The sequence below is a fragment of the Prionailurus bengalensis genome, chromosome B4, assembly GCF_016509475.1.
Source record: "Prionailurus bengalensis isolate Pbe53 chromosome B4, Fcat_Pben_1.1_paternal_pri, whole genome shotgun sequence".
Taxonomy (NCBI): Eukaryota; Metazoa; Chordata; class Mammalia; order Carnivora; family Felidae; genus Prionailurus; species Prionailurus bengalensis.
In genome coordinates this window covers 39,457,058-39,745,415 of record NC_057358.1, presented here as the reverse complement: position 1 = coordinate 39,745,415, position 288,358 = coordinate 39,457,058, and the positions used below count along the sequence as shown (strand labels likewise).

Here is a 288,358-nt window from a genome sequence, read left to right as displayed (position 1 = left end):
CACATCACCCATGCCTTTAATCATACAGACTCAAAAGTCTTCCCACCACAGTACTCTAGGCAGTCACTACCAATCAACTGGAGTTGGCATGAAAGATTAAATTTTGTTACCATCCTTGTATAAACTAATTAGGTAAAACATTTCTCTAAATGCCTTCAGGATTATTTTACATGCTGAGATGAGTGAGTCTCAGTGAAAAGGTAGCTTCTCACACCTCCATCTAAGGCTATGCCCATTACCTTCTGATTCAGAGAATTAGGGGATGATGACAAAACATCTTCTTAGGATGATGTGATGAAGAGTACCAATTCATCAGCCAAATGATACATTAGTCCACTGCCATGCATTACACGGATTATGGATCAGATCCTCAATGATGATTCTAAATGTATAAATGAAAGATGGGGCACCTGGGTGGCTCAGTTGGTTAAACACCCAACTGTTTAACCTTGATTTTGGCTCATGATCTTGATTTTGGCTCATGATCTCAGGCTCATGAGATTGAGCCCTGTGTCAGGCTCTGAGCTGACAGCACAGAGCCTGCCTGAGATTCTCTCTTTCACCATCTCTCTTTCTGCCCCTCCTCCCCCCTCTCTCACACTCTCTCTCAAAATAAATAAATAAACTTTAAAAAATAAATAAATGATAAATGGAGAAAATTTGTGGAATAAATTCCTGATCACAATTCCACATTCATTTGGTATTGGATGAATTAAGCTATAAGATCTTAACCCTCAGAGGCTTCAACTTCTGATATAATCATAACCTCCAAAAAAAATATTTATACTCAAATACTTCTTAGCACACCCAAGAAGCTCGTTGAACTTCAAGTAGGATAAATGCAGAGATACACACCCAGATACATCATAGCCCAGATGCTGAAAGCCAAAGATAAAAAGAAAATCTTGGAAAAAAAACAAAAGGAAAGTAACTCACAACATACAAGGAAACCTGAGTGATATTAACAGTTGACATCTTATCAGAAACAATAGAGCTAAAAGGCAATGGGATGACATATTCAAAGTGCAGAAAGAAAGAAAAAAATAAACAAGCATTTTTTATATCTTTCAAATATGAAAGTGAAATAAAGACATTGGCAAATAAACAAACACTGAAAGAATTTGTTGGTTGCAAACCCACCTTACAAGAAACACTAAATTCTTTAGCTTAAAAACAAGTAATCCTAGACAATAACTCAACACACACACACACACACACACACACACACACCAAGAGTACCAGTAAAGGTAACTGCATAATTATAAAAGGCAGTATAAATGCCTATTTCTTCTTTCTTCTCTTAACTGATTTTAAAAAGCAATTATATTTTTTGGTTTTTATTATTTTTTTTAATTTCCCATTTAATATCCATTATTTTTTAGAGGAAGGGACATAGCGTGAGGAAGGGAGGGGCAGAGGGAAAGAGAGACTCAGAATCTGAAGCAGGCTCCAGGCTCCGCACTGCCAGCACAGAGCCTGACATGGGACATGAATCCATGAACTGTGAGATCGTGACCTGAGCCGAAGTCGGATGCTTAGCGCACTGAGCCACCCAGGCACACTGCAATTATGTTTTTTTAAAGTGTATATAATTGTTGGGCCTATAATAATTTCACATACCTGACAGTAACAGCACAAAAGAGGTGAATGGGAGCAAAGCTGTATTGGTAAGAAAATGACACCACATGGTACATTGAATCCACAGGAACAAGTGTAGAGAATCAGACGTGGTAACTAAGAAGATAAATACAACAAACTTCATAAATCTATACTTAATCCCCTTTTTTCTCATTTTAATAGACATAAAATTATATAAAGTAATTATAACAGTAAATTTTTGGTTTTGTACCATACATATATTTAATATTTATAACAATAACACCAAAAAAAGAAGATGAAATAAAGCTATATATTACTAACCTCCCTATATTTCATTGGAATAAGTCTAAGTAGACTCTAATAAGTTAAGATGTACACTATAAGCCCTAGAACAGCCATTACGAAAATAACTATAAAAATAAACTGGAAAATAATTAAAAGAATGATATTGTTACATTCGAAAATATTCATTTAATACAAAAAACAAGCAGTAAAGGCTGCAAGAAAAAATACATGAGGCATTAGAAAACAAAGATAGAGAGTTGCGGCAAAATGGCGGCTTAGGAGGACGCTGGGCTCACCGCACGTCCTGCTGATCACTTAGATTCCATCTACATCTGCCTAAATAACCCAGAAAACCGCCAGAGGATTAGCAGAACGGAGTCGCCGGAGCCAAACGCAGACGAGAGGCCCACGGAAGAGGGGCCCCTCCTGAAGTGGATCACCTAAGGAGAAGCGATCTAAGCCTGCCCCTCCTGCCCCCAAGCACCTTGCCTACCCACCCCAGCTAATACGCCAGATCCCCAGCATCACAAGCCTGGCAGGGTGCAAGTAGCCCAGACGAGCCACACCACCCCACAGTGAATCCCGCCCCTAGGAGAGGGGAAGAGAAGGCACACACCAGTCTGACTGTGGCCCAGCGGTGGGCTGGGGGCAGACATCAGGTCTGACTGCGGCCCCGCCCACCAACTCCAGTTATACACCACAGCACAGGGGAAGTGCCCTGCAGGTCCTCACCACGCCAGGGACTATCCAAAATGACCAAGCGGAAGAACTCCCCTCAGAAGAATCTCCAGGAAATAACAACAGCTAATGAGCTGATCAAAAAGGACTTAAATAACATAACAGAAAGTGAATTTAGAATAATAGTCATAAAATTAATTGCTGGGCTTGAAAACAGTATACAGGACAGCAGAGAATCTCTTGCTACAGAGATCAAGGGACTAAGGAACAGTCACGAGGAGCTGAAAAACGCTTTAAACGAAATGCATAACAAAATGGAAACCACCACAGCTCGGCTTGAAGAGGCAGAGGAGAGAATAGGTGAACTAGAAGATAAAGTTATGGAAAAAGAGGAAGCTGAGAAAAAGAGAGATAAAAAAATCCAGGAGTATGAGGGGAAAATTAGAGAATTAAGTGATACACTAAAAAGAAATAATATACGCATAATTGGTATCCCAGAGGAGGAAGAGAGAGGGAAAGGTGCTGAAGGGGTACTTGAAGAAATAATAGCTGAGAACTTCCCTGAACTGGGGAAGGAAAAAGGCATTGAAATCCAAGAGGCACAGAGAACTCCCTTCAGACGTAACTTGAATCGATCTTCTGCACGACATATCATAGTGAAACTGGCAAAATACAAGGATAAAGAGAAAATTCTGAAAGCAGCAAGGGGTAAACGTGCCCTCACATATAAAGGGAGACCTATAAGACTCGTGACTGATCTCTCTTTTGAAACTTGGCAGGCCAGAAAGAATTGGCACGAGATTTTCAGGGTGCTAGACAGAAAAAATATGCAGCCAAGAATCCTTTATCCAGCAAGTCTGTCATTTAGAATAGAAGGAGAGATAAAGGTCTTCCCAAACAAACAAAAACTGAAGGAATTTGTCACCACTAAACCAGCCCTACAAGAGATCCTAAGGGGGACCCTGTGAGACAAAGTCCCAGAGACATCACTATAAGCATAAAACATACAGACATCACAATGACTCTAAACCCGTATCTTTCTATAATAACACTGAATGTAAATGGATTAAATGTGCCAACCAAAAGACATAGGGTATCAGAATGGATAAAAAAACAAGACCCATCTATTTGCTGTCTACAAGAGACTCATTTTAGACCTGAGGACACCTTTAGATTGAGAGTGAGGGGATGGAGAACTATTTATCATGCGACTGGAAGCCAAAAGAAAGCTGGAGTAGCCATACTTATATCAGACAAACTAGACTTTAAATTAAAGGCTGTAACAAGAGATGAAGAAGGACATTATATAATAGTTACAGGGTCTATCCATCAGGAAGAGCTAACAATTATAAATGTCTATGCACCGAATACCGGAGCCCCCAAATATATAAAACAATTACTCATAAACATAAGCAACCTTATTGATAAGAATGTGGTAATTGCAGGGGACTTTAATACACCACTTACAGAAATGGATAGATCATCTAGACACACGGTCAATAAAGAAACAAGGGCCCTGAATGAGACATTGGATCAGATGGACTTGACAGATATATTTAGAACTCTGCATCCCAAAGCAACAGAATATACTTTCTTCTCGAGTGCACATGGAACATTCTCCAAGATAGATCATATACTGGGTCACAAAACAGCCCTTCATAAGTTTACAAGAATTGAAATTATACCATGCTTACTTTCAGACCACAATGCTATGAAGCTTGAAATCAACCACAGAAAAAAGTCTGGAAAACCTCCAAAAGCATGGAGGTTAAAGAACACCCTACTAACGAATGAGTGGGTCAACCAGGCAATTAGAGAAGAAATTAAAAAATATATGGAAACAAACGAAAATGAAAATACAACAATCCAAACGCTTTGGGACGCAGCAAAGGCAGTCCTGAGAGGAAAATACATTGCAATCCAGGCCTATCTCAAGAAACAAGAAAAATCCCAAATACAAAATCTAACAGCACACCTAAAGGAACTAGAAGCAGAACAGCAAAGGCAGCCTAAGCCCAGCAGAAGAAGAGAAATAATAAAGATCAGAGCAGAAATAAACAATATAGAAACTAAAAAAACTGTAGAGCAGATCAACAAAACCAAGAGTTGGTTTTTTGAAAAAATAAACAAAATTGACAAACCTCTAGCCAGGCTTCTCAAAAAGAAAAGGGAGATGACCCAAATAGATAAAATCATGAATGAAAATGGAATTATTACAACCAATCCCTCAGAGATACAAACAATTATCAGGGAATACTATGAAAAATTATATGCCAACAAACTGGACAACCTGGAAGAAATGGACAAATTCCTGAACAACCACACTCTTCCAAAACTCAATCAGGAGGAAATAGAAAGCTTGAACAGACCCATAACCAGTGAAGAAATTGAATCGGTTATCAAAAATCTCCCAACAAATAAGAGTCCAGGACCAGATGGCTTCCCAGGGGAGTTCTACCAGACGTTTAAAGCAGAGATAATACCTATCCTTCTCAAGCTATTCCAAGAAATAGAAAGGGAAGGAAAACTTCCAGACTCATTCTATGAAGCCAGTATTACTTTGATTCCTAAACCAGACAGAGACCCAGTAAAAAAAGAGAACTACAGGCCAATATCCCTGATGAATATGGATGCAAAAATTCTCAATAAGGTACTAGCAAATCGAATTCAACGGCATATAAAAAGAATTATTCACCATGATCAAGTGGGATTCATTCCTGGGATGCAGGGCTGGTTCAACATTCGCAAATCAATCAATGTGATACATCACATTAACAAAAAAAAAAGAGAAGAACCATATGATCCTGTCAATCGATGCAGAAAAGGCCTTCGACAAAATCCAGCACCCTTTCTTAATAAAAACCCTTGAGAAAGTCGGGATAGAAGGAACATACTTAAAGATCATAAAAGCCATTTATGAAAAGCCCACAGCTAACATCATCCTCAACGGGGAAAAACTGAGAGCTTTTTCCCTGAGATCAGGAACACGACAAGGATGCCCACTCTCACCGCTGCTGTTTAACATAGTGCTGGAAGTTCTAGCATCAGCAATCAGACAACAAAAGGAAATCAAAGGCATCAAAATTGGCAAAGATGAAGTCAAGCTTTTGCTTTTTGCAGATGACATGATATTATACATGGAAAATCCGATAGACTCCACCAAAAGTCTGCTAGAACTGATACATGAATTCAGCAAAGTTGCAGGATACAAAATCAATGTACAGAAATCAGTTGCATTCTTATACACTAACAATGAAGCAACAGAAAGACAAATAAAGAAACTGATCCCATTCACAATTGCACCAAGAAGCATAAAATACCTAGGAATAAATCTAACCAAAGATGTAAAGGATCTGTATGCTGAAAATTATAGAAAGCTTATGAAGGAAATTGAAGAAGATTTAAAGAAATGGAAAGACATTCCCTGCTCATGGATTGGAAAAATAAATATTGTCAAAATGTCAATACTACCCAAAGCTATCTACACATTCAATGCAATCCCAATCAAAATTGCACCAGCATTCTTCTCGAAACTAGAACAAGCAATCCTAAAATTCATATGGAACCACAAAAGGCCCCGAATAGCCAAAGGAATTTTGATGAAGAAGACCAAAGCAGGAGGCATCACAATCCCAGACTTTAGCCTCTACTACAAAGCTGTCATCATCAAGACAGCATGGTATTGGCACCAAAACAGACACATAGACCAATGGAATAGAATAGAAACCCCAGAACTAGACCCACAAATGTATGGCCAACTCATCTTTGACAAAGCAGGAAAGAACATCCAATGGAAAAAAGACAGCCTCTTTAACAAATGGTGCTGGGAGAACTGGACAGCAACATGCAGAAGGTTGAAACTAGACCACTTTCTCACACCATTCACAAAAATAAACTCAAAATGGATAAAGGACCTAAATGTGAGACAGGAAACCATCAAAACCTTAGAGGAGAAAGCAGGAAAAGACCTCTCTGACCTCAGCTGTAGCAATCTCTTACTCGACACATCCCCAAAGGCAAGGGAATTAAAAGCAAAAGTGAATTACTGGGACCTTATGAAGATAAAAAGCTTCTGCACAGCAAAGGAAACAACCAACAAAACTAAAAGGCAACCAACGGAATGGGAAAAGATATTCGCAAATGACATGTCGGACAAAGGGCTAGTATCCAAAATCTATAAAGAACTCACCAAACTCCACACCCAAAAAACAAATAACCCAGTGAAGAAATGGGCAGAAAACATGAATAGACACTTCTCTCAAGAAGACATCCGGATGGCCAACAGGCACATGAAAAGATGTTCAGCGTCGCTCCTTATCAGGGAAATACAAATCAAAACCACACTCAGGTATCACCTCACGCCAGTCAGAGTGGCCAAAATGAACAAATCAGGAGACTCTAGATGCTGGAGAGGATGTGGAGAAACGGGAACCCTCTTGCACTGTTGGTGGGAATGCAAATTGGTGCAGCCGCTCTGGAAAGCAGTGTGGAGGTTCCTCAGAAAATTAAAAATAGACCTACCCTATGACCCAGCAATAGCACTGCTAGGAATTTATCCAAGGGATACAGGAGCACTGATGCATAGGGTCACTTGTACCCCAATGTTCATAGCAGCACTCTCAACAATAGCCAAATTATGGAAAGAGCCTAAATGTCCATCAACTGATGAATGGATAAAGAAATTGTGGTTTATATACACAATGGAATATTACATGGCAATGAGAAAAAATGAAATATGGCCTTTTGTAGCAACGTGGATGGAACTGGAGAGTGTGATGCTAAGTGAAATAAGCCATACAGAGAAAGACAGATACCATATGGTTTCACTCTTATGTGGATCCTGAGAAACTTCACAGGAACCCATGGGGGAGGGGAAGGAAAAAAAAAAAAAAGAGGTTAGAATGGGAGAGGGCCAAAGCATAAGAGACTTAAAAACTGAGAACAAACTGAGGGTTGATGGGGGGTGGGAGGGAGGAGAGGGTGGGTGATGGGTATTGAGGAGGGCACCTTTTGGGATGAGCACTGGGTGTTGTATGGAAACCAATTTGTCAATAAATTTCATAAAAAAAAAAAAAGAAAAAAAAAGAAAATAAAGATAGATTGGCAGACATAAATCCAACATAAATTAATAAAGTATTTATCAATAACAATATAATAAATAAAATATTATAAATACAAATATTAAATTTAAATGAATTAAATAACCCAATTAAAAGGTAGAGATTGTCAGATTGTATTTTCTTAATCCAACTATATCTTCAGGAAACACATTTAAGATCAAAGGATTAAAAGATACAAATAGATTGAAAATAAAAGATATATTATGCAATAGCAACCATATGAAAGCTAGAGTGGTTATATTAATATCAGACAAAATAGATGTTAAAATGAAAATCTTCGTAGTGATAAGGGGGAGTTTTTTTAATAACAAGATCAATCCATCAGGAAGATATGACAATTATAAAAATATGCATGTAGGGGCTCCTGGGTGGCTCAGTTGGTTAAGTGTCCAACTTTGGCTTGGGTCATGATCTCCTGGGTTTTGAGTTCAAGCCTTGCATTGGGCTCTCTGCTGTCAGCACAGAGCCTGCTTTGGATCCCCCATCTCCCTTTCTCTCTGCTGCTCCCTCTCCTTTCTCTCAAAAATAAATAAACATTTAAAAATATATTTATACATCTAGCAACAGAGTCCCAAAACACATGAAATAAAAACTGACAGAATTGAAGAAGTAATAGACAATTGAACAATAATTATTAGAGACTTCAATATCCCACTTTCAATATTAGATACAACTAGGAAGGATTAGGCAGAAGATTAAACAACACTATAAACCAACTAGACCTAACAGACATCTAGAGAACATTCTACCCAATAACAGCCTAATACTTTCAGCTACACATACAACATTCTCCAGAAAAGACCATATGCTAGGGTACAAAATAAGCCTTAATACATTTTTAAAAGATTAAATTTATACAAAATATGATTTTCTGATCACAATGGAGTGACATTAGAGATGAAAACAGAAAAAAAGGAAAATTCACAAATATGTGGAAATTAAACAATATATTCCTAAATAACCACTGGGTCAAAAAAATTACAAGGAAAATTAGAAAATACATTGAGACGACTGAAAAAAAAACTAAGCACAGTATACCAAAACTTATGGGATACAGCTAATGAAGAGCTGAGAAAGAAATTTATAGCTGTAAATAAGTATATTTTTAAAAAAAGAAAGATCTCAAATCAATAATCTAGCCTCTTTCCTTAAGAAAATAGAAAAGAATGAGCAAACTAAATCCAAAGCAAGCAGAAGGAAGAGAATAATAAAGATGAGAGTAGAAATACATAAAATGGAGAATAGGTATAACAATAGAGGTAATCAGTGAAAAGTTGGTTCTTTGAAAACATAAAATTTACAAATTTTTAGTTAGACTGACAAATAAAATAATAAAGAATATTCAAATTACTAAAAATCAGAAATAAAAGTGGGATATCACCATTGGCCTTACAGAAATAAAACAATATTATAAGAGAATACTATAAACAATCCTCCCACAAATTAGGAAAATTAGATGAGATGGACAAATTCCTAAAAAGAAACAAATTATCAAAACTGACACAAGAATAAATAGAAATATACATAGACCTACATCAAATAAAGAGATTGAATTACTAATCACTAATTACTTATCAAAAAAAGATCCACAAAATTGAACCCACAGGAACAAGTGTAGAGAATCAGACATGGTAACCAAGAAGATAAATACAACAAACTTCACTTCACTGGCTTCACTGGTGAATTCTACCAAGTATTTAAAAGAATACCAATTCTTCACAAATGTTTCCAAAATATAGAAGTCATTCTGTGAGGCCAGTATTAGTTACAAAATCAGACAAAAAATATCACAAGGAAAGAAAACTACAAACCAATACTTCTTATAAATAGAGACACAAAAATCTCAAAATACTTGTAAACTAAATCCAGCAACATATAGAAACAATTATATACCATGGCCAAGTAGAATTTATGCCATGAATTTAAGATTTGTTTGACATCCTACTATCAATTTGTGTAATACCCTATATCAAGAGATGATAAATAAAACCATATGATCAATTTGATAGACACAGAAAAAGCATTTAACAACATTTTTTAAGGTTTATTTATTTAGGGGCACCTGGGTGGCTCAGTTGGTTGAGCATCTGACTCTTAATTTCAGCTCAGGTCATGATCTCATGGTTTGTGGGTTTGAACCCTTTGTCAGGCTCTGTGCTGACAGTGTGGAGCCTGCTTGGGATTCTCTGTCTCCCTCTCTCTCTGAGAGAGAGAGATCATGAGTGAACAGGCAAGGGGCAGAGAGAGAGCCCCCAACATGGGACCCTGACAACATTTAACACCCCTTCATAATAAGAAAAAAAAAACGCTAAACAAACTAGAAATAGAACAAGATTTCTGTAAAGGGCATTTACAAAAAAACACAGCTAACATCATACTTAATAGTGAAATAGTAAATGCTTCCCCCCTGTAACGAGGAACAAAACAAAATCCCTCTTTCACCACTTCTATTCAACATTGTACTGAAATTCTAGCCAGGTAATTAAACAACAAAATTAAATAAAAGTCATCATATTGGAAAGGAAGAAGTACATATTTCTCAATTTACATATGACATAATCTAATATATAGAAAATTCTAAAATATCCACTAAAAACTATTAGAATTAATAAATTAATATGGCACGGTTGCAGGATGCAAATTCAATATATAAAAAACATTTGTGTTTCTATAGACTTTCAATGAACAATTTGAAAATGAAACTAAGAAAATAATTTCACTTCCAATAGTATCAAAAAGATAAGCCTATTTAACAAAAAAGGGGCAAAACTTATACTGTCAAACCCAAGACATTGTTGAAAGAAATTAAAGAAAACCTAAATAAATGCAAAGGTTTCCCATGTTCATGGATTGAAAGGCTTAATTGTTGGGGCACCTGGGTGGCTCAGTCAGTTAAGCATCCAACTTGTGATTTTGGCTCAGGTCATGATCTCATGGTTTGTGAGTTCCAGCCCTACATTGGGCTATGGAGCCTACTTGGGATTCTTTCTCTCCCCCTCTGTCTCTGCAACTCTCTACTCGTGCCTGTTCTCTCTCTCTCTCTCTCTCTCCCTCTCAAAATAAATAAATAAACTTAAAAAATTGTTTTTAAATTCATTTGCAAATTCAAGTTCCCAATACCTAAAACAATCTTGAACAAAAAGAAAATTGAAAGACTCATACTGCTTGATTTCAAAACTTATTACAAAAGGTGCAGCTGTTATTACAAAAGGTGCAGTGAGTTACTGGCATAAGGTTAGACCTATAAATGAATGAAATAAGATTGATATTTAGAAATACATTCTTACATTTATGGCCAACTGATTTTTTTAATATGAAATTTATTGTCAAATTGGTTTCCATACAACACCCAGTGCTCATCCCAAAAGGTGCCCCCCTCAATGCCCATCACACACTTTCCCCTCCCTCCCACCCCCCATCAACCCTCAGTTTATTCTCAGTTTTTAAGAGTCTTTTATGGTTTGGCTCCCTCCCTCTCTAACTTTTTTTTTTCCTTCCCCTCCCCCATGGGTTTCTGTTAAGTTTCTCAGGATCCACATAAGAGTGAAAACATATGGTATCTGTCTTTCTCTGCATGGCTTATTTCACTTAGCATCACACTCTCCAGTTCCATCCACGTTGCTACAAAAGGCCAGATTTCATTCTTTCTCATTGCCAAGTAGTATTCCATTGTATATATAAACCACATCTTCTTTATCCATTCATCAGTTGTTGGACATTTAGGCTTTTTCCATAATTTGGCTATTGTTGCAAGTGCTGCTATACACATTGTGGTACAAGTGCCCCTATGCATCAGCACTCCTGTATCCCTTGGGTAAATTCCTAGCAGTGCTATTGCTGGGTCATAGGGTAGATATATTTTTAATTTTTTGAGGAACCTCCACACTGTTTTCCAAAGCGGCTGCACCAGTTTGCATTCCCACCAACAGTGCAAGAGGGTTCCCCTTTCTCCACATCCTCTCCAGCATCTAGAGTCTCCTGATTTGTTCATTTTAGCCACTCTGATGGCATGAGGTGGTATCTCAGTGTGGTTTTGATTTGTATTTCCCTGATGAGGAATGACATTGAACATCTTTTCATGTGCCTGTTGGCCATCTGGATGTCTTCTTTAGAGAAGTGTCTATTCATGTTTTCTGCCCATTTCTTCACTGGATTATTTGTTTTTTGGGTGTGGAGTTTGGTGAGTTCTTTATAGATTTTGGATACTAGCCCTTTGTCTGATGTGTCATTTGCAAGTATCTCTTCCCATTCTGTCGGCTCCAGAGCCAAGAGTAGGCAAAGGAAACAATATGGCCAATTGATTTTGGCAAGGGTGCCAAGACAATCCAATGTTGAAAAAGTAGTCTCTTCAATAAAGGGTGCTAGAACAGTTTATAAAGTCATAGGCAAAAAAATGAAGTTGGACCCTTATGTCACACCATGTCCAAAAATTAATTTTAAATGGGCGAAAGACTGAAATGTAAGATTAACACTACAAAACTTTTAGGAAAAAAAGGCATAAATCTTCATGATTTTGAATTAAACAATAGTTTCTTAGATATGACATCCAAAGCACAAGCAATCAAAGAAAAAAATTAGATAAATTGTACACAATCAAATTAATAACCTTTGTGTAACAAAGAAAACCATGAAGAAAGTGAAAAGACAATTCACATGGAAGAAAACATTTGTAAATCATATGTCTGATAGGAACTTGTATGTAAAATATATAAAGAGAACTTGCAGCTCAGTAATAAGATAAACCAGTTTTAAAAAGGAGAAAGTCTCTGAATAGACATTTAATATATACAAATAGCCAATACGCATATGAAAAGATATGCAGCACATTAGACATCATGCAAATTTTATGAAAACCACAATGGTATACCGCTTCACACCACTAGGATGTCTATTATCAGAAGACAAATAATAACAAATGTTGGTGAGTCTGTGGAAAAATCAGGACTCTCATATACTACCAGAGCAAATGTAAAATGATACAGTCACTTTGGAGAACAGTCTGGCAGTTCCTTGAAATGTTAAACATAGAGTTATAACATAACCCAGAAATCCTACTCTTAGGGTATAACCAAGAAAAGTGAAGACATATGTGCACACAAAACCTTATACATGAATGTTCAGAGCAGTATTATTCATAATAGTCAAAAAGTAGAAATAACCCAAATGTCCATTAATTGTGAATAGATAAACAAAATGTGGTATATCCATACAAAGGAATATTATTTGACAATACAAGGAATGAAGTATTGATACATGCTATCATATGAATGTAACTTGAAAACATTATTCTAAGTGGAAAAAAATCCAGTTATAAAAGATCCATACATTATATTATTCCACTTATATGAAATGTCCAGAATAAATAAATCCATAGGGACAGAAAGTAGATTAACAGTTGCCTAGGGATGAGGAATTAGGGGCAAACAGGGAGATTGTTAATGGGTATGGAATTTTTTTAAATGATGAAAATGTTTTAAAGTTGATTATGGCAATGGTGCAGAACTCTGTGAATATATTAAAAACCACTAAGTTGCACACTTTAAATTGATGAATTGTATATGAATTATATCTCAACAAAGCTGTTATTTGTAAAGCTTATGAAGGAGGGTGGGAGAAGCAAAAAGAGAAAAAGGAAGGAGAAACTGATGGAGAAAGAGAGAGAAGTCTCTTTAAATTAGAATTAATAACAAAGAGGAGTCCACACAGAGAATTTGAGGAAAACACCAGCGTCTTTCCAAGTTCTCAGTCTCAGTTTCCTCATCTGAACAATTATGAGTTAAATTCATCATCAGATTTCTCAAGGATCTATGTTTCCTGACATCACTGCCCATCTCCAAGGAGCATAAACATTTGGACTAGTCAGTCATCCTCTCTGAGCTTGTATTATAAAATGGATTAAAAACAAGATTCAGTCAGCCTGCCAGCACTTTTTGTGCCTTGAACTCCTTCCCCATCAATTTTTCACTCCTCAACTCTCTTTCAACCCTTGACTTTAGCTTCTCCCAAAGCTCATCTCCAAATTAAAACAAGATCCCTCGGCAACTCAACATTGGTTCATCCTACATGGAATCTCGCGTGTCTGGGACGGTTGCGATTAAGGGGCAACTGTTTACTGAGGCAAACGTTGTAACCAAACTTCCGGAAAAAGTTCTCAGCCTTTTTCTGCTGGACCCTCACCCCACTGCCTGAAAGGCTGTGCGTCTGGGAAGAGTATCTCTTTGGGTTTGTGCTCCTTGGTCTCACTTGCTTTGGCTTCCAATGCCTTTTGAACAGGATGTTCTTCATATTTCACCCTCTCCACTGTGCTGTCCACATTTTCTTGTTGCTTCATACCCAATTTCATACTTTCTTCTGCAAACGAAGGACAGGAGAGAAAATATTTCAGGCAATCCTTAGTTATGTGGGCATTGTTTTCCATCCAAATTTTCTTGAAATGTTTTCCTCTCCAAATTCTGAAACATGCAATAAAGTTTGGTTCTGTTTTCTGTTTCCTCTTCTGGGGAAGGGATGGGGAGAAATGGTGAAGAAGACTGAGAAAAGTGGAAATCTTTTTAAAGTTGTGATGATAAGGAATAGGAGTGAAACCTGATTTTTGAAACACAGAAGCACCATGGAGCCAGAGAGAGCTAACTGGGACTAGTGACCATGAATTTGTAATGGTTCAGTTATGAGAACTTTTCCAGCAGTGCCAAGCACTTGGGTGAAGGCATGGAGAAGATGAGCAATTGATTTCACATGATGTTGGAGGTTCTTAGGAAGGTGCAACAGAGCAAGTATGCAACAGAGTTGTGGATACTGGCAAGAGAAGACTTGGGAAAATGGTACTATTAAAGAGAAAAATTGGATGGATATGCTGCAGTCATGAGGTTTCAACCAGGAATAGACAGCATTAGTTTGTCATTTCTGGGGTGAGCAATTCTGGGAGATGACAAAGTCCAGAATGCACCATAGAAATGTGAGGTGAGATATAGGCAAAGAACTATACAGGTGGGAAGGGCAAGGTATTGAATGAATCATCCACCTGACACTGCATCATCCAGGGGATAGCAGTATTGGGGGCAGAGATAAAGACTGAAACAGGAGCCATTACAAAGTCTGTAATGAGTGAGAAAACTTGTCAGGGAGGTCAACCAGAGAAATGTTAGCAGAGGTAAGAAGGTAGCCAGGTTTTCATAAGGCAAAGGGCTACTGTGACAGTCTTCTGACTCTCCTCAGTCAGACCAAACCTAGAGCCGATTAATATTTCCCAAGCCCAGCATGGATTATGACACTCCTCAGCATTAAACCCCAAAATGATAAAGCAGTCCACCATAAGGACCCACTTAGTTTCCACTAATCCCCCATAAACCCACACTAAATTCCAACCAAATTGATAGGATCACCTGCTAGCCCATCTAGTATCTTCCTGCAAGTTAGAATAAAGTGTTTGGATGATTGCAGCCCAGGTGCACCAGCCTGATGAGGGGACATTCCTAAGTGTGAATTTCCTCTGGGTGGGTGCAGTCCCATGCCACAGCACATAGCTTGGTGAGAAGAACAAGGGCTGAATTTCAGCTAAATATACAGCCCCTAAAAGAGAAGAAGGGAAGTCCATGCAACTTAGAGCAGGATGTTTGGAAGGTGGTATAAAACTGGCCCAAAGGGAAGGAGAAACAGCCAGGGAAGTGCTTAAGGCAAAAACAAGATGGCCAAAGCATATTTGGTCCAGTAGAAAATAAAAACGAGAGCAGAATTTTTATAGTTTTCCAAATTGAATAGTATTTTTAGTCAAACTTTTCTGTGCTAAGTATATGAGAGTCATAGGGTAGTCTGGGGTTCTCTGTGTCTTTGAATTCTTCTAACGTTCCTCTTGGGGAATATCTGATTTTTCTGTTTCATCACTGCTGTCAATGGAAATTGTTTAGACCTGGACACTCTAGAATCAATTTGACGATGTAAGCGCAGAGTCCAACAGGATGAACACAGTGTCACTAGACCATCCCCATGACATACTGAAACTTTCCACGACCCAAAGGGGGAAAACCCAATGGTGTCTCTCTGGTGGGACTTTTAAGTACCCTTATGGAGGTTCTAGGAAATTGGTTTAAGAGTCTTAAACCCTTCCCACAATTATCATTATGTGTTTGCTTTTGTTTTTGATAGTTTACATCATTTGCATAGGCATCCTTATTGACTTATGATTTTTGTCAATCTCCTTGGAGGCAATGAGCAGCAAGAATGACTGGTAAATTGAGCAGGCTTCCAATTCAGGAATCGCTTTAGGAAAGAATAGCATTTGTGATCTGGAAACAGAGTTCAGAAGACATTTTGAAATTCATCTCAGGTGGTAGGGAGTCCCTGACACCATATCATTTTAAAGTGAATAAAACTTGGGAAGCACTGAGAATATCAAGAAAAGGAGGAACTAGTCATTGCAAAGAAGGAAGGGGAAGTACCCACAATGGCTCTGGGTGGCTCTCAAGGCATACTGTGTCCCAATTGAAGGAAAGAGTAGCCAGGCTTTAGGTAGAAGTTCTGCTATTTTAAGGCCAGAGGAGGCTGAGCCAGTAGGACGAGTCCTGGGGTTGGGGAGACCGTACCAGTATGGTCTGGATGCCCTGGTGAAGCTGCACTAAGCATATATTCATAGTTAATGTTAACCCACCGGAGTGTGCTCAAAGCCGGGGCTTCTGGATGTGACAGTCTCTGTGTTTCATCTACTTTCTTGCCTTGTATCCCTCTTCCCTTCATCCTTGTCTGCCTATCTTCTGTTCTCCCCTTCTATTCATTCACTTATTTATTCATCTATTAATTTCTACATGCCAGGTACAGAGAATAGAATGATAAGACATTCACTAGACCATCCCTTAGGAAACTTGCCTTTCAAAAACTTGTTCCACATTAAAATATGCGAATCTTATGAGGGAAGAGGTAGACAGTGCTATGGTGCTTCCTTCTTTCTCCCTCCATCTTGTTTTCCTTTTTTTCCTCTAGTCTCCATATAAATTCTACCTTTTGCTCCTCCTGTCTGTCCTTCCATCTATCCTTTGGTCTCACCTTGAACCCTAATAACACTCAGTTCTCATTGTAAAAGGCACTTTCCCTGACTCCAGCCCCCATATGCACAAAGCCATACATCTGTGAAGTTACTTCTCTGCTCACACATTCAGCACCTCCCTTCATGCACACAAGCATTAGATCCTCGTCACTTGGGAGCAGAGGAAACACAGCTGCTTCCCCTCTATGGAGTCAGATCCTGAGACACATAAAATTCAGAGGCATTAGGTTTCATGGTGAGCCAGAATAAAAAAATAAACACCAGAATTCATAAGAGGTTAAAATTTGGTAAACTTTGAGGGCGTCATACTAAGTTGATTAAGACAGGCACAAAAAGACAAATACTGTATGATCTCATTTATATGTGGAATCTAAAAAAAGGTGGGGGATGGCGGGGGTAATGAGCTCAGGTACAGAGAATAGATTGGAGGTTGCCAGAGGTAGGGACGGGGGTGGGTGGGTGAAATGGGCAAAGAACATCAAAAGGTACAAACTTCCAGTTATACAATAAATAAGTTATGGGATATAATGTACAGACTGGTGAATATAGTTAATACTCTATTTGCATATAAAATTTTGTAACTATGTGATGATACATATTAGCTAGATTTATTTTGGTGATCATTTCATAAAATATATAAATATTGAACCAGTATGTTGTGTACATGAAACTAATACAATGTTTGATGTCAGTTATACCTCAATTTAAAAAAGAGAAGTTAAAGTGTGATACACATCAGTTCACAGAGCATTTTCTGCATATATTTTACAACCATGTGAGGTCTGGCAGGACCTCTTACATCTCCATTTACAGACCAGGAGAGAGATAAGCACTTGCCTATCATGGCCATATCAGGATTCAATCTTAGGTCCTCTAACAAGGCCCCATTAATTCCTGATGGGAGCTCACAGCAACATAGGAAGGAGACCTTTGCCCCAGAGATTGTCACTGCTGTTTAACAGCTCCTGCCACTCAAAAGCTTAAGGACAGGCTATGCCTAGTTGTTCCTGAGCCTCTCTGGGATTTTTATTTTTGTATTTATTTTCTTTCTAATTTAAATCCATTACTTTATTTTTTAATATAATTTATTGACAAATTGGTTTCCATACAACACCCAGTGCTCATCCCAACAAGTGCCCTCCTCAAAGCCCATCACCTACTTTCCCCTCTCCCCGACCTCCATCAAACCTCAGTTTGTTCTCGGTAACCAAGAGTCTCTTATGGTTTGCCTCCCTCCCTCTCTGTAACTTTTTCCCCCTGCTCCCCACCATGATCTTCTGTTAAATTTCTCAAGATCCACATATGAGTGAAAACATATGGTATCTGTCTTATGTCAAGTGAAATAAGTCAGTCCCTGGGATTTTTATACTGAGCCTTAATCTCCCTGACTGCATGCATGTACCTGTGATCATGAGTGTGTACAAATGTACACACACACACACACACACACACACCTCATATAGAAATATCCTGCTCCCCTCCCCTCAATGGCTTGCTCTAATTCCTACTAATTGTCACTTACCTCCCATTGGGAGGGATAGAATTCAATGTCAGATGCTTAAATGAGCAACTGAGAAATGAGATTGTGGTCTCTCACTCATTTTTCTCTCCATGCCTTACACACACACACACACACACACACACACACCATCCCTCCCAGTTAATGTCATAAACTTACTCAGATGCTGCAAATCCACCTCCAAGTGAGAGAATCTCTTTATCACTGTCTTGTTCCATTCAGACAGAGGCAAATGAAGTTCCTTTTGAAGACTTCTCAAAATCAACTTTTGTAAAGTCCTCTTGGTATAAAATACCAGGACAGTGATGGCAATAGCCAGCATCAGCCCAATGCAAAGGATTTTGAGGACATTTCTCCGGGACATCATACCCTGCCTCTGACACTGCCACTCCCTGTGGGGCTGAGTGTGTCACTGCCCAGGTAAGCTAAGGATCACAATCAGCTGAGCCTTGTCTCTGCCAGCTGCTGCCTGCTAGGCCAGATATTCTTCGACTGAGAAAGCTGTCATAAGCTGCCTGGCTTCTCCCTGAGCAGTGTCAGGTGTGTGGAGTGTGCCATGGCATCCACCCAATGACTGGGAGGGCACCTGGGCACATGTTGCACTATCACAGAAGTCAGGTTAATGCTTGCTCTTAGAGCTACCTCAGGCTGTGGGGTGGGAGGCTTTTCTCTTTGCGTTTTATTTGATTTTATTTTGTTTTTTAATGCTCCCTCTCTCTGGTAAAATTACCCTCTGAAAGGACATGTGAGGTCTGGTCCTGTGAAGCATAGGAGATAAATAATATGAAAAAGGAATCCACAAAATAGGGAGCTTCTGTACTATCTGCTTTTTGCGAACAAGAATCGCATCTCAGATATTTTTGTTTTTAATCTAACTCTACAGGATCTTGAACATAGTAGATGTACAGCAAATGCTGGTTCAACAAACTTGAAGAGAGACTTTCCTGTTGGATCTACCTAGAAGCTGGTGGATGAACTGGAAGCAGCCCCTGGGGGTAAGCCCCAGGGGATGGTCCTGCTTCACTGGTCCCGCCCTCTGCATGTCGTCAGCACAGCCCGATACTCTGTGGGTATACTCTGCCCCAGCCTCCACCTCACATTCACCATATGTTTGGACAAATCACCTAATCATCATCATTGTAGACTGAACACTTCAAATTGTCCCCCAGAGCCAAAAGCTCATAGTTGTCATTCTAGTGTTGGGTCCCTCCATAATTGTATCTCCCTCCCTGTCCCGGTCTCTTGGATGCTTCACTAGGTTCCCAAACATGCTATATGCAGACAAGAGCCAATATAGACATGTGAATTGAAGTAATGTGGATTTTGGAAAATCAGGTAAAATGAAAGAGGACAAAAGAAAAGTAATCAGGTTTTTTGTTTTTGTGGGGTTTTTTTTCCCATCAAAGTCCCATGCTTTCACCTGAAAATTTGGTTCAAAAATAAATAGGGGCACCTGGGTGACTGTCAGTTAAGCATCTGACTCTTAATTTCTGCTCAGGTCATGATCCCATGGTTCACGAGTTTGAACCCCGCCTCAGGCTTTGTGTTGACAGCACATAGCCTGCTTGGTATTCTCTCTCTCTCCCTCTCTCTCTCTGCCTCTTCCCAAATAAATAAATAAACTTAAATAAATAAATAAATATTGCATGATCGTGTCCATTTCTGGCATGAAATGGAGTAGATCCACTAATCTCTATTCCTCTGCCCCTAAAAGCAGCTAAAGACTCTGAACATTATACATAAAACACACATAAAAAGGCTCTGAAAGGTGGAGAAAAGCAGGCAGATCGGCTGGAGATCTTGGGAGCTGAGGAACAACAGAGGTAGTTCTCTGTGTTTTCTTCTCACTTAATATATCCTACACTGGAAGCTAGAGAAGTTGTTAAACTGTAAATGCCAATGAGAAAAGACAAGAAGAGCCCCCAAGAAAAACCAAAGGAATAGGAAACAAGCAGCCCAGAGATACAAGACATATTTAGATAAAAACTGGCCTACTCCAGCCAAACAGCACTGTGCCATGCCCATCCCATCAACAAGGGCCATGTGGGGAGCCTCAGCTTCCACTCTCACCCATTCCTCTCCAGGTGGTGTCAGAGAAAGCCTAGTAGGGAAGCCATAACTTTTATCCCTATTCTTCCATGATGCCAGTAAGGGAACAGTAACAAAATGGCTCTCATGCCCAGCCTAGTGGTGTCAGCAGAGGCTTAATGGGGAACCTGAACTTTCTCCCCCAGCCAGTATACTGAGGCACCCTTACCATCTCAGGTATCAAAGGAGGGGGGCACCTGGGTGGCTCAGTCTGTTAAGCGTCCAACTTCATCTCAGGTTATGATCTCAGTTCATCAGTCCGAGCCACACATCGGGCTTTGTGCTGACAGCTCAGAGCCTGGAACCTGCTTTGGATTCTGTGTGTCCAGCTCTCTCTGCCCTTTCCCTGCTCAGGTTCTGTCTCTCTGTCTCTCTGTCTCTCTGTCTCTCTCTCTCAAAAGTAAATAAACATTAAAAAAATTTTTTTTAAGAATGAAGGAGAAAGCAACACATTCTCAGACCAAAAAAAAAAAAAAATTAAGAGAATTTGTGGCTAGTAGATCCACTCCAAAAGAAAGCTACAGGCAATTATTTTCATAATGAAGAAATGACAAAAGAATCTTGGAATATCCAGAAGAAAGAAAGAATAACAGAAAGAATGAAAAAATGCAAATATGAATAAATATAAAACACTTTCCTTCTCTTGAGTTTTCTGGGTTTTTTTTAAGTTCATTTATTTTTGAGAGAGAGAGACAACGTGAGCAGGGGAGGGACAGAAAGACAGGGAGAAAGAGAATTCCAAGCAGGCCCCCCACCTTCAGCACGGAGCCCGACGCAGAGCTCAAACCCATGAACTATGAGATCATGACCTGAAACAAAACCAAGAGTCAGGCACCCAGGTGCCCCTTCTCTTGAGTTTTCTAAATTATGTTTGACAGTTGACACAAAAATCACATTGTCTGATATGCTTTTCAATGTATGTGAAGGAGGTATTTAAGACAATCATATTATAAAGGGAAGAGGATGAAGAAACTTAAAATAAGGTAAGATTTTTATAATTCATTTGAACTGATAAATAACAGTAGTAGATCATGATAACTTATGTAATGTGCAGCAGTGATGAACTAGTTCTAAAGTATCTTGATTGTTGTAGTGGTTGCATGAATCTATACATCTGATCAAATGGCATCGCAGTATACACATACATTATCAATGTCAATTTTCTGGCTTTGCTATTGCGCTATAGTTATATAAAATATATCTATTGGGGGAAACTGCATGAAGGGTGCACAGGAGTGGCCTATACTATTTTTGCAAATTTTTGTGAATCTATACTTATTTCAAAATTAAAAGTTTTTTTCTAAAAAAGGTGTGATCCTTACTCTAAACAAACTTACTGCTAATGTACATCACTTTCTGAAATTACAAGCCTGTTTTTAAAAACACACGGAAGAAGGGGACCCCTGGCTGACTCAGTTAGTAAAGCATGCAACTCTTGATATTGGGGTTGTAGGTTTGAGTCCTATGTTGGGTGTAGAGATTACTTAAAAATAAAATCTTTAAAAAACACACACAGAGAAGAATGGTGGTTACCTCTAAGGGTTGCAGGGGCTAGAGCACTGAAGGATATAGGTTGGAAGGAGAATGACTTTTCACTGTACCATTTTTTATATATTTTAAATGTGTCATATTATATAGATTATCTATTAAAATAAATAAAATAAATAAAAATTTGCATCATGATCATTGTCATTTTATTGTTTTCTAGAATATAACAGAAGTTCACTCAGATGGAGAGACCAAAAAGTATTTCTTTTCCCTATAGTCTTCATCTGCAACAAAAGAGCTAATTGAATGTCTTTGTGGGAATACTAGTTGCCCTATCATGCATCCTATCAGTGATCAGAACACTGGGGCAGTGATCCTCAAATTTGAACATTTGGTTTTAGTCCATCACCTAGGTAGATTGGACAATTTTACCAGGTATATTGTAAAATGTAGATGTCCAGGTCCCAAGCCTACAGATTCTACTTCTGTAGGCCTATTATGGGACCTAAACATCTACATTTTAACAAGTGCCTTACATGAATAAGTTTGAAGCTTGGCCCCAGAAGCTCACAAAGGCATGGGTGAAATGGAGTAATTTACAATGAAAGTCAGTGTGATTAGAACCCTATTGGAGGCATCAACACAGGCCAAGGGCCACAAAAAAGCAAGTGACACTTCTGCCTGGGTATGCAGCATGTTAAAAGGTATGTAACTTTCAGTCCCTCCAGAAGAAGGAATAAGTATGAGGAAGGCTACAGGAACAAGAAAATACAAATAATTTTAGTTAGGACAAATAGTTCAAGTGGTCAGAATGTTGAGGTGGGCACTGCCACAAAAATAATAAGAGCTATTCACCTCATTTTGTTTATAACAGCAAAAAAAAATGATGATAATAATAAGCTGACCTAAATATCCAACCACAGGGGACATTTAGCTAAGTGAATTATGGTATTTCCACTCCATAGAATATTAAAATGTTACAAGCAGCAAGGAGATACTGTTGGGGAAAGTATGGATGTTAGAGTAAGGTGATTCTATACTCACTAGCTAGGTAAACTCAGGCGTTATTACACCTCCTTCTGCCCTCATTTTCCTTATCTTCAAAATGGGGATATATAACTCTCCTTTGCAGAATTGTGACATTTAAATGAGATAACCTTTGCAAAGGGCCTGGTTTATTCAATAAACATTACATATTGTCATTTCTGTTATCTTTGTTAAAACATTATATATTATCATTTCTGTTATCTTTGTTAAAAAGTTTTCAAAGGCCATACTAGAACACGAAAAACTGCTCAGAAGAGAATGCTAAGTGAAGAACAGGCTAGAAAACCATTGAGGTAGTCTGAGCTTCCTAAATGAGATTTTATAAGTGCCTTCCATAGTGCCACAGTGCTACTAACAGCCCAAATTAATTTGACCCTTACTATGTCTGCTGTTTCAGGATTCCATGCTTTTGCAGACTCAAGTATTTCTGAAAGCCCCCTGAGGGATCTCAGAAGTAGTGCAGCCAGGCTTCATGTATCATCTAATTTTCCTCCTTAGCCCCACCAGTGGGTGGTCTCTCCACCAAACACAGCAGCCTCTTACAGTCCACCCACTCCTTCTGTGGAATACCCAGGCACTCCCCCTGCCCCACTTCAGAGAATGTATTGACAGGCATCTTAAAAGTGCCAAAAACTATGAGCCATCATGTGCCAATGCTGCAGGGTAAGTTATTCCTACTTTTCATACTCCCTACAGTTGGGAGTAGGGGACACCAAAGCCAATCTATCTTGCATCTATTGCCTTATGAAGTTTCATAGTGAAAACAACTTTCCATTTTTACTTGTAGACAACTCTTTTCCTGCCTAGGACACAAATCTGATGAGCAATGGGAGGAATGTTGAGTCAGGGACACATTCAAACATCACCTACCACACCTAGTCAGAATGACTTCCCCCTCAGATGATAAGGACTTTGTGTTTGTCCACACTTGTCTACTTGATTCCTTTCCTTAGCATAAGTTCTTTTCCAGGAGACACCTAGCTATTAGTAGACTCTTGGTTGCCTACCCTAGCATTCTGGCATATGTGCCTAGAAACAGCTAAACCCAAGCAACGAACATAGCTTAGAATCCAGATAGGAACCACCTCGTGAACCAGCGTATATCTTTGATTACAGCAATGTACCAATGCCCAGTGCCCAAATTCATCAATATAAGGAACCAGTCCTTAGAGAAATGGTTGGTTCTGGGGCAGAGAAAATACAAGATAAACCCGAAGCATCTTGTAGTATCAAAAAGTATTCAAGGGGCATGGGGTGGCTCAGTCAGTTAAGCACTTGGCTCTTGATATCTGCTCAGGTCATGATTTCATGGTTACAAGATGGAGCCCTATGTCAGGTTCTGCACTGACAGTATGGAGCTTGCTTGGGATTCTCTCTCTCTGTCCCTACCCTGCTTGTGCTCTCTCTCTCCCAAAAATAAATAAATAAACTTTTAGAAAAAGTACTCAAATTCTCAAGAAAAAAAAAAAGAAGACTAAAACTAGAAACTCAAACAGAAGTACAAGAAAAAAGACAGGAAGGAAATACACTGAAATAATAAAAATAATTAGATTAATTATATTAATAAATGTAATAAATAATAAGAACTATTGTAGTAAGGCACTACAGGCAATTAATTTTCTTTTTCTATTTTTTAATTATTCTCTAATATGGTCTTATAAACTTCATAATGGAGAAAATATATAAATTAATGATATTTTAAGGGAAAATCCCTAGGCATGGTAGTTATCTGAAAATAGAAGCTGAGGGGAGAGAAGTAGTGGAAGAAGATTCTGAAGTTTTTAACTTCAGCAACCAAGTACCTGGTGATGCCCCACAGTGGAGGGTCTACAAAGAGGGAGGGTAAATATGAGGTGAAAAAGTTGGGTCAACAAGGCATATGTTTCATTTGAAAGGCCTCTGCAAGATCAGGTATGTCTGGTGAGAAAATAGAAATTTGGCTCTGAAGCTCTAGGAAGAGATCAGAGGCAGAAATTTTGCTCAGAGGAAATGAATAAAGTTTTTTAAAGTAGAGTGTATTGGAATCAAAAATAACAATAGGGGCGCCTGGGTGATTCAGTCGGTTAAGCATCCCACTTCGGCTCAGGTCATGATCTCACGGTTTGTGAGTTTGAATCCTGCTTCCAGCTCTGTGCTGACAGCTCAGAGCCTGGAGCCTGCTTCGGATTCTGTGTCTCCCTCTCTCTCTGCCCCTCCCCCACTCGTGCTCTGTCTCTGTCTCTCAAAAATAAATAAATGTTAAAAAAAATATTTTAATAAAAATAACAATGGAACATTGTTCAAGTATGGATAACTTTATGTTTATATTGTCCTAATACTATTAAGGAAAACATGCTGATTCATTCATTAATAATATCTATCTTTTCCTTAGCATAAAACCTTAAACAATAAATATTTCATAATGATTTTGTTGATCATAATGCTGACTTGGGGGAGGGAAACTCCTCCCTCTCTCATATTTCCTCACTAAAATTTCTGCTTACTCTATACTCATTTGGGGATAATGTATTCTCAAGAGATTAAGTTTTACCCTTACTTAGTTACAAATATCTGTGTAATTTCAGAAGATTCATTCATTTGACAAAAAGTAAGATTGATAATAGTGGCTGAAAAAGTTTATTTCATGAATAGGAGGACAAAAAGGAAATAAATGTTTTGTTAGCATCCTCTATGGCCAGCCAATGTTAGGAATTTTGTGCACATGATCTCATTTGATCTTCATAACCACCTGTGATGCAGGCATTGTTAACCCATTTCATACATAAGGAAACTGAGGATCAGAAGGTTAAGTAATTTTCACTCTTGGTCAGGTGATTCTCTTCTTTTCAGTGTTTCATTCATACTACTTTATGCTATAGTTTTGAGGGTTAGTACAGTTAACCTTCACCTTTCTTTTTGCATGTATTTCCTCACTTCCTGGATTAGTTACCTATATATTTATCATTGTGCTAAAGATTTTATATGACATAGAATAAGCATTCCAAAACAATATTTTTTTCACTGCATATTTTTAGCCAGGAGTGGGAATGTGAATAGTATGATCCAAGAAGAAATAATAATGTAAGCAAGTTGGCTCAGTTAAAAAAAAAAAACTGTCATGTAAAACTCACTTTAAAGATGATCTTTCCTACCAACAATCAAAAGGCTTAGCCATATCTCCTTCACCATAACAGAGAAAGAAGAATCATACTGCAGAATTAGAGAGCATCATGAAACCTAATTAATTTGTATATAATTAAGAGTGTGAATTAGGAAGGGCCAATGGTATAGTCAATACAATTGATAGTCAACCTGAGAAATGGCAAAGTAACAGAATTCTTTGCATAATTCATCATCCCAAAGTACTTATAAGAGAATAGAATTGGCCCAAGGGGGGAAAAAGTAGCCTGGAAAATAGACCAATATAGATAGTTGAACAAGGCAGCAAAAAAGAGGAGAAATGGGACCACAGCCAAAACATTTTGTTTTTGTTTTTGTTTGTTTGTTTGTGTGTTTGTGTGTTTTCTACACCTGGTCATGAGTTTTATCAGTGATCTAGCAAGGATGTCTTGGACATTACCATTAGAACTAAAGTAGACAATTTTTATACATCCATACTTGTCCATGTAACTCAATTTCATAAGCCTTTAAATGCGGTTCTTCAAATGTTATATGATAGATAATGATTCGAAGCACTACCTTACCAGCTGCCACCTGCCAGCCAACAGTTCAGTTTCTATGTCATTTAGGCATTCCAGTGAGACTTTAAATACATTTTGTTACATTTAAATAATTCAAGGTGAAACTATCAGTTTGAAAGAAAATTGGAAGAAGCACTTGGAAAAGATACTCTGAAATTGCAGGCAAGTGAAATTTATTTTGATAGTCTTGAGAGGATACTTCCTACCTTATATTAAGTTTTCCCTCCTGTCAAAAACAACTATAAAATTGAACACAACATATGAGACAACTGTTTTTCAGGAAATACTCAGCAAAAGACTGATACCTGAAAGAGGAAAACATGAGGTGAGCCCTCAACTTACCCATCTTTTTACCTGGTAACAATTTTACAACCATTGGATGGTGAACTCCAAGAAGAGCATGATAGTCCCCTGAGATGAGGAGTAAGAGAATAGAATATGGGAGGTGCTAAAGCATCTGAAATTTTCAGCACAGGGTACCCAAATTCAAGGAGCTACACAGAAAAAGAGGGAGCTTTCTGAGGATTCCCTCTTGATTTTCAGAAAAGGGATAAGTAGAATGGGCAAGGAAGAAATCCCATGAAGTCTAGCCTAGAGCAACGGGTTTAAGAGCATAACAAACACTAGAGCACAGTCTCTGGGGACACAGGAGTTCTGGCTGAGTCACAATGGAGAGATCTTACTGAACACCCTGGGTATTATGCTAAGATGCCAAGAAGACCACTACTTAGGAGTAAGGATCATGCCCTAGGACCACTCTAAAACTACTCTGTAATGCCTAAAAGCAAGTCTCAACGGTATCAAAATAAGTTGCCAGTTTACTAACAGCCAAATTTTTTAAAGAAAGAATATAAACCAGATACTTTACAAGGACTCATTCACAATGTCAAGGATACAGTCAAAAATTACTGAACATGTGAAGAAGTAGGAAAATTTGACTCATTAAAAAAGAAAAAGTAGTTGATACAAATTCACCAGATCACCCAAATGTGGTCATTAAAAAACAAAGACTTCTGAAAGTCTATTATTTAAATTTTTAAGGATTTAAAGACAAATATGGACATAATGATTAATGAGATGGAGAAATCCCAAAGAAAAACTAGAAACTAAAAAAGAACCAAACAGGAATTCTAAAATTGAAATTTACAGCATTAATTTTTAATTAAAAATTTACTGGATAGACTTAGCAGATTAGCAACTTCAGACTAAAAGCTCATGAATTTCAAGATATATCAATAGAAATTATCCAATGTGAAGTAAAAAGAGAATGAAATGATTTTTTAAAATAGACTCAGTGAATTGTGGGACATAAAGTAGTCTAATTGTAATTAGAGCCATAGAAGGAAAACAGAAAGAATGAGACAGAAAAAATATATAATTGAAAAAAATGTCAAATTTCATGAAAACCACAAATGTGCAAATAGAAGTGTCTTTTTTTTTTCTAAATACATTAAAAAAACACATATAGTCACTACACAATTTTTGGAAACTGCTGAAAAAAATCTTAAAAGCCACTCTAGGGGCAAGAAGGAGGCTAGAAGGAGGCTAGAAGACAATAAAATGACATCTTTAAAGAAGTGGGGAGAGGTGCATAATTAACATAGTATCATCCATCAAGCAAAAATACTTTTCAAAAATAAACACATTTTTAGATAAATGAAAGCTGAATTAGTATGCTTGCACTACAGCAAGCACTGAAGAAAATTCTTCACACTTTAAACTAATGTCATATCTATACTTCAATTAAGAAAAAGAGGGAAAGAGGGGCGCCTGGGTGGTGCAGTCGGTTAAGCGTCCGACTTCAGCCAGGTCACGATCTCGCGGTCCGTGAGTTCGAGCCCCGCGTCAGGCTCTGGGCTGATGGCTCCGAGCCTGGAGCCTGTTTCCAATTCTGTGTCTCCCTCTCTCTCTGCCCTTCCCCCGTTCATGCTCTGTCTCTCTCTGTCCCAAAAATAAATAAACGTTGAAAAAAAATTTTTAAATAAATAAATAAATAAATAAATAAATAAATAAATAAAAGAAAAAGAGGGAAAGAGAAGATTTTTCAGACTGAAGGGAAGTATCACTAGAAGGAAGCTCTGATCTATAGGAAAGAATGAGGAACACTAGAAATAGTAAATATGTGGCTAAATATAAAGGTTTACATTTTTTCCTTTTCTTAATCTTAAAAAACAAAGATTGCTGTTTAAAGCAGAAGTAGTGGGGCACCTTGGTGGCTCAGTAGGTTAAGCATCTGACTCTTGGTTTCAGCTCAAGTCATGATCTCACAGTTCGTGAAGTGGAGCCCCACAGAGCCTGCTTTGGATCCTTTGTCTCCCACTCTCTCTGCCCCTCCCCTGCTTGCACTCTCTCTCCCTCTCAAAAATAAATGAAACAAACTTTAAAAAAAAAAAAAAAGCAGAAATAGTGACATTGTGAGGTGGGATTACAATGTATGTAGAAGTTAAATATGTAATAACAGCACAAAGCATGAAGAGGTAATGGAATTACAAAGATGCTACGTTTCTACATTTTATTTATTTTTTATATAATTTATTGTCAAATTGGTTTCCATACAACACCCAGTGCTCATCCCAAAAGGTGCCCTCCTCAATGCCCATCACCCACTTTCCCCTCTCCCCTACCCCCTATCAACCCTCATTTGTTCTCAGTACTTGTCTCTTATAGTTTGCCTCCTTCCCTCTCTGTAACTTTTTTTGCCCCTTTCCCTCCCCCCATAGTCTTCTGTTGAGTTTCTCAGGATCCACGTAAGAGTGAAAATATATGGTATCTGTCTTTCTCTGCCTGACTTATTTCACTTAGCATCCAGTGATGCTCTCCACTATCACTCTCCAGTTCCATCCACGTTGATACAAATGGCCAGATTTCATTCTTTCTCATTGCCAAGTAGTATTCCATTGTACATATAAACCACAATTTCTTTATCCATTCGTCAGTTGATGGACATTTAGGCTCTTTCCATAATTTGGCTATTGTTGAAAGTGCTGCTATAAACATTGGGATACAAGTGCCCCTATGCATCAGCCCTCCTGTATTCCCTGGATAAATTCCTAGCAGTGCTATTGCTGGGTCATAGGGTAGATCTATTTTTAACTTTTTGAGGAACCTCCACACTGTTTTCCAGGGAGGCTGCACCAATTTGCATTCCCACCAAGAGTGTAAGAGGGCTCCCATTTCTCCACATCCTCGCCAGCATCTATAATCTCCTGACTTGTTCATTTTAGCCACTCTGACTGGCGTGAGGTGGTATCTCAGTGTGGTTTTGATTTGTATTTCCCTGATGAGGAGTGACGTTGAACATCTCTTCATGTGCCTGTTGGCCATCTGGATGTCTTCTTTGTTTTTTTTTCTTTAATTTTTTTTTAACGTTTATTTATTTTTGAGACAGAGAGAGACAGAGCATGAACGGGGGAAGGGCAGAGAGAGAGGGAGACACAGAATCAGAAACAGGCTCCAGGCTCTGAGCCATCAGCCCAGAGCCCAACGCGGGGCTCGAACTTACGGACCGTGAGATCGTGACCTGAGCTGAAGTCAGACGCTTAACCAACTGAGCCACCCAGGCGCCCCTGGATGTCTTCTTTAGAGAAGTGTCTATTCATGTTTTCTGCCCATTTCTTCACTGGATTATTTGTTTTTTGGGTGTGGAGTTTGGTGAGTTCTTTATAGATTTTGGATACTAGGCCTTTATCCAATGTGTCATTTGCAAATATCTTTTCCCATTCCATTGGTTGCCTTTTAGTTTTGTTGATTGTTTCCTTTGCAGTGCAGAAGCTTTTTATCTTGATGAGGTCTCAGAAGTTCATTTTTGCTTTTAATTCCTTTGTCTTTGGAGATGTGTCAAGTAAGAAATTGCTGCGGCTGAGGTCAGAAAGGTTTTTTCCCACTTTCTCCTGTAGGGTTTTGATGGTTTCCTGTCTCACATTCAGGTTCTTCATCCATTTTGAGTTTATTTTTGTGAGTGGTGTAAGAAAGTGGTCTAGTTTCATTCTTCTGCATGTTGCTGTCCAGTTCTCCCAGCACCATTTGTTAAAGAGATGGTCTTTTTTCTATTGGATATTCTTTCCTGCTTTGTCAAAGATTAATTGGCCATACATTTGTGGGTCCAGTTCTGGAGTCTCTATTCTATTCCATTGGTCTGGGTGTCTGTTTTTGTGCCAATACCCTACTGTCTTGATGATTACAGCTTTGTAGTAGAGTACATTTTAAAAAGATTAAATTTAAAATTATATAATATTAATATTGTAATATATAATATAATATATAATAATTATATAATATTAACTCTGGGTAGATAATTTACGGATGCATATTATAGCCCCTAGAGCTACCAAAAGAACATAATGAAAAAAAATGAGAAATTAAAACAAAATAATAAAAAGAACTGATCAAACCAAAAAAAAGATGGGAAAAGGGATAACAGAACAAAGGAACAAAAAAGGAACAAAAGGATAAAGGAACAAAAAACATATGAGATAAATAGAATACAAATAGCAAGATAGTAGATTCAAATTCAACCATATCAACAATTGCATTAAAAATGAAGGGACTAAACACATCAGTTAAAGGCAAAGATTATTAGACTAAATCAGGCATAGCCAAACTATGATCCTACAGGCCACATCCAGACTACCACCTATTTTTTAAAAAATAGATTTAATTTTTTGTTGTTGTTTTTGTTTTGTTTTGTTGCCTGTCTTTATTTTATTTTTTTTAATTGGTTTCCATACAACACCCAATGCTCATCCCAACAGGTGCCCTCCTCAATACCCATCACCCACCACCCCTCCCTCCCACCCCCCATAAACCCTCAGTTTGTTCTCAGTGTTTAGGAGTCTCTTATGTTTTGGCTCCCTCCCTCTCTAACCATTTTTTCCCCTCCCCCATGGTCTTCTGTTAAGTTTCTCAGGATCCACATAGGAGTGAAAACATATGGAATCTGTCCTCTGTATGACTTATTTCACTTAGCATAACACTCTCCAGTTCCATCCACATTGCTACAAAAAGCCATATTTCATTCTTTGTCACGTAGTATTCCATTGTGTATATAAACCACAATGTCTTTATCCATTCGTCAGTTGATGGACACTTAGGCTTTTTCCATAATTTAGCTATTGTTGAGAGTGCTGCTATAAACATTGGGGTACAAGTGCCCCTATGCATCAGTACTCCTATTAGATTTAATTTTTTAGAGCATTTTTAGGTTTGCAACAAAATTAGGCAGCATACAGGGAATTTCCATATGCTCCTTGCCCCCACACACACATAGGTTCCTCCACTATCAACATCCTTCACCAGTTTAAAATTGGTGTAAATCAATGAATGTACATTGACACATCATTATCATTAATATCAATAGTTTATACTAAAGTTCACTGTTGGTGCTGTACATTCTATGGATTTTGACAAACATATAATGACATGTATCCACCATTATACTATCATTTAGAATAATGTCAGTGCCCTAAAAATCCTCTGTGTTCTGCCTATTTATCCCTCCCTCCCTCCAAACCCTGGCAATCTCTGATCTTTATGCTGTCTCCTTGTTTTTGCCTTTTTCAGAATGTCATATAGTTGGAGTCATATACTATGAAGCATATTCAGATAGACTTCTTGCACTTAGTAATATGAAGTTAAGTTTCCTCCCTATCTTTAGTGATAGCTCAGTTATTCTTAGTGCTGAATAATATTCCATTGATAGATATACCATAATTTAGTCATCCATTCATCTTCTGAGGGATATCTTGTTTGCTTCCAAGTTTTGACAATTATGTATAAAGCTGCTATACATATCTATGTGCAGGTCTTTGTGTGGAAAGAAATTTTAACTCCTTTAGGTGAATATCAAGGAGTGTAATTACTGGGTAGTTTGTAAAGAGTATGCTTAGTTTTCTGAGAAACTGCCCACTGTCCTCCAAAGTGGCTATGCCATTTTATATTCCCATTAGCAATGAATGAGAGTTCCTGTTGTTCCACATCCTCACCAGCATTTGGTGCTAAAAGTGTTTCAGATCTTAGCTATTCTAATAAGTGTGGTGGTATTTTGCTGTTTTAATTTGCAATTCCCTAATGCATTTAAGTGAAGTATCTTTTCAGATGCTTATTTACCATCTGTATATCTTCTCTGGTGAATTATCTGTTCAGTTATTTTGTCCATTTTTTAACAGGATTTTTAATTTTCTTACTGTTGGGTTTTAAGTATATTTGTATATTTTGGATAACAGTTCTTTATCAGATGTATCTTTTGCAAATATTTTCTTCTTCCAGTATGTGGCTTATCTTCTCATTCTCTTGACATTGTCTTTTGCAGAATAGCAGTTTTTAATTTTAATGAAGCCAAGCTTATCAATTATCTCTTTCATGTATCATGCCTTTGGTGTTTTATTTAAAGATTCATCACCCAATCAAAGATCATCTAGGTTTTCCTGTTTTGTATTTTATATTTAGGTCCATGATTCATTTTGAGTTAATTTTTTGTGATGGATGTAAACTCTGTAAATAGAGTCTTTTTTTTTTTTTTTGCATGTAGATGCCCAGTTGTTCTAGTGCCATTTTTTAAGTTTATTTATTTATTTTGAGAGAGAGAGAGAGAGAGAGAGCAAGCAGGGAGGGAAAGAGAGACAGGGAGAGAGAGGATCTCAAGTAGACTCTGCATTGTCAGCACAGAGCCTGATGCAGGACTTGAACTCACAAACCATGAGATCTTGACCTGAGTTGAAACCAAGAGTTAGACACTTAACCATCTAGTGCCATTTGTTGAAAATCATTTCTTCATTTTATTGTCTTTGTTCCTTTGTCAAAGATCAATTGACTATATTTATGTAGGTCTATTTCTGAGCTCTCTGCTCTGTTTTGTCAATCTATTTGTCTATTCTTTTTTTTAATAGTTTTGGGTTTTTTTTTAATGTTTATTTTGAGAGAGAGAGACAGAGAGTGCAAGTGGAGGACAGACAGACAGAGAGGGAGAGAGAATCCCAAGCAGGTTCTGGACCATCAGCACATGGCCCACCACGAGGTTCAATCTCATGAACCATGAGATCATGACCTGAGCCAAAATCAAGAGGTGGATGCTCAACTGACTGAGCCACCCAGGTGCACCTGTCTATTCTTTTGCCAATACCACTTTGTCTTGATTACTGTAGCTTTATAGTAAGTCTCCAACTCAGGTAGTATCAATCCTCTAACTTTATTCTTACTATGTTGGCTAATCTGGGTGTTTTGCCTCTCTATAAATACCTTAGAATCAGTTTGTTGATATTCACAAAGTAACTTGGTATTTTGATTGACAGTGCACTGAATCTACACATAAAGGTGAGAAGAACTGAAATCTTGACAATATTAAGTCTTCCAATCCATAAACATGAAATCTCTCTCCACTTATTTAGTTATCCGATTTTGTCCATGAGTTGTATAGTGTTCTTCTTATAGATTATATACTATTTTGTTAGATTTATACTGAAGTATTTCATTTTGGTGGGTTCCAAATGGTATTGTGTTTTTATTTCAAATTCCAGTTGTTCATTGCTGGTATATAGGAAAGCCATTGACTTTTGTATATATTAACCTTGTATATTGCAACCTTGTTATAACTTCTTAGCTTCAAAAAGTTTTCTTGATTTGCGGGGATTTTCAACATTTTCACAATCACATCATTTGTGAACAAATAGTTTTCTTTCTTCCTTCCAAAACTGTACTTCTTTTATTTCCTTTTCTTGTCTTATGCCTTAGGTGCACTTCCAGTACTATGTTAAAAAGAAGTAGTGAGCGTGGACATTCCTGTCTTTTTCCTGATTTTAACAGAAAAACTTCTAATTTCTCACCATTAAGTATGATGTTAGCTTTAGGGTTTTTGTAAATGTTCTTTATCAAATTAAAGAAAATCCTCTCTGTTCCTAGTTTACTGAGAGTTTTTAATTACATATGGATATTGGATTTAGTCAGATGTATTACCTGCATCCATTAATACAATCATGTTATTTTTCTTCTTTAGCTTGTTGATGTGATGGATTACATTAAATGATTTTTGAACGTTGAACCAGACTTGCATAGCTGAGGTTAATCCAACTTGATCATGTTGTATGAGTCTTTTTATAACTTGCTGGGTTTAATTTGTTAATATTTTATTGAGGATTTTTACATCAATGTTCATTGGTCTTCAGTTTTCTTTTCTTGTAATGTCTTTGTCAGGTTTTGGTATTAGTGTAATACTGGCCTCACAGAATAAGTTAGGAAAGTATTTCCTCTGCCTCTATCTTCTGGAATAGATTGGAGAGAATTAGTACGATTTTTTTCTCAAATATTTAGTAGTATTCCCAAGTGAGCCCATCTAAGCTTTGTGCTTTCTACTTTTAAGGGCTAATAATTATTGATTCAATTTCTTTAATACATATAGGCCCATCTGGATTGAGTACTTCTTGTATGAGTTTTGGCTGATCATGTCTTTCAAAAAATTGGTCCATTTCAGCTAGGTTATTAAATTCGTGGGCATACAGTTATTCATAGCATCCCTTTATTAACTTTTTAATGTTTATGGGAACTATGGGGATGTCCCTGCTTTTATTTTTGATATTATTATTTTGTGTCTTCTCTTTTTTCTTTTTCTTACTTAGCCTGGATAGAGACTTATCAGTTTTATTAATCTAAAGCTAAACATTAGTTTTTGATTTTGTTGGTTTTCTCTATGATTTCCTGTTCTCAATTTTACTGATTTCTGCTCTAATTGTTATTATTTATTTCCTTCTACTTCTTCTGGATCTAATTTTCTCTTCTTTTTATAGATTTCTAAAATGGAAAGAGATTATTGATTTTAGGTCTTTCTTTTTTTCTAATATGTGCATTCAATGTTATACATTTCCCTCTAAGCATTGCTTTCATTGCATTTCACAACTCTGATAAATTTTATTTTCATTTTAACTTAGTTCAAAGTATTTTTAATTTGCACTTGTGATTTCTTATTTGACCTGTGTATTATTAAGAACAGTGTTGCTTAATCTGCATGTATTTAGGAATTTTCCAGCTATCTTTCTATTTTAATTCCATCATGGTCTAAGAGCATGTATTGTATTGTTTCTATTCTTCCAAATTTGTGAAGGTTAGTTTTATGGCCCAGAATGTGGTCTACCTCAGTCAATATCCCATGTGAACTTGAAAATAATGTGTATTTGGCTAGTGTTGAATGCAATATTCTATAAATGTCACCCATATCCAGTTGATTGATGGTATTGGGCTCAGCTATGTCCTGACTGATTGCCTGCATCCTAGATATGTTCAGTATATACAGAAGTGCTGAACTCTTCAAGGATAATAGTGGATTCATCTATTTCTCCTTGCAGTTCTATCAGTTTTTACCTCATGCAATTTGACCCTCCTGTTGTTAGGTGCATACACATTAAGCATTGTTATATCTTCTTAAAGAATTGACCCTTTTATCATTATGTAATGCCTCTCATTATTTCTGATATTTTTTCTTTTCTGAAGTCTTCTCTGTCTGAAATTAATATAGTTACTCTAGCTTTATTTTTATTAGTGTTAGAATGGTGTGTTTTTCTCCATCCCTATACTTTTAATCTATGTTCATTTTTATATTTAGAGTGGATTTCTTGTAAACAACATAACTTCTAGGTTTTTTTTTATCTACTCTGACAATCTCTTTTAAACCACTGATGTTTAAGATAATTATTGATACTTTTGGATTAACAGCTCCCATATTTGCTAATGTTTTCTACTTATTGGCCTTGTTATTTGTTCCTATTTTTGTCTTCCACCCTTTTTATGTCTCTTGTGTTTTAACTGAGCATTTTCTTTACTTTCTTAGGATATCAATTATATTTAAATTTTTATTTTAGTTATTCTAGAATTTACAATATGCATTTACAACTAATCCTAGTCCACTTTCAAATAATTCTATAATTCTTCACAAGTACTATAAGCACATTATAATAATAAAATATTCCTAATTCCTCCTTCCTATCTCTTGTATCATTATTGCCATTCATTTCACTTGTTCATAAGATACAATTATCAAATACATTGTTGCTATTATTTTTTAAACAACTGTTATCTGTTAGATCAACTAAGAATAAGAAAAATAAGTTTTTATTTTACCTTTATTTTTGCCTTCTCTATTACTTTTCTCCATGTAGATCCTGGTTTCTGACCCATATTATTTCCCTCCTCTCTGAAAAACTTTCTTGCAAGCAGGTCTATTGGCAAAAATTCCTCAATTTTATTTGTCTGAGAATGTCTTTGTTTCTCCTTCACTTTTAAAGAATAGTTTTGTATGATACAGAATTCTAGATTGGTGGAGTTTTTTTCTCACACTCTAAATACTTCACTACACTCTATTTTTGCTTGCATAATTTCTGAAGGGAATTCAGATGTAATTCTTATCTTCCCCTATAAGTAAGCACTCTTTCTCCTGCCCCACCTGGCTTCTTCCAGTACTTTTTCTTTATCTTTAATTTTCTGAAGTTTGTACATGAGATGTGAAGGTGTAGTTGGGAGGGGCGTGTTGTTGTTTTTTGAGGGTTGTCATTTATCCTTTTTTGTGTTGTCTGAGCTGTTTGAATATGTGGTTTGATGTCTGCCATTCATTTGGGAAAATTTTCAGTTGTTCTGTTCCTTTCTCTCTGTTTTCTCCTTTTGGTATTCCCATTATGAATATGTTACACCTTGTATATTGTCCCACAGTTCTTGAATATTCTACTCCATTTTTGTTAGTTTTTTTCTCTTTATTTTAGCTTTTAACATTTCTAACATTCTCCAGCTCAGAGATTCTTCCTCAGCTGAGTCCAATCTACTAATAAGCCCATCAATACATTTTTTATTTTTGTTACAGTAATTTTGATCTCTAGCATTCCTTTTTTATTCTTAGGATTTCTATCTCTCTGATTACATTACCCATATGTTCTTGTATTTTGTGTACTTTGTCTACTTAGTGAACCTACCATATTAATCATAGTCATTCTAAATTCCTGGTCTGATAATTCCAACACTCCCGATACTTCTGAGACTAGCTATGGTGCTTGCTCTGCCTCTTCAAACTGTGCTTTTTGCCTTTTAATATGGCTTGTAATTTTTTGTTGAAAGCTGCACATAATGGGGGCGCCTGGGTGGCTCAGTCGGTTGAGAGTCCGACTTTGAGTCAGGTCATGACCTGCTTCCCATTCTGTGTCTCCCTCTCTCTCTGCCCCTCCCCAGCTCATGCTCTGTCTCTCTCTCTGTCAAAAATAAATAAACATTTAAAAAAAAAGGATTCCCTTAAAAAAAAAGAAAGCTGCACATAATGTACTGGGTAAAAAGAACCATGATAGTGATGTAGTGGTAAGGTGGTGTGTGGGGAAGGGAAGTGTTATATAATCTTATGATCAGGTCTCAGTCTTTTAATGAGCCTGTGTCCAGGACTGTGAACTTTACAAATGTTTCTCAGTTTCCCCCACACACTTAGGTGGAACAAGATTACTTGAGGGGGCTATAGTTGGATATTTCCCTCTAAGTAGGTTAGGCTCTGATAAAGCCCCATCAGATGAAGCTCTTGTAAAATAGAAGCTCTGGTAAAAAGAGAATACTGTAGCATATTTCAAAATGATTAATTTTCTCTTCCCACTGCTGGAAGCACAAGAAGATTTTTCTTTAATATTTCCTATGAAAATCTGGTCAAACTCCTGGATGTAAAACAAAAGTGTGGGCAACCTCCTAAGACTGGATCCCCCAAGGAGTTTTCAACCTCATAATTGTTCACACTGAGCCTCCAGCAATTCATCAATTACAGTTTAGGTTTTCTGATCCCGGTACTGGTTCCTGAGGAACTTTCTGCTCCTGGCTCCAATAAGGTGTGACTCTCTGTATCTGCCTGTCTTTTTAATTTTGAGGGCAGAGTTTTGCCATGTGATCTCAATTCTCTGAAGGATCTGAGCAGAGTTGTTTTCATTTTATTCAGCTTTTTACTTGTTAGGACAAAATGACAACTTCTAAGTTCTTTGCATGTTTCATTAGGAACCAGAAACCTCACCTATTTCTGTAAATAAGATTTGGGTGGAATATATAAATGGATTGTCAATGGCTGCTTTTGTGCTACAACGCACATTGAGTGGTTTTGAAAGACACCATATGGCCTAGAAAGCCTAAAATTTTTACTATCTAGCCCTTTGCTGAAAATGTTTGCTGACCCCTGGACTAGATTTAAAGGCAGGAGTCAACTATATTCTGTCTCCAAGAGACACATTTTAAATATATAGACACAAATGTGTTGAAAACCAAAGATTAACAAAAAGAAATACTCTGCAATGGTAAGCATAAGAGAACTGGCATGGCTCTATTAATATCAGACAAGAAAGTCTTCCAAACAAAGAGTATTACCAAAGATGAAGAAGAAATTTCTAAAATAATAAAATCACCAATCAGAAAGATATAACAATCTTAAGTGTTTATGGAACTGATAACAAATAATGAAAGCACATAAAGCAAAAAGTGTCAGAACTAAAAGATAAACAGGCAAATCTACAACCCGGGAAAGAATAAATCATAAAACAATTAGAAAAAAAAAAGTTAGTATTTGTTTTCTATTGTTGCATAACACATTGACATAAAAATAGTGGCTTAAAACAACACAGTTTTGTAGGTCAGAAGCCAAGGTGGACTTAAATGGGTCCTCCCTCATGTCTCCCAAGACCAAAATCAAGGTATCATCAGCTAATCTGGGCTCTATATCCTCTAGGAAGAATTCGGTTCTAAGGTCCTTCAGGCTGTTAGCAGAATTCGATTCCTTGTAGCTATAGCCTTAGGTTCTTGTTTGTTTGTTGGCATTAGCCAGGGTCATTTAGTTCCTAGAAGCTACCTGCATCTCTTGCTGCTTGGCTCCCTCCATCCTCAGAGTCAGCAATGGAGCATCACATCTTTCTCATCTTTCTCATGCTCGAAGAAATCTCTCTGACTTCCTTCTCTGCTACCAGCCAGAGAAAACTGCTTTTAAAGAGTTCATATAAATGTAGCAGGTCCACTAGGATAATCTCCCTATCATAAGGTCAACTGATTAATAATTTTAATTCTGCAGCAGCTGGAAGGGGTAGAATATCTTTCCTCTACTCTTCTAAGTTTTGGGGTTCCTTTAGCAAAATACAGATCAAAGAGAAGCAAACAGGAGTTTATTAACATGTGTACCTCTTGGAAGATACCAAGGGAAATGAGTAACTCTCAATGTGGTGGCTTAGAATTCAGGCTTAATTATCACCTTCAGCTAAAAACTGAGTGGAAAGGCTATAAGGAGTCCAGTTTGGGGAATGCTCAGAAAAGTATGGTAAATAAGAGGAATATTTATTATGCAAATGTTAATTGATGCCTCCTCTATTGATATAAGTCTCTTGTCACTCTTCTCTTCCCAGTACAGACAAGGAGATACCCTTTACAAATGGAGATTTCCTTTATAAATGTAAATGTACATTACAAAAGGGTAGCTTCTACTCTATTTTCAGAGCTTCTCCTGTGTCTGTGGTTTCTCAAAATAATCAGTTCAAAACAATCTGTAAGCCAAAGAGGCGTATTTTGAAGTGGGATATTCTGGTCTCTTACAATGGTATCTGTAAAATCCTCTTTTGTCATATAACATAATTTAATTGTGGGAGTAACATTAGAGAGTGGAGATCATAGGGCCCATCTTAGAATCCTTCCTATCGAATTGATGATATAGAAGATGGAACAACCTAACCAACATGGCCTAATTAGCATTTTTAGAACACTCACTTATAAAGTTAATTACAGACCTACACTATGATCCAACCTTCTACTCCTGGGTACCAATCCAAGAAAAATGAAAACCTACATCCATAAAAAAAATTTTATGTGAATATTCATGATATTGTATAATTAACAAAATAGAAAGTTTTAATAACACAATTAAAGCATATGCCTCCTGATAATAAAAATAGAGGCAATTAGAAAGTCAATAATTTTTTTCTGAGGTCACTGAAGAAATGTGAGAGAGCCAAAGATGCTGCTGCTAAATAAATGTTCCAAATGATGTTCTAGCATTCTTTTCCTCCTTCCTTGGGAGTTCTTAGCTACAGAGTTTGGTCTAGCAGTAGCCAGAAAGATCTATTGTTCCATCCAAATTTGTGATGGTGCACAACATATGAAGGTAGGAAAGATGGTGAGGTAAACATACACTGGGAACGGAAGGATTCGACATGTGTGGTGGTGGTGCTGATGTGCTTTGGAGTGTCAGAGTTCAGAGCCAATGGCCAAGAAAGAATTCTTGAGATGTCTTCAGTGTAAAAAGGTGGTTTTATTAAAGCACAGGGGACAGGATCCATGGGCAGAAAGATCTTATTGGGGTTGTGAAGAGTGATTGATTTATATACCTTCAGGTTGGGAGGGGGTTAGGGATAGCATAAGTCTCTAAGGTATTTTGGAAACAAAGTTTCCAGGACCTTGAGGCGGCTAGCTATTGTTAGGAAAAGGTCATTTACTACTGTTTAGCTCAGTCATGAGACCCTTCAGATGTATTATCAGTGGGCCATAAGCTTGGAGTATGATTGCCAACATATATTTTGGGGGGCATAAATAAAGTTTCCAAAGGAATTTTTATAAACGTTTAAGTAGACTTAGAGGATTTTGGAGGTTAGGATACTGTTAAGCTAAGACTGCTTTCTGCCCTTAGCAAAGTGTCATCAAGGCAGCTGAGCTCCCAGAGGAAGGTCACTCTGCCTGTTTCAAGGACTTGTCAATTGGCTGTAGGCAGTAAGGAAATTTAATTTTTCATTTGTCTTTTTTTCTCACATCAGTAGTGGTGGTAGTGATGGTGTTTATGTGTTTGTGTCATGGGATGAGTAGAGATTGCTTTTTCCACGAAGGGTTGAGGCAGCATGGGCTGTGGGATGCTTCTGGGGCAGGTATTACTACTGTTATGACTTCTATCAGCCATTTTTAATGTTGTCACAATAAGATTATTTGGGGGTAAGGGGGAGAAATGTTTGCAAGAACTTAGTGATTTTTTTCATTATTCTAGTTTTCTGGGAATAGACTCTTCCTCCTTCCCTCTGGAGTTACAACATATAAGTGTTGTCATACCTCTTCAGGAAGGCAGTATGAACCAAAGTAGGAGAAAGCCTATTATGTATATATTTTTTTAAGGTTTATTCATTTTTCAGAGACAGAGAGACAGAGAGTGAGTGGGGGAGGGGCAGAGAGAGAGGAGAGACACAGAATCCTAAACAGGCTCCGGCTCTGAGCTGTCAACACAGAGCCCGACACGGGGCCTGAACCCACCAGCGGTGAAATCATGACCTGAGCTGAAGTCGGACACTCAACCAACTGAGCCACCCAGGCGCCCCGTATTATGTATATGTTTTAAGTGTGTGTGTGTGTGTATGATTGATTTCTCAGCTTCATTCTAAATCTAGCCAATTCATTCAGGCAAGTAATGGCATGCTTGGCATAACTTTCAAACTGGTATAGTTGCTCTACTAAAGGCTCTGTCTGTGCTTCAGGGTTGAGGTGGATCTTGGGAAAGAACTCAGTTCTCCTCCCCTGTGTTTTTTTTCTCCCATTCCATGCAGCTGGAGATAAAGCCTTCCTGGTCTATTCTGCCCTATTTTAGGCAGCTTGCCTAAACACTCCCCTGGCCAGCTACTAAGGCTAGTTCTACATTTCCAGGGAGCTTGGATTTTAACCCCTATAGCTCTAAGCCAGGAGTCTTTCCAATAACCTCTGAAAAGTCTAGAGACTCCATCAGATGTATTCTCATCTCTTTGGTGTGGCAAACTCCTACTCATCTTGCTAAGTCCAGTTTAAACACTTCCTTCTAGGTAGTGCTTTCCCCAACTCTCCATTCACCCATGAAAGTGCTCCCTGTGGGCCTATGGTGTATTGGTTGAATGTCTGAAAGGGCATTGTGTGGCTGTGTGTTAATTTATCTGTTTACATACCTGTCTTCCCAAGAGACTTTAGTTTCTTAAAGACAGAAAAAATATCTTCTTCATCTCTGATTTATAAAGCCTAGCATACAATTGGACATAGTGGGGTATAAATAAAAGGCAAATAAAAGAATGAATGAATGAATGAATGAATGAATAAAACAGTGAACTAATGAGTCTCCAAGTGTTTTCTTAAAGAAAATGTGTTCCTTTTTTTCTCTCTTCTTGTTTTTTTTTTTTTTTTAACTCAATGAAGACTTATTCAGTTCTGATGTACTTGGTGTAGGTGCCAGGGATTCCACAGAAAATAAGACTTTCCTGACTTCAAAGAGCTTACTTGTAGAAATTTTCCCTTAAAAAAAAAAAAAGAAGTGAGGAAAATGTGTCTCTGTCTTTGACAGATACAACAGAACTTTCAACTATCAGCTCATGAAAAAGAAAACCCAATTCAGAGGTCCTCAGATTTGGATAACTATGGTAATTTAAATAATATTTCTGCTATTGATTTTACTACCACATGAAGCCATGTGGTTATTACAGTGAAAACAACAGAAGGTGTTCTAATTAACTAGTCAACTTTTGAGGATAGAGAAGGGAGAGAGAAAGAGAATAAAGTGAAAATTGAATTAGGAAGAATATAATCTGATCTAGGATCTTATCCTACCTATGACCTTCAGAAAGTGACTCATCCTGTGAGTTTAATTTCACATAATTACAAACTGGAGATAGCTACCACATATGTATCAGTAGCTTTGTGTGCAGAAGATGACAATCAGTTTTATTCTTACTGAGCATCAATTCTCATTGTCTTTTTAAGTCATAAGAAAACATATTTTGCTCCCGAGAAGTTTGTGAAGAGTCTATAAAGATAAGAAATAATTTCTAAAAAGAAATTATGGACAAACCTGGATAGCTTGGAGAATATTCATATCTCACTTGTGTCTGAGTTTTATGGTTGGCTTCTCACACATTGGAGATCTCAGAAGTAAAAAAGGGCATTTTGCTGATAGCTTATTACATCTCCATCTCTCCAACTGTTCTTTTTTAGGTACACCGAAAACATCCTCTGCTGTCGAATGCCTTCTCTTTCCTGGCCTTTCGAATCCTTCCACCCTGCTTGCCCTTTACAATGCCAATATCAAAATTTAAAAATGGGCAGCAATTGGCTTTTTTATCTAGCAATCACTTATTTTGTCAATTAGAGGTCCATTCTCTAAAGACAGATATATTTAGTCATGAAATATTTGCTGCAGTACTACTGATAATAGCTGAAGAGAGACCAGCAGGGAAAATGCATGTCTGCTCTGGAACTAAGAAGATACAGCGTTAAAACTTCTAAAAATTGTTTTGTCATGAAATAATTGTTTAACCATTTTTCCTCAAATATTGATTTCATCATACTTGTAGCAGTCAGGGCCCCTCCTTGAGGAGGAGCAACTTATCCAGCAAATTATCCACCCTTTATCCTTTTGGTAAGTATTACTGAATACCTATAGTATGTGAAACGTTGTCCAAAGATACCAAGAAGTGTGCTCAGTGGACCTAAAAGATAAATGCAAGTCAGGGAAAGTAATCCCAAATGGAACATACTGTGGTCTCCTCATTTTATTATATTTTATATCTGAGTTTTAATGTCTTTTCTAACTTAGATTTAAATCCCCAGGGTGAACTTTGTTCTTTGCTGGCACCCAGTGTGCACCCAGTAATGACAGTTATTAAAATAGCCTCTATGTCAACATTGCCATTTTCAATGCCCACTACCAACCATAATCCAAAAGAAGTTTAAAAGATATAAATAAGTACATTGATTGATGTAGTCTCTATAGGAGCCACAGTATTCTTTCTTCCTCGGGAGTATTTTTGCATAAAACACAACATTCTCTAAAAAAGTCCACATTTTGGCCCTGTAGTCCAATCCGTCAGAAGCTGCATGCACATCCCTATATGTTTATTGGATTTGAGCTGATGACCACAGTTCTGCTCTCATAACACAGCCAAAAGACATACTTAGTCACACCTTTGGGACTGAACAATGCTTCTTCCAGTTTCTTATATCACCTACCCTAACAATGACCACACCATGTCATAAGTCAACATGATTAAGGATGCACTATGGGGTTTATAGTTGTGAATTCTAAGACTTCATGTGACGAACAAAATACTTGTTAAAGGTCAGTGTCACAGCTCTGCCTATCCCACCAGGAAATACAGATCTGTCATCAGCATTAGTTACTTGTAAGGGCAGTGGACAATTTTATCCTTAAAACGGTCAAGACTTTCATAGGCAAAATACTTTACAACTATTTTGGCTTTACAGCAAGTCTCCAAAGCCTCCAGGGCAGGGACTGAGTACAAAGTGGTAGGCAGGGTGCAGAAGGGTCAGCTTTATAGCAGCTCTGTTTCTCGGGAACTGGTCAGAGGGAAAGGCCTTTGGCAAGTACCCATACTTTGCCCAAGGGAATCAGTATTCTGCCTGAGTTCCTAAGTTAATAATAACCCAAGAAGTTTCTCTGGCCAAGACACTTACACAAGCCACTCTCCACATAGTTTTCTATATGCCTCTAATGTAATAATGACAACCACAAAAAATACTGTCAGCACTTAAATATTTTGGTTCCCTCTACAGGATCTCCATGCAGTCCGTCTGGGAAGCAGTGATGATGGTGGGTGTCAAGCACCCTCTTTCTTCCACTCTCCGCTTGGTGGAAAGTGGCATCAGGTACCCAAGTTACCACTGATTCTTCATTAGGACCCTCATTGAGCCCTGAGTCAGCTCTTCTCTGCTCCCTTCACCCCTGGCCCTCAGAGAGTGGTTCCCAGTGGTTCCCAGGCCCCCTGCTAATACTTCTTGTTGCCCATTTTGGATTTATTTGAGTAGCTAGACTGGGGGAGAGTAGGTCATGCATTTGAGGTTGCCCTAGGAGCACCCACTCCTTGGCTAGGGTTTCAAAACACCTGAGCTATTCCTTTCTAAACCCAATTCCTCATTTCATCCAAGGTCTTGATCCATCAAGTACCAAGGTGAACTTTAGGTGTACTTCATTGGATATTAAGAGTACCATAGAGCTACAGTAATTAAAATAGAATCTAACTTGGCACAAAATACAGTATATTGATGAAACAGTAAAGCTCCAAAACAGACCCTCTTAGTGATAGAACCTGGTATGTAATAATAGCCAACATACACATAGCAGGTAATCATGTGTAAGGCACTCTTAATTGCTTTATGCACATTAATCCATTTAATTCTCAGGACCATTACATGAGTAAACATTATTATAACCATTTTACAGAGGCACAGAGTGGTTAAGTAACTTGCCTGAGATCACCAAGCTAGTAATTATTGGAGTTGGGATTTGAAACCAGGCAGGCTGGTCCTGTAATCCATGTATTTAAACTCTATCCTATGACAAAGATGGCATCACAAAGGATTAGAGAAAATATTTTTTAAAGTAAATAATAGAAAAGGGAAAGGACATAATAGCTTTACTCTATACTTTGCAAATAAAATTCAGATGTTTTAGAGTTAAACATTAAAAAAATAAGAAAACTTAGTTCAGTATTGATACTTGATGTTGAGAAAGGGAAGAATTATGGATGAATCCACAAATGAAAACATTTAAGATTTGACAAAATAAAAATTTAACTTCTAAGGGGTGCCAGGGTAGCTCAGTCGGTTGGGTGTCCGACTTCAGCTCAGGTCATGATCTCGTGGTTCATGAGTTCGAATCCCGCATTGGGCTCTGAGCTGACAGCTCAGAGCCTGGAGCCTGCTTCGGATTCTGTGTCTCCTTCTCTCTCTGCCCCTCCCCCACTAACTCCCTGTCTCTCAAAAATGAATAAATGTTAAAAAAAAATTTTTTTAAATTTAACTTCTACATGTTAAAAGTCAAGTAATTAGCTGGAAAAAATATTTGCATTGTACAATCTATGGTTAATAGCTTTACTATATAAAATATAGTTACATGTTGGCAAAAAAAAAAAGAGAGAGGGAGAGAGAGGTTTATCTTAATTTAAAATGTGCAAATTGAGGGGAGGCTTAGATAGCTCAGTCAGTTAAGCGTCCGAATCTTGATTTCAGCTTGGGTCATGATCTCACAGGTGTGAGATTGAGCCCCCTCTGCACTGACAGGGACCTGTCAGGCCTGCTTGGGATTCTCTCTCACTCCCTCCCTCTCTCTCAAAATAAATAAACTTAAAAAATTAGGCAAATTGTGTTCACAAACGAAGTAAAATGATCAAAAAACTTAGAAAAAATAATCCCTCTTATAATCAAAACAATGCACACGAATAAATAGTAAGATATCCTTTATACCCTATTAAATACACAAACATTTCAAAAACAAGGAATATTTTCAGCATTGGTAAAATGGGCTATCACTGGCGAGTATGTAAATTGTGCAAGCTTTCTTGAGGCCAATTTCTCAATGGTTATCAAGAACCTTAAAGATGTTTATTCCCTTCAGCTCCGTAATTCCATTTCCTGTCAAGATCATCAGATGTCCAACAGGCACATGAAAAGATGTTCAACGTCACTCCTCATCAGGGAAATACAAATCAAAATACAAATCAATACCACCTCATGCCAGTCAGAGTGGCCAAAATGAACAAATCAGGAGACTCTAGATGCTGGAGAAGATGTGGAGAAAGGGGAACCCTCTTGCACTGTTGGTGGGAATGCAAACTGGTACAGCTGCTCTGGATAACAGTGTGGAGGTTCCTCAAAAAATTAAAAATAGATCTACCCTGTGACCCAGCAGTAGCACTGCTAGGAATTTACCCAAGGGATACAGGAGTACTGATGCATAGGGGCACTTGTACCCCAATGTTTATAGCAGCACTCTCAACAATAGCCAAATGATGGAAAGAGCCTAAATGTCCATCAACTGATGAATGGATAAGGAAATTGTGGTTTATATACACAATGGAGTACTATGTGGCAATGAAAAAGAATGAAATATGGCCCTTTGTAGCAACATGGATGGAACTGGAGAGTGTTATGCTAAGTGAAATAAGCCATACAGAGAAAGCCAGATACCATACGTTTTCACTCTTATGTGGATCCTGAGAAATTAACAGAAGACCATGGGAGAGGGGAGGGGGAAAAAAAGTTAGAGAGGGAAGGAGGCAAACCATAAGAGACTCTTAAATATTCTGCTTTTTTGTGTTTATTCTAAAGAGTCTGATTATGAGCCCCACAACGATATAACCCAAGTTTAGAGCTCTGGATGTAGAATTATATGATGATTTATGTTATCATCATGTTTGTTTTTAGGATATTAGCTGTGCATCTTTATGTAAATCTACCTTGTTTCTCCTTATCTGCAAAAAGGAGATAATACTTTCCTTTCAGGGTGGTTGTGAGCCTAACACAGGGTCTTGCCTGTATCAGAGTACATGTATCAGAGTAAGTGAAATGAGGAGGGGCAGAGACAGTCTTACACGTGTGTGATATGCCAAGTAGACTCTAGTATGGTGCTGGTCACGTTTGGTAGGTCAGTAATTTTTGAGATGAATGAATGAGTGCTTTATGCACTCTGGTCATGACACTTATTAAGGAAACTCAAAAGTGCAGAAGCTTTGCTTTTTATCCATCCTATGATCCTGCCAGTTTTCTGTAATTCAAAACAATCTAGGTATTAGGTTTAAAGAACCTAAGAATACTTCTTTAGTTGGCACTGAAAGAAATCACTTGGAGAAGGTGGTGGGTTATGAAAGCTTCTTTGAAAACCCACCCAGGCCACTCTGTTAAAGGATCTCCCTACTGACATTTCTTGTGAGCCTGATGATCTCACAGCTCAGGCTTGTGCTGGTCCCAGCAAAATTATAAAGCATGATCAGCTTTCCTTTCCTTCTCCAACACCTGCTGTTCCTGGTTGCAGGGAAAACAGTGCCAGGCAGAAAAGTGCTCTCAGACCCCTGGCTTCCTCCCAGCTGTCCTGTAACATGGAGTGCTACCTGCTTCACAGGTTGATGGTGAGGGGGAGCCCTGGGTCTACTTCAGGCCAGCATATGGTACTCCTTGGATCCAGGTTTCTCCTGCTTTCCTGACCCAATGAGGCAGCCTGTGGGCTGGATTGGGCCACTGAGATTTTGAGGCACATACAGATTTTTGTTCGCTCTTTAAAAAATTCAGTCATCCATATTTAAACATAAAGAGGTTTTGCACGTGCACAAAATTTAGATTTTCAGCTTCCCTTGAAAAACCATGGAGAGCTAGTAACATTGACCAACATCCTCGTTTGGAAATAGTCATCTGGAGAAAGCAAATGGGGACTGCCCCAATCAGTACAGTCCCTTTAGTTTAAGGATAATTTTGAAACAAAGGTAACAGTTGCAACTTTCATATAGATTAGAAGTTAATACATGTTAAAGACTGTATCTCATTCATTAATGAGTCAAGTGGTGAGGTATTACCAACAGTTCAAAGGAGCATCCAAAGATCAGGAATACTGAAATAAAGGTGCTGTTGGAGGCACAATTAGGGAAGAAGGTCCGCTGAATCTCTGCTGGACAGAATTCACGTGTCTACAAGCAAAGATTAACTTTGCATTGTTATCACTTACCTCCAGCTTACAGAGTTGTGAAACAGCCACCATAGAATCTGAAGCAGATAGCCAGGCAGGGTGAGCTCTCTCCAGCCTGGACTCCAGACAGTGCAGTTTTCCATGGAAGTACACATTTTCCCTTACACTTCCATTCACAGTTGTCATATTTATGGACTGCCTGACCCCAGAAGTGTGTTTACCCAGATCCTACAGAGCCGTCATTTCTCTTGTTTTCATTCTTCTTCAGTTACAATGTGTGCAGATTAGACCTGATATCTCTACCTACACTTACAACTCCCTAATTCACATTTCTTAGTACTGACACCCTTCTCCACACACACATATCAACTCCATAAATTATTCATCCTTACTCGGCCATTCGGGTCCTTATCAGTGAGGTGTAGCTATTTCAATTTGTGTTAACAGGTGGTTGAATTATGTGATACTTTATCTTCCACTGCATCTGCTTTCATAGCTTCAATTACCATTGCAAACCATCATCACTTTCCTGAAAGCACCCCATGACATTCAGCTTCAAACATCTGCTGCCAAGAAGGCCCAGACATCTATCTGCCAGCGAAGACCCTTGCCCCATAAGACTGTGCCTTCCCCCCACCCTCCCACCGGCTCCCGCGACTCCCTCACCCTTGGCCCAGTCCTGGGAGAAAGAAAATCTGTTGATTAAGTGAGGATGATGATGAGTGAAAGCCAACCACACCATCTTCCTGGACCCCAGCGGAGGGACAGAGAAAAGATTTAGGTTATGAAGCTAGGATTTTAATTACTACCTGAGACTGGGCATCCTCATGATGAAATTAAGCCTGAGATTTTATTACAAAATTAAACTTGCTGTTATGTGGGGGCGCCTGGATGGCTCAGTTGGTTGTCTGACTCTTGGTTTCCACTCAGATCATGATCTCGCAGTTTCCTGAGTTCAAGCCCCGTGTCGGGCTCTATACTGGCAGCATGGAGCCTCCTTGGGATTCTCCCTCTCTCCCTCTTCTCCACTCATGCTTTTTTCTGTTTCTCTCAGAATAAGTAAATAAACTTAAAAAAATTATGTGAACAAGACCAGAAAACAAGTTGCAGTTAGATGGAGTTTTCACCCAAGAATAAAGTGAGAAGCCCTCTACTTCATTAAGTATTTACTGAGTGTCGACTAGATTTCTAGCACTGTTTTAGGTGTTTGGCACATTGCAGGGAACACGACAAATAAAAAGTCCCAGCCTCATGTGTTTACATTCTAGTGTCGAGATTTTCTTAAAAAGTGGAGAGACAAAAATTGACATTGCACTTTGGATACTTTGGGAATAGGTTTTATTGAATGTACACTTTTGTACTACTATTATGGTTAGCACACACTATCCTGGTGTTTGAGGCTAATCCCCCACCTGTGCTCGGACTTCCATCCCTTCCACTTTCCCCAGGACCAGGCACCACAGATTCTGGGGTGTCACCCCAGCACGTGAGGGACTTACATCTGTGTACCTCCTGATCAAGAGGTTCTTACCGCTCTCTCAGCATGACTAAACTTTGGACAAGATTTTTCCTGACTCTAGGCCCCTGACCTCCCATAGAGCATTTTCTTTAGAAACCTTGTGAAGTCTTTCATTTCCCTTTGAGACGTACCTAATATTTAAAAAAGGCTTTTGTCAATTTTATAAGCCAGGAGTGTCTTCCTCAAGGACCTGACAGCCATCCCTTTGAAATGCAATCATCAAGGTGACAGCAGCCCTAGGTGCCAGTCTCTGTAGGGGAGTAGGAGCCTAAGTTGGGCACCTTGCTCCAATCTGTAGCATTACCTCCTCTCATACAGTTATGAACAGTTTATTTTTCCTTTGCATAAAGCCAATAGACAAACACAGATGACCCATGACCTTTCATCCCAGGCCTCACAGAATCCAGATGGCCTAATGACCCCCAGGACTTGTCCTCCAGCTCACCCCAGCTCTTAAGAACCCTCCCCCATTCTGCTTCAGCAGAGCTGAGCTCAGACTTAGTTTTGGTCTCTCTCTGATTATAATAGTCTCTTTCCCTTCCTTGCAAAAATCTTTTCAAATAAAATCTCCCCCAAGGTCTGAATTTGCTATTTGACACCTTTCAAACTTCAGTCTTGCTCTTGCTCATTCTCTCTCAGGTCTTTCCTTCACGAGAGAGGCTTCTTCAAATATGCCTTCCATTCTTTACATCTCCCACTCACTCCATAGCCTTCTAGAACGTAAATCGGTCTATGTTCATTTCTCTTGAGCATCCTTAAACCTTTCCTGGAACAAGTCTCCAGTTGTGTAGCCACAGAGACGCTGATCAGAAAACCAGCTTAGCTACTTACTAATGTGGCAATTCATTAATGTGGACTTCTCTAAGCCCCTGTTTCCAGTATTTCGAAAACAGGGATTACTCCTTCCCTCAGGAAAGGGAGCCATTACTTATGAAGTCAGGAAACAAATGCATGGACTAAGACAGCCATGGTATTTCCTACTTAAATGACCACAGCTAATTTTTACTTAGTGCTTAGTATGGGCCACGTTCAACATTTTACATGTATTATCTCATTTAATTCCTCACTACCATCCTATGATGTAGATATTTGTAGGTATTACCACCATCATCTCCCTTTTATAGACCAGGAAATTGAGGTTGAGAAAGAGAGACTAGGTAATTTGTCCAAATTTCCAGTTGAGAAGTGTTGGAGTTCATATTTGAACCCAAGTCTGTATAGAGCTTACCTGCTAAACCTCCAAGGTAAAGGATATACTCCCCATTCCCTTCCCCTCCCAACACATGGACTCTGCCTCCCACTGATAACCACCTACTCTCTATGCCCCAGTGCATTTGCTCATGCTGTTCTCTTTATGCCAAGAGATTGCTTCCTCTTCACCCAAACACACATACAACAAATTCACACACACTCACATGGTCCTCCTGGTTATCAAGGCAGCTTTAAAATCCATTTTCTGTGGAATTTTCCCAACCCTTTCAGAAACAGCATTTTATTCATACTCCCAGAGCTTGTCACATAGATCTCCATATATGCTTCCATTATAGAATTCACATTTGTCATTAGGATAAAGTATATGAGGTGACCTTAGAGCAAAGCAAACCTGAGGAAGATGTACAGGAAGGTCATGAAGAACATGATGAAAGGAATTTACAGTAGGATCAGAAGATAAATATATTTGTTGCATTACAGAGGTGTAATGCTAAGTGTAGGTAAATTATAAATGACAATGTAATGACAAATAGGATGGGTTTATAGTTTGTGGGCTGAAATCAGCTGTGACAATCAAGTCATGTGCAACCTGAATCCAGAGAACATGGGTTCTAAGTGCACCCCTGTGAGAGCATGATTTGAAGTCTCAACAACAAAAACAACAACAACAACAACAACAACAACATAAAGCTCCTATAAATTAACACTCAGCTCATCCTTCTTTACCATGAAAAGAACCAACCTGGATATGAGTGGCCCAGATTTTATGCCCAGGGCACCATCCCTAGTCACCTGCAATCTCCATGCACTGAGAAAGGAATTCCAAAAAGCTTGGGATGGTATAATTGCCTCCTTAGTTGCTAAAGGTCTTCCACCTGTAAAAGACTTAAAACTAAATATACAGAATGAGGTAATTCAAACCTTGATTAATATTCTAGGTCTAATTTGGGAATAGTCTGGGCATATTTGGTATGGAAAGTATTTATAATATTTAAGGATTTAGCATTTTAGAGTCTAAGATTCATCTTATGATTCCAGTTTCAAATGCATATTTTATTAATTTAGAGTTTGGTTTTCAAGTTGAAAGGTACGAGAATTTTGCAAAGTTTATAAACAGTATCATGATTACCAGACTTTAATATTAGTTATATAATTATTAGCTTTACTAGATTTGTTCAAGTACATGGAAAGGTTTTGTATATTGCAAAACTTAAGTTATAAAACTTAACAGAAAAAAATAATTTATTAAATTACTAAATTATTTTTATTTAATTTTTTAAAATTAATTTATTTTGAGAGAGACAGAGTGAATGGGGAGGGGCATAGAGAGAATCCCAAGCAGGTTCCATGCTGTCAGCACAGAGGCTGACATGGGGCTCAATCTCATGAACCGTGAATCAAAACCTAAACTGAAATCAAGAGTCAAATGCTTAACTGACTAAGCCACCCAGGTACCCCTTAAATTATTTTTTTAAATGAATTTAACTATCCACGGAAATTTAAGTAACTAAATTGTAAGAACCCCTTAAAATAAATTGTGAAATTCAATAAATTTAAAATTAGAACTGTGGGTTGAATATAAAAAAATTTAAATTATGGTTATTTCAATAAATTATAATTTGAAAATTTCTATACTGATAAACTGCCCTCCTAGAAACCTAAAAATCAATATCGAGGCACAATAATTACTACTTCTATGTCTGTTTCCTGCTACTAAACTATGAATTCATTGAGTGGAAAGCATCCTTATATTCCCATCATCTAGCACAAGAGTACCCAGAAGGCTAAGTTATCCAGCAGCTGATATCATCTGCTTTCTGCCATGACTGTAATATGCGATTTATCTGTACGCTCTCAAGGAATCTTCACCACAACCTATTTACACAGTTGAGTGAGGGAACAATGACAACCCAGAAAGGGCTGAACGCTCCCAGTTCACACAGCTGGGGAGAGTTGAAGCCCAGGCTGAATCCAGACTGACTGCAGGGGCTGCATGTTCCCTTACCTTTTGTCACTAGTTGAATGGGTGAAAATCTTTAATGGTGGGACTTAGGACAGTATTATTTCAGCTGAGGACACAATATGCATGTGCTAGACATGGACATAAACTGTCCTGTGGGAACAAGTCACCAGGATCCAAGTGGACCTTCCTGGGAACAATATGAGAAGAGTAAAAAGGCTATCTTCCCTAAGAGACAGAAAACCATAGAGCCTGGAGAGGAGGAGATAAGCAATGGAGAAAAAGAAAGCAGTTTGACTTCATGCATGCAGAAGGATCAGAAAAAGTGCTTGCTGCCTGGTCGTGATTTATTTAATGGAGGCCCACCGGACATTTCCTTCACGGGCAGTTGGCATTTTGATTTGGAGCTGAGGAGCAATGCCAGGCAACCCAGATTAAGCAAACAAGATTCCTAGGAGTCAAGGAAGATTAAAGAGAAACTTTGGCACTGGTCTCAGGAAGAAGTACAAGAGGACAAGCAAAGGAGGGCAGCCCAAACAAATGAACAGTATCAGAGGGGTTGGCTGACCAGGAAGTGAAACCCAGCAAAATCACCCACAGAAGTTTGGTTATTGTTCTAATTTGTGGCCAACTATGACTAACGAGTCTATTCTTTTAATTGACCTAACTAGAATCAGCACCAGAGGTGCTATGGGAGCTTTTTGCATTCTGAACTTCAAATGTACGCTCTTCTGAGGAGTGTACTGCAGGGGAAGAAAGAAGTCAAGTGAGAAGCGTGAACCATGGTATGCCCTGGGCCTACCTGACAGAAAAGCCAACAAACAATGTTAGGTGCTTGTGTTGCGCGACTGGCAGGAAAGTGAAGGAAATAGTATACTTCTGCTCAAATGGGGTTTTAGACTTTTAAATTAAACCATCATCTTGCCTAAATCCATCCCTTGACCCCCGAGACAAGAATGCAACAAGTTTTTCAACTATTTCCACGGCAGAGATCACAGCAATAGTGGTAAATCCCCCTAGAGGCATCTGGGGAAAGCTGTGGGTGTATCTGGTTATCACAATGACTGAGGGGCACCATGAGCATTTAGGGGGCACAAACCAGGAGTGGCAGGCTTACCACAGTGAGTCAGAACACGCAAGTGAAGAGCTGAAACATATCTCATATGACTTTCCAAAACCCATTTGTAATCATCTGAACTTAGAGTCCAACTCTGTTTTACAGATCTAAGGAACTTCTCAGATGGGTTTAATATATGCTGCATTTTCTAAGAATGCAGTTACCATATAAACCTAGGAAGGGATTATATTGTGCTCTGAACTTCACAAGGTGTTCACTAAATACAGAAGCTGATATCACAGTGACAGCGCTCATGGTATTTTGGTGGCAGTACAACTTCTGCCCCTCGTATAAGGCCAGTTTACATTTGTGCCATTGTGACTGCCCAGCGGATGCAAGCAGCTGACGACTTCACAATGCCTTCAGTATGGCTGTGCACACGTCAGTATATTGGAGTACGTGCTACTGTATTGTGTCCTACTTTCATTTCTTGTCTGTTATTATATTTTGGTCACATGTTAGGTGAGAGCAGTTATGACTTTCATATGAGGATAATAAAGGATGCATTAGAAAATAAAAAAGAAGGCACTGGTTATGACAGGAAAGAAAAGGGTTGAATTACGGCTTTAGAGAAAGCAAGTATGTGGCACCATGACTTATGATTCCAAAGAGATGAGAAACAGCACTGCTGAAACATGCAGGTTCTGTAAGAAAAGACACTGTACATTATAGAATTGTGATTTCTTTTCAGATCACACCCACCCATCTGTGTGCCTACCGACTGGCTTGTGACCAACCAGGGTATCATCCGAAATAACAAGTTATCTTAGCTGAAGACAAAAAGTGAAGCTTGGAATTGGGCTCCTTTCCCTAGAACACGACTCTCACACATTACCATGCAGGAGAATAAACTGGCATGTTTAATAAAATTGCTGGGCATTTTCTCTAGAGATTCTGATTTCGGTCTGGGTAGGACTCAGCCACCTGAGTAACGGGAACAGCACCACTCGGTGCAGTGCTTTCCACTAATGTGCACACAGATCTTCCAGCGACCTTTCTAAAATGCAGCTCCTGATCCAGCAGGACCGAGGTAGGGCCTGGCGTTCTAGACTTCCAACAAGCTCCCAGGTGATACTGATGCCGTTGGTCCACGACCACACCTGAATAGCCGACCTCTGTCCATCTGGGGACCAAAGATTCTGGAGCACACAGAGGGCAGGTAGAGAACTCACCTTCAATTCTCACGTACCTTACTCTGTGAGGATGAGATGGGTGTTGCCAGAACTGGACAGGGTTTTCACGGACATTCCCCTCCTACAGGCCAAGGGGTCACACTGCAGGGGGATGCAGTTGGTCACCTTGGCTTCACCACAAATTACAGGGAGTTCTTAATCCTACTGCACGGAGGGATTTGCTCACACTGTACCAACTGTTCATCTGGATTTGGCTGCGATATTAATAACTTATGTAAAAAGTTCTAAGCCTTAAGCATTGGCATTACTAAAGAGAGACCATGGCACTTCCTCTGCATGGGAGAAAATCCATCCACAACCATTATCTGAAATCACCTAGATGTCGTCCAAACAGCAGCAGGACAGAGGCCTCGGGGAGTTCAGATCCAAGCAGGACTATGGAATTACCGCAAGCAGTTTGAGAATCCATATCTACAGACAATGTTTTTACATGTACTGACTATTTTTAAGTGCATGTGGATGTCATTAAGATACATTTTTTTAAATACCTTGTGGAATAAGTTCGGATTAGTTATGGGGCACTAGATATTTTCTCAACTAATGGATGTTAAAAAGACAATCACATATCACTTGGGGTGATCACACTACCTTAACATTAAAAAGGGGTCCTCATCTTCCAAAACATATGCCAGAAATAGCCTGACATAGAGAAACTCAAATCCTTCCATATTTCAGAGAATAAGTAACATATGTCATTAAATACATATATTTAAAGAAACTGTGTTCAAATTCTAAATGACTGAATTTTTCGTTTTATAAGCCAAGAGAGAAAGGGCTGCAGCAGAATTTAACCTCAGATGGTTTAATAGAGGCATCACATTCACTATGTACAGGATTCTCCGAAGAAAGTGGGCCGGTCGCTTGCCAGGTGACCCAACCAGCACCAAAACCCCAGAGCAGCTCAGGGGCTGCTAGAAGGTGACAGTCTTGGCCGGCTTCACGTCTTCAATTTCAGACGACAGCCAACGGTATGTACGATGGCGCCGCAGCACCTCAATGGCCTTGAGTTCCAGGGGTGTTGCCTGAATTCCGAGGTCCTCCAAGCCGGGCAGGTGTGGCAATACCATGTCTGTGACGTGAAGCTTTGGACAGACAGAACCACAGAGAACACTGAAAACTGACCCGAACATGAAGTGCTATCCCACCAACACTTCAACACTCAAGCTGGCCTGAGTCCCATTACCGAGACTTGTTTTCAAAGGATACGTGGCTGTTTTTGGTTCCTGGACCTCACTAAAAGCAGACCACAGAGAAAGACTGTAAGTGGGGAAAAAAGGCAAGGTCACCATACAGCAGCACAAAGGTCCCCAGCACAACCCATGAGCGCAGAACACTGGCTCTAGATGAGCCATTCTACAGACTGAAACAGAAATCAGTCTGCAATGGAGATGCGCCAGTCACCATTGTCAGGGTAGCTTTATAGGAGGTTCAGGAAGAAAAATAAAGTAGGGGCAAATGCAGAACTAGCCCATTCCCCAATTCTCCTTTCTGCTTCTGTTTTCACTCCTGAATTCGGGAGATAATTAGCATTTGTTCCTTGCTCATTAAGGGATAATCCATTAACCTTTGTGCTCCTGCTATACTTAGTCTGGTAGACTGATGCTCACCACAGATCTAAAACACCAAACCCATCTTGTTTGTAGAGAAGGAGAAGGAGTTGGAAGACTTCCATGATCCTAGACCATCCAAAAGCGTATGAAGACAATCAATCTGCATATAGAGCAGCATGCCCTTTCACCCACCTGACAAAGTCTGCAATCCTTTTACTAGAGTGCTGTGAGACAGCCTCCAAACCAAATCCAAAGCCCATTCAGCCTACTGTATCAACACCGGCTCCATTATCAGTGTAAGAGGCACATTAGCATAAGATACACTGAAGTGCTCTGACAGTCAGTCCTCCAGTCCCATCTGTCATGAACGTAGACGGGATAGATCTTCTTTCCAGACACAGCGTGTCAGAGGGGAGGATAATGCCTGCCCATTCACATCTGTTTCCTGAAGACTGTTTTCTCATCTTGTCTGCATTTTAAGTTTTAGGTAACATTCAGAGGATAATTTGACTGTTCTGGTTGAGAAACGGTCAACAGGCCTTCAAAAGTAGAGATAGTATCGTATTTTCATTTTATTTCATGTCCTCCCTAGAAACACTTCTACACACAGTGAGGAAGACTAGCATGGGAGACAGCAAGACAGGAAGAGCCAGAGCTCTGGAGTCCAACTCAATGTAGAGGGACAAGAGAGGCAGCCAGACACTGGTCAAGAGACTGAGAAAAGATGGGCACCTGGGTGGCTTGGTCGGTTAAACATCCAACTCTTTGTTTCAGCTCAGGACATGATCTCATGGTTCGTGAGTTCAAGGCCTGCATTGGGCTGGGCTCTGTGCTGAAAGTGTGGAGCCTGCTTGGGATTCTCTGTCTCTGTCTCTGTCTCTCTCTCTCTCAGAGCTTGTTTGGGAGTCTCTCTCTCTCTCTCTCTCTCTCTCAAAATAAATACATAAACCTTAAAAAAATATTTAAAAAAATAAAAAAGAGAATGAGAAAGAAATAACCAACCGAGTTGGATTACAGCGGGCAGAGTGGAGACCTTTCTTACCTTTCTGGAAGATGAAAATGTTCACTACTATTACATGCATTTTCAGCATAAAAAGTTGAAGAAAAATAAAAGGCAGGGAGAGGCAGGAGTAGTAACATCTGGCATGTATTCTGAGGGCTGCCTGAATAATACTTGCTGATGGTCTACAGCTGTGCTGCCCAGTACAGTAGCCACTGGCCAAATGTGGTAATTCTCATTTATACTTAAATTAATTAAAGTAAATAAATTTCAAATCTTCTTTCTGCAGCTGCATTAGCCATATTTCAAATGTTCAACAGTCACATGCTGCTAGGGGTTATGTTTTGAACACTGTAGATTCTAAACCATTTCCATCACTGCAGAGAGTTATATTGGACAATACTGGTTTAGATCCAGAAAAAGAAAGGAATAAATCAGGGGAGAATGCCTAGGTTTCTGGCTTGAGTAACAGAGAGGAGTGACCTCGTTAATTAAGATGAGGGAAGCCAGGAGAGAAGCAGGTTTGCACTTCTATTTGTGGACACGTTCAGTTTCAGAAAACTGTAATATACCCAAATACATGGAAGAGTCTGCAGCTGGGTAGGGTGGGGGCACAATTCAAGGCTGGAGATTAAAATGCAGCCACGAGCTTAAAGACAGCAGCTGGAGCATGGGATGAGCTGAAGGTTGCTCAGAGGATGAGCAAAAATACAAAGGGCTGAGGGCAGAGCTCGTGGTCCCCCAGAATGTACAGATCAGGGAGGAGAGGGTAAGTCAGGAAGAGAAACCGAAAAGCATGGCCTAGTGAGAGGAGGAAAAGCAAGGGAACATGGAGATGGCCAGAAAACAGATTGGCAGCCAGGGGTTCAAGGAGAGAAGGGGTGATCATAGGTAATCTTGCAAAGAGCAGTTTGTGGGGGAGAAATGGGAATAAAAGCTTGAATGGAGTGGGCTCTTGCTGAGGTTAACAGCAGGAATAGACAGCTCTCCTGAAGGGCTATGACTAAAAGGGACCCAGACAAACAGGACGGTAGCCAGAAGGGACATGAGGGAGGGGAGGGTTTTGTCTTTTAAAAAATGGAGCACTAAAGGCATGTTTGTGTGCCGTTGGGTATGCTCCAGCAGAGAAGGAAATCAGATCACATCCCAGAGAAGCTTGGGGAGGACGCACGCACTGGAGCAGGCCAAGACAGCGTGAGGCACAAGGCCCAAGCCACAGAGCTGGCCTCAGACAGGATAACAGACAAGAGCATGAAAATAACCCATGCCAGCAAGCAAACAACGATCGGTTCTAACTCCTCCAACTCTGCAGCTCTCGGCCCGGCACCTGCCCACCAGGCAGATGTTCACCACACTCACACTCACCCGCTCCACTTTATCCCTCGTTGTCCAGGGCTCAAACGGACTCATTTCAAAGAGTCGTGCTACCCACCTGGAAAAAGGAATAAATAGGGCATATGTGGTAAGCATCTCCATAGCCAATACTCAAGCGAGCCTGCAAGAAGCAAAAGGAGAGACGCTGCTGTAGAGACAGGAGTTCACTGATTTTTTGGGTGTTTTGTTTTTTGTGTTTTTTGTTTTGTTTTGTTTTGTTTTTTAAAGAAAATAACCAACATCCTGGCACCACTACCTGTGAGGTTCCCCTCCCTTTCAAGCTACCCCAGCCTGACTGCCGTAACTCATGGCACTCTCACTCTTCACGAAGGATACAACAAATCTGAACAAATGAAAACTAAAATAAAGCCATTACTATGAACAAAACAAAAACGATCCAACGTTCAAATCTCATTTAACTTATCTAATCTAATTTAAACCTCAAACATCCACATATGCTTCTGTTAAGAATGCAGGGCAAGCTGAGTACTATGCTAGATGTAAACTGTAATACTTAAAAGCAGGGCCCCCCCCAAAAAGGAACCAAAATAATTCAAAAGTAAGGAGAAGCCTAAGATGTAGGGTGCAAACCAGGAAGCCACCCAGGACAGGAGAGCTGCCTGCCTCAATTAGTGCCATCTCTCCACTCTTAGTCAAAATAGAGCTCTCCTTATCTCTGCCACCGAGATCCTGTCAAGTACACTCAGGGCAGTGGGTTTCAGCTAGCGTCGAGGCCCCCAGGAATTCCCCAGGGCCCCCACAGAGAACTGGGGCACAGGCTGGGAGTCCATGCTTGGAGTATCACCTGTCAGTACAGCCAGACCAGCTCTGCTTTTATCTGATTGACCCAGTGGGCCTTCAGTGGGTCACGGAACACGGGGTTCCAGAGCTTTTTAGAAACTTAACATCATTCCAATGTGCATAAAAAAATGAAAAAGGAAGCTGAAGATTGGCCAAAATTTCTCCAGGAATATATAAAACCTCAGATTCCAGACCACGTGTCCCAGTGGCAGAAAAGGGCACTTTACTGGGCTACCACAGCTTAATTAAAACTCTCGGACAAACCTTCGACTGTCTGCTCTGCTTCTACGCTGACAGACGACTTCCACTGTCTATTTCTGTGTCCCCAGTGGGCCACTCCGTGTGCATACGCCAAATCCAGCTGAAGGTAACTCTCAATTTCATGCATTGCCGAGGAGACAGCACCCGACAATCTGGCTGACACCCCTGCCCTGTGCCGAAGCCGCTGACATAAGTGACCTCACCACCAACCCCAGTGGACGTTTGTAAGTCCTTTACCTCATGTGACTTTTCTGCAGCATTTCATCAGACAAATACTGACAGAGCGCCTCCTGTGTGTCAAGTACTGTTCTGGGTGCAGGAGATACAGATGTGAAGAAACAGCCAGGCTCCCCTTCTTGAAACAGTCATTTCCTCTTTAAAACACCCCCTTCCATTTGGTTTCTAGGCTTCCAAACACTCTACTTGTTTCACTTAAATGTCTGATTACTCATTTTGGGCCTTTCGGTAAATTCCCCTCACCCTGCAGGTCCTCCAAATGGCAGTATTCTCTAAGCTACATCCTCAACCCTCCTCCTTCACATACATTATGTGCTCTTCCCTACTGATATCAGTCACTGAGTATCAAATGAGAATGAAGTAGGCAGCTTGAAAGACAGAACACTCTCAATAAATATTATCATCACACTGCATTCTACTTTTCTGACACCTCTGTTTGGTCACAAGCTCTCTGAGGGTTTAGTATAGTATCTTGAGTTCCTAGTGCACTGCCTAAGACATAGGACGCATTTCATAAATATTTGCTGAATGAATGCAGGAGTGAACTGCCATGTTGGTTTATAAGTCAATCTCTGACATGGGGTACCTAGGTGGCTCAGTCGGTTGAGCGTCCGACTCTTGATTTGGGCCCAGGTATGATCCCAGGGTCGTGGGATTGAGACCTGTGTTGGGCTCCGCATTGAGTGTGGAGCTTGCTTAACATTCTTTCTTTCTCTCTCCCTCTGCCCCTCTCCCTTGCTCGCATGCTCTCTCTCTCTCTCTAAAAATAAAAGAATATATAAAATAAAAATGGAAAAAATTTTTGAAAAGTCAATCTCTGGCAGACTGAATTTGAAAGTCTCCCTGACCGGGGGCGCCTGGGTGGCGTAGTCGGTTAAGCGTCCGACTTCAGCCAGGTCACGATCTCGCGGTCTGTGAGTTCGAGCCCCGCATCAGGCTCTGGGCTGATGGCTCAGAGCCTGGAGCCTGTTTCCGATTCTGCGTCTCCCTCTCTCTCTGCCCCTCCCCCGTTCATGCTCTGTCTCTCTCTGTCCCAAAAATGAAAGTCTCCCTGACCGGACCACTGTTAAGTGACATAATTCTGAGATCCTAAACCTGCAAAAGGAAGAAGTGAACCAAGAAGCAGGGGGCAAGAAGAAAGAAGATAAGGCGACCACAAGGCCAAATCAACCTGGCTTCTTCCCCTTCCCCCAACTACATGATCAGACTGATTTAATAAAGAAGGATCCCCTTTCGACGTCTGGGTGAGTGGTATGAAACAGAAGGAAATCTCATTGCTCCTTTACACAACCTCCTAAGCAAGACACTTCTACAAATTAACTAAGTGGTTTCTATGGAGAGAATTTGAAGAACTATAGATTTTACCTGTCAACATACATTGTACTTCTCATCCACAGTAATCCACACTCCCTTTCTTAGACACCTCTGGTTCCATCCTAGACTAAGATCAAGACATCAGGAGCACCTCCTACTTAGAGATTCAGAGACTCCACTGTAATGAACATACTCCCTATAACCCTAAGTGAGAGAGCATTACAAACAAATGTATCAAGTTAGGTCTATTTTAGAAGGCATAAAAAGAAGCACTTCACTTACTGATAGGCAAAATGTGGCAGAGGGTACGGGAGGAAAGGTCTGTGAGCCATAGCAAAGACATACTGCACCAGGTCAAAAAGGAGGTACCGACTGGGCCTACAAAAAGAAAATTCATAGTTCTTCAAATTATTTGCTCCTTACAAACTTTCTTCCTAAATTTAACAAAATAACATTTTCTCAGTGAAAGAGGAAACACATAGGCACTGCAGTAAATACAGATTAGTACAAAGAAAAATCAACCATAATCCCAAAGTTAGTATGTTTATATATCCTTACTTCTCATCCCCTTACATACACACGATTTTATTTTTATAAATGTAAGACTGCACAGGCATCCTATTCTGTAATGTCTTTTTCATTTAACATTATCATGGTCACTTTTCTGTGTCTCTCAATATTCTAGTGTATGTTTAATGACTGCATATATTGCAATGCGTGTAGTTGTAACTATTCGATAAATTCCCTGGTTGAGGGATATGTAAGCTATTAAAAATATTTTTTCTCTATAAGATAATGCCTTAATGAACATTCCTGCAGTAAACATTTGTACTTATTCAGAATTATGTATTTGTAATATATTCTAGAGGTGGAACTGGCTCAAAATATGCTTGGAAATCTTAAGGCTTTTACTGATACTTCCAAACTGCCTTCCAGAAAGGTCATATTAATTTGCATAAGATGCTACTAGCCCCCTTACCAACAATGAGGTTAGTCATAAAAAATAGGCAAACAAAACTTTGCCGATCTGCAAGGTAAGAAAAGTACCTCAACCTTTTAATTTGTGTTAACTTTCACTCTAGAGATTAAGTTTTTTTCTATAGGTTTGGCTACTTACGCTTCTTTCTTTTCTCTCTTTCCTCCTAAAGTCCCGTCTATAAAGAATAATTTGTAAGAATTCTTTATATTTTAATGACATAGTTGGAAATATTTTTTACTGTTTGTATTTTGCTTTGTAATGTTTTGTGGCATACATGAGTTTAAACATTTCACTTAAGCAAAAGTTCTGATTTATGATTTGCCTTTATAGTTAGAAAATCCCTCTACTGTCACCAGTGGCATAAATTTCCACATATTTTTTTGTAATGCTCTTGGGGTTCTTTAATCTATAATTTTGTGGATAACGTATTTTTATATTGATATAAGGAAAAGATGTAACAATGTTTATTGACTGATCTACCCTTTCCCCATATTCTGAAATGTCACCCTATCACATACTATATTCTTACATATATTTGAGATGGCTTCTGGACCTTCTATTCTATTCCACAAATCTGAATAGTTTTGTACTGGTACAACCTAGCTTTAATAATTATTACTGTTTATAATATATTTCAGTATCTCTTCACCCATTTTCCTAGTCCCCTTTGCCTCAAAAAGCCTGTGAGAGCTGAGAGCTGAATTCACACAATTCAGTGAGAAACTCAACATTCTGACATTTTAGCAAACAAAAACAAAAACAAAAAACATGAAAATGTCAGCTAGGGGAACATCAGACCAAGCCCTCAAACAGCTTCCTTCGAGTACCAGAAGGACGTGTAAGCATCACTGCTCAGCACGCATGCTATGCCAAAAACCAATCTGTAATCTTTACAACAACAGGCAATACTGGTATCATGGGTAAATTAATTACACGTAATGTACTTGCTCTTGTCCCCCAGCCACCTCTCCACTATACTAGCGCAGCAAAGTCCCTCCTCTGGTTCAAGCGAGTATCTGCCTTCTTTGTGCCTGAACCACCAGCAAGATGGAGTTGCAGAGAAAATAACAGCTGGGTTACCTGGCTTCACCTATGTTTCTGATCACTAACTTCAAATGGAAGACTCAGTTCTGCTTTGCAACCCTGCCATGCTCTCCTAAGAGGTGTTTGTCCATTCTACCAGAGAATACCTCCTATCTTCAACTCGGTCCTCAAATTTTCCACAGACCTCTCTCACCCACCCCATCCTGCCTTTTAGCCGATGATCTCACCCACCATTTGTCTTTTCATCATTTTCTTAATGGTGCCTTCTGAAGTACAAAAGTTTCCCATTTTGGTGCAGTCTAACATCAATTTTTCCTTTCACAAAGTATGCTTTTGATACCACATCTAAAAAATCTCTGCCTAACCCAAGGTCTAGAACATTATTTTTCTTCCAAAAGTTTTTTAGTTTTAACTCTTACATTTAGGTCTCTGATATATTTTGAGCTCATGTTTTCATGTATTTTGTGAAATTAAGGGCCTATGTTCATCCCTTGGCATGTGGATTTCCCAGGACCACCTGCTGAAGAAAAGACCATCCTTTCCCCACTGAAGTGTCATGACAGTTCTGTTAAAAATCAACCATCCATAAACACAAAGGCTGATTTCTAGACTATCTAGACTATTGATTCAGTTTAGTTAGAATAGAATATTCTTATGCCAGCATCACACTGTCTGGATAACTCTGGTTTGAGAGTTAAGTTCTGAAATTAGGAAACCTAAGTGCTCCAACTTTATTCTTCTTTGTCAAAATGGTTTTGGCTGTTGTGGATCTTTGCATTTCCATATTAATTTAGAATTACTTTGTCAATTTCTGGAAAAAAAAAAAAAAAAACCCTGCTGGAATTTGGATAGGACTGGCTTGAGTAGAGAGATCAATTTGGGGAAAGTTTCCATGTTAACAATATTGGCTCTTCCAGTCCATGAACATAAGATGTCTTTCCATTCATTTAACTCCTCTTTAATTTCCCTCAGCAATGTTTTGTAATTTTCTGGATGCTGGTCTTATATTTGTTAAATTTATACCTAAATACTTTATTCTTTTGACGTTACTGTGAATACAATTATTTTCTTAGTTTTATTTTCAGATCATTTATTTGCAAATATATGGAAACTGAGTTTTATATCTGATCCTGTACCTTGTGACCTCACTGAATTTGTGAATTAGTGCTCCCAGTTTTATGTGTATTATCAATAGGTACCTAATGAATGAATGACAGAATGGACCAACATCATAAAATTAATAACTATGAAAAAACTAGGAGCAAAATTTAAGGTCTTATGCCTTTTTGCATTAGCCTCAAAGTGTCTGAGAAATAAGCAAAGTTTTCCTCTGCGTTGACGAGACAAAAAGAGAAATGCAGACACGTATCCAGTTTCACACACACAAAAAAATGCCTGCGTTTCCATGTGTGCCAAACAACTATGACGTAATGCATCCCAACCAATGACCGTACTGGAGGGGGCTGGGGAGCGGTAAAGAGGAAACTGGTTAACTCATCACAGAGCTATTTCTACAGAGTAGGAAGCAAAGTCTGTAAAGCCATTTCTGTTCTCTTCTCTAGAATCCTAGTCTAAGTACCTCTTGACTAGAGCCCGATGGCTTGAGTCTAGTGATGTATGGGCTCTGCGCTGAACACACTTTGTGACTAATTCTCCTAGAGTATGTAACTAATTGCACTGAACTAGGGAACTCAAAGAGAGGCCTAGCCTGCAGCCACTAGATTCAGAAATACGATACAATCATTTGCACTGACAAAAATTTTACTAAATGAAATCTATAATAATAGTGAAACGTAACAATGTATGAATTCACAATCCTGGGAATGTATACTATGCCTCCTGGCTTAGAGAGAAACGTGTCTTTTCTCTGGAAACAAATACTTCCTAGGAATTAAAGTTATCACTTAATTGTTGAATCAGATCTCCACCTTTCATGGAACATCAGGTGTCATTAGCTTGCTTCACTGAATGACAGGGTTCTGGGCCAATTATTAAGTGGATTTGGTACTTTTTGGTTTGGCGGACTGAGTCTTAATTTTTTAGTCTTAGTTAAGCCAGAAAAAAGGTCCTAAACCCAGCTGTGACAAAATTTAATAAAATCAGGTAAGTTATACAGTTTAACTGTTTCCTATCTGTCCTAAGTGCAAAGACAGCATACCATAAATGATCAGTCTTGTGCAGCACTAACAACTGTATCGTAAACCAGGCCATTTCCAACCTTTGGGGGACATTGCAACACTCTATCAAAAGCAATTTGATTTTGCAACTGCACTTACTCCCTAAAAGTGTTCTGTTTGTGTTTCTGAATTTATAGTAACAGCCTTTATTAAAAACATCACTGGAGTAGTACAAAACCATCCTTGGTAATCACTGGACTAAGTATATGTAATATACTAGGGCAATTGGTGCTCAGACTTTGGTTGACAGAAAAATCACTTATTAAATCCGATTCCGTGGTTCACTCAAATCCTGATGCAACAGAACCATTCAGGAAATCCTGACAGTGGTAGCTTTTGGACAGCTCTTTGAGACACAATGGCCTCAGGGCTAAGGGAATAAAATTTCTGGAATAAAAATAGTTGAACAAAGATACTAAAAATGCAACAAATACATCTGTTAGTGGTAGGTTTAGATCTTATTGTTCCTGTAAATCATTAAAATTCATTCATTTTAACAGGTAGTTTAAAGTCAAACTCTAGCCACCTACCCAACAAAGGCAAAAGATTTCCCTCTGGCATCTGGATCCTTAATGGCATTAACAATTCCTTTTGATACATCTACAACCTATAAGAAATTGTAACACATGTTTAAGCAATCCTTGAAAGAGAGAAACAGAGAGATGGGAGAGGGAGGGAGGGGGGAAAGAAGGGAGGGAGGTCAGAAAACAGGCCACAACAATCACAACCAAAAAAAAAAAAAAAGATAAAATGGCATTGTCTGTTTCCAGAAAGCCCCTTAAAGAACCCACTCCTCAAAAGCTCAAATGATCTGCACATTGGAAGGTTCACCTATATATTTTTTCTAGTCAGAGCACATTCACGCTCAGGCGGCTGTCGAGGCCGTCTGATTTGACTTTGCCTACCATCTCTGCAATCTCACACCTTACCACTCGTTCCTCTAACGCTGTTACCATGCTATCACAAACAAGTAGGCTGAATCCCATGGAACTGCCAACATTCTACCATTTTGCCTTTCCAAAATAATACTTTTATATGGTTTCAGATCCCATGGTTTTCAACTGGGGGCGATTTAGGCTCCCAGGGGACCTTGGCAAATGCCTGGAGACATTTTTAGTTGTCACAACGGGGGAGGTAGTGCTACTGCCATCTGGTGGGTAGGAATGCTGCTAACCATTCTACAACAGCCCCTCTGACAAACGATTATCTGGCCCAAACTGTCAATAGTGCCAGATGAGAAACCCTGATTCAACATAATATGGAACCCAACACGCTCTCTCCTCTGGGCCCCTGTACATGCTGTTCCCTCTGCATGAAATGTTCTTCCCCAACCCCCTCTCATATGACTTGCAGCTAGTCATCTTTAAGACCTCACCATTGGGGCGCCTGGGTGGCGCAGTCGGTTAAGTGTCCGACTTCAGCCAGGTCACGATCTCACGGTCTGTGAGTTCGAGCCCCGCGTCAGGCTCTGGGCTGATGGCTCGGAGCCTGGAGCCTGTTTCCGATTCTGTGTCTCCCTCTCTCTCTGCCCCTCCCCCGTTCATGCTCTGTCTCTCTCTGTCCCCCCCCAAAAAATAAATAAAGGTTGAAAAAAAAAATTTAAAAAAAAAAAAAAAAAAAAAAAAAAAGACCTCACCATAGATGTCATTTCCTCTGGGAGGCTGTGCCTGACCCTCAAGTCTGGATTAGGTGTCCCTCTCTGCTGTAATTATATAAATCCTCTCCCTATCATAGCACTTACCACATTGCACGGCAACTGCTTTGCTAGCCTACCCTTCCAGCCTGGGGATAGCAATGTGTGTCTAGTTCATACCTCTATATGCCCAGTGACAGGTACAGCGTGCCTAGTACACTCAACGTATTTTCTTAAATGAGCAAACAAGTGAACACACAGAGAATACATGTAGCTCTTAAGTAAACTGAGAGGCAAGCAGTTGATGCAAGCTGAAAAGAAGAATGATGGAGTTACAGGATTAAGATAAAACCAGAATACTATGACCTGACTCTGAATCCAGCCAAAGCCCCTCCACCCAGGGTACTTACATAGACTGGTTGTTTCACTGTCTTCTTGCCCAAGGAAATAAGAGGTACACCACCAAACCAACGGATATCTGGCAGAAGAATGAGAAGTATTCTTAGAAGGCCTAAGGTCCTGGAAGACCCCCCCCAAACTCCAGGTGTTCCAGGTTAGCATAATCACTTTGCATAACTGAAGTAATGGAATAGATGTAGCTGACTTTGAGAGAGCTAGTCGGCAGTCACTTGTTTTTCAGATAACAAAGATGGAAAGTAAAAAAGCCAAATCTTTAAGAACATGGACAGCAAGGGAAAGTGGTCAAATGGCTTGGCCACTTGATGCATGGCCACTCCCAAGACTGGAGTCTAAACTGCACCCCATACTAAGGAGGCACATAGGAATCAATAGATCAGCGGCACAACATAGGAAACCCAGAAAAAGACCCTGGGTTTTTAGTATGGGAATTTAGTAAATGATGAATGCATTACCACAAATATGTGAGAAATAGAAAGATTATTTATACTACATGGTGCTGAGACAATTACTCTACTAATTGGGGAAAAAGAAAGGGAGGGAGAAAAGCCTCATCTCTGACCATAAACCAAAGTAGATTAAATGTAAAGATAAAAAAAAAACCTTATAAAAAATTTTAAGGTAGACATTATTTATAAGAGCATCAAAAAGAATACAACACTCAAGAATAAACTTAATCAAGTTGGCTAAAGACTTGCACGCTGAATACTAGAAAACACTGCTGAAAGAAATTAGTAAGTCACAAACAAATAGAAACACATCTCACGTGGAAGACAATACTGTTAAGATATCAAACTACCCACAGAATCTACAGAGCTAATGCAGTCCCTGTCAAAATCCCAATGGTGTATTCTGCAAAGTACACAAAACTACACCTTAAAATTCATATGGAATCTTCAGAGACCCCAAATAGCCAAAACTATCTTTTTGTTTTGGTATTTTTTTTTTAATGAAATTTATTGTCAAATTGGTTTCCATACAACACCCAGCGCTCATCCCAAAAGGTGTCCTCCTCAATGTCCATCACCCACTTTCCCCTCCCTCTCACCCTCCATCAACCCTCAGCTTATTCTCAGTTTTTAAGAGTCTCTTATGGTTTGGCTCCCTCCCTTTTTTTTTTTCCCCTTCCCCACCCCCATGGTCTTCTGTTAAGTTTCTCAGGATCCACATAATAATAAAAACATATGGTACCTGTCTTTCTCTGCCTGACTTATTTCACTTAGCGTTAACACTCTCCAGTTCCATCCACGTTGATACAAATGGCCAGATTTCATTCTTTCTTATTGCCAAGTAGTATTCCATTGGACAACTTCTTTATCCATTCATCAGTTGATGGACATTTAGGCTCTTTCCATAATTTGGCGATTGTTGAAAGTGCTGCTATAAACATTGGGCTACAAGTGCCCCTATGCATCAGCACTCCTGTATCCCTTGGGTAAATTGCTAGCAGTGCTATTGCCGGGCCATAGGATAGATCTATTTTTAATTTTTTGAGGAACCTCCACACTGTTATCCAGAGCAGCTGCACCAGTTTGCATTCCCACCACAGTGCAAGAGGGTTCCTGTTTCTCCACATCCTCTCCAGCATCTATATTCTCCTGATTTGTTCATTTTAGCCACTCTGACCGGCATGAGGTGGTATCTCAGTGTGGTTTTGATTTGTATTTCCCTGATGAGGAATAATGTTGAGCATCTTTTCATGTTACTGTTTAGTCAAAACTATCTTGAGAAAAAAAAGTTGGAGGTCTCATATCTCTTGATTTCAAAACTTACTACAAAGCTATAGTTATCAGAGATCAAAACAGTGGCATAAAGATAGACATATAAACCAGTGGAATAGAACAGATACAAATAACCTTTATATGTATGGTCAAATGAATTTTTTGGACATGGAACCAAAACCGTTCAACAGGGAAATGACAGCGTTTTCAACAAATGATGCTGGGAGAACTGAATATCCACATATAAAAGAATGAAGTTGGATCCTTACCTTCCATCATACACAAAAATGAACTCAAGATGGATCAAAGACTTAAACATAAGAGCTAAAACTACAAAATCCCTAAGGAAATATGGGAGAAAGCTTCATGACACTGGACTCAGCAATGATTTCTTGACTATGATACTAAAACATAGGCAACAAAGGAAAAGCAAATAAACTGGACTACATCAAAATTAAAAGCTTCTGTGCACTGAAGGACAGAGTGAAAAGGCAGCCTGCAGAGTGGGAGAAAATATTTTTAAGTCATATATCTGGTAAGGTATTACTACCCAGAATATATAAAGATCTCTTATGATTCAACCATAACAAAAAACAACCCAATTGAAAAATAAGCAAAGGATATGAACAGACGTTTTTCCAAATAAGATACACAAATGGCTAACACATGAAAAAAAAAAAAAAGTTCAACATCACTAATCATTGCAGAAATGCAAATCAAAATCATGAGCTATTACCTTACCCTCATTAGGATGGCTACTAACCAAAAAACAGAAAATAAAGTGCTGGTGAGGATACAGAAAAATTCACACCCTGGGCTCTGCACTGTTGGTGAAAGTGTAAACTGGAAAAACCACTATGGAAAATAGTATGTAACTCCTCAAAAAATTAAAAATAGAACTACCATATGATCCAACAATTCTACTTCCGGTATATCCCCCAAAGAACTGAAAGCAGGGTCTCAAAGAGAGATTTGTATATCTGTGTTAATAGCAGCATTATTCACAATAGCCAAAAGGTGGAAGCAACCTAAGCGTCCACTGACAGATGAACGGATAAGCAAAATGTGGTGTGTGTATACGGTGGAATATTACTCAGCCTTAAAAAGGAAAGAAAATCCACTGGGCACCTGGGTGGCTCAATTGGTTAACGGTCCAACTCTTGGTTTCGGCTCCGGTCATGGTCTCATGGTTCCTGAGTTCGAGTACCACATCCAGCTCTGCACTGACAGCACAGAGCCTGCTTGGGACTCTGTCTCTCCCTCACTCTGCCCTTCCCCCACTTGCGCATGCGTGTGCTCTCTCTCTCTCTCTCTCTTTCACACATACACACAAATAAACATTTTTAAAAAAAGGAAGGAAACATAATAAATGAGGACATTATACTAAATGAAATTAACCAATGACAAAAAATGGTGTGTGATTCCACATATACGAGATACCTAGAGCAGTCAAATTCAGAGGGGCAGAAAGCAGAATGGTGCTTGCCAGGGGCTGGGGGAAGGAGGGAACAGGAAGGTGTTTACTGGACAGAGTTTCAGTTCTACAAGAAGAAAGGAGCTGCACAGAATAGCTGCAGCGTGAATACACACTAACAGTACTGAACTGTACACTTAGAAGTCAGCTCAGGCAGCCATCACAAAATACCATAACGGGCTGGCTTAAACAAGAGAAATGTATCTCCTTGCAGCTCTGGAGGCTGCAAAGTCCAGGATCAAGGTGTCAACTGATTTGGCTCCTGGTGAGAACTGTCTTCCTGGCTTGCAGTCAGCCAGCTATGTTCACCCTCAGCCTTTCCTCAGTGCACATGTGCAGGGAGAGAGCTCCTCTTCTCTTAAGGCCACCAAGGACCCCACCCTTATTTCTTTATTTAACATTAATTACCTCCTAAAAAGCCCTATCTCCAAATACAATCACATTAGAAGTTAGTGCTTCAAGAAGAATCTGGGGAGAGGAGGGAAGACAAGGACATAATTCAGTCCAAAGCAAATGGTAAATTTTATATGTGTATTTTACCACAATTTTTTAAATTGGAAATTAAGGCAGAATGTGAAACGACATGAGCAATCAGGAGGAAAAAACACACAAAAACACATGATAAAAATATCTAAATTGGACAAATGAACTGTGGTCCATCCATACAATTGAATATTATATTGAATATTATTTAGCCATAAAAAGAAATAAGCTCTCAGCCATGAAAAGACATGAAGGAAACTCTTTTTAATATTTTATATTTTGAGTGAGTGAGAGAGAGACAGACAGAATGTGAGCGGGGGAGCAGCAGAGAGGGAGAGAGAAAACCGAAGTAGGCTCCAGGCTCTGAGCTGTCAGCACAGAGCCTGATGCAGGGCTTGAACTCACGAATCCTGAGATCCTGACCTGAGCGAAAGTCAGATGTTTACCTGACTGAGCCACCCAGGCACACCCTGAACACAGATTTTTTAAGGCAATGAAATTATTCTCTATGATACTCTAAGGGTAGATGTTATCATACATTTGTCAAAATACACAGAATGTACAACATAAAGAATGAATCCTAATGTAAATTATGGACTTGAGTTAATAATAATGTATCAATATTGGCTCATCAATTGTAACAAACATACTATACACTAATGCCAAATGTTAATAATAGAGAAAAGTGTGGGGAAAGACTGAGGGATTAAAGAATATATGGGAACCTGTGCTTTCCACTCAACTTTTCTGCAGACCTAAAACTACTCGAAAGAAAATCAAATGGGGCGGGGCGCCTGGGTGGCTCAGTCAGTTGAGCATCTGACTTCATTCAGTTCACGTCATGATCTCACGGCTTCTGAGTTCCAGTTCCACGTGGGGCTCTGTGTTGACAGCTCAGAGCCTGCAGTCTGCTTCAGATTCTGTGTCCCTCTCTCTCTTTGCCCCTCCCTCACTCATGCTCTGTCTCTCTCTCTCTCTCTCAAGAATAAATAAAACATTAAAAAAATAATAATAAATAAAGTCTATTTAATTTTAAAATAACTCAAGTAAACATGCCAACAAAAAAACTGCAGCAAATATAACCAAAGATGTGTACCCTTAATATACAAAGAGTCTAGACAAATTAGTAAGAAAAACACCTCTCAAAAAAAGCCAAACATACATGGACAAAGGACAAAGAAAACTGAAAGAAATAATATAAATAGCTAATGAGGAGAAATAGAAAGCTAATGATAAAACTGTACCTCACTAACCATCCTACTACTACCTAGGAGAGGCAGAATCGTCTCCTAATATATAAGTGAATAAAATGACAGGTACCTGGTAATTTGATAGAATCAGAAACTAAAGCTGGGTTCTTATCACAGACTTCAAAAATATATTCTCCCCCCAAGGGTGCCTGGGTGGCTCAACTGGTTAAGCAACTGACTCTTGATTTGGCCCAGGTCATGATCTCACGGTTTGTGAATCTGAGTCCCACACTGGGCTCTGTGCTGACAGCATGGAGCCTGCTTGGGGTTCTCTCTCTCTCTCCCTCTCTCTCTCTCTCTCTCTCTCTCTCTCTCTCCCTCTCTGTCTGCCCCTCCCCCGCTCACACACGTGCTCTCTCTCCCTCTCTCTCAAAATAAATAATAAATAAAAAAATGTATTCTCCCCTGCCACTCCTGAAAATGTACAGGGAAATCATTTTTTTCCTGTAGAATCTCAAAACCTCATCACTTAGTCAAGGAGACTGATTTCCTTTGCCTAGACAAGTCTAATTATTAAACAAACAAAAACCCTGAGAGTAAGCATAACATGATGCCCAGCTCATGAAAGCAGTTTACATACCAACTACTTCCAGTTTACCAATGGCCAAATTAATATTTATTAATCCCTAATCCCATTCCACAGAAATGGCTATTTACAAGGAAGACCTATTACACGCACCTGACAAAATATGACGCTACCTCTCTGTCTTTCAGATCAACATCTAAGTGACTTGACTGAATGTGGACTAATGTGAGAAAGTAGTTAGGAAACAGGGGCTTCATAGGAAAAATAAGTAAGGCCAACATTTAAGCAGGTACTGTGGGCCAGGTGCTGTGACAGGGGCTACTGCATTCCAGTACAAGCCAGTCCTGAGGCAGACATTATCATCTCCATTGCAACAGATAAGGAAGCTGCCTCTTGTGGGCTTGCCACCCTCACAGAACTCCCACGACCTTTCTGTGAATCTAAGGTGCTCTTTTGACAGGCTGTAACGAAGATCACACTAGGCAAATAGGACCTCTGGGGAGAAAAAAAAGCAACTGGGGGAGAGAAAATACACCTTAGTCTGTCAAATCAGAGAACACTGTTAGCTTATGCTTCACCTCAACCTGGTTAACTCGTATCCTCTTTTCTATGACTAGGACAGAACACAAGCATACATACTTGCAAAATGATTGAGGAATCTATCTTCTCTTCCAAAGATGTCCGACGGCTTTATGATAATGGCTTCCGGAAAGGCATCTCTCACTTCCTTCTCTCCAACAGCCTAAACAAGCAACGAAACAAAGCAGAGTTCTGAGAGGAGAGAACAAAGCTCGAATTCCTTCTACTATTAGGACGTTACTGGTATTTCAAAGGTCAGTTTCTGCAGATTACGGTATGATTCATAAAGGTCAGTTACCCAGAATTTTTGTTTTTAAATAATACACAAAAATGCCCTGCCTCATATGGCTCTTGTTGGGTTCCTTCCCGTATTTATTCTAGGGAAGCTTAGGCCGAAGAAGAAAGGAGAAAAATCAGAGTAGAACTTTTCTAGCTTCCATTTTTCTTTCTACTTACAGGTCCTCTAGTTTGTGTCAACAATCTAGCAGCCTGCCAGAGAAAGGATAGCATGGTGGGAGGCCACGATATGGAAGTGGCAGCACACATACATACCCAGAGGAGTCGGGGAGGGGCCAGGAACCTCCCGAACCTCAACACCCTTGCCTATCATCTATCTCCTCCTAGACAAGGCCTCTTTCAATGCAGGTATCAGCACCGAGTCCAGCCTTCCTCTCCACCTGCATGACTCCTGTGAGTGACCTATATGTCCAGGTAGGCTTGAACCTCTCAGCTTCTTGAGCCTCTCAATTCCAATGACCTCCTCTTCTCTCCACTTCTGCCCCTCTCAACTCGTTCAGGCCACAGTCCATATCAACAACTACAAGTGCCTGTCTTCTGAAACACTAAATGAAGACATCCTGCTCTCAGATGGCAACCTCCCATACCTCCAGGTGCTTCATTCATCTCTTCCTGAGATATCTGGTCTTCACCTGAATTCTCAGGCGTTCTAGCCCTCTGATGCTGCTTTCCTACTCATCAAGCCCTCCTAACCTGCCTCAGATTAGATTCCATGGCCCAACTTTTTAATCACTCTCTTACCAATATTGTAAATTACCTTGTCCCTTTGTCTTGACTCCACCCACCAGGCAAAATCCCAATTCTGAAAGAACCCTGTTAGCCTCCTTTGAGCCATGCACTCCTCCTGCCTTCAGAGATGGAGGAAAATAAATCATAATCGGACAACTCAATAAAAATAAAACCACCCCAATTTGATTAAAAAATGGGAAGAAGATCTGAATAGACATTTTTCCAAAGAAGACATACAGATGGCCAACATGTATAAAAAGGTGCCCAGAATCACTAATCATCAGGGAAATACAAATCAAAACCACAAATAGGTATCGCCTCACACCTATTAGCATGGTGACTATCAAAAAGACAAGAAATAACAAATGTTAGTGAGGATGTGGAGAAAAGGGGGCCCTTGTGCACTATTGGTGGGAATGTAAATTGGTGCAGCCACCGTGGAAAACAGCACGGGGGTTCCTCAAAAATTAAAAAATACAACTACCATATGATCCAGTGATGCCACTTCTGCTAATATGTCCAAAGGAAATGAAAATACTAAGTTGAAAAAATATCTGCATCCCCATGTTTACTGCAGCATTATTTACAACAGCCAAGACATGGAAGCAACCCAAGTGTCCATCGGGGGATGATGGATGAAAAAAATGTGATACACACACACACACACAGAGAATATTTTACTCAGCCATTAAAAAAGGAAACCTACGCCTGGGTGGCGCAGTCGGTTAAGCGTCCGGCTTCAGCCAGGTCACGATCTCGCCGTCCGTGAGTTCGAGCCCCGCGTCGGGCTCTGGGCTGATGGCTCGGAGCCTGGAGCCTGTTTCCGATTCTGTGTCTCCCTCTCTCTCTGCCCCTCCCCCGTTCATGCTCTGTCTCTCTCTGTCCCAAAAATAAATAAACGTTGAAAAAAAAAAAATTATAAAAAAAAAAAAAAAAAGGAAACCTTGCCATTTGCAACAATATGGATGGACCCTGAGGACATCATGCTAAGCAAAATAGAGAAAGACAAATACCATATGATCTCACTTATACATGGAATAAAAAAAACCAAAAAACAAACAAAAAGCCACCAAACTCTTAGATACAAAGAACAGATGGCCAGAGGCAGGGGATGAGGGTGGGTGAAATGAGTGAAGGTACAAGGTATAAGTGAAAGGAACAAACTTGGGAGTTACAAAATAAATAAGTCTCGGGATGTAACATAAAGCATGGCAACTATAGGTAAGGAAAATACTATTTCAAAGTGGCTAATCAAAGAGTAGATCTTAAAAGTTCTCATCTTGAGATAAAAAATCTTTGAATATGTGTGGTGATGTTAACCAGACTTATTGTGGAGATCATCTCTCAATATATACTTATGTCGAATCATTATGTTATATGCCCAAAAGTAATGTATGTTAATGACACCTGAATTTTAAAAAATCATAAACTGGTACCACTATACACTCATGTCACCCATTTTAACTGCATCTTCAACATTTCCCACAAGTAGTGCTTTCTTCTAATTAGGTATTCTCTCATGACAGTTTCAAACACTCTCTATCCTATTCAGATTCCTCCTTTACTTTTTTCTTCCTTCCAGTAACCAACTTCACCTTCTAATTCAAAGAAAATACAGCAGCAGACAAAAACCACCTCAAGTTCCCACCACAAAACCTACAATTCTCCTCCTTTCTTACCACACAGGGAAATGGCCCTGCCTCCCATGCTCCAGGGCTCACTTGCCCTTCCTCAGGAACCTGCCCAATTGACTCTCTCCTTTATCCTCAGTCTCTTAACCAGAACCTTCTCACCAGCACTTAAACAATGTCAAGGCCTTGAAAGAAAGGAAGAAAGAAAGAAAGAAAGAAAGAAAGAAAGAAAGAAAGAAAGAAAGAAAGAAGAAAAGAAAAGAAAAGAAAAGAAAAGAAAAGAAAAGAAAAGAAAAGAAGACAAAGATTCCCAACTCCACATGCTCCTCCAGCTGCCTGCCTCCCTCCATCCTCTTACCAAACCACTTACACATGCTGCCTGCCCTTCCAATCCCCACTGCCTCGGCTCCTGCTCATTCTCTGCTCACCTGTGCTCTGGATTCTGCCCTAACACCTGCGCCCAAACCATTCTTGGTCAGATCACAGATGACTTCCATGTCCGCAGATCCAAGGTGACTTTCTAGTTCTCACCTCCCTTAGCTTCTCAATGGCGTTCGTAAGCAACTACTCTCTCCTTGCGATGGTCTTCCCTTGGCTTCCATGACCTTGTACTCTCCTGGTTTCCCCACCTCACCACATCTACTCCTTCTCAGTCTTTTTACTTGTTTGGGTTTTTACAGGTGTCTCCTTGTCTACCAGAGCACACTAATCATTGGTACTCCTCTGGGCCCCATCCAAAGTTCTCTCAATCTATGCTTCCTCACTAGGCAATCTTATTCCCAAACATTGCTTCAATTAACTGGTTTTGTATCTCCAAACCAGACCTCATTTCTGAGCTCTAGGATCATAAACCCCATTCACCATTGTGACTTGGATGACTGACACATACCTGAAATGCGACCTGAGTACAAAACTAGATCATCCGCTTCCTTCTCTGTAAATATTCTATCTCAATCTTTGCTGCACAGTGGAACTCTCTAGGGAGACTTAAAAAATACCAAATGCCCAAGGTCTATCCCCAGAGATTCTATTTTCATTGGCCAGGGTGAAGCCTGGGCATCAGGATTTTTCAAAATTTCCTCAGTGATTCTAATGAGCAGCTACAACTAAGAACCACTGTCCAAAAGCCTTGTCCTTCTCAAGTGTTTCTCACCTTATTCAACAGCACCACCATCTGTCCAGTGGTGTAAGCTACAGGGCTGGGCATCTTGGAGTCTTCTCTCTCCCCCACCACTGACTCCAACCCCAGCCCCTGCCCTTCCAAATAACCATGGATTCAGAGGATTCTGTGAATGCCAGGGGAGAGGCAGGCACAGAGTACACACACCCATTCCCCTTCATCCATGCAGTATGAAAATGGTGAGGCTCAGATGTGCTGCTAGCAGCTCTGTTTCTTACAGAAACAGAGCTTACACAAAAAGAAAGAGGTGAAAGAATCACAGAGAAACAAAGCTGAAACCCTGATGTACCTTGGCACCAATGTGGCTAAGCTTCCCTATCCCAATTGCTGGATTTTTCAGAAACACGGGGCCTTTAACATTGGGTTTTCGGATGCTAGCAATTAAATGCACCTGACTGATAGATGTCCTCTCTCCCCCATTATATGCTCTTATGGCACAGTTCGCTCTTATGGCACAGCTCTCTACTTTGCAACACCAGGCACAACTGGAGTTATTTTCCTCAGTGGACTAGAAATGAGATATGGACTAAGACCAAGTCCATTTTATTCACTACTGTATGCCTACCGCCTAATTCAATATGCAGCATGCAGTAGGTACTTAATAAATAATTTGTTCAATAAAAAAAATGCAGTGGGTCAAAAAGCTGGAGCCATTGTCAAAGAACTCTGAGAACAGGTAATAATGCTCTTTCTCTGAAGCCCCTTACCATAGTTCCCTGCAAACAGAGGGCACTTAACCAAATTGTCAGAACACAACACACACATATCACACACGTCAATCTAGTTCTGGATACAGAGAATCAGAAGCCCCTTTTAATTCTGGAAATGTCAGTGAGAAACCCTTCTCACTTAACTCATGTTTCAAAGGGGCCAAGAAACTCTGGCTCTGTGAACCACTTCCCAGGTCAACTTGTCATTACCTTATTTCTCAGATATCTAGAAGAGCTTTTAATATCAGCATTCAGATGTGAAACATGAATGAATTTTTCAACTCCAGCTTCCTTGGACACTTGAGCAATTGCTTGGGGAATCTTCACAAAAACATCCTCAAAATCAAAGTTTCTGAAAGAAAGAAAGAAAAAAGGAGGATCAGTTAAGAACACTTGACTCAGGATTTCAAAGTTTTCTGTGATAAACTGGTTTTCCATACTATTGCTGGAATTCATAACAGTTAAACTTTTATTATTTATTTATTTTTAATTTGTGTGTGTGTGTGTGAGAGAGAGAGAGAGAGAGACAGAGAGAGAGACAGAGAGAATGAGTGAGGGAAGGGCAGAAGGAGGGAGAGTGGGGGGGGAAGAGGGAGATGGGGAGAGAAAGGGAGGGAGGAAGGTAGGGAGGGAGGGGGGGGGGAGGGAGGGAGGGAGGGAGGGAGGGAGGGAGGGAGGGAGAGGGAGAGAGAGAGAGAATATGAATCTCAAACAGACTCCATACCTAGCATGGAACCCAACATGGGGCTAGATCCCATGACCCTAAGATCATGGCCTGAGCTGAAATCAGGAATCAGACATTCAACCAACTGAGCCATCCAGGCACCCTCATAATAGTTAAATGTTTAAATGGCAATGATTTAACCCAAAATCAAAATATATATGTAGGAAAAAATATATATATGTATATAGTATATATGTGTGTATTTTTTTTAACTTTACTGCTCACTGTCATTACTGTACATAATTTAAACCTCACCATAAGTTATAAATCAGCACACATAATATTCTCTGTCCTCAAGGAATCCCAAGGCTGAGACCCTTTAAGGGTATCTGGCTGCAGTGGTTGGGTAGGGAGGCGGGAAGTGTTGGGAGCTAAAAAGGAACCACTTCTTATGCTTGGGCCTTCTTATCCTTTTCCCTTGGGGGAAAAAAAAAGAAACTAAAAAATCAGTCACCAATTTAATACAATAACATTAACATTACATAATAAGATTAATACTTACTCTGTACAAGGCACTGCTATAAGTCACTACAGGAGATATAAAGTCAAAAAAGACCCTGTAAGTAATCAAAGAACTTAAAAATATGTGCTAAGGCAGACATAGATAATCAAACTTAATAAATATTAAGAAAATGGTGTGAACAAAGTGTTGCGGAACTGTGAGATTAAAACACTATTTGTTGATGAACAACCCACACAAAAGGTAAAAAGAACTGTTCAAACCAATATTCATGTTATCTTCAACAGTGTGAACAGATCTAGGACACTGTTTACACAAGAAAAACCAATGTTCAGTTTGACGAACAGCAGGATAGGCAAAATCCTCCTACCTAATCCATCCCAGCTGGACAAATCCAAACACAGCATCGGTAATTCATGAGGAACCGGTGGTTCCGTCAAGTTGATGACACCAACCATACTAACACAATCTCTATTAGCTTTTTTATGGGTAACATATCACATTGCTTACATACCAGACTTACCGCCGACTAAACCTCTTGAAAGGGTGTTATTGGGTATATAAACGGGTGTTCAATATTAATGCTTAATGATGGACTAATAAAAAATGTGACAACTACAATGCCTGACAGTAGAAGGTACCCAGTGAATGTCTACTGAAACTTAAGTCATCACATGCAAAGAAAAAACAAGAGACATCCAGATGGCTAACAGACACATGAAAAAATGCTCAACCTTGCTCATCATCAGGGAAATACAAATCAAAACCATAATTACTGCCTCATCCCTGTCAGATGGCTAACATTAACAACTCAGGAAACAACAGATGTTGGCGACGATGTGGAGAAAGGGGCACCCTCTTACACTGCAAGTGGGAATGCAAAGTGGCCACTCTGGAAAACAGTATAGAGGTTCCTCAAAAAATTAAAAATAGAATTAGCCTACGACCCAGCAACTCACTACAAAGTATTTATCCAAAGGATACAAAAATGCTGATTCAAAGGGGCACATGCACCCCAATGTTTATAGCAACACTATCAACAACAGCCAAATTCAGAAAGAGCTCATGTGTCCATCAACTGATGAATAAAGAGGGTGTGTGCGTGTGTGTACACACACACACACACACACACACACACACACACACACAAAATGGAATATTACTTGGCAATCAAAAACAATGAAATCTTGCCATTTGCAGCAACGTGGATGAAACTGGAGTATATATTATGCTAAATGAAATAAATCAGTCAGAGAAAAATAAATATTGTATGATTTCACTCATATGTGGAATTTAAGAAATAAAACAAATGAACATACGGGAAGAGAAGAAAAAATAAGATAAAAACAGAGAGGGAGATAAACTGTAAAAGACTCTTAAATACAGAGAACAAACTGAGGGTGGCTGGAGGGGAGGCGGTGTGGGGGATGGACTAAATGGATGAAGGACATTAAGAAGGGCACTTGTCGGGATGAGCACTGGGTGTTGCATGGAAGTGATGAATCACTAAATTCTGCCCCTGAAACCAATACTACACTGTATGTTAACTAACTTGAATTTGAATTTTAAAAAAGAAAAGAAAAAGAAAAATCAAGCCAAAGACTTACTTGGTTTCCCATTCTCGCCCAACAAGATTAATGACCACATTGCTGTGCTTCACTGCTCTTCGGATAGAATCTTTGTCCTTGCCATTCCATTCCTAGAAAAACAGTAGCCGGTCAGATGAAAACATAAGGGGTCCCCCCTGGCACGTTTCAAAATAGGCCATCTGATATAGTGAGAATTTAGTACCATTTTATATAGGCTCCATTTATTACAACAAAAACGGTCATGAGGTCTGAACTCCTTGCTGATTCTCTAGCTCTCCTGGAGACAAATAGGTCAAAGAACATCTATTTCATTCAGGTAATGAAATGACAGAATTAGAAAAGACAATATTCATTTCTAGTGGGGCATATCCATTTTTGGCCACCCAACTGTCCCCAGCAAGTTTGTAAGGGATTCTAGTTACCAAATCTCCCTTCCTGAAACACAGCCAAAGACCAAGGATTATTTGGGAGGAAAATGGACTTTCCCTTTTGGTGGCAACCAGTTACAGACTAAAGACAGGAGGACTATCTCCTAAAGGCTAATGTTAAAATGGGAGCCTTCGTGACTATTTTCTTATTTCTTTTTAACTCTTTCCTCTTCACAATCCCAGATCTAGTCATTTCTACTTCAAAGACATGTCAAGCACACTCGGGGAGGTGTGACCTGCCCCAAAGTGCAGGCTGAGCCCATGGCAGATTTTGGTGTAGAACTAAAGTTCTGAGTGATTCAGACTATAGTCAGACCGACGATTCGGGTCCAAAATAACCCCTAGCAAAGGTACAGCATTTTCTACTTTAAAATGAAATTGGATTTTTTAAGCATTTGAATGGGAAATAATAAGCAGTAAGAAGTTTCTTAGGGTCAAATGCTAAGGTGTACGTAAGAGTGAGTGGGGAGGGAGGTGAGGGGGGAAGTGAGCAGGAGGGGGTGCACTAACATCCCTGTGCAATTTAGAAAAGAGAGCCATGGCTACCGAAATCCGATTCCAGAGCAAAAGATGAAGCTCTCAGAAGGAGGAACTAGTTATAAGCGAAGAAGTGTGTGTGTTTGGGGGGGCGGGGGACAAGAGAAGTGTAGATTAATAGCTGTGGAGTCAGACAGGAATGCAAATTCCATTTGCCTTTTTATAAACTGTACAAATTCTCCAACCTCCATGTAAAATTTGAAAATAAAAAATAAAAAATTTGAAAATACAACCTACCTCATATGTTTGCTATGAAGATTATGTAAAAGAGACATAAAATCTGTTGCACAGTGTGTGACATACCCAACAAAAACAGCAGTACTACACATACTAGAGCTGAAACTTTTTTAGCAAAGATGGCACAGGGAGAAGAAAAAGAATCCAAGAAGATTCACAGTGGAAGAGATTGGTGCATAACTGCATGAAAGGCCCAAGAGGGATGCCTGGAGAGAAAGAACTAAACGGAAACCAAATTCCCAGGGATGAGGCCCAGGGAGCACACTCAGGTTAGCAAACCAAGTGGCCATTAAGACAGAAGTTTCCAATGGAGACCAAAGCAGGGAAATCAGGGCTCCACACCCAGTATGGTCCATCCTTCTCAAAAATAAACAGTGAAGTCTCCCCTGTTTTACCTTTCCTGTACTTCCCCTTTTGTAAACATTATTACATTCAAAGTTATATGTTTAGTCTCCATACTCTCTTTTAAGACTGAGAGCTCCCTGTGGTCTTACTCATCAAAGCTTAAATACCTGTGGTAAAAATGGAATATACATCATATGGTTCAATTCCAATGACTCTGCATGTGTAAGCCAGTCAAAGTGTTCACCTATTATTTGCGAAATACTTTAACTCTGAGGACTGACAAGGCGACCCATAATCTCAAGTCACAAAGAAACAGGAGAAAAGCTAAGCTCCTGTAACTGTAATACCATGAAGATTAAGATTTTAGAAAAGAAAAACACTTTATAGAAACAAGAAATTTCCAATATAGTATTATACTTAGCTTGTGAACTTTCAGTAAAGAATAAATGAAAAGCTATTAAAAGTAAAAATGTAAGAGAGATCACAAATACTCTGAATGAATGTATCCGAGATCTTAAGGATGTTTACCAAATATTCTTTAAGAGGGGAAAGTGGATTTTGAGAAACTTAACAGAAGACCATGGGGGAGGGGAAGGGGAAAAAAAAGAGAGAGGGAGGGAGGCAAACCATAAGAGACTCTCAAATACTGAGAACTGAGGACAATAAATTATATTAATTAAAAAAAAAAGAGGGGAAAGTGTGTAAATGGAAGAGCTCAACTCCATACAGGATGATAAACACAGGAAAATTTAGGCAGAAGAATAGGAGAGGAAGCATCCAGAGTGTTTCTCAATAGGATAACTATAGACATTGGGGCAACAGAGCTCTTTGTGGAAAGGGACTGCCTTGGGCACTGTATGCTACTTAGCATCCCTGGTCCCTAGCTAATAAATCAGTATGATCACCAGTCATTGTGGCAACCATAAAGGCCCACACATTTCTAATCACAGCATTGAAGGGTCTCCCCTACCCTGTATCCCCTGCCTCGCCCCATAGGCAACCACTGGCCCAAAGAAAGAACCTTCAGATTAAAGAGTAACAACAGGGAAGGCACAGCAAGCAGTGTTCTAAGCTAAGTCTGTGCCAAGGAAGCGAGTCATAAAACACCGTATGTGTGATTTTCAGTCTACGGAAGCACTGTCCAACAGAAATATAACATAAGGCACATAGGCAATTCTGAATTTTCTACTCTCACATTTATTGTTATTTATTTATTTATTTATTTTTTAGAGAGAGAGAGAGAGAGAGAGAGAGAGAGAGAGAGTGAGAGAGAGAGAGAGAGAGAGAGAGAGAGAATAGCTTAAGCAGGCTCCATGCCCAGCACAGGGGCCCGATGCGGGGCTCTATCTCACGACCTGGAAATCATGACCTGAGCCGAAATCAAGAGTTGAACGATTAACCAATTGAGCCACCCAGATACCTCTCCACTAGTCACATCTAAAACAGTAAAATGAGGAGCGCCTGGGTGGCTCAGTTGGTTAAGCATCCAACTTTGGCTCAGGTCACGATCTCATGGTCTGTGAGTTTGAGGCCCACATTGGGCTCTATGCTGACAGCTCAGAGCCTGGAGAGTGCTTTGGATTCTGTGTGTGTGTCTCTTTCTCTCTATGCCTCTCCTCCACTCACACTCTGTCTCTGTCTCTCTCTCTCTCTCCCTTTCAAAAGTAAATCAACATTAAAATTTCTTTTTTTTTAACTTTAGGGGCACCTGGCTGGCTCAGTTGCCTAAGCATCCAACTCTTGGTTTCAGTTCGGGTCATGATCTCATGGTTCAGTTCGTGGGTTCGAGCCCCACATCAGGCTCTGCGCGGACAGCTCAGAGCCTGCTTGGGATTCTCTCACTCCCTCTCTCTGCCTCTCCCCCCAAGCACACACATGTTCTCTCTCTCTGTCTCTCTGTCTCTCTCTCTCAAAATAAATAAATAAATATTTTAAAAACTTTTTTCTTAAAGAGTAAAATGAAACAGGCGAAATTCATTTTAATAATATACTTTATTTAACCAAATATACCGCTTATATTATTTTAATATTTAGTAAGTATAAAAAATTATTCATGACTTATATTATTTTCTTTGTACTATGTCGTTGAAATTTGATTGTATTTTATACTTACATCACATCTGAATTAAGATTGGCCACATTTCAAGTGTTCAGTGGCCACATGTGGCTAATGGCTACCATACTGGATGGCAGGGGCCTAGAGCAGGGATCAGCAAATTATGACCCATGGGCAAATCTAGCCTATAGTCTAACTTTGTAAATAAATTTTATTAGAACACAGCCACTCCCATTCATTTATATTTTATCTATGGCTACTTTCAGGCAAAAGGGGAGAGCTGAGTAATCATGACAAAGACCCTATGACCTACAAAGGCTAAAATATTTACCAACTGGCTTTTTACAGAAAATGACATTTGCCAACTGCTAGATAAGAGTTTATAAGAATGAGGTAAATGGAGGATGCCCTTGGTTCATTCTGAGATGAAACTGCTGCTTTATTATACTGCCTCTCTCTCCTAAAAATGACCTCAGTACTTTACATCAGTCAACTCCAGTAATCAGCAATCAGTCACACAGACTCTTACCAGAAAGATAATCTGACCTAGGTCACCCATGGGACGAAGGTGCATGGTGTCATATGCTTCACACCGATAGGGTATGATCACCTGTGACCCCATACGTCCTAAAAAAGAACGGGTTGAAACAAGGATCAATACTAACATAATATGAATACTTTATACAACAGTGAGTTGGCAAATATTTAAATTACAGCATGACAAGTAAATGGAAATCATGTTTCACAAAAACATATTTTGCCCTGCTAGAGATGCCATAACTTTTCAGAGACCCCATTCCTGTTTCAACATCCTACAGAGGAAGAGTGATAATGCTTCCTAACATACAGCAGATCAAAATTACATAAATCCAAGATACAAGTAATTTGTAACACTGTTAAATTGAAAAGAAACATGGTTCATGGTTTTCATTAGGCAACCCTAATAAGTGGCACTGAGCATACTGAACTCAAGGAACTATACTTACCAAGGTGGTTGACAACATATCGGCCCAAGAATCCCGTTGCTCCAAACACAGTGGCCACAACCCCACTGACTGAAGAACGCCCACCTTTCCCATGAGGTATGAGTGAATGATGAAGCTGGCGATGAGGAGGGCCATGAAACACAGCTACGGCTCTCGCAGTAATAGAAGAACCTTAAAGAAAACCCCAGAGTATAAAAAAGTGGCAAACGTTAATATAAAAGTGAGTATGAATAACCTCTTTTCCTAGAAACTTGTAACATTATTTTGCTATCAGTACTTCCAAATACTTAAGTTTAAAATGAACTTTTAAACCAAAAGTTATAATGTAAGTGCCTACAGCAATAATAAACACAAACAGCTGCAACAAAAAATCCATACGTCATAAGGAAATATATAAAAATTAGAAAGTACAGTTGATCCTTGAACAACATGGGTTTTAACTGCATGGGTCCACTTATATGAGGATTTTTTTTGATAAATATAGCACAGTACTATAAATGTATTTTCCCTTCCTTATGATTTTCTTTAATAGCATTTTCTTTTCTCTTGCTTACTTTATTGTAAAAACACGACATATAATACATATACATAAAACATACAAAATATGGTAATCAGTTCTTTACGTTACCAGTGAGGCTTCTGGTAAACAGTAGGCTATTGGTGATTAAGTTCGGGAGGAGTCAAAAGTTATACATGAATTTTTTACTGCATGGGGAGGGAGGGGGTCAGTGCCCCTAACTACTGCATTGTTCAAAGGTCAACTATAAACTCCCTGCCCTATGGGATACAATATACAATATATTGTGATACAATATTTAAGTCACATTAAAAAAATTAAACAGTTAAAAATTAAGAGAGTAGAAACCTCCACAGTGAAAGGCACTGAGAGAATGCAAGGAAGGGAGCAATAAATCAGATAATTATGAGGAAGTATTCCTGGATAAAGTAGGTTTGGGGGGCCTTTATTTTTTTCCAGTTTTACGGAGAATGAACTGATATACAGCCCTGTGTAAGTTCAAGGCATATGGCATGATGGTTTGATGTCACAGTATATGTCTTTCTCTGTCTGACTTATTTCACTTTAGGATAATGCCTTTAGGGTCGATCCATGTTGGAGCAGATGGTAGGATTTCCTCATTTTTTATGGCTGAATAATATTCCTCTGTGTGTGTGTGTGTGTGTGTGTGTGTATGTATGTGTGTATATATATATATATGTGTGTGTGTGTGTGTGTGTATGTATATATATATATATATATATATACATATACACACTACAATCTATTTATCTGTTCATCCCCTAATGGACACTTAGGTTGTTCTCACGTCTCGGCTACTGTAAATAATGCTGCAATAAACATGAGAATGCAGATATCTTTTTGACTTAGTGTTTTCACTCCCCTTGAATATATATTAGCAGAAGTGGAATTGCTGGATTGTACAGTTGTTATTTTTAATTTTTTGAGGAATCTCCATGCTGCTTTCCATAGTGGCTGCACTGCTTTACAATCCCAACAGCAGTGCACAAGGGCTCACTTTTCTCCACATCCTCGCTAACACGTGTCATCTCCTGTCTTTTTGATGATGGTGATTATAACAGGTGTGAGGTCATAGCTTACTGTGGTTTTAATTTGCATTTCCCTGATGACTAGTAATGTTGAGTACCTTTTCATGTACCTGTTGGCCTTCCGTATATTTTCTTTGCCCATGTTTTAATTGGGTTATTTGTCGGTTTTTCCTACTGAGCAATAAACTATTTTGAGAAAGGTTTTAAAGAGGAGTAACAACAGATTTCCATGTGGAACATGTAACACATATAACAATGTAGAGATGGAAATGAATAAGCCCAGTGCAGGTAACAGAAGATTTACCTGGAACAGACTCTGAAACTGATGATGAATGAAAAATAAAGTTGATGATATATGCTGGAGGTAGAGGACTGTTCGTGTAGAACATTTTTTTTAAAAAGCGTACAGTTCAGACTTAATATAAAACTATTGAAAATCATCAAAAGTAATGACAAAAGGAGTGTTTGAGAAAAGATTTCTGAACTTTGGAAAGGTTAATAGTGATTTGTCAAACCTCTCACTATTTCTTTTTCATACACTCAAGTTCTTGATCCTCAAAGTTCCTGCATCAGTGCTTTACATCTTCTCCACCCAGTCTATATGTGCAAGGAGACTACGTGGCCTTAGCCCGAACGTCTGCCAGGCTGGGAAACACCACTTCCCATGGCAGATCGTACCCATTCCATCCAATAGTGAGCAAGTTCCACCACATGGGAGATCAGTGGCTGCTTCCCAGTAGCGTTGATCCCTATGTTCCTCTGGAATGACAAAGGACAAATCTAATCCCTCTTCTACACCTAAGTGTAGCAACGATATCTCTACTAAGTCTTCTCCAGGTTACACATCCTAGGTTCTGTTAACTATTCCTCATTTGGCAGAAGTGTAAAACTCCTTTGGATACATGTCAATTTTCAAGTGCCTTGAAACTCATTAGGGCAGTTTTAGAGCAAGTTACCTAATGTTAAGGGAGTAAGTAAAAAACAACTGAAAGGTCTAAAGTGCTGATAAACGTCACCTCCAATCAACAAACTGCTTACCAAGAGCACTAGTGCTTTGTAAACTTGGGGAAAGCTAAAAGAAACAAACAGAAATTGCTTTAGAAAATCTGTGTTTGGAGGAAAAAAAAGTCAATTCAAGCCCCAAGTTGGGCTCTGTATTGGGCATGAAGGAAGGAAGGAAGGAAGGAAGGAAGGAAGGAAGGAAGGAAGGAAAAAAAGAAGGAAGGAAGGAAGGAAGGAAGGAAGGAAGGAAGGAAGGAAGGAAGGAAAGGGAAGAAGGAAAGAAGGATGGAAGGAAAGAAAAAAAGAAGGAAGGAAGGAAGGAAGGAAGGAAGGAAGGAAGGAAGGAAGGAAAGGGAGGAAGGAAAGTAAATAAGTAAGTCTGTGTCTATTTTCTGCACCAGACCCTCAGTGGCACTCTGCCCAGAAACCATGGTTTTTCCCTATGCAAAAGCATGAAATTACACAAAAAGCCTAGCTTACTGAATAGCATCTGAAACCACACTAAAAAGGTTAAAACAAACCTAGCTTACTGAAAAGCGTCTGAAACCACGCGTCTGAAAGGTTAAAACAAACACTGCAGATCCGACACACAACAATAACTGTCATAGTAACAGCAAAACTTACAAAGCTGTTACCCGATGCCAGGCATTGTTCTATGTGCTTAGTAGGTATTGTCTTATTTAATACAATTTTTACTGTCAGATTACAGATGAGGAAACTCAGGCTCGGAGAGGTTAAGTGATTTGCCTGAAAAGCCAGCAAAGGAGAATGAAAAGCAGTCCAGTAAGGGAAGGGGGGGAAAAAAAAAGGAAATGGTAGGAGCCAAACGAAGAGAGTGATTGATAGAGGTAAGAGTTAACTGTCAAATGTTGAAAAGTGAAGTAGGATGGGGACAGAGGACCACAGATCTAGAAGATGTTGGTTCTGAATGGCCTTAATAAGAGCAATTTTATTGCAGTGGGGATGACAGTCTACTGGAGAGGGCAAGAGAGAATGAAAGGCAAGGGAGTGGGAAAAAGAGTATCGAGGATTCTTCTGAGGAGACATGGGGAAAAAAGGACTAGAGAAACATGAGGACAAGGAAGGATTTTTTTTTTAAATATGAGCTATTATAACATATTTATACGCTGATGGAAATGAGCTGGTAGAGGGGAAACATTAATGATTCATGGGAGGAAATGCACAGGTAATTGAGGATGGGATGGATTGCAAAGCAAAGGAACTAGCCTCAGATCAAAACAAAAGGAGCTCATCCACTTTAACAGGAAGGAAAGTTGCAAATTACTGCAGCTCAGCTATTAGATTTTTATGGTGGAGAAAAAGATTGTTCTTATCTAATTCCTTTTTATTTTTTTTTATTTGAGAGATAGAGAATAGGGGAAAGGTCCAGAGGGAAAGAGAGAGAATCCCAAGCAGGCTTCATGCTGAGTGTGAGCCCCAACATGAGGCTCAATCCCTTGACCCTGGGGTCATGACCTGAGCCAAGATGGAGAGTCAGATGCTCAACCGAATGAGCCACCCCATGCCCCTGACACTGCTGATTTCTAGGTTAAGTTGAGAATGAGAGAGAAGCACATGTTAGAAGTTTTAGGAGATTGGCAATGGTAAATAATCATTACAGAGAAAGGGAAAGCAAATTTCTTTGAAAAAATGTAGTACTGAAAATCTACTTGATGTTTGTATTCATGAATTTAAAATAAGTCAGTTTGGAGTTTTCCCTAGTTCAGTTCTCTACTGCTCAGGGGTAAGCAAGAAATATGTGGTAAGCTTGTTTTTTTTTGTTTTTTGTTTTGTTTTGTTTTGTTTTTTTTAATGCCACAGGCAGATGCACTGGGAAGTTGAGAATTTATAAAAGGGAATTTTTAAAATGATGAGTAAGGAAGGAAATGAGGACACTGGACAAAGGACAGTTAATAAATTGTGAAAAATGACTGCAGCCAAGGAATTAATAATGCCTCAAATGGTTGTTATGAGGATTAGAGTAATGTATATAAAGTATTTAGAACATTATCTAGCACATGTTAAGCTCTCTATGAGTAACAGATGCTTTCATTTGTTATTACTTCAAAATCCCTGAGGTGATATTACAGTAACCTCATCTAATTATTTGGGTTTTTTTTCCCCAAAAATTATGAACCAAGCACTATTCTAAACTGTAACTAGCACAGTAAAAAAGACAAAGTGCCTGGCCTCAGGGAGCTTACATTTTAGAGGGTTGACATGAAAATTAATAGATGAGTAAGTACCTGTCACAGTGTTTTGCACTAATAGGTGCTCAATAAGTAAATATAAGTTGTTTGGCTCCAGCCTATTTTCTTCCACATATTATGAACACCATTAGGAGAGTAATATCCTTTATTCATTATATTCCTTTGCTCAAAAACCTATATTGGTTTCTTACTGTAATATTTAAATTACTGTAATATTAAACCAATCTTTCCAAACACATTTGCTTGCACACTGCATTGGTTTGTTTATTTATTTATAAATTACATATACATTCTATGTAGTACCAATATGTTGTGTACATTATAAAACATACTAAAGCACTTAGAATAGTAGCTGGTATATAGTTTGAACTACAGAAATGTTAGCTATTGTTGTTATTATTACTAAATATGTTTCTTAAGTTCTGATACCATTTTTTTTGGATGTTTATTTATTTTGAGAGAGAGAGCATGCCTGGGAGCCAGGGAGGGGCAGAGAGAGATGGAGAGAGAATCCCAAGCAAGCTCTGCACTATCAGCATAGAGCCTGACACGGGGTTCAATCCCAAAAAACATGTGATCATAACCTGGGCCAAAATCAGAAGTCAGATGTTTAGTCAACTGGAGCCACCCAGGCATCCTGTGAAACCACTTTTTTGTATGCCACTGATTCCTCTTACAAAACCCACTTTGGAGACCACTGGTCTAAACTGCTGGACTTCCAAAGGCCTCCATTATTTAATCCCATCTAATGTATTCAACTTTCTTTTCTACTACTCCAGATCTATAGGTAGTCATTTCACTCCCTTCTAAGTACTTTGTGATTCCATTCTTGTGAATTCTTGTGATTCCACCTTGTCCTTGCCTATGCCCGTGCCAGGAAAATACCCAGCTTCTCTGGACTTTCCAGATTGTAACAACCCTAAAAAATCAGTGGAAGCTTTGCAATTCTCTACTGGTCTTCCAATCTAATTACTTCAAATGATACAATATTTCCCTTTTCTGATTTCCTATGGTACTTAATAGTCTCTCCACATTTCACCATATATAATGTATTACACAGTTCTGTTCTATAGTGTTTTGATTATGTTACACACTAGACTTGCCTCTCCAGAGTTTATGCAAAAGCTTATTTTACCAGAGACAATAAAGCATACTGGTTAAGAGCACAAGCAATGGCTTCAATTTAAAAGGGGTACGTTACAGTGAAAATGTTTATGGAAATATTTAGGATTGTGGATAGCAGACAGCAGATACTCAACCAATAGCAGTTATTATCATTCATGATCTACATTATGTCACACCAATGTAATACTTTGACAAGAACCAACAAATGTCTTGCAAAGAAGTCATGACTACAAAACCATCACTATAAATGATGTGAACCAATCACCTTCCCAGTAGTATGCAGAAGCCTTACCCAAGATGTAAAACTAAAAAAGTCCTCCAAATACTTCTGACTTGCTTCTCAGCCTAAACATCAGAACTACTTGTGTAGCTTTTTAAAATTTAAGGTGCAAGAAGCCGATCTCAAAAATTCGGATTTAATACCTCTGCAATGAGTCCCCATTTCTATTTTTTCTAAAAGCATTAAAAATTATTCTAACATGCAGCTAATTTTGAGAACAATATTTGGTAATGACTAGAATACACTACGAAAAAATACAACTTTTGGAGGCTGATTGGGTCAAATTTGTGAAAGGATGGAGGCAGAAGAATGATAATGAACCGTAACTGTATTTCCAATTTCCTTGCTTTTCTTGCCTCCTTTTGTGTCTGTAAGAGCAAATAAATACTGTATTCTCAAACTGAGGACCGTGACAGCAGATCCAATCAGAATAGAAGGAAAAATAAACAACGCTTAGACAAACACTAGATATCCTTTATTCTTCTTCCCTCTTCTTTCCATTAAACTCCTGACTGTTGGTTCTCTCTCCAGCATCCCTCGCTCCCCCAGACCTCAGTGCCTCGACCTAACACACTCTACATCCGCAGAAATGCCTCGGACTTAGAAAATGCTTTTATAAATGTTACTTTAACCGTTTCAGAAACTCCCTGACGTTGTGGTATTACCGCCACTGTAACAGGAAGAATCTCAACTTGAGAGAGATTAAGGGTTTGCACAAGATTATACAGTCAATCCATTAAGAACATTCTCTCACTATCTTTTTCCCCCCATCTTTTTCTGATTCTTCCCCCCACGGGGGCCCAAAAGGCCCGCTGCCGGTCACACACACTTGTCTCATAACCTCAAACCGTTCCAACTCTACCAGAACTCATTCTTTCGATCCTTTACAACCCCTCCCCCCCACGCCACGTTCTTCTTTTCCCTTCCCGTTGCTCATGTTCGCTCAGCACAGACCCCTTTCCAAGTGTACAATTTAATATGTGAGCCGGGGAGGGGAAAAGGAAAGCAGAAACTACAGGCAGTTCCGGACCTAGAAAAACCGAGGTGCCTTGGGAGTCGGCATGAACGCTGCAGCACGGCACCACTCCCAACACTTCGGATCCCCATCTCGGAATCCCGATAGGGAGCCCCTGCTCCCGGTGACACTTACGTGACATTGGCAGGGCTCGGACAACCCTAGGGTGGACGGCGGCCGCCATCTTCTCCCACAATCCCCCGCAACCGGCGCTCTGGCTACGGCTACTGAGCTGGGCCAAAAGTAATCTTCCACGCCTTGCTGCGCAGGCGCCAACGGGAAAAGAAGGGGCGGGTCAGAGATTAGGATAGGGTGTAAACTGGAGGGAACTGGGGAGAAGAGCAAGGTACAAGGGAGGGTACATGGAAAAGAGGGCAAAAAGGGGAAATAGAAAGTGAAGAATTTGGGGGTCAGAATCTCAGATCTGGAGCCGACCGTAAAGATAATCTCATTACCAAGGAATGTGAAGTTCAGAGTCTGCCAGTGACTGGCTCGAGGGCACACAAAATGGCACAACCCGAGCTGCCTGAGCCAAGCTTTCCTGACTCAGTTCAGTTCATTATTTCCTGAAAATGTCAGATAGAGAAGTTCTGGTGAGACTAGGGGAAAGTAGAGGCGCGGCCCCTGCGCTCGGGAAGTTCTCGAAGGAGAGAACCAGGGTCTAGAGGAGAAGTCAGAAAAGAAAGGAGTGAAGCAGGGACGAAGAGAAAGGGAGGAATTAAAATAGAAATGAGGTTGTGCACGTCGAACTCGTGCACATTCTCTCCCCGGAGACTTAGCTCTTGTTGTACCCTTTGCCTGGCAGGCTCACTTAGATGAAACTCCAGCTCAAGTTTCTGCTCGAAGAAAACTTCTCTGACACCCAAGGTGGTCATCACTCCATCAGTCTCTTCGTTGCTATTTTATATATGAAAGCACTTACCACCAACTGACATGTGAATCCAGGTATCCTTATCCTGGTGTATGATTCATGAGTGGACTTAAGGAAGTCTGTGAACCTCCTGAAATATTAAGTAAAATCTAGTGGGTACGTATGCCACTGCACATTTTTCTAGAAGGAAATTCAAGATGACTCTAGAACAGTGGTTCTTAATTTTTTTTTTTAACTGTGGACCAATTTGAGAATCTGCACTGTTTTAGAAAGAGGTATCTAGACTCCAAGGAGATTCCAGAAAGATTAAGTACTTGGCTTTTTTAACTAGTCTATTTTGGTCGTTCAAGATCTCGGAGTAGGAGACAGCAAACTGCTGTGAAACATCTGCCTTGGGCTTATCAGAAAACAAACTAGTTGGGGGATCTTTCTAGATTGGTAATTCTTTCAGTGTTTTGGGGTTTTGTTTGTTTTTTGATGAGTGTGTGTGTGTGTGTGTGTGTGTGTGTGTGTTTAGGAAGAAAGCAGTGCGAGTTGCTTGGATGGACAAAAGTCCCATAATGAGCAGAGGTTATTAGGCTTGTAAAATTGGTTGTGAAATTCAATCTACCAAATTGAATTGCAAGAGGAAAGAAACTTTTGAAGAAAATCAGAGAAGTTTAAAAATGCTACACAGTCTTAAATCTCTTGGCCTCGTCCAGTTTTCACCCAGCGCTTAAAATTTTCTGATATTTGATTCTGGGGTCAATATGATTATAAAAAAACTGGTTCTGAAAAGTTGACAGACCCCATTATCATCACCATCCTCCTAACACCTGTGTAACATGCCAAGTATGGTATTTTACATTTCCAAGTCAAACACTGATTGATGTTCTCAATACTAGTTTCAAGGTGGCATACTGTTCAAAAAGCACTGACTTAAAACTCGGAATGTTAGATCCCAGTTCTAGCTTTACCAGTTAATAGTTGTGACCTGGGCAAGTTTCTACACCTGTCAAACAGGGGAAGTAATACCTGCCCTATTACCTCAAAAGGTTATTGTGAGGATCAGATGACATAATGGGTGTGACGGTGCTTTCTCAACTGCAGAATACTGTATGCATGTAAATGAAGTTCTATTTAAATACCACTGAAGTATCAAAATCCTAGACTGTTAGAACTTGAAGGGATGTAAGACATGAGTAAGCCCAATTTCTTTATTTTAAAGATGAAAAAACTGAGGCAGTATAAAAAAATCATCAACAGATAAATAACCTTGTTGAAGAAAGCCTGTAACAAACAAGTCAGTCACTTTTGAATTTGTTAACAGTTGTAAACTTTATCTTGTGACCTTGATCAAGATTCTTGTTTCATAGAAACTACATATCAGTCTTATATGGAGTCATTAATTGAGAGTACCTAGGATAACATTTCTAAAGGGGATGTACTAAAAATAAAGTCCTCCTCAAGGAAAGAAATTGCCAATCAAATGCCTCTTGGTCTGATTTATCCCAGCTCATTCTCAGGTCAAGGCATTGTAGAGAAAGGATTAGTGCTATTGTATCTGACCATCAAAACCAAAATTATAACCCTGAAATGGTCAGTTTGGGCAAAATATCTGCAAATGTATTATTATTATTACAAAAGGTAAGATGCTTATAACAGAGTCAAGGCTGAGTCCACAAAATGAAATGATTCCATGGGCTTTGTATAAAAAAAATTAGCAGATGCTCAGTTTTATTTCTTCTCTGTACCCATCTGAATTTGTTTGTACATAACACTGTTGTTTTAAGTGCAACCCATTGGTAAAATTCCCCGTCCTGTATTCCCTTCCTAAATTAGATACTTAAAGGAGAAAAATAATTGGAAGCAAGCCAGCCCAGTCCTTCCAAACTAAGCATCAGAGCCTTGAAGTGTATCTTCACCTATCCCCCTTGTCCTTTGACAACTCAGTTTCTGGTAGCTTCACTACTGTTGCTATAGAGACAATGATATCACCAGTTGTGATTCTGATGTCACTCTTCAGTCCCAACAAGGGGGAGGTACATGGAAGGCTGGGGGAGGAAACAAGATCTTGAGCTGAGCAAGAACATCCCAGCATCTTCACTGGGCATCACTGGAGTCTTCTGTGGTTCACTATTCCAGTGCTACAGAGGTAAGAAATTCCACTGGACTGATAAAACAGCCCATTTTCTGAGCCTCTGTGGTTAAAAAGGAGAATTCAGTGACAAGCGATGGTTAACTTTTAGTATTCAACCCAGCCTCCTTCTTTGCACAGTTTTAATTTTTGCATCAGTTTTCTGGGAATAAATAAGCCTCTCACTCAGTAGCATTACAGCTAAAGCTACCATCTTTACTGCTGAAATTTTTATTTTGTTGCAGATTTGACCAGATCTCCTTGGCCATCTTTTTGGGATCATGAGGGGCTCTTACTCCCTGCTTCCCAATTTGACAATGAGACTGGAAGCTTGACTACCTGCTGACTTATTTTCATTGTGTAGCTATTCCAAAAGTTTTTTGTTTTTTGTTTTTTAACCCCAGTGCTCTAATAGCAAAATCAGACTGGTGTAGCTCTGAGTCCCGAATCTCCTCTACTTTCATTCTCTCTCTACTATTATTTCTGAAGCCTTAGCTAGACAATATGTAGCCATGTGGAGGAAGTGTCTGTACTTTATGGTGCAATAGAGGAAGAAACTAAGGGAAAATGAAAGTGGAGGAGATTCACAGAGAAGCTTAACACTGAATGGTATCACCAAGGGAAAAAGACGCACACACACACACACACACACACACACACACACACACTTCTTATCCTTAAACAAAATCAATTGTAACTGATGTCAACAATAACCAAATTTATTGAGTGTGTACAATGCTCCAGGCACTTAGAGGAAGGCAGCAAGACAGAAAAACAGAATATATATAATTGAATATATTCCTTTTTAAAACTAGTTACGAAACTTGGTTGAATGAACTTTAAAACCTAATATGATATGTATCAGCCCTGCTTCATATATGTTGTCTGTAGTTTGGGCTTTTCTGTTACTTTAAGAACCATGAGTAAACAGGAGCCTCTTGCTTATGATGGATACAGAAGAAAACAGTCTTGAGATAGAGTTATGGTCTGGAGTACAGCAACCATAACCAAACCCCTGTGTTATGCCCTCTCTGGCTGGTATTCATGATTTGCACTCCTTCTCAATTAGTATTGAGGCAGCAATCACATTGGCACTTTTAAGAAAAATCCCTTCTATTGGCTGCAGGATCCCTCTATTGGCCATAGAAAAATTTCACAGCTTGCAGGATGCTAACCTGTATTATTTAAAGTAGTATGTCCATTGTTTTTAACACTCCCTTTCTGAGCCTCAGTTTCCTAATCTGTAAAATGAGGTTGTTAGAATGGTTTCTAGGGTCCATTTGTCTATACATTGTATACAGTTATCTATCTTTCCTCATCAAATTTAATAGATAATACAAAGCATTTGTTTTGTCTTTTACATCCTACCCTAACTCCAGGGTATTGTTCACCAACTTTAAGCATAAGAAATTTATGACACCATTCATTGGCTCCATTAAATTCTAGAGTTTCCTTCCCTCTTTTCCATCTTATTATGAAAAATATATACAGATTTAGAAGTCTGAATATTACCATCAAAAGATATTTAAGTACCATATATATTATTATATACATAGTACTATATATATAGTAATACTATACATATATATACACTATACATATATATAGTACTGTGTATATAGTAATATAATGTACTTATTGTATATGTATACTATGCATATGTGTATACTATGTATATATGTATGCATATACATGTATATATGTATACTATGTATATAGTAATATATTTAGTACTATATATATAGTCTAAAGGTCCATGGATGCAGATAAACACGCAAGAAGACATAGAAAACACAATAAAAAATGCTAGTACATCTAGGTGGAAGTGTTTGCTGGATACATGTGACTAAAATATGTTCTTTCTGTTTGTGAAAGAAGTTCAAGAGCACTTTTGAAGTGCTGATTTATTTGTATTATTGGGATAGGAGAGTCTGTTAATAAACCACTATATATATATATACACATATATATGTGTAAATATATATACATATATATGTGTAAATATATATATGAAGAGAGAGAGGGAGAGAGAGTTATTCTCAGATTCTCCTATTAAAGAAAAAACAGTTGACACTATCTGGAATTAGAAATGGGCACTATTCACATATTCATTCTTTCAGCAGACAATTATTAAGCACCAACTTTAATACACTAGTTATGAGGGATACCAAGATGAGTAAGAAAATGCATCTGCCCTTAGAAAGCCATCTAATAAAGGAGATGAACTATATGTGAGCAATTAAAAAACTAGATGGGATGTAAAGGTTGAAGCAAAATATGACGTAAACCTTGATGGAGGACCAATCACATTGAATTAGGTATTTAGGAAATATTTCATAGATGGGGTAAGCTTTGTCCTGAACTATCAGGCAAGGGTGGTATTTAGAGACACATCACTAGGAGGTTGGGTGGATATTCCAGTATGAGAGTACAATGCCCTAATGTCTTAAAGTACAGTGCCCTGATGTCCTAATTTAAATGTCTTATAAGAGGTAGTGTAAGGAAGATCATTGATCTGGAAGTTATATCTAACTAACTATAAATCCCCTTTACAACATGAAGATGTATATTTCTCTTAAGTCCTCAAAAGAATATTTACAGAGTGTTTTGAGATCCATGAATTAATTCAGGGCACTTATTCTTCATTCTAGCTATTTATTTTTTGACTTACTAATCAAGCAAGTTTGAGATTAACCTAAAAACTTTTAGTTTTGTCATTGTTATTTAAGGCTATAAATCACTGATTTGGAAGTGGAGAATAATAATAGTCATTTCAGGAACTGTTGGCCAAAAGATAGAACCTTTTTTTGTCATCTGGGAACCATCAGACTGCACCCAGAATAAGATCTGGACTTGAAATTTGAATGTCATTTTGTGCTCATGACTTGTGTGCTACATGTGAAAAATAATGTGTAAGTCAAAATCATTATTTGGTAATAAGGGCAATTGGGTTCATATGTAAAATTAGTCATTTTTATCTGTGTCTTTCCATTGCAGATCCCTTATATTTCATGGCAGGAGGGGTGGGTAAATTTAGGGATAGTGAAGACAACAAATTAATCAAGAGCTTTCCTCGTATCTCAGAACCTGTCATCAGTAAGAGTAAGTGATCACATAATTTCCTTGCTTTTGCACTTAATTTTCACTCTTACTTTTTAATTGTGATATATAGCTTAAATAAGTTAGGAGATCCTGTTGAGTTTGTCATTTTCTATTAGAAGCAATTCATTAGGATGAAATATCAACTGGAGATTGAGAGGTAAGCTATTGACTCTCACTTGTTCTGTCAACAGTCCAGAGCAACCTGTTTCTAAGTCTTCTCATTATTTGTCCAAGTAATAGTAATATCCATTCCTTTATTCGTGGTAATGACTCAAGCATAAGGATATTAGCATATAATAGCTGCTGAGAGACCATACTAGGCTTAACTTCATAGACTTTAAAAACTCCCTTGTTAGGGTTAAAAGAAAACTATTAAAATGAGATACCAAAGAACTTTAGGAAATTGTAGAAATTTTTAATGAAAAGAATAAATATTTATCTTTCTGGAGCTGGCCAGTCTTTCTCAGAGAGAATCTCTCCAGATAAACCCAGGCCCAGGGATTCTCATTCTTATGCAGATGTATATTAGAATCATCCAGCGAGCTTTTACAAAATTCAATGTCTAAGTTTCCCCACCCCAAAACCATTGAAATAAGATTTTTGGGGGTTGCCTGGGTGGCTCAGTCAGTTGAGCATCCGACTTTGGCTCAGGTCATTATCTCACGGTTTGTGGGTTCAAGCCCCTCATCAGGTTCTCTGATGTCAGTGCAGGGCCCGCTTTGGATCCTCCTCTCTCTCTGCCCCTCCCCTGCTTGTGTTCTCTCTCTCAAAAATAAATAAACATTTTAAAAATGTTTCTTAAAAAAGGAAATAAGATTCTTTGGAAGGTAGTATCTGAGTCAGTATCTTTAAACAGCTCTCTGGGTGATTCTAAGGTCTAATCAGGATGGAGAACCCATTGCTTACCCAAGGAATCTATTGTATTACAGTGTCAGGAAGAGTAAGAGAAACTGTGTCCCTAACTCAGGAATCTGAATTAGTGATTGGGGTATGAAAATACGTACAAATCCTTGTGGGAACAAAGGACAAGTAGCTCTTAAAAGGTCTTCTGTTTTATTATTTATTTATTATTTATATGAGAGAGAGAGAGAGAGAGAGAGAGAGAGAGAGAGAGAGAGAATGAGCTGGGGAGGGGCGGGGGGAGGGGGGACAGAGGATCTGAAGCAGGCTCCAGGCTCTGAGCTATCAGCAGAGAGCCCGATGCAGAGCTCGAACTCCTCAACCACGAGATCATAACCTGAGCAGAAGTTGGACGCTTAACCAACTGAGCCACCCAGGGACCCCTATTTTCTTTTTAATAATTACCCATAATATTCTCTATGACAAGAATAATAAATCCATTTATAAGTAAGCTTAAGTCATGTGTGTAATCTGTATTTTATTTGTGTTGGTTTAATTTTGAGGGAAGATGTCAACCCCCACCACTGCCCAAAGTCCTTTAAAACAAATATTTCCAATTAACCAGCTATTCAACCCCTAATAATGCTTATTTCAAGCAAATTTTTATAAAATGTAATTTCACTGTAAAAAAAATTAGGATGAGCTTTTGGACTTTACTGTAACAGTTTAAAACAACTTATAACAATTTTAAATACTTGCTTTGTTTTGTGCAAATCAAATATGAATCTGTATATCTGCTTAATAAAAATTTTTAGGCACATTAGAGAGGAAATATTGGCTTATTCTACCTTATTGAGAAGTATAGATGTAAGCAAAGTTTGTAGTGAAAGCAGGGAACTTCAGTATGGAAGCCTGGTAATGGAAATCTGGCATGGAAAAAGAGGTCAAAGAGAAGCTTCTCATACTTGTAGATTAGCAGTGGACAAATATTATGATAATTGGCCATATTTTTGAAGACTATCAAATAAGATGCAATGGTATGGAAAGTGGACAAGACTACAGCAAGGAATATAAGAATAAGGGCTATTACACTAAATTTTGAGGTGAGCCAAAAGCAAGTATAAGCAATTCTTTCATGACAAGTGGCAACAAATGAAAGAAGACAGTGGTAGCAGCTAGATGGAGGCTTGTGGTGGGAGAAAACAACTAAAATGATTATCAGCTTTCTGGTTTAGATGACTAGCTAGATGGCAGTGCCATTATTGAGATTAGGGAGTAGAGCAAAGTATTGGGAGAGCTATAGTACAGTCAGTATCAGCAAGGGCATCCACGCAAAGGCCCATTGGATGGTGCATGTGGTATCTCTTTTCTCTTGGCCTCAAGAATATTGGCTGACCCATGGAGACTAAGAATTCCCCTAGGATCCTTGGCTACTTGGAGGAGGGATTGGTCTTAAGGAGGATCTACTAGACTTATTGTTAATGTAAGTTAAGCTAGTGCTCTAGAAATTAATGAAAATTAAGCATATATTACTTTAAAAATAAGCTGGTGGGCAAAAAAAAAAGTTGGTGGGACAACAACAGGCAGAAAGACACAAATTAATTCTATTTTGATCACATTGAGTTTTGAGTGTCTACTGAAAATCCAGGATGTGGAAAGGTTATCAAGCAAGAACACATAGAGCAGAACACATGGCTACATAGGTTCATTATGAACAAATCTGTATTAAGCACATCTACATATACCAAGCACCAGCTTCCGTACTAGAGACACATATATTTAAGAAATCTTCCTGCAGATGACAGCTGAGGATGAAGAGATCCAGAGTTCGGTGGGTTGAAGTAGCTTTTGGGATAGGTCTCTCTATTGAAAGGATTGCTCCTGTTTTCCACACCTCAGCCATTTGCCTATTTCTCTTTATGTTCATGTAGCCTGTCCCTTTGATGACCCTTTCTCATTTTTTTTCTACTTCCAGATGTCGGATAGGGTTGACTGGCTACAAAGTCAAAATGGAGTATGCAAAGTTGATGTTTATACTCCTGGAGATAGCCAAGCCCAAGACTGGAAAATGGTAAGGGTCAACCACTTTTTATAGATACTAAATTAGGAATAAGTGGAGTACTATTAAGAGTAGCCTTACTCTCTCTACCACCACTACCCCACCTCTTATTTTCAACGGTGAAATTCTTGGGGAAAAATGTGAATTCCTCTAGAACAAAAAGTTACCATCCATATTGTTTTGGGGGTAAATTCTATAATATGGTAATTTCATAGAAGAAATATAGTATAATTAATGCAAAACATATATTACAGCTGTAAAATTTTGTTAGTTTTTAAACAGAAAGGGATTGGATTTCAAACAGAAATGTCTCAAAAGTTCACAAACTATTTTCCGAAATGTAGAACACCTCAAAACTCTCAAAAGCATAAATTCTCATCTAAGTAACATTATCATTCTGCCTTCATCAGCCAACAAACATTTATTAAGTACTTAGTGTCAGGCACTATAAATCAGGGTTTAGTTAGAAGATGGAAACCATATCAAGTAATTTGATATTAAAAAATTTAGTGAGGGGTTCCTGGGTGCTCAGTTGGTTGAGCATCTGACTTCGGCTCAGGTTGTGATCTTGCTGTCAGCACAGAGCCTGCTTCAGATCCTCCATTTCTCTCTCTCTCTGCCCCTCACCTCCCAAAATAAATAAACATTAATTTTTTTTAATTTAATGAAAGGCAATTAACTAAGTTAACCACTAAAAGTTGTAAAAGAAAACTGTAAGAGTTCCAGAAGTAGCACGTGTAGAGAGAAACCACTACCCCTAGGCTGAAAGAGAGTGAACAGGAAGAGACTAAGAACTCACGGAAGCTCCTTCTCCTTCAACCAAGGCAGCTTCAGATTTCTTTGGACAGAGTGTGGCTGCCACAGGAGCACTAGCCTGCTGGTGCAGAATACATTTGCCAGAAGGTGCAAGTGGTCCAGAAGTTCAGTGTCTCTCCAGTGCCCTCTACTAACAAAGCCAGTTGCCAAAGAAAAAATGGTAAAAGGGGTCCAATTCCAGTGTCACAGAGCAAGGCAAAGGATGGTAGACTTGGAGTTGAGAGACAATGTGGATAACTGGCACAGACTCTGTGCTTAGTCCTAGGGTCAGAGATATAAAAACAGGTTAGACAGAATTCTTTTTCTTAATTTAAGGGTTTCATAATCTAATGGAATCACTATGGTGATTCTCATCCTTAGTATTAATATTTATCAAACACCTATTTGCATGTAATGTTGCATGACCCATCTATTTATTCAAAATCTATTTGGTCTATCTTATATAGCCTAAGAGAGAAAACACTAACAAATATGCACAAAACATTAAGACATATAGATAATGAATATCCAATTACTATAGAGTAAGTGCCAATCAAAACTGCTTCTATTAGATCTTTTCTTTACCTTTGCTCTTTCCTGTAGAAAAACAAAAGATACATCAATTTTAATACTAAATCAAATTTTAAAAAGTCACAATTTATCATTAAGGAAGGAACACTCTGGGGTATGCAACAATAAATAAATAAAAACAGTTTCTGCCCTCATAGACCTTGCCATTAATTTGGGGAAATAAAAACTATACATGTGAAATATAAATATAATATAAAAGTTCTAAATAACCAGTAGACCCTAATTAGATATAAATAACCAGTAGACCCAAATTATCCATTTGCCAAATGGATTTTCTGGCAGTAATTGCTATAGGTTTTTAAAGAATAGATCCAAGTCGGAGGTTGTCAAGGAAAATTTCATAAAATATGCTTAGCAGAGCTAGAGGTGAAGAAGAATAGAATGGGAGCTATATATGTTAACTTCAAACTAAAGTACTGGAGCAGAAGATGGCTGAGGAGAGAAAGTTAAAACCCTTAACCCTTTTTATGTTCTCTTTCATGGATGTGAAAATTTTCCCTGGCTTTGATTAAGAAAGACTCAGAGGGGCGCCTGGGTGGCTTAGTCGGTTAAGCGGCCGACTTCGGCTCAGGTCATAATCTCCCACTCCATGAGTTCGAGCCCCGCATCGGGCTCTGTGCTGACAGCTCAGAGCCTGGAGCCTGTTTCAGATTCTGTGTCTCCCTCTCTCTGGCCCTCCCCCGTTCATGCTCTGTCTCTCTCTGTCTCAAAAATAAATAAACGTTAAAAAAAAAAAAAAGAAAAAAAGAAAGACTCAGAAATGAGACACCTGGGTGTCTCAGTTGGTTAAGCATTTGACTTTGGCTTAGGTCATGATCTCACAGTTTGTGAGTTCAAGCCCTGCATTGGGCTTTGTGCTAACAGCTCAAAAGCCAGGAGCCTGTTTCAGATTCTGTGTCTCCCTCTCTTTTTGCCTTTCCCCTGCTCTCTCTCTCTCTCTCTTGCACGCGCTCTCTCTCTCTCTCAAATGTAAATAAATCTTTAAAAAAATTTTTTTAAAAGAAAGACTCAGAAATAATTTGGCCTCTACCTTCCCACCTGTTCATGATACTACTGTATAAGAAGAGAAAGGATTAAAGGTTGCAAGAGGGCAATGGGGTTTGGAAGATATAAATGTTTGATTGTAGACTTCATTGATAGAAAAAGTCATGTGATTAGTCTTTCAGTCAGTTATTATGGCCTCATCAACCACTTATGCAAAGTTCTGGATAGAGTGGAATAATAGATATAAGGTGCACACTTTTTAGGTTTAAAAATGTAAATAGGCAATAAAAACCTATAAACACAGCCAGCTAACAGTTCTTTATACTCTATCATAAAGTTGTATGCTATGCTATAATTTTTTCAATGTTCTGTGAAAAGAATTGAAAAAGATAAGAGAAATAAACTCTACATCTGCATTATAAGACTTCCCTGTACATGTTACAGCCCAATTATGGAACATGTCTATTTGCAGATAGTGTGCCTATCTTCAAATAAGTAGGTAATATTGAAGGATAATTTTCAAAAGGTAAAATCAGGACTCCCAATCAGATATTAAAATGAACACATGTTAAAGATTTTATTTAACTCATTAATGAGGAAATTGGTGAGGTGTTACAACCAGTTCAAAGGAGAATAAAAAAAAGATGTATTATAGATCAGAAATATTGAAATGAATGGCAAAACTGGCCTCTTCCACAGTGCAGAAGGGAAATCAGCTGAACCTCCACTAGACAGAATTTGTGTCCACAGACATGTAGAATTATTCTGCATTGTCGTTCAACTACCTACAGCTCACAGTTGTAAAATAGCTCCCATAGAATCAGAATCAGATTATGTGGAGGGCTGTAAACAATGCTTAGTCTATAAACTATGGACTATAGGGAATGCATCATTTTCTACTGGAGGACAAATTTTTTTACCTTAGTTGCCTACATTTTGATAAATCTCAAAATAAGGTAACTTTTGATCACAAAACAAGGCTAATTTCACCAGATTTGGTCTGATTATTTACATAGGTATAGCAACCAGATAGGCCTTAAGTTTGCTTTACTGGAAGTTTTCATAAGGAATCTAAGGTTGGACTTTTAAAGGCCTCCATCATTTGATATCCTGAGACTAGGAAGTCGAGACTAACAAACTCTTCCTACCAGGTTTCACCTGTAGTTCCTAGAAAAACTCGTCTGTACACAGCTGGATTTCCGTGAAACCATTGTTCATAAAAATAGTTAAGTGATACTAATAAAAATCTTTAGGCCAAGTACTTTCCATTTTTTTCTATCACACACACACACACACACACACACACACACAAAATGTGGGGAGGGGTAGGTTTATAATTGTGAACTGTTACACACAAGCTAAAGTGCAGACTAGCCGAACTCATGAACACACATAAGACAACTTTCACAGCCATTTACATCCCTCACATAACCAAATGGCAGAAGTAGACACATTAACAGACCCAAAGATATAGCCTCTCTATCATAATAAAAAATAAGAAACAAAAGCATACAAACTATTTTTATGGTTGGGGGGGATCGTCTGAAGATGGCGGCATAGGAGGATGCTGGGCTCACCGCGCGTCCTGCTGATCACTTAGATTCCACCTACACCTGCCTAAATAACCCAGAAAACCACCAGAGGATTAGCAGAAAGGAGTCTCCGGAGCCAAGCGCAGACGAGAGGCCCGCGGAAGAGGGTAGGAAGGGTGGTGCGCACTCCACGGACTGGCGGGAGGGAGCCAGGACGGAGGGGCAGCCTGCCGGCCAAGCAGAGCCCCCGAGTCTGGCTTGCAAAAGCGGAGGGGCCGGACGGAGTGTGTTCCAACAGCAAGCGGGACTTAGCATCTAGGAGGTCATAAGTTAACAGCTCTGCTCAGAAAGCGGGAAGGCTGAAGGACAAAGGGAGGGAAAGTTGCTGAGCCCCGGGACAACAGAACTCAGTTTGGCAGGGAACAAAGGCACTCACCAGCGCCATCTCCCTCGCCCATCCCCAAGCCAAAATCCCAAAGGGAACCAGTTCCTGCCAGGGAACTTGCTTGCTCCCCGCAAACACCCAACGCTGGGCTTCTGTGGAGCCACCCCTCCGGCAGCGGGTCTGACTCCCTCCCGCTGCCACAGGGCCACTCCTGAAGTGGATCACCTAGGGAGAAGCGAGCTAAGCCTGCCCCTCCTGCCCCCGTGCACCTTGCCTACCCACCCCAGCTAATACGCCAGATCCCCAGCACCACAAGCCTGGCAGTGTGCAAGTAGCCCAGACGGGCCATGCCACCCCACAGTGAATCCCACCCCTAGGAGACGGGAAGAGAAGGCACACACCAGTCTGACTGTGGCCCCAGCGGTGGGCTGGGGGCAGACATCAGGTCTGACTGCGGCCCTGCCCACCAACTCCAGTTATACACCACATCACAGGGGAAGTGCCCTGCAGGTTTGCACCACTCCAGGGACTATCCAAAATGACCAAACGGAAGAATTCCCCGCAAAAGAATCTCCAGGAAATAACAGCTAATGAACTGATCAAAAAGGATTAAACAATATAACAGAAAGTGAATTTAGAATAATAGTCATAAAATTAATCACTGGGCTTGAAAACAGTATAGAGGACAGCAGAGAATCTCTTGCTACAGAGATCAAGGGACTAAGGAACAGTCAGGAGGAGCTGAAAAACGCTTTAAACGACATGCAAAATAAAATGGAAACGACCACGGCTCGGATTGAAGAGGCAGAGGAGAGAATAGGTGAACTAGAAGATAAAATTATGGAAAAAGAGGAAGCTGAGAAAAAGAGAGATAAAAAAATCCAGGAGTATGAGGGGAAAATTAGAGAACTAAGTGATACACTAAAAAGAAATAATATACGCATAATTGGTATCCCAGAGGAGGAAGAGAGAGGGAAAGGTGCTGAAGGTGTACTTGAAGAAATAATAGCTGAGAACTTCCCTGAACTGGGGAAGGAAAAAGGCATTGAAATCCAAGAGGCACAGAGAACTCCCTTCAGATGTAACTTGAATCGATCTTCTGCATGACATATCATAGTGAAACTGGCAAAATACAAGGATAAAGAGAAAATTCTGAAAGCAGCAAGGGATAAACGTGCCCTAACATATAAAGGGAGACCTATAAGACTCGTGACTGATCTCTCTTTTGAAACTTGGCAGGCCAGAAAGGCATGGCAGGAGATCTTCAATGGGATAAACAGGAAAAATATGCAGCCGAGAATCCTTTATCCAGCAAGTCTGTCATTTAGAATAGAAGGAGAGAGAAAGGTCTTCCCAAACAAAAACTGAAGGAATTCGTCACCACTAAACCAGCCCTACAAGAGATCCTAAGGGGATTCCTGTGAGACAAAGTATCAGAGACATCGCTACAAGCATAAAACATACAGACATCACAATGACTCTAAACCCTTATCTTTCTATAATAACACTGAATGTAAATGGACTAAATGCACCAACCAAAAGACATAGAGTATCAGAATGGATAAAAAAACAAGACCCATCTATTTGCTGTCTACAAGAGACTCATTTTAGACCTGAGGACACCTTTAGATTGAGAGTGAGGGGATGGAGAACTATTTATCATGCTACTGGAAGCCAAAAGAAAGCTGGAGTAGCCATACTTATATCAGACAAACTAGACTTTAAATTAAAGGCTGTAACAAGAGATGAAGAAGGGCATTATATAATAATTACAGGGTCTATCCATCAGGAAGAGCTAACAGTTATAAATGTCTATGCGCTGAATACAGGAGCCCCCAAATATATAAAACAATTACTCATAAACATAACCTTATTGATAAGAATGTGGTAATTGCAGGGGACTTTAACACTCCACTTACAGAAATGGATAGATCATCTAGACACACGGTCAATAAAGAAACAAGGGCCCTGAATGATACATTGGATCAAATGGACTTGACAGATATATTTAGAACTCTGCATCCCAAAGCAACAGAATATACTTTCTTCTCGAGTGCACATGGAACATTCTCCAAGATAGATCATATACTGGGTCACAAAACAGCCCTTCATAAGTATACAAGAATTGAAATTTTACCATGCATACTTTCAGACCACAATGCTATATGAAGCTTGAAATCAACCACAGGAAAAAGTCTGGAAAACCTCCAAAAGCATGGAGGTTAAAGAACACCCTACTAAAGAATGAGTGGGTCAACCAGGCAATTAGAGAAGAAATCAAAAAATATATGGAAACAAACAAAAATGAAAATACAACAGTCCAAACGCTTTGGGATGCAGCGAAGGCAATTTTGAGAGGAAAATACATTGCAATCCAGGCCTATCTCAAGAAACAAGAAAAATCCCAAATACAAAGTCTAACAGCACACCTAAAGGAAATAGAAGCAGAACAGCAAAGGCAGCCTAAACCCAGCAGAAGAAGAGAAATAATAAAGATCAGAGCAGAAATAAACAATATAGAATCTAAAAAAACTGTAGAGCAGATAAACGAAACCAAGAGTTGGTTTTTTGAAAAAAATAAACAAATTGACAAACCTCTAGCCAGACTTCTCAAAAAGAAAAGGGAGATGACCCAAATAGATAAAATCATGAATGAAAATGGAATTATTACAACCAATCCCTCAGAGATACAAACAATTATCAGGGAATACTATGAAAAATTATATGCCAACAAATTGGACAACCTGGAAGAAATGGACAAATTCCTAAACACCCACACTCTTCCAAAACTCAATCAGGAGGAAATAGAAAGCTTGAACAGACCCATAACCAGCGAAGAAATTGAATCGGCTATCAAAAATCACCCAACAAATAAGAGTCCAGGACCAGATGGCTTCCCAGGGGAGTTCTACCAGACGTTTAAAGCAGAAATAATACCTATCCTTCTCAAGCTATTCCAAGAAATAGAAAGGGAAGGAAAACTTCCAGACTCATTCTATGAAGCCAGTATTACTTTGATTCCTAAACCAGACAGAGACCCAGTAAAAAAAGAGAACTACAGGCCAATATCCCTGATGAATATGGATGCAAAAATTCTCAATAAGATACTAGCAAATCGAATTCAACAGCATATAAAAAGAATTATTCACCATGATCAAGTGGGATTCATTCCTGGGATGCAGGGCTGGTTCAACATTCACAAGTCAATCAACGTGATACATCACATTAATAAAAGAAAAGATAAGAATCATATGATCCTGTCAATTGATGCAGAAAAGGCCTTTGACAAAATTCAGCACCCTTTCTTAATAAAAACCCTTGAGAAAGTCGGGATAGAAGGAACATACTTAAACATCATAAAAGCCGTTTATGAAAAGCCCACAGCTAACATCATACTCAACGGGGAAAAACTGAGAGCTTTTTCCCTGAGATCAGGAACACGACAGGGATGTCCACTCTCACCGCTGTTGTTTAACATAGTGTTGGAAGTTCTAGCATCAGCAATCAGACAACAAAAGGAAATAAAAGGCATCAAAATTGGCAAAGATGAAGTCAAGCTTTCACTTTTTGCAGATGACATGATATTATACATGGAAAATCCGATAGACTCCACCAAAAGTCTGCTAGAACTGATACATGAATTCAGCAAAGTTGCAGGGTACAAAATCAATGTACAGAAATCAGTTGCATTCTTATACACTAACAATGAAGCAACAGAAAGACAAATAAAGAAATTGATCCCATTCACAATTGCACCAAGAAGCATAAAATACCTAGGAATAAATCTAACCAAAGATGTAAAAGATGTGTATGCTGAAAACTATAGAAAGCTTATGAAGGTAATTGAAGAAGATATAAAGAAATGGAAAGACATTCCCTGCTCATGGATGGGAAGAATAAGTATTGTCAAAATGTCAATACTACCCAAAGCTATCTACACATTCAATGCAATCCCAATCAAAATTGCACCAGCATTCTTCTCGAAACTAGAACAAGCAATCCTAAAATTCACATGGAACCACAAAAGGCCCCGAATAGCCAAAGTAATTTTGAAGAAGAAGACCAAAGTAGGAGGCATCACAATCCCAGACTTTAGCCTCTACTACAAAGCTGTAATCATCAAGACAGCATGGTATTGGCACAAAAACAGATACATAGACCAATGGAATAGAATAGAAACCCCAGAACTAGACCCACAAATGTATGGCCAACTCATCTTTGACAAAGCAGGAAAGAACATCCAATGGAAAAAAGACAGCCTCTTTAACAAATGGTGCTGGGAGAACTGGACAGCAACATGCAGAAGGTTGAAACTAGACCACTTTCTTACACCATTCACAAAAATAAACTCAAAATGGATAAAGGACCTGAATGTGAGACAGGAAACCATCAAAACCCTAGAGGAGAAAGCAGGAAAAGACCTCTCTGACCTCAGCCGTAGCAATCTCTTACTCGACACATCCCCAAAGGCAAGGGAATTAAAAGCAAAAATGAATTACTGGGACCTTATGAAGATAAAAAGCTTCTGCACTGCAAAGGAAACAACCAATAAAACTAAAAGGCAACCAACGGAATGGGAAAAGATATTTGCAAATGACATATCGGACAAAGGGCTAGTATCCAAAATCTATAAAGAGCTCACCAAACTCCACACCCAAAAAACAAATAACCCAGTGAACAAATGGGCAGCAAACATGAATAGACACTTCTCTAGAGAAGACATCCGGATGGCCAACCGGCTCATGAAAAGATGCTCAACGTCGCTCCTTATCAGGGAAATACAAATCAACACCACACTCAGATATCACCTCACGCCAGTCAGAGTGGCCAAAATGAACAAATCAGGAGACTATAGATGCTAGAGAGGATGTGGAGAAACGGGAACCCTCTTGTACTGTTGGTGGGAATGCAAATTGGTGCAGCCACTCTGGAAAACAGTGTGGAGGTTCCTCAAAAAATTAAAAATAGACCTACCCTATGACCCAGCAGTAGCACTGCTAGGAATTTACCCAAGGGACACAGGAGTACTGATGCATAGGGGCACTTGTACCCCAATGTTTATAGCAGCACTCTCAACAATAGCCAAATTATGGAAACAGCCTAAATGTCCATCAACTGATGAATGGATAAAGAAATTGTGGTTTATATACACAATGGAGTACTACATGGCAATGAGAAAGAACGAAATATGGCCCTTTGTAGCAATGTGGATGGAACTGGAGAGTGTGATGCTAAGTGAAATAAGCCATACAGAGAAAGATAGATACCATATGTGTTCACTCTTATGTGGATCCTGAGAAACTTAACAGAAACCCATGGGGGAGGGGAAGGAAAAAAAAAAGAGGTTAGAGTGGGAGAGAGCCAAAGCATAAGAGACTGTTAAAAACTGAGAACAAACTGAGGGTTGATGGGGGGTGGGAGGGAGGGGAGGGTGGGTGATGGGTATTGAGGAGGGCACCTTTTGGGATGAGCACTGGGTGTTGTATGGAAACCAATTTGACAATAAATTTCATATATTGAAAAAAATTTAAAAAAAAGAAATGAGCAAGGTATCCAATTAATATCCATGAATTAACTCAATTTAATACCAATGTTTTAAGTTACATTAAAGATGCTGGAAATTTACAATCAAGCCAACAATACCATAAAATATAATAACTTGTAATAAAGTTTGTCAGAATAATCATTCAATTTGATTAAACACAAATTTATATTTTTCATGATCTTAAACATTAAGTAGAAGTAATATAGCTTATTGGATTTTTATAACCTGTATAAGTTTATGAATAACATATCAAAGTAAAATAAAAATGCATACTTCCATTATACTTAATACTGAAGAGTCATAAAAGACATAGCTGTTTTTATGAATTCAAAATTATTTAATTCAATTTGTTTGTCAAAGATTATCCTAACTTATGTGAACTTAAGCTCCTAAAATCTTAACCTGATTAAGATTTCTTTATAAGAATACTTTTTCCAATCAGAATAGAGATCCCTTAAGACTTTATAATCTAATATAACATCATGTGGAGTATGAAGATACTACTGCTTACACTTAATGCTCTTTTGAATGACAAATACTGATAGCTTATAGCCTCAATTCTAAACTTGCAACCATTAGATTCAAATGCCCAGTTTTCAACAAAAATCACAAGGCATACAAAGAAACAGAGTAGTGTGGCTCACTCAAAGGAAAAAAAGTAGGTCAACAGAAACTGTGTCTGAAAAAGACCCGATGGCAGGTCCACTGGACAAAGACTATAAAACAGCTGTCTAAAAGATGCCCAAAGAACTAAAAGAAACATGTGGAGAAAACTGAGAAAACAATGTGTGAACAAAATGCAAATATCAAAAAGAGATAGAAAACCTAGAGATAACCTAAAAGAAATTCTGGAGATGAGAAGTATAATAACTGAATTGAAAATTTCACAAAAGGGATTCAAAGGTAGGTTTGAGCAGGCAGAAGAAGGAATCAGAAAACTTGAGAACAGGATAATGGAAATTATCAACTCTAAGGAACAGAAAGAAAAAAGATTGAAGAAAAGTGAACAGAGCCAAAGGAACCTGTAGGACACCATCAAACAAACAGCACATTGTGGGAGTCCCAGTAGGAGAAGAGAAAGAGAAAGGGCAGAGAGGATATTTGAGAAAATAATGGCTTAAAGCTTTGCAAATATGAAGAAAGGGATGAATATAAACATCCAAAAAGTTCAATAAACTCCAAGAAAAATGAACTCAAAGCGACCCATGCTGAGACACATTACAATCAAACTTTCAAAAGACAAAGACAAAAGGAATATCGGTAGAAGTGATGTTTGACATTTCCAGGCCTGGACTACAAAAGTCTCCCATTCAGTTCTCTGTGATCTTGATATTTCCCCATAAACCTGAAGAATAGATTTTGAGGAGAGTGAAACTATGCAAAAGCAGAGCCTAGGTCCCTAAGTCACTGCAAAGAAAGCTTCTCATTGAATGTCCTCTGTAAGCAAAGTGAATGAGAAATAAACCTCTACTTTCTTCTACCACTGACACTTCAGAGGCTATTTGATTTAAACCTAGCATTATCCCAAATACTATACTTTGCATATGTCATTTTGTTGCCACGCCCACCCTGTTACATCTGACTACCAAAATGTTTTAAAGTCCATCTCAAATGCCACTACTTTTTCTAGTCACCCACCCCAAATTATCTGCCCCTTGTGTAACATTAAGCGTCTCTCTTTTTATTCTTTTATAACACTGATCACATAGTATTTAGTAATATTTGTGTTCATATTTTGTCTCTACAGTGGGCTTTATGCTTCCAGAAGGCAAGATCATATTTATTTCATCTTTACATGTCCCACAGTTTCTAGTAGAGTGTGTTGTACACAAACACTGTATACATATTGAATTATGCAGATAGTTTGTATTACACATCATCTCCCCTAAATTCCTAAATCACCTCTGCAGTAGAGGGCCATCAAGTTGGTCCTACTGCTGGATAGTTTGTGTATTGGAACCTGATTTTTCCATTTCTTGAATGCTATCTCTCTCTGACTCCACCACCTTTTCTCTGTCCCTTTCTTGGACATGCCTATAGGCAGCACTCTTTCTTAAAACTTCTTCTTAAAGCTAAATTATGTCCATATAGAATTTCCCACTTTTTACTGATCTTTGGTTCAGAAAAACAATTTTTGTAAGTTTATTTGAGAGAGAGCACGAGTGGGTGAGGGGCAGAGAGAGAGAGAATCCCAAGCAGGCTCTGCACTGTCGGCACAGAGCCTGACGTGGGGCTTGAACTAACAAACTATAAGATCATGACCTGAGCTGAAATCAAGAGTCAGACACTTAACCAGCGGAGTGACCCAGGCACCCCAGAAAAAAAATGTTAAAAAAATTCATCACAGAAGCTCAGCAAGTAGCTGAACTCCTACCTGGTCTGATAGGAATGAATCACAGTACACATCCCTAGCCATACTGTCTTCCAGTACTTCTCTTTTCATCCAGGGCAGTACTTCCCATATATACAGGAAGTCAAGTTTTGGGGTTTTTTTCAATTTTTTTTTAACGTTTATTATTGAGAGACAGAAACAGAGCATGAGCAGGGGAGGGGCAGAGAGAGGAGGAGGCACAGAATCTGAAGCAGGCTCTAGGCTCTGAGCTGTCAGCACAGAGCTGGACATGGGGCTCTAATTCACAAACCGTGAGATCATGACCTGAACCGAAGTCAGACGCCTAACCGAGTGAGCCACCCAGGCACCCCAGGAAGTCAAGTTTTATTCCCTAGTACTCCCATAGATGGCTAGCTATGTTTCACTGTATCATCAAGCTTATTGACTTCTCTTAATCTTCTCTTATCTCTTCTGAAATCTAATCTCAACATGAAATGTTGGAGTAGTATTAATCATATCCACCACCATAAGATTACACAGTTTTGTGCATATTATGTCATTTAATACACCACCATAAGATTACACAGTTTTGTGCATATTATGTCATTTAATATTAATTGTAACCACATGAGGAAATTATTAAAATTAATAATTTTCATATGATCCAGCAATTCCTTTGTATATCTGAAGGAAACAAAATCACTATTTTTAAGAGATAGCTGCACCCCTGTGTTTATTGCAGCATTATTTACAATAACCAATACATGAAAGCAACCTAAGTGTCCATCCATGGATGACTCAATAAAGAAAATACACAACAGAATATTATCCAGCCATAAAAAGAAGGGAGTCTTGCCATTTGCAATAACATGGATGGACCTAGAGGGTATTAAGCTAAGTGAAATAAGTCAGACAGAGAAAGACAAATACCATATGATCTCACTTATATGTAGAATCTTAAAAAAAAAAAAAAAAGGGACTCCTAGATGCAGAGAACAGGTGGGTGGCTGCCAGAGGTGGGTGGTGTGAGAGTGAGCAAAATGGGTGAAGAGGGTCAAAAGGTATAAACTTCCAACTATAAAATAAATAAACCCTGGGGATTTAATGTATAGCATGGTGACCATAGTTAATAATACTATGTTGTATATCTGAAAGTTGCAAAGAGAGTAGATCTTGAAAGTTGTCGTCACAAGAAAAATATTTTGAACTATGCATGGTGATGGATGTTAACTAGACTTATGGTGGTGATCATTTTGCAATAATGCAAATATTGGATCATTATAATTTGAATCTGAAACTAATATAATGTTATATGTCAATTAAATCTCAATAAAAAATAATGAACTTTCGGCCATGCATCAAAAGTAAACACAGAAACACAAAAATCACATGTGCATAAATCAAAGAGCTCTTCTCCTAAGTGGGCACAAAATTCTTAATTACTTTGAGCTTGAGAGGAGCAAAAAAATACGTTGTCTCTTGCCCAATAGAAAATAAATCTCTATAACAATTATTCCATTAAAGAATCACAAAATGGTTAAGCAATAAAACCAAGTTCTTGATCATTGCTGCCACCAATGGTTATTGGCCATAAAAGAACCAAAATGAAAACCAAAAGCAAAATCAGTACATAGGAAAATTAAAACTAGAAAAAAGAAAATGTCTGCAAAGTTCTATTGCCACCTTGAATTCATCTCTGGGGTCAAAGAAAAAATGTACCTGGTACACTTCCCTCAATATTCTCTCAAGATGAATCTTTTGGACATCTTGGCAAAGACTTCCAAAACTATTAAAATATCATTTTCAGGGGCGCCTGGGTGGCGCAGTCGGTTAAGCATCCGACTTCAGCCAGGTCACGATCTCGCGGTCCATGAGTTCGAGCCCCGCATCGGGCTCTGGGCTGATGGCTCAGAGCCTGGAGCCTGTTTCTGATTCTGTGTCTCCCTCTCTCTCTGCCCCTCCCCCGTTCATGCTCTGTCTCTCTCTGTCCCAAAAATAAATAAAAAACGTTGGAAAAAAATAAGCTTCATATATGTATAGAAATAAACTCACATTAAAGGTTTTCTTTAATCATTAACAAGGAACTGGTGAGGTTCAAAGGAAAATCAAAGAAAAGAACCACATATATGGATCAGGGATATTGAAGTGAAGGTGCAAATGTAGGTAAAACTGACCTTTTCCACAGTGAGGGAGGAAGTCAGTGGAACCTTCTCTGAGAATTTACATGTGTAAATAAGGATTCTATTGAATTGCTATCACTTATCTACAGAGTTGTAAAATAGAGGATCAGAAGATGTGGAAGACTATGCTATAAGATTATGCATAGTTTTCCACTGAAGTACAAAATTTCCCTGAAACAGCTATTATTCAAATTAGGAGAACCATCTAGGAGGACTTTACAACAACTGCCATGGCCCATGGATCCCTTAAACCAGCCCCATAGCAGACTGATACAACTGCTTTTCTCTTCTTTCCAAGTCATTAAAACACAGCCGTGTACTGTAGGTGTGGAGAGCCAATTCTGGAGTCAGAAATGTATTTGGATACTAAACTCCATCATATGGTAGCTCTGAGATACTAGCGAATTTATGTATCTTCTCTAAGCTACAATTTTGTCACCTATGAAACTAGAATAGTAATACATCCAGTGTAGAGCATATATGTAGATTAAGTGAAATAATGTGTGTAAAGCACCTAGTCCAGTGCCCGGAAAACACAAGTATTTAAGAAATAGTATCTAGTAACTACATGACACTTGGTAATTAAAATGACAAATCATTATTTTTTTGATGGTTATAAATTATCTCATTTAATCCTCATAATAATACTATGAAGAGTTTGCTGTTATTCCCATTTGACAGATAAGAAACTGGAAACTCAGATAATAAAGTATCCAACTTAAGAAACTTTAATAGAGTTAGTTAAAAACACAACGAAACAAATAACACAAAGGTATGTCAAAAAAGGAAAATGTTTAGATCACTCATATTTCTACCTTTCTGTGGTTACTACTGTGAACCAAATCATTCTTTAAAGATGGGTGATACTTGGGGCGCCTGGGTGGCGCAGTCGGTTAAGTGTCCGACTTCAGCCAGGTCACGATCTCACGGTCCGTGAGTTCGAGCCCCGCGTCAGGCTCTGGGCTGATGGCTCAGAGCCTGGAGCCTGTTTCCGATTCTGTGTCTCCCTCTCTCTCTGTCCCTCCCCCGTTCATGCTCTGTCTCTCTCTGTCCCAAAAATAAATAAACGTTGAAAAAAAAAATTAAAAAAAAAAAAAAAGATGGGTGATACTTGTAGTCATTCCTAGACAGACATTACTCCATTACACTGCTCCTTTACATTTGATAGTAAATAGGACACTTTCACATATTATTTTAGCCTGTGTCCAAGTGAAAATTATAGATTACAATGTGTAAACATATACTATATGTACATGTGCTTATCACAGCTAGTGTGCATTAAAGAATCTGTATTCATTCAAAACCGATAAATTATCCACAGATATTAATTCCTCTATTATAAATTAGACGGTTTACTTAAGTGATATCAAATAGTTCACTGGAAGCCATTTAACATATCAAAATTGTGCTTGTGTACCTGGCAGAGTGATCAATTATGTACAATTGTCCTTGAATTCTCTAATTTTCTGAAGACTATAGTTGTGGTAAGAGACCTAAATAAAAACAGATAAACCATAGGAAATAGCAAGTAATATAAATATAATAAAAACTGGATTCAGTTCCAATGCTAACTCTGTTGTGTAGCTGTTGACTTTTCAGATCTTAAGGATGTATGTTGTTAAAAGCAATATCATGTAGGGGCGCCTGGGTGGCGCAGTCGGTTAAGCATCCGACTTCAGCCAGGTCACGATCTTGCGGTCCGTGAGTTCGATCTTGCGGTCCGTGAGTTCGAGCCCCGCGTCAGGCTCTGGGCTGATGGCTCAGAGCCTGGAGCCTGTTTCCGATTCTGTGTCTCCCTCTCTCTCTGCCCCTCCCTCGTTCATGCTCTGTCTCTCTCTGTCCCAAAAATAAATAAACGTTGAAAAAAAAATTTAAAAAAAAAAAGCAATATCATGTAGTGGCTGACAGTAGGGACTCAAGAGTCAGACTGCCTAGGTTGGAATTCCTGCTCCATCAGTGATTAGCTGTATAACCTCAGATAAGTAACTAACTGAATCTCTCAGTTCTTCAATTCCCTCCTCTGTAAAATGCAGATAATAAGAGACCTAACATTTAAGTTCACTGCAAAATAATGTTAAATGAGATAATAGTATTAAAATACTTATAACAGTGCCTGATACATACTAAGTACTCCATAAATGTTGGTTACTTTTATTGTGATGATGCAGCAGTTAAGGCTTGAGAGAGGTGACCATTTTTGTAACTAATCTTTGAGGTTGTTCTGAATGTCCCATATCTTTACTCTGTTATAGTCGGATGAATCCTTGTCTGTTTTTAAGGAAGCCTCAACTGATCCTATCAGAGTGCTCAGCTGGCTCCGCAGAGATCTGGAAAAAAGTACAGCAGGGTTCCAAGATGTTAGGTTCAAGCCTGGAGAATCCTCACTTGGCGGGGAAATGAGCAACCCAGGAGGAGACCCCCGCAGTGGTTTTTCTGTGGACTATTACAATACCACAACCAAGGGCAGTCCAGGAAGATTGCATTTTGAGATGATGCACAGAGAAAACCCTGTCCAGGGCCCCAGTGTCCCACTTGGTAATGGGAGTTCAGTAGATGAAGTTTCCTTCTATGCTAATCGCCTCACAAATCTAGTCATAGCCATGGCCCGCAAGGAGATCAATGAGAGGATAGATGGCTCTGAAAACAAATGTGTCCACCAGTCATTGTACATAGGAGATGAGCCCATACCCAACAAAAGCTTGAGTAAGGTGGCATCAGATCTGGTGAACAAGACAGTCTCTGCATGTTCCAAGAATGCTACCTCAGATAAGACTCCTGGCTCTGGTGACAGAGCCTCAGGATTATTACGGAGTCCCCCACATTTGAAATATAAGACCACTCTGAAGATGAAGGAGAGCACCAAAGAAAGCAAGGGTCCAGATGACAAGCCTGCTTCTAAGAAGTCTTTCTTCTATAAGGAGGTGTTTGAATCTCGTAACGCAGGTGATGCCAAAGAGGGTGGAAGGTTATCTGGGGAGAGAAAGATGTTCAGAGGGCAAGAAAGGCCTGATGACTTTACAGCTTCTGTTAGTCAAGGGATAATGACCTATGCTAACAGTGTGGTATCTGATATGATGGTTTCCGTCATGAAGACACTGAAGATCCAAGTGAAGGACACAACTATTGCCACCATCCTGCTAAAGAAGGTACTGCTCAAGCATGCAAAAGAGGTCGTCTCAGATCTCATTGACTCCTTCATGAAGAACCTCCACAGTGTCACAGGGGCCCTCATGACTGATTCAGATTTTGTCTCAGCTGTGAAAAGAAGTTTATTCTCTCATGGAAGCCAGAAGGCCACAGATATCATGGATGCCATGCTGGGTAAGCTATACACCGTGATGTTTGCAAAGAAACCTCCAGAAATTATCAGGAAAACCAAAGACAAGTCTGAGAGTTACTCCCTTGTCTCCATGAAAGGAATGGGTGACCCTAAAAAACAAAATGTAAACTTTGCATCAATGAAATCTGAAGGTAAATTGAGGGAAAAAATGTACTCTCCCGCATCCAAACCAGAAAAGAAGACTTGTGCCGAAACTCTGGGTGAACACATTATCAAAGAGGGATTGAGCTTTTGGCATAAAAATCAGCAAAAAGAAGGAAAATCTCTGGGTTTCCAACAGGCAACATTTGCAGCTCCCAACAAACAGTATAAGCCTGTACCAGACATTCCCCTGGGATATCCTCTGGATACTTGCAACCTCAGCCCCCCTCTGCAATGCCGAGAGAAACCTGAGAATTTTATGTGTGATTCAGACTCCTTGGCCAAGGACCTGATCGTATCAGCCTTACTTCTGATTCAGTACCACCTGGCACAGGGAGGAAGCATGGATGCACAGAGCTTCCTTGAAGCTGCTGGCAGGACCAACCTGCCTGCCAACAAGTCCCCTGAGGTTCCTGATGAGTCCAGCCTTAAGTCTCCTCATATGGGAGGTGACCAAGATGAAGCAGAAAAGAAGGATCTAAAGAGTGTTTTCTTTAACTTTATCCGGAATTTACTTGGTGAGACCATTTTCAAGAGTGACTGTAGCTCTGAACCCAAGGTACCAGAACAGCCAGTTAAGGAAGAATATAACTACCAGTGTGAAAGACCTGTAACCCCTTCTTCCATCAAATTAAGTGAAGGTGATGAGGCTGGTGGTACCTTTGCTGGGCTGACCAAGATGGTTGTTAACCAGCTAGATGGCCACATGAATGGGCAGATGGTAGAATATCTGATGGATTCAGTGATGAAGTTATGTCTTATTATTGCCAAGTCCTGTGACTCTCCCTTGGCAGAGCTGGGAGATGATAAGTCTGGGGATGCAACCAGGCCAACTTCAGCCTTCCCAGATAATTTATATGAGTGTTTACCAGTCAAGGGCACAGGGACAGCAGAGGCTGTCCTGCAGAATGCCTATCAAGCTATCCATAATGAATTAAGAGGTATATCAGGACAGCCCCCTGAAGGGTATGCAGCACCCAAAGTGATTGTCAGCAATCATAACCTAACTGACACAGTTCAGAACAAGCAACTCCAAGCCGTACTTCAGTGGGTAGCCGCCTCTGAACTCAATGTCCCTATTTTGTACTTTGCTGGTGATGATGAAGGAATCCAGGAGAAGGTAAGGAAGTAGAGTCAGAGGAATTTGGAGAGATCTATTAAGGGTTAACTAGGGTTTTAAGTTCTGTTTTCTTTCTGAATGGGAAGATAGCCACAAGAAGGGTAGAATGGGGACAGCAAGAATTTGAAGATGCCTCTTGGAAGAAATAATGGATAAAGTAAAATTAGATTTTGCCCAATAGGAAGCATATCAAATGGGGAAAGAGGGATAGATCTTATATAATCACATATATAAGTGGGATAAGTTTTATATTCATCACATATTAAGTATGTGTGTGTGTGTGTGTGTGTGTGTGTGTGTGTGTGTGTGTGTGTATCCTGCATGTATTGTTGGGAATGCACAGATAAAAAACCTCTAAGAGGTTTAGCAAGAGTCAGATAAAGGTCTGGGCCTCAGGCTGACGTTTGGATAAGACAGCATATTTTCCAAAGTATGAGAAGGAGCTGCTTGGAGGCATTCCGGGGATGTGTTGAGGGAGTTGGGAGTGGGGTAAAGAATCCAGGCTCATACCCTTTCAAACCTGTGATTATTCTCTCAGCTGATTGTCTAGGAAGTATTGGGGATTTGAAGGGATTCAATAAATAACATCCCTCTTCCCCATACTCTAAGTTCAATTGAGAAGTAAGAGTAAAGAATAAGGCAGATGGGAAACCCAAGTTTTCACTGTTATTACTGGTAAAGGTAAGAGTGCCTTGTGCCTTCGAACTCCTTGCTTCTCCACGTATAGGCCTTGGAACTGCTTACTGAAGAAATGTGTGCGTGTGTGTGTGTGTGTGTGTGTGTGTGTGTGGTAGAACTGGTATATAACAAACACTACAGGCAGACCTCAAAGACATTGTGGGTTCTGTTCCACACCACTGCAATAAAGTCAAATTTTTTTGGTTTCCCAGTGCATATAAAAGTTATGTTTGCATTATAGTGTAGTCTATTAAGTGTGCACTAGCATTATTTCTTTAAAAAGTACATACTTTGGGGCGCCTGGGTGGCGCAGTCGGTTAAGCGTCCGACTTCAGCCAGGTCACGATCTCACGGTCCGTGAGTTCGAGCCCCGCGTCGGGCTCTGGGCTGATGGCTCGGAGCCTGGAGCCTGTTTCCGATTCTGTGTCTCCCTCTCTCTCTGCCCCTCCCCCGTTCATGCTCTGTCTCTCTCTGTCCCAAAAATAAATAAACGTTGAAAAAAAAATTTTTTTTAAAATAAAAAGTACATACTTTAAAAAATGCTTTATTGCTAAAAATGTTAACCATTTTTGAGCTCTTAGCAAGTATAATCACTCGTCAAGATCACTACAACAAATATAGTAATAATGAAAAAGTTTGAAATATTGTGAAATCACCAAAATATAACACAGAGACAGAGTGAACAAATTCTGTTGGAAAAATGGCACCAATAGATTTGCTTAATGCAGGGTTGTCACAAATTTCACTTTGTTAAAAACACAATATCTGCAAAACACAATAAAGCAAAGTATAATAAAACAAGTATACCTGCATATCTGTTTCAGGTATATAACATTATAATTCAATATCTGGATATACTATAAAGTGATTTTCACCATAAGTCTAGTTACCATCCATCACCACATGATTCAACTCTTTCACCCATTTCACTCACTCCTAACCCAGTTTCCCTCTGATAACTACCAGTCTGTTTTCTATCTCTATGAGTTTGTTTTTGTTTTGTTTTTTAGATTCAAGATATAAATCTGGAAATCATATAGTATTTGTCTTTCTCTGACTTATTCCACTTAGCATTACACCCTCAAGTTCCACCCTCAAGTTGTCACAACTGGCAAGATTTCCTCCTTTTTTATGGCTGAGTACTGTTACATCACACACACACACACACACACACACACACACACACACACACACACCCCATACCTTCTTTATCCATTTACCCATTGAAGGACACTTGGGTTGTTTCCATATCTTGACTACTGTAAAAAATGCTGCAATGAACATACAGGTGCATATAGCTTTTCAAATTTGTGTTTTTGTATTCCTCAGATAAATACTCAGATGTGGAATTGCTGGATTATAGGGTAGTTCTATTTTTCATTTTTTGAAGAATTTCCATACCACTTGCCACAGTGCCTATACCAATTTACATTTCCACCAACAGTGTGTGAGGATTTCCTTTTCTCCACATCTTCTCCAATTCTTGTTATTTCTTGTCTTTTTTATAATAGCCATTCTAACAGGTATGAAGTGATATTTTATTGTGGTTTTGATTTGCTTTTCCCTGATAATTACTTCAATTAGATATTGAACATCTGTCTTCTTTCAAAAAATATCTATTCAGATCTTCTGCGCCTTTTTTGTTGCATTATTCTTAAAATTTATTGAAATATGGTTGGCATACAATGTTGTATTAGTTTCAGATGTACAAAGTAGTAATTTTATAATTCTACACATTACTCAGTGCTCACCACAATAAGTGTAGTCACCATCTTTCACCATACAAGGTTATTACAATGTTATTGACTTCATTCCCCATGCTGGACTTTTCATCTCCATGACTTATTTATTGTGTAACTAAAACCTTATACCTTTTCATCTCTTTCACCAGTTTTGCCACCCTCCACACTCCTTCCCTCTGGCAACCCCTAGTTTGTTCTCTGTATTTAAGAGCCTGTTTTTGTCTGTTTGTTTATTAATTTGTTTTGTTTTTTAGATTCCATATATAAATGAAATCATGTAATATTTGTCTTTCTCTGACTTATTTTTTAATCAGGTTGCTTGCGTTTTGTTGTTAAGTTGTAGGAGTCATATATTTTGAATATTAACCCCTTATCAGATGTGTAATGTGTAAATATTTTCTCCCATTCAATAGGCTGCCTTTTCATTTTGTTGATGGTTCTATTGTTCTGCAGAAGCTGTTTAGTTTGATGTAGTCCTATTTGTTTTTGCTTTCATTTCCCTTGCCTTTGGAGTCAGACTCAAAAAAATCACTAAGACCAATGTCATGGAGCTTACCACCTGTGTCTTCTTCTAGGAATTTTATGGTTTCAGGTCTTACATTCAAGTATTTAATCCATTTTGAGTTAATTTTTTATATGATGTAAGGTAGTGGCCTAGTTTCATACTTTTGCATGTAGCTGTCCAGTTTGCTGAGCACCATTTATTGAATAAACTGTTCTTTCCTTGTTGCATATTCTAGGCTCCTTTTTGTAAATTAATTGACTATATATGTGTGGGCTTATTTCTGGGCTCTCTATTCTGTTCCATTGACTTATGTGTCTGTTTTTAGTTTGCAAAACCATACTTTTTTGATTAGTATAGCTTTGTAGCGCAGTTTAAAATCAGCGAGCATGGTACATTCAGGTTTGTTTTTTCCTTCTCAAGACTGCTTTGGCTATGTGGGGCCTTTTGTGGTTCCTTACAAATTTTAGAATTATTTGTTTTAGTTCTGTGAAAAATGCCACTGGATTTTGATACATATTGCATTGAATCTGTAGATTGTTTTGGGTAGTATGGGCATTTTAACAATGTTAGTTCTTCCAATCCATGAGCACAGGATACCTTTACATTTATTTGTGTCATCTTCAATTTGTTTTATCAGTGTCTTACAATTTTCATTTCACAGTACTTTCACTTTTGTGGTTAAATTTATTTCTAGGTATTTTATCCTTTTGATGCAATTGTAAATAGGATTGTTTTAATTTCTCTTTTTAGTAATTTGTTATTATTGTATAGAAACAAAACAGGTATCTGTATATTGATTTTTTTCCTGCAACTTTACTTAATTTCATAAATTAGTTCTGACAGGTTTTTGGTGGTGTCTTTAGGGATATATTCATGTCATCTGTAATTAGAGAGAATTTTGCTTCTTCCTTTCTGATTTGGATGCCCTTCATTTCCTTTTCTTGCTTAATTTCTGTGACTAGGACTTCCAATAATATGTTGAATAAAAGTGGCTAGAGCATTCTTGTCTTGTTCCTGATCTCAGAGGAAAAGCTTTCAACTGTTCACCACTGAGTATGATATTAGCTGTGGCTTTGTCATATAAAGTCTCCATTGTATTGACGTAGGTTCCTTCTATACCCACTTTGTTGAGTGCTTTTTATCATAAGTGGGTATTAAATTTTGTCACATGCTTCTTTCTGCATTTATTGAGATGATCATATAATTTTAATCTTTTATTTTGTTAATGTGGTATATCATATTGATTCATTGGTAAATGTTGAGCCATCCTTGCATCCTTGGAATAAATGCCGCTTGAGCATGGTGTATGATTCTTCTATTGTAATGTTGAATTTGGTTTGCTAATATTTTGTAGAGGATGTTGTATCTATGTTCATTTAGGGATGTTGGCCTCTGATTTGTTTTTCTGGTGTCCTTATATGGTTTTGGTATCAAGGTAATGCCTGGCCTGTACAATGAGTTTGGAAGTGTTCTCTCCTCTTCAATTTTTTTGGAATAGTTTGAGAAATACAGGTATTAAATCTTCTTTGAATGTCGTAGAATTCACCAGTGAAGCCATCTGGTCCTGGACTTTTGTTTGTTGAATCAGATTACTGACTCAATCTCCTTGCTAGAAATCTGTCTATTCAGATTTTCTTCATGATCCAGCCTTGAAAGAGTATATGTTTCTAGGAATTTATACATTTCTTCTAGGTTGTCCAATTATCTGGCATGTAATTTTTCATAGTACACTCTTATAACCCTTGGTATTTCTGTAGTATCAGTTGTAAACTTCTCCTCTTTCATTTCTGATTTTATTTGAGCCCGGTGTGTGTGTCCTTAGATCTGAGGTAAATCTCTTGCAGGCAACAAACAAATGGGTCTTGTGAGTTTTTTTAAATCCAATTTCATGATTATTTTCTGTTTTTGTTGTTCCTCTCTGTTCCGTTCTTCTCTTGCTTTCTTCTCTTGTGGTTTGGTGATTTTTTTTTTAGCGTTACATTTAGATTTCTTTTTCATTGTCTTATGTGTATCTAGATTATTGCTTTATGGTTACCATAAGGTTTACATATAACATCCTATATTTACAACAGTCTATTTAAGTTGATAGCATCTTAAGTTTGAGCACATTTTTAAAATTCTACATTTTTGCACCTCACCTTCCATCTCATTGTTCGTTCTCACCATGTTTATCTGTTCTTCTCCTGAGTTTGGTGAGCATCTTTCTGACCACTACTTTGAACTCTTTATCAGGTAAATTACTTATCTCCATTTCATTAAGGTCTCTTTTTTTAAGTTTTGTCTTATTCTTTTGTTTGGAATATATTACTCTGTCTTCTCATCTTGTTTAACTCTTTGTTTCTATGTATTAGGTGAAACAGCTATCTTTCTTAGCCTTGAAGGAGTGGCCTTATATAGGAGATGAAACTTATTATTCAGCTGTACCCTAGCTTTTGGCTGTTTCTCAGATCTTAGTGATTTTCTGATTAGCTTGATTTGTTCTTTTTTTAAATATAATTTATTGTCAAGTTAGCTAACATACAGTGTATACAGTGTGCTCTTGGTTTTGGGGGTACATTCCTGTGATTCATCACTTATATACAACACCCAGTGCTCATTCCAACAAGTGCCCTCCTCAATGCCCATTACCCATTTTCTCCTCTCCCCTGCCCCTCCGATCAATCCTCAGTTTGTTCTTTGTATTTGAGTCTCTTATAGATTTACTTCCCTCTCTGTTTGCAACTATTTTTCCCCTTCCCTTCCCCCATATTCTTCTGTTAAGTTTCTCAAGTTCAACAGATGAGTGAAAACATATGATATCTGTCCTTCTCTGACTGACTTATTTCACTTAGCATAATACCCTCCAGTTCCATCCACGTTGTTGCAAATGGGAGGATTTTATTCTTTCTCATTGCCAAGTAGTATTCCATTGTATATATAAACCACATCTTCTTTATCCATTCATCAGTTGGGCTCTTTCCATAATTTGGCTATTGTTGAAATCACTGCTATAAACATTGGAGTACATGTGCCCCTATGAATCAGCACTCCTTTATTCTTTGGATAAATTCCTAGTAGTACTATTGCTGGATCATAGGGTAGTTCTATTTTTAATTTCTTTAGGAACCTCTACACTGTTTCCCAGAGTGACTGCACCAGTTTGCATTCCCACAGTGCAAGAGAGTTCCTGTTTCTCTACATCCTCACTAACATCTGTTGTTTCCTGAGTTGTTCATTTTAGCCACTCTGACCAGTGTGAGGTGGTATCTCAGTGTGGTTTTGATTTGTATTTCCCTGATGATGCGTGATGTTGAGCATTTTCATGTGTCTGTTAGCCATCTGAATGTCTTATTTGGAAAAGTGACATTCCATTCTGCCCATTTCCTCATCAGGTTATTTGTTTTTCGGGTGTTGAGTTTGGTAAGTTCTTTGTAGATTTTGGACACTAACCCTTTATCTGATATGTCATTTGCAAATATCTTCTCCTATTCCATCAGTTGCCTTTTAGTTTTGTTGTTTCCTTCCCTGTGCAGAAGCTTTTTATTTTGAAGAGGTCCCAATCGTTCATTTTTGCTTTGATTTGCCTTGCCTTCAGAGACATGTCGAGCAAGAAATTGCTGTGGCTGAGATCAAAGAGATTGTTGCCTGTTTTCTCCTCTAGGGTTTGATGGTTTACTGTCTCACATTTGGGTATTTCATTCATTTTTAATTTATTTTTGTGTGTGGTGTAAGAAAGTGGTCCAGTTTCATTCTTCTGCATGTTGCTTGTCCAGTTCTCTCAGCACCGTTTGCTAAAGAGACTGTTTTCCAATGGATACTCTTTCCTGCTTTGTCAAAGATTAGTTGTCCATATATTTGTGTGTCCAGTTCTGGTTTCTCTATTATATATGTCTGTTTTTGTGCCAATGCCATACTGCCTTGATGATTACAGCTTTGTAGTAGAGGCTAAAGTCCAGCATTGTGATGCCTCTGCTTTGGTTTTCTTTTTCAACATTGCTTTGGCTATTTGGGGTCTTTTGTGGTTCCATACTAATTTTAGGATTGTTTTTTCTAGCTTTGAGAATAATACCAGTGCAGTTTTGATTGGGATTGCATTGAATGTGTAGATTGCTTTGGGTAGTATTGACATTTTATTTTATTTTTAATTTTTTTTAACGTTTATTTATTTTTGAGACAGAGAGAGACAGAGCATGAACAGGGGAGGATCAGAGAGAGGGAGACACAGAATCTGAAACAGGCTCCAGGCTCTGAGCTGTCAGCACAGAACCCGACGCGGGGCTTGAACTCACAGACCGCGAGATCATGACCTGAGCTGAAGTCGGCCGCTTAACCGACTGAGCCACCCAGGCGCCCCTTGATATTTTAATAATATTTGTTCTTCCAATCCATTAGCATGGAATGTTTTTCCATTTCTTTGTGTCTTCTTCAATTTCTTTCATAAGTTTTCTATAGTTTTCAGCATACAGATATTTTACATCTTTGGTTAGGTTTATTCCTTGTTATTTTATGGTTCTTAGTGCATTGTAAATGGGATCAATTTCTTGGTTTTCTGTTGCTTCATTATTGACGTATAGGAATGCAACCGATTTCTGTGCATTGATTTTTGTATCCTGCAACTTTGCTGAGTTCATGTATCAGTTCTAGTGGCTTTTTGGTGGAGTCTTTTGGGTTTTCCATGTAGAGTATCATGTCATCTGCAAAAAGTGAAAGTTTGACTTCTTTGCCAATTTGGATGGCTTTTATTTTGTCATCCGATTGCTGAAGCTAGGACTTCCAACACTATGTTAAACAACAGTGGTGAGAATGGACATCCCTGCCATGTTCCTGATCTCAGAGGGAAAGCTCTCAGTTTTTCCCCATTGAGGATGATATTAGCTGTGGACTTTTCATATATGTCTTTTATGATGTTAAGGTATGTTCCTTCTATCCCGGTTTTCTTGAAGGTTTTTATTAAGAAAGGATGCTGTATTTTGTCAAATGCTTTTTCTGCATCTATTGACAGGATCATATGATTATTATCCTTTCTTCTATTAATATGCTGTACACATTGATTGATTTGCAAATATTGAACCAACCTTGTAACCCAGGAATGAATCCCACTTGATCATGGTGAATAATTCTTTTAATACACTTGAATTCAATTTGCTAGTATCTTGTTGAAAATTTTTGCATCTGTGTTCATCAGGAATATTGGCCTGTAACTCTCCTTTTTTGTGGAGTCTCTGTCTAGTTTGGGAATCAAGGTAATGCTGGTTTCATAAAATGAGTCTGGAAGCTTTCCTTCTATTTCTATTTTTTGGAACAGCTTGAGAAGGTCGGTATTAACTCTGTTTTAAATGTCTGGTAGAATTCCCCTGGGAAGCCATCTGGCCCAGGTCTCTTATTTGTTGGGAGATTTTTGATAACTGATTCAATTCCTTGGATGGTTATGGGTCTGTTCAAATTTTCTATTTCTCCCTGTTTGAGTTTTGGTAGTGTGTGGGTGTCTAGGAATTTGTCCATTTCTTCCAGGTTTTCCAGTTTGTTGGCATGTAATTTTTCATAGTATTCTTTAATAATTGTTTGTATTTCTGTGGTGTTGGTTGTGATCTGTCCTTTTTCATTTGTGATTTTATCTATTTGGATCCTCTCTGTTTTCTTTTTGAGAAGTCTGGCTAGGGATTTATCAACTTTATTTTGTCAAAAAAACAGCTCTTAGATTCATTGATCTGTTCTACTGGTTGGGTTGGGTATTTTTTTTTTTTGATTCTATATTGTTTATTTCTGCTCTAATATTTATTATTTCTCTTCTTCTACTGGTCTTGGAGTTTATTTGCTGTTCTGCTTCTAGTTCCTTTAGGTGTGAAGTTATATTTTATATTTAGGATTTTTCTTGTTTCTTGTGATAGGCCTGGATTGCAATGTATTTTCTTCTTAGGACTCCTTTGCTGCATCCCAAAGCATTTGGATTGTTGTGTTTTCATTTTAATTTGCTTCCATATATTTTTAAATTTCTTCTCTAATTGCCTGGTTGACCCATTCATTCTTTAGTAGGATGTTCTTTAACCTCCATGCATTTGGAGATTTTCCAATTTTTTTCTTGTGGTTGATCTCAAGTTTCATAGCATTGTGATCTGAAAATATGCACAGTATGATCTCAATTCTTTTATATTTTTTGAGGGCTGTTTTGTGACCCAGTATGTGATCTATCTTGGAGAATGTTCCATGTGCACTTGAGAAGAATGTGTATTTTGCAGCTTTTGGATGAAAAGTTCTGAGTATATCTGTCAGGTCCATCTGGTCCAGTGTATCATTCAGGGCCATTGTTTCTTTATTGATTTTCTGCCTAGATGATCTGTCCATTGCTCTAAGTGGAGTATTAAAGCCACCTGCAGTTACCAGATTCTTATCAAAAAGATTGTTTATATTTGTGATTAATTGATTTATATATTTGGAAGTCTCCAAGTTGGGGGCATAAAAATTTATAATTGTTAGCTCTTCTTGATGGATAGACCCTGTAATTATGATATAATCCCCTTCTTCATATCTTGTTACAACCTTTAGTTTAGAATCTAGTTTGTCTGATACAAATATGGCTACTCCAGCTTTCTTTTGACTTCCAGTAGCATTATAGATGGTTCTCCATCCCCTCACTTTCAATCTGAAGGTGTCATTAGGTCTAAAATGGGTCTCCTGTAGACAGCATATAGATGGATCTTTTTTTTTTAATCCATTCTGATACCCTATGTCTTTTGATTAGAGCATTTAGTCTATTTACATTCAGCATTATTATTGAAAGATACGGATTTAATGTCATTGTATTATCTGTAGGTTTCATGCTTGTGGTGGTGTCTCTGGTCCTTTGTAGTCTTTGCAGCATTCCACTCACAAGGTCTCCCTTAGGATCTCTTGTAGGGCTGGTTTAGTGGTCATAAACTCCTTTAGTTTTTGTTTGTCTGGGAAATCCTTTATCTCTCCTTCTATTCTGAATGACGGTCTTGCTGGATAAAGGATTCTTGGCTGCGTATTTTTCCTATTCAGCACATTGAATATTTCCTTCCACTCCCTTCTGCCGAGTTTTAGTGGATAGGTCTGCTACTACCCTTGGTGTGTCTACCCTTGTAGGTTAAGGCCCGTTTGTCCCTAGCTGCTTTCAGAATTCTCTCTTTATCTTTGTATTTTTCCAGTTGCATTATGATATGCTGTGGAGAAGACCTATTCCTGTTAAATCTGAAGGGAGTTCTCTGTGCCTCCTGGATTCGGATGTCTGCTCCCTTCCCCAGATTAGGGAAGTTCTCAGCTATAATTTGTTCAACAAACCTTCTGCCCCTTTCTCTCTCTTCTTCCTCTTCTGGCACTCCTATGATACAGATATTATTATGTTTCATTGAACTACTTAGTTCTCTAATTTTCCCCTCATGGTCTAGTACTTTCTTATCTCTTTTTCTCAGCTTCATCATTTTCCATAATTTTATCTTCTGCTTCACATATTCTCCCTTCTGCTTCTTCCATCCTTGCTGTCACTGAATCTAGTTTATTTTTCACCTTATTTGTTTTGCACCTTATTTACAACATTTCTTAATTCATCGTGACTGTTTTTTAGTTCCTTGAACTCTGCAGCAATAGATTCTCTGCTGTCTTCTATGTTTTTTTCAAAACCAGTGATTATTCTTATGGCTATTATTCTAAATTCTTGATCAGATGTATTGTTTATGTCTGTTTTAAGCAATTCTCTAGCTGTCATTTCTTCCTGGAATTTCTTTTCAGAATTCTTCTGTTTCATCATTTTGTCTAGTTTTCTGTCCCTTATGTGTTTTAGTAGCTTGTTATGTGTCCTGTACCTGCAAGCACTACTATATTAAAGAGGGGTCATGTGATGTCCAGGGCCTGGCCCTTCAGGAGGTGTTTTGGAGTGTGTTACATGCTAGCTGTTGTTGTGACTCTGGTTGCTTTATCTCCCTATTTGTAGTGGTGGTTTGGACCTTCCACCAGGTGTGCTTTGATTTGTTCATTGACATAACCCTTGGGACCAGTGGCTGCCCTAGTCTGGACGAGGGGCCGTCTGGTTCAGTCAGTGTCAATCTTGCTCTGGTGGCTACACAGTTACCAGGCATGGATGGGTGTGGTGTGGCATAGGCATGTCCCACCTCCACTGTGGGCCCCTTGTCCATTCCCTGAAATCCCACCTTGTTGGTGATGGGGAGAAAAATGGCAAAACCCCATTCTCTCCTCCCCAGACTGGGTGTCCCAAACCACTCTGTTCAGACCATCTTTACAGTGCCATGCAGGCATGAGCAGGCCAGTTTGTTCCGCTCCACAGTCTCCTGTGCCCCCCAGGTGCTTGGCTGGGATTCAAACCCCAATGTATTAAAGGATCTTGCTCTGCACACCCTGGTTTCAGGGAAGTAGTACTCCAGCCAGCCAGCCAACAAAGGGCCTCTGGCTCCTCACAGTGCCACGTGTGTGTGAGCGGGCTGTTTTGTTCCAGTCCACAGTCTCCTGTACCTCCCAGGTGCTCAGCTTGGATTCAAACCCCAGTGTCTTAAAGGATCCCACTCTGCATGCCCCAGTTCCAGGGTAGTGCCACTCCACTCAGCCAGCCAACAAAGGCCTCTGGTTGGCGGGCACCTGCAGGGTCTTTTGTCCTTGGAATGGCTCTGTGCCTTCTTCCCACAGCACTCAAGGGAGAGAATTGCTTTCTCTGACTGCAGACTGCACCTCTGAGCTAGTTACCAAGCCTGGGACTGGCTCCCCTCCTCCCCAGGTGCATGAACAGGGCAGCTGGCCCCAGTCCAGAGAAAACCCTGCAGTTAGAAATTGATTCTTTCTCCATTTTGTCCATTCCCTGGTCCATGGTTTTCTCTTGTCCAAATACAATCCTACACTTCCACAGCCTCTCTCTTCCTTTTGTCTCTCCACAGAAGGGGATCCCTCCCCTCTGTTCCTATGCCACCCATTTTATCTCTCCCAGTTTGCAATCACATACCTATGGTCTGCCAAGTTGTCCCCCTGGGCTCTTGGAGATGTCTCTGCCACTCCGCAGCCTGTACTCTTGGAATTCCAAGTCCATTGGCCTCAACAGTGCTGCGTTTGAGGGATGAGGGAACTTCGGGTTCCCCTATTTCACCACCATGTGGACTGGAACCTCACTTGAATTGTTCTTAATAGGTCCCAGTTGTTGAGGGTGTGCCCACATCTGTCAGTGTTCCAAAGGGAGGGATCTCAGACATTGCCTAGTTTCAGGTTAATTGTAAGCCAGATCCTCAGGCAGCAACTTTTAAGGTATGTAAATATACCCACAGTTGTAATCCCTGAAGACTTCCAGACCAGGAGATCTGGAGGTCTTCCTGGGCAATAGTTGCAAAATTCATGTATTTAGACATGTTCTCAAGCTTTTTAGGAGATATCAACAAACTGTGGCAAGGCCTTTTTCATATGAAGACTGAAGATGTATTTCAGTCTGCTGTCTGTGCAGTGCCATGGGGTGGTAGCCTGCCAAGGACTGTCTCTCTGTTGCAGACCCATAGGGCCCAGAAATGCAATTCCCCTTGGCCCCGAGATCCAGGTGCTCAACGAGCATCCCTTTTGTGGTTTGTGCCTATCCATTGGCTGTGGCATGGTGAGCCATGGCTGCAGTGTGCAGGAACAGGGTGCTCTCACTGGAGCTAGCAGGCCTGTGGGTGGTGTGAAAATGATATCTGCCAGTATTGGCACCAACAAGGCAGAAGGAAAACACAAAAATAGCACCTGCCTTCATCCTGAGAGTCCCAGTAGGTTTCTGCTTCTGTGGCAGATGCTTTAAGATTAAGAAATGAGTCTCCTTTGCATATAGTCTAGGAGCCTTTCAAACTGTTGCTTTTGTGCTGTGTTCCAGGATGAGTGGGTTTGTATACAAACCATTTAAGAGCAGATTTTTCATTCCCTATAGCCATTTGGTTCTCCTGGGAGTAAACACTGTTGGTTTTTAAGGCCAGAAATGTTAAGAGCTTACCTCTCTAGCACAGTTCATTAGGGTTGGGTGTCTGATATGGGGCACAAACCCCTCACTTCTCAGGGACAAGCTTCATATTATGAGATTCCTCCTGAGTGTAGCTCACTGTGCATTTTCTTGCTAGACCATGTCTAACTACCTCTCCTACCCATCTTGATGTGGTCCTTCTATATTCTCTTGTGGAAGCACTGTTCAGCTAGCTTTTGGGTCCTTTTCAGAGGGACTTATTCCATATGTAGCTGTAGATTTGTTGTGTTTGTGGGCAGAGGTGAGTTCAGGATCTTTTCATGCTGTTATCTGGAATCCTTCCCTGAAATCAAATTTTGAGGCTGGAAAGCATGAATACTTATTCAAGTTGCTGCTTCATGGTAATGTAGAGGAATTAAGGAATAGAGACCATCCCTACCACACATATACACATACACACACACCACACACTTAGGGCTTTTGATACTTTCATTTCAATTGAGAGAAATAGAATAGCACCAAGTAAGTAGTAAGCATGGCACAAGAGGTTGGAATTATTTATAAAAATAATTCATCCTCATAGAAACCAGAGGATGTGGAAGAATAAGTGGTATTGGTAACCCTTGTAACTGGGTTACTTCGTTTATCTGATTACTGAAAAGACACAGGATTGTATAACATACAGAAGAGGCTATACTATGTAAGAAACTCTGTGATTTATAAACTTGGAACTAAAGTGTGTCTATGGACCAACAGCACTGGCATCACCTGGGAGCTTGTTATAAGTACAGAATCTCAGGCTATATTCTTGCCCTACTGAATTAGAAACTCAATTTTAGCAAAATCCCCAGGTCATATGTGTGTACATTTAAGTTTGGGCTAGAGGATATAACATGGGGTTCCAATCCTAGATATATCCCTAAGAGTTCTTGGCAGGTTCTGTCTCTTTACAGTTTTTCCAGTCTGTAAAAGACAACTATTTTGATACACAACAATTAGTAGAGGGGCCTATATTCACAAAAGCTTTAGACTGAAGAAAAAAATCTAAAAAGGAGCATAGGTTTCATGTGTATATGTGAAATGCTTTTGTTCTATAGCCATATTGTAAGTCAAACCCATTATACATAACATACGTAACACATTCTCGTTTTATATTATTTTAGATTAGAATGTCTGTAATATACTTAATTAAAATGAAGGCAACATACTTGCATTCCTCTTATACACACAAACACATACACACATACATACATCTTTGTCCAGTGTAAAGGTAAAGATGATCATCTATTTTATTAAAGGGAAAGAATGGAAAGGATGGGCAACAGCATGTCCAAATCTCAACTAATAAGTAGGTTTGCATTGAATATCAGTATATTTTTAGTAAGAGTTGGATGAAGTATACATCAAAGAAACTACCTGAAAATTATTTGAGATTTTTTTTTGGCAGAAGGGGAGATATGGAAATACTCCCATGCTAATGCTGTAACACTGTGATGCCCATGAACCCAATTTCTTTAAACAAATTTGTATCCATATTTGAATAGATAATATGTGTATAGTACTACATCCAAAGTCACAAAAGGCACAGTGAAATTAAGGATTTTTTTCTATCCTTATCTCCCAACCATTGCCCTCCCTGGAGAAAACCTTTCTGATTAATTTTTTCTTTATCCTTCCAGAAATACATATGCATATACAAGCAAATGCTTATAGGTATATATCTTTTCCTTAAGTCAATATATATATATATATATATATATATATATATATATATGTATATATTCTCTTCCATAACATATTACCTGCCACATTCTTCTTAGTGGCTATATATTATTGTATAAGGATATTTAACCACTCTCCTATATATGGACATTTCAGTTGCTAATATTTTGTCCAAAAATAATGCTAAACATACAGATTCAAATGTATCTGTACGTGCTAAATACCTAGGAAAGGAATTTCAAGATGTCTCAGAGAAATGTATTTGTATATTAGATATATATTTCCAAGTTGCCTTCTATAGAGCTTGTACCAATTTGCACTCCTATTAAAACAATATGAGAGTGCCCATTTCCCATGCTTTAACCGATAGTAAGTGCCAAACTTCTCATCTTTGCCAAATGTTGCCTTGCTTTGCACTTTTCTCATTAGAAAAATTTGAGAGCCACTTGAATTTCCTTTTTCATGGATGAATTTTGTTCATAACCTCTGCCCATTTTTCTACTGGGCTGCTACTCCCTTTCTTATTGACCTATAAGAGTTTTATATATGCAAGAAGATTAGCCTTTATGATATTAAATACATTTTTTGTCACTTGTCTTTTGATTGGTGTTTTTGTTTTGTTTTAGTCTGTTTTGCCATATAAAAATTTTTAAATGTTTATGTAGTCAAATATAAGGCATTTTAAAATTTTGTTTCTGAGTTTCATGTCATATTTTGGAAAACATGCTCACTACAGGATGTTAACAAAAATTACCAATGTTTTTCTCTAGTACTTTTATGATTTTTAAAAATATTTAAGACTTTGATCCATTTTCAATTCATTTGTACATAAGGTATGAGGTAGGAATGCAATCTCTTATTTTTTTCTAGGTGCTCCAGGTTGTTGGTTCTTTTCTTGAATGTTCTGTTCTGTTACATTGAATTGTCCATTCCTAGTATTTTACTAGCATATTGTTTTAATTACTGCTATTCACTAATGTGTTTTAATATCTGATAAGTCTAGGAACTCCTTACTTCTCTATCTCAGAACTTTCTAGGGTACATTTCTGTTTCTGTCCCCCAGCCACATGTAACCATTTATGTTTTCCATCATCATAGGTTTACCTTTCTTTCATTTTCTATAATCGAGCCATAAAATATGCAGTCTTTTACATCTGTAAAAGACTACACACACTAAGCATAATATTCTTGAGGTTTATCCATGTTGTAGTATGTATCAGTAGTTCATTTCTCTTTATTGCTGAATTTCATGAAATGGATATATAATGCATTTTGTTTATCCATTCATTAGCTACTGGAAATTTGGATTATTTTCACTTTTTTGCTATTATGAATAATGCTATTATGAATACTCACATACAAGTCTTTGTGTGGACACATGTTCTCATTTCTCTTGGGTAACAAGGAGTGGGATTGCTACATGTTATGGTTAGCATAATTCTTAAGAAACTTCCAAACTGTTTTCCAAGATAGCTGTACCATTTTACATTCCCACCAGCGGTGTATGTGGGTTTCAGTTTCTCCACATTTTTGTCAACATTATTTTTTTATAGTTGTTATAATGGTATTTCACTGTAGATTTAATTTGATAAACATCATTTTATGTGCTCATTAACCATTCATATATATTTTTTGGTGAGTTGTCTGCGCAAATCTTTTACCCATATATTTTTGTTAATGTTTATTTATTTTAGGGAGCACAAGCAGGGGAGGGGCAGAGAGAGAGGGAGACAGAGAATTCTAAGCAGGCTCTGAGCTGTCAGCACAGAGCCTGATGCAGGGCTTGAACTCATGAACCGTGAGATCATAACCTGAGCTGAAGTCGGACACTTAACCAACTGAGCCACCAAGGTGCCCCTCTTTTGCCCATATTTGACTGGGTTGGTTTCTTCTGAACCAAGTTATAAGAATTCCTTATATATTCTGGATACAAGTCCTTTATCAGATATAAATGATTTGCACATATTTTCTCTCAGTCTACAGTTTGTCTTCTTACTCAATGGAGTCTTTTGAAGAGCAAAAGTTTTCAATTATAAAATCTAATTTATTTTTTGCCTTTATTGCTTGTGTTTTTTTAATAGAAATTTATTGTCAAATTGGTTTCCATACAACACCCAGTGCTCATCCCAAAAGGTGCCCGCCTCAATGCCCATCACCCACTTTCCCCTCCCTCCCACCCCCTATTGTTTTCTGGACATATGCTGTTGCACACTTAATAGTGTAAACATACTATTATATGCACTATTATACTATTAGTATAGTGTAAACATATAGTGTAACTATTATAGTGTAAACAATAGTGTAAACATACTATTATATCAACCCTCAGTTTATTCTCAGTTTTTAAGAGTCTCTTATGGTTTGACTCCCTCCCTCTCTAACTTTTTTTTCCTTCCCCTCCTCCATGGTCTTCTGTTAAGTTTCTCAGGATCCACATAAGAGTGAAAACATATTGCTTGTGCTTTTTGATGTTATATCTAATAAATCCTTGCCTACCCCAGTGGTTCTCAACTGGAAGCAGTATCTAGAGATATATTTGGCAGTATCTAGAGATATATTTTGTTGTGTCATCAGCTGAGAGGGAGTTGCTACTTGGGTCTAGTGGAAGAGGCCAGGGATGCTGCTAAACATCCTAGAATGCACAGTACAGCCCACAGCACAGAATTACCTGGCCCATCACGTAAATAGGACCAGATTGAGAAACCCTGACCTAACCCAGCCATGAAGATTTTCTCCTTTGTTTTCTTGGATAATTTCAGCTCTTATATTTTGGTCTGTGATCCACATTGAGTTCATTTTTGTGTATAATATGAGGAAGGCATCGAAATTCACCTGTTGCATGTGGATATGAGTTGTCTCAGTATCATTTGTTGAAAAGACAAATGGAGAGCTGGCCCTTATGAATTATCTTTCCCCTTTTTAAAAAATCACTTGTCCATAAATGTTGAGGTTCTAACTTTTTTTCAATTGATGTTTTCAATGATACATTTTTTCAATATTTTTACTTTTAACTTACCTATATCATTTGAAGAGGTTTTTTCCTTTTTGTAGGTAACATATAGTCATGTTTTTTTTTAATCCATTCTGACAGTTGGTATGTTTACATCATTTACATTTAGCCTAATTATTGATATGTTTGGATTTGGGTCAACTGTTCTAATTTACCTCCTTTTCCCCCATTTGTTGCCACCTTTTGGATTATTTAATTTTTTTTTTTTTAGTATTCTGTTTTAATTTATTGTGTTTTTGACTATATCTCTGTGTTGTTTTTTAAGTAGTTTCCCTAAGGATTACAATATACATACTTTTTAGAGTCTATGTAGAATCAATAGTTGCCACTTAAACTGTGGTGTAGAAATCTTACTACTTTATAGGTCTCATTACCTTCTCCCTTACGTTGTAGTTATTTAATGTAATCTACATATATTAGAAAAATCCTTAGACAATGTTATTTTTGCTTTCAATTATAAAAAATAAAGTCACACCTCATTTTATTGTGCCTCACTTTATTGTGCTTTGCAGGTATTGCATTTTTCACAAATTCAAAGGTTTGTAGCAACCCTATATCTGGCAAGTCTGTTGGTGCCATTTTCCGAGCAGTATTTGCTCACTCTGTGTGTCTGTGTCTCATTTGGGTAATTCTCAAAATATTTCAAACTTTTTCACTATTATATTTGTTATGATGATCTGTAATCAGTGATAAAAATTCACTGAAAACTCAAATAATGGTTGACATTTTTTAGCAATAAAGTATTTTTTAATTATGTACATTGTTTTCTGGACATATGCTGTTGCACACTTAATAGTGTAAACATACTATTATATGCACTATTATACTATTAGTATAGTGTAAACATATAGTGTAACTATTATAGTGTAAACAATAGTGTAAACATACTATTATATTTTTTTGGTTTGACTCACTTTATTGTGATAAAAAAATTGACTCACTTTATATAAAGTGTGATATCACTTTATTATGGTGGTCTTGAACTGAACCCACAATATCTTCAAGGTATGCCAGTATTTTAAAGAACAGAGAAAATTTATTATTGAGATTTTTACTGTTTCTGTTGTTCATCATTCATTCCTGATGTTCCCAGTTTCCTTCTGACATAATTTTCCTTTTGCCTGAAGAATTAGAGCACAGTTTCTGGCCATGACTTCTTTTGTGGTTTTTTTTTAAGTTTTTAAAAAATGTTTTGTTTATTTTTGAGAAAGAGAGACAGTGCAAGCAGGGGAGGGGCAGAGAGAGAGTGAGACACAGAACCAAAGCAGGCTCCAGGCTCAGCTGTCAGCACAGGTCATGATCTCACAGTTCGTGGGATCAAGCCCCACATCAGGCTTTACACTGCCAGCATGGAGCCTGCTTGGGATTCTCTCTCTCTCTCCCTCCCTTTTTCTCTGCCCCTCCCTGGCTTGTGTGCACTCTGTCTCTCTCAAATACATAAACATTTTTTACCTTATTCCTGATGTATAATTTTTGATACAGGATTCTGATTTGGCAGTTCTTTTTAGTGCTTAAAAGTGTTGTGCCATTTCCTTCTGACATTTTTGGTTTTTGACCAAAATATGCTGTCATTTGAATTATTCTTTTAAAAATAATTCAGCATTTTCTCTGACTGCTTTCAGATTTTTCTTTAATTTTCAGCAATTTGATTTTGACAGGTCCTAAAGTGAATTTCATTAGGTTTATCTTACTTTAGGCTCACTGAGCTTTTTGAATTTGTCAGTTATATCTCTTGGCAAGTTGGGGAAACTTTCATCCATTGTTTCTTGCAGCATTTTTTCTGCAAACTCTTTATTCCTCTCTTGGAATTCTAATGACATAAAAGCAAGGCCTTTGGCATTATTCCACAGGTCCCTGAGCTCACTTTATTTTTTTCAAAGAGGTTTTATTGGAGAAAGTTTAATCAATTTCTTATGTTGTTCAATGCAGTTTATTTCTATGAATCCATCTTTAAGTTAACTAACTTTTCTCTCTCATCTTCATTCAATTTAGCCCATCTGACAAGTTTTCATTTGGATTTTATGTTTTTAGTTCTAAAATTATATCTTCTCTTTGTTGACTTGGTCCTTCCATTTGTTTTAAGAATATCCATATGTTACTTTATTCTCTCTCATGGAAATTTCCCCCTTTGGAAAAGCTCCTGATACTTGGCCTATTTATTTTCCTTTTAACTCTTTCTCAGAGAGTCAGATGCAGAATACACAAAATAAAAATCTGGTTGTTTTTATTTGACAGAAACAGTGCAAGTGGGGGAGGGGCAGAGAGAGAATCCCAAGCAAGCACCACCCTCCCAGCACAGAACCCAATTCAGGGCTCAAACCCATGAAGAAGCCGTGTGATCATGACCTGAACCGAAACCAAGAGTCAGACGCTTAACCAACTGAGCCACCCAGGTGCCCAAAACTCTGGTTACTTTAGATGAATGGTGATGTACTGTGTTCATATGGTCAGAATTATTGCTTTGGCTAATTTTTCTCATTTCGAGCTTGGAAAGAGAGAGGAACATGGGGTTCAGAGATCTGGATACGCATGTTGCTTCTGCTAATTTCTAGCACTGTATTACTGACAAGTCTCACCACCTCTCTGAGCCATGTCTTCATGAGGGTTGAATGGATCTCTGAGTTGCTCTTGTGCTCTAGCATTCTAGGCGCTCTGTTCTGTGGGGCATGGAAAGCAACATGTCCGTTTGTCCTCTGGTTATTTCACCCCTGCCCTTGTCGGTCTTAGGACAATGGTGGAAGACTGTTTTATGATATTACAGTGAGCTTAAGAACTTTAAAAGTCTTAGAAAACAAGATCACTCTTGACCAAATACCTACTGGAGGAAGCAAGATTTAGTCTTAGTGGGAGATCGTACTTTCCATATGATGTACAGGTGGATGCTAACATCTCTTCTTTCCAATTATGGAAGTCTTCTCAGCATCTAATTGGAGCCCCTTCTTCCGAAGTTTTCCAAGTTCTGCTCAGCCTCTTTGTTCTAGCCTTGTCAGGCCCTTTCTGGTCTGCCCTGGGATGCTCTGTCCTTACACTACTGCTTTCTTTCCTTTCCACAGCTACTTCAGCTCTCGGCTACTGCTGTGGACAAAGGACGTAGTGTAGGTGAGGTCCTGCAGTCGGTGCTGCGCTACGAGAAGGAGCGACAGCTGGACGAGGCGGTGGGAAATGTTACACGGCTGCAGCTGCTGGACTGGCTGATGGTGAACCTGTGATCGGCGCCCACCCACTGCTTTCCCTTCTCCCCATCCCTTCTTACTTCCACAGCTCTCCTCTCCATATCCTTACAGAGCCCTATCATACCACTCACATCAAAGACACGTCATCTTATGCTAGTCACTGGATTTTGCAGATTTTCCCGTCCATGCAAGCAAGGACACAAAATTAAAAAGATTACAATGAAAGGACTCCAGGTGTTTGGTTTCCTTGGGATCCAATGGACAATAAGGTCAAGAAATTTCAGGAATTAAAAAATAATCAGATGGATAACAAGAAGAAAAATAGTGCTGGACTGAGAGGCCTGCTAAGGTGTTTCTATGTATCCTGTCTGTGCTACAACTTGCAGATCTCTGGCCTTAAAATGTTCCCTAAGAATAAGACTATTTAGCCTTTATAATCATGCAAATCACAAAGCATCTTCTATTCAACCTGAATCATTCTCATTATGATATGGAGGACTTGGCTTCTTCTCCTATCTCTGTAGAACAATGGTCTTCCTCAATTTTATTCATAGTTGGTGTCAAAAAAGGTCCAGAAGACCCGAGTTCTATTGCCACGTCTATACTTTTCTGGCTATAGGACCTGGGACAAGTCACCTGTTAGGACATTTCTCCCACCTAAGGCATTTTCTGTTCTTACCCTCAACTTTCTGTGAATCTTGCTAGAAACTGTCTCCTTTGGTTCCTAATTTCTGTATTAATTCCATCTCTTGGGGGCTCTACTCAATTCTGTCAACCCCTGGAATATTTATCTTTCCTATTTCCTTTTGACCCTCTGCTATTCTTATTCTGTTTCACCTTTCCTAGGTAAAAGGTGTCTCCCTTCATGGAATATGACACAGTGATTAAAAGGAAAACTATAAAGTCAGGTATATTTTCTATGTTGTTTATGAGGTTATGATCTTAAGTTTCTTGTAAAATTGTATCTGTTCTATAATTACAATCATATAGAGATTATGTATTCATGTAGATAAGGACTAGTAAACCAAAAGAACCTGATTAGATTTTGAGGATGCTGGATGAATGAACATATCCTGTTATTTACTCGATTTCCCTTCCTTTGGGAAATATTCTGTCCCCTACTCCACAGTCCAAGAGAGGCATCAGTCATGGTGCTACCACCATCACAGTATAGGCTTGTGACCCAGGCTGGCCAACCACAGGATCCCAATATCTCAGACATAGTGCTTGGTTCAAATCCAATAATTTCTGAGATTTTCCTGCCAGCACTGCATCTTTTTACTGGATAATGGTGGTTACTTTAACATCTTGGCAGAGCTTGTCTTTAGAATGAAAACCACAAAAAGAAGCAAAACTAATAGGTGATGAGGGAGTCTGAGCCCTATGACCTTGTCTGAACTTTTAGATTCTGCTGTGCCTGAAACTATACTTACTTACACCTCCTGATTCCCCAATTACATAAGCCAATAGATGTCCTTTGTTGCTTAAACTAGTTAATAGCTGAATTCAAACTAGTTTTTCATTTTCATTTTCAAATAAGAGTCCTAACAGGTTAGCTGTCTTGTGGGGAAAAGAAAAAAAAAATCTTTTATTTAGAGTTCTATTAGTGATACTATACCATTGAATACTTACCCCTCCCCCCCACCCCACACACACATTGTTTTATCTGATTGAGGGCATAAGAAGGGAGTGTAGGTGCAAGGACATTCTCCCCCATCTCTCATAATAAGAATCATGCTTAACTAGCCATATGAATAAAGTTTTTTTTTTAAAAAAAACCTTTATGCATTAAAAAACAACAATCTCTGTAATATTGTACAATATAAGTGCTGTCTCTAATAAAAATCCTTGGTGGAAAGGAACAGGACACACCTTCAGCAAAGGTCATACAATAGGTGGTAAAATATTCATGTTTTTGGATGAGGAGTTTTTACTTCGATGCCCTGGGGAGGTTTTGGACTCCTCTGGTCCAACAACTGCCTCTGGCTTTCTGGAAGCTTCTGTTAGCTGAGGCAACTGGACAACTTCAGATGTGTGCTGGAGAATGCCCTGCTGATCACCTGAATTCTGAACCTGCTTAGTGGTGCCACCTTTTATTTTGTCTATGGTCTCTTCTTTGATGGTCACCTCTGCCAAAGGAGAGAGAAGACAGAAGGAACAAGTGTTCAAATGTGAATTATATTCTATTAGACCATAAATCACTTTGGGAAAATCCTGGTAGTAATGATATAAAAACAATTCATTTGTAAAGAGCATTCTCTGTGTCAGGCATTATTCTAAGCACTTTACATTTATTAATTTCTTTGAGCCTTTTCACAACCATAGAGAATAGGCATTATTCTCATTCTCATAAATGAAGAAACTGAGACACAGGGAAGTTAACTAAATTGCCCAAGGGCCTACACCTCGTAAATGGTAGAACCAGAATTAATCCCAGGCAATCTGACCCCAGGGATGATGTACATAACCATGAGGCTATATTGCATATAAAAGATATCTGCATAATGCCATAATCAGTCTGATAAAAATTCAAAAGCTAATTATAGGCAAGCCAGAGGAGGACACAAAGAAAAGGAAAGGACAAGAAAAGAATTGAAGACAGAGAAAAATGGAAAATCCTAATGATAACAGGGCAAAAGGGGGGGCAAATCCAGCTAGAAGCAAGACTCCTGAAAGAGGTTATACTCAAAAGTGAGAAATGGCAGGCTCCTGGTGATGTAGTCCGAATAATTATCCAAGGTGGAGGTCAGAGAAATTGACATACAATCCTCCAGAGGTACCCGATCCCTGGACTATAGGAAGAGGACTGACTGTACCTTTTTTGCCCAAGGGATGATGCCCTTGAACCTTTTCCTTCCGAGCCTCAGAGGGGAAACAGAGACTGGGTTTCCTCAGGGTCTGGGGCCTGGACCGTGGTTTGAAATTCCGTGGCTCATGAATCCAAGCATGCTTGAGGGCCTGGTCAGGGGTCATGCGAAGAGAAGGTTCCCATCTATACACCAACAAAGCCCAGCATGGGTTATTGTTTTGCTTCCCTTTCTAATGTTGAAAATATTTAAAAAGACCCTGACAACCTCAATAAGGTATAAGAAAAATAGTTCGTTCTTAACCAATCTAAGCTGCGTTATACCTCAAAGATATCATAGATATCAAAGATATCAAAGATAACAACATATAAAGTACCTGGAAACAACTATGAAAATAATCTTTTTAGGAAATTTGCATGACAAACCAGGGAACATATGAGAGCCCAAATCTTCCAGAGTTCCTGGAAATTCCCTCAAAAGAAATATTATAATATTATAGAAAATCTTAACTGCTTGGGATTTAGGGTTCAGTAAACTAAGATCAAAACAAAGAGATGCTTAATTTCAATTCCCAAAACTTGGGACTTCAATTATATCACACAGAACATTATAGAATGCTAGAATATTAAGCTTATAAGGAGATTTGGGTATAATCTAGTCAAACCTCCAATGCAGTGACAAGGCATCTGACAGAAACTTCAACACAGAATCATCTTGCTATACTTTTTTTTTTTAGCTATAATATTCTTGTCTTTATTTATTTTTTTAATATATGAAATTTATTGTCAAATTGGTTTCCAAACAACACCCAGTGCTCATCCCAAAAGATGCCATCTTCAATGTCTTCACCTACCCTCCCCTCCCTCCCACCCCCCATCAACCCTCAGTTTTTTCTCAGTTTTTAAGAGTCTCTTATACTTTGGCTCTCTCCCACTCTAACCTCTTTTTTTTTCCTTCCCCTCCCCCATGGGTTTCTGTTAAGTTTCTCAGGATCCACATAAGAGTGAAAACATATGGTATCTGTCTTTCTCTGTATGGCTTATTTCACTTAGCATCACACTCTCCAGTTCCATCCACGTTGCTACAAAGGGCCATATTTCATTCTTTATCATTGCTACGTAGTACTCCATTGTGTATATAAACCACAATTTCTTTATCCATTCATCAGTTGATGGACATTTAGGCTGTTTCCATAATTTGGCTATTGTTGAGAGTGCTGCTATAAACATTGGGGTACAAGTGCCCCTATGCATCAGTACTCCTGTATCCCTTGGGTAGATTCCTAGCAGTGCTACTGCTGGGTCATAGGGTAGGTCTATTTTTAATTTTTTGAGGAACCTCCACACTGTTTTCCAGAGTGGCTGCACCAGTTTGCCAGTGCAAGAGGGTTCCCGTTTCTCCACATCCTCTCCAGCATCTATAGTCTCCTGATTTGTTCATTTTGGCCACTCTGACTGGTGTGAGGTGATGTCTGAGTGTGGTTTTGATTTGTATTTCCCTGATGAGGAGAGACGTTGAGCATCTTTTCATGAGCCTGTTGGCCATCTGGATGCCTTCTTTAGAGAAGTGTCTATTCATGTTTTCTGCCCATTTCTTCACTGGATTATTTGTTTTTCGGGTGTGGAGTTTGATGAGCTCTTTATAGATTTTGGATACTAGCCCTTTGTCCAATATGTCATTTGCAAATATCTTTTCCCATTCTGTTGGTTGCCTTTTAGTTTTGTTGATTGTTTCCTTTGCAGTGCAGAAGCTTTTTATCTTCATGAGGTCCCAATAGTTCATTTTTGCTTTTAATTCCCTTGCCGTTGGGGATGTGTCAAGTAAGAAATTGCTGTGGCTGAAGTCAGAAAGGTCTTTTCCTGCTTTCTCCTCTAGGGTTTTGATGATTTCCTGTCTCACATTCAGGTTCTTTATCCATTTTGAGTTTATTTTTGTGAATGGTAAGAAAGTGGTCTAGTTTCATTCTTCTGCATGTTGCTGTCCAGTTTCCCCAGCACCATTTGCTAAAGAGACTGTCTTTTTTCCATTGGATATTCTTTCCTGCTTTGTCAAAGATTAGTTGGCCATACTTTTGTGGGTCTAGTTCTGGGGTTTCTCTTCTATTCCATTGGTCTATGTGTCTGTTTTTGTGCCAATACCATGCTGTCTTGATGATTACAGCTTTGTAGTAGAGGCTAAAGTCTGGGATTGTGATGCCTCCTGCTTTGGCCTTCTTCTTCAAAATTACTTTGGCTATTCAGGGCATTTTGTGGTTCCATGTGAAGTTTAGGATTGCTTGTTCTAGCTTCAAGAAGAATGCTGGTGCAATTTTGATTGGGATTGCATTGAATGTGTAGACAGCTTTGGGTAGTATTGACATTTTAACAATATTTATTCTTCCAACCCATGAGCACGGAATGTTTTTTCCACTTCTTTACATCTTCAATTTCCTTCATAAGTTTTCTATAGTTTTCAGCATACACATCTTTTACATCTTTGGTTAGATTTATTCCTTGGTATTTTATGCTCTTAATGCAATTGTGAATGGGATCAATTTCTTTATTTGTCTTTCTGTTTCTTCATTATTAGTGTATAAGAATGCAACTGATTTCTGTACATTGATTTTGTATCCTGCAACTTTGCTGAATTCATGTATCAGTTCTAGCAGACTTTTGGTGGAGTCTATCGGATTTTCCATGTATACTATCATGTCATCTGCAAAAAGTGAAAGCTTGACTTCATCTTTGCCAATTTTGATGCCTTTGATTTCCTTTTGTTGTCTGATTGCTGATGCTAGAACTTCCAACACTATGTTAAACAACAGCGATGAGAGTGGACATCTCTGTCGTGTTCCTGATCTTAGGGAAAAAGCTCTCAGTTTTTCACCAGTGAGGATGATGTTAGCTGTGGGCTTTTCATAAATGGCTCTTGTGATGTTTAAGTATGTTCCTTCTATCCCGACTTTCTCAAGGGTTTTTATTAAGAAAGGATGCTGAATTTTGTCAAATGCTTTTTCTGCATCAATTGACAGGATCATATGGTTCTTCTCTTTTATTAATGTGATGTATCACGTTGATTGATTTGTGAATGTTGAACCAGCCCTGCATCCCAGGAATGAATCCCACTTTATCATGGTGAATAATTCTTTTTATATGCTGTTGAATTCGATTTGCTAGTATCTTATTGAGAATTTTTGCATCCATATTCATCAGGGATATTGGCCTGTAGTTCTCTTTTTTTACTGGGTCTCTGTCTGGTTTAGGAATCAAAATAATACTGCCTTCATAGAATGAGTCTGGAAGTTTTCCTTCCCTTTCTATTATTTGGAATAGCTTGAGAAGGATAGGTATTATCTCTGCTTTAAACATCTGGTAGAACTCTCCTGGGAAGCCATCTGGTCCTGGACTCTTATTTGTTTGGAGATTTTTGATAACTGATTCAATTTATTCGCTGGTTATGGGTTCATCTTGCTAATCTTGAGTATTTTTAGTGACAAGGCACTTACTCACATAATTAGCTATTCCAGTATTGATAAAACTAATTCTTTAAAAATTCTTCATTTTAATTGAGCCTAAATTTACACTTCCCAGGAACTTGCACACTAATAACAGACCCAGGTTCTAATCCTACCTACTAACATTACAGTAGTCCCCCCCTTGTCCATAGGGTAATACATTCCACCCCCAATGGATGCGTGAAACTGGACAGCACAAACATCTGTATATACTATGTGTTTTCCTATACACATACCTATGATAAAACTTAATTTATAAATTAGGCACAGTAAGAGATTCACAACAATAACTTATAATAAAATAGAATAAGTATAATAATATACTATAAGAAAAATTAAATGAATGTGGTCTCTTCCTCTCAAAACATCTTCTAGTGTCATACTCACCCTTCTTATGATGTGAGATGATAAAATGCATATGTGATGGGATGAAGTGAGGTGAATGACACAGGCAGTGTGATGTAGTGCTAGGCTACCAATGACCTTCTGACGAGATGTCAGAAGGAGGATCATCTGCTTCTGGACCACGGTTGACTGTGAGTAACTGAAACCACGGAAAGTGAAACCGCGGGTAAGGGGGGGGCCACTGTATAGAGAATGGGACAACCCACCTGTATTTTATGTTAGAATCCTCCAATTATCCAAAAACATTTACATTGCTACTAAGTGTTGCTCATATGATATGGTTGCCACCTTCCTGCATAGGAAATTCCAGCTATTGTCTTACTGGTGTCCACCATGCTGGGGATAGCTTTTAACTGCAGGTAGATGGCATTAATATTGTAGACTCATCACGCTCAAACAACTCAATCTCCCAGTTCTTTTTCAAATGAACTGCTGTTAAGCTACAACTCCCCACAGGACTTTACATTTACCTCTCTTAAATTTGACTCAAAACTTCTAGTCTCTCATTCCAAAAATTTGCTAATTAGTAAAAAGAAGAAGAAGAAGGGAAAGAAAAAGGAATGATCAGATAATGGGCCCATTAGCGTGACTGCTCCTTGCAAGTTGTGAACAGCCAGCCCTTTGCTCTAAAAAAGAAAATAATTTCTTTCTTGGTTCTGAGCTGTGTTCTGGATGACTGGGGTTTATGGATAATTCACCTCAGTCTCAGTAGTGAGTTTTTGTCATTTGTTAAAGCACATTCATTTTATAGCCTCAGCAAGAAGCTGGCAGTGGGTGGTGACATGGAGATAATGATGGAGTACAGGATCCTTCTCTATCTCCATTCTACAGATGAGTAGCATGACCCCCAACCTTCAGAAGTACTTGACGGCTTATCCGCTGAGCTAGTGCACAAATGCCAGAAGAGTATTTTGCTAAAACTACTCCATCCCACTGGAAGAATGAGAGGCCATAGACCTATGGTCTTTAAAAATGCTAAACACTTGTAGGACTGATATAACTAGAAGGCACCTTAGGAATACCCGTATTATACAGAAAAGGAAACTGAAGCCCACAGAGAGACAATGACTTATCAAATATCATGCAGCTAATCTATTTGCCATTCAGTGGAAACACACTTGCAAAACTTCTTTTAAAATAATGACAAGAGCTAACATGTTCTAAACACCTTCTAAATTAGGCACTGCTCTGAGTGCTTTTTTTACTGGTCTTTTTTTCACTGTGACTTGACTGAAGTACAGAACCTAATTTCTCAGAGTCAAAATAAGCATATAGGTTTGTAAAAGCTGTACAAAATAAATGGTTTATAGATAACCCCTTCCCTAATTCCTTAATACAAAGAGGATTTAGGCTTTATTTCCTAGGGAAATAGGGAGGGAACCAGAGACATATACTGGGTATGTATGTAAACAGTTACAACATAGAGGAGGTTGACTTCAGTTCATGAAGCCAAAGCTATTCAGAACTTGCCTACACCTTGCTGCCCGGCAGTTTGAGGCCAAGAAGGCAAGTTCTACCCACACACTGTAATCCAGGGCAAGTCACTGTTTGAGCCTCAGACTCCACATCTCAAAATTAAGCAAATCATCTACTTGCTAATCACACAGGAAGGGAAGAGAGCAGTCTGATGAAGGAAAGCATTATATAGACTTCAAGCTCTATGGTCAGTATTTATTATTATTTTTATAACTGTGTCCCAGTCCCAGACTTTCACCAGCAAATGAGTGGGAAAGTACAGTGTTTAAGAGGACACCTAGAGGCAAAGACACCATGACAAACTCACACCAAACATCTTCTGAGAAAGTCCAGGAAGCTGGCATCGTAGGTTTTCAGCACCATCGTGAGATCCTTGGAATCTGGGTATCTTTTTCTCCCCCTGTTGTTGGTCATATTTTTAGGAAAACCTTTGGAATCTTTGGAGATACAACATTCTGTGTTTAGTTCCAGGTGTTAATATCCATTGGTCACATCACAGCTTTTTACTCAACCATGCTGCTTCTTGGAATGGTCTTTGCAGCTCTATCTCAGTCCTATACCATACCCCTCCCATACACATGAACATGCCCTCAGTCTCAGTCAGACAGAAAGAACCACATGTAGATTATCCAGTGAATGCAATTAACCTTTACAAACAATACTCCCTACTATCCAGTATGTTCTGAGCCTCCTTCCTGCCTCCTCCTCCCCAAATCAAATGACTTAAATGGTTTAACATTAACCAAGGTAAAATAATAATGATAATGATAATACAATAATAAATCTAAAGTGACAAAAACATCAGCTCTGAACAGAAAAAGATGTTGTCTATTCTTGGATTTTCTATGCCCTCTCTCCTTTCTCACTAGCCCAACAAAATGAGAATTTGGGATATGCCTAAAGTATAACAAGAAAGTTATTGTAGGAGAATCATCTGCTTTCAGAACTCATTTACAAGCCACACAAGCAAATAAATAGCATTACTTTCTATAGTCACATCAAAATTTTGTCCATAAATTGGAATCACCAAACTTGGTTTGTTGCTTAAGACACAGTCTGGAAGTCTCTTTTCTTCAGTCATTTTTCACTGATTAAAACCCTTACCAAAGGTATTTGTCATGCCTGAAAAGAAGCCCTGAAGACATCTCCAGAGGTTTCCCTAAAATGCTCTGTGCAGTGCTTTGAAGGTGAGGCCACTCATCTGGATATCTATACTCTGGTGTGCATGTTCAGAAAAGACCACTTTTGCTCATACCTTGTAAATCTGCATAAGGATGGACATGAACAGATACATACACTTTGCATACTAAACTGAATTCTCACAAAAACTCAGTGGGGTTCACATGATGGGCATTCTGGAAGGTGTATAGTGAAGCCCTTCTATTACTTTTGTAATCAATACAATTTGTGGGTCCTCAAAAAGAACATCTGCTCATACTGAATTCCTAGAAGAAACCACAAATGTGTATATACACATACGTGGGCATGTGTATCTACAGACATAAAAATAAATTGGGGACATTGCACAGGGTATATAGGTCTTGTGAACTCATATAAACCCCATTTCCTTTGTTCAAACCCCATTTCCTTTTTTACTGTGGCACTAGTACTCCCATTTGATCTTATATTTCTCTTTTTACAAATGACCGAAGAATCAGGCTCACAGGCTTATAAAAATAACAGCTCATGAAGTTGTCAGTATGTAATTGTTTTTCTTGTTCAAGTTTTTCTCATTGCTCTGACACTCTCCAATATTTAATTATTATCTCCATCTCCTTTTTGCAGCCTGGAGCATCTAAGTAGCTTACTACCCTTGAGGCAACATCACTTTCTGCTAATCAAACATATAAACTACAAGTTGCTGGGGTTTGAGGAGCTTTTGGGAGCCCAAATATGGGCAAGGGAGAGCAAAGAATTGAGGTGAACATATTGTTTCTCCAACTTACTTTATCATAAGAATCACAAAGAGCTGTTGTTAGAAACTGACTCTTGAGTTCCACCTCAAATCTGCTATATCATAGGTTATATAGGAAGATAATGGGAATTAGAATTTTTGCCAAGTTCCTAACTGATTCTTTTCTTTTTTAAGTTTATTTTTAGGGTGTAAGGGGACACAGAGAGAGAGGGAAGAGAGAATCCCAAGCAGACCCCATGCTGTCAGCACAGTGCCCCATGTGGGGCTCAATCTCATGAACCATGAGATCATGATCTGAGCAGAAATCAAGAGTCAGATGCTCAATGGACTGAGCCACCCAAGCTCTCCTCTCCAGCTCTGATTCTTATAATCAGATAAAGTTTGGGAAACACTGAAGAGGATGCAGCTCCCAATAAAGCCCTTTCTTATGCAGGAAGTGAAGATATGTGGATGTTGCCACCAAAAACACATCATTATTTTAAAGCCTCAATGCTGATGGTAAAAAACAGTACTCTATGAACCAGACCCTCTTACCATGCCTTATATTACTTTCCTTTTAGTGCCCCCCACTATAATTTTGACTTCAGTGTTATGGGCTTAAGACGTGACCCTTCCCACAATGTCTTATCTAGCCACAGGGAACACCAATATCCCTACTTTTCTTTCCCTAAATCCTTTGAAATCCAAAAGGCTGAATTAAATATGGTGGATAGGAAAAATATATTTGGGGTTAAAAGACCAATTCCATTACTCTATGTATAAGTTATACAAACAAGCCAGCCAGATCTTCCTACCTAGCCATCAGACTGCTCTAGAAGAAGTATTAGTGCATGGGCACTGTTCTAAAGCAACCGGGACACTGATCATGCCCAAAGGGAAGGTCTTCAAAGCTCTGACTACAAGGTGACATCTCAACGATTTAACCATTGGAGTGGCATGGGACTGACCAATCAGAAAGGATGACATCTTTGGCACTGAAACAAGATCATGAGGTCTGCTTGCCAGGCCTTAAAATTTTAGTTTCTGGATCACAGAGTCCAATGAGTCCTGGAAAAGGGGCCAGGGAGCCTGTAGCTATGGCAGTGGTTTTTTACCAAATTGTGCAGATGGAGACTACATTTTAACCCCCCACATGATTGAACCAGTGTATATGACTCATCACTAACATGACTAAAACATTTTAGTCCAGAAGGATCCCCCATTAGGGTATCTTTAACTCTTTTGTTGATGGGGCAAGTTAAAGAAAGTAGAGGATTCCCCCCCAAATTTTGGGGGGGCCCTCTTGGGTGGAAATAAGATGTGAGATGGCTAAGAGTGATGGAGATTCCACAGCCAATATAAGCCTGTAAATTGACCTGACAAGAATGGCTGGTCAGAAATGTCATTCCAGATGGCGCAGAGCCCCTAATTGTGGAGTCCCTTTTCCCTCACATCTGGCTTCGCTCCATGTGGCTGAACTTCCATTTCACTATGGCTTTCTTTTTTTTCTTTTTTTTTTTTTTTTCATAAGAATCCCTTAGGTTCTTGTGATTCTTTAAAAGGATTTTAGATATGGGACTGAGTTCATCTTTGTGGTGCATAGTGCCCTGGAAACCCTGCCTCAGTTGGACCTGAGGTAGATCATTGATCTACCTGTCCACATTGTACAGCACCAATCAAACAGAAAGGCAGAAGGTCAGAAAATCCAGAGCCTGGAAACAGCATGGGGCCATCGATGAGGCTTAATTCCAACAATTAGGCAGATGTCCTCCACATAACTGGCAAGCCACAACATACCCACAGCCAAACTGTTCTGACAACCTTTATTTACCCATTTCATAGCCAAGTTTCAATGATCCTGGCATAGTAAAGATATGGGGATTTAAGAGAATTTCAGCAGGAAAGAAATGCTCCATTATTTATATAACAAAGAAATTTCCCACTCTTCTGGAAAAGAAGCTTCTGCTCTTTGATTTCCCTGAACAGTACATAGTGTGAAAGGGGAAACTGCTTGCAGACATAAGGAGAATTTACAGGAGATGACATAATTATAATATTTCAGGTTTTCAAGATCTGCTGATAGATTTTCTGAACAGGAACCTGGTTATTTTTATGCCAAGACCTCCTTTGCAATGTGACTGCCCCATCCTATCTCCATCATGCTTTCTGGTACCACTTCTCAGCATCTTTTTACTTTTCTAACAGAAACTCCCAATCACAGCTTGCCCTTTGGGATGGAGCCATGGGAAGAGAACTAAATGGGGTTTAGAGTATGGAAGATATCTTCAAGGTCTGTAAAAGCTCATCATCACAATGGGAGAAAGAGATTTAGACCTGGGGACTTACCAAAAAATGTCTGTCTCCTGGAGGCTGTCTGAATGAAGTGGGTTGGCGGCAGGCCCAGCACCTTCAACAAATACAATGCAGTGGGTTCACTCTTGTGGACTCACACATTAGAGCTGGTGGGACTTTGGCCAAACTTTGCTTCTACAGACAAGGACCCGAGGATATTAAGTGATAACCTCAAGTCAGTGGCAAAAAGGCCCAGAGCATGGATCTTCTGACTCCTAATTTAGGGCTGTTTCAGTATCCTGAGGATCAATATTAGCCATGTTATTCTAAATAAGCATTAGCACCAACTAGAGGTAGGCCACTCTAGATGGCAGCCAGATCTCATTGTCAGAATAAATAAACCAGTGTACATGCTAGCCACCCTTGAATTAAGGAATGACCTCCCTGGAAAGGGAGGAGGAGAAAAGGAGGTGGAAATCACCAGATGGGCATCAGTCTACTATTTGACAAAATATCTTCTTGAAAAGAAAAGTGTAAACGTTATTATTACCTAAATTATTTTTTAATGTTTATTAATTTTGAAAGAGAGAGAGAGAGAGAGAATGACCAGGGGAGGGGCAGAGACAGAGGGAGAGGGAGAGAGTCCCAAGCAGGCTCCACACTGTCAGCACAGACACCAATGTAGGGCTCGAACTCACAAACTATGAGATCATGACTTGAGCCAAAATCAAGAGTCGAACACTTAACTGACTGAGCCATCCAGGTGCCCCAATTACCTAAATTATTTTAATACTTATTATTTTCAATCATGAAATGAAACTATGTTTACTAATTCTCAAGGGTGTGTGTGTATCCCTCTGAGCACCTATAACTTTGAGGCAATCTAGCAAATAGAATTTTTGGATTAATGGGTGGACAGACAGATAATTAAATAGAGTAACATAAATATATACATGGAGAGAGAAAGAGAGAGAGAGAGAGAGAGAGAGAGAGAACAGAGACAGAAAAAACAAACAGGGAAATTAGATAGATCTTTGTTCACAGTCAAAATATCTTTGTTTACTGATATAATAGTAAAATGTGAAATTTCCATTTTTTAGGGTTATTTTCTCCTGTTTTATCTTCCATAACAAGAAGACTTTAAGAAAAATATACAATAAATAATATACAATGAGCCTTAGTAAAGCCTTCTTATTGGAAGATATTCTTCCCAGAAAGTTAGGATAATGAATGACTAATGACTGAACAATATATAGATTTGGATAGGTGTCGTCTTTGGTTTTTAGATTCTTCCGAGCATATTTGAAAGGCTGGTATAACAGTTTAATTTTAAAATGTCACTATTCTAGCTGAAAGAGAAATTAAGAAAACAGTTGCAATTACAATTGCACCAAAAATAATAAAATACCTAGGAATAAGCTTAACCAAGGAGGTGGAAGGCCTGTACTCTAAAAACTATAAAACATTGATGAAAGAAATTGAAGATGACACAAAAAAGATATACCATGTTCATGGATTGGGAGAATAAATATTGTTAAAATGTCCATACTACCCAAAGCAATGTACAGAATGTAATTCCTATCAAAACATCAACAGCATTTTTCACAGAATTAGAACAAATAATCCTAAAATTTGTATGGAACTCACAGAAGACCCTGAATAGCCAAAGCAATCTTGAAAAAGCAGAATGAACCTGGAAGTATCACAATCCCAGATTTCAAGATATACTACAAAACTGTAGTAATCAAAACAGTATGGTACAGGCACAAACATAGACACATGGATCAATAGAACCAAATAGAAAGCCCTGAGGTAAATCCATAACTATATGATCAATTAGTCTTTGAGAAAGTAGGAAAGAATATGTAATGAGAAAAAGTCATTTCAACAAATGGAATCGGGAAAACTGGACAGCAACATACAAAAGAATGAGACTGGACCGCTTTCTTACACCATACACAAAAATAAACTCAAAATGGATAAAAGACCTAAATGGGAGACCTATAACCATAAAAATCCTAGAAGAGAGCACAGGCAATAATTTCTCTGACATCAGCTATAGCAACATTTTTCTAGATATGTCTCCTGAGGCAAGGGAAACAAAAGCAAACATAAAATATTGGGACTACAACAACTAAAAAATAATGTACTGAATGGGAAAAGATATTTGCAAATGACATATCTGATAAAGAGTTAGTATCCAAAAATATATAAAAAATTTTTACAACTCAACCCCCAAAAACTAAATAATCCAATTAAAAATGGGCAGAAGACATGAACAGACATTTCAACAAAGAAGACCTATAGGTGGCCAACAGACACATGAAAAGATGCTCAACATCACTTATCATCAAGGAAATGCAAATCAAAACCACAATGAGATATCACCCATACCTGTTAGAATGGCTAAAATGAAAAACTCAAGGAACAATAGGTGTGGACAAGGATGTTGAGAAAAAGGAACCACCATGCCCTATTGGTGGGAATGTAAGCTGGTGGAGCCACTGTGGAAAACAGTTTGAAGATTCCCCAAAACATTAACAATAGAATTACCACAGATCCAGTATTTCCACTACTGGGTACTTACCCAAAGAATACAAAGATACTAATTCAAAGGGATACATGCACCCCTTTGATGATTATTGCAGCATTATTTACAACAGCCAAATTATGGAAGCAGCCCAAGTGTCCATCAATAGATGAATGGATAAAGATGTGAGATGTATACATATATATATATATATATATATATATATATATGTGTGTGTGTGTGTGTGTGTGTGTAATGGAATATTATTCAGCCATAAAAAGAATGAAATCTTGACATTTGCAACAACATAGATGGAGCTAGAGAGTATAATGCTAAGTGAAATAAATCAGAGAAAGACAAATACCATATGATTTCACTTATTTTTGGAACTTAAAAATCAAAACAAATTAACAAAGAAAGTAGAGACAAAACAAAAACAAAAAACAAAAACAGACTCTTAACTATAGAGGATAAATTGATGGCTACCAGAGGGGAGGTGGGAAGGGGAATGGATGAAATAGGTAAAGGGGATTAAGAATACACTTATCATGGTGAACACTGAGAAATATGTTGAATCACTACATTGTATACCTGTAACTAATATAGCGCTGTATGTTAATTATACTGGAATTAAAAAAATTGTTAATGATAAATAAATAAATAAATAAATAAATAAATAAATAAATAAAGTGTCACTATTCACAATATGCTGGAAATTTCATCCTCTGCAACTATTTAAATTTATGATAAAAATGATAGGTGTCAACTCAAAAATGTACAGAGGGGCACGTAATTCCAAAAATATTTTAGAGAACATCCAACAGCAATAGGAAGTATTCAGGCCACTGCCCTACAGCGAGTCTGATGCAGCCCCATGTTTCAGAGTGTAAGCTAACCACCCTGTGGGACCTCAGTCCTCCTCCTCACCTCCATGATGCAGGCTAGCTGCTCTACTTCATTCTCCCCAGGAAACAGAGGGTAGCCCGTGTACAACTCAGCCATGATGCAGCCCAGGCTCCACATATCAATGGCCATGTTGTAGGGATGGCCTAGAATCACTTCTGGGGATCTGTAGAACCGGCTTTGGATATAGGTATATACTGTCAGGAAAGAAAGAGAGCCATCATGTAAAATCCTCCTCTCCAAAACACGCTCCTCCAGGGCACCTTCTCATGTGAGGGCCCAGGATAACTAACACTCCCTACCACTTTTCACTCTCTCAGCTTGGCAGGGAGATGGAAGTACAGCCAACCAGCACATCTGAGTCACACTGCATATTTAATCTCATCTCTCAAAATAAATAAATAAACTTAAAATTAATATAAAGCTAAATTTTCAACTATCATGTGAATTTGGGGGTAGAAACTTTCTTTTTTTATTTTTAAAAAATGTTTATTTATTTTTGAGACGGAGAGAGACAGAGCATGAGCGGAGGAGGGGAGAGAGAGAGAGAGAGGGAGACACAGAATCGGAAGCAGGCTCCAGGCTCTGAGTTGACAGCACAGAGCCCGACGTGGGGCTCAAACCCATGAACTGTGAGATCATGACCTGTGCTGAAGTTGGACACCCAACCGACTGAGCCACCCAGGTGCCCCTGGGGTAGAAACTTTCTGAAAGTATTGTGATTTGGTAAGGGAAGAGGCATATTAAAATGGAAAAAGAAATATAAAATGCAGACTCTTCTAATGTGTATTGAATATATTATGTGCATTGCATAAAGTATAGAAGGAAGACCCCAACAAAATCTGAGCAAATGAAGCCAGCAGAAGAAGACAGTACTGTGGGGATCCTAGATTTTACAGTGGTAGGAGAAATGGGACATTATAGTGATTTCCACATGCTGTTATAGGGGCGGGACAGGGATTCTGCAGTCACTTCTCTGTTGTTTGCATTGGTTAGAGAAAACAGGTAATAATTTTGTGATTTAAAATACACATTATTAAGATAGGGGTGCCTGGGTGGCTCAGTTGGTTAAGCATCCAACTCTTGGTTTCAGCTCAGGTCATGATCTCACAGTTCGTGGGTTTGAGCCCCACATCAGGCTCTGTGCTGACAGTGCAGAGCCTGCTTGGGATTCTCTGTCTCCCTTTCTCTGTGCCCCTCCATTTGTTCTCTCTCTCTCTCTCTCTCTCTCTCTCTCTCTCTCTCAAAAATAAGTAAATAGCCATTAAAAAATAAATACATAATAAAAATGACTTTTATACTCTGCCTGCTTCCAAAATGGATTTGATGTACTTTGCAATCAAAGTACATATACGCACAGCATAGTTCTTTAAAAATTGATTTAATGAACAGTTATATAATCCTTAACATGTGCCAGGCACTATTCCAAGTGCTTTGTACAGAGAACCCTTTCAGTCCTTACAACAACCCTATGAAGCAGGTACTATTATTGTTCCCATCTAAAAATGAGAAAACTGAGGCATACAAAGATTCAAGAAATAATTAGAGTCAGTAAGCTGTAAGTGGCAGAGCTGGGATTTGAGCTCGGGATGTTTGAGTCTATACTGGCTAAAATAAAGATAAAAGGAAGTCAGAAAATATGTAAAGGGGAAATGACTATCTGAAATAAGGATAGGATCATTATAAATTCTATTTGGAGCATCCTGGCAGCCAAGACAAGAAGTTGCAAGCTTTTGTAGCTGAGAAGAGTAAGCAGATGAGTGCTTTGTGGGAGGCATATTGTTTTCTAGCTGGAATTTCTTTGGGGTTCTATACATAAATTGTAAAGAACATGTGTCTTCTTAAGTAGTGCTCCAAAATATTTGGAAACAGCCATCTTTCAGGGGTTTTTTTCAGCCTCTGATGAAGAGGGTCCTCTGATAACCCCTGCCACCATGAAAGCTGGTCCCAAAGTCCCTCTTTGGTGGGCCCTTAACCCAGTCTTTACATATTTGTAATCACTGCACCTGTCATATTACCTGTATCTTTGTTTCTTCCACTGAACTGTAAGCAAGCAGAGCACAGAACATGTTGGGTTTTTTTTATGTTCCTGTGCCCAGAACAGTAACAGACACATAGAAGATACTCTAAGTGTTTGTTAAATGGTACATGTTCTTGCCATCAAATTTGATAAAAGTCAAAAGAAGAGACACTTAAATCAAGTTCAGTGAAGTTTATGCAAATGTGCTCCAGGGATGCTTTCTGGATTCTAACCTGGAAAAAATATAGTCTACAGAGCCTAGGGCAGTGAATCCCAAACCTCAGAATGGCTGTGTACTCTAAAATCAGACCCCTGGGTGTTCCCCCAGAAATTTAGGTTCGGTGCATCTGGGGTGAGGCCCTGGGAGCTGTAATTTTTTAGAGGCCTCAAGTGATTCAGATATACATCTTGTTAGTTTCGGGACCCAAAGCACTAGGATAATTCCAGATTCACAGAATCTGAGTGCTGCAAAGGACCCTTACAGTATTTGAGTCTGATCTTCTCATTTTGTAGATCAGAAAACTTAGAGAAGTGAAGCACCTTGTCCAAAATCATTCTTGCAATTGTTGTGACAGAGCCCAGGCTACAACCCAGGTGACCTTGCATGGGAAGTACTGTTTCAGTAAGGGAAAGAACTCACATTAGAAAAGTTCAGACAAAGTGGCCAGAATGGGCTTACCTTTCTGGTGTTCATAACAACTTGATCCAAAGTCAATGACCTTAACAGAGACTTGGCCCTTTTGGTATAACACTATATTCTCCTAGAGAGAAGAAGAAAGACATAGTTAGGTTTTAAAAACGTCACTCTACACACTCTGTTTACCTGAATGCCTGCCATCTTCTGGGACCCAGTTCAAAATGTGACCACCTCCAAGTGGGCCTCCTCCCATGCCTTCTCCAAACACCATGTTCTCCCCATTCCTCTGACTTCCTATTCAATTTGTGGTCTGCACCTCTTGTTTGAACTCAGTATTTGCTGCTTTGAAGTATTTCTTTTGCATAGATTTTGTCTCTTTATGCATATAGAATGTGTAATTCCTGAACACTGTGGTTTATTTTTCTCTCCTTGGCACCTGGTTCTATCCCTTGCTTGCATAAGGTCTTAGAAATATCACTGACAATTTAATGTTTCCATTAAGTGCTCCACCAACATACTGATATGTCAGTAATAGACAAAAAAAAAAGGGTAATAATTTAATTCAAGTTGTGATTCTTTTGCTAACTTCGGGGGCAATGTGAAACCAACATCCCAGGAGAGTCATGGTTAAGCAAGCAGAGCTCATGGACTCTTAGAACATGAGGGTGTACTACCTAAAGGCTAGAAGATTAAAGTCCCAGTCATGGCTTCATGGCTCTCAATATCAGATGGATTGATGATTATGAATATCAGATGAATTGCTTGCTTACTGAGTTCCTTAACTTTATTGCTATGGCATAGCAGGCTTGGTCTAAAGCCTCTGGCACCACAAATTAAGAAAGTACAAACTTAGTCCATAATATCTTTTCTAGACAATATCTATATAACTTGAAGAATTCAATCAGCAAGTGTTTAAGAAGCAGACATTTCCAGTGTGTCTGCATCCCAGTGGAAAGTCTCCTTAACTAAATGGGGCAGGCCTTGCTACCATATTGACAGAAACAGCTCTATGGAAGGGATGGATGCATCACAGTTCATTGAAACTAACCTTTGAGTACATAAGAATTAACTCCCTGATTCTTGATCTACACACATCAAGCACTCTCCTGGTTGCATGTGTACTTTTCTACTGGGCACATATATTCTAGGTTACTATTTCTCAAGTAAACCTATTATGTCATGTCAATTTCCTTAGTAAGAGTCAGTACCCTAAGCCCAAAGACCATGGATGGTGTAACCCTTTGAAGCTGCAAAGTTTGAATATGGAGAATAAATCAATGTATCACTATCCTGTGAGACTCCACCAGTAAACCCTGAAAGAACAACCCTATCTTGTCAATATTTAATTTTAAAAATATCTCACATTTACCTGATGAGTTTCTCCAAAGAGTTAAAGATAGAACTGCTTTATGATCCACTAATTGCACTACTGTGTATTTACCCCCAAAATACAAAAACACTAATTCAAAGGGATACATGCACCCCTATGTTTATAGCAGCATCATTCACAACAGTCAAATTATGGAAGCTGAGTGGATAAAGAAGATGTGTATATATAAGCAATACAATATTATTCAGCTATAAAAAGGAATGAAATCTTGCCATTTGCAACAACATAGATGGAACTAGAAAGTAAAATACTAAGTGAAATAAGTCAGTTAGAGAAAGACATATATCATATGATTTCACTCATATGTGGAATTTATGAAACAAAACCAATGAGCAAAGGGAAAGGAGAGAGAGAGAGAGAGAGAGAGAGAGAGAGAGAGAGAGAGAGAGAAACCAAGAAACAGGCTGTTAACTATAGAGAACATACTGAAGGTTACCAGAGAGGAGGTGGAGGGGGATGGGTGAAATAGGGGATGGGGATTAAAGAGCACAATTATCATGATAAGCACTGAGTAATATATAGAATTGTTGAATCAATACATTGTATATTTGAAACTAATATACCACTGTATGTTAACTATACTGGAATTAAAATTAAAAACTCAAAAATTTTTGGGGTGGGTGAGGAGAAGGGAATGAGGAAAAGTTAAGGGATATTTAAATATTTGTGAGGGTCATGCTGTTTCTGGAACCAGTTCCTGACCCCACATTTTCACACTCTTATACCTTTCCCCTAGCTACCTGTACTCCTCCAGTTTGCAATCATTAATTCTTCTAACAAGCATTAATTTGTTGCCTACCATTATTATTGTCAGGTACCATGTCAGAGCCTGGGAATAAAATGGTGAGAAGACATGGTCCCTGACCTTGGGGGAGCTTGCAGTCAGTGGAAGATAAAGAAACCATTCCTACATAGCAAACAGTGCAATAGTAGAGCTAAGTACAGAATACCAGCAGGACCTGTGAGAAGGGCACATCCTTTTGGAACGGAGGAAGTGGTCAGAGATTTGCTGTACCCTTAAGGCCACTTCCGAGTAGAAGGGACAGAGTCAGGATTTAGTACAGCAGTGCTCCATCTCTCTGCACAAAACATCTCTGTACACCCTTAAGCCTTTCATAGGAAAGCCCTCAGACCTTCCTGTTCCTTCCTGTCTCGGTGATGCCACATCTCTCTGCATTGCCTTGACACCTGTCCCTTAACCTTTACTGCATCATTCTTGGTTTACATAACTGCTTGGCTTCCACCCTGAAACCTTGGCCAAACAGCTTCCCAGTTTCCACTGGAGAATAGAACAGGGAAGTTTCTGATGGTGGGAAACAGCTCCCTCGACAGGACAGAGCTTGTACTCACAGGCTTGAGATCACAGTGAATGATTTTCTCTACATAAAGCATTTGCAAACACTTCAAAACAGAGAGGGTGAAGCGCCGAACTATTGACAGACTGAAGCCTTGAAAGCCATTATTCTTCATCAGCTCATACAAGTTGATTCTGGAAAAGAGAGAGAGTGATATGTATGTATCAGTGCAAAAGGTATAATACTTACTTTGAACCCGCAAACCATCCCATATCACTTGATTTCCCTCTGGTAGTAGGCAAGTCTCAGACCAGGAGGCAAGACTTTTGTGTCACATAACCTCAATTTTCCCTTTGATTCATGGTGGATCCAATGTGAAGCCCAACTGTGCTGGCCTCTCTGATGTCCCCTTGTTTCTTATGTGGCAAGGTCATTAAACCACTTTGTTACACATGTGGGTGTTAAAAGGTTGGACCAAACTTCTGAAATATTCATAGCTTCTTAGGCCCTTGGAAGGGATCTAGAAAGTCCAACACCCAACAAAGTGGCCACTCCTGCCCCAAATTGACAAGGCTATCTAAAGACATCAGGTTCCTGACAAGTAAGGGAAAAAGAGAGTGGGCAGATGGGGGCTGAGGCAAAATGGAGAAGCCCGACCCTATCTAAAGTGAGCCTGGCTGCTTGGTCCCATCTGACAGGGTTTACTCTTGCTAGATTACCCTAAAGTTTTTAGACAGGCAGAAGCCTGCACTACTGTATGGAAGTCTGCTCTATTATATGAAATATGCTGACTTACAAATTTTGGAAACAAATGCAAAGCATTTTAACAAGAAAAGCGTATCCACGGGCTGCTAGTTTGTGACTCTGCAAACCTCAGTGATTTGGGGAGAGGTGGGAAAGAAAGGGCATGATCCAGAAACAACTCTGCATCAACTTCTTCCTAGTTTCCAATCTTCCATTCCTAAGCCTTCTCTAACACTGGCAGTATTTAGGAAGCTGTTCATTCTTGAGGGGTACAGAGCAGATGTGAAGCTCCAGCCTCATCCTGACTGGCTGTGTGACCCTGGGAAACTCCCAGCCCCTTTGGTCTTTGGATTCTCCCTCTGCACACCTGCCCCTCCCGACCTCTCAGGGCTCTTTTAAGAACAATGGCATCTAGGGGCGCCTGGGTGGCGCAGTCGGTTGGGCGTCCGACTTCAGCCAGGTCACGATCTTGCGGTCCGTGAGTTCGAGCCCCGCGTCGGGCTCTGGGCTGATGGCTCAGAGCCTGGAGCCTGTTTCCGATTCTGTGTCTCCCTCTCTCTCTGCCCCTCCCCCGTTCATGCTCTGTCTCTCTCTGTCCCAAAAATAAATAAACGTTGAAAAAAAAATTTTTTTTAAAAAAGAACAATGGCATCTAACTGTGTACTGTGCCTTTCTAGGCAGCCTGGCTTGTCCATTTTGACGCATGGAAGATAACTCATCTCTGCCTACTGGAAAGCAGAGCACATTCTGCACTCATCAGAGATGGTGAGAAGGGTGTCATCCTTCCTTCTGACTCAAATTTAGCTGGTTCCCAGAATTTCACTGACAGCAATGGTGTCCTGGGAGCCCCAGGCTACCAGCTCAGTGAATCCCGTAACACTGGGCCTCTGAGAGCCTACCCCAATTATCCCCCTTTGCTAAATGCACTCTGGGTTTCTGGTTTTGTTCAGATTGTGAAATACGGTCTTCTCAGAGAGAAAAGTAATCAAACTAGCATGCCCTTCCAATTAGCACACCCTTCCAGTTCCAATATTCAGCAAGGTGATGCCAGTCTATTTCAGTCAGGTTCTGTTCCCTGCCCCAAAATATCTGCTCGTATCCTTATTTTCTCAAAATCATAGTTCTTTCCCTATGCTGAGAAGCTAGCTGCCTGTCCCCTTGGTTTCCAACCACTGCACCACAGGATTATAAAGCCAGTGAGTGGAGACATGGACGAGGACAGTCCCTTTCAACATATCTAAGTTTCAGTCTTGAGGGCAGAGACCTTGTATTGGTTATGTCACCCAGTTTGTCACCCAGAGCTTGTGCAGCACAGCCAGGGTATGCTGGCAGTTGACAGGCATGACTGAGGGATAGGGTGAGATGGGTAGCTTTAGGTCCAGCTCTTTGCTCCTTGGCTTTCTAGATAACTGAGTGGCCATTGTGTCCACTCTAGTCATTAAATATTCACACCCAGAAAAATCTAGTGTTCTGACCTCAAAGTTTTTCTTCTGTCAATTTAAGCAACTTTTCAAAAGAAAATGAATTAAAGAGGAAAAGCAGCTGACCCCAAGAGTTCAAAGGTGATGCAGAGATGATTGCGAAAATAGAAAAAGTCTTTCATGTGCACCACATTGTAGGTGTTGTCTTTGTCCTTCCTTCTGAGAGCCTCCAGGATCTTCAGCTCCACCAGTGCCTGGTGGTGAAATCTGAAGGGGTCAGGGAGTGGCAGGGAGGGCAGACAATGGGGACAGAGGACACAGTGTTATGTCATGCTGCAGCAGTAAGCCCCTTCCCGAGCCTCTCCCCATCTCCCCAGCAAGACTGTCCAGAGGGGCAGAAAGCACTAAAAGCTCCACACTCTTGCCCCCTCTTTGCCCCATCGTGGAATCAGATAGGTAGAGAGAGAAAGAGGAAAAAGATGAGGAAGATCAGAAGAAAAGGCAGAGTCAGGAAGGGTTGGCATTATGAAGGGGCCAGAGTCATGCAGGCAACCCCCCCCCACCCCCACCCACCATGGTCTACGCCATCTGCCAAGCCATACCTCTTCTTGTTCCTGATGATTTTCAAGGCCACAAACTCATTATTTTTGTGATCCAAGCACTTGGCCACCTGTCCAAAGGACCCTTTCCCGATCATCTCCAAAACCTCATAGCGGTAGGCAATGTGGTCATGCAGGACCTGCAGAAGCCAGGCCAGAGTGAGGAACAGAGCCATAAACTCTGGGACTTCCCTCACACTGGGGCCCCTGAGTCAGCTAAGGGCTGACTCCTAGAGGGAACTTTCTGAACTGCCAGGCATTGGTGCAACTCCCACCCTCCTCTCATTGCTGCTGCAGTGGTTAGGTTGTTGCCTTGATCCCAGGCTCCACATGTGGTGCCAGGAAAATCCCACAGGTTCTATCTGTCATACAGTGCAAAGAACATTGGATGGTCTTCAGAAAACTTGGGTTCTAGTCCCAGTCCTGCTACCACCTCTAGTTTTCCACATGTGTGGAAACCTATAAAGCAAGAGGATTAAACAAAGTGGTTCTAAGGTCGCTTCCAGTTTAGACATTTCCTGATTCTTGAATGCAGTTGAGCAGCAGCTTCAGTGTGGAGGAAGTTCTTTTTCTTTCCCCTGATGTGTCTCCACCAATCAGAGAAGGCTTCGTGTCTGCTCTGCCTCCTTCTGGTCAGATCTGGTTCTCCTCTTGACTCATCCAGATTTAATTCTAACTTGGAGTTAGCAGTACAGAACTAGACTCTTTCTCAATTAAGAGGAGGAGCATTTTCCAAGACCCAGAATCACCCATGTCCTTTCATGGTTTGCAAACTAGAGAACAGGTATTTATTCACAGCAACAGGAAACCTTCAATTAAAAAGACTTTATCTGTGTGTCTTCAGACAAGTTACTTACTCACTCTGAGCTGAGTGCCCTCATCTGTAACTGAAGGTTCTGGATAAGAACCTCTAAGGCTCACTCTGGAAAATAGTATGGAGGTTTTTCAAAAAATTAAAAATAGGACTACCCAATGACCCAGCAATTGCACTACTAGGTATTTATCCAAGGGATACAGGTGTACTGTTTTGAAGGGGCACATGCATCCCAATGTTTATAGCAGTGCTATTGATAATAGGCATGTATGGAAAAAGCCTAAATGTCCATCGACAGATGAATGGATAAAGATGTGGTACACACACACACACACACACACACACACACACACAATGGAGTATTTCTTGGCAATCAAAAAAGAATGAAATCTTGCCATTTGCAACTACATGGATGGAACTAGAGGGTATTATGTTAAGTGAAATTAGTCAGAAAAGGACAAATATCATATGTCTTCACTCATATGAGGAATTTAAGATACAAAATAGATGAACATAAGGGAAGGGAAGCAAAAATAATATAAAAACAGAGAGGTGGACAAAACATAAGAGACTCTTAAATATAGAGAACAAAAAGGGGTTGTGGGAGGAGGGATGTTCTAAATGGGTAAGGGGCATTAAGGAATCTACTCCTGAAATCATTGTTGCACTATATGCTAACTAACTTGGATGTAAATTTAAAAATTTATTTATTTATTTGTTTGTTTGTTTGTTTATAAAAAATAACTTCTAAGGCTCTGAGAATCCCTGATTCCTAGTTTTACATTCATGAATTTGGGAGAGGTGAAAGACAAACGTTTGTGTACAAGTTCTCAGGATGTGCTTGTGATTCTGTGGTGGTGATTTGTTCATACAGTAGGAATCAAGATCATGAATATGAACAGGTACAACTTTACTAATATGTGGAAGTGGACTGCTCCACCCATAAAGGTCTGTCATAAGAATGTACAGGGAAAGGGAAAGGGACAGGTTCTGCACATGCTGGTGTAAAGGCATTTGGTATATATTTTATACAGGCCACCAGTTTGGATATATCATAATTATTTGTCTACATGTCAACTTTGACAATGGTTGTCATCACTTGAGGCCAAGGATCAAGTTGTACTCATTTTTATTGTTCCCTTCATATTTCCAGAGTCTAGCAGATGCCCCAGCATGGTAGTTTCTCTCTCAATAAATAGGTATTAAATTAACACTTGCTGACAGAATAGAAATGAGAATGCAGTGGGCTGCTTGTTTGGGAATTTGGCTCAGTGAATTGTCTATTTGTATGTGCAGAATGTAATGAAGATGGAGATTTTGAGTGTACAGTGGGCATATGTTATCCCCCTTCCTGCCTCCACCAGTAACATAGCTGCCTAAGATTTAAGACTGAGGGACTGAGTTTCAGTGAATTAACTTAAAGGTAGTGCTGGCATTGCTGGGGAATTTCCCAGAGATTCTATGCCCGGGTAGGAGGGTGGGCAGGGAAGGGGTTGAGGATATCTGGATGAATTGGAGGTAAGGTTTACATTGGTGATTCTTGACCAAGGATCCATTATTAACCTATCCCTCTTTGAAACTTTGTGTATGTTCAGGGTGCCTCTTCTGGGATGAGGACTGATAGCTTTTGTCAGACTCCTAAAGGGATCCTTTGCCTAAAAATGTTGAGAACCACGGCACTAGATAGAGGATGTGTGCTAGAAACTCTAAATCCATCCTTCTCAGAGTGTGGCCCAAGAACCAGCAGCATGGACATCACTTGGCAGATTTTGAGAAAGGCAAAATCTCAGGTCCCATACCACACCTGCTGGATAAGAGCCCACATTTTTAACAAGATCCCTAGGTAATTAGTGTACATAGTAAAGTTTGAGAAACACACCTCTAAATACTCTTAAGAAGTATGTCTCTTCTATGAAGCCTCACAGACCAATCTTGTCTCCTTTAAATGTAAATGAGTTGTGAGAAAATGACCAGAGAAGGAAATTCCCAGCAGCCCAAAAACCTAATGGACTAAGTATCACACACATCTGGACATCTTTGGAAGTGGACATTTCTTTCCAAAGCAAAAGAGACACTTTTCACCGCCCAGATTTCACCTTCAGGCTGGTAAGAGGCACTGTCCTGAGGAATTCTCAGATACAATCAGAAAGGAGGAGAGATTCATCTTTGCTAGGATCCATCTTTGGAAAACTGAAGAAAGCTGAGCATTAGGGACCAGGGGCTACAGTGACAAGAACTTTTTTTTTTTTTTTTGGTTGAGAGTAAATGGCAATTAAAATAAAATTGAAAGAGGTCCATGTGTGGACTTGTATGGAAGACCCAAAAAAGAGAATGCTGGGAAGAATGCATCTTATTCCATGGAGTCTGGCCTTTCCAAAGGGTCCAGGTTTGTGCACAAGAAGAGCTTGTGGGAATTTGCCAAGGATGCAAATCTGTTACCCCAAATAATCTTGGAGAAATCAGTATTGTTAGCAGAGTAGTTGTTATATTAATTGCATGTTTTCCCATTTTTAAACATGGCATGTTCCCATTTCCCATTTTTAAACATGGCATTTCTTTGGTTTAGAACCTACTAGAATCCTTCAGGATGCCTAGTCCAAGGTATATTGGCACCAAATGCTATAAAATACCCCACACTTTTTTCCTTTCCAGATTACCTCTTGTCCCCAAGCCCTAGGCCCCTGGAGATACCATGATATACTCCCCTGTCACCTTCATATAGGAGCCATGTTCATCATCAAAACTCGTTTTGCTGAACTCAGGAGTCACGTGGAGCTTCTTTGCTTCCAGCCCCAGGAACCACAGCTCCGTGTAGCCCAGGATCTCACTTTGTTCATAAGAAGACAGCTGGTTCTTAAAAAACTTTAAGGCCTCTGTGTGAAAGACACTATCATTGTCAGTTGAGGCAACAAGGGGATTTTCCCAGAGGGCTGATGATGGCACCCCTTCCAGCTCATGAGTCAGTCACTCTTTTCCTCAACTAGATGGCTTACTAAGGATCATGTGTCTTTAATCTCACAGGATAAAAATGTAAAGGATAAATGCTAAGGTGTCATATTCATTTCAACAAATCAGGAGGGAAACACAAGAGAAGGGAAAGGGAGAATTTAGACCTCAAAAAGCTATGAGTTGCAGCAGCATGGTAAAAATTCCAGACATAAACCTAGTGTCAATAATAGTATGTAGTTATGGCAGCAGTTTCCAAGTTAATATGGTTTGGGGCTACACAAATGGTTTATCCTGGGAGGGTTTGCAAACTATAATGACTTCAAGGACCCAAGAGGTAGTTTAAATGCAACTTTAAAGGGGCCCAGGAGATATTCCCACTCAAATCTGCAGCTAAGCCAATGAGTACCTCCAACTACAAGGAAGGAATGTGTGTTCACTCTTCTCTAACCCTCACTGATTGCCAGACCCCATCAGGTGTTTGGTGTTTGGTCTGAGGGCAGGTGGGGTAGGAGAGGGAACTGCTGGAAGGAAACAAGACATGAGAGAGAAAACCTGTGTGAAGGGCAGTCATGTGAAAGCTGAAAATGGCATATTCTTAGCTCAGAAGACAGAACCATGACCTAAGAGCACTAGGAGCAGATATCAGCTCTGTAAAGGCAGAACTAGCTCAGAACTGAAGTGATGTGGTCATGGATGGTTCCCGAGATTGTTTAAGAAGAAGGACAATAATTTCAAAGCTGCAAGTAAAGAGCTCTAAGCATTGGATAGTGTCGGCATAGTGGATATTGGTTCTCCTCCTTTGAATTCTAATAGAGGATGAATCTCTGAACCTTGTGAGAAGTCAGGCTCCTGGCCAAAAACTGATGTGTGATTTTTCTGGCCCAACACCTGGAAGCTTAGCCCTCCCCACACAGTTCATCTTGTGACACCTTGGCCATCTAGAACCAGCCCCCACTATACTCTGCTACCACTCCAGAGACATACCTGCTGCTGTCAGAGGCACCTTGTGCTTTCTTGGTGGTTTCTCCTCTGGCTTGGAATCTTGGGTTTTAATGCTTGAATGGAAAGTCATTTCTGAAGTCTTGAGCTCAGAAGCTGACATCTGATTGTGAGTCTGATTCTCCTGTCCAGACAAAGAGACTTGAAATAAAGGACTGCTTAGACTTCTCTGGGATGTCACAAACCATTTATCAGACCAAGGAAACCCACATCCAGCCAGACTCTTCTCCTTCCTTCCCATGGAGAAAATGGTAATTATGAGACATTAGGTTTTCTCAATCTTCCTCTCAAAGGAATCAATCTCATGATTCTCTGTGAGGCCCATGCACATTACCATGTGTAGTTGACTACCCCAGTGACATTTACTGCAGGAAGAAATGGAATAGTTTTTTTGTTGTTGTTGTTGTTTTTGTTTTTTGTTTTTTGTTTTTTACTGCTGCTCTGGAGAAGGCCAGTTCCTAACTAGATAAAGTGACTTGACCAAGGGCACAAACACATGAACTTACGTGTCTATAATACCTCTTTAACTTGGCACTTTCTCACATCTCATTTGGCCCTTACACAAAAAAAGGGGACACTGGAGGAAAACAATTATTCTGTATTCTTCTACCATTTGTACATCAGACATTTCATTCTTCCTTTCCACAAAGAATCCTCATGACAATCCTATAGAGAGCCCATTTTGATTAAAGAAGGTCAGTGATTTATTCGATAAGGTTTGCATTCATTGTAAGGGGTGAGAACAGGACTAGAGCCCAAATATTCAGGTGCCATTGTGCTTTCCCCACCATCCTAGGCCTTCATAAACTTGGTTGTAGACTGAAGTCACATCTTTAACCTGCCTGCTCAGGGCCAGGTCCATTGCCCTGTACTTACCTGATACAGCAAGGGTGGCTTTAGCAAGATTTTGTTGCTGATGTGTGGGAGGTTAACCATGTTCTTCTTCCCCTTGGTATCCACAAAAGGGAGTGAAGTAATGCTGGTGTTTGTATTCTATATAAGAAGGAAGTGGATAAGGTACAGACGCCTCAGGCAAGAAATCTATGTCTTCAGGGAGTCATTTCTCCCAGGTTTCCCACCAGAGCAAGAATGAGCCTAAACCAAATACAGGCCTAAATCTATTTTCAAAGCTCTTGTAGAGAAAATAGAGTGGAAAAGCATATGGGCTGTGGGTTTGAATCCCTTCTCCATCACGTACAGCTGTAGACCTTGAATGGGTGACACAACTCTTCCTTTAAGTTTTAGTTATCTCTTCACTACCATGGGGACAAAAATGGGATCTACCTCATAAGGGTTTTGTGAGGTAAATGAGGCAACTCATGTAGAGTATTCCATAAGTGTTAGACATTATTATCATCATTTCAATATCTTACAACCATAATATGGGGCAGTTCTTCCTGCTATATAATTTGCATCTTCCTTGGTATAACATAAGCTCCCACCTCCTCTGCATTATTGATTTGACCTCACTTGGACCCCTGCCCCCATGTATTGACTGACTGATTTATTGATTATGAGAGGTAGTCTATTTATCTATCTATCTATCTATCTATCTAGTGAATAGCAACATTTAAAACTGTGTGGAAATGAGTAAATGGTGATGTGGATAGAGTATATGCATCATATTATGCTGAGGTGACCAAAAATGCCTCTGAAAAGCTACCCTGTAGCTGGAAAGCTATCCTACCTATCCTCATCCTTCCCTAGAGAAAACACACTAAGTATCACTTCCTACCTTAGGCAAGAGTCGAGTCATTCTGAGGTTCTTGATCTTGGGAGGTGGCTTCTGGACTTGAACCAAAGGCTTACACTCAACCTAGATCAAGTACAACAGTATTGGAATAGTGCTTAGCATGCTATTACCTCAAGCTGTTGAGACATATGTTTTGCTTCATTATCACAATCAAGATACACTTGAAGCCAGCTCTCCTGACCCCAAAGCTAGGAAGAGCTAAGAGAGGCTCAAGAAGTACTGAATGAATGTATGAATGAATGCATATAGAAACAAGTGTTCTTTCTCACAGTGCTTATTCTGGATTGAATTTTACTATGGTTTTCATACTTTTTAAAAAAATCTATAGAAGCCTTTCTTCAAATAAAATCTTAATTAGGCACCCTGGACACGGGAAGAAGTCAAAGCTGAGCTGTTCTTTCTACAGAGAAGGAAATGCCCATAGTCTTGCCAAGGGACTCTTTATGCCCTCAGAGTGGCTCTGAAGGTGCCCTAGTGGAACCCACTAGAATACAGAAGACCAGCCTGAACACCAGTGGTTGATCAGAAGAGACTTCACATCTAGAAAGGGGTCTGGAGGAAAAAGACCAAAACAGCAGAGCTGTGTCCCTCAAAGGGTGGCAAGCACACAAGGAAAGTGTGTGACATAATTGTATATAATACAAGATAACAGTTATCTAATGGTTATGCATTTATTTTAGTATCCACGTAAAAACTATAGCACATTAAACCTGTAATTTTGTAGTTGTTACTATGTAAAATGATATTAAACTTTAAGGCAAAGACAAAAACAAAAACAAAGTGTGAGTGTTATGGAGATATGGCAAAAACCATGAAGGTGGCACTGAAATGACTAAAGTTTGGCAAAAACAGGCTACAGTTTGAATCTAGGTTCTGCTCTTTGAAGCAGAACTCATGGGTTCCCTCCTTCTAGCCGTCTCTTAGGGAACTGAATGACCCTTACCCAAAGCTGAGACAAGCTGGTGCCAGATCCACTTCTATAAAATTTGGTATACTGGCCACATTGAAATAGGAACTGGGTATAGTACTTTAATATCATCCAGTATAGCTAAGCACTCTACAGAGCTATAATGAAGGGAACCATTTAGAATAGTACATCTTGACCTCCTAGAATAGGGACATGCTCTGAGGGAGAATGGGCTGCATAGAGCATGTCTCATAGCCTTACACCAAACTAATTTGATTCGTTAACATATACTAATGCAGGATTTGATTGTCTATTGAAAAGGCAATGATGCTATCTGAGAAAATACTGCAGTCACAAATCTCAGAGTCCCAACTTCTCATCAAATAAGTTTGTGGGACTAAAACTTATAACAATCACCAACAATGACAAGCTAGCATTGAGAACAAGTTGGGGAGACTGGACAGAAAAAAATATATTAACAAAACACAACTAAATACCAAACAAAGGGCATGAAGATTGAGTGTCAACAAAGAAGGAAGAGATCACTGTAAATAAAGTCTTCCCAGGTGGATGTGAGGAGGCTTTGTGGAAAGGGTGTCGCTTGGCCTGGGCTTTAACTGGGAGGAAGGGTAGAGAGCATGTTCATTAGGTGAGACAATATCTGGGAATGCTCTGAGGGTTTCCACTGCTCATGCTGGGTAAGCTGGAGCAGAGGGTACACTGGATTATGGAAGGCACTGAATGCTAAGGTAAGATATGTGATCTTTATCTAATGGGCAATAGTAAATCACTGACAGTTTGTAAGGCTGGGAGTTACATATGCAGAGCAGTATTTCAGAAAGACCCTTCTAGCAGCAATGTGGCATAAAATAACGATTAGACAAACTCTGAAATCAGACCTTAGTTTTATGTATTTTTTTTATGAAATTTATTGACAAATTGGTTTCCATACAACACCCAGTGCTCATCCCAAAAGGTGCCCTCCTCAGACCTTAGTTTTAAATCCCAGCTCCACTACTGATTAGTTGTTTAACCTGGGGCAAGTTATTAACCTTTTTTTTTCATGTAATATGGAGATAATAACAGTACCATCTTCCTAGGGTTGTTGTAAGTATTAAATGAGTTCATATGCATAAAGTGCTTAAACCAGTGCCTTGTATAAGCAAAGGGTAAGTGTGTGCTAGACCTCATTCTCCTCTTTTGTAAAATGAAGAGTGATTTTGGTTATTTCTCATGAAACAAGAAAATCATGGACTTAGAAATGATGGAGAATGAGCAAGATGATGCTGAACTTAAAATGGTTAAAGGAATTGAAGATGTTTAACATGAGAGAAGATAAAATATCTGGGAGGTTAACAATTCTGATACTGCCATCATATACACTGGAATCAGATGACTAAATAAATGGACTACAGATGACAGGAACCAGGTTTCCCAATGTTGGACTGGAATTTATAGATAATCAAGATCAACATCAACATTATCACTATGTGATAATAGATTAGAGTTGGAGACATAAGTAGGAACTCATGTTTAACTCAATGTACATACAAATGGTTACACATAGTTATATTTATAAATATGTGTATATGCAAGGGTTAATACATGTGCGTGTGTGTGCGTGTATGTGACGCACACACATTTCTTTGTTTTATTAGCTTGAGAGGTCCTAAAAGAAATAACACCCCAGTAGAAACAAGGGAACCTAACACTCACAGCTTGGTTTTTAATACCATTCTCCAGTAAAAGGAACCAAGTTCCTTAGAGAAATGATTGGTTCTAGGACTGAAAAAATGTACAAGATGAGCCTGGAGTATCTTCTAGTGACATAAAGTAAGGAAGGAGTAAAAAAAAAAAAAACACAAAAAACAATAACAAAACAAAAAAACACATTGATGAGAGTGTGTCATCATAGGAACCAGCTGAAAAAGTTCCCAATGGCCAAAGCTGGAACAATTGTAGCAACAAAATAGTGTTGGTTTGTAACACAAACTTTAAAGCAAATATCTATGAATCCATACAGATATAAATGAATGATTTAATAAAGAAATTGGCAGAAGAAAAGAAACATATCTTCCATGCAGAAGAGTACCTAATATATTATACAGATACTCCACCACAGAGGGTGGGAGCACAACTCCCCACTTCTTAAGCTGTGCATAGTGGCTGGTTTCCCAAAAGTATAACAAGGAAAGAAGAGAACAAAAGCAACTTTACAGGAGAAACCAGACAAACACTACCTCGGCCAGGTAATCTAGTCAACATCAGCAACCATGAAGCATGTAGATAGTAGGTGTCATTGATATAATTTGATGAAATGGCATTTTGCTTTAGTGGTCTTCTTCCCAAAGCCTACAACCCCAATCACATCATGAGAAAAACAGACAAATTCTGATAGAAAGGCAACCCACAATATACGTGGTCAGTATTCCTCAAAACTGGCAAGGTCATTGAAAACAACCAAAGTCTGAGAAACTATCACAGCCAAGAGGAGCTTAAGGGGACATGACAGTGAAATGCAATGTGACATCCTGCATAGGAACATGGATAAAGGACATTAAGTGACAATTAAGGAAATCTGCCTAAAGTGTGGAGTTTAGTTAAAAATGTATCGCTGTCAGTTCATTGTTGTAACTAAAATACCACACAAATACAAGATTTTTAATAGTAGGGGAAACTGGGTGTGAGGTATGGAGTGGTATAAGGGAACTCTGTAGTAGCTTCTCAGCTTTTCTGCAAGGCTAAAACTGATCTTAAATAAGTATATTAATAAAACAAACAAAACCCCTGAGGGGAGGGGTGATATCAGAAGGGCTATTGCTTATGACTCAGTATGAACTTGCTCTACGTGATCTGAAGGATGGAATGAGGTCAAAGTGTGGGATTTATAGAGAGGTAGTTTCGAGTTCAATAAAAAGAAGGATTTTCTAGAGCTTAAATGGAACGGGAGTTCTTATGAGGTAGTGAGTTCTCCATCACTGGAAGTGCCAAGTCCACCTAATGAGCACCTGTGAGAAATGTGCATGGACTCGATGAGTGGGCAAGATATAACCTCCAAAGTCCTATCTGTCTCAAGACTCATTCAAGTGACCCCTAGGAGTGCATCTTGAGTGCACCCGTCATCCTTTCATGGAACCAACGTTGAGGACCATCGTATAGAACAATGTTTCCCAACTTTGTCATACCACACCACACATAAAAAATTATATTTGTGTGACACTCTGGGGCAAAAAGAGGGGGCAGCTCATAGACAGACTCTACCAACACAGGGTTCCAGCTGCCTCAGGCTCATCTGCCCTGAGGGCTGCTGATCTCTACAACTGTGCACACCTCTACCAGTGTGTCCTACAAGTTTACAAACTTTCTGCTTGTTTGTCTCCAGCAGCTTCCTCGAGAGACACATGATGGCCCATAACAACATTTCATTCTATCGTGGTATCCCCAGGAGGCAGGAAGAAGAGGGTGTGATCTCCCATATTCACAGTGGCAAAGCAGAATTTTTCCTTTAAGACCATGAGCTTTGTGGCACTGTTCTATGATCCCTGACTAACCTCTGAGCCAATGTAACAAGAATCTCTAACAGTCATGAGATCTATCTCCAAATTTAGCGTTCTCAGTGTAAAAAATGTTTTATTCACAGGGTACATAGCATAGGCAGTGACTCCTATGCTGTATAAAACCTGGGCACTGGCCCAAAGCTAGAGAAGCCTCTGGAGGAGCCAGGAGATAAAAAGACAAGATATCTGAGGATGCCACCAGGGCCCTTTCACGGCTTCTTGTTATGAGCATCACTGTTTTTGGAGGCCTTCTCAACAGCCAGGATTGAACTCTGAAGCTCCTCTATTTTCCAGATTTCTTATACAAACATGTACTGCTTTTATAATTTAAAAATACTGTTATTTAAAAACAATATTATAACAAAGAACTCTAAATGGTTCATTGCAACACTAGCAGGGAAAGGCAGTGACAATGGCAGGGGGCACTCTTTCCGTGAGAGCCTGAAAGAGAATCAGACCTGAGAAGACACTGTCAAGGAACCTGGACTCAGAGCCTCAGAGCATGGACACTGCACTGTACAGATCGAAAGAAGGGAAGGGAACCCCCATGTTCACAAGTGGGCTCAAGTTGCTAGGAGACCCCTGTGTTCACAAGTGGGCTCAGGTTGCCAAGATTCCCCCACGTCTAGGCCCATATTCAAATCTTGGGATTCTCCTGGGGTCTCCAGCTAGTCTTGCTGTCACTGGGTGATGATCCAGAGGGTCTAGGCACTGCCCCAACATGCATGGTGAGAAGGCTGGTCGATCAGAAGCCTGGAGTCTCAAATCCTGACCCTGGGCCCCTCCTCTACCTCTCTTGTGTCTCTGTCTTCTGAGCTAGAGACTCTTAGGTTCTCACACTTCTTTTGTTTTCTCAGCAAAAGAAAAAGGCAAATTCTATCTCACTACTTTGCAAAAGCCACCTCACCTTCCTCAAATAAAAGCTGAGTTTGGCTTCAAAGCTAATTCGAGGAAGGTGGGAAAACTGAAACCCAGCTGAAAGCTCCACCCCCCACCCACATCCCCAACATTCAGGCAAAAGAGGTAACAGGTGCTAAAACATTCCAGTTGCTTATTCCTGTGACTTGCTCTCAAGGATTCTTCCAGGAACACCTAGGTCCTGCCTCCCAGGCCAGGAGGATATACAGAATCACAGAGTTGGGATGGACTTTACTGATGCATTCATTTTTAACATATTTACTGAGCGTATCTATGTGTCAGGCAGTGTGCTAAGCACAGATCACACAGTCCAGACGTTTCAAATTTACTGAAAAGCTCTTAAAATGTAGAATCTCCATCCTGACCCCAGACTCCTTAGTGGTGGGGCCTAGAAACCTGTATTTTTTAAAAAGTTTCCCAAGTGAGTAATGTGCAGCCAGAACGGGAGCCGCAATCTAATGCCATCCCCTCCTTGGGAATTCATCTCTTCCTGCCCTGAAGTTGGCTTTCTTTTATGTCCTTGATGTTTATGTTTCCTTCCTTATTTTTTGTGAATTCTTATCTCCCCTCAGCAAGAGTGTATGGCAACAAACATGAGGCCCCTCAAGAGTTTTCCCTCTGGATGGTTCATGTAGGGGGTCCCCACAGTGCCTAGCCATGTGTTAACATCCATGGCACCATAGTCACAAGAGCCTGGACTGAGCTGAGACCACCTGCAGAGACAATCTTGCATTTGCTGGGTGTCTGGGATGGGGGCAGTGCATGTCATCTTCCTTGCTGGTACAGTGGGATTAGCTATAGGCTGCTTCTAATGAAGGCTGCCTCTTCGTATGTTGTCACAGGGGCGTGCCTTTGTTATAAATCTGGATTATTCAACACAAGCTGACTGCAGTAAGCACAACCTCCCACTTGCAGGATTGAATGAAAATATTTTCAGAAACTTGCAAATTATCATTTATGATTTCCTACCATGGGTGGCATAATTGTGTGAGAATGGAGATATCCCTCCAAGACTCTGCCCACCATATCCCTAGTTTAGGCACCTGTTGTAATGGTCTCCTAAGCACTACCCTGCCCCTTCCCCAATCCATCCTCTACTGCCTAAGACCTCATAAATTAAACATGAACCTCTGATCTTGTTGCTGCACTCCTTAAACTTCCCCAATGACTTCCCAGGGCATGGATGTCCTGGCATAGAAACCTTCCCAGCTTCATCCCTTGTCATGGCCTTGGCCCTGACCTTTTGGCTCCAGAAATAATGAATGCCTTGCAGTTCTTAAACAACTTGTTGGTTCACATCTCAGCACTTCTGCTCCTGCTGTTTCTGCTTGGAATATTGTCTCATTGCCCAGTTGTCACCTTCCTCCGTTCCAAGTCCTTGTCATTGAACTTTGTCATTGTCCTTGAACTTCCAAGTTCAAGTCCCAGCCAAAGTGCCACATTCTCCATGAAGCCTCCATAGCCACTGCATGTGTAACTTTCCCACTACCCCATGCTTCATACTTGCTCTGACCACAGCATCTGCAAAGGTTTGTTACACAAGGTTGTCTTACATCTGCCTTCTTCTGCCAGACTATGAGACCCTTTAATAAAAAATCTGAGTCTTATTTCAGAATCCCAAGCCTAACATGGTATCTCACACATAGTAGTCACTTAAATATTTGCTAAAGGAAGGAAGGGAAGGAGAAGGGGCAGACTGAAGGAGCAGGAAATCCCTAGTACTTGTTCTCAAAGACTTGAGGTGACTCTCAGTCACCTGGGATGATGAGGGAGAATAAGGCGAGCTGAGGGCAAAGTACAGGCTAACAGCACCCTTCCACACCCAGGTGGGATATTATGTGATATTCCTCAAACACCCATGGCTTCCCAAGAATAGAGGAAAGGAAAGTAAATGGTTGACTGACAGAGATCACAGTCATGCAGGATGGGAGTCTTCTTCGTTTACAGATAACTCAGTAAACTGCAAGAAAAAGGCAATTTTATCCATAGCCTAATATCCAGAAACCTATAGACTCTGTTTCCTGGAGCCCTAATATCACCCTCATCAAGAGGTAAGTGGGGGTTAAGTGCTTGCCATAGTGATATGGGAAACAAAGACAAATGAAAAATTAAATTTCCTTACTGCCTACAGCCCATGGACAAGTTCTTGAAACAAGCAGAGTGACCTTCCTCTAGGAGCTCAGCTGACTCGATGATGATGCTTTGCTAGGGGCAAAAGGGAACCTTGGCTTAATATTATCCTGACACCCCACCCCCTCAGGATCCTGTAAATCTACTTTAACATATACAAATTCCTTTGGAAACTTCTTTTATCTCAACTCCCCCAAGATTTATTGACAATCATACTCCAAGCTTATAGCCCCCTGATATACATCTGAAGGATCCCATGATGGAGGTTTTACTAAACAGTAATAAATCACGTCTTTCTAACAACAGCTAGCCCCTCAAGGTCCTGGAAACCTTGCTTCCAAAATTCCTTAGATAATTATGCTGTCCCTAACCCCCTCCCAACCTGAAGGTATATAATCACTCTTCACAACCCCAGTGCAGCTCTTTCTGTCCATGGGTCCTGTCCCTGTGCTTTAAGAAAATCACCTTTTTTTGCACCAAAGATGTCTTCAAGAATTCTTTCTTGGCCATTGGCTCCAAATCCCACCATCACCCCAAAACCCCATCAGGGAGGCAGTTGAGCTTGGATGTCAACTCTGCCTTGTTGATAGTCCACTCTCTCCCCCATGTCACCACATTCCTTCTCCTAGTGGCTTCCTCTCCCACCAGGGGCCAGTGCTCTCCTGCTCCCTGGCACTTCCTTTTGGAAGGAATGCTTCCTAGTCAGCAAATGCACACAAGAGAATTCCCCTGTCCATACCCTCTTCTCAAAGGTAGTTTCATTTTCAAAGAGAAAGCCTAGAAAAGAACATATTTTGATGCAAATGAATGAATCTCTATTCACACAAGACTTCCTGGTGCTGGGGAACTAGATAAAAGAGAAATCCCATGTCCTGCATCAGTGCCCTGTCCCTGGTGGCACTGTGCCTTCCTCTTCTCTACTTTGCATTCTCCTCAAGCCAAGCCCCCACAACAACATGTGTGGTTTACCCCTCCATCACAGGGGAGTATATTTTCTGCCGCTTTATAGATAGCTAAAGGATAATAGGTCAGGTCCTTTTGCAGGGCTCATTAGAACAGAACCTCAAGGCTCACTGTCTCATCTTATTACCTTGGACAGAGCCCTGGGTGTCCTCCTCATTGGCAAAGTTCAGGGGAGAACGCAACTGGACTCTCAGCAAGCATCAAGGCCACCCTGGTCTCCTGCCCCTGGGCCACCCAGCCTTTGCAGAAAGGCACACTTCCATCATACCACCCCACCTTGATCATACCTCCCAGGCTATTTTTCTATTTTCTCAGCTGGCTCCTCCTTGTCTCTTCCTCTTCCCTGTTAATTAAAAAAAAAAAAAAAAAAAAAAAAATCCCCCAGTGCATGGCCAGGGTTGGATGAAGCTCAAGTTTGATGATATCAAATCACAGCTTCCTCCTTGCAGGCTCCATAATCCCTTCCCAGAAGCCAGAACAACTGAGAATTCAAAACAAATGCATTAATGCAGAGAAAGGATGTGATGAGAAGAGAGAAAAAAAAATCTTTGGGGATTCTATATAGAGCACAACAAGTTTGACAATTAGGCCCATCGGAGCACCATGAGAGCTGGGAGAAAGAGGCGGTTGCTAGGCTCCTCACATCCCCAGCTAAGGCATTAAGCTACTATCACTGCACAGAGCTTAGGCAAATTGCAGCATCTCTCCCATGGCTGGCTACTTCTAGCTAAGCTTCTGCCCTGAAAGCCCCTTTGGTGTGTGAAGAAGCCCAGGATGCCTGGACAGAAAAGAGTAGCCTCTTGCTTATACTCACAGCCAAGCCTGGACTCAGGAGACCCATTAGAAGAGTAAACACAGCCAACCACTTGGGAGGGCCAGACTTTCATCTCACTGATCCAGTATCCTCTCTGGAGTCCTGCCCACCAGGCTGTGTCCCTGGTGAAGGTGGAGGAAGGAGAGCCTTGGCATCCTTAGGGCTTGAGGGAGGGGCAAGAGCTTGAGTCTGAAAGCCCAGATGCTTGGAGCCATTTTCTAATGGATTTAGTGCATGGCCTAGGGGGAGACATCCCTTCTGATCTTCTGATAAATGAAGTTTGGACACTTATGGTGATGGAAGCCACCTTAGGAATCTGTAATCAAATGCCCTCATTTCACAAATGGAGAAAGGGAAGTTAAGGAGGCTATCCAAGTGACCTGTCCAAGATAACACAGCAGTAGCAAACCTGAGTCAAGAATCTATGCCACCAAGTGCCTTTTTACTGTACCATGCTGCCATCAGATGATGTCTGACCTCTTTTGTGTTCTGCCATGAAACTGAATGGGAAGAGATTATAAAGCATTTCCCCTTCAAAGGTCTCTAAATACAAAATAAGATCATGCCTTTATTCTGATGGTGCCTGGATAAAGTTGCCAATAGATAGAAACATTCAGAAAGCAAGAATTTATTCTATAAATTAGACACTAAATTCTTGCCAATAAAAAGTAGATTTATGCATCCTCTAAGAGTTAGAGTAGCTGATTTCTAAGGTTCTATTCCCATTGATTCAGATTCATCCAATGCATTTGCAAAAGTTATTCCTTCTGCCTGAAATGCCTGCCTTCCAACTCACCACACAACCTCTTTGCATAACCCCAGCAGGACCTCATTCACTTTGAAAAAAAATATGAATAATGAGCCCTATAACTTGTACCCTTTGATGGGACTGTAGCTGATTGGCATGCCATTGAAGCACGATCATGTACCTGGGCAGTAACAACATCTTTTTTTTTTTTTTTAATTTTTTTTTTCAACTTTTATTTATTTTTGGGACAGAGAGAGACAGAGCATGAACGGGGGAGGGGCAGAGAGAGAGGGAGACACAGAATCGGAAACAGGCTCCAGGCTCTGAGCCATCAGCCCAGAGCCCGACGCGGGGCTCGAACTCACGGACCGCGAGATCGTGACCTGGCTGAAGTCGGACGCTTAACCGACTGCGCCACCCAGGCGCCCCAGTAACAACATCTTAAGAAAACTTTCTCTAGGCCCTCATAGAGTTTTGTTTCTACTTTAGTGACTACACTAACCATGCCCTATTGTCATGTATCTTTTTACATGTTTATGTCCCTCACTATACTATGCACACACAAAAAGGAGATATATATATGTTTATTTTTGTGTCCTAGCACTGAGGATAATGCTTGGCCCAAAGTTAGCTCTCAATAAACACTTGTGGGATGGTTTATGAAAGAATTCATCCATCAAAGGTCTTTAAAGCTTCACAGAAGAGAAAAAAAGTACTTGACTCTAAAGTCAGATATTCACTGGAATTCTTACTCTGCTACTTGCCAGTAGTGTGACCTTGGCAAGCAATTTGTCTTCTCTCAGGCTCAGTTTCCTTTTCTGTAAAATAAGACTAGTAACCTTACAGTAAAACTAAAAACAAAAACAAAGCACTCATGCAAACAGACACACACAAAAATAAGGTACTGTGAGTAAGAACTAGCAGAGACTATAGATACCAGAATCAGAAACCTTCCCCCTCAAAAGCTCCAAAAACTGAAATTATCAGGTAAAAACTAAAAAACAATCATGTGTGATACGCTTAAAGAAATAAAAAAGACTAAAATATAAGCTACCATGCAAATAACCAGATTTAAAAATAAATAAATTAGAACTTGGAAAAATAAAAAATATATATAAAAATTGAAACTTAAACCTTGATGAATGGACTTAATAAAAATAAAAAATATTCAAGCAAAAAAGGCAGAACCAGGCACTTCACAGAAGAGGAAACACAAATGCCAATTAACATACAAAAAAAGACTCAATCTCATTAATCATCATCAAAATGCAAATCAAAATACAATAAGATATTGGTACCCATCTACCAAACTAGCACATAGAAAGCCATACAATAATAAGTGATAGAAAGGATGAGGAACCATTAGAACTCACACATACTGCTGGCCGCAAAGTACTTTGATACCAATGTTTTAGAAAAGAGTTTGGCGTTACAGTAACGTTAAGCATCTACATACCCTGACACCCAGCAATTTCCCTCTTAAGTGTCTACTCTAGAAACCCTGCATATATGCACTAGCAGATGTGCACAACAACATTCATAGCAGCACCATTTTTGATAGCAGAAACCAGCAAAAAACCACATGCCATCACCTGCAAAACTGCAAGAAGTGTGATACGCCCATACAATTGAATACAGCAGTGAAACTGATTTACAAACAGGTTCCTGTGAACAGAAGGATTGATATGGACAGTACCTAAGGGACATAGGCACTGAGCAATCAGAATGGAGACCTGATCAATCCAAGCCAGATGCTGTACCAGGGTATGCTGACTTAGTACTGGGCCTGAGAAGTGACTGTAGAACAAAAACTGAACAGCACGATTCCATGTATATAAATCCAAAAACATGGAAAATTAAACAATACATAGTTTAGAAGGATTATAAACATGTAGAGAAATAAATGAAATAACATGTAAAAGAGTGGTTACCTCAGAGGGGTCAATGTAACGTAAGATGGGGAGAGACACATAGGAGACTTCTTCCTTAAACTTCCTTAAACTGTGTAATATATACCCACAAGGGTGTTCATTGCATTATTATTCTTTACACCCTACACACATACTTAAATATTCTTTTATATATTTGATATTTAATAATAATTTTTAAAAAGCATTAATCAATTATAGATAAAATCTGAATCCCGATTTCAGTTTTTATTAGCAGAATGGTTTTAGGTAACTTGCTTAATCTAATCTCTTTGTATCTCAGTTTCCTCCTCTATAAAATGGGGGTGATAACTGCCTCAATATTGCTGAAAGAAGCAAAGGTAAAAGGCTAAACATACATAGGGGAGGAGGTCGTATTTCTAACATATCCGGATCTCCACCTCCAATGTCACTTTCAATGGAAGTTGCCTATTCAGTCTGATTAATTCTGATACTCAGAGAAACTCTCCATGTCTGCCTGTTTCACTTCCTTGTCACAGCAACAGAAGGCAATCTGCAGTCTTTCTCTCTCCAAACCAAGAGCACCAATGGGAATGCAAAACAAAGGAACTGGTACTTATTATGTAGATCTCAGAAGGAAGCATGGGTCCCAATGAGAAAATGGGAAAAAGTAAGTAAGCACTCCCCTTTGGGAATGGATGTGTTGGCTTTCTTTCTCTCTTCAGCTATAATTGACTGTGACTTCTGTTTCTTTGCAATACCCAATGGTCAGAATGCTTGTTTTTCCTATGGAGCACCAATAAAGAAATGAGATGGTGTAAACCCTCAGATCTTTTTTCACTGTGGAAGACTCATTACTAAGTCTGTCTGCTACAGGAAACCCCTTTCTGTTCAATGAAGAGGAGGGAAGGTAAAAGAAATCAATATTGAATGGCCCTCCGCTGGCAAGCTCATCCTCTTATCTCATTAATTTCCACTGCAACGGGAGAGGGGGTTGGTAGGAATAACTATACCAAGTTTCACAACCAAGAAAGAACCTTAACAATCTAACCAAGGTCTCATAGCTGGTGTCTAAATAGACATCTGTCCCCACATGATAGAAAAGAACTTTAAAAAAAAAAAAAAGTGTTCATGATCCCAAGAGATTCTGATTTCAGTGGCCTTTATTTTTATTTTTTTTTTAATTTTTTTTTTCAACGTTTATTTATTTTTGGGACAGAGAGAGACAGAGCATGAACGGGGGAGGGGCAGAAAGAGAGGGAGACACAGAATCGGAAACCGGCTCCAGGCTCCCAGCCATCAGCCCAGAGCCTGACGCGGGGCTCGAACTCACGGAGCACGAGATCGTGACCTGGCTGAAGTCGGACGCTTAACCGACTGCGCCACCCAGGCGCCCCTCAGTGGCCTTTAAAACCTTTCCCAAGTGGGGCGCCTGGGTGGCTCAGTGGGTTGAGTATCCGACTTCAACTCAGGTCACGATCTTGCGGTCCGTGAGTTCGAGCCCCGTGTCAGGCTCTGGGCTGATGGCTCGGAGCCTGGAGCCTGCTTCTGATTCTGTGTCTCCCTCTCTCTCTGTCCCTCCCCCATTCATGCTCTGTCTCTCTCTGTCTCAGTAATAAATAAACGTTAAAAAAAAATTAAAAAAAATACCTTTCCCAAGTGATTTTAAATATCCAATCAACATTGAGAACCACTGGTCTAATTCCATCTCAGCTCTCACTGATGAGGAAAATAAGGGCTGGTCTGTACCATTCTCGGCATTAACCTGCAACATCTGACCTTTCTATAAAGAATTCCAATTTTAAGCTTCAGGAGAGATGGGATTGTTTTGTTTTGTTTTGTTTTGTTTTGTTTTGTTTTGTTTTGTTTTGTTTTGATCTGTTTTGTTCTCCACATCCCCAGCACCTAGAACAGTGCCTGAAATGAGTAGGCACTCAATAAATAATTGTAGAGGGAAAAAATAAACAAACACTTTCCTAGTTTCTATTCCACAAGTACACATTGAGTTTTAATCTGTGTGAGGCACTGTCCTAGGTTCCAGGCATTTAGCACTGAACCAGACAAACAATATCTATGCTGTTACAGCACTTCTGTTCAAGAACAGCACTATTCAATAGAAACATCATGCAAGCCACGTGTGAAATTTTAAATTTTCTGGTAGCCACATTTAAAAGTAAAAAGAAACAGGTGAAATTAATTGTTATGTATTTTATTTGACACATCATTTGCAGAACACTACCTTAACATGTAATCAGTATAAAATTTTTTACAGTGTTATCAAGGAGTTAACATGCTACAAAACCCACCCAATTATAAAAAGTTATCAGTAAGGTACTTTACATTCATTTCCTCACACCAAGTCTGTGAAACATGGTGTGTATCGTTCACAATGGCAGCATACCTCCAATTGGACAAGACCCATGTCAAGGGCTCCGTAGCCTTACCTGGCCAGTGGCTGCACTATTGGTCAGTGTAGTTCCACAGGGCAAGGCAGACAGTAAACAAGTACACAAACAAATACAGAATATAATTAGAAAGGGTGTTGAGGAAGGCTTGTCTAAGGAGGTGGTACTCAGAAATCAAGTGACTGGAAGGATAGAGGATAAATAACAGAACCTGTTCTTCCAGTGTTGAAAATAGGAAATGTATCTTTAGAGGGCTTAGTTAGGAAGTCCTTTGTAGCTCCTATTCATCAACTGTCAGAAAAGCTGTAAAGTAACACTCTATATTAACAGAGTTCCCTTCCCCAGACTTCTCCCAGGTTCTACTCCTAAATGGTCTAAGAGAGACCCCGGAGTGCTGCTAGGTCCTCCAGGCCCAGAAGCTGGCCGTTAGGCAACACGTTTTCTATGAACAGAGTTACGGAAGAGCCAGATATCATCCAACCTACTAGCTGAGATAACTGTGATGTTCCCTCTGCTGGCAGTCAGGACAAACTATAACACAGGAGCATTTTCCTCAAGTGCGGAGAGATCCTGTGTCATTGGGAGCCACTGTGAGAGCCCTGGGATCTTTGCCAGCTAAGTGGAGAGGACAGAGACTCTCCACAGGCATCCAAGGCAAATGACTTCCTGCAGAGATCTCTCTGTGGCAGATGGCTCTTTAATATTTAGTCAAATGAATGGGGACATTTTTTAAAGCATCCTACATTACTATCCGAAGATCACGCTGTTGTCTTAAATCCAGGTGAAATCAATTATTAAAAACAACATTTTAAAACTCTCTTAGCTGGGGCCACCTGGGTGGCTCAGTCGGTTAAGCGCTCGACTCTTGGTTTCGATTATGATCTCACAAGGTTCATGAGTTTGAGGCTCGCATCAGGCTCTGTGCTGACAGTGCAGATTCTCTCTCTCTCTCTCTCTCTCTCTCTCTCTCTCTCTCTCTCTGTCCCTTCCCTGCTTTCTCACTCATGCTCTCTCTCTCAAAATAAATAAACTAAAAAAAAAAACTCCCTTAGCTGAAATACTACCAAGATCCATATTTAAAATAAATATTTATTATTATAAATATTATAGTTATAACTTAGAAGATTAAATATTGTGAAAAAAATATATACATTATTATCAATTCATTCAAAAATTCAAAATATTTTTTCCAACACTTGCTTGGGGCAGTTGATAGGCTGAGATTCAGAGCACTCTTCTCATCTTCCATGTGTTTTTAGGTCAAGAGATTATAATTCCTTCTTTTCATCCTCCAATTAATATGATTATCCACTGAAACCCAAGATTTCATATGCTGTGGATGGTTATTGACTTGTTTTCATTTCCTTACTTAAGCCTATTCAGCTCAACTGGATAAGAAGTCCATTGGGGAAAATGAACAGATAGTGAAATGACATTTATTTATGGCCCATAAGAATAATTACCAATGTAAAGACAATAGTTATAAGTTTAGATGGTATTTTTTATTATTGATTTTTTTTAAAGTAGGCTCCATGCCCAGCGCAGAGCCCAACATGGAGCTCAATGTGGGGCTTGAACTTATATGACCCTGAGATCAAGATCTGAGCTGAGATCAAGAGTTGGACACTTAACCGACTGAGCCACCCAGGTGCCCCTAGACAGTATTTCTAAATGGTGTTGTCAATTGCTGGCAGTTACAAAAAATACAACATAAATGAATTTTTATTCAGCATGATTTTTAAATTTTTTTTTGACAATTCTTGTTGTGGCAACTATAGCAGAATAGGTTTTCCTTAAAATTAATATAAATATATGAAGAAATTTTATAGGACAACATTTAACAGAGTTGACATGACTCAGCAAAGAGGCAATGAATAGAGTGGTTAAGAATATGGGTTTGGGGCTCCTGGGTGGCTCGGTGGGTTAAGGGTCCAACTTTGGCTCAGGTCATGATCTCACAGTTTGTGAGTTCAAGAGCCACACTGGACTCCAAACTGGTAGCCTGGAGCCTGCTTGGGATTCTCTCTCTCCCTCTCTCTCTCTGCCCTTCCCCCACTCATGCTCTGTCTCTCTCAAAATAAATAAACATTAAAAAAAAGAATATGGATTTGAATTCCATCTGCCACTCAATGGTTTATGGCCATGGCTAATTAACTTCACTTGAATCTCAGAAATCGGGATAATAATTGTACTTGCCTCTAAGATTCATGTGAGAGTCATCCAAGCACTCAGTAAACAGGAGCTCAAGCAGATTAAAACAAATGTAAGTTGCAAAACTCATGGTGATTTTTCTAAGTCATGACCAAGACCATTCTGTTTGTATAATAGTTTTAAATGTGAACAGAATGTTGTCTTTATTATCCTGTTTGATGTAGATTTACTATTTTAAATTAAATATTAATTTTTGCTTTGTCAAAAGAAATGTTTTAGGTATTAATAAATTTTTGTACCTATGAATTATAAAATAATGGTTTTGTTGTATGTGATAATGGCAGGGATAGGGATGGGGAACAACGGACATCAGGATTCATTTTTATGAGTTATAACCCTGAGGGGGAGAAGGCCAGGGTTAAATCAGCAACACTGCTTGGAGGAGGTGACCTAATAGTCATAATTTTAAGGAAGTGGTGTGTGATCTACAGGGAGGCAAACTTTCACCAGGCCTCAGATAGGCTGCTGAACTCTGGTTCTTCGAAGCACTGACACGAGCAGGACTCAAAGTCAAACCTAATGCCCCAGACTCAAGTTTGCCGCAGAATTTTCAGAGCAAGGACCCCAAATAATACGATCTTTTGAGGAAAGTGTGAAATTCAAACTGAGGGCATTAGATGAAAAAGTACGCCTGATTTAGAAGTAGATCTTGTGATCACAAAGTCACCACATCACAAAATTACCTTCAGTGCTGTGGCATTTTACTAGTTTTGAGGTAAAAAGGAAGGCACCATGTCTGTGTTAGGGAACACACACACACACACACACACACACACACACAGACGTTTTCTGGAAATTTCTTGCATACATGTTTGGAACATTCTGGGACACATCTAGTGTGGTTCCAGAAATACGGAGCGCAATACAAGACACTGTAGAAGAGACATAGCCTCAGGCTACCTGTTCGATGAAGGCCCTGCAGTTCTGGAGTTCATGACACTACACTCTGGCCTTGTAGCCAATTTCCCTCCAAGCCCGCCCAGACCTGGCTCTACCAACCAGCCTGGTCCACCCACAGTTCCCTTCCCCTCACACTGTCATCAGAGGTGCTTGGGGCACAGTGATCACCACTGGGTCCAGGGTCCCCAAGTCTTCATAATGACACCCCTATTCCCCAAATGAAATTCAAGGATCTTTACCTTCACAGGGTTGACATCCTGTTTCTTTCTTGTTTTCAAAACTGGGAAGGATGTTAAACTGCATTTCCTTGGCTTTTTAGCATCCATTGTAGTCCTACAGGAGGAAGGGTAGAAAGAAAATTGGCAGTAGGAGCAAAGTGCCGGTAACGTCCCCAACACCCAAGGCGGGAAGAACACAGGGCAGGCTTGGAGACAGAAGTAGGTGGCGGGCCTGAAACAGTGACTGAGTCTCTGTTACTCCTTTTGTTTCCCTTCTGGTGACTGATGATGTCAGGAGAGGGGGCGTCTTGGCATGAGACTTTGGGAGCTCAGAGCAGAGGGAGATGGCAGCCAAGGAAGAAAGATGAGCTAATAATGTGGCCAGCAGTTTAGGACACCAAACAAAAAGACCCATTTCCTCTAGCTCACTGCAAAGTAAAACATTCTCTTGCCACACACACCTTACACTCTGAAAGATACATACATTAGCAGTTACTTGGTAGCTGAATGCCTATAGAAAAAGAAAAAAATGACAATTGGTAGAAATGCTTTCCCTGGATCTCATTTAGCCATTTTTGCACCTTCTTTACTCAGGGCACAGCTCCATGAATAATGAACTCGCTGCAAGAGGAAGAACTAATTCAACTTAAGTTTATGGCATCTAGTCAAAGTGGTGATTTATGTGAGTGGAAGAGTCTTAGAGGCTCTCATGCCACTGCTACACACCTGTTCCACAAGCAGATGGATGCTGGAACTCTGCTTTGTGTCCCTTGGAAGTCCCTGGTCAGCCTCCAACTCTAGCAAGAGCCAAGGGAATCGGGAATATATGAATAAGGACAGAAAGGGAATCAGCGCAAATGTTATCCTGGCTTCTGCCTACCATTCCATTGCTTAGGTTCTTACAGACACTATAATAGTGACAGCATCACAATTTTGAAATTATTCAGAGGACTGAAGACAAGTCACGCCCACTGTTCTTGCAGCATAATGTTGGAAAATCAGAAATTACTTGTCTCTATATAAGGAGAAGTTTAAAAATGCAGCAATATGTATTATAGACTATGATGCGATCATTTAAAAAAATGAAGCAAATTTCTATGTATGCCTGTAATATATTGAATAAAACAGAATAATATGAATGATTCCATATTTATTTAAGAAAAACCAAGATGTCTGCATGACTTTACACAGGCATATTGAGGAATATAGAAAATTAAACCATAAAGTTAATTACCTTTGAGGGACAGAGCTGAGAGAGGGGGGTGGGGACTTTAATTTTAACACACACACACACACACACACACACACACACAATATAAAAAAAGTCCTTCCCACCAACAGTGCAAAAGGGTACCTGTTTCGTGCCCCCATGTTTATAGTGGCACTTCCAACAATAGCCAAATTATGGAAAGAGCCTAAATGTCCATCAACTGACAAATGGATAAAGAAGATGTGGTTTATATATACAATGGAATACTACTTGGCAATGAGAAAGAATGAAATCTGGCCATTTGCAGCAACATGGATGGAATTGGAAGGTATTATGCTAAGTGAAATAAGTCAGTGAGAGAAAGACAGATACTATATATGTTTTCACTCATATGTGGATCTTGAGAAATTTAACAGAAGACCATGGGGGAGGAAAAGGGGGAGAGAAAGGTACAGAGAGGGAGGGAGGCAAACCATAAGAGATTCTTGGATACTGAGAACAAACTAAGGGTTGATGGGGAACGGGGGAGAGGGAAAAGTGGGTGACGGGCACTGAGGAGGGCACTTGTTGGGATGAGCACTGGGTGTTGTATGGAAACCAATTTGCCAATAAATTAAATAAATAAATAAATAAATAAATAAATAAATAAAGTCCTATGCAAACAGTATGGCGGCTCCTCAAAAAATTAAAAATAGAACTACCCTATGACCCAGCAATTGCACTACTAGGTATTTACCTAAGCGATACAGGTGTGCTATTTTGAAGGGGCACAGGTACCCCAATGTTTATAGCAGCACTATCGACAATAGCCAAAGTATGGAAAGAGCCCAAATGTCCATCGATGGATGAAGCGATAAAGAAGATGTGGCATATATATATACAATGGAGTATTACTCAGCAATCAAAAAGAATGAAATCTTGCCATTTGCAACTATATCAAATCAAAAAGAATGAAATCTTGCCATTTGGATGGAACTAGAGGATATTATGCTAAGCAAAATTAGTCAGAGAAAGACAGATATCATATGACTTCACTCATATGAGGACTTTAAGATACAAAACAGATGAACATAAGGGAAGGGAAGCAAAAATAATATAAAAACAAGGAGAGGGACATAACATAACAGACTCTTAAATACAGAGAACAAACTGAGTGTTGCTGGAGGGGTTGGGGGGTGGGGGGAATGGCTAAATGGGTAAGGGGCATTAAGGAAGACACTTGTTGGTGTGAGCACTGGGTGTTATACATAGGGGATGAATCACCGGAATCTACTCCTGAAACCATTATTGCTCTATATGCTAACTAACTTGCATGTAATTAATTAATTAATTGATTGATTTAAAAGTCCTATGCAAAAGCAAACAAAAAGTAATAGTTGCTTCTCTTCAAATGATCATAATGTCCCTTCTTTGTTCCCTTCCTTCTTTCATTTCTACAAACATTGCTGAGATAATTCCTCTGACAAACCAGACATGGCCTCTGCCCTCAAGGAGAGTTTGTAATCTAGGAGGGGAGACACATGGACATTACAACGTACATGATCATTACAATGCATGTGATCATGGCATTAATAGAGGCCTGTGCAAAGAGCTAATGGAGCACACTTCCAGGGATGACTAACGTCTGTTGGAAGAGCCAAGGAAGCCTCTGCACTTAAGCAGAGTAGAATTGTCCTTGCGGAATAAACAGGAGAGGAATGGAGTCGAGGACAGTTGGAGAAGACTGTGTAGGCACAAAAAGTATGAAAGAGCAGTGCCTTCTCCAGAAAGTGGGAGTACATGGACATTGCTGGTGGAGGGCCAGAGAGCTGGTTAGACTGTAAAGAAAGGGTCGCATGGTTTATTCTAAGCCTGAAAAAATCAGACTTGTACTTTAGGATCATCTCTCTGGCAATGCCATGGAGCAAGGTTTGGAGGAGCTCAAGTGGGAAGCTGTCTGGAGCATCTAGGCAAGGCATGATGCGGGCCTCAACCAAGGCAATGATAGTAGGACAGAGTGCAAGTGGGAACCTGGGATAATTTGGGGGACAGAACCGGTAGAATTTGGGCCATCAATCTAATGTGGAGGTTGTAAAATCTGAACACTGGGGAAGAATGAATATAATTCTTTCTGCCAGGGCTCTGTATCAAATGTTCCCTCCATCTACTTCCCAAGGATGTGGGACACCATACAAGTCCACGTGCCTCTTTCCTGGCAAGTGGAGCTTTTTCTTCATTTTAGCTTCAGGTGCCCTGTCGGTGAAGACTACACAAAGACCTGAAGAAGATGCTGAGGCATCTTGGAGTCTCATCTCAGTGCTGCCCCCAGACAGATTCTGAGCAAGTCATGTGCCTTCTCGAGACTCAGTTTCCCCATTTTTAAGATTTGTAAGACTGGACCAGATGACTTCTGATGTCCCTTTCAGTTCTAAGCTTCTTTGATTCTAATTTTATTAAATATTGTCAGATTGGGGGAAAAATTCTATTGTGACTTTGGATAATTCTGTGGTTCTCAAAGACTATTTTGTGCCATTTTTCCCCTAAGAATGCATTCAATCTAACTTCCATTTAATCCATGACACTTAGTCCACACTCAAAGCTTCACAAATACCATGTTTTATCCTCAAAATAAGTAGTGAACTATGTAGAGTATGTTTTATAGCTTGTTTATAACTGTTGCATGAAGGATTAGAGAAAACAAATAAATTCATCTCAGAGCTAGAGTAAATATTGCTTTGAAAACTGAAACTAAGACTTAAAAATTACTCCTATTATTTTACATGAAGATCAGTTTCCCTACCTCTCCATCTTATATACCCATCTCTTTCCTCTGGATTTCAGCATTTTTGCTTGTGTTACTTGATCAACAACTTTATTGTTAATTATTTTAGGGGTAGACACTTCATCTCATCTTGATTGTGAATCTCTTGGGGGCAGGAATGATGAACTTGGATTTTGTTTTATTTTACTTTATTTTATTTTTTATATTTTTCATAGGGGCATGGACAATGACTTGTCTACTGAAAGGCCTTTGTACAAATGTTCTGAAGAAAGAGAAATCTAAGACAGTTTAGATTAGTTCATCAAAAAAATTTGAAATCACCATCTGAATGTCAGAAACTGTGCAAAGCATGGGGGATTGAGAGATAAATAGAACAGAATCCTTGCTTTCATGGAGTTCAGTCTTGTGGGCATGACAGACCCATAAACAGTGGACTGCAGACACAGTATTTTATACATAATGCATTATCTATGTACACCAATCTTCGATGCCCAGAAAGGATATATATCTTTTGAGATTTACCTGGTATGGTTTTAGTATTTTTACTGCAGCTGTTCAGTAGCTAGTTCTTTATGCCCTGGAGAGCTACCTTTGGGGCAGAAATTGTGGCAGTGAAGAACTTTGCAGGGACTCCCTTTGCATTTCTGTGAACAAGAGACAATGTATTTAATGCATTTAACTTACTGTCACTTCTGCAAAGAGAACTCCTCGGGTCCCTTTGCAATTATCCTTGAAACCCTTCATGGTCTGTGGACTCTCAGAGCTGGAAGGGGTTTTAGAGGCCATTCATCCATTTCCTGCCTGGGAGAAATCCTCCTTAGGGTATCCCTGGCAATCACTCAGTCTCTGCTTGAATATTTCTGACAGAGCTCACTGTTCTTCCAGGCAACTCATTTCTCATCCAGCTGCTGATACATATGATTGGTGCCCAGCAAATGTTGGTTGGAAGAAATGATATTGAACAACATACCCTCCACCGATACTTGTTATCTTCTGCAGAACAACAAAGAACACATCTACCCTCTCTTCTACTCAAGAGTTCTTGAATATTCAAAACAGTGGCTTTTGCTTCTCTGGAACCTACTCATCTCCAGGCATTCTGGAGTCTTATTTCAAACGCCTCTTCATATGATACAGCATCCAGGCATGATGGAGAGAACCTATATTGTAACTATTTCTCTCTACTGTCTAGTTTTTTGATGACCTTGCTTTAAGAGGCTATGGTTTTCTAGAGTCTAGGTTATGGACTGATCAGTGCTAACTCAGGCAGGAAGACCTTTACATCATTCATCTGTTCGCTATATTTCTATTAATGAAGCCTAGACCAGTATTTTCCCTTTTTAGCCATCACAACACACTCATGTTGGATTTGGCATCAGCTAAAACCAATGACTCCCAGCACTGGGTCCTCGGCAGGTTTGAGAAGTATCTTTCTAGCCAAGAGTTGGGGAAGGCGAAGTCAAAGAATGGCTGGCACACTACTAGACACTGCCTTCAGGTTTATCATTACCCTCTTGGTAAGGACTAAAACAGACAAGGGAAATAACAGACCAATTAGCAGAGTCCAGGTTTGGAGAATTCCTTAGAACTCCTCGATTTTACGTACCCAACACACATAAATGATGAAGTCCCTCAAGCAAGACTGGCAACAAAGGACTCACTTGTCCTTTCATAGTCTGAACTTTCTATAAATGGCCTTGCACTTTTGACCATCAGTCATTTTAAAACAGGTCTGAGGGGTCACAAGTTACTTAAGCCCTGAATTGACTGATGGACATTTCAAACGTAGCAAGTAGCACAAATCAACTTAAATCAGATTTTTTAAAAACCCAAATTTTGTATTCTTCATCCCTCTTTTGGGGAAAATATTTGCTAAAAGGAGCATCACCCTGGAGTGGCAAGTATCACCAAAAGGAAAGCGTTGCTCTGGATGTACGATCCACCCACCGCTTTGAGTCGCCCTGCATTGGGCTCTGGCTGAGCACGGAGGCGTGCAGGGTCAGAATAGGCTCGTGTCAGCCAGATCCTAGGGCGTCCACGTGAGGCGTGGGGTCGTGGGCTCACTTTTGACCTCCAGGAGGACCCGCCAGGCCGTGAAGATAAATAAAAGGGGAAGAAATTTTGTGCCCCACGTCGTTGAGGCCAGGGCCGGAAGCGATTTCAGGAGAGGTCTTATGAGCCCCCTAAAATCCACCTCTCTCCACCACGCATTCAGCCCAGGTCAGCGATGCAACATTCTGTTAGGAGGAAACTGTATCCACGTTGGGTGGTGAGGACAGAGCGGTTCAGAGCACTTTCCTCCAGTCCGCGCTCACACTCGGCCTCTCTCTCTCCTCTGACCACACTTCTACTACATGCATTCTCTGCTCTGCACCTCCCTTGACCCCGCTCCGCACCACATTCTTTCCCCACAGCCCCAGAGTCTTTGGCGCGCCAGCGTCCACCCCCACCCCCACCCCGGCCTTACTTGGTCCCCACGCGAGCAGAAGGTGGGAGGAGCTGCATCGGGCTAGCGCAGACTTGCCGGGCGGCCGCTGCGGGACACTCACTCCAATGCCCCGCCCGTCGGCCCGCCCGCGCGGGCCGGGGACCACGCCCTCCTCCCGTCGCTAGGGAAACTCTGTCCACCCTTTTTGTGACTCCGGACCTGAAAGGACTTGGGCTCTGGGCCGGTCCAAACCACCTTTCACACCAGATCCTAGAGGACACCTCTCTTCCCTTTGCTCCAATTCAATCGCCCCAGAGTTGAAGGACATCCCAAGGATGGGGAGATTAGAGTTCACCCAATTGCCCTAGGCTCCTGAAATTATCCCTACTTTCTCCCTCTTCAAAAGTCTGTGGTTACCAGAAGCTCACAGCAAAAGTTCTGGAAATAATATATTCAGATGAACGCTTCTTGAGCATTTGCTCTGCATCAGGTTTTAAGTGCATGAAAACTAAGGGAAGTTATAGTTGAATGACAGTAGCATGGCCTGGAAGAATACGGTCTGCTTGATAGAGGAAACATTCAAAAAAAGCTTTTTGAAAGAGCAGAGTTGAACTGGATTCTTCAAGGCCAAATAGGAATTAGCAATGTAAAGCAGGCAAACAAGACCCAGGGTAAAAGCCCAGAGCGAGGGGTAACAACATGGTATCTTAGGTGCTGGCACAGTCCGGAGCAGGAGACCAGGTTGAAGAAGCAGGCAGGGAACAGCCAAATGGGAAACATCTTGCGAACTGAATGTTCATGCTCAGATTTTAGAAAACTTTCTGGCAATATGGTATGAAGGATAGGCCAGAGGAGGTTAAAAATCAAGGCAAGGATGCCTGTGAGAAGTAGTAAGTGACATTTCAGAGAGGACAGCTCTGTGTAATTTATGGAATGGAAGAAGCTCAGTGACCAGTGTGAGGAGTGGATGTGCCTGAGGCCCTCCAGTTGATGGTGGTGCCACTTACTAACAGAAAATACAGGAGGGGAAACGCTGGGGGGCAGGTACTGATCCAGTGATGCCTTATTGCATCAAATTATCAAAGGACTAGGTAGGCTCTTGTGTAGAACAAGATCTGGGCTAAAACTCCTGACACAGTCTACCACTGGACTTTGAAGTCACCTAAGCTTTAAAAAAAAACAAAAGGCAGGGGAAAAGAATGGAATCACACAAAATAGGACATTATGGTGGGAAGAGTGAGTGTAGGGGACAGAAAACATTGGAAAGCTAAAAAACAATGAAGAACAGGCAGAGATGTGGGGAGAAAATTATACAAGAATAGTGTCACGTGGGACCAGGAAATAAAATGTGATGAATAGGGCCTATAAGATTAGGTGAGAAAAATGTACACTGCATTTGACAATGAAAGGCCATTAGTGCTGTCTGCAAGGCCAGTTTAAACATAATTTAAAGTCGTTTTCAATACAAACTATTACTCTGAATGACACAAGAGAAAACAGGTTCATCACGCTGGTGCCTCTGGATGACTAATCAGTGACATCAGTACCTCATACATGGCAGGCTCTTAATAAATGTTTCCTGTTGAACTGCACCAGACAGCATGCATCTCAATACGGTGTACCTGAATATATGTTTTCAGAAGTGGATGTCGCAGGGTAGGTTAGGAGGTACATGACAGTGTAAAAACATATGCAAGAAAAAAAATGTATAATAGCAACAGGCAAATGCTCACTTCAGTCATAATTCTAAATTACTTATTTTCACATTAACATAGATGTTTCTACAAACATGTAAAACTGAACTAGTAATATTATACATGTTTAAATGGTTGACATGATTTGAAGAGCTTTTATTAAAAAGTGATCAGGAGCTGGCTGAAACTCTCACCAGAAAACGTAAAATATCCATAACTACTTTTATTCATAACAAGTTCAGAGCTAAGCTTCCTGAAAAGCTGGATTATCTAATATCATAATAGAGATGACCAGATACTCGACAGCCATCGTCTAAGGTACCGGCTTAACATAAAGTGATGATTTGAAGAAACAGCTCCCTCCAGCCCCCACCCCTTATATTCACAACAAAAAGACTAAGTTGTTTTTTTTTTTTTCATAAAGCATTCATTTAATCTAATTAAATATAGACAACCTAATGAAATGTAGACAAATGTAGACAGGTGCAATGGGCTCAAGGAAAGAGCATATCAAAACTTTTTCACTTTTATTAAAGGCTTTGATGAGAACTTCATAAAATGTCATGAAATTCTATTTGCTATACAATAAACATCTACTTCTGAGTAGGCGACATAGGTCATTATAGCAACCATTTTAATGGGTAAATGAATTCTGAATTCTTAGTATTTGACTAAAATATGAAATAGTATTTGACTAAAATATGAAACATTTTTGCAATTAAACTGACAATGTAGCTTAAGTAAGATTTCAGAAATGTCTCCTGGAAAAAGTGGGAATGTTTCCTTTTAAACTCTGCCTCTGTAACTATTGTTACAGTTAAGGTGCCATAAATTAGACAAAGCTAGAAAGGAGCATCCTGTTTCTAGAAAAGAATAGCATGCAACATGGACTTTCTCCATGTCAAACTGACAACCACTAAATGACAATGACTTATTATACACAGGAAAAATAGAACACATTCTCCAGAAGGAAAGGGCATTACAAGATAATTCTGATAAACAAACCCCTTATTGAAATCTTGAATAGTTTCAGAGAACATCATCATGGAATGGGTAGAGGCAATTTATAGGACATTAAAGGATTCCTTTATCTTATGATACCCTCCTTAAATATAAACAAAAATCAAATATAAACACACTTGTAAAACTGTGATTCTCTTAATCAAACATGTGTTTACTATCACACTCAGCTACTAGCGGCATTTGGATGCAAAGGTTTAACTCGTGCTAATCTGGACAAACCCAGGCGGAGACTCTGATTTGGAGACTTAACAGACACGCCTGCCAGTGGGCTCCTGATGCTGCTGCTTCCGGACATCGCTGAAAGAAAACATAGCACCTGATGCTGATGATGTTAGAAATCTCCTAACAAAGATCAACTTACAAAACAGAAGATGCAAAAAAAGGTAGGTAGAGATTACTCTGGTATACAAGCTGTATTCAAGCTACAAACAAGATCAAAAGAATGAACAGTATTAAAGATTAGAAAGAATATAGTACTGCCTATTTTCAAACATGCTCCGAAGGCAAGGTAACGACACCAAAACTTTAAGCATGAAAGCTGAAGTTGGTAAGTTGGGAGCAAATAACATTGGTTGCAGAGGCATAGAGAATAAAGAAATGCATGCGGTTATAATTTCTAGTAGTAGAAAAATCTAATGCATTTTTTAAAAATCCCATATTTTTCCAAATACTCCTTGAATCTATTTTTTTTTCAAATATTAAATAACTGTAAACACGACCAATACTCGTTTTACTTATTTATACTAGTTCTTTCAAGTGACATCGTATAGTATTTGCCTTCTCTGACTGGGGCTGGGGTAGGTGAGTGAAATAGATAAGGGGGGGATAAAGGAGATTAAGAGGTACAAACTTCCAGTTATAAAAGAAATGTCCCAGAAATGAAAAGAATAGCACAGAGAATATAGTCAATAATATTATAATAATGTTGTTTGTTGACAGATGGTGACTACACTTATCATGGTGAGCACTGAGTAATGTATGGAATTGTTGAATCAAGATATGCCTGATATTTCAGAAGATGAAGTAATTAAGAGACATTAAGTAATTATGCAGTCTCAGACTGAAACCCTTTCCTTTTAATGCTTTTTTTTTTTTTTAATATTTCAAGCTTTTATTTAAATTCTAGTAAGTAACATATAGTGTAATATTAGTTTCAGGAGTAGAATTTAGTGATTCATCACTTACATATAACACCCAGTGCTAATCCCAACAAGTGCCCTCCTTAATGCCCATCACCCATGTAGCCCATCCCCCCACCCACCACCTCCCCTCCAGCAACCCCCAGTTTCTTCTCTATAGTAAGTCTCTTATGATTTGCCTTGCTCCGTTTTTTTCCCTTAAATTCCACATATGCGTAAAATCATATGGCATTTGTCTTTCTCTTATTTATTTCATTCTAGCTCCATCCACATCACTGCAAATGACAAGATTTCATTCTTTTTCATGGCTGAGTAATACTCCATTGTTTGTGTGTGAACACCACATCGTCTTTATTCATTCATCAGTCAGTGGACATTTAGGCTCTTTCCATAGCTTGGATATTATTGATATTGCTGCTATAAACTTGGGGTACACGTGCCCCTTTGAATCAGCATTTACCCAAAGGATACAAAAATACTGACTCAGACTGAAATCTGTCTATTAATACCTAGTTATCAGGGAGTGACCACTATGGACCATTCAAGAAATGTCAGTAAGGGGCACCTGGGTGCCTCAGTCAAGTTAAGCATCCCACTCTCGATTTCAGCTCAGATATGATCTCACAGTCATAAGATTGAGCCCCACCTTGGGCTCCAAGCAGCGTGTGAAGCCAGCTTAAGATTCTCTCTTTCCTTCTCCCTCTGCCCCTCCCCCAATCTCTCAAAAAAAAAAAAAAAAAAAAAAAGAAAAGAAAAGAAAAGAAAAAAGAAATGTCAGTGAAAAGAAGTAAACCAAACCTGAGTAGATTTGGAGGGACTTAGAAAAGGAAAGGGGACAAAGGGGGAGAGACATATCAGACAGAGGAAACTGTATACAGAGAGGCTCTTAGAGAAGATATACATTGTGTTTAAGGAAGAAAAACTGTATCAGTTTCACTGGACTAGGAAGTGGACACAGGACCAGTTATGAAGCCACAGGTGGCTTGGGCATGAAATGAATGGGGCCTGGACTAGGGTTTTGGTAATGTCAGGAAGGGTGAAAGCCAAAGAATTCTTGAAGGATCAGCAAGGCTTGGCTGTGGAACAAAAGAACACAAAGGGAAGAGAAGTCAAGTCTGCTAGGGCATTTGTGAAATGCTAGAAGTCCCACGTACAGGTCCTGAGGCTTCAGTCAGACTATGATCAATGGATCTTGAGCAAACAGACTTGTTGCCAAAAATAAATATCAGGAATTTAAAATGTGGACACTCTTTGACACTGTAATTCCACTACTAGAAATTTATCCTAAGAAAATAATCAAGGATGTGCCCACAGATTTCTAAAATAAGGATGTCTGTGCTTCTTGTAACCTTATTTATGACACTGAAAAAACAATAAGCAATCTGGATGCTCAGTATAAGGGAATGATAAATGACAAATAAATGCAGCAACTAAAAACTTTGGTTCTGAAGAATACGTAATAATATGGTATAACATTTGCAACTAGGAAAAAAAGCTGACAGTGATAATTTTCCAAGCCTCTGCCCTTAATCAATAAATATACCATACCTGGTGGGACCCACTTAGGTTTTTTGTTTTCAGCCAAAGGACTGCGTATTTGTAATGGTTTCCTAGTGACCTCCGAAGAACCAGAAACCTTTTTTGGTGAAGGCTGAAGTTCTGATTTCACAGAAGCTGGAGCAGAGTCTCCTGAAGTCACTTTAAAAAATATACATAGAAAAAGGTTTTCATAGAGGAAGAGTAAGTCTGGCAGGTAGGTATAAAAATTATAAAGTTACATAATCTCATAAAAATTAAAAAGGCAAGATTATCAATTAGAGAAACTCTAATTATACACAAACATTTATTGAGAGCCTAAGAACAGCCATCTTTAATGAGCATTTATATGCCAGGCAGTGTGGTAAGCATGCCATATATATCACTCTTAACCCTTAGAGCAGCTCTCATACCGATATTCCTAGCCCCACTGCCAGATAAGGAAACAGACAGGCTGAGCAGTCTGCCTGCAGTATGCCAGCTGGTGCGTCCCTGAGCCAGGATTAGGAGCCAGGTCTGGCTCCATAGTCCATACATTATATAATGGTGTCTCATCAGTATATATTGTCAGTGAGACAATATATTAGGCTCTAGGGTTACAAAGAGCTCACAGATCCTGCTGCCAAGGAATTTACGGTTTGGTCACTAGACTCTAGTAGAAAGGGGAAAAAAGTAAAGACGTGTATAATGCAGTGGGGATAAGAGATAAGACAAAGTCTAGAGGTATACACAGGAGGGAACCTATAATCTGTATGCATACCTGCATAGGGGTAAAAGTTACAAGGAAGTTGTTTGAGGATAGTTTGAGCCAAATCAAGGCTGAAGAGGAAAGATGAGTTAGAGGGAAGTTTTCCAGGCAGAGGGAGTAGAGCATGCAAAGCTGGAGAATGCAGCAGGTCCCAGGACCGGCCTCTGGTTCAGTATGGCTGGAGCAGGAAGGTCAAGGAAAGAGACACGGACAGGGTGCACATCACTGATGAAGAGCTGTGTGCACCAGTGAAGGTGTCTGGCTAGTCACAGTCATGTACTGGTTTTTCTTGGGAACACTTGTGTTCTGAACACATCTTTCTGATGGTAGCGTATGGCAAGCAGACCACCCAGAAGGCTCTTCAGGTTATAAAGAGGTAGGAGGTGATAAAGGCCTGAACCCAGGGAGCATGAAGGAAAGAACAGCAGTTGGAGATCTTTTAGGAATTAGATGGGGGAAGGTAGTGATGGAGATGAAGAAATAATCATAACTTGCAAGTTCCTGTCATGGGCACACTGCTGGATGGTATCATTTACCCAGAGATGAACACAGGAATGAGACTAGGTTTTGGTGTCTGGGGTGGGGGGAGAGAGGGATGTGCTGGAAATGAAGGGAGGAGAGGTAGAATATAAATTCACTTCTGAGATAATGCTTGCTGTGATATACCTAAGGATATCTAAAGGTATTTGAAGATGAACATTTTCACTATATACTCTTCTTAATGTTAACCTCTATATTCCCTAGATCAGCACTGTCCAACAGAAGCTTTTTTGCTGTGATGGAAATTCTGGGCTATCCGTGTGATAGCCACTAGCCACATGTTGTTATTAACCACTTGAAATGGGGTTAGCAAAACCTGAATTCACTTTTAAAGTTTATTTAATTTCAATTAAGTCTAATATAGCTGTATACAGCCAGTGGCTATCATATTGGACAGCACAGCTCTCAAAAATTTTCTCTATCAAGGGAAAAATTGTAACATGTGCCTGATGAAAAAACTCTCAATGGTTATTCCATATGTTACTAGTGGGACTAGTAATATATTCCATATTTCCTAATTCTTAACGCCATTATTTGGCAGTTAAATTTTACTACTATAATTATATTTTAAGCTTCCTTGTGAAACAACTTGCTCCAATCCAGTAGACCTGAAATGGTAAATTCCAATGTGTAAACTAACATTTTATTCTTAATTTTTAGTGTGTCTTGGTGAGGAAGCATAAACAAGCATCCAAAGAAAATATAAAATACATTCATACTGTCAATGACTTTTTCGTATCAGTTTGTGGTAGGCAGAAGGATGGACCCTCAAAGATGTCTATATCCTAATTCCCAGGACATGTGTATGTCACCTTCCACAGCAAGGGACTTGGCAGATGTCATGAAGTTAAGGATCTTGAGAGGGGGAGACTATCTTGAATTATCTGGATGGCCCAATGTACTCACAAGGGTCCTTATAAATGAAAGTGAGAACCAGGAGAAAGAGAGAGAGAGAGAGAATCAGTGATGTGATGTGAGAAAGTCCCTGCCTTTTCTGGCCTTGAAGGTGGAAATGGACCCCTGTGGACCACCAGTCAAAGGGCACAGGCAGACTCTAAATGCCAGAAAAGTCAAGAAAAGGAATTTTCCCCCAGAGCCTCCACAAAGGAACACAGTCCTGCTACTAGCTTGATTGTAGTGCAGTGAGAAGCACTTTGAACTTGTGGCCTCCTCAATTATAAAATTATAAATTTGTGGTTTTAATCCACTACGTTTGTGGTTATTTGTCATGGCAGCAATTGGAAACTAATATACAGTTTTATCTCTAAAACCCACTGCACTTAAAACCTAATTTCTGAAAACCAGATGAATCTGTCAATTTAAAAAGACACTAATTAAAACCTTATTAATTCAGAATACAGTAGAGGGAGGAATATGAATCAGTATTTAGTCCTTATTTCTCAGTAAGTACTCAGCACCACACTAGTTAAGGTGACAGCAGCTCCCAGCACCAATAAATGGAGTCTGAATAATGGAAATCTTAGTTTCAAACAATGAAGACAGAAAAATATATATCGATAAGTAAAGAAAAATCAAGTTAATGTAAGTTATAGTTTATAATAACCTATTATATATTATGAACTCAAGAAAAACCAAAAAAGCCCTAAAACACATAGCAAAAGGGTTCTCAAATCAAAGACTAAGTCAAGCATGAAAGCAAGAAATTAGAATCATGTAAACTTCCCTGTTAACTGCCTGGCAGAAATGTGGTCCAGTGGCTACAACTTGGGCTCTAAATGGACAAAACTAGGTGCAAATTCTAGCTCCTCATTTAATTAGCTGTAAGAATTCCTACAAATTATTTAACCTGAGCCTCAGTTTTCTCACTATCAAATGCAGGTGATAATAGCTACCTCAGAGGGTGGCCATCAGTGCTAGTGGAGGGTAATTCTAGTAAGAGCTGGTAGGCAGTAGACAGTGGGCAGAACTCGTCTGCTTTTCTCCCTTCCCCATCCCTCCTTCCATCTACATATCTTAGCTAGAAATGAACACTGGCAAAATGTTACGGAGAACAAAGGCAAAGGTAAGAAAAACACAAATAAACCAAATACGTTTTATAAAGTTAGTGTTTTGGATTAAGCTTACCCAAAGTATTACATTTGGATTTAGGTTTCTTCTCCTTCTTTTCAACTGGGGATTTGACCTTCACTTCTTTCTTTTTAATTTCTTTCACTTTATTTTTTCTCACAGTGAAGTCTTCATCATTATCTTCACTCTCACTAAAATCAGAGTCATCCTCGGACTCTTCACCTAAAACAAGAGGATTGCATATACTTGATCTTTGTTCTAAAAAGTAAGGCTTCCATGTATACCTGAAACTAACACAACATTGCTTGTCAATTTACTTCAATTAAACAAAAAATGGGCTTCTATGGCCTTGAATTTACAGCCTTTGCACTAGAGTCTTGTGCGCCTCCTGCTATGCTATGCCACCGCAGTCACTGAGAGGTCACCTGGGTTTGAATCCTGGCCCCTCGGCTCACACTTTGTGTGACCCTAGGGCGCTCACTTCACTCGGCTTAAGTTTTCTATGTATAAAATGAGGATCACCATAAAACCTACATCATAGGGTTGCTGTGTGGATTCAATGAGTTAATAGAGGCAAAGCCTTTAGAATGACATCTGGCAGACAACAAGCAAAACAGAATTGTTTGCTCTTACTATTATCATTATAGTTCCCATCAGTAATCTTTGCTTCCAATATTTCCAGTTTAATTCAGTGACTTTCGAAAAGAATGACAGGGTACAACGTTAACAACTCTTTCAAAACAATGACCTTGATGGTGATAGTAACATTATACCTTCCCTTAATCACGTAAACTTCAACATTCTAGAATAGAAACCCAATGGGAATCTAGAACAGACTAACCATACCACAACATCTTAACTTATAATCCTACATATGATTTCATTTGGGCACACCTGTTATTTCCCACAAACCCTTCTCTGTACTGCGATGCTACAAGCCAGAGAAGTAATAGATTAAGGAGCTACAGCTGCTCTGGGAATAAGCACAAAGAATAGCTGATAATCAAGCAACGATTCTTCTATTTTGGGTGGGGGAGGGGGTCAGAAAACCATGTCTTGTAAATAATAAATTCTGAATGCTAAGTGTAAATAAGGATTATTAGTACTATATTCATAAAAACTTTACTTTTTTTTAATTATAAAAGCAGTATATGCTTATTGCAGGAAATGTAGACCACAACAAAAAAGTATTAAGGCAAAAGAAAATCTCCTAATCTCACCACTCAGAGACAACTGTTATGCCCACCACATATTATATCTACCTATCTGTAGGAAATATTTTATATAAAAATAAATATCCATAAAGTTTTTCAAGCATACACAACCTGAAACAGTAACACAGCACTCAGATTCAATATTCATCAATACTTTGCTACATCTGTTTCATCTCTCTCTCTCTCTCTCTCTCTCTCTCATCTTCTTCCTTTTCTTCTGGAAGTATGTTAAAATAAGTCGGAGGCATTAGGTCATTACAATTGTACATACTTCACACTGCATCTCTAGAAAACATGAGCTTTTTTTAAAAAAACACAGCAATGTCATTATCATATCTTACAGTATCAACGATAGTTTCTTGGTATAATCTTCTATCCAGTCCACATTAACCACTTTTTTTTTTTAAGCCCCCAACATGGGGCCTTGAACTCATGACCCCAAAATCAAGACTTGAGCTGGGACCAAGAGTCGGACACTTAACTGACTGAGCCACCCAGGTACCGTTTAATCACTTTAAAATAGAGCTATTGAAGTAACCAAGTCAGTTGTCCTATAGAACTTCTGACATTCTGCATTTGTTGTCTGCTTTCTTCCTCATGGCATTTTGCTTATTCTGTGAGCTGGAATTTTCTCAAGGCCCAATTAGAATCAGGCTCACCTTGTTATTTTTTTGTAAGAATGTACTTCATAAGAATGCTCTGTACTTCCTATTATATCAGATCAGAAAGCATAGAACATATGGTTGTCCCACTCTTGGTTGGCACAGTTGCCGCCAGCCTGAATTCTCATCATGAAGATCCTCGTCAGCTTTCCATTGATGGCCTTTGCCTAAATTAACAATGTCATTATGATCTTCAAATTACTATTTCCTTATTCTGTCTTTCCATACAAATAAAAACTTAAAAACACATGAGAGTAATCAACCCACATATTCACATGATGATTACTGGGTTATATAATGCCAGCAGACCACACAAAGGCTGCTATATATAGTACTTTGAAAAATCAAATAATTGGGCACCTGGGTGGCTCAGTCGGTTAAGTGTCCGACTTCAGCTCAGGTCATGATCTCATGGTCCGTGAGTTCGAGCCCCACGTCGGGCTCTGTACTGAGGCTCAAAGCCTGTGCTCAGAGCCTGGAGCCTGCTTCGGATTCTGTGTCTTCCTCTCTCTCTGACCCTCCCCCGTTCATGCTCTGTCTCTCTGTCTCAAAAATAAATAAAGATTAAAAAAAAAAGAAAAAAGAAAAATCAAATAATTATTTCTGGAGTCCCAAAAGGACCTAGGTTCAGGGAGGGCAAGTAGTGGAGTTTCTCCAAAGTTTCAAAATATAGACTCTAGAAGGACAAAACTTCCTATGTATCCCACAGTTCTGGTAGTGCATGTGTTCTTTTCTTGGCCTGAGAGGATAAATGGTAGCAACTGGCTAAACTCTACTTATCAAACTTATCTAACGGTAAGGTTCAACTGACCATCATCAGTCAACAGAGAAAGCAGTTAAATCATCTGGTGGTGGTAAGTGGAGCTCCCAGAATTCCAAGTCATTAGCATACCAAATTGGTGAAGCTGAAAGGCCCAAACAATGGGGTTACGGATTCTGTGAATCTTTAGATATCCTTAAGAAAAGTCTATGTTCTCTCCAATTTTCATTTTTCTTTCCCTGCTGAAGGTCACAAATGATCCTTTCTCTTTTCATCTAACTACCATTCTATTTTGTTTCTATGAATTTGGCTATTTTAGATACCTCTTATAAGTGGAACCACCCAGCATTTGTCTTTTGTGACTGGCTTATTTTGCTTAGCATAAAGTTTTCACGGTTCACCCAAGTTATAGCGCATGATAGGATTTCCTTCCCTTTGAACGCTGAAATTCTATTGTATGTATAGACCACATGGTGTTTATCCATTAAACTGTTGATGGGCACTTGAGTTGCTCACCCCTTAGCTACTGTGAATAACACTGCTATACATATGGGTGTGCAAGTATCTGAGACCCTGCTTCAATTCTTTTGAATATATACCCAGAAGTGGGATTGCTAGATCACATGATACTTCTATTTTTAATGTTCTGAGGAGATGCCACCCTGCTTTCCACGGCGGAAATCCCACTAAGAGTGAACAAGGGCTCTAATTTCTCCACATCCTTACCACACTAGTTATTTTCTGTTTTTTTGACATCCTAATGGGTGTAAGATGACACCTCATTGGGATTTTGATTTGTATTTCCCTAATGATACTGATATTGAGCATCTTTTCATATGCTTTTTGGCCATTTGTGTTTTTGGAGATTTTAACAACTTCCTTTCAAAGGCATAGAGGCGACTTTAAAGTCACTATCCAAATTATAATCTCGATAAAAACTTACTTTTATAAAATTATTAGAGAGAGAATATATGAGGTTGGAATGCAAATAAGAGAATATTATTCTTTTTAAATTCTATCATAGCTCTAGAAACATAACCCATTAATTACATAAACCCAGCAAACAAAGCAAGTGATTTCATTTCCACACAAACATTTTTAACCACTATTAAAGACAAATTAATTTCATTGGCATGGTAAGTAGACTTGCAATTTATAACTTTAAAATTGTTGACTGATTTTTCTGACAAGCATGTGTCAAATAACGATAATGACATTCTGGAAGTGCTACAATCATATCCCCGAAGAAACAATTAAACTGACAAGGAGTTATTTTCTTATTTTGGGCTTTTTTTGTATTAAATAACCTTAAGTTGGGAAACATTCAGTCCATGCTCTACTATGCTTCTTCAGGGCATTTTCTTTCCGTGGCTCCTACTTTCCGGTGCTCCAGTTACATCAGTGATTCTCAAAGTAAGATCCCTAGACTGTCTGCTTTGGGATGACCCAGGTCATATAAAGGGGCAGGTACTGGTTCAAAAGGCAGACGTCTGGGCTCTACTCTGTCTTCCTCTTCTACATAGCTCTTCTATGATGACACTTGATACATTCTACATTTCATTACTGTCTGTGTCCCCTCACTCGACTTTAAGCTTCTTAAGGGAGCTCTGTTTTGTTCACTGCTATATTTGTAGTGTCTTCAATATAATGTACGTAACAGATACCCAAATATTTATAAAATGTTGATGAACAAATCCATTTGTCAATAGCATGTTAAAATCTATCAAAATATAGCATCCGATTTGGCACAAATTTATGGATTTATTCATTTCAATTTTTAATTAATATATTATGATGCTCTGTCCAGGTCACTATGCTTCCCATTTGTCCTAATTTCTGAATGAATCTGAAAAATAAAGTCACAAATAAAAATATAGATTTCATATCACTTCATCCCCAAGATATTTCATGGATTTCTAGTATTATAGAAAGAAGTGTACACTTCTTAGAAAGTGCCAGCCTGCCTCCTTAGCCTCTTCTAGAACATTCTCTGCCCCAGGCTTCCTGATCACTTTCTTCTATGTGTGCTTGTCTATGCCATTGTTGATGCTTTTCTATCAGTCAGGAACGCTATTTTACCCTTTTAGTTTGTGTAAATACTACTTATTTTTCAAGGTACAGCTTAAAGGTCACCTCCACATGAAGCTTTTTCCCCAAATGGCAGAGCTGGATGTAACTGTCTTGTAAGTTGAAGTTTGCATATACCAAACATTTAGCACAGTGCTTTGCATCCACTAATGGTCTTTAAGAACTTTTTACTGAATTTCCATAGGCTTAATTTGGAGGCAGGATATAACTCACCAGTTGCAAAGTCTGGTTCAGAGTCATTAGCACTATCGCCATCACTGCCTTCCAGAAGAATCTTCCTCTGTTGTACCATAGCCTTTGATGCTGCTTTTCTTTTCCCTTGAACACCAGGAAAATCATCTTCCTCAGTAATCTTATCCAAATCTTCAGGAGAGGCATAAAAACCAACAGAAAACTTTTTGTGACAGATAATATTGAAAGAACTGCAAAATAGACTTCTATCACATCCGTTGTTTTTATCTGCCCAGCTTCATTCCTCCGCTGCTTCTAATAGATCACATAGTCCAATCTGGCACAACCATGATAAACGTCAGTATCCTGACAACAGAGTCCAGTTTAAGGATAAGTGTGAGACCCAACTGAGGAGGGTTTCCCCAAGAAATCTGAAAAGTGGAGCAGGGAAGATACAGCCCCTTTCTTCAGTGGTCAACAGCTATCAACTAGAAGCCACAGGTAGTCATGACCTTCCACCAGGGAAGAAAAGGAAAATTGGTCTGCAGTAAAAGAGAAAAAGACTAAAACACAAAGAAACAAAGGAGAGGAGGTGAAGAGAACCTTGACAAATTTAAATATCTTGGTTCTAGCTACAGTGTCAGGTATTGAAATAGAAGTTAGAAAAATAGCTTGTTGATAGAAAAAATTAGTATTATTATTAATATCAAAGCTTACCTAAATAATCGCTGGCTACACTGCAATTGGAGATATGAGGGGCCTTACTCATTGTTTCACTTCCACGACTGTCACACTTTTCAATGCCTAAAGATAAGGAGGAAGGAAAAAGATACAGATGCACCTTAATCAATGGGTAGAAATAGGAAAACTGGTGTTCAAATGTAAAAGCATTCGGATACAGATGAATGATCCAAGCTCAAGCTAGTATGACTTACCTTGGAAAGGTCAGCATACGGTTTAGGAGTTGGGCTCTGAAATCAAACACACTTAGACTTAAGTTGAAATTCAGTCTCTACCCCTCCAACTGGCTACATGAGTATGGGAATATGGCTTATCCTAAGACTTAGTGTCCTCATCTATATTGTGGAGAGAAAAAATAGAGCGTGGACTAATTAGGTGTATTGTGGGGGATCAAAGTGGGTCACATGTAGAAATTGCTTACTGTAGTGCCCAGCACAGAGGAAACAGTCAATAAATACTATCATTTCTGTGTAATAGATACATGCTTTTACTAACAAAGACTTTTCAATCATTATAATAACCTTAAAATGATCTAAAGTATTTCAAGAGGACTTTGAGTCATGGTAACTGTACTATTAAATCCCAGTGCTATAAAGTATATTAATCTATGAGAAGTGGTACTTCCAAGGAAATCCTGCTATATATTCTACCAGCTCTTACAGGAGAGAGATGAGTTCCATTTTCTCAGTTTTGGATATAAGATAATTCTCTTTGTTTCTTTGATTTCCTGATTAGTAAACGGCTCCCTAATCAATCAACAGTGTTTTATTTACTGTCAAATAGGAGGCAATAATGACTGAAACATCTATACCCCTAAATGAGCTAATGAGTTAAAAATATCCTCCAACATAAAAGAAGCTAAGTCAAAACAATTTCATCCAAAAAGCATGCTAACAGTTTGAATGTCTTTTCCAAGAATAATGATTTCTGCCTCTCCAGAGTATCAATATTGCCATCTGCTACACAGTTGCTAGAAAAATCGAAGGAGAAAAACCCAGAGAAATCCAGAAGTCCTACATCTTGTAAGTCCACTGAGCCTGCTAACCAAACTAGTACCTTCAGCCTTCGTAAATAATAAAAATTACCCTCACTAGATCATGTTTAACTAATTTTAATTTTGAGAGAAAAGAGATGGGTTATTAGGACTGTATAGACCAATTCATTTGCTTAAGAAATTAAATTTCCACTGTAAACAAAAGTGACTTGCATCCAAGCTCATAGTCCATGACTTAGTCCAGAGTTGGCATCAGGTGTTAAGCAGAGAGATGTGTGTGCATGAATGACATTCATGCAGAATAAAGCACGGAATCTAATTATGCCAGTTGCTCCATTTGCTATCCAAAGTATTAAACTCTTATTGTTTCCTCTATGAAGGCTCATCCGGAGACACAATTACAAAAGCAATGAGGTTACAAAAAGAAATATATAGGAAGTAAAGTTACTTTTATCTTGAGCCTCTTCCCCATCAGTGGTGACTGTTGGAAGTTCCTTCACTGATAAAGCAAGTGCGACTTCTAAGTCTCGCTGGTAGAGCTTGTCATCTAAAGCTATCCTAAAGGGAGGCAAAAAAATAAAAATGAGTTTTTAAAAATATCAATCTCAACCAAACAGCAAAGTAAGATTTTTCTGAATCACTATTTAAGAGCTGCTAACCTCACAAAAATGTTTTCTAAACAGTAATCGTGATCATAACTGACTTTAATGGTTAAGACTGCTAATGTGAAGTAATGTCATGTTACAGGTGCATACGAGATTGAAAGAGCAGCAGTCTGTGCTGTTGTACGTATTGCCTCCTTTCAGGGTAATGTCAGTCCTTGTTACCAATGCCAAGCAGCTGCTCAACCTAGAATAAAGACTTTCCTCAAAAATCCACTTAGAAATCTTCCTTGACCTCACTCACACCTCCTTAGACAGGTATTATAGCTCTTTTATTAAACTGTTCCTCCCAGTCTAGACTTTAACAAATATGTCACCAAGTACTTACTGTGTATGAGGTACTGCACTAAATAGAATACTAAAAGTACCCTGAAGGAGTCTGCAATTAATGAGGAGGGTAGGGAAATAAGACGTACTGATAATTTTCCTATATGAGCAGATTATTATGTCTCCTATTAAAGGTGGTCAGAGTGTTAGGGTGTGTAAGAAAAGAAATCAAAGCCAGATTTAAGAAAAAAGTTATATAAAGGACGAAATACTGAGATGCACCTTGAAGGATTTATTTTTTAAAAATAAGTTTTATTGAGATAGAATTCACACGGCATTAAACTCACCCTTTTAAAGTGTACAATTCAGCAGTCTTTAAGTATATTCAGAGTTGAGAAACCATCACCACTACCTACTTTCAGAATATTTTCATCACCCCCAAAGAGACCCTATATCCATTAGCAGTCACTCCCTGCTTACCCGCCCCTAGCACCTGGCAACACTAATCTACTTCGGGTTTCTATGGACTCACCTATTTTAGACATCTCAAGTCAATGGAATCATACATGTGGACTTTTATGTCTGGCTTCTTTTGCTCAGCATGTTTTCAAGGTTCATCCATGTTGTAGCATGTATTAGTACTTCTTTTTACTGCTGAATGATATTCCAGTGTATAGACAGACCACATTTTATTTATCCACTCATGAGTTGGACAGACATTTGGACTGCTACCATTTTCTGGCTATTGTGAATAATGCTGTGAAGCTTTGTGTCCAAGTTTTTGTGTGGGTGTATGTTTTCATTTCTCTTGAGTACATACCTAGGCAGGGTCATAAAATAACCCCATGTTCAACATTTTGAGGAACTGCTACTCTGCTTTCCAATGTGGCTGTACCATTTTACATTCCCAGCAACAATGTACGAGAATTCCAGTTTTTCCACATCCTCATTAACATTGGTTATTGTCTGTCTTTTTGTTTATGGCCATCCCAAAGGGTGTGAAGTATTATCTCACCATGGTTTTGATTTGCATTTCCCTGATGGCTAAGGATGCTGAGCATCTTTTATGTGCTTATTATTAATTTGGAGATGTTCTTTGGAGAAATGTCTACTCAAATCCTTTGCCCATTTTGTAAATTGAGTTATTAATCTATTTACTGTTGAATTGTAAGACTTCTTTATATGTTCTGAATACAAATCCTTCATCAATTATATGATTTGCAAATATTCTCTCTCATTTGTAGGTGTTTTTTTTTTTTTTTCCACCGTACTTAAACCTAGCACAAGAATCTCAAAACCAAAAACAAAAAAAGAGAAAAAAGTAAAGAGCAGGACATGGGGTAACTTTCTCTGTGTTAATGAGCTTTTCTCCAGCTTGCAGCAGTGAACCACACCATCCCCCATGTTCCATTTGTTAATAGTCCCCTTCTGCCAATCTCCTCTCCATACTTCAGGTTTGGGGCCTCTCAGGACTTCCTTCCCTCATTCTCTCTTCTCTCTTGGAACTAGTGGAAATCCAGAATTCGTCTAGAAACTATAGGACCTTTTCAGTGCTGGACCAGTCTAAACAATATAAAGAAAAAATATCTTTTATCTGCAGAAAAATACATGGTTTCAATTTTTATAAAACTATCTTTACAGATTGTAATTTTAAACAAAGTAGTCTTGTAAGACTTGAAGACTTTAGAGACAGATATACAGTCCTATAAAGTAAGCTGTACCTCCTAAACTTTGTAATTGTCTTTAATGATTGTCTTAATACTTAAATGAATATTTCCTAACATGTTTGTGAATTTCTTTTTTAAGGCAGAAAGTCAGAAGGGGATTAATGGTACATCCCTGTTCTCCTACATGCACTAAATAAAATAATACCTATGACTGGGCTCAAGTTCTAATTTAAATAAAGAGTTCAAGGGACACCCAGGGGGCTCAGTCAGTTAAGTGTCTGACATTGGCTCAGGTCACGATCTCGTGGCTGGTGGGTTTGAGCCCCATGTCGGGCTCTGTGCTGGCAGCTCAGAGCCTGAAGCCTGCTTCACATTCTGTGTCTCACTCTCTCTCTGCTCCTCCTCCGCTCATGCTTTGTCTCTCTCTCTCTCTCTCTCTCAAATAAATAAATAAATAAATAAGCATTAAAAAAAATTAAACCAAGAGTTCAAATTTGTCCCTCTTTTAAGTTAACACATCGAATGTATATTTACTGTATGTCTTACCTCTCACCTTTTTTTAGGGGTTTTCTCTTGCAATGGGATATCTTCTTTCTGGAGATTCTTCAGTTTAGGTTTCCTTGTTTCTAGTTTTAACTCCTTTGGTGTTGTTCTGGGTTTTTTATTTAAAGGTGCAGTTGCAGAAATAAAGTCATCTATTCGTGTGTGAATCAAAAATAAAAGAATATATAAAAAATAAATTAATTAAACAAAATAAAATATGAAACTGCTTTTCCTAAGAAATAAAAACATTTTCTTAGCCGCTGAAATTCACTACAATGTGTGTTCAAGGTTTAAACGTTAAGAAAGTTGTTTAATTGCCATCATTTAAAAAATGTTGGTGTATTACTTGTCTTTATTCTCACTCATGCTTTTCAACTTTGTTTTAGTGGCCTTTGTTTATTAAAATATAAGTCTATCAAAAGCCAATTCACTACAAAATGTGATCTAGTTCCATTGACACTCAACATAAACCTGCTGTGGTAGTTTTTTTTTTTAATTTTTTTTGTTTATTTATTTCTGAATCAGAGACAGCATGACTGGGGGAGGGGCAGAGAGAGAGGGAGACACAGAATCAGAAGCAGGCTCCGGGCTCTGAGCTGTCAGCACACAGCCCGACGCAGGGCTTGAACTCACGAGCTGTGAGATCATGACCTGAGCCAAAGTCAGATACTCAACCGACAGAGCCACCCAGGCGCCCCCTTGCTGCGATAGTTTTTACACCCATGTGCAGCACATGCATGAATACCCTCAGGGTACACGTAGTCTTGATTGCAGCGTTAGCATTTATTAATACATGTTGTCTCTGCCAAGTTTCCCCATGTTGGAATATGTTAACTTGTGACTTACCCCCACGTCCACCCCATAATGTCTAGAACACTACTGTCAATTTATAAATATTTGGTGACATACTGATAACAGTAATAAAAAGCTACAGGTCAGAGTCTACACTATTTTCTCCCAAGTCTTAGACACATTTACAGTTGAGCCCAATGCAAAAAACAGGTTCCTTCAAACCTCTGGATAACTGAACATTTGACTCACAGAAAGCTCTGAGAAATACAAAACCTATTTCGAAATATGATGTAATCTAACTAAATGTTTCTCACACTTTTTGACCTAAGTTTCCTTAACAGCAGAGACAAAGAAATATATAACCCAATAGACTATAGCCTATGCCCAACCTTTCTTCAAGGTCTTGTTTTTGTTTCTTTTTTCCTTTCCAAGTTTTTATTTAAATTCCTGTTAACACACAGTGTAATATTAATTTATTAGTTTCAGGTGTACAATTTAGTGACTCTACACTTACATACAACACACAGTACTCATCACAAGTGGTACCCTCCTTAATTCCCACCACTTATTTAACTTACCCCCCCTCCACTTCCTTCTATAATCATCAGTTCTCTATAGTTAAGACTCAGTTTCTTGGTTTGCCTCTCTTCCCCCACCCCATGTTCATTTTGCTTCTTAAATTTCACCTGTGAGTGAAATCATATGGTCTTTGTCTTTCTCTGACTGACTTACTTCACTTATCCTCTAGCTCCATCCACATTGTTGCCAATGGTAAGATTTCACTCTTTTTTATGGCTGAGTAATATATGATCTAGCAATTGCACTACTAGGTATTTACCCAAAGGATACAATAACACTAATTGGAAGGGACACATGCACCCCAATTTTTATAACATTATTTACAATAGCCAAACTATGGAAAGCACCAAATGTCTATCGACGGATGACTGGATAAAGAAGTGGTATAGAAGGTTGGGGCGCCTGGGCGGCACAGTTGGTTGCGCGTCCGACTTCGTCTCAGGTCATGATCTCACAGTTCATGAGTTCGAGCCCCGCGTCAGGCTCTGCGGTGACAGCTCAGAGCCTGCAGCCTGCTTCGGATTCTGTGTCTCCCCCCTCTCTCTGACCCTCCCCGCTCACACTCTGTCTCTCTCTCTCTCACTCAAAAATAAATAAACATTAAAAAGAAAAAAAAAGTGGTATAGAAGGTCTCATTTTATTGTACAGTTAATGAGGATTTCACATTATATTCTGTAACACATTTGTGTTTCAAAAGACAATGTGTTCCTTCTTAGGGAAAGAGATAGGAGGAGACAAACCACACTATGAGAAACATGGACCTAGAGTAGTTTAGATCTAAAGAGCCATTTCACTAGGTCCTGTTCATTTATCACTTACCTACATAATTCTTGTCAGTGTAATTATCAGTAGAATTATCCCAAATGCTTAGAAAATTACTTTTGCAGCCCTAGCTCATATACAATTGGGTAATATGTTCAATATTAGAGTTCTATATGTCATATGAATTCTGAGAAAATAAATTTCCAAGTTTTTAAAGCAAAAATATGAATCTCTACTTACCATCACTGTCAGAGTCCTCAAACTGTGAGTAATTGACTGATTTCTTATGCCTATGAGCAAGACAATTTTTTAATTACACAAATGCCAATTTCCCACCTCTAATCCTTAAGACCATTGACAGTCTGAGTAAATGAAAATGTGTTTCAAATCTCTTAAGAGTACTTAACCTTGACAGGGCGCCTGGGTGGCTCAGTCAGTTGAGTAACCGACTTTGGGTCTGGTCATGATCTCATGGTTCATGAGTTCAAGCCCCACATCGGGGTCTGTGCTGACATCTCAGAACCTGGAGCCTGCTTCTGATTCTTTGTCTCCCTCATTCTCTGCCCCTCCCCAACCCATCATGCTCTTTGTCTCTCTTTCTCAAAAATAAACATTAAAAAAAATTTAACAAAAAAGAAGTTGGATTTTACAGTAGGGACTTAGCATTAGCTAAAATAGTTATAACTATACTTGATATACCTGATAAGGAAAAAAAATAATTCAGATAACCCTCAAAGTAAAAATAATATTAGCACAATTTATATACCGTTTAATTGCTGTGGGGCATTTATAAGTTCCTGTTGTATTTATTCTTTTGTTTTATATATGCATTGTCTTCTTACTAGATTATAAACTTGACACTTAAAGATATTTTCTCTCTCTTTTTAATCTCCCCACAATACTAAATAATGTTCTTTATGCAACGGACGTTGAAACAATGGTGACTTTGTACCTACCACCTCAAATGAATCTTCATACTACTTTAGAAAACCATTAGAAGAAAGTGATATTCAAAGTGAAAAAAAAATAAATTCACTTTCTTCCTTCTTCCTCTAAGCACTAAATGAAATGGCCTTATAGTTTTCTTTTCTACCTTCCACCAAACACCCAAGTGTGAATAACCTAGTAGGTCAGTTGTTCTTTCAAGGAAAATGGGTATTCTACAAAAAAGAGGTCAGGTCAGCTCCCAACTCAAACAATCTCACAAGTGCTTTGCCTGAAGACAACCACCATAGAAGTACTTTATGTATGTATTTCATTTCCTCATGTAGAATATTAAAATGAAGAATACTCTTGTTACTCTCCTACTCTTTGGAGTTAACGAATTTTAAAAGCTGAATAAAATATGAAAGCCTCTTTAGAAATTCTGAAACTGAATCATAGTAAAAATAAAAACTTAAAAAAACAATATGCTCGGGGCGGCTGGGTGGCGCAGTCGGTTAAGCGTCCGACTTCAGCCAGGTCACGATCTCGCGGTCCAGGAGTTTGAGCCCCGCGTCAGGCTCTGGGCTGATGGCTCAGAGCCTGGAGCCTGTTTCCGATTCTGTGTGTCCCTCTTTCTCTGCCCCTCCCCCGTTCATGCTCTGTCTCTCTCTGTCCCAAAAATAAATAAATGTTGAAAAAAAATTAAAAAAAAAAAAAAGAATATGCTCAGTAATTGAGCTACAGTGAGGATGACAATTTTTACCGCTTCATCAAGCACATTCTTAAGTGAAACTGGTATATTTTCTTTTTTGTACCCTGAATGTGCAGCAGGAAAGAATACAATGACACTTGTGCAATATGGTGCCACTGCCTTGATTCATGCTAAGGTGCCAGCAGTTACACCATCATTGCAGTGCAGATGATACAACAATGAAAAAAGTGAGCAATGTCTTAGGATTATTGTGAAAATAGTTTTGACCTCATGGACCTCCTCAGAGGGCCTCAGGGAACCCTGGGGGTCTTCAGACCGTACTTTGACAACTGCTGTTCCAGAAAAAGGGATTGTGTCCTCGCTACTTGGGTGGACATACTGAAAATCCATTTCAGACTTCATATGTTCAAAATGGAACTCCTGATCCCCCACACCTCCTGAACCTGTTCCCTTTCCTAGTCTTCCTCATCTTGGTTAGTACAAAGACCGACCATTCAGTAGCTCAGGCCAAAAACACTGTGAAATCATCCTTTTTTCCCCTTAACCTCCACATCTATTCCATCAGCAAGTTCTGTCAGCAGTATCTCCAAAATATACCCCAAATCCATCTATCCCATTCCATGTCCACTGATAACATCCTACTCCAAACCGCTATCTAACGATGCAGTGGTTTCCTTGTTGCCATTCTGGTCACCTTATCTCCCATTCTTTCTCCACCAGCAGCCAGTGAACTTTATAAAACCAAAATTAGATTTTCCTGCCCTATCTAAAACTCTCTGTTGACTTCCCATTGTTCGTAGAATACAATCCAAACTCCTTTTTAAAGCCTGCAAGGTCCTACCTACTCTGGCCTCTGCCTATTTCTCTGCCTTAATCCCCTACAATTCTCCCCACTGCTTGTTAATGCTACAGCTTTAGAGGCCTTCTTTCTCTTCCTCAAACAAAGTCAAGCTCAGGGCCTTGGCTTTTGTCCCCTCTACATGGATTGCCCCTGATTTTCGATGGCTAGCTCTTTCTCATCACTCATGTCTCAGATCATGTATTATCTCCGCAAAGAGGCACATCCCAACTACAGTACTTACAGAAAGACTTTCCTCCTTCTCACTATCACTTTGCGGTATTTGTGGCCCCCTACCCTCACCCCTGTAACCTCCCACACCTAGTGGGATATATTAATCCTTATTACAATAACTTTCTAAATGAATGGCTGACTGTAGGCCTCCATAGCACTCCACTGTGGTTAAGTAGAGCAATAGTTTCAAATAGTATAATGGAAAACACAGAGGCTCTGGAACCAGTACGATTTAGGTTTGAGTGTTATCCTGCCACTCACTAGCTGTGTGACTCCGTTAACTTGGCCTTTATGCCTGGGAGTTTAAATCGATAAAACAGGAATATCTAGACTGCTATATCAAAGAACTATAGTGATAAAATAAATAAGTAACACGTGAGTAGGAGATGGTTGAAATGTAAAGCGCTGTTCGAATGCTAACAGACCAAAGGCTTATTTAAATGGCTGGGTGGGGGGCAGTAAAAGAATCGGCAATTGCTGCAAAGGAAGGCATAGAAGGATAAAGGTAGGATGCTAGGATACTGCTGTGGAATGGGCGGCTCTCAGTGGAGGCTGGAGAGCTCCACAGAAACCGTCCATCCCACCTTCGCCACCCACCGTCCTATTCGGCCCTTTCCCGTCAATCGTGTGCAGGCCAAGTTGCCTACGGCGTCTTCCTGCTTCTTCCCATCCCCGCAGATGTCATGAACTACCCACCTCACAGGCCGTACCATGGCCCCCTCCAAGGCTGAAAGTTTGCAGCTTTCAAATTCTTGTTGGCAGCAGTGGCTGTTTCAATTCCCGCCCAAAACCAGACACTAGAGCTCTCCGCCCCCTGCCACCAGCCCTCCAATGATTACCAGCCATCCTTGCTGCGGCGCATGCGCACTGAGAAGAACTGCTGGTTCTCGCAGTTCCCAAGATATTGCCCTTCCGCATCCGGTCTACCAAAGCGGAGCACAAGCTTTGCCAATGCACTTTCGTCACGACAGTGGATTTTTTTTTTTTTTTTTTGAGCCTTCTCTGAAATTCACAATAATAGTAGAAATACGCTTTTTACCATTTTTATTTGGTTAAATTGAAGCGATATGGGAAAATGGGGCACTTAGACCTGGAATTTTCTATAGAGTGTCGAGGAAGAGGAAAAGGTATGGGCGAATCTGCTCGTGCAGATCTGCTGGCTGTAAAAACAGGTCTGTAAGTCAGCTGATGTTGCCGGCGCCCCAGCTTGTTGATATCTCCGGTGTGTGGACTGCTCGGGACTTAGGCACTAGGGTAGGTGAGCCCAGACAAAGAGCGAGGGACGGAAAGCGTTCAGACTGAAAGCGGCTAATGAAGAGGGTGTTTTCCTTACTCGTCTGGAGCTTCTGGTGCCCACAGCCTACCCCTTCCTTTCCCTAATTTGAGCCTCAGAACCTCCACTCTGGCGGCAGGAGTTCGGTCCAGCCCACATTTTCCCATTTCAGTTTTGCCTCGGAAGCCTTCCTTAGTTTCACCCCTGATTTAAAAAAAAAAATTTTAAGTGAGGAGAGAGAACTAAATTATCGGTTTGTTGAAACATAGTAAGTTTAAATGTTGAGCCGGTTGATACCAGAGCTAATGGTTTTTGTTTACCGAAAATATTGAATTTAAATAAGATTAGGCCGTAAACCTATTTCTGTAACTTTCAGTTCCCTGCTACAGTGTTCCTTTACTCTTTGTCTTCATCGTGTGTATTCAGTTAGCAACCTGTGGTGTTTTTTTTTTTTTATTAACATGCTCGTGAAGAATTTCTTTTATTATTACTAGTTTTCATCTGCTGATCATCCTATGTTTATCAGATGCTTCGTATTTATTGTTAGATTAATCCTAATAATCTACGAATTAAAAGCCTCCTCAGTGCCTAAGATGAGATCTGAAGAATGAGTAGTTGTTATCCAAGGAAAGAAAAGCGGTAAGAGTGCTCTGGTGTCACTTTTTCCACTTCAAAAAGGTTGGAAGTGGAAGGAGAGGTTTAGTATTGAAAGGAGTTCAGTATGACTGGAAAATTGTGAATTTGTGTGTTGGTGAGGAGGGGTACAGGTGCTGGGAGAAAAAGTCTGGAGATACAAGCAGAGACATGGTAAACTGGATTAAGGAGTTTGCATTTTTTTAATGTAATTATTTATTTTGAGAGCGACCATGCGAGTGGAGTAGGAGTACAGAGAGGCGGGAGAAAGAATCCCAAGCAGGGTCCTCGCTATCAGCAGAGAACCCTTGGGTGGTAGGGCTTGATCCTGGGAACAGGGAGATCATGGTCTGAGCGAAAACTAAGAGCCGCTCCCCCGAGTGAGCTACCCAGGCGCCCCAAGGAGTTTGAATTTTATTCTGAGAGCAATAGAATATGATCAAAGGGTGTTAAGCAGATGAACAACACAATCAGATAGGCACTTTGGAAAAATTACTGTAACTTTAGCATAGAGATAGTGTGAAAATTGTTCTGATGGTGAAAAGCCTAGAGATAGGGAGCCTAGTAAGGAGGCTGATAAATAAATCTTTAATTGGTGTTGATTCTTCCTCTTTTTGGCCAGATTTTCTTCTTTTTGAAAAGTGTCCAGTTTGCCTTTTGGGATATCCTGTACCTTTTTTTTTTTTTTGTATGTCTTTTCTACATGGAAGTCTTTCCACCACCATCTTTCTTCTATGTCCAATAAGATCACATATCTAAGATCTTCAAGATCACTTCTTAGTCCCTGATCTATTTCTTTGACTTGGTATTCCCCATTGTTTCATAAGCTCTCTGTCTACCCATTCGTCTCTTTCTAAGCATCTTCTCTGCTCTTCTCTCCATGTTCTTCCCTTATTCTTGAGAACCCTGCCTCAGAATGAAAAATACTTTATTGGCATAATGGTTTTTTCCCCCTAAGTGAAGTTTAAAAGGAGCTTTTTTCCTTAAAAAGAAAAAAAAAGAAACATCATTTTCTTCATGAAGATGAAAACACAGGAATAAAGGTAGGAAAACCTAGAATAATAAGCTCCAAGTCACACAAACATAATCAGTGAGTGGTGGAATATTTTCTTAGAGGTAGTACAATATAATGAAACATGATTTTTGTGATTTACAATCTGATGGATTTTGGTTTGTTTGTTCTATAGAAACCCTGCGAAAGAAGATGAAGAAAACCAGAGAAAGAGTCTACAACAGAGAGAGGGAATTTGTGTATAAATTCAAAGTAGGAACTCAATGCTTAGAACTGAGGGTACCTCTCAAATTTCCTATTCAAGAGAATGCGAGTCATTTACATGGACGACTGATGCTGCTGCACAGTTTACCATGCTTTATAGAAAAAGGTGAGGACTGGTTTTTGTAATAAAACTTTATTTTCCTATTATCTCTTTCCTTTGACATTTCATATTAGAAAGAATAAGCCTGAGAAGCTTGAAACCGCAATAAAATATGAAGTGTTTAACTGCTTCCAAGAATAAGAATATTCCCCAGATCTTTGTTTTATTGTTTTTTTCTGTACCCCTTGAGTTGTTTAAAAGGCAGTTTAGTATAAAAATTAATTTACAGGGGTGTCTGGATGGTTCAGTCTGTTGAGTGTCCAGCTTTGTCTCAGGTCGTGATCTCAGGTCATGATCTTGCGATTGGTGAGTTCTGGCCCCTCATCGGGCTCTGTGCTAACAGCTCAGAGCCTGGAGCCTGCTTCAGATTCTGTGTCTCCTTCTGTCTGTCTGTCTCTGCCCCTCCCCTGCTCATGCCATGTCTCTCTCTCTCTAAAATAAATAAATATTTAAAAAAATTAAGGGGCACCTGTGTAGCTCAGTCGGTTAAGCATCCGACTTCGGCTTAGGTCATGATCTCAGGGTTCATGAGTTAATAAAGCCCCGCGTCGGGCTCTGTGCTGACAGTGTGGAGCCTGAGCCTGCTTCAGATTCTGTGTCTCCCTCTCTCTCTGCCCCCTCCCTGCTCATGCTCTGTCTCTCCCTATTTCTGTCAAAAATAAAACATTAAGCATTTTTTCTTAATTAAAAAAAATAATATAATGAAAACTCAGTTACAAAGTCTGGGTTGGAATGCTTAACATCTTAATTTAGTTGGGTGGATTCATTTCAGCTATCCCTGATTATAATATAGAACTGTATTCCCAAATGCATTGCCCTTTTAATGAATTGGTCCTCAGTTCCTGAGATGTCATGGGAGAGAAGATATACTAATCTTTGAATAATTTGTACTTACCTAAATTAATCCCATAGCCATCGGTATTAAACCATTTTAAAAGGTCTGTGTTCTATCTCACAGATGAGGAAAAAATTTTAAATTGAGAATATGTTGAATCATGAAAAGTTAGACTTAAAAGGAAACCTAGGAACTATCTAGCACAGGCTCATTGTACAAATAAGGAATCTGGTGCATTGAAATGTTAAATTGTTTGCCTAAGGCAGTAGTTCTCAAAAGCTGTTCCCTGATCTGAATCTACAGCATCACCTGAAACCTTGTTACAAATGCACATTCTTGGGCCTCACCCCATTTTTGTAGAATCAGACACTCTGGGGGTGGCATGCAGCAATCTATTTCAGTAAGCCCTGCAGGGAATTCTGATGCATGCTAAAAATTGAGAATCACTGGTCTACAGTTACAAACATAATGACAGAGTCAAGACCAGAACACAGGTATCCTGATTTCTATCCCTGTTCCGTTTCCATTATATTATCTCTAAGTAGTGTCTCTAAAATTGAAATTACAGATCATCCCAATTAAATTAGTTTTAATATGCTAATCATTCAATTTCTCTTTCAAATAATATAACTACATAGGATATAAATGTTTTTCGTTTAAATACAGTAGCCTTCAGACCCTCAAAATCTGTAGATTTTCCTTTATATGCTTTTACCTGCTTGGTTTCAGATGCAAGCTTGATAAAAGAAAATTTCATGTTGGAACACCTAACCAAGTAAAATGTTCCCTGTTCATGTCTGGATTTTGCTTATGTTGGTATTTTTTGTCCATGTTGCAGACTTAAAAGAAGCTCTGAGCCAGTTTATAGAAGAAGAATCCCTCAGAGATTATGATAGAGATGCTGAAGCATCCCTGGAAGCTGTGAAATCAGGTGAAGTTGATTTACATCAGCTGGCCAGTACGTGGGCCAAAGCTTATGCTGAGGTGAGAAAATAGATCAGATTGCAAATTTCAGGGATTATCTGGACTTTGATGAAGATTATTAAATTGCTAAAGTAATACTGAAACAATTGTAGAATCCTTTTATCTCTACATACAACACTTTATTTCATAATGTACAATATAAATTGATGGTCATGTGCCTCTTTTCTGTATCAGGTGAGCACTTACGACACAATACTTTATGTAATGCCTTTGTAAAAGAGGAACTACTTTTGTATTTCTAACCAGCACAGGGTTGGCAGAGTTAGTGATTAAAAATACAGGGCACTCACATGTTCATAGATGGATGAATGGATAAAGAAGATGTGGTATATGTGTGTAATGGAGTATTACATGGCATTGAAAAAGAACGAAATCTTGCCATTTGCAACTACATGGATGGAACTAGAGGGTATTATGCTAAGCAAAATTAGAGAGAGACAAATATCATATGACTTCACTTGTGTGAGGAATTTAAGATACAAAACAGATGAATATAAGGGAAGAAAAGCAAAAATAATATAAAAACAGGGAGGGGGACAAAACATAAGACACTCTTAAATATGGAGAAACAAACAGGGTTACTGGAGGGGTTGTGGGAGGGGGGATGGGCTAAATGGATAAGGGGCTTTAAGGAATCTACTCCTGAAATCATTGTTGCACTATATGCCAACTTGTAAATTTTAAAAGAATAAATTTAAAAAAATATAGGGCACCCAATTAAATCAGAATCTCAAAGAATGAATTATTTTTTAGTATAAGTATATCCCATTAATATATGGAACATACTTACAGTAAAATTTATTCTTTGCTTATCTGAAATTCTAATTTAACAGAGGTAACCTGTATTTTATCTGGCAACCTTAAACTAACAGGGGTAGCTCATTTTAAGCTTTGATTTACTTTTTTTTTTTAAGCTTTGATTTACTTTTGTCTTTTCATTTATCCTCACTGTTGTGTTACATAACGTCATCATTTTCCATTTCAATAATATATCTTATTTTCATAAAGTCTTAAGATGCCACGGATCATAGCACGCACTATTATCTTCTTTACTACTGAGAAAGAAGACCAGGACCACTTACACTATGATAGGGTAACAACATACCATCAGTGCAAGATGCATTCTGATTTCTGAGAGTGGTAATGTGAAAACATATGCACCTTGGAGTTGATGAGGTATAGTATGTTGAGAACCTACCCTATGCCAGGTGCTGTGCCAGCTATCAGACATAAAACAGTGCACAAGGCAGACACAAAATGAAATTTCTGTTTTAGTTAGAGAGCCAAAAACAGAACTATGTAGATAGATAAATACAATAATTGTAAAGTATAATGAGTGAATTACATCCCAGTGTAAGTAATGTGGTCTATGAGAATTTGAAAATCAGTTTTATGGGGTCATGTTTTGTTACTCAAACCAGTTTGCTTCATGCCCATTATGGTGTCCTAATTTACTTAAAAGATGACGCTATTTACATGTATTATTTTAAATGTTAAGAATTGTTCCATTAAAAAAATATATGCAGGGGCGCCTGGGTGGCTCAGTCGGTTAAGCGGCCAACTTCGGCTCAGGTCATGATCTCGCGGTCCGTGAGTTCAAGCCCCGCGTTGGGCTCTGTGCTGACAGCTCAGAGCCTGGAGCCTGTTTCAGATTCTGTGTCTCCCTCTCTCTCTCTGACCCTCCCCCGTTCATGCTCTGTCTCTCTCTGTCTCAAAAATAAATAAACGTTAAAAAAAAATTTTTTTTAAATAAAAGATAAAAAAAAAAGATATGCATGTAATAAGTTTTATTTAAAGAAACCTAACCTTTCTGCTGATGAAAGGATAAAGCTGTAAGGTGTATTAAAAGAGTAATTCTGGGGGCTCCTGGGTGGCTCAGTCAGTTGGGTGTCCAGCTTCAGCTGAGATCATGATCTCATTGTTTGTGAGTTTGAGTCCCACGTTGGACTCTATGCTGACAGTTCAGAGCCTGGAGCCTGTTTCAGATTCTGTGTCTCCCTCCCTTTCTGCCCCTCCTCCACTCACACTCTGTCTCTCTGTCTCAAAAATAAATAAACATTAAAAAAAAATTTTTTTAGAGAATAATTTCGGGGCGCTTGGGTGGTTCAGTCAGTTAAGTGTCCAACTTCAACTTAGGTCATGATCTCGCAGTTTGTGGGTCCAAGCCCCGCATCGGGCTCTGTGCTGACAGCTTGGAGCCTGGAGCCTGCTTCAGGTTATGTGACCCTCTCTCTCTGCCTCTCCCTCGCTTGCATGCTCTCTTTCTTTCTCTCTCTCTCTCTCTCTCTCTCTCTCTCTCAAAAAGATAAACATTAAAAAAAAAAACTTTTAAGGAAAAAAAAGAAATAAAAAGAGTAGTCCCACTAAACTTGTTCAAGCTGTATTTTTTGTATGTCTGAAATGTGTTGGGTACACAGCTGAGGATAAGTCTTTGCCTTCAAGGAGCTTACAATCTAGTAAGAAGAGACAAAGAAATCTCTAGCCTATAACACTGTGCAGTCAGTGTTAGGATAAATACTGTGAGAGCATGTGTGGAAGTTAGGGGAGGAATGAGTGGTCAAGAGTTCTTGAAGAAAGCAGTCAATCTCTCCACTAGGATTACTATTGGTTTGATACAAAATCTGGAAGCAGATCCTCTTCTATCCCTGATTTTGTGTAACTAAAGAGAAAACTTCCCAATGGTCAGTCAATAGGGCTTATGTGTTGAAGTTTATCTTACTATTTTTTTAAAGTTTATTTTTATTTATTTTGAGAGAGGGAGAGAGCATGATCGGTGGAGGGGCAGAGAGGGAGAGAGAGAATCCTAAGCAGGCTCTGTGCTATCAACGTGGAGCCTGAGGCAGGGCTCAGTGCCATGAACTGTGAGATCCTGACCTGAACTGAAATTGAGAGTCAGACACTTAACCAACTGAGCCACTTCAGTGCCCTGAAATTTATATTACTATTTTTAAAAATTACCATATTTACTAATTTATGGTTTAATCTTATTCTTCTGCACATTAGCCATTCTAAAAACAGGAATTTGACTATCTTCCAGGTGAATGATCATAACAACAGTAATATTAATATAATAAAATAAGAACAGTTTATACTGACTCATTTAATCACAAGAGTTCAGATTTACATTGAATTAAAATCAACAAGCCTCAACTGAGCAAGTACTCTGTTCTCCCCCTGTGCAAATTGAGTAGATACCTAGCACCTCTTGTTATATAGAGTTCAGCTTTCTAGCAATGCCAGACTTCCAGAAGTATAGTTGCTTGTTTTTATTTTTTAATTTTAATTTTTATTTTTTTATGTTTATTTTTGAGAGAGAGAGTGTGTGAGCAGGGAAGGAGCAGAGTGAGAGAGAGACACAATCTGAAGCAGGCTCCAGGCTCTGAGCTGTCAGCACAGAGCCTGACCACGGGGCTCAAACCCACGAACTGTGAGATCATGACCTGAGCCAAAGTAGGATGCTTAACTGACTGAGCCACCCAGGCGCCCCTGTTTTTAAAGAATTAAGGAAAGATAGAGAAAAGAAGCTAATTCTAACAGTAAAAAAAGAAAAAAAAAGGAAGTATTGACAGGAAAGTGAGAAGACCCAAATATTGTTATACCCACTGGATGTATTTGGGCTGTCACTAGCTGTGAAAATTATAAGCCAAACAGCTCAATACAAGCTCAAGAAATATGGGTATCAGCAAGGAAAAAGAAGGAACTGAAAATGAAAGGGGAACTATGTTGCAGATTGCCAAAGGGCCTGCAGAGGTTAGAAGCCTCGGTACTGTGGAGACCAGAAGGATCACAGCGTGACTCTGATAGTGGAAGCAGAATGGAGTAGAGGACGGGACAGAAGGGGGCTAATGCATCTCTGCCATATATGGGTAAACACTATTTCAGTAACCTGAGAAGAATAACTGGACCATCAATAAAGAGATAAAGTGGCCAAATGTTTATGGTAATACCAGTTACTTTGGTTTATGAAGGAATGAACTGCATTTACTGTGAATGGATTTACTAGATATTTCAGTTGCGGAGATATTTAAATCATGAGACTTTTACATTAACCACCTTTTGACAAAGATCTTTAAAAAATGTAGTACAAGGGTGCCTGGTGGGCTCAATCGGTAGAGCATGTGACTTTTGATCTCATGGTCATGAGTTTGAGGCCCATTTTGGGTGTAGAGATTACTAAAAAAATAAACTTAAAAAAATTTTTAATAAAAAGCGTAGTACACATTTCCTTGTGCTTTCTTAAGCACAGTATATAAAATTCAGCTCTAACTTCTTGTTGACTCTGAGTCATCATTATAAATGTAAGTAATTCCCTGTAGGGAATACCATGAGGCATTGCTGCAAGAGAGGACTGTGTGTCCTATCACAGCACAGATGTACTGAACATGCTGCTGTTATAAAAGGAATTTTCACAGTGGGGACCATTGCCCCTGATAACACAGCTGTGCTTTCATATGTACTTACCTGGTAGAGGAGGTTCTGATGGTCTACCAAAATGTGTGTGACTGTAAGTCCTACTTTGTACAGTAATTCTATTTTCTTCTGTGTTTCCTTTTCTTATCTACTGTCAGGATTAGTTGCTGGTCATCTTGTTCTCCTTCCAGCCTCCAAACATCTTATTATATTGCTTTTCCTAATCACTGCAGCATCTTTTGCTATTGCATTAATTTTTTAAATAATGGGAAGTAAGCCTGGATAGATCAGGAAAGCCAAACAGAGCAAACTGTTGACAAAATTGTACAGTTGGCTATTTTTGGTGGTGCCCTATCTTCCATTTCAGTATTCTCTTCTTAAGTCTCTTTGTATTCATCCATTCATCAAATGTGTACTGAGCATCTGTTAGATATCAGATACTGTGTTAGGCACTTGGGGTTAGCAAAAACAAAATAGACATAGACACAGTTCTTACCTTCATAGAGTTTACAGGCTGACAGCAGACAGATAGATATGTAAAATTAAAAGGAGTGGAATATATTAAGTGCTACGGTAGGGGGCAGAGTGTGAGGAAAGCACAAAGCAGGTACACCTATTTTAGTCTACAGAACTTAGGAAAGCTTCCCACAGGAAAGAGAAACTGAGTTAAGACCTGAAAGATTAGTTAGAAATAGGTAGGTAAAAGGTATATGGTGGGAGAGTGGAGAAAGAATGTCCTGGGTAGAAGGTAAAACATAAAGTCCTGGAGGTGAGAGAGCCCATGGCACATTAAAAAAACTGGAAGAGGGGCACCTGGGTGGCTAAGTCAGTTGAGCATCCAACTTCGGCTTGGGTCACGATATCACGGTTCATGGGTTCGAGCTCCACATCAGGCTCTGTGCTGACAGCTTGGAGCCTGGAGCCTGTATCAGATTCTGTGTCTCTTCTCTCTGCCCCTCCCCCGCTCATGCCCCCCCCCCCTTCATAAACATTAAAAAAAAGGGGGGGGGCAGGAGCTTGGATAGCTCAGTCAGTTAAGTGTCCAACTTCAACTCAGGTCATGATCTCTCAGTTCATGAGTTCAAGCCCTACATTGGGCTCTATACTGACAGCTCAGAGCCTGGATCCTGCTCCAGATTGTGTCTCCCTCTCTCTGCCCCTCCCCTGCTCATGCTCTGTCTCTCAAAAATTAAATGTTCAAAAAAATTTTTTTTAATTTTTTTTAAAGAAAAACAAAGAAGTTCACAATGGCTAGGAAAGAGTCTTACAAGGCATCTTGAGTTTTGTCTTTTTTTTTTTTTAATAATTTATTGTCAAGTTAGTTAACATACCATGTATACAGTGTAGTCTTGGCTTCAGGACTAGATTCCCATGATTCATCACTTATATACAACACCCAGTGCTTATCCCAACAATGCCCTCCTCAATGCCCATCACCCATTTTCCCCGCCCCCCAACTCCCCACCCCCATCAACCCTCAGTTTGTCTTCTGTATTCAAAAATCTCTTATGGTTTGCCTCCCTTTCTGTTTGTAACTTATTTTTCCTTCCCTTCCTCTATGGTCTTCTATTAAGTTTCTCAAATTCCACATATGAGTGAAAACATGATATCTGTCTTTTTCTGACTGACTCATTTCACTTAGCATAATACCAGTTCCATCCACGTTGTTGCAAATGGCAAGATTTCATTCTTTTTCATTGCCAAGTAGTATTCCATTGTATTATACCCCATCTTCTTTATCCATTCATCAGTTGATGGACATTTGGGCTCTTTCCATAATATGGCTATTGTTGAAAGTGCTGCTATAAACATTGGGGTACATAGGCCTCCACAAATCAGCGTTCCTGTATCCTTTGGATAAATTCCTAGTAGTGCTGTTGCTGGGTTGTAGGGTAATTCTATTTTTAATTTTTTGAGGAACCTCCACACTGTTTTCCAGAGTGGCTGCACCAGTTTGCATTCCCACCAACAGTGCAAAAGGGTTCCTGTTTTTTCACATCCTCGCCAACATCTGTTGTTTCCTGAGTTGTTCATTTTAGCCACTCTGACCAGTGTGAGATGGTATCTCAGTGTGGTTTTGATTTGTATTTCCCTGATAATGAGCAATGTTGAGCATCTTTTCATGTGTCTGTTGGCCATTTGGATGTCTTCTTTGGAAAAGTGTCTATTCATGTCTCCTGCCCATTTCTTCACTGGATTATTTGTTTTTTGGGTGTTGAGTTTGGTAAGTTCTTTACAGATTTTTGATACAACCCTTTATCCAATATGTCATTTGCAAATATTTTCTCCCATTCCATTGTTTGCCTCTTATTTTTGTTGATTTTTTCCTTCACTGTGCAGAAGCTTTTTATCTTGATGAGGTCCCAATAGTTTGTCTTTGCTTTTATTTCCCCTGCCTTTGGAGATGTGTCAGGTGAGAGGTTGCTGTGGCTGACGTCAAAGAGGTTGTAGCCTGTTTTCCAGAATTTTGTTTCCTGTCTCACATTTAGGTCTTTCATCCATTTTGAATTTGTTTTTGTGTATGGTGTAAGAAAGTGGTCCAGGTTCATTTCTTCTGCATGTTGCTGTCCAGTTCTCCCAGCACCATTTGCAAAGAGACTTGTCTTTTTTCTAGTGGATACTCTTTCCTGCTTTGTCAAAGATTAGTCGGCCATATATTTGTGGTTCAAATTCTCGGTTCTCTATTCTATTTCATTGGTCTGTGAGTCTGTTTTTGTGCCAATACCATACTGTCTTGATGATAACAGCTTTGTAATATAGCTTGAAGTCCAGAATTATGATGCCTCCAGCTTTGGTTTTCTTTTTCAACATTGCTTTGGCTATTTGGGGTCTTTTGTGGTTCCATACAGATTTTGGGATTGTTTGTTTTAGCTCTGTGAAGAATGCTGGTGCTATTTTGATTGGGATTGCATTGCATGTGTATATTGCTTTTGGTAGTATTGATATTTTAACAATATTTGTTCTTCCAATCCATGAGTATGGAATGTTTTTACATTTCTTTGTGTCTTTTTCAATTTCTTTCATAAGCTTCCTGTAGTTTTCAGCACACATATCTTTTACCTCATTGGTTAGGTTTATTCCTAGGTATTTTATGGTTCTTGGTGCAATTGTAAATGGGCTCAATTCCTTGATATCTCTTTCTGTTGCTTCATTATTGGTGTATAGAAATGCAACTTATTTCTGTACATTAATTTTATATCCTGTAACTTTGCTGAATTCATGTATCAGTTCTAGCAGTTTTTTGTTGTCTTTTGGGTTTTCCATGTAGAGTATCATGTCACCTGTGAAAACTGGAAGTTTGACTTCTTCTTTGCCAATTTGGGTGTGAGTTAAGATGGTGGAGAGAGAGGGGTCGGAATGTCCCTTAACCCTCAACTCAAACACAGCAGTATTGAGGTCAGAACACTTGGAATACCAGGAATCCAGGCTATAGAGTGACAGAAAAATATCCACAGGTGGAAAGAGACAGCCTGGCAGGACAGAGGTGTGTATTTGTGAATTGGGAGACATAAAACAGGTGGTGTAGGCACAGAGGAGCGGGGGAACCCCTTTGGTAGAGAAACAAAAGGAAGAGAAAGAGAGGCTGTGGCAGTGTGGGATTGTATTTGGACAAGAGAAAAACCTCCCTGGACCACAGACTGGGGAACAAAAAATACAGACAGAGCCAGTGTCTACTTTGCAAATAGCCTTAGGAGTGAATATCAGAGTTTTCAGGGTTGCTCAACTTTCTCCAGACTGGAGCTGCTGCCTGTGGGGGAGGGAGCCAGCCCCAGGGCTCAGTATCAATCTCAGGGGCGCCTTGGGAGAGGACAGTCCCCTTCCTTGAGTTTTGTCTTTATGCTAAAGGTAATGAGCAGCTTTGAAAGAGTTTAGCAGAGTGAGATGATCATATTTGCACTTCAGGAACATCAGTTCAGTGCATTAGTGTAAAGAATTTATACTGCAAGGGGAAAAATTGGAATAAGTTGGAAGACTATTGTATTTAGGAAGAAATGATGAAAGGTTTGTCTGGAATAGCAGTAATGGAGTTGAAGAGAAGATAACAAATGACTTTTCATTCATGCATTTGTTTATTCAACAAATACTGTTGTGGATCCTGTGCTAGGCATTGAAGATATATCAAAAGAACAAATCTGGTCCGTATTACCTTCACTAATGGTAGTGAAGAAGACAGTTAATAAACAAGTATATAAATTATAATCATAAACATGTAATAAAGGAAATAAATAGGGTACCATCATAGGAGGAGGGGGAGAAGTGGGATGGGAAGACCTGTTTGTATGGGGTTAGAGATCTCCTCTCTAAGGAGGTAACATTTAAGCTGAGACTTGAAAGATAAAAGATCACTTGGCCCAGATTTCTAGCTTGGACAACTGGAGGAACAGTAGAAGAGTGGCTTCCTTCACTTGAGAAGCAAGGTTTGGCATAAAAGTGATGGCTTCAGTTTTATATCTATTACATGTGAAGTGCTTACAAGACATCCATGTGGAGATGTCTCATAAGCACTTAGCTATCTACACCTGGCACTCAGGAAAGATTATTGGATTGGAGATAAAGGTTTTGGAGTCACTTGTACATAGATGAATTTTGAAGTCATAGAAGGAATGAAATTGTTCAAGGTGACTGTGTAGAATGAGAAGAGTAGATGCCTGCACAGAATCCCGATGAAACCCTGTATTATAATTACCTATTGACTTATCTATATCTCTTACTTATGGATAGCCACTTGGAAATGTTTAGTTTTTTCTCTATTATAACTCTGGTACCTAGCCCAGTCTCTGAAAAGAATAGGGCTTTGGTATGGGTTGGATAGATGAGGTAGATGGATGGAAGAAAAAAAAAAGGATGGGTGAATATACAAGTAAATGAAAACACTAACACTTGAGGATGAACGGCAGAAGAAGAACCTGCAAAGGAAAGAGAGGAACTGGCCCAGGAAGTGGAAGGAAGACAGAAGATTATGGTTTCATGAAAGTTGAGAGAAGAGAGGTGCCAAGAAGGAGGGAATGGTCAGTAGTGTCAGATTCTGCCAAGAAAATGTAGTAAGAAAGACTCAAAAAATATCCATTGGGTTTATCAGGTAATCTTATCTGTGGCAAGATCAGTTTCAATGGATTGGTGGGGGCCAAAACTAGATTTCAGTGACTTTAAGAATGTGTGGAGGTGTGGAAATAGATTGAGTGGAAATAGATAACTCAAGAAGCTTGTTTGCATGGAGAAGAGAGACAAGGCATTTGCAAAATGAGAGCACAGGGTCCAAGATTTATTTACAGTGGCAGAGAGGAAGTCTAAAAGGTACAGAATTCAGAACTCAAGTAGAGAGTTAATCTTAACTGGGAAGAGGGACCCTTCTGTTATGGCAGAAAGGAGGAAGGAAAGGGTGGACATAGATTCTGAAAATTGTACTACTTTGGTAGCAGGAAGTTGAGGACATTCTCTTCTAACTGCTTCTGCTTTATCTGGGAAATAATAAGGACAGACCACTTGTAGATGAGGTGGGGAACTGATAACATAGTTGGATGTTTGAGGAGAGAACTGACCAGAGAAAGATAGCATTGCATCATTGAAGGGAAAGATTAGACTGACACCAGTCTGCCACCATAAACTTTACAGTTTTGTAGTTTTTCTGCTGCAGCATTCTATAGCCCAACTGCAGGCATAGAGAAGAGGAATAAGATTAGAGTTTTGTTAGGTGGGCAAGAGAAAGAATATGAGTCAAGGTAGTTGAGGATTTTGGCAAGACAGTGGTTAGACAATGGCGGAGGACTGAGTAAAGACAAGGATTCGGGGAAGTAAGAAGGTAGGGCATTGGGTTGGGTTATCCACATGGACATCCAAGTGACTCAGGTTGATGACAGGAGGTGGAAATGAGAGGAAGTCTGTGAACTCAGCACCAAAGTTTTATGTGGGAAGGTGGAAGTGGAGAAATAATGGCCGGGACATTAGTTTTCTCTCTGTAGGCCTTTCCTCAGTGCCCCATTCCCTTCACCTGTCACAGTTCCCTTTCTAGTATGGTCTCTCCTGAGGGAGTGGTATGAGTTAGGTTAAGGGAAAACTCTGTTTAGTGTTTCTCATGTAGGTAGTTTCTGCCTATTCATAAGGCTTGCTCTAGGCCGATTTTTTTTTTTTTAACGTTTATTTATTTTTGAGACAGAGAGAGTCAGAGCATGAAGGGGGGAGGGGAAGAGAGAGAAGGAGACACAGAATTGGAAGCAGGCTCCAGGCTCCGAGCTGACAGCCCAGAGCCTGACGCGGGGCTCGAACTCACGGACCGCAAGATCATGACCTGAGCTGAAGTCGGACGCTTAACCGACTGCGCCACCCAGGCGCCCCACTGGGCCGATTTTTAAATTGATGTTGCCAGTTATTGTAGTAACCAATCTGGTTAGTGGGGTGACTGGATATCCGGTATTATGTATGGGCAAACAGATCCCTACGATCTCTCACTAGCTCCTTTCTACAAAATTTTAGCCTGAACTTGAAGTGAATTTTGAATGGAGCTTAAGTCATGTGGGCTGGTTATAATTCCTACAGCAGTTATCAGCATGTGCTTTCAAGTTTTCAGAGTCATTAGAACAGATGAAATCCATGTTTTAGTCACCTTAAATTCTTCCCTCGTGATCTGGCAATTGATTGAAATATAGGTGAAAGAAAACAAGGGGGAAAACTTTACGTATTGATTGACTGGATTCAAGATACCTGTCTCTGAGATTTGTCCATTTGTTTTATTTTAGGTAATTTATTACTTGGAGTTATGTCATTGATTAGTTTTTAATATTGGTAAGAAAAGGGAAGAATTCGGATTGTTCTTTTTTCACAGATATCTGTCTACAAAGATCAATAAAGGAAAAAATATTGAATTCTTTGTGTTATTTCCACCTTTGCCATTAAATTGTATGATCTTTGACAAGGGACTGATCAGCTAGTTTTCTCACCTATAAAGCGCTGTATCTGTCTGATGTGTTGACATATCCACAGGTCCCTGGGACAGGCATCTGTACCTCCCTGGATTTGTGTGTATACTTCCCTGGATGTATCTGTGCATGTGCTGAGGGTATCCCCATTTTGCCTCTCCTTGTTTCTGTTTTTCTTGTTTATCAGTGTTTACTTAGTCCGTTATCATTTTGATTGCTGTTTTCCTAATCTTAAAAGCATGCTTACATTTTTTTAAGTTTTTTTTTTTAACATTTATTTATTTTTGAGAGACAGAGCTCAAGTGAAGGAGGGGCAGAGGCGGGGGGCACACAGAATCTGAAGCAGACTCCAGGCTCTGAGCTGTCAGCACAGAGCCCGATGCGGGGCTTGAATTCACAAACTGTGAGATCATGACCTGAGCTGAAGTCGGACACGCAACCAACTGAGCCACCTAGGTGCCCTTGAGCATGCTTACATTTTAAGAAGAATACTAAAATACTAGAAAAGGTCAAAATAAGGAAATCACATATGTTTATCTTGATATAAAATCCTATGCATGAATTGGGTTTTCAGAGTCATTGCATCACTAAATAGGTGACTACATACATAACCTCATTTTCCAAATGTATATCCTTTTTTAGCAATGTATTATTTATAATGAGTAGTTTTTTCTGATTATAATAATACATTATAATATAAGTAAAGATTATCGGAAATGCCGCTCTTGCGAAATTGCCACCATTAGCGTTTTGCTCATCATCCCTTCGTGTGTGTGTGTGTGTGTGTGTGTGTGTGTGTGTGTGTGTGTGGTTTTACAGAAATGAGATCATAGCATCCTTAGTTTTTTTTCCATCGTGGGTACCTCCTATCCCTTCCTCCATGTTAGCACCCCCTCCTCATCCCTGCCTCCAGGTAACTGCTATTACAACTTAGTTTGTATCTTCCCATATTTTTTGTATACTAAAATAATCCTATATAACCCATATATGCACATACATAAATAGGTCTTTCTATCCTTGTCTGATGTACAAAAATGGAATCATATTATATGTACCTAGAGTGTATTAAATAAAAATACTGTATCATGATTTATGTGCGTATGATTTACCGTATCATAAATGTCTGTGTATCATCTTGTAGACCACATTAGAGCATGCGAGGCCTGAAGAGCCCAGCTGGGATGAAGATTTTGCAGATGTATACCATGACCTAATCCATTCTCCGGCCTCTGAAACTCTTCTAAATTTGGAACATAATTACTTTGTTAGTATCTCAGAACTGATTGGTGAAAGAGACGTGGAGCTGAAAAAGTTACGAGAGAGGTATTTCAGATTTCTTGCGTTATCATAATTAAATGTTACATTTTCAGGTATGATGGCTGCAGAACAATTTTCATTCAATTGTAAAATTGAAAAATAAAATAGAAAAAAATCTCTAATATTAGAAATTAGTTTTTTGTGTGTTTCAATCTGTAATTTCAACTAGGAAGTCCTCATAGGTTTATAAAACTTCTCAAGTGATCTACCTGAATAAATTATGGTAGCTTCATATATTATTTCTAGTAAGAGGAATAGCTTACATCTTGTTGAAGGCACCTCTTGTCAAAGGCTTTATTCTAGGTACAGTGCAAAGTGCTTTAGATGATGTCTTAATCCGTTCAGACTGCTATAACAAAATACCATAGACTGGGTGGCTTACACAAGAGAGATTTATTTCTCCCAGTTCTGGAGGCTAGGTAGTTCAAGATCAAGGTGCCAGCAGATTTGGTATCTGGCAGACCCATCTGCTTCTAGACCATGCCTTGATGTATGCTGCCATGGCCTTTCCTCAGTGTGCCCTCCTGGTGCATATCTTTTAGAGAGAGAGCTCTAGACACTAATTCTGTCATGAAGGCTCCAACCTCATGGCTTCATCTACACCTAAGTACTTCCCAAGGCCCCACCTCCAAATATCACATTGGGGATTAGGATTTCAACATATGAATTGGGGGACACAAACATGCAGTCAGTAACAGATGCCCTATCTCATTTAATTCTTACCAGAATCCTATTATTACCACCTTTTACAGATGAGGAAACTGAGGCTTAAATAAGTTAAGTAATTTGTCTAAGGACAAGCTGGAATTTGAAACCAGGGAGTCTGACTCCAAAGCTCTTAACCACTGTACAATGCTCTCTCCCTGTTCAGAACCTCTTTAAAACCCTGTCATTACTATGTTCATGGTCTCTCTCAGTTCATTTTGTAAGTTTATTTACATGAAGTAAAAAATAACACTAGTCTTATTCCAAGAAATTTTAATTAGATTTTAATTCATTGCAAGCAGTATGCAAGCAGTCTTTTTGTCTTTCATTTTTTTCTTCAGAGGAAGTAAGTAAAAAATTGCTAGCATTATTTATTTTAAAACATGACTTTCCAGATTGCTTCCTGGCAGTTCATAAAATGTAATAATCAAGACATGCTTTTTCTAGATAATCCATTTTGATCTAGCAGAATCTAATAAAATTTATTACCTTAAAATATATACCTAAGACTTTAGGTATACATGGCATTAAGATAATTTTTTCAGTGTTGCTGATGTGAAATTTCCTTGATTGTGAAAGTATATTAGAACCAAATCACATGTATTTTGTGTGACTAATTTCATAATCTGTCCCAAAGTAGTAAATTTAAAATAACGTATACTGGTTTGCTCCTGGCTCACATTTGCTTTGTATTAGAAAATGTTGGGGCGCCTGGGTGGCGCAGTCGGTTAAGCGTCCGACTTCAGCCAGGTCATGATCTCGCGGTCCGTGAGTTCGAGCCCCGTGTCAGGCTCTGGGCTGATGGCTCGGATCCTGGAGCCTGTTTCCCATTCTGTGTCTCCCTCTCTCTCTGCCCCTCCCCCGTTCATGCTCTGTCTCTCTCTGTCCCAAAAATAAATAATAAATGTTGAAAAAAAAAGAAAAAAAAAAAAAAGAAAGAAAATGTTGGGACTAGCAAGATGAAAATAAACTGTTATTTTGATGATTGTCATAGTTAAGAATATGTAAAACACAAAAATCATAAGCAACTGAATTTAATAATTCTTCCTGAGAAATACTCTTCTGTGTACCAGATCAGCATTTTTACTGTATTGCATAGATTTGTACATTTTTGTAACATTCTACACCACTCAGCCTTTTTTTTCCCTATCTAATAAAATATTAGAACTGTCCCTGTCGAAAAGAACTTGATGTCTTGACATTTGTTACTCTGTATGTAATTAGCTGTTTTGAGGCCGTTTATTCCTTTATAGACAGGATACCTGCAGTATAGGTAGTTGCCATCAGGTAGATAGTTGAAGCTGTCTCCCAAAGAAGATGAAAATTTGTTTTTTTTTTTCCCAGTCTTTTATGATGTAGCCAGTAAAACTGTGAATATATTTTTAGAATTAAGAATGAAATATAGATTCAATTTATATAAATATATGAAAGTATAATTACCTAATACTAATTGATTACCTTCTGTTGAACTTCATTTATTTGATTTTTTTCCTACCAAGGCTTCAAATAATATAACCTTCAACTCACTCTGAATCTGCTCTTGGTTCTCAGGTTTTCTGGGACTATCCTCATTCTCCTATTTAGGTATATTAAAAAAAATCCCAGCTTGGCTATAGTCAATATCAATGTATTCTATAGTCCGTATCAATAGCTATGACTAGGACTTTCATTCAGCTGGTAAGCTACTCTGAATTGTGACTTTGCTATCTGCTCACTACACCTCACAGAAAATCCCATATCTGGCCACCAGCATTCTGTATTTTTTTTTTTTTCTAAGTCAGAAGAAGATTCCTATTCCACATGATTCTTCACCTTTTGGGAAGCTGAATTAACTTACTAATTATCTGCATTTGCTGATAATTCATACATTTTTTTTCTTTTGTGTAATAGTTTTTCTAGCAGGAGTTTGTTTGGGTTAATGTTATTTTTTGAAATGTCCTTTGGACAAATTTCTTGATAGAGTTTTGCTTTCTTTTTTTCTTTCTAAACATAAACAATATTGGAATACATTTATTTTGACAACAGCTTTGCAATTTATTCTCCACATATCCAAACTGTTAGCTGGAAAGGAAAAACAAGCTGTGTTCCTCCTGAGGTAGGTAAATAGTGTAAAGGTGAACAGTGTAACTTAAGGCAAGTTGGAATTCACTGGTATCTGGAAGTTCACCCAATTCACTTACCCAATTCATGAGCAGAAGTGACACATTTTCTTATTTCTGTCTTCATTTTAATTCCACTTTACATCTTAAAAAGACAATTTCTCACCACAGCATCAGGACTGTTATAATCTTTATTTCTAAATGTCTTCAAGATAATGTTCACATTGTTAGAATTGTCACACCTGACATACTAAGCCAATATCTAGTTAGGTATAGCTAGAAATATAATGAAATTTCCTTTTATCTTAATCATAGAAAATGTATATCGTATCATTAACTGTATCATTAGCTACTTGCATTTCTGACACATTTAGAATGAAATAAATGTTCATGAAATTTCATTTGTTGAATTATTTATTAGTCTTTTTTTCTCACTGTTAATTTGCTGTTGTTAGCAAACCAGATTTAAAATATAAATATTTAAAAATATTCATGTATTGATATTTAAAGATACTGAATCTTTAAAACTTAAAAATGGCAATGATACTTTTTATCCACTAGAGGGAACATGTGTAATGTAAAATATTAATCTATTTATATCGAACTTTATATTTATAAATGTTTAGCAATTATTTATGTTTTAAATAAAATCTTACTTGCAAGCACATGGCCCCCAGTAGTTACAAAAAGTTACTGGGGTCACCTGCATTAGAATTAGGGGGAGACTAAATGATATTGCATATTTAATACTAGAAAGCATATATAGAAGTATATAAATGTATAATATATATGTGAGTTTTATTTACCATATACATGTAAGTGTCTTAATCAGTTGTTATAAGTAAGTATAAATTCTCTTTTAAGAGCAATTAAATTAATGAGAATGATAGTAAAATCCTTTTGGTTCACATCTTTATTCTTTCCACATTTGTTTGCAATATATTTTAGAGCAAACTTTTAAAATATGTTTGTATTAGAAAATAATTTTTAGATTCGAAAATGTTCAATGAACTTATTTATTAAAATATACACACATAAAAGACAACAAACTGTAGGTGTACAGTTAAAGTACGCACACCATATAATCATCACTCAGATCAAGAAATGGAATATTTCCAGCACTGCAGAAGGCTCCCTCGGGCGCAGCTGGTCACAACCCATCTCTCCCATAAGGAACTTCAGTTATCTGAACTTCTAACACCATTGATTAGTTTTTCCTGTGGGAAAACCATGTTTAATTTATGCATATTGTTTATTTAGATAAATGAAGAAGGTATAACTAAAACATATCTTTAGAATGTATCTTATATTCCTCTGTAATGAGAGCTTTATGACTTAATACCGGTTTTATTCTTAGAACCTAATTGGTAGCTTTGGGCAATACTATATAAGCTGACTTCCAAACCTTGAAGTCACTTTAACTCATGTAAATAGAAGTAGAAAATATGTTAAAGCTGGAGTTGCAGAGTATCATCTTTGAGGAAATCTGCAAATGGAAAGGAGTCTTGACTTTAAACATTAGCCATAGAAATTGAAAGATTACCTAGATTTTGACCACATTCACTTATGGATTAAATTTAGATTAAAATTTAGCTGTACAAATGACATTGGTATTATATGACATTATCATTATTTCCACATCTGCATTTCCAAGGCTTCAAAGTGCTTTCCTGGTATTATAGTTGCCATTCCTGGACATACTCCTTTAAAATAAATTTCTTCTTTTCTTTTTTTTTATTATTTAAAAAAATGTAATGTGTATTTATTTTTGAGAGAAAGAGTGCACGTGAGAAAGAGTCAGGGAGGGACAGATATAGAGGGAGACAGAATCTGAAGCAGGCTCCAGATTCCTAGCTGTCAGCACAGAGCCTGAGGCGGGGCTCGAACTCACAAACTGCGAGATCATGATGTGAGCAGAAGTCAGACGTTTAACTGACTGAGCCACCTAGGTGCCCCAAAATAAAAATTTTATTTTTGCTTCATAGAGATTGTTCAGTGATTCTGGAGTGGCCATATACCTTAAAGATTTTATGACCATATTTTATCTTCTTATTTATGTTTTAGACAAGGTATTGAAATGGAAAAAGTGATGCAGGAATTGGGGAAATCACTGACAGATCAAGATGTAAATTCACTGGCTGCTCAGCATTTTGAATCCCAGCAAGTAAGTGAAGTAGAATGACTTTTAGATACACAGTTGCATTTTCTTTTGCGTATTTATTTTTGTAAAAAAATTAACCACTGGTGTACTCTCTCTTTTTAGGACTTAGAAAATAAATGGTCAAATGAATTAAAACAATCAACTGCCATCCAAAAACAAGAATATCAGGAATGGGTGATAAAACTTCATCAAGACCTAAAAAACCCCAACAACAGCTCCCTCAGGTATTAATCATGTATGGTTCTTATTATATGAAAGTTCGTTGTGGGTAAGAGTTTGTATTTGTTGTAAAATTGAAGATTTTTAGTTGTAGATATTTAAAAAATTTTTTTACTGTTTATTATTTTTGAGAGAGAGAGAGAAAGAGCATGAGTGGAGAGGGGCAGAGAGAGAGGGATACACAGAATCTGAAGCAGTCTCCAGGCTCTGAGCTGTCAGCACAGAGCCCGACTTGGGGCTCAAACCCATGAACTGCGAGATCATGACCTGAGCCAAAGTCAGATGTATAACCGACCTAACCACCCAGGTCCTCCTTCAGTTGTAGATATTTTTAAGTTAGCAATGACAGTTCAAGATAATTTTATGCTTCTAACACCTTTGGTGTAATTTGGATTTATGTGGATTATTTAGGGAGGGGGGTTAATTGGTTGGCCTAAAATAGTGATTCCCACCCCCCGTAAAATTTAGCTATAAATCTCTTAGGTGTGTATATCTAAATACCCCAACTACTACCTCTTGGGGTTTTTATTTATCTTGAGAGTGAGAGCATGCACGTGCATGCACATGTGAGTGGGGGAGGGACAGAGAGAGAGAGAGAGGGAGAGAAAGAGTATCCCAAGCAGGCTCTACACCGTCAGCTCAGAGATCATGACCTGAGTCAGAATCCGGAGTCAGATGCTTAACTAACTGAGCCACCCAGGCACTGTGTATCTCTTATTTTTTTAAATTGGTTTCTGTTCAGTGCAATATGCATTGATTGAATGCATCTTAAATGCCAAGCACTCTCTAAGCAGAAAAACAAAGAAGATGCCTACCCATGTGGAGCTTATATTCTAGAGAGACTGACCTATAAATAAAACAGTACTGTATAGAATGATACATGCAGTAATATAAGCATGTACAAGGTACAAAAATAGTCTATTTGTCTACAATTTGTCTACAATTTGTAAGTTGTACAGTACCTGATGGCCTAAGTACACTGTATTTCATATATTGCCCTAGAGCTTTGACAGTACCTGTGTATTTCCTGGCTGTGTACTTGTGTGTTTGAGAATTTCTTTCTTTCAAATCTTAAAGTATATTCAACTGGAAATGTACTTAGTACAGTATAATAATCTTATTCTCAGCTTTTGCCTGTTATTTGGTATAAACAGTTAGAAATAGCATTTTATTTGTATAATGTCAGTCTCCCCTACTATTCTTGCTTTGAAGACAAAAGCCATGTTTGTTTTTTCTATTGTTGTATACCCTGATCATTGCCAAGTGTCTAGCTCTTAACACTGGCACATAAAACATACTCAATACATATTGATGGGATGAGTGGACAAATAGGCAGGTGGATGGGTTGTCATTAAACTCTTAACCTGATATCTATATCACCTTTTATCCATATACATAATATTTCATTTGCCTTATTTTCCCCAAGACAACACCTTAGAAATACTTAAACAATTTTTATGATTAGAAATGGGATAGCATCCTTGGCACTAACATATTTTACATATTTGACTATAGTCCTCATTTCAAATAAAAATATTAACACAATACAAAGGGAGGGGTGGGTGGAAAGATGGGTTGGGAACATCTGTTTACTGTAACGTAAATGGTGTTTCTCAAACTGTTGGTTTCAATCTGTTAGGATCATTCTAGATTCTTTACTTTCCACTCAGACTTTTAAAAATAACAATAAAATGTAATGGAATGAATTGGAATGGAAGAGAGTAGAGTAGAATAGGTGGAAAATATGAGAGCACATCATGCATGAAGCTTCCTATAAATAAATGTGTGTATTAAGCCAAAATGTAAAGTATATACTGTATGTTGTGGTCAGAAATGTGGAGAGTCACTGATTTCAGGAAGCTGAGAAAGCCCCTTATTATAAACATTATCTCTCATTTTGCTACTATAGTTTCAGAACTTCAATCTATAGAATCAGTTCCATTGTGTACCTGTTGGCTTCTAGCTGGTGCTGCTTTTAAAAACTAAATATTCCTAGGAAAAATGTTTTTAATGTGACTTTGTTAGTTTGCTTTTCTTTCCAGTAGGGGTTTCCTTGGGCAGCAGAAACCTGTTTTCAACACAACTCCCTATAGATTTCCTACAAGAAATTGATTAAAGTGGTATCTTTTTTAGTCATTATTTTTGCGTTTTTAAAAAAGCTATTTCTCGGGGTGCCTGGGTGGCTCAATCGGTTAAGCAGCCTACTTCAGCTCAGGTCATGATCTCGCGGTCCATGGGTTCGAGCCCCACGTTGGGCTCTGTGCTGACAGCTCGGAGCCTGGAGCCTGTTTCGGATTCTGTGTCTCCCTCTCTCTGACCTTCCCCCGTTCATGCTCTCTCTCTGTCTCAAAAAAAATAAATAAACATTAAAAAAAAAAATTTTTTTTTAATAAATAAAGAAGTTATTTCTCTTGGGGTGCCTCAGTCAGTTAAGCATCCGACTCTTGATTTAGGCTTAGGTCATGATCTCACAGTTGTGAGATCAAGCCCCTCATTGGGCTCCACACTGGGCATGGAGCCTGCTTGAGATTCTCTCTCCCTCTCTCTCTCTGCCCCTCCCCTGCTCACACTTTCTCTCTCTCTCTTTAAAAAAAAAGTCTGTTGAAGGGTAAATTATATAAATTAAAATTTACGTCTTTTAAGTTTACATTTTGATGAGTTTTGACAAACTTAACGGGTCATGAAATCATCACCGCAACCAAGATACAGCATTTCACTTGTATACCTTTATAACCCATTCCTTTCTCTTTCCCTTCTCCTGTCAACCTGCTCTGATTTCTGTCCCTGCAGTTTTTATTCTTTTCAGAATGTCTTATCAATAAAATCAAACTGTTATGTAGCAGTTTGGTGTCTTGCTTCTTTTACTTACAATGCATTTGTGACTTATGCATGTTGCTTCATTTGTGAGTAGTTTTCTTTTTATTGCTCAGTTGTATTCTAGAAATTTTATAGTTGTAATGTATATGTATGAGTCATAATGTATTATTTCATACACATTATATATGAAAATATAAGTGAATATGTCTACTATAAGATAATGAATAAGTATATGTATATGTGTATATATATGTGTATAGTTTTGTTATAATATATTCGTTTGGTTTTGGCATCTGGGTAATGACAGCATAAAATAAGTTGGTGGTCTGCCTATGAGCCTGTCAAAGGAATTGGTATCTGTGATTATCAATCTGTATCATGTTTTTATTTCTAGCACTTTCATTTCTTTTCTCTCTTTGCTGAAATTCTTTGTGCATCCTGTGTGTTGTTTTCCAGTAATCTTTCATATTGGTCATTGTTATGTGAAAGTCTTTTTTTAAAATTAATTTATTTTGAGAGAGAGACAAGGAACACATGAGCAAGCACCGGGGAGGGGCAGAGAGAGAGAGAGAGAGAGAGAGACAGAGAGAGAGGAGTCCCAAGCAGGCTCCATGCTGTCAGTGCAGAGTCCAGTGCAGGGCTTATCTCACAAACCATGAGATCATGACCTGAGCCGAAATCAAGAATAGGATGCTTACCCAACTGAGCCCAGGTGCCCTGAAAGTCTTTTTCTTTTAGGCCCACCCAGTACCAGGGTCATCTCTCAGTCTGTGTTTGTTGATTGCTTTATCTCTTGACAATGGGTTATTTGTTTCTTTTGCTTGCTTTTTTTGTGTCTCTCTCTCTTTTTAAAAAGATAAATGCTGGGCATTGTGTGTGTTTGTAAAGAAGAGACTAAGGTAGATAATATTTATGTCCAGAAACGAACAGGCCATTATTGTGAATGTCATGCCAACCTAGTCAGCAGTTGAGCAGAGTTTGGCTTTTTCCTTCAGTGATACCACAGGCTGCATTTTCTACCATAGTAAGCTGCTGCCACTTTGTATTTAGAGTGGGGCTTTGGGTTCTAGAGGGTTTTTCCCTGTCATTCTGCTCCATCCTCAGCTTTCAGTGTTTGCAGTCCTGTGCCAAGCATGAGGTCTCTATGCTGTTGCTCTACCCCTCAGGAGTAGACCATTGTTGTTTGTGATGTGATGCTAGGCTCATATTGGGGGTGGGAAATAGGTCTCCGTTGTCTTTGTCCAGCTTCAGTTGTGTGCAGGCCATATATATCTAGGGCTTGGGTTTGGGGCATTCTCAGCATTTCTACCTGTGCCACAAAGGAGGCTCTCTTGTCTCCTGCACAGCCTCCGGTGTTTTCTTGGAAACACCTGGTGGAGGCTGATGAAAGAGATTTTGTAAGTACATGCAAATTTCCCTTGTGCCTGAGGCTCATAGCTATTCTAAATTTACATGCTAACCCACACTTGTCCTTTAAGAATTGTTAAACTTTTAGCCATTTCTTCCTATCTCCTTACATTGCAGCAACTCATTTCCACCATGCTCTGCCAAAGATGAAAACTGTGTCTCCTGTCTGTCCTTGAGGGGTGTGTTGCACTTTAGAATTGATTGGTTGCCTTGTTACCTCAAATTTCAGGAAAGTTATGATTTTATAGATTATCCGGCTTTTTCTTCTTGTTAGAGTGGGAGCAACAGTCTCTTATGGCTTTTCACATCCTAAAGTGAGGATGTTTTGTTAATATCAATTTTTTAGGTTTAAATTTGCCGTATATACTAATGAAGTCAATCAGTGAGACTAAGAGACTGTTTGGAACAACCCCGAAAATGTAGTCCAGAATGACTGTTATAGATTTATATCATCTTCCACATACCATGAAATTTGAATTTACAATTGTACAGTTGTTGAATGCCTCCATGGAAACCTTTTCAGCAAACACAAGAATGGAGTAGAGCAAAGAGAGAAGTCTTTCAATGGGAGGAGGCTGTTGACGGAAAAAAAGCAGGAAATGGTTTTAAAAAATAGAGGATATGAATACATCAAAATGAACTTTCTATCTTTTTATTATTCCTTTTATTTGACTTTTTAATTTTCAATTTTTATTTCTATCACGTCACCTTTTTTAGTTTTGCCTAGAGCCAACCCTGATACAGGATATATTATATATTTTTTCAATATGCCATTTTAAAGTAGTAAGTTAATCACTTCATTTAATCATTTTCTTAGACCACTAAGAAATACTAAATGGTAATATATGAGCTGATATTGCAATGACTGGAAAGAATAATATGCATTACTTGCTGTGAGGAAATGAAAGAACAAGTAAGAATTTTAAAACCTGTTGGTGTATATGATTCTTACTTGTTACCATAGATTAAGGATAAGTTTAGGAATAGGTTAAGTGGTACTTACAGACTTCACTTTGCCTCATTTCATTATAAAGCTTTCTTTCCTTCAAGAAAAGTTCTTGACAAAGAGACCAAAAAAGCATACGAATAATTTTATTAATTGCAGTGAGGAAATTAAAGTTCAACCGAGTCAGTTCAGAGAATCCGTAGAAGCAAATGGAAGGATTTATGAGGAGCAGAGAAAGTTGGAAGAAAGTTTTACCATTCACTTAGGTAAGTGGACTCATTTTTTGTAGGCGTAATTTATTGTAACTTCTGAAGCTTTTTTTTATGTTGTAAGAGAAAAATCCCCAGCATATGAGTAGACTGTACCCATGTTATTTTTAATTACGAACGATGTCCTGCTCCTGAAGTTTATTGGCTGTATGCTTTCTGTATTCGCTAATATATTATCTTTTACAAATAGAAAAGTGAAATCTGAGAGGTGCCTGAGTGGCTCAGTCAGTTAAGTGTCTGACTCTTGATTTTGGTTCAGGTCACGATCTCACACTTCGTGAGATCGAGCTCCGTGTCAGGCTCCACACTGACAGCACAGAGCCTGCTTAGACTCTCTCTCCCTCTCTCCTCTCTCCTCTCTCTCCCTCTCTACTCCTCCTCCCTGCCCGAAATAAATAAATAAACTTGAAAAAAATAATTAAAAAAATAAAGGTGAAATCTGAATAGTTATTAGGTTGGGAAATTGCAAAACCTATTTCTAATTATTTGTAGCACAGATTTATCTGAATTCCTACTATAGAGATTTACATCCTGTTATACTCGATTTTTGCAGCTGTCTAAGTTTCTTTCTGGGACTGTTGCCCACCCCCTAGGAGCCCAGTTGAAGACCATGCATAATTTGAGATTGCTGAGAGCAGATATGCTGGACTTCTGTAAGCACAAAAGAAATCACCGAAGTGGCGTGAAACTCCATCGACTCCAGACTGCACTGTCACTTTATTCCACCTCTCTCTGTGGCCTGGTTTTACTTGTAGACAATCGAATCAATTCATATAGTGGTATTAAAAGAGGTAAGTTAACATTGCATATTTATTCCATTAAATTTCTCCTTTGAATACCATTCTTACAAAGAAAGGGATTATAGAAAAACAAAAATTTTAGTTAACCCTAGTATTCTGGTAGCCAAGCAACACACATCCCCAGCCTTGGCTATTTTAGATTTCTGTCATACTTCAGCATGGGTAAAGTGCTTCAGGATATTTACTTTTTCTTAAAATTGTGTTATCTCATAAGTAGTACTCTTATAGGATTCTTGCTTCAAGGCATAACAGAAAGAATAATCACGATGTAAATGTATTCAGTTCAGAAGCAGATCCTGGCTCAGTGAATTTTAGCTCATCCTTTTGTCCTTTCTTCCTTGTTTTTTTTAGATAGCCTACTTCTTAAATGTGCTAGGTAATAATCTATGTTCCCTCTGTAAAACTCACTTTTTATGATTTTTAAAAAAATTTTAAATATATAAAGTATATTGAATTGTGTAACTTTTTAAAGAAGCTTGAATAGAGTTTATTTCCCACTATAAATATGAGAACTTTCTTGTATTTTTTAACACTTTCTGGGACTTGATTATGATTAAAGTATCTATTACTTAAAGCAGGTTTGGAATTATATAAAAATTTCTGTGTTTATTATTTACTCTTTTGAGTGATAGAGAGATTAAGTTTCTGATTCAAACAAAATTGATATACCCTAACTTAAGACATAATTATTAAAAGGAAAAGTATAAGAAATCATTCTTGTGAATTTTGCATTTTATTTCTGCTAGCTCTCATTATCCTTAAGTAAATACTAAATATTTGATAGCCCACCTTTAAAAGTTTGTAAATGTTTTGGGTCCCTTAGATTTTGCCACAGTTTGCCAAGAATGTACTGACTTCCATTTTCCCCGGATCGAAGAGCAACTGGAAGTTGTCCAGCAGGTGGTACTTTATGCTAGAACCCAACGAAGGAGTAAGTTGAAAGAATCACATGGTCAGTAAAACTCAAATTTTTCAAAGTTTCACTTTCAGTGTATTTTGTCCCTAAGCACTCTAATAGCATATGGACCGTTATTAAAATAGAAAGTTGTGTTGGTGGAAAAGTGGAGGAAAGAAATTAAGGAAAAAACTCAGGATCTTTAGAAGGTTGAATTCTGTTCTAAATTTTCTTTTTTGCATGATTTTGTTTAATAGCCTTAGCAAAAACTTTTTAAATTTAAATTCTATAATTATTCTTGAGGTAGGCACTCAATGTAAAGTTGATGATTTTTTTTTCTTAAGATTATTTTTTGAGACAGAGAGAGAGCACACAGGGGCAGAGAAGGGGCAGAGAGAGAAGGGAAAGCCAAGAAGGCTCTGTGCTAACGGCAGGGAGCCTAATGCAAGGCTCAAACTCACGCACCTGAAATCATGACCTGAGCTGAAGTCAGATCTTAACCGACTGAGCCACAGAGAGGCCCCAGTGATCTTTTGGTCTGAGTTCTATATCTCTAAAATGGACATAATTATTATGTTTTGAAGTCATAGAATTAATAGTAGCACAAAATACACACTTTTTATACATTTCATCTTTGATTCCTCCTAGGTAGCAGGATGTCAATTATAAGAATTGTTTTTGATTGTTCTTTAAAAAAATCACTATGTCCAGAACTATGTCGTGCTTTTTTCATATTTATCCACAATTTAAACATCCTTTCTAACTCTTTGGGAAATTATTTTTAAAACTATAGAAAACATTCACGACATCATTCTGTGTAAGATCTCTATTCATAGACTTAAGGGAAGATAGAGGTAAAAGAAAAAACTTTAACTCAAATTACAGAGTAATTCTATTTTTTTTTTTTTAATTTTTTTTTTTCAACATTTATTTATTTTTGGGACAGAGAGAGACAGAGCATGAATGGGGGAGGGGCAGAGAGAGAGGGAGACACAGAATCGGAAACAGGTTCCAGGCTCTGAGCCATCAGCCCAGAGCCCGACGCGGGGCTCGAACTCACGGACCGCGAGATCATGACCTGGCTGAAGTCGGATGCTTAACCAACTGCGCCACCCAGGCGCCCCAGTAATTCTATTTTTTTAATTGAAAAATATAAGTTTTAAAAATGGTTTCTTAATAAGTTAAATTGGCATCATAAGTTTGTTTAGTTAAGAGCTAAATATAAGGGTAATATTCATAAGAAATATATGTAAGCTCCATTTTTCTTATTTTTCAGACATTTCATATTATGTAACAGGCATGAAATAACAATGCACGTTCTCATATGGCTGGAATGCATACTCAGCATTTTAATTTTTTTTTTTATAAAAACTTGATGTCTTGCCCAGGAAATAAAATATGGCAGTTTTTTTTTTTTTTTTAATTTTTTTTTAACGTTTATCTATTTTTGAGACAGAGACAGAGCATGAACGGGGGAGGGTCAGAGAGAGGGAGACACAGAATCTGAAACAGGCTCCAGGCTCTGAGCTGTCAGCACAGAGCCTGACGCGGGGCTCGAACCCATGGACCGCAAGAGCATGACCTGAGCCGAAGCCAGCCGCTCAACCGACTGAACCACCCAGGCGCCCCAAAATATGGCAGGTTTTTAAAGTACGGCTGGTCAAACTTTTAAATCAGCTTATGTACTTGGATGTCTTTTTTGTTGGTTTATTTTGCAACTGCAGTGTTTAAAAGAAACCATTATAGTACTTTTAGTTCCTATGTTTTGTGTTTTGTAGTGAGCAAAGAGATACTATTTTATCTTTGCTTGCTGTCTTTGTTCCTCTTCCCGTATTAATTGTAGAATTTCTCACTCTCTCCTGATGCTAGAATGTAGCTTTCTAGACTTAACCTTGGTAAGCATTCACTATAGTTTCTGTATTTATTCAATAGACCTTTTTTTTAAAAAGTTTTATTTTTTAATCATTTCTTAAATAGGTAAAACAGTCTCAAGATTCCCAATTCAAACTGTATAAAAGAGCATACAGTGAAAGTCTTCATAATTGTCCACCAGCCACTCATTTCCCACCTCAGAGACAGCCAGTGCTGCCCGGTATCCTCCAGACATATGTTTATGTAGACATCAGTGCATGTGTGTGTGTATTTATTTAATTTTCCCTTTTACACAAGTGGCATCCTTCTCTGCACACTTTTCCACACTTGGCTTTTTTTACTGAATATTTATCTTGGCCATCATGTCGTATCAGTGCATAAAGAGCATCCTTATACCTTCTGCTGTGTAGTAGTCCATTGCAAGGTATCCAGTTATTAATCAGTTCTGTGATGACACTTAATCCATCCCAACGTTTTTTCTATTATAACAAATAATGCATGAATCACGTTACACATATAGTGCCACGCATGTGTGAACCTATCTCTAGGAATAGACTTCTAACAGAAATTACTGTGTTAAAGGGGACATACATTTATAATAATATTGATAGTGTTCTCAGTTGCCCTCCATAACAGTGCCACCAGCTTATATTCCCACTCTAGATAACTGTAGCTTTGCTGTGGCACTGTGCGTTACATATGACACGTGTCAGGAAATCATACAGAAATGTATCCTAACAAAGGACCTTTCAGAAAGTTCCAGTATGTCCTCTTATTCTTCTACCATCTTCTTCCTCTGTCTCATTCAAACTAGCAGTGATGTGATCAGAAACATTTTAATATTATTCTTAGTAGTGACTAAAAGCATGAAGATTGAGATCATGACAGGTGTGGGAGAAGGAGGAGGATTCTAAGTATATTTATGAGAGATACAAAGTGTGTAGCAAATGACAGGAAGTTTTCAAACCACATACGGTTAAGGCAGTGTGTGTAAATCATGGTATTATTTTGCTCTTGTTCAAGCAACTATTTTGTGGTTTAAGTGAGTCAGTGAAACAAGTAGGTTTATAAAACACAACTTTCTTAAAGGAACCCACATGTTGTCATAGAAGAGTTCTGTGAAAATGCTTTCTCCGTCTTTTCCTTTTCTGTGCATGCCCACATATTTGTTCTACACATTTACATCCTGATACTCAAGTACTTGTTTATTCTAAGGCACTCCCATCACTTGTTTTTACTGTGTTCATTATATTAGAATCTTTGTGTTTCTGCAGTCCATTTTAACAAGCCAAAAGCAATTGAGTTTTCTGTGCACATTTTATGTACATTTTTTTAAGTGAAAAAGTCATTTTCTTAGTATTGCAAGGTATTAGTGAAAACATGGAGGGGGAATAGACTATGAACTGTTCTCTCTTATTCACTTAGTAAGAATTCTGTCTGTTCATAACCCATGTGAACAAAATTATTAGAGTCCTTTTTTATCATTTGTTTTCTGGGCCAATTATTCATTACTGATTATATGAAGTTACTTTCGTTCAGAACACTTTTGAAAGCATAATTCCCCTTGATATTTTCAGGTACCCTTTTGAAGTTCTGTTTTCAAGTGATTTTCTGATGCTGACAGCCTTTCCAAAATAGTTTTGCATTTAATTGAAATACACAGATACCTTCTTAAAGATAGCTGCTTTGAATGCTAATATTGATTCTGCATTTTCAAGTTTGGGTAGAAGATACATCTGAATCTTTAAAAAATTTTTTTAAATGTTTATTTATTTTTGAGAGACAGAGCAAGTGTGAGAGGGAGAGGGGCAGAGAGAGATGGAGACACAGAATCGGAAGCAGGCTCCAGACTCTGAGCTGTCAGCACAGAGCCTGAGGCTAGGCTCGAACTCACAGACTGCTAGATCATGACCTGGGCCAAAGTCAGACGCCTAACTGACTGAGCCACCCAGGTGCCCTGAATTTTATAAGAAATCTGTTAAAAATAGATGTACGTATATAAAATAATGTGTGTCCAAGTATAATAATGTACGGTCAATTGCGATGTCTTATTTTACTAATATTTATCCTTCTAAATAATATCATGCCTTCTAGAAAAAAAGATTAACTATTGAATACCTAATAAACAATCTTCCATTTGGGCATTGAGGAGGGCACTTGTTGGGGTGAGCACTGGGTGTCGTATGCAAGCGATAAACCACGGGAATCTACCCCAAAAACCAAGAGCACTCTTTACACACTGTGTGTTAGCCAATTTGACAATAAATTATATTTTAAAAAATGTTCCATTTGAAACAAAGTCTCACATATCTGTTTGAAATACATTGTATATGGTGTGGATAAGAAGTAACCCCAGATTGCAGAATGGGCTATATATCAAGTGATTCCTGGTACTACTCGCCATTTGCTTGGAGTCCTGGACAAGTTATATCAACAACAGTGACTCAGAATCTAAAAATAAAGATGGCCACACTACAACTATTTAACGAAGTTGTTTTACGTGTAGTTAATTTAGTGCCCTGAACCTCCCGATGAAAAATAGGGTGCTGGCAAGTATAATGTGGTTAAGACCATAGGATTTGGACTCTGGGTATATGAGTTCAAGACCTGGTTCTACCACTTAACTGTGAATCTTTGGCTAAGTTACTTAACTTATGTAAGCCTCTGTTCCTTCGTGTATACAATGAAGACAGTAATAGTACCTACCTTGTAAGGCTGTGGTTTTAGGGGTTTTGTAAGAATTAAATGAGACTGTGCATGTAAAACGTATATCAGAATGCCTGGCAACTAGCTATGCTTAGAACATTTTTGCTGTTATTGTGATTGATTGGGGAGTACTAGAAGTAATGTGTTCTCATATGTTGTATGTTCTTTCATGTTGCATTATCTTATGAATAGATTCTGGAAACCGAAATGGAGGAAGTGACGATAAGGCTAAAAATTCTGACAGGAACTATTTAAATATTTTACCTGGTAAGTGGTATTTTCCTTGAATTTGCAGTTTTCTAAGAATCACATACATGGAGATCATAGATTTGAAATACAAGTTCTAGGGGCGCCTGGGTGGCGCAGTCGGTTGGGCGTCCGACTTCAGCCAGGTCACGATCTCGCGGTCCGTGAGTTCGAGCCCCGCGTCAGGCTCTGGGCTGATGGCTCAGAGCCTGGAGCCTGTTTCCGATTCTGTGTCTCCCTCTCTCTCTGCCCCTTCCCCGTTCATGCTCTGTCTCTCTCTGTCCCAAAAATAAATAAACGTTGAAAAAAAAAAATTTGAAAAAAAAAAAAAAAAAAAAAAAAAAGAAATACAAGTTCTGAAATTTAAGTTCTTGTAAAAAGTTTGTCAATGTGTTACTTTGAAACAACATTGTATCTACATAATATGCTTTCACAGATGTTCTGCAATTTAAATCTTTATTCTCATATTAGTACTGACTTGCTAGATCCATACAAGAAAAATTTTTCAAAGTTGCAAAAGTTTACTCATATTTGCTATTTTAAATGCCTTCTGTTATATATTGTTCCTTAAATGAACCAAGAAGTCATTTTTATTCTGAAATACAAACAATACTAGAGATACAAAGAGTTGAACTTGTAGACAGAACATGAGTCATATAATTTCTTATTTCCACTTCCCCATAAATTTTCCTGTTCCCCATTTCTTTGATTTCCTTTATTATTTTTTGGCATATTGTTTATCAACTGGAAATTCAGGCCCTCTTCCAGATTGAATTCATTCTGATGATGCTTAGTAGTGTTTATATGACAGGGTATGACAAGGAAGACATATCTGTTCACAAGCATGAAATGTTGTAAGCTTTTAATCATTTCAAGCTTGCATTTTCCTCAATAGGTTGTTTCCTCACATTTTCTGCCCCAGATTTTCTCCCAGGTAGGTCACATTCCATTTAATGTAAGCAGATAGCACGCCCCTTTCTGGTATTCGTCTTGTCAGTCCCAGGCAGTTAGCTTGTGGTCATCAGCTTCCGAATTTCCTCCCACCTTCAGATATCCTACCTTCGTGGGTAATGTTAGAGGCAGGATTGCATCACCACACGCTGTTTCCTCCACTTTGTGGAACAGGAAACTGTCCTCCTCTCTATCTAAAAATACCTTCATTGAGACAGGATTTATTGTATTTCTCTTCACAGATCCCTAATTTAAATCATCCATATTTTGTGGCTTTCTTAAAATGTGCCAATCTTATTATCTATTCCGGAGGTACTGATGTGTGGGGTTTTTTTCAACTTACTTCTTTCTTGCTATATTTATTTCCTTCATTGCTCCTTTTTGGGAAAAGCCTATAAGTTAGTATTGCATTATTACCACCAAATCAGGAGACTATGTCATAGTCCGCATTAGAAACGGGTATCAAACTGTTCAGTTAGATATGCTAACACCATCTGAATTTCCATGTAGTTAGGGGATGCCTGCACAGCCAGAAAGTTTACAGGAGATGAAGAAAGACCCAAGTCACAAATGCTTTTAAGTTTTTAAGTTGCAAAGGAAAATAGTTTTATTTATATATTTTCACCAGTAGGTTTACTTGATCATTACCTAAGTATTTACAGTTTATATCCTCTAATTCTCACAACAACTTTATAAGGAAAGCAGTCAGGCATTATTTTTTGCATTTCTTATACAAAGTGCAGAGTTTAAATTTAATTTATTTGCCCAAGATCAACTCAGCCAATAAAGGCTAGAGATCCGATCTTCTTAATACCCAGTCTAGTCCTTTTTCTTGTATATCATCTTATTTTGATTACCATTGCCTGCTCCATGACCCCCATTTCAGTACTGGGTAAAATGAGGCCAAGAGACAAGTCATGTAAGGTCAAACAAAGCAGTGCCAATTTGGGGATTAGGAGCACCTGACTTGTTCACTAAGTCATCTGCCTCACTGCTGGACCGCAGCCCATATTTAATGCTGTGACTTCCCTCATCTAAATTATCAGTAGGAGTTGAGGGGTAATGCACTTCACTGGGCCCGGAAGGATATTGTCTCATACAGTCTGCCAGGTTTCTGATAAACAGTCTGCCTCTTATATTGCCTTCCAAGGAAATCACAACTATACTTGCCACCACACAATTTTCCTTTTTTAAATTTTTTATTTATTTTTTTTTTTGTCTAGTTAAGTCCAAAAAAAAAAAAAAGACCTTTGCATGGGACCTGTCACTAGCATCTATAGGTATAGCTTACCAACACTGGTAACTACAAATGAATTAACACTGTGCTAAAGTATATCAAATACTTTTAAGCATACATGTATTTATAAATGAAATCCTAAGGTAATGACTTTAAAGCAAGTGGAAGCAGAATTTGTGAGGGCATGGGTTAGTGATGAAAGTGTAGTACTTAGAAGAGCAAAGCTTTCCTAGAATTTTCATATCAGAGTTTCCAAGGAAACATGTGTATTTGTAAAAACATATTCTTCATATGCTTGTATATTTTATATACTTATTTTGACAGAAACTGCAGAATGTACAGGCTGATGGCTAGTGTGGCTCCATACAAAATGGAGTAATTATAGGAAGCATGAATTCTAAGGTTTGATAAATGCTGCTCCAGCATTCAGTCTATAATCATTTGTTCATCCAGCCATTCAACAATTGTTTATTAGGTACCTCCTATGTACCAGGAACCATTCTATGTGCTGGAGATAGAACATTAAACAAGATAGACAAAATCCCTGTAGTTGTTGAGCATGGTCTCTTTAATCTCAAATAATTTAAGTGCTGAGAAGAAAATTAAACAGAACAATGTAAAGGAGAATATGTGAGAAGTATCCTATCAGATAGGATTGTCAAAGAAGATCTCTCTGAGGAGGTGATCTTTGATCTGAGGCATCTTTGGTGAAAAGAAGTCAGCCATATAAGAATCTTGGGGGAAAACTTCGATGAGGTAGCCCTGATTTGGGAACAAGTTCTACGTGTTTGAAGAACTTTACAAAAGCCTGTGTAGCTGGGCAGGAAGAGAGGATGAGACAATAGGATGTCAGAAAGATGGGCAGTGTTCAGATCATATAGGCTACGCAGACCACAGTAAGGGGCTTGGCTTGTTTTCTGAATGAAGTGTGAGCCTGTTGGATGATTTGAAGTAGATGAGCGATATAATCTGATTTATACTGAAATTGTTTTGGCCGCAAATGTGGAAATGGTTTGTAGGTAGGCCAGACTGAGAGCAGAGAGATTAATTAAGAGGCTATGACAAAAACCTAGGTGAGAGATGATGGTAGCTCGAGCTAGGGTAATAGCAATAAATTGAGTATCCCAGATTTGAGAAAATTGTTGGAGGTATTACTGAAAGTATTTGATGGTGAAGTGTATTGTGGATTAGGGAATAGATACTGAGATAAAGTAGTTAAGGGCAATTTCTATGTTTCTGTTCCGTGCCACTGACTGGAGGGAGGTTAGATCCATAAACTGAGATGGAGAATTGCTGCTTTAGGGTATGTGCAAGACAGGTAATCAACCTGTTTTTACATATTCACTTTGAGTTAAGTAGGACATTTTGAGCATTTACATCGAAATAGATGTGAGTACTCATTTGATTTACTTACTACTTGGTGATCACTTCATACCAGTTTATGAACCTATGCAAAATTGGCTATTTTCTCTTTTTTTTTTTATCACCTTCTTTCCAAGAATTAAGGAGCAATGGCCATATTTGTTTCCTGAGCTCAACATATAGGTTCCTGATATATCTCTACTAATTCAGCTCATTGACTTCCCTAATTATAGTTATTTATAAACCCTATTGCTGAAAGCGATTGATGCATTTGAAAATCATGATTGCATTTGGTGTTCACAGGAGAATTTTATATTACACGGCATTCTAATCTCTCTGAAATACATGTTGCTTTCCACCTTTGTGTGGATGACAATGTGAAATCGGGAAACATCACTGCTCGAGATCCTGCCATTATGGGACTCCGAAATATACTCAAGGTTTGCTGTACCCATGACATCACAACAATAAGCATACCTCTCTTGCTGGTGCATGATATGTCAGAGGTAAGCAGGTATAAAATATCATAATTTTATAAATATGTTAACCCTTAATATGTAATAATAATAAAATCCACTTTACATTTTAAAAGCACTTTTTAAAAACTAATGCATTTTTGTATCTCCTATCTGGTTAATAGCACTGAGTGACAGATGATACAAACCAATGAATAATACTTAACCATTTATGTTCAGAGAATTCTGGCTTTATCCTACAGTACACAAACAAGAAAATAAAGTCATCTTTAGCTTTGGATAAGGCATATGCCCTTACTCCTCCCCTTTCTCTCCCTCTTCCTCCATTTTTGTCTTAAGTGGCATTAGATTTCTCTCCACATTTATATTTCGCTTACACTAAGATTAAAATTAGTCTGCATTCTTGGGGGTGGGGGTTGCAGCGCCTGACTGGCTCCGTTGGTTAAGTGTCCAACTCTTGATTTTGGCTCAGGTCATGATCTCACAGTTGGTGTGTGAGTTCAAGCCCCACATCGGGCTCTGCGCTGACAGTGCAAAGCCTGCTTGAGATTCTCTTTCCCTTTCTGCTCCTCCCACTCTCTCTATTTTTCTCAAAATAAATAAATTTTAAAAAGTTAGTTTGCATTCTCTGAGTATGCATTAATAGGCAATAGAAGGAGATGCTAGATGACAAGAAGAAGCCAGCCTCGTTTTAACATTCTCCCAAGGATGCTCTTTGGGCAGTTCAAGTATTGGCTTCTACAATTAAAATGTGGCATAACCATTCACTCATTTTATTATGTACTGTGCATTATTGTATATTCTGAAAAAAAAAATCTTTCCATGACTGTTTGCTTTCTCTCCTGTTTTCCTTCTCATCCACATACAAACTGGTTAGAGGGGATAAGCTGAAGAGATAATACAAAGACTAAAAGGTCAATTTTCAATAGTCTGGAGAAACAAAGTAGCTTCAGCACAGTGGATGTAGGCAAGTCCTTCTGGGAGAGCCAGTGGTCAACCTGGTAATGAAAGGCCCATGTCATCAACTTGGTGCCTGCTGGTTTTGAGGTGGCTTCTTTTTTTTTTTTTTTTTTTTTTTGGCAAAATGGCTTAATGCAAATCCTGAATGCCAGGAAGGAAGTTTGGCCATTGATTATTAAAAGGTATTTCCCAAAGTAAAGGGTATATATAAATACTACTTTTTAGAGCAAAACACTTAGACTCATTAGCAAAGGCTTCATTTTAGATGCAATACCCTATGTAAGCACACAAAATCAATTCCAGGTAAGATGAGGTGATTTTACATGATTTTCCCCTTTCAGCCCATTTTTATTTTCATCAGACACATTGTTTCAATTAAGAGAATTCTGGCTCCATCCTGAGAGCTGCATCAGACTGCCTAACTTCTCATTCCGCTCACTTCTGTAGCCTCAGTTATACCTAATATGGTATCAGGAGAGATTGACAACGTGGTTTGTTTGGGATTTTTTCGACTGTCACTTTATAAAGCTTTAATTCCATCAGGAATTTTTAGCCACTGTTAAGTTATCGTCACTAACTAGTCCATCTATAAAAGTCTTTGGAGAATAACAAAAAGTTTGTGATGAATTCCAGCTGCAAGGAAACATCTAAACATTCCTGCAGCTGGACTCCTGGTTAACCAGTTTATAAAAATGGTTATATGTAGGTGGGAAACAACCTCAAAAACAGTATTTCCTAAAGTCACTAAGTTTGGATTTACTTCCAGACATCTGATACTACTAGCATTCCCTCTCCCACAATGTTACAAAAGTTACATGTTTTAAATCGGGACAGCCAGCTGCAGGACATTAAGTTTGTTTCCAAAGTGTCCATTTTAATTCACAAAAGTATATTGAGCCACGATCCTCCCATTTGTTGTATTTAAACATCCATTCGGGTCAGGAGGTTTATTCTACGAACTCGGGACAACACTGCACAGGATATACAGTTAATCTTTGCTTTAGCTTTCATGCAAGGGCCCCAGAGCATTTTCAAGTGTTGTTTACTTCCTCTAACAAAACAATTTCTAGACACTCAGTTACCACATTTTAGTGTGTGCACAGGAATGATGATGATGTCTGCAACAGCCCATGTTCTGTGGTAGAGCTGTAGAAATTAATTGCAGTGTTCGAAAAAGAAAAAAAGGAAAAGAACAAATATTCTATCAGTGGGAAGAAAGACATCCTGATTTCACCAGTTTATCTCTGTAGATCTTTGTGATCTGAAGGTACTGGAACCAATCTAACCTAATAGATGTAGAATGAATCTGCAGGCCAAGAATCCAGAGTTCCTGATTTCCTTTTATTTTTTACTGTTAACCAGTTGAATAATTTGGGACTTAGGGCTTAGTTATTATAACTGTGGTTGATGAAGGTGTTGTTTTTAAATTTGTATTAGAATATAGTACACATATAGAAAAGTATACATAAGCATATAGCTCAAATTTTCACAAACTAAACACCCATGTAACCAATACCCAGATCATAAAACAGAACATTACACCACCCAAAAAGCCACCTTCATGCCGCCTTCCAGTCACATAAACCACACTCTTTCCATGAGGGTAACCATTTTTTTCATTTTGAAAAGCATAGATTACTTAGGCTTGTTTCTGTAGTACATACTGCTTCTTTCACTCAATAATTACGTGTGTGAAATTTACTCATATTATTGTCTGTGGTTATAGATTGTTCATTCACACTGTTATATATTATTCCACTGTGTGACTAGACAATTATTTAGCCATTCTACTATTTATGGACATTTGGTTAGTTTCTAGGTTTTGATTATTATTACTAATGCTGCTATGAACATTCTAGTACATACATTTCTGTTAGATATATACTTAGGGATGGAATTGTTAGATGTCATGGCATACATATATTTATCTTTGGTATATACAACCAAATATAGTTTCCCAAAGTGATTGTTTTTGAATGTGAAAAATAAGATAGCCAGATTGTTCCTCACCTTCAGGTAATGGCTGAGAAACTGATTAATAGGAGTAGGTCAGATACCTCAGAGGCACATACCTGAGAGTAAAGAATAGTTTCTCAGTTTCTCCCATGGGTGCATAAACTCAGAAAATATTTCTGTTATCTAACTTTCAAGACATCTACCAACTAAATCTTAATCACCTTTGCAGTTCAACCTTATCCTAATCAGAAGATTCAAGTTGAGTAGTCGAAGTATGGCCATTTTCTTTTTAGAAAGTATTGTCTGCAATTATAACCACAGTTGACATTTTTTTTATCTTAATTGCAGCAGAGTTAACATACAGTGTTGTATTAGTTTCAGGTGTACAATATAGTGATTCAGCAGCTCTGTACATTACTCAGTGCTCATCATGATAAGTATTCTTAATCACCTTCACCTATTTCACCCCCACTGCCTTCCCCTCTGGTAAACATCTCTTTGTTCTCTACAGTTAAAGAGTCTGTTTCTCAGTTTGTCTGGGTTTTTTTTTTCCTTTTTTCATTTGTTTTGTTTCTTAAATTCCATATGAGTGAAATCATATGGTATTTGTCTTTCTCTGACTTATTTCACTTAGCATTATACTCTCTAGATCAATCCATGTTATTGAAAATGGCAAGATTTCATTCTTTTTTTGGCTAAATAATATTCCATTGTGTATATATACCACTTCTTCTTTACCCATTCATCAATCAATGGACTCCTGAGCTGTTTCCATAGCTTGGCTATTATAAATAATGCTGCAGTAAACATAGGGATACATATATCCTTAGGATTGGTGTTTTTGTATTCTTTGGGTAAATACCCAGTAGTGTGATTACTGGATCATTACCCATTCATCAATCAATGGACTCCTGAGCTGTTTCCATAGCTTGGCTATTATAAATAATGCTGCAGTAAACATAGGGATACATATATCCTTAGGATTGGTGTTTTTGTATTCTTTGGGTAAATACCCAGTAGTGTGATTACTGGATCATGTGATAATTCTATTGTTAATTTTTTGAGGAATCTCCATACTGTCTTCCACAGTGGCTGCACCAGCATACATTCTCACCAACAGTGCACGACAGTTCCTTTTTCTCCATCTATTCACCAACACTTGTTTCTTGAACTTAATTTTAGTCATTCTGACAAGTGTGAGTTGGTATCATTGTGATTTTGATTTGCGGTTCCCTGGTGATTAGTGATGTTGAGCATCTTTTCACGTGTCTGCTGGCCATGTGTGTGTGTTCTTTGGAGAAATGTCTATTTGTGTCTTCTGCCCCTTTTGTAATTGGATTATTTGTTTTTGGGGGTGCTGGGTTATATCAGTTTTTTATATATTTTGGATACTAACCCTCTATCAGATACGTCATTTGCAAATATCTTCTTCCATTCAATAGGTTGTCTTTTAGTTTTGTTGGTTACTTCCTTTGCTGTGCAGAAGCTTTATATTTTCATGTGGTCCCAATAGTTTATTTTTGCTTTTCTTTCCCTTGCCTCAGGAGACATATCTAGAAAGATGTTGCTATGGCCGATGTCAGAGACATTACCGCCTGTGCTCTCTTCTCGGATTTTTTGGTTTCAGGTCTCACATTTAGTTCCTTAATCCATTTTGAGTTTATTTTTGCATATTGGTGTAAGAAAATGGTGTAGTTTCATTCTTTCGCATGTAGCTGTCCAGTTTTCCCAACACCATTTGTTTAAAAGACTGTCTGTTTCCCATGGGATATTCTTTCCTACTTTGCTGAAGACTAATTGTCCATATAGTTGTGGGTTTATTTCTGGGCTTTCTATTCTGTCCCATTGATCTATGTGTCTGTTTTTGTGTCAATACCATACTGTCTTGAACCACTACAGCTTTGTAATATAACTTGAAGTCTAGAATTGTGATACCTCCAGTTTTGTTTTTCTTTTTCAATATTGCTTTGGCTATTCAGGGCCTTTTGTGGTTCCATACAAATTTTAGGATTATTTATTTTAGCTCTGTGAGAAATGCTGTTGGAATTTTGTTTCCTTTTTCTAAATTTTTTAAGTTTTTATTAAATTCTAGTTAACAGGCAGTGTTATATTAGTCAGGTGTACAATTTAGTGATTCAACACTTACATACAACACCCAGTGTTCATCACAACAAGTGCTCTCCTTAATACCCATCACCCAGTTAACCCATCCCCCCACACCTTTCTTCTGGTAACCATCAGTTTGTTCTCTGTAGTTAACAGTCTTTCTTGGGGCACCTGGGTGGCTCATTCAGTTGAGCATCCGACTGTTGGTGTTGCCTCAGGCCACAATCTCATGGTTCATGGGTTCGAGCCCCATGTTGGGCTCTGAGCTGATAGTGCAGAGCCTGCTTGGGACTCACTCTCTCTTCCCCTTCCTCCCCTTCTCTCCCCTGATCTCTCTGTCTCAAAACAAATAAATAAACTTTAAAAAAAAAAAAAAGAGGGATGCCTGGGTGACTCCAACTCTTGGTTTCATGATCTCATGATTTCATGAATTTGACCCCCACATCAGGCTCTGCGCTGACAGTGTGGAGCCTGCTTGGGATTCTCTCTCTCCCTCTCTCTCTCTCCCCCTGCCCCACTCATGCTATCTCTTTCTCAAAATAAATAAATAAAACTTAAAAAAATTATTTAAAAAAGTCTGTTTATGGGTTTGCCTCTTTTTTTCCCTTATGATTATTTGTTTTGTTTCTTAAATTCCACATATGAGTGAAAACATATGGTATTTGTCTTTCTCTGACTGTCTTTCTCTGACTCCATCCATGTTGTTGCAAATGGCAAGATTTTATTCTTTTTTTATGGCTGAGGAATGTTTCATTACATATATGTATACATATAAATTTTAGAATTGTTTGTTCTAGCTCTGTGAAAAATGCTGGTGGTATTTTGGTAGGGATTACATTAAATGTGTAGATTGCTTTGGGTAGTATAGGCATTTTAGCAGTATTTGTTCTTCTGATCCATGAGCATGGAATATCTTTCCATTTCTTTGTGTCTTCTTCAATTTCTTTCAGCAGTGTTTTCTAGTTTTCAGAGCACAGGTCTTTTACCTCTTTGGTTAGCTTTATTCCTAGGTATCTTACAGTTTGTGGTGCAAATGGGATTGTTTCCTTTTTTTTTTTTTTTTTTAATGTTTATTTGTTTTTGAGAGAGAGAGAGAGAGAGAGAGAACACAAGCAGAGGAGGGACAGAAAGAGAGAGGGAAACACAGAATCCAAAGCAGCCTCCAGGCTCTGAGCTGACAGCTCAGACACGGGGCTTGAACCCACAAACTCTGAGATCATAACATAATTATATTATGAAAATGGCACCTTACCTCTGTTGTCTTTCCACCAAAACCGATAGCTTCAGTCTGACCATGAGAAAAACATCAAACAAATCCCAGTAGAAAACATCCTATAAATTACCTGACCAGGACTCCTCAATAACAAGGGAAGTCTGAGAAACTCACAGGCCTAAGGTGACATAATAACTCAATATATGGTAGTATGCTGGATGTGATCCTGGAACAGAAAACGTCTTAGGTAAAAACAAAGGAAATCTGCATAAACTGTGAACTTTAGTTAATAATAAGGTATCAATAGTGATTCTTTCTCTTTTTTTTTTTTTTTTGGTTATTAAATTATTCGTTTATTGTACTGCATTTAATGCACCCAGTAGAAAGATTAAAAATGTATTCAGAGTTTATTTTGAACTGACAGCAAATAAAAATCCTTTTGAGATCATGACAATTTGACACCATTATGATTAAGTTCAATAAAGGCACATGGGGTATTTGGAAGATCAGATTCTATAGCTGGCTCTCTTTAAGGCTTCTAATTCATCTAGTTCCTTAAATGATAGGGGGGAAAGCCCATATTTGGTCAGGAAACATTTCAAAATAAAGTCATAGGTTCTCTCAGTAAAATGTCTTTTCATGTCAGTTGTTAAAATGGAGCCGTGGGGTGGGGGCTTTTTTTAGACAAATGGATGCATTGGTTTGGTAGGTGGCTGGAATGGGATGTTTATTTCTGTTACTTTCATATGTATACAATAAAAGCATTTTAATGCACTGTTCAAATATTAATACAATTTAATGGAGTTATTCGTGCTAAAATTGAGAGTGGTTGGAGTTCTTATGTCATTTATATTTGTCTTTAAAATTAATTCTCTAGAAAGTTTTAAGGGTATGTTTAATTTTTTTAATTACACTTACTAGGATAATTAAATTGGTTTGTATTCCACAGATATAGTCTAACAGCCATGAGGAGTTATATACCTAAAGACCAGAAGAAATCCAGCTTACATTAACCAAAAGTTGCCTGATTCTGTTCGCAAAGTAGATGGTCAATGTTATAGACAAATTAAGATCTGATTTTTTTTTTCTTACAGAGTTCTGTTAAAAACATATGATATGTTTTGGTTCTGTTTTTAGGAAATGACTATACCATGGTGCTTAAGGAGAGCAGAACTGGTGTTCAAGTGTGTCAAAGGTGAGCATAACCTTATATTTAACAACATGATCTGTATTTCTTACTCCCAAATATTGAAACAAGATCAACCCAGGAGAAAGAATATGAACATTACCTCTGTCATCTCGTAACTCAGTTAAAAGTGGTTTAACAAACAAATATGTTTTACTTCTCTTTTTCCAGTCATAAAATAAACAAATCTCTGGCCCTCTTGAAATACAGGAATATTTGGATGTTATTTATATTTTGCTCTGATTATAGCTTGCTCTCTATTGCCTTTTTATTTTCTTAAAAAGAAAAAAATAGAACCACATCTTCAATTAATCTTTAATAACCTGCTTTAGCTTCATTGTATGGAGATTAAATAGGACTTGAGAAATCCTAAATGAGAATACGTTGACAAAATTATGTTAAACCTCTCTGGCATGGAGAATTAAGGATTGTAGAAATTTATCTGTTCTTTGGATCTTGGCTCGCCTACACACAAGTGGCTACCTGAAAAGGAATGACACAAAGCCCCACAATGATAATTCAGTTTATTTCCATAAGGGACTTGTAGGTTTGAAGACCAAAATTCATAATTCAGCAAAGTGTTGTTCTGTTTTAGGTTTCATGATGGAAATGGCTTCTTGGGATGGAGGTATTTCCAGGACGGTGCAGTTTCTGGTACCACAGGTGTGTTATGTGAATAGATCTTTGCTATAGTATTGCTCCTAGATATAGCTAGGCACACTGCCCTAAACTCAACATAATATAAAAACACTAACAGCTTTCTATTTGTTAAGAGAAGTGTTTGGATGCCATAAAGGCATTTAGTTTATTGTCAGGGATGTCAGCATCTACCACTCAAGGGATCTTTTATTTAATGCCAAAACTGTATTTGACTCATCTTTTGTTTTTTTCCCCACATTTATGTTATATATATCTTGAAGAGTCCATGTAAAAGGGCATTAGCAGAAAATGATTCTGTATTCTGTACTGAGCTTTAGCAAAGGTAGTGGTACTTTTGTTACTGATTACACTAGAGCTATCTAGGGATTTTTCTGGCAATCAAGCTTATTATTTGACAGAAACAACATAGATTCTCAGAAGATTGAGCCAGAAAAACACCCCCTGCCCCATGACCCTGTGGTTAACTCAGTCATGAAAGAGAATTTTCATATATCTCTCTCCATATCCAAGATTAGTTCCATATTTTAAGTTACTTTAAAATTTTTTTTTAAAAGTGGTGATTTAACAGATGTGAACTTTTCTTTTTACCTCTTACAGAGTATTTCTGAAGAAATGTTCTATCAACTTAGTAACATGCTCCCCCAGATCTTCCGAGTGTCATCAACGCTTACTCTGACGTCCAAGCACTGAACCCTTAGAGACTGACACTCTGGCAGAAGACTGCCAAACTCTCCAGGAACCTGAGCTGTGCTGGGCTTCTGTCAAGCAAAAGATGCCCGGAACGAGAACTTGCAATCTAAGCCACAAATCAAATCATGATGTATGTCTGTGAAACCTTCCAAAAATTCATATACTGTATAGTCTAGTGATCAGCATTTTACTTATATATTTATTCTTAAAATGCCTTTTTGAAAGAAATCTTTCTTTCTACTGTTATGTCCTCTCTGTGAATATTAGTAAGTTAAAACATCCTATATATCATATCTGGACACTTGATGTAGGAGATTGTTGATTACATTTTCATGGAGACATTTGACTTTTCCAAAAGGTTTGAATCCTATCTAGTGCAAGACTTAATCAGCCATATAAATAAAATCTTCCCTTTACCTTATTTGCCAAGTGAAAATTAAAAGACATTGAGATACACATTTCAAGTATGGATTTCTCATGAAAATCTTTGTGGAAACACAAGCCTATGAAACAGACATGCTTATTCTTTTAAATTCTCCTGTTTGTAAAACTTGTTTTTATTGTACTCTTTCTAAAGTTTTACAAGAGTCAGAAGAAAAAGAAATGAGTCAGAAAAAGACTTTGGATTCTTTACCTCTGTCTCATCTTCTCTATATTATTGACCTTGCCCTTGTCTATTAATAACATTTCATGTGCTAGGAAAATAGTATGCTTATTTGCAAGCCTAATAGAAAGTTAGTCTAAACCAGCACCTGGCAGGATTTTAGTGCTCATCAACATTATGACAGACAACAAGGATCGTTTTTATTTCTCCATCCTGCTTCCTGCATTCTCAACTTCCTTAACCATTCTACTTCCTGCATTCCATTTTTGATAACTATGTGCCCATTTCTTTCTCTGCTCTGTCTTCCTTTTCTATTGTCTTTCCTACCTGCTTAGATGCCACATGTCACTTATTTCTCCCATGTACAACATTTTTGTAACATCTGTAACACATTTGCTATGAGTAGTGGCTACATTAAGCAAAGACATTTACAAAAGCAATAGTTTCCTCAAATCCAAGTTATATGGATGTTGTAACTGGCCAGTGAAATGAAATGGAGGACGTTTGACATCATGATAAGATGATATATCTTGATTCCAAGGAACATAAAGCACTCTTGTTAGTATACCTAAAGACCTAAATGTAGTAACTTATAGAAACTCTTCTGACACACAAAATGCTTTCCCATAACATGGAATGTGTCTTGATTTTCTACTCAAGGAAATGACTGCCCAAGTAACAATGCTAAGAACACCCACTCCAGACTGTCCATTACACACTAACATCCTTCCACATTTTTCAGGGAACCTGATGATCCCACCAAGAAAAAGGTAGGAATTCTGCTTTTATAGCAAAAAATTGTGTTCCAGGCGCCACTGGTATCACTGAGACTGATTCTAATGCAAAGCAAGGTAGGCAGAGGTGGAAAATAGGGGTGTGTTAGAGCAGTATCAAAGACTGTTTTAGTTCATAATATCAAAGGTCAAATTGGAGGTGGGTGGAGTTGGATCAATAAAAGGCATTCAAAAAGAGGAACTGAGAATCTTTCTATTGTAGTCCTGTAACTAAGCTAAGTGGACAGCTAACAGGAGCGCAGCCAGAGGTCAGGGGGTAGGAGTAAGTGTTCATTTATGGAAACTTGGTGAATGCTAATGCCCACTTATTCCTTTTCCACCATATAATGTGGTGGCTTTCACCCCAGGACAATTAAAGGTAATATTTGGCCTGTGAAATCAAGATAAATATATTAAGTATCCTTTTTTCACCTGTACTGTAATTTGATATATATGGAAGTGGTTAAGATTGGGAAAATGCTTATGATGTTATACACTACTGCTATGAAGACATACCAAGTCCTAAGCTAATAACAAATATATAATTCATAGTACTAATTATTGGGGATTTTAGTGAAGCTGTGGGTGAAAGTCTGGAGTTTTGTGTTTGGATCAGGAAACCATGATCTTTTTCTGAGTGTTCTAGAGAGCTTTGTGGAGAGGAGGGGTTTCAGGCACTTCCTGAGTGATGTGAAGAAAGTACCTTAGCAGGTTGAGAATGGAAGGGAAATTCTAGATCTAAGATAAAGATAAGAACAGAAATAGAATGAGGGAGGCACTGATAAATGGCCAGTAAGTTGAGAGAAGCTGACCACAAGAGCCTTTTAGGGGTAGGGGTGGAGGGCCTCAACACAAACATGGGCGAGGAGTGTTCCAGTGAGCATGAAGCTTTCTATTTGCATAAACAGCTAAGTATTTCTAAGACAGATGGACAACATGGGCCTCAAGGCCTTAAAAATATGCTTTGGAAATCACTCAGGGGCATTGAGCCTGGTGTCTTCATTCCATACTGCTCTTCCCCTTCCCCAATTTTTGTTCTCAAAGTACAAAACCAAGTAAAGCTATAACCTCGCCATTGATTGTGGTCATGTTCTCAGCACGACCATGTGACCGGAATGGAAGAAATGCATGAAAAAGAATTTCAACAGAAACACAACTTCACTTGCCTGGGAGCTGGCAGATCTCTTACTGGCACAGTACACACATCATTTGTGCCACTTTGGTTAGATGCTGGCTCATTCTCACAAGGAGAAAAAATGTTCCACAAAGGAAGGATGAACTCATGTCAACATTCCTGTTCTAGAGGCCCCAAGGAGAATCAGCAGAGCTGTGTCCGAAAGAACAGATACAACCTAGAGAGTGGAGTCTTGGCAATTTCTCAGTTTCTAGGTGAAAACGATTACTTTTCTGTTACTTCATTTTCCCATTTAGATGAAACTGGATTGCTTTGCTCAAAATTAGTTACAGAAATAGAAATTGTTTTATTATGGAATAGAACATGTTTTACACCTGTTTACCAAAAGTGCCATGTATTCAGAACCACTGAGATCACTGCGTTTTCTATCCTTTAACCATCAAAGAACCTTTCCATTAGCTCTCCCATATTTCTCTGAAATGTTTTGAAAATGTTTACTTAGCAAACAAAGTCATCTGAGCAGTAGTCTTTGTTGTCGTAACAGAAATATCTGTGGAGCTGAGTGATAGTATTAACAAGCAACACATAATGTTCCCACATAGGTATCATTGTATAATTCCCATACATACTTTTTTACATAGAATACATAGAATTATCGTGTAGTTCCAGGCAAATTCACAAAAACAAAAACAAAACAAAACAAAAAAACCTTGCTGTTTTATTTAACCTGTAAGGTCTCATCCCAGTGAAATGTATTTTGGAGAGGTTTTTTGTTTTTTGTTTTATAGCTCAATAACATCACAAAGGACCACTAATTCCAAGAACCTCAAGCTGAGAACCACAACTTTGGGTAGAAATATTTACATGAGTGCATTGCAAAGGGAGGGCAGAGATAAGGACAACATGAGTGACAGATTGACCCAAGAATCCCATTCAATAAATGCCAAGTGTTTACTGAGTTTCTCCCATACACAAAAGCATGGTGCTAAGCAAGATTCAGCCTCTAGAAGGCTATACAAAGGCTGTGGGACTTGAGGAACTATTTGATTAAGGTAATAAGACTTTGCAAGCTTTTCTGTGATCCGTGATGATGCCTATAACCAAGCCAAAATCCCAAGTGAAGCTGAAGGGATGAGTAGCCTCCTGAAATGACCTACAGAACTAAGAATACCGACTCCTGTCCTTTCAGTATACACAGCTAGTTAGTGCAGTACAATCCAGATCTCTCCTGCTGTCTTTTTCCTGATCTATCTAAATGTAAGATTTGGCTGAATTTCATGCCACTCATCGTTAATCATGGATTCTATATGATTTCACCTGCTTGCTCAAATTTGTAACTCTAAAATTAATAACAGCACTTGCCAAGGCACATAGTCATTTACAAAAACAATGGTTTTTATCAAATCCAAGTCGTGGCTGTTGTAACTGGCCCACACAATGAAAGGGAGAACCTTCGGCAACACTTGAGCAGCACTCGAGTGAAAAATTCGAGTAGACACACACCTTCCCAGCTGAGAGGAACAAGGCCACTAACACTGCCTTCTGGTGTCAGCTCTCATTACGTAAACAAGTGTCCTTTTCATGGTCTATTTAGTGTCATGTTTTTCACACCTTTATGCATTTTGTTGCTGATTTTGCTGTTCAGTGGCCCCCAAGTGCAGTGCTGAAGTGCTATCTAGTGTTCCCAAGCCTAAAAAGGTTGTGATATACCTAATGGAGGAAATGTGTGTGTTCCATAAGCTTTGTCCAGGCATAAGCTACAACACTGTTGGTCGTGAGTTCATTGTTAATGCATCAATAATCTATATTAAATAAGGTGTCTTTAAAAAGAAACATTTTAAAAGGTTTTATGTTGATTAACTCACAAAAATGTAATGCGAGGCTTGCAGGAACCTGAACCTGTATTTCTAGGAGCAATGCCTCGATATTTCGTCCTTTAGTGTTCACAGTGCTAGAATCAACTGTATGTGTGTGTTCTCTCCCAGACCAGAGCACGTAAAGAGCTACCTGTGGATATCTTTGGCACATGGGGAATGAAACATGGAACGTATTACCAGAGAAGCAAACAGATCTTTTCTGGGGGTGTTTAGGAATTAAGCAGAAGCTGCTGTCACAGATTAGATATGATATCTGCAGGAGGAGATTGTATTTGTGGGTTTCTCCCGCCCTCTTTCTTTCTCTCCTGCTTTCTATCCTTTGCTCCTTTTTTTTTCTTTATAATGAATTCCTAGTTTCTTTATTAGCAAATATGTGCTCAAAACTACTCAGAATGACAGTATGGCATCAGAGAGGGGGAGCACAGTCTCTAGAGTTAAACAAAGCTGGTTCAAGTGCCAACTCCCTGATTGACATGCTGTGGCTTCTCACATTGAGCATATTACCTAACACCCGTAAGCATGTTTCCTTGTCTGTAAGCTCTGAAAAATTAATAATAGTATCTACCTCATTGAGTAGTTGGAAGGATGAAGTAAGAAAGCACATACTACCTGGCATATAGTCATTCTATAAATATTTGCTGCTATTATCCTTCCTTCATGCCTTCCTGTCTCCCCTTCCTTCCTTTCTTCCTTCCTGTCTGACCTTTCTCCTTCTTTCCTTCCTTCCTTTCACTAGATAGTAGTGATACTAAGTCACTTAAAACATCATGTCCTCAAGTAGTTTACAGCCTTATTGAGTTGAGAAAGGAACACATAGTAACTCACAGTATTCGCCAGCATATAGTAAGGGTATACAGTCAGTGCCAAATAGAGTGTACACAGAGTACTGTGGAAGTCAAAATAGAAACATGAGCAATACATTGGGCTGAGAAGGATGTTGAGCCCCTTGAGAGCTGCTTAGCCCTGCCTTTCTCTGGCATTGAGTAAGTATCCTCTGGGAGCCCTTGTTACACTCAATAGGTCAAGCACAAATCCTCCTGGCAGGCAGACAGAACACCACCTGTGCCAGTGGCAGCAACAACTTCAGAAACAAAGGACAGGGCAGGTTATAATGTCAGGAGGAAGTCACAAGGTAGGTAAGTAACCCTGTATTTGAGTGAAGCAGGAAGTAGTATTACATTTTTATCAGGTGAATCTAGATTTTAGACAACAATGGTATAAAGTAGTTATAAAACTTAAACTCTCCTAGCCCTGTAGCAGCCATATAGAGCTCCTATAATGCTTCTCTGGTTCATCTCTTATGACTCTCTTGTCAGTGAGATGACCAGAAGTTTCCTATATTACAGATGACTGAAGCCAGAGTATTAAGTGCTGGCAAAGGACTAAATGCTAGAAAGCTACAGGGAAGAGGTCCTGAGGATGAGAGGATTAGAACTTAGACATCACTTGTTTACTTAGTCTACTTTGTGCGTGTGGTGGCAGTGACAGGGGAAGGGGTAATAAATACGTCTCTTTATTTTAAAAATCATCTTGGCTAACAGAATAGCAAACCTCTCTGAAATTTACTGGCTGAAACAGTAAGCAGTTTCTAGTCATAGCTCTATGGGTCACCTCTATAATTCTTATCTTACCTGGACTCATTCATGAGTCTTCAGACCTACTTCAGTAGGTCAAATAGTCAGTTCTGAGGCTGGAATTGAATGATCTCAGCTAGGGCAACTGGACATGCCTTCACTGGGTCTCATCCTCCAGGAGGCTACCCCAGAATTTTTCACGTAACAGTAGCAAAGTTAGAAAAGAGAGTGGAATCATGTAATGACTCTTGAGACTTGGAATTGATACACTAACACTGCCACCACATTCTACTGGTTAACACAAGTCACAAAGCCATCCCCTATTCAAGGAGTGAGGTAATAGACTCCACTTTTTTTTTTTTTAATTTTATTTTTGAAGGACAGAGACACAGCATGAGCAGGGGAGGAGCAGAGAGAGAGGGAGACACAGAATCCGAAACAGGCTCCAGGCTCTGAGCTGTCAGCACAGAGCCCAATGTGGGGCTCGAACTCACGAACTGTGAGATCATGACCTGAGCTGAAGTCAGATGCTTAACCGACTGAGCCACCCAGGCGCCCCTAGACTCCACATTTTGATGAGAAGGGCTATAGGAGTCACATTGTAAAGAACATGGACATAGGATGGGGAAAAGAATTGGGAATATTTTTGCTATTAATGTATCACTCTCTCCTCTTCCATAACCACTTTCTTGATGTTGTTGTTGTTTTTCATTCTTATTGGTTTATTTATGGTTTCAACTCGTATCTGTGTAGTGTAGCCTTGTCTATACAGTATAGCCATAAAATGTGTCATATTGAAATGTGCCAAAAGATCATATGGAAAGCTTTATTTTCTACATATCATTCAACAACTTGCTTTTTAAAAATCCAACATCATGTTTTTGAGATTTAATCATATTGATACAGATAGAGCTAGTTTGTTAATTTTAGCTGCTATATATTATTTTTGAATACTCTAAACTATACACTTGCAGCCCAGTTTATTCATTCTCCTATTGATGCACAATGAGGTTACTTTCACATTTGTGCCATTTTGTACTGTGCTACAGTAACCACATTCTTACACAGGTGTTGTGCATATGTGTTAGTTTCTCCAGAGTATGTATCTATGAATGGAACTGCTGGATTATAGAATGTTGACATCTTCAAATTTCATAATTCCAAATATTACTCCCAAAGTAGTACCAAATTCTCCTTCTACTGACAGTATATCCTTATCCCCTTTTCTCCATATCCCGTATAACCTAGGCAATAATTTTCAGAAATCTTAACTTTTGTTATTTTGATAAGTATGAAATAGCATCTCATTGCTCTTTTGTTTTACATTTCTGTGGCTACTAGTGATGATGAGTTGCCTGTGTGAATCCTATGTCTATTTTTTCTATTGGGTTGTCTTTTTCATATTGATTTTTAGACTTTTTTTCATATTTTGAACACTAAACCTTTATAAATTATTCTTGCACATGTTTTTCCCACTTTATAGTTTTCTTTTCACTTTTTTTTATATTTTATGTTCCACACAGTTTTAAATTTTAATAATATAATTTATCACTCTGAGATCTGAGTGGAAAAGCAAAAATAAATCTACATCTAGACCCTTCATGGTAAAACTGTAGGACACTCAAAATGAAAATGAAAATTTTAAAAGTATTATAATTTTTTAAAAAAATTTTTGAGTGTTTATTCATTTTTGAGAGAGAGAAAGACAGAGCGAGTGGGGGAAGGGCAGAGAGAGAGGGAGACACAGAATCCGAAGCAAGCTCCAGGCTCTGAGCTGTCAGCACAGAGCCCAATGCAGGGCTTGAACCCATGAACTGTGAAATCATGACCTGAGCTGAAATTTGTCACCCAACTGACTGAGCCACCCAGACATCCCAAAAATATTTTAATTTTTTAAATTAAAACCAAGCAAAGAGAGATTTGAATTACAATCTCAAAAAGAGCAGACTCCTCAGCAGCAACAACAGATACAACAGATACAGATACAACAACAGAATATGATGAAAGAGTAAGAGAAAATAACCACTACCTAAAAGTTTTATATCCAACTAAACTATCGTTCAAGACATACATCTACATAAACACATTTAAGTTTATGTTGATACAGAATAGAACTAGTTCCTTAATTCTAGCTGCTATATATTATTTTGAATGCTCTAAATTATACACTTGCAACCCAGTTTATTTATTCATTCTCCTATTGATGCACAATGAGGTTACTTTCACATTTGTGCCATTTTGTATTGTGCTGCAGTAACCACATTCTTACACAGGTATTGTGGTGCATATGTGTTAGCAGAACTCTAAAAAATCTCAAGGAAACTGCTTTACTTCAGAAAAAAGGAAACTTATCTTCAAAGGAAGGGAGAATATTTCAAATGAGAGAACATATGGTTTATTTAAATAAAAAGCAAAGGGCCAAGATAAAGTTGACCAGGTAATCAACAAAAATATTTAGTTATTTATGGATTTTCTGAAATGCCTTGAGAGTTTAGCCATGGAGCATGGCAGGCTGTCTCTGTGTAATGCCTTCCAGTGTCCTTCTGTTGTGATATCCACCTTATTCAATCAAGATACCATTTCCCTTACAGAATTTCTCCATCCCTAAACTTTTATTTCATACTTTCCACCTATGCTACACTGTAAGTCAATACCTTTTATCTGTTATCTGTTCACTTTTTCTCTCAGTTTGTATCTAACTTACTGTTTATTTCGATTTCATTTAACTTCAGTGTCAAGGACCATGTATTTTTTATATAGAAATTCTACATTATTTTCATTTCTAAAAATTCTTTGTAAATCTGCCTGGTATTTTTTTGTAGTGTCTTGTTCTTATATTTTATATTCTATGACTTTAATCATTTGAGATATATTTATTATATATATTTATCAGACCACTCAATTATTATTACTATTACTATTATTATGACTATTATTTTTTGGTGAAAAAATTTACATTCTCTGAGCAAATTTCAATTATATAATACATTGTTATTAACTATAGTCACTATGTTTTACATTACATGGTGGTAAGATGCATAAAACTTAATATATTTTATGGAAGTTTGTATCCTTTTACCAACCTCTCCCTATTTCCCCCAACCCCTCAGAGTTTGGCTATTTTTAAGATTCCAGGTATAATCAATGCCATGCAGAATTCATCTTAGTCTAGCTTAGTTCACATAGCATAATACCCTCAAGTTCTATCCATGTTGTTGCAAATTGACAGGATTTCCTTCTTTCTCATAGTTGAAATTAGTGTGTGTGTGTGTGTGTGTGTGTGCACATGTGTGTTTATATACACACATACATCTTCTTTATTCATTAATCTGTTGACAGACATTTATGTTGTTTCCATATCTTGGCTATTGTGAATTATGCTGCAATGATCATGGGAATGGAGGTAACTCTTCGACCTGTTTTCTTCTCCTTTGGATATATACCTAGAAGTGAGATTGCTGGATCATATGATAGTTCTATTTTTAATTTTTTGAGAAACCTCCATACTGTTTTCCACAGTGGCTGCACAAATTTACATTCCTACCAAGAGTACACAGGGTTCCTTGTATACTGTATGTACACACACATATACATATCACATTTTCTTTATCTGTTTATCTGTCAATGGATACTTAGGTTGTTTTTATATATAGGCTATTGTAAATAATGCTTCAATGAACATTGAGATGCAGATATCCCTTCAAGATCACAATTTCATTTCCTTCAGATATATACCCAGAAGTGGAATTGCTGGATCATATCATAGTTTGATTAATTTTTTGAGGAACCTCCATATTGTTTTCCATAGCGGCTGCCTAATTTACATTCCCACCAACAGTGCACAATAGTTTCCTTTTCTCCACAGCCTCACAAATATTTGTTATCTCTTGTCTTTTTGACAATAGCCATTCAAACAGGTCTGAGGTGATATCTCATTGTGGTTTTGATTTGCATTTCCCTGATAATTGGTGATATTCAGCACCTTTTCATGTACCTGTAGGCTATTTGTATGTCTTCTTGGGAAAAGTCCTGTATAGTTCCTGCCCATATTTAATCAGATTGTTTTCTTTTTTTTTTTTTTTTCTATTGAGTTGTATAAGTTCTTCACATGTTTTGGATATTAACCTCTTACCAGATACATGATTTGCAAATATTTTCTCACATTCCATAGGTTTCCTTTTCATTTTGTTGGTTTCCTTTGCTGTGTGGAAGCTTTTTAGTTTGATGTAGTTCCTCTTCTTTATTTTTGCTTCAGTTGCCTTTCTTTTGGTGTCAACCTCTCCCCCCCCAAAAAAATTGCCATGGAACTATGTTCTCTTCTAAAAGTTTTATGGCTTCAGGTGTTATGTTCAAGTCTTTAATCCATGTTGAGTGGATTTTTGTGTATGCTGTAAGATAGTGGTCCAGTGTCTTTCTTTTGCATGTAGCTATCCAGTTTTTCCCACACCATATATTGAAGATATTGTCCTTCAACTGCCCCATTGCCTATTTTTGGCTGTTTATCATAAATCAATTGACCATATAAGTGTGGGTTTATTTCTGTACTCTCTTCTGTTCTATTGATCTATGTTTTTATGCCAATACCATACTATTTTGATTACTGTATCTTTGTACTATAGTTTGAAATCAGGAAGTATGGTGCTTCCAGCTTTGTTTTTCTTTCTCAAAATGGATTATGCCATTTGGAGGCTTTGTAATTCAACACAAATTTTAGGATTATTATTTCTATTTCTGTAAAAAAAAATGCCACTGGAATTTTGATAGGGATTGCATTGAATCTATGGATTGCTTTTGGTAGTGTAGATATTTTAATTTTCATTTCTTTTAAGTTCTTATTTGAATTCCAGTTAGCAGACAGTGTAATATTAGTTTCAGGTGTAGAATTTAGTGATTCATCACTTACATATAACACCCAGTGCTCATCACAAGTACTCTCCTTAATACCCATCACCCATTTAGTCTGTCCCCCCATCCACCACCCCTCCAGCAACCTTCAGTTTGTTCTCTATATACAGTTAAGAGTCTGTTTTATGAGTGAAATCATATGGTATTTGTTTTTCTCTGACTTATTTTGCTTAGCATAATACACTTCAGCTCCATACACATCGTTGCAAATGGCAAGACTTCATTTTTATTTATGGCTGAGTAATATTCCATTGTGTATATATACCACATCTTCTTTATCCATTCATCAGTTGATGGACATTTTGGCTCTTTCCATAATTTGGCTATTGTTGGTAATGCTGCTATACATCCGGGTGCATGTGTCCCTTTGAATCAGTACTTTTGTATCCTTTGGGTAAATGCCTAGCAATGCAATTGCTAGGTCATAGGGTAGTTCTATTTTTAACTTTTGAGAAACCTCCATACTGTTTTCCAGAGTGGCTGCACCAGTCTGCATTCCCACCAACCGTGTAAGAGGGTTCCCCTTTCTCCACATCCTCACCAACATCTGTTGTTTCCTATGTTGTTAATTTTAGGCATTCTGACAGGTGTAAAGTGATATCTCATTGTAGTTTTGATTTGTATTTTCCTGATGAAGAGTGATGTTGAGCATCTTTTCATGTGTCTGTTAGTCATCTGTATGTCTTATTTGGAAAAATGTATATTCATGTTTTAACTGGGTTATTTGTTTTTTTGGGTGTTGAGTTTGATAACTTCTTTATAGATTTTGGATACTAACCCTTTATCCGATATGTCATTTGCAAATATCTTCTCCTATTCCATAGGTTGCCTTTTAGTTTTATTGTTTCTTTCACTGTGAAGCAGCTTTTTATCTTGATGAAGTCCCATCCTGATGAAGTTCATTTTTGCTTTTTTTTCCCTTGCCTCTAGAAACATGTCTAATAAGAAGTTGTTATGGCTAATGTCAAAGAGGTTGCTGCCTGTGTTCTCTAGGATTTTGATGTTTTTTTTGTCTCATATTTAGGGCTTTCATCTATTTTGAATTTATTTTTGTGTATGGTGTAAGAAAGTGGTCCAGTTTCATTTTTCTGCACATCACTATCCAGTTTTCCGAATATCATTTGTTGAATAAACTATCTTTTCCCATGAATATTCTTTCCTGCTTTGTTGAAGATTAGTTGACCATATAGTTGTATAGTTGTGGGTCCATTTCTGGGTTTTCTATTCTGTTCCATTGATCTATGTGTCTGTTTTTGTGGCAATAACATACTGTCTTGATAACTACAGCTTTGTAATATAGCTTGAAGTCCAGAATTGTGATGCCTCTGGCTTTGCTTTGCTTTTCCAAGGTTGCTTTGGCTATTTGGGGTCTTTAGCGGTTCCATACAAATTTTAGGATTGTTTGTTTTGGCTCTGTGAAAAATGCTTTTGGTATTTTGACAGAGGTTGCATTAAATGTGTAGATTGTTTTTGGATAGTATAGCCATTTTAACACTGTTTGTTCCTCCAATCCATGAGCATGGAATGTCTTTCCATTTCTTCTTCAGTGTTTTATAGTTTTCTGAGTTCAGGATACCTAGGAATAAACCTAACCAAAGACAGCAGTGAGGGGATTTTAACAATATTAATTCTTCCAATCCATGAGCATGGGAATACCTTATCATTTATTTTTGTCTTCTTCAATTTCTTTCATCATTGTCTTATAATTTTCAGTGTAGAGATCATTCACCTCTTTGGTTAGATTTATTCCTAGGTCTTTTATTCCTTTTTATGCAATTGTAAATGAGATTGTTTTCTTAATTTCTCTGTCTGATAGTTCATGGTTAGTATATATAAATGCAACTGATTTTTGTATATTGATTTTGTATCTTGAAACTTTACTGAATTTATTAGTCCTAACAGGTGTGTGTGTGTGTGTGTGTGTGTGTGTGTGTGTGTTGAGTCTTTAGGGTTTTCTATATATAATACCATGTCATCTACAAACACAAACAGTTTTATTTCTTCCTTTCTAATTTGGATTAAATTTATATCTTTGTCTTGCTTAATTGCTCTGGCTAGGACTTCCAGTACGATGTTGAATAGAAGTGGGAAGAATGGGCATCCTTGTTTTGCTCCTGATCTTAGAGAAAAAGCTTTCAGCTTTTCACCATTGAGTATGAAGTTATCTATGAGCTTGTAATGTATAGCCCTTATTATCTTGTGAGGCATTCTCTCTATACCCAGTTTGTTGTGGGTATCATGAATGGGTATTGAATTTTGTCAGATGCTTTTCTTTCTGCATTTGCAGAGATAAGCATATAATTTTTATCCTTTATTTTGTTAATGTAGTGTGTAACATTGATTTTTGGATGTTAAGCCATCCTTTAATCCCTTCATCCCACTTTATCATAATGTATGATCTTTTTAGTATATTGTTGAATTTGGTTTGCTAATATCTTGTTAAATATTTTTGCACCTATGTTCATCAATAATGTCTTATCATTTTCTTTTCTTGTATTGTCCTTGTCTGGTTTGGTATCAGGGTCATGATGGCCTTGTAAAATTAGTTTGAAAGTATTCCCTCCTCTTCTGTGTTTTGGAAGAATTTGAGAATTGGTGTTAATTCTTCTTTAAATGTTTGGTGGAATTCAACAGTAAAGCCATCTGGTCCTGAACTTTTCTTTCTTGGGAGATTTTTTTTTATTACTGATTCAATGTCCTTACATTGGTCCATTCTGGACCAATAATTGGTCCATTCGGGTTTTCTATTTCTTCATGATTCAGTCTTGGTACCCTGCATGTTTTTAGGAATTTATCCATTTATTATAGGTTATCCAAATTTTTGGCATATTTTTCATAGTAGTCTCTTATGATTTTTGGTGGTATCAGTTGTAATGTCTCCTCTTTAATTTTTAATTTTATTTATTTGAGTCCTCTTTTTTTCTTGGTAGGTCTAGCTGAAGTTTTTTTTTATTTGTTTATATTTTTAAAAAGACTATCTCTTAGTTTTATTGGTGTTTTCTATTGTCTTTTTAGTATCTGTTTTCTTTATTTCTCCTTTAATCTTTGTTAATGCCTTCCTTCTACTAACTTTGAGCTTGGGTTGTTCCTTTTTTTTTTTTTTTTTTTAGTTCTTTGAGGTGAAAGTTAAGTTGCTTATCTTTTTGACTTTCAGTTTACTTGTCTAGAAAGTACAATTAATACCTTTTTCCCTCTCAACTTCATAAAATCAGGCAAGAAAAAAATGAGATGAGAGAATGCTTTAAAAATTAAAGCATTAAATTTTTAAAAAATTAAAGTTTTAAAAAAAAGGTAAGATTTAATTTGATTCTTAAAAACCAGGGCCACATTTGAATATGAGAATCTTATTTCTTACGGGGGATCGCTGGACAGAAGGAAAACTAAAATTATCCATTAAATATTTATTGAGTATCTGTTACATGTCATACATTATTTTAAATGCTAGAAATATTACATAATGGTAAAAAAGATATCTATGATCCCATACCCCGCCTCGTATTTGAGATGTAATAAATCAAGAGGTAAACACATATGTAATTATAAATTATTAGGACTCCTATGAGAAAATTATAAGAAGAATATAGTTGATACGGAAATACAGGAAGGCTTTTAGGAAGAAATGACATTTAAGCTAAGACCTGTACAGTTAATAGTAATTATCCAGATGAAGAGTTGAGGAAGAGGCTTTCCTAGGCTGAGGAAATAAAACAAAGAACAAATAAAATTAAAAATAAAAATTCAGCAGCTTCAGGAAGTACACAACTGAGTGAAGAACTAAAGCCTCATATTTCTGACTAGAAGATTAAAAATAGGGAGACACAGGGAAATCATAGAATGTGAGAGATTTAATACCCCATAAAGTTGTTTATGAACTCCTGGGCTTACTCCAGGGATGTGTTGGCATGGATCCACCGTGAGATAAACCACTATGCAGATTCTAGACTGTCCACTGACCAGCATACATGTGAGAAAATTTTAAATAGCACTGAAAAGACCTTGAAGATGGACCTGACATTGAAACCATAACTAACAAAAGTTTGTTTTGAATGTATGGACTGAAAGAAATTCAGTTGACTGCCAGATTAGAGAAAATATCAACATTCTTCATAAGATTTAAACAAAATCCATGATTTTATAACAAAATATTTTGAATGCCCTAGATGCAATCTAAAAATATCTGTCATACACAGAACAAGAAAAATCTCAACTCCCAAAAGATAATGAACAAATGCTAATTCTGAGATTACACAGATGTCAAGTTTATATAACAAAGACTTAAAAAACACCTATTATAAAAATGCTTCATGAACTAAGTACAAACTCTCTTGAAATGAATAAAAAGTAGAAATTCTTAGCAAAGGAATTGATATAAAGAAGAATCTCATGAAAATTTTAGAGCTAAAAAATGCCATCTCTAAAATTAAAAAAAAAAATCACTAGGTAAGAATCAGAAACATCATAGAGGTGACAAAGAGTTGTTGAACTTGAAGATAGCTCAATGGACATTCTCCATGCTAAACAACAGAGAGAAAAAAAATGGAGGAAAAGAATTGGGCTGAGACTCAGGGACCTAGGGAATATTGACAAAAATTCTGACATTCATGTCATTGGAGTCCCAAGAAGAGAAAGGATATGGTGCTGAAACAGTATTTGAAGAAATATTGTCTGAAAACTTCCCAAAGTTAGTGAATAATATAAACTTATAAATCCAAGAAGTTCAGCAAATCCCAAACAGGATAAACTCAATGAAACTTACACTAAAACACATCCTAATCAAATTGCTGAAAACTAAATACAAAGAAAAGAGTCTTGAAAGCAGCCAGAGGAAACCAATGCATTACTATAGAGAACACCAATTTGAATGGCAGCAGATTTCTCGTCAGAAATTGTAGATGCCAGAAGGAAGTAGAAAACACTTTTTAAGTGCTAAAAAGGACCATCAACCCAGAATCCTGTGAAAACAGATTCAAGAATGAAGATGAAATAAAGACATTTTCTGCTGAAGGAAAAGTAAGAGAATTTAAAGTACTGCTAAAGGAAGTTCTTCAGACATAAGAAGATGACTTCCAGGAAGAAAACTGGAATGTCAACAATGAAGGAAGAGCAAAAGAAATGGTAAATGTCTGAGTAAATATAATAGATTGTTCTTCTCTTGAGTTCTTTAAACTATACTGGACAGTTGGAAGCAAAAATTATAACATTGTCTAATGAGGATTTCAGTGTATGTAGACGGAACTACCCAGCAACTACAAAACAAAGAGAGGGAGTAAAGAGGCCTATATGTTGATCAGGTTTCTACATTCCACCGAAGTGGCAATATTAAGCCTTAAGTAGACCATGAAAATAATCAAGCAAATAAATAAATAAGTGAAAATTCTGAGACAAGAAATGTGTCTAATGCATTCAAATATATAAGAAGTCAAACAGTACCAAAGGGCCATTGGCTCTTGACTGCTTCTTCCTCATGTGAGAAAGATTCCAAATGGAAATTTTGCCTCATTCCTCAGTCCTTTCACATACCCCCATATGTAAACAATCACTGAAGCCTCCTTCCTTCTTTCAAATCTCAAATATTTCTCTCCATTCTGATGGGCCCTTCATAGTCCAGGGCATCATTTCTGATCTATATACCATTCCCCCAAATTGTCTCCCTAACTCCAGTTTTGCCTCCTACTTCTTTCTTCATCTCACTCCAATTACCTAAAATTCAAATGTCATTATATATTTTGGCTTAAAACATAAATTCCTCCCTCAGTGCTTTTAAAATAGTGAATTCTTTAGCCTGGTTAAAAGGCTTTTCATAGCATGCCTCCTGATCATCTCTCTATCTCATTTCTTGCCACTCTCTAATCTCTCCCCCTAACTATATTCCCTAGACTAGCATAGTAAACATTTTAGGTTTTAAAGTCCTTATGCTCTCTGTTGCAATTACTTAACTCTGTAGTTGTAGTGGAAAAGCATCCATACACAATATGTAAATAAATGGGTAGAATTATTTGCAAATAAAACCTTAACTACAAAAACAAGTGTCTGCCTGGATTTGGCCCATGGGCCATTATGTGGTGACCCCTGCTTTAGACAATTAAACTACCTACAAATCTGTGGGCATGGCATTTTTTTTTTTAATCTCTTGAGTACTGCACAATATACTGTCTGTTTGGAACGTTTCTGTCCTTTGTCTGGCTACCTTCCATCACCAGGTATCAACCTGGATGCCACTTCATCAAATTCTTTCCTAGACTCCCTATTCCTCTACATTGCACATACCACATTAATATATTTACCTACTGATATATTTACCTGTTTCCTTGTCTGTCTTCTCCCACTTGTCTATAAGCTTCTGGAGGGCAGAAACTATGCCGTGTCCACATTTTAATCCCTAGTACCTAGCAGAATACTTGGCACATACAAGCATTCAATAAAACTTTCAGTTTTTCTATTCAGTGAAGGGAAGGCCAATAGCTCTCTGGCTGACCCAGCCCTTGTCTTAAAACTTCAGGGCAGGGAAAATACTGCCTAACTCGATGGTTGTATCTCCATAGAAGCTGTGATCTGTTTTGGGCAAGCCATCCCTTTCCTTTGGCCTGACTTCTCCCAGGGAAAAGAGGTCCAAAATTAAGGACCAGCCACTGTATCTCCTCTCAGACAGCACCCATCCCATCTACCAGGCAGCTCAGAGCCATCTGACCCCACTTTCGGCAAGCATTCTCAGCCACTGATTTTAAAAATAAGCCCCGAGGGGGTAAATTGCTACATCTCTTTCCAAAGGCTGTTGTAGATGCCAAAGGCGGTGGACAATGAACCATTTGTGGTTAAGGGTGGAGCAACCACCATTCAGCCAGGCATCCTGGGGACTCTCCCTGCCTGTTCAGTGTCTTCCCTTTTCAGCCCATTACCAATAAAGTGGGGAAAGGGCAACTTTCTCTGCCAAGCCATCAGGTAATTAAGTATCTGAGGGATCAACCATGTGTCCTACTCTCAACTATTGCTAAATCTCAGGCAAAGACGTGGGCCCTTCCCACAGAACCTTATAATTTATTTGAAAAAAATAAGATAGGTATGTTTGAACCATTTAGAGATTAGTAAAATGCATGTATTTATTTACTTACCCACTTTTTAAAGTGCCTACTCAATGCCAGTCACTGTGTGGGATGCTAAGTCACAGAGACAAAAAGTTCATTCAAGGATACTCTCCATCTACTACAATTTCCAGTAGGAATATATAATATGAATGGGGTTTAGAGTTAAAGATATCAATAAAGGCTAAAGTTGTCAGAGAAAGTTCCACCAAGGAGGTGGAACTTGAACCGGTCTTGAGGAAAGTGTGGGGTACATATTTATGAATGGAAAGAGAAAATTTCAGCTAGAGGAGATGACATGGCCAGAGGTGAGGAAGAGAACTGAGTGGCAAGAGTGGGGAGGAGAGGTGAGGAGTGGGAAATAAGGCTGGAGGAAAAATGAAGGGTTGTGGTGGAAAACCCTGAAGACTGGGCATTTAACTTGAAGTGGAAAGATAACATCCTTCTTCTTTTCTTTGAGTTGTAATTCACATACCATAAAATTCAATGGTATTTTAGTATATTCACAAAATTATACAATGATCACCATTATCTAATTCCAGAACAGACAATATTCTTTTGAATATTTCTGAACAGAGAATTCATGGGATAAATTTGCATTTCAAGCAGATTAACCCAGCTACAGGAGCAGGAATGATTGTGTGGAAAGAAACTAGACACAAAGACAAGCTAAGAGGTTCAGAAGCTTGGAGATCTAGACCAGAATAGGTCATAGTGCCACAGCCTGTCTATGGGCTTCTCACTCCACCCAGGATGGTGAGGTTGACAGCAGGATAATTTATTGAGATAATAATCTATGTCTTTTTCTTCTTTTATTTTCCCTCCCTTGTTCCAAGAAGATAGCAGATATTTGTATTCCTTAGCTTAAGCAGTTTTGGGAGCTAAGCTAAAAGCAAATTGCCTGTGGACAGCCACCCTTCCTGACTTCTGTTTTAGAAGTTCTGAACTCAATATTGGGATTGTGTTGGGGGAGGAGAGATAAGAGACCCTTTGGGGGCAGTGGGAGCTGAAGCTGAGAAAGCAGAGAACAGAGCAGAGAGGGAAATCCCCCCAAACTGTGAAGAACCAGTGATTTCTGGTTCTGAAAGGCATAGGGACCTCAGAGTGGGTGACAGAATGCTTGACCCCAAGTCCCAGAGCTCCAGGGGTACCAGCCTCATAAAGCACTCCTGCGCCCGTGTGTGGTACAGTGAGGATATCAATTCTGACAAAGTGGACTAAAGACCAGAAGTTTTCTGCTAAGCATTCTATTCAGCAAAAAACTCCTGGAATTTTGCCCTATCCTGGGACATGAGGAGCCCCAACAATGATGGAAACTGCATTAAATGCCAGCTTGGCAGGTTCAGAGTCACAGGTAAAAATTTAAAGTACTGGGGACCTTCTTGAGAGGTAGTTGAACATACGGGTTATTCGAACAGATTCTAGAAACCAACTCTCTGGGATTAAGCCTCGCACTGTGATCTATTAGCTGTAGGATTTCTTCAGACTAATGATAATGACAATCAACTATCTCATAGTGTTGTTGTGAGGGTTACATGAATGGACAGATTTAAAAACAGTTATAATACTGTCTGGCGCATAAAAAAGCTATGTAAATGTTTGCTTATTATTAATAAGAAGGAAACAAATAGTTGGGGGAAGGGAGGAGTGTTGCCCTCTAAAAGAAAACTATTCAGTGGAAATAAGGGTGGGGGAAGAAGTAGAGGGAAAGAAGACTTTAAAAAGGCAGTATTAAGGATGAAAGACTTAAGGTAAGTAAATACCATTTAGACACAAAAGAAAAAGGAAAGTGAAATAAAAACAGATAGATGAAGGTAAATAGGAATAAATAGGTGATTTGATAGACATTAGATAGATATGAGATAAAAAGAGATTAAGAAATACATACATCACTTAATTAAAACATCACAGAGGTAGAAAAATGGTGGGAAAAAGTAACGGATAAGATGACATAACTGAGAAGGATCAACTAATATACATAGATGATAAACTCAGAATGAAATGTAGAAAGTAGCATCAGATGCTACATGGAAAAAAGCGGGGTCAGAAAGGACAGATGAAAGGGAGGGTGGGACTCAGTCACAATGGACTCAATGACCTCCAGTCTGTGAGATGGAGGAGACTGCTGTCCCCTTGCCTAGCCCTGCACCCCAACCCCCTCCCACACAGCTTAGCTTCATCTTCTCTGACTTCTAGACCATGTTCCTCTGGGAACGTCCTGTTCTCTGTTCTGTACACTTCAGAAATTACCTTCTTCAGTCTGGTTTTCTAACTGTTTTGTGTATGCAATTCTTGTCTCCATTCCAAAAGACTGTGTGCCCAGGGGAGTGGGTCTACCACTCTCTCCACTTT

General features: G+C 38.8%; 5 protein-coding genes across 17 annotated transcripts; 2 read left to right on the top strand and 3 right to left on the bottom strand.

Annotated features, from left to right (window-relative positions):
- Nucleotides 1-56,760: 56,760 nt before the first annotated feature.
- On the bottom strand, nucleotides 56,761-94,173 carry NDUFA9 (NADH:ubiquinone oxidoreductase subunit A9). Its single transcript, XM_043564191.1, has 11 exons — nucleotides 94,037-94,173; nucleotides 86,704-86,874; nucleotides 86,247-86,344; nucleotides 82,133-82,224; nucleotides 79,552-79,693; nucleotides 74,855-74,957; nucleotides 68,755-68,822; nucleotides 67,242-67,318; nucleotides 62,794-62,889; nucleotides 59,890-59,956; nucleotides 56,761-57,056 (listed from the first exon to the last, which is right to left on the bottom strand). Exons 1-11 carry the CDS (start codon nucleotides 94,083-94,085, stop codon nucleotides 56,886-56,888), a joined length of 1,134 nt encoding a protein of 377 aa, XP_043420126.1. The 5' UTR covers nucleotides 94,086-94,173; the 3' UTR covers nucleotides 56,761-56,885.
- AKAP3 (A-kinase anchoring protein 3) lies at nucleotides 94,172-142,808 on the top strand. 5 transcript variants are annotated; one of them, XM_043564186.1, is made up of 7 exons: nucleotides 94,172-94,247; nucleotides 94,707-94,928; nucleotides 96,778-96,906; nucleotides 99,886-99,990; nucleotides 102,806-102,901; nucleotides 119,513-121,834; nucleotides 142,461-142,808. In XM_043564186.1, exons 5-7 carry the CDS (start codon nucleotides 102,806-102,808, stop codon nucleotides 142,614-142,616), a joined length of 2,574 nt encoding a protein of 857 aa, XP_043420121.1. In that variant the 5' UTR covers nucleotides 94,172-94,247; nucleotides 94,707-94,928; nucleotides 96,778-96,906; nucleotides 99,886-99,990; the 3' UTR covers nucleotides 142,617-142,808. The 5 variants fall into 5 exon arrangements, with proteins under 5 accessions (XP_043420121.1, XP_043420118.1, XP_043420117.1 ...); XM_043564183.1 differs by having other exon boundaries at nucleotides 119,486-121,834; XM_043564182.1 differs by lacking the exon at nucleotides 94,172-94,247 and having other exon boundaries at nucleotides 94,274-94,846; nucleotides 119,486-121,834.
- Nucleotides 142,809-144,388: 1,580 nt separating this feature from the next.
- On the bottom strand, nucleotides 144,389-197,202 carry DYRK4 (dual specificity tyrosine phosphorylation regulated kinase 4). 3 transcript variants are annotated; one of them, XM_043564188.1, is made up of 16 exons: nucleotides 197,100-197,202; nucleotides 195,155-195,276; nucleotides 190,683-190,776; nucleotides 172,984-173,064; nucleotides 172,125-172,241; nucleotides 171,234-171,372; nucleotides 170,013-170,173; nucleotides 166,490-166,626; nucleotides 166,014-166,154; nucleotides 163,778-163,916; nucleotides 161,080-161,161; nucleotides 158,405-158,577; nucleotides 155,002-155,062; nucleotides 151,069-151,198; nucleotides 145,397-145,572; nucleotides 144,389-144,709 (listed from the first exon to the last, which is right to left on the bottom strand). In XM_043564188.1, exons 3-16 carry the CDS (start codon nucleotides 190,767-190,769, stop codon nucleotides 144,465-144,467), a joined length of 1,869 nt encoding a protein of 622 aa, XP_043420123.1. In that variant the 5' UTR covers nucleotides 190,770-190,776; nucleotides 195,155-195,276; nucleotides 197,100-197,202; the 3' UTR covers nucleotides 144,389-144,464. The 3 variants fall into 3 exon arrangements, with proteins under 3 accessions (XP_043420123.1, XP_043420124.1, XP_043420125.1); XM_043564189.1 differs by lacking the exon at nucleotides 172,125-172,241; XM_043564190.1 differs by lacking the exons at nucleotides 172,125-172,241; nucleotides 172,984-173,064.
- Nucleotides 197,203-199,248: 2,046 nt separating this feature from the next.
- Nucleotides 199,249-221,244, bottom strand: RAD51AP1 (RAD51 associated protein 1). 4 transcript variants are annotated; one of them, XM_043561678.1, is made up of 9 exons: nucleotides 220,976-221,244; nucleotides 217,911-217,960; nucleotides 215,548-215,689; nucleotides 212,847-212,956; nucleotides 211,381-211,467; nucleotides 210,706-210,855; nucleotides 205,826-205,990; nucleotides 202,465-202,614; nucleotides 199,249-200,074 (listed from the first exon to the last, which is right to left on the bottom strand). In XM_043561678.1, exons 1-9 carry the CDS (start codon nucleotides 221,089-221,091, stop codon nucleotides 199,941-199,943), a joined length of 1,104 nt encoding a protein of 367 aa, XP_043417613.1. In that variant the 5' UTR covers nucleotides 221,092-221,244; the 3' UTR covers nucleotides 199,249-199,940. The 4 variants fall into 4 exon arrangements, with proteins under 4 accessions (XP_043417613.1, XP_043417615.1, XP_043417617.1 ...); XM_043561680.1 differs by having other exon boundaries at nucleotides 221,075-221,244; XM_043561682.1 differs by lacking the exon at nucleotides 199,249-200,074 and adding an exon at nucleotides 201,145-201,992 and having other exon boundaries at nucleotides 221,075-221,244.
- Nucleotides 221,245-221,520: 276 nt separating this feature from the next.
- Nucleotides 221,521-268,517, top strand: CB4H12orf4 (chromosome B4 C12orf4 homolog). 4 transcript variants are annotated; one of them, XM_043564754.1, is made up of 14 exons: nucleotides 221,521-221,632; nucleotides 223,472-223,666; nucleotides 225,334-225,479; nucleotides 237,945-238,126; nucleotides 242,989-243,088; nucleotides 243,188-243,309; nucleotides 248,634-248,740; nucleotides 249,337-249,534; nucleotides 250,367-250,495; nucleotides 255,209-255,283; nucleotides 259,116-259,318; nucleotides 266,661-266,718; nucleotides 267,305-267,372; nucleotides 267,967-268,517. In XM_043564754.1, the coding sequence occupies exons 2-14, from the start codon at nucleotides 223,489-223,491 to the stop codon at nucleotides 268,057-268,059; spliced, it is 1,659 nt and encodes a 552-aa protein (XP_043420689.1). In that variant the 5' UTR covers nucleotides 221,521-221,632; nucleotides 223,472-223,488; the 3' UTR covers nucleotides 268,060-268,517. The 4 variants fall into 4 exon arrangements, with proteins under 4 accessions (XP_043420689.1, XP_043420690.1, XP_043420692.1 ...); XM_043564755.1 differs by having other exon boundaries at nucleotides 221,522-221,632; nucleotides 250,367-250,474; XM_043564756.1 differs by lacking the exons at nucleotides 221,521-221,632; nucleotides 223,472-223,666; nucleotides 225,334-225,479; ... (1 more) ...; nucleotides 242,989-243,088; nucleotides 243,188-243,309 and adding an exon at nucleotides 246,831-247,518.
- The last annotated feature ends 19,841 nt before the right edge of the window (nucleotides 268,518-288,358 follow it).

What these genes read in the sequence shown, in the direction of transcription:
- NDUFA9 (XM_043564191.1), bottom strand. Translation starts at nt 94,085, where the DNA reads ATGGCGGCCGCCGTCCACCCTAGGGTTGTCCGAGCCCTGCCAATGTCA. An exon ending in TAGGTCAGATTATCTTTCTG is followed by an intron (nt 82,225 to 86,246) that starts GTAAGAGTCTGT and finishes CTGTTTTTCTAG; the next exon opens with GAATGGAATGGCAAGGACAA. An exon ending in GGGCGAGAATGGGAAACCAA is followed by an intron (nt 79,694 to 82,132) that starts GTAAGTCTTTGG and finishes TCTTTCTTTCAG; the next exon opens with AAACTTTGATTTTGAGGATG.
- AKAP3 (XM_043564183.1), top strand. Translation starts at nt 102,806, where the DNA reads ATGTCGGATAGGGTTGACTGGCTACAAAGTCAAAATGGAGTATGCAAA. An exon ending in AAGCCCAAGACTGGAAAATG is followed by an intron (nt 102,902 to 119,485) that starts GTAAGGGTCAAC and finishes ACTCTGTTATAG; the next exon opens with TCGGATGAATCCTTGTCTGT. An exon ending in ATGAAGGAATCCAGGAGAAG is followed by an intron (nt 121,835 to 142,460) that starts GTAAGGAAGTAG and finishes TCCTTTCCACAG; the next exon opens with CTACTTCAGCTCTCGGCTAC.
- DYRK4 (XM_043564188.1), bottom strand. Translation starts at nt 190,769, where the DNA reads ATGGATGCTAAAAAGCCAAGGAAATGCAGTTTAACATCCTTCCCAGTT. An exon ending in TGACTCGACTCTTGCCTAAG is followed by an intron (nt 172,242 to 172,983) that starts GTAGGAAGTGAT and finishes CTTCTTATATAG; the next exon opens with AATACAAACACCAGCATTAC. An exon ending in TTGTTATGAACACCAGAAAG is followed by an intron (nt 158,578 to 161,079) that starts GTAAGCCCATTC and finishes CTTTCCTGACAG; the next exon opens with TATATACCTATATCCAAAGC.
- RAD51AP1 (XM_043561678.1), bottom strand. Translation starts at nt 221,091, where the DNA reads ATGGTACGGCCTGTGAGGTGGGTAGTTCATGACATCTGCGGGGATGGG. An exon ending in TGAGGACTCTGACAGTGATG is followed by an intron (nt 215,690 to 217,910) that starts GTAAGTAGAGAT and finishes ACACACGAATAG; the next exon opens with ATGACTTTATTTCTGCAACT. An exon ending in TGAACCAGACTTTGCAACTG is followed by an intron (nt 205,991 to 210,705) that starts GTGAGTTATATC and finishes CTCTTGTTTTAG; the next exon opens with GTGAAGAGTCCGAGGATGAC.
- CB4H12orf4 (XM_043564754.1), top strand. Translation starts at nt 223,489, where the DNA reads ATGAAGAAAACCAGAGAAAGAGTCTACAACAGAGAGAGGGAATTTGTG. An exon ending in ATATAGTGGTATTAAAAGAG is followed by an intron (nt 249,535 to 250,366) that starts GTAAGTTAACAT and finishes TGGGTCCCTTAG; the next exon opens with ATTTTGCCACAGTTTGCCAA. An exon ending in GGTGTTCAAGTGTGTCAAAG is followed by an intron (nt 266,719 to 267,304) that starts GTGAGCATAACC and finishes GTTCTGTTTTAG; the next exon opens with GTTTCATGATGGAAATGGCT.